The sequence below is a fragment of the Rhinolophus ferrumequinum genome, chromosome 10, assembly GCF_004115265.2.
Source record: "Rhinolophus ferrumequinum isolate MPI-CBG mRhiFer1 chromosome 10, mRhiFer1_v1.p, whole genome shotgun sequence".
NCBI classification, from domain to species: Eukaryota; Metazoa; Chordata; class Mammalia; order Chiroptera; family Rhinolophidae; genus Rhinolophus; species Rhinolophus ferrumequinum.
In genome coordinates this window covers 73,977,430-74,221,222 of record NC_046293.1, presented here as the reverse complement: position 1 = coordinate 74,221,222, position 243,793 = coordinate 73,977,430, and the positions used below count along the sequence as shown (strand labels likewise).

Here is a 243,793-nt window from a genome sequence, read left to right as displayed (position 1 = left end):
TTGACTAGAACAGATCCTTGTTTTTATGGTGGAGGAGACACATGTTAATTATCAAACCAATTAGTGCATAATTGCAATTACGGGACATACTGCAGAGAAGAGGCATGTGGTATTTTGAGATCATAGAATAAAACCACTTAATACTGTGAAAGAGTTCAAGGAAAATTTGCCTTAGAATTGATGCCTGAGCTGAGATCTAAAAGAACTTTGTAAACTGACTAAGTGAAGTGGAGAAGGGAAGAACATTGCAGACGGAGAGAATGTGTAAAGCTCCTTTGGCAAGAGGGAATGTGGTGACTGATAAAAGTCCCTTATGTGGCTGGAGTAAAGAGAATAGGGACTTGACATTACCTCTAGAAAGAGATAATGCTTGAGAGGTAGATAGCAGATGGATATGTGAAAACTTCAGGGTTATGTTAAATGTGGTCTATCATTACCCTACATGCAATGGGGTAGTTGACAGTATCAGATGAATATTCTGAGATGATTGCTCTGACTAGCATAGGCAGAAAAGATCAAAGAGTAGTATTCAAAATTATTTCTGTTTCAATGAACAAAGTTCCCCCTTATATCGGTTTAAGGAAAAAGATTATTTCGTGGCTCCTAAATTGTAAAGTGTGGCCAAGAGCAGATATTCAGGCATTTTTGGATTCAGATACTTAATTATGTTTTCAGGAAAACAAAGGATTATTTTTATAAGATTTTAACTTTATAATAATTCCAGTGGTAACTATTTATAATCTTATCATAAGCTATCATTTAACCCATTTTACAGATGTGGCAAGTAAACTTAAAAAGAGAGCAATACATTAATAAGTTTAGACCTAGTTTAGATTCTGGAGTAAATTCTAGATCCTTTGCTCAGCATATGTACCATGTTAGACGATTAAATCATTAGTCAACTAAAATAGCTACAATCAGAATTCTTAAAGGAAATAAATTTTCCGTTCTGTGCGTTTTGTGATAGTGTGGAAGCATTCAGCGGTGATATTTTCAAGGGTACTTTGCCATTTGAGTAGGGCTTTTCTGAAGTTACAAATAGCTTTACTCTAATATCATTTCCAGAAATACAACCTCTGAAAGTCAGAGAATTAAATTACTACTCTAGTAAGTCTTATAACCCCAAAGAGAGACTTTCAGGAAATACCACTCTCAGATTCAGTATTGTAGGAATGCCATCTTAGAAAAGGATTTACGAGTATAATATAGCTGCTAAATTTATCTGACTTGCATCTTTCTAATCAGAAAAAAATAGAGGCAATCAAGACACCCTAATTATAAATAAGGGAACTTGCTTCCAAATAGTACTTCCCAAATTTCCATAACCTTACTGAATACAGTTTCCCATGTAACCCAGTGAGCTTGCATTTCCCAGGCATGAGGAGAAAGGAGTCTCTTTTGACTTATTTCCTGAGAACCTCCTCCTCATCAGGCTTACAGGTGTAAAGGGAACATTTTCCTAGTTGCTCCTAGAAATTTGTGTGTTGGTTGCGTTTTTTCATCAGCTGAGGTGAGGGGGTCTGATACAAGTTCAGTGGCAGCCCAATTGTTCACTCTAGGGGATTTACAGATGACAAAATCCTGTTCTTAACTTGGCTATTTTGCCAATATCGAGACTTCCTCCTCCCCCACCTCATACTTTCTTGGAGAAGAGAAGACTTTTCTGGGTCTGGACTACTGGAGAACCAATTTCTGTAGGCCCCTTGTCAAAAAAGTCTATGTGACTGAGTGTGATGAGTTTTGCTGAGCTGTTTCCTAAGTACATTAGAAATGAGGTTAATCGAGCAACCTAGCATGGAGAGTATTGTCTTTAATGATACAATGATCACCATTTGTATTAAGTCCAGACCAATGGAAAACTAATGAAATACTTTGAGGCATGATAATATTCACTGAGAATATCAAATATATCTGCAAGTCATAGAAGTAACCAAAGTTATAGAAGTAACCAGGGTTTGGTAAGAAGGAAAGTTCACTTCTATTCACTTGAATTAAAAATTACATAATGTTCTCTGTTTACTTTTATTAAATGCAACAGAGTACAGTGGTGTGCTTTAAAACTGAACTTAAAAAATACAAGTTGACCTTTGGATAGTTCCTTTTATTCTAATTCTACCAAGAATAACAACAAATCTGCAACCTCCCCATAAAGTATAAAAAGGAGAAAAAGTACCTAAAAAAACAAGTAACTCAAATTTATGTTGAAAGTATATGTAAATCTCTATCATGCCCTCTTGAATTCTCTATGCCTCAAATCCTCACACTCCCAAATCATGGGATAAAGGACTTAGTATGTGCTATTAGTCAGTATCCCATGTCAGAGCCTGAGGTTAACAGACAGTGATTACATTAGTTTTTAAACTCAGCACCTTTTCTCTCCCGCCTTTTATGAAATAATTTCCATTCTTTTAAGCCTGATGACTGGACAAGCACAAGAAAAATCACATCAGAAAGAAAGGAAAACCTTCCTGAGAATAGTATGATTGCAAAGCTGTACCAGAGTCCGATACTTCGGTTGATTAATATATATAACTACAAATCCTTAGCAATTTTAAACTAATGTACAAATTAGAAGATGAAACAATTATTTTTATTGCTCTCTGTGCTCAGTTACTTTAGATGCTTCAAGGCTATTGCCTTTTTATCTCTCTCAATGGTAAACTTGTGAGAATTATCCCAATGACTGTCTCAAACTAATTTTCCACTTAATTGTTTTATTTTTTTCATCTCAAATCTTTCTGAAGGAGATTTAAAGTGATGAACAGTAAAAGGTACATATCTTTCACGCACACAAATATACACACACACACACATACACACATACGAGTACACATAAAATATGATTAGTAAAAGCAAAAAGGCTGTGAATAGAAACTATTGCACTCTGCTTCACTTTACTATAGTTTGTGTAAGTTTTCTTATTCTGACACTTTAACAACAACAACAAAATCAGCTCAATCAGCTCAATACCTTTAAATATTTTATTGACAATATTAATATATTAATAAATCAAGATATTTTCAGGCAGGTAAATATGACCTAACTCATGATTTCTAATGCACTGTAGGTAGTAAATGATGTAATGGTATATATTCTTCTTAAACATGCTGTTGCCTGAATAACTTCTACCTCCGGTCCTCCACACACATACAACTTGACATTATATGGTACAGTACTAAGATAAAGGAAAATTTTTATTTAGCAGGCTCCCTGGAAATATGATTAAACTGGAAATATGGTATTTTCATTTGTGACATCAACAGGACCTAAACTGAGTCCATGAGATGGTAAATATTCAGATTTATCCTCAAAGCCAACTTTTGTTTTGTTTTGTTATTTTTAGCCCTATCTTAAAGATTTCATGTCAATGACTACTAATTCCATTAGAGGTATTCTTTCAAAAAATCATGAACCAAAATATTTCTCCATTTAAACAATTTTATTTATGGTGGAATTTCCAAAATGTCTTATATCTTGAAATTATCCACAAAGTACTATTTTTGTGCTTACATTAAAAAGATGTATTTCTTATAAGAAAAGATCAATATATATACCATTAGGCAGTATTATTATAGTTTTATTTAATTCAATATAATCAAAGGGTTAAAGAGAAAAACAAAAGTTAAATATATTTAAAGTTTCCTGTAACTGGTTTCCAGCTGTTCTAATGTTTTGAAGAAAAAAATAAAGATCTAAACACCAGAGATAATATTTTGATAAGTGATATTTATAAAAAAACAAAAAGTATAAGTTAAGCATTGTAACCAGCTACCTTCAATGAATTGCCCCCTATCAGAAATAATATTAGAACTATGTATCTAAAGCAAAGAAGAAGGAAAAGAAGGAGGGAGGAGAGAAAAGGAGAGGAAGAGAAAAGAAATAAAGTATTAATTGCAATGGTTAAGTTTTTAGTTAAATACACTTTCTTATAAAGTGGCAAGGTAGTATGTACAAATTTACAACTGAAAGGAAATCTATGTACAGGTTGTCTTGCTTTTGGACTCCTTGGGCCTCCTTCCTCCTGTGTAATAGGTCCTCCTGGCAGAATTGATTGAGACTAGATGTTTAGTTCATAGCACATGATAGATGAGCCTGGAACTAGAGGCCCCTGGAGTTGCGGGCTGTGAATCAGTGTTGGCAACTGGGGAGAGAGAAGCGGAGTCCTGGAGAGGCAATCCAGGTTGCTCTGAGTTGGTGATCCGATCCACTATGCTGGATAAGCAATCAAGGCTGGATAAGGAGCTTTTATCTGTGGCATATACTAAGGATACAAAGAGAAAAACCATTAAAAAAAAATCACCAAATATACAGACTTGCTTATGTTGCCCCTTAAACTGTAGGTCAGCACCTTTGACACCAAGAGGTCAGGTGGTCACAGAAAGCCTGATGCAAAAATCTTCAACAAATATCTAGCAATTAATGGGGTGAATGTAGGATGCAGAAAAGCCCTCTAGTAATATACCAAGAGAACGTGCACATATATATGTATTCATTAGGTGCATTTTGTGTGTAGTTTGCTCTGCCATGATCTCCCCATAAGAACCATCACTTCTATTCCCTTCCCCGGTACTGCCAGGAAGGGCAGGCTCTGCTTTAACAGGCTGAATTGTGAAGTTGAACTGGTCTTTCAACTCTTCTGAAGTCATCGGTTCTTACCATTTGATATATCAGGACAGTAGATGCTGTCAAAACTGCTGCTCTTTCTGGACCAGACAGGGCTGTTACATTCAGGCTACAGTACAAGACAAAAAAGAAGTTTGTTTTTAAGTCTTGGCAAAAGATTCTCTGACCTAGAGAGAGGCAGTGCTTGCCCACTAGCTCCGTAAACTGACCCCTGTCAATCACCTTCATTGCCTTGATGTAGGAAGAGTTAGCCCTCACCAAGTTGCAAGGGCACTGAGGTCAATCTCTGTGCTTGGGGAAGAGGAGTGCAGCAGCAAAGGGAAAAGGGGGGTGGAATTTAGCAGCAATGTGCAGTGGGTTAACCATGCAAAATGGATTGGAGTAGAAGGAAGCCACACTAATTCAGGGAGAGAACACTTTCCCAGGGCAAAAACACATTAAAACCTGGCAGCGTTGGAGCAAACGCTCTCTGTAATGAATGCATCACCATCTCCATCCAGCCAGGCCTCAGCAAAACAGGGACTGGAGCCACGAGGGTATTTCTTTCATTAAGTTATAAACTGTAGGGCAGTGGGAATTTCAGAGTTGCCTCTAGATGTTAGTGAATGGAAGGCTCCACTGATCGTATATTTTGGAAATAAACTGAGCAATGAAGAAAACATGTGATTGATCATTCACAGCCACTTATCTCACATGACACCTCTCTTCTACAACGTACATGTAGAACCTGATAGGAAGTCAAACTAAAATGCTGTTCAACAGCTATGTTTCCCAGCATCTTTTGAAATGTGGCACCTCTCTTCCCTTACAGCAACTGTCTGCCCACCCTCAACTATCCACCAAATAACCTTTGAGTATTTGCTTGCCACACCTGGTTTAAATGAGATGTATGGATTTTTGGCAGAGATTGGAGTGACGAAGTAGGTACCAGAGCTATCTCTTACCATGCCATCCGAGCAGTTGGAGGTGGGGCTGGTGGGCTCCGAGCAGCTCTGTCCCGGCAGGCTGTAGTAGTTCTCCACCTGCTCCCTCAGCAGCTCCTGCAGGCTCTCGATGTAGCGGATGGCATTCCTGAGGATCTCCACCTTGGGCAACCTCTGGTTGGGGTTGCTCGTGGTGCACCTCTTGAGCGTCTCGAAAGCCTGGTTGACCTTCTTCAGGCGTCTGCGCTCACGCATGGTGGCCGCCTTCCGCCTATCCATGGTAGTGGACTTTCTCTTGCATGCTTTGCAGGCCCACATGAGGCAGTGGCCAGCCTGGTGGTGGCCTGTAGGTGCCCGCACGTGCTCATCCTCGTCTGAGCCTTGCAGCTCTGCTTTGTGCGCCCCGAAGGCAGCCACTCGTGGCTCAAACTCATCCCCGAATTCGCCCTCGGGGGACGGGATACAGGAGCCGTCATAGAAATACTCAGAAGGCGAGAACTGGCAGCTATCCATCATGTCCATCCTCTATGGTGAGGCCGGCGGGGCACCTGGACAGCAGTGAGAGAGATGAGGGAGAAACTTGAGCCCGGAGCGGCTGCTGGACAGCCAACCTCGGGCGGGCGAAGCTCCCTGGTTGGTTTCTCCGGTAATTAACAAGGGCAGACGCCTGGCGGCCTGGGTCTGCCGTGCTGGGGTTAGGGCTCTTTATATATTCTTGGGGGAGGGAGGCCGGCCCCAGTGGCCAGACACTATTAGCATATCCCACCGCCACCCGCGCTGGGACTGCCTGGGCAAACCTCCGTCTTTCCTCTAGAGACAATTTGCTGTTTACTGCTCTTTTTGACACTAATGGTTTTACTGCATTTCTGCGGGGGAGGGGCATGGCTCCCCAACCTGCTCACTTGCACTTTCTAGATTCACTTAGAGTGTCACAGACAAAAGGAAGGAAGTCCAACTTTTTGCAATTATTCACACATTGAAAAACAATAGATAAAACTCCCTACTCTCAGCTGACACCAAAAGTCTACCTGCCTTCCCATTTAGAGATATGGGTAAATGACTTTAGTTTTAGGTGTTTGTTTATCTTTTTCACAGACTTTAGTGATCTCAGGCTTCTTTTTTTGTCAGTGGACCGGAATAACGGTTGCTAAAAACTTGAAGTGACACTTTCAATCATGGAGTGAAATCTAGATTTTTTTTTTTAAATATGTATTTTGTTCAGATCAGACTGTCATTTTATAAGCTCTATGTTATTGGGAGTAGGTGGGGTGCTCACTGCTCTGAGTTCTCTCTCCCTGTCTGCTCCTCTAAAAGGAGGTGGGCTCAATCAGGGTTCAGGTGACAGGGAACGTCCTTCCTTCCTTTTCACCTTCTGCACACGTTTATTGAGCGCCTTCTCCTTTGCACCAGGCCTTTGCTAGACCCTGGGCTGGCGGAAGATACACATCGCGGCGTCTCTAGGATCTGTATTAGAAGAAACCCAGTTTTACACCGCGAACTCCCCTTCCAGGGGCGCGTCTCCTTTCTCGCTCTCTATCTGCTCCGCCCTATCATTTCAACAGACTAAACAGCCAAGCTGGGCTTTGGGGTCGCTGATTTTCTGCTTTCGGGCAAACTCGCACCGTTACAGATGCATCCCAGCTGCCGGCACAGCAATCCTTCTCGGCTCGTGTAAAATTTCCAACTCCTCAAACCCTGAGTAACTTCACACACTCCCGCGACAAAAGCCTTCCAGAAAAGCAATCGTAGCAGGGTCTTTGAAACTTTTGTGGGTAAAAGACGAGAGGGGAGAGCTGTCATTTAAATAAGAATGAATCTATTAATAAGCTTTTGCCAATCGTCCTCTGGCCTTCACCTACTTCCTGATCACTGGGGGTGGGGGGTGCAGTTTATCTCTAGGAAAAACAATTACTTAAGGTTTACACAAATAGACTTAGTCTGGGGGTTTGGACCCATTAAAACATGAGGGAATGTTCACATCTCGATCTGCGGTCATCCAGTACAGTAAGTATGTGGCTCCAAAGTTCTTTGTGGGAGAGGGGCACTTTCCTTTCTACCACTTTTCTGTAAAATTATTTTCCTAAAACAACACTGGCTGGCTGATTTCACGTCCGCAGGGGCCAGATAAATGTTAACTTTTTCAGGGTGAGATCCTCTCCCCAAAGTGAAGGTCCTGAAAACCAGGGCTAGGAGAGTGACAGTCACTAAGGTTTGCTACAGAGTTGCAGTCCCCTCTCCCATGTTGTGTCATCCCTAAGGCAAAGACACCACGACCATCATGCTTGGAAAAATCAGGCTCCCTTTCACACCAACGGGCTGCTTAATTGTCTGGCCAGTGGGAAATCCATCTGCACCTTATTTAGGACTATTAACAGGTGAATGCCTTTGAAATGAATACAACACCCAGGGCTACACCAGATAAAAGAGTCAAGTTCCTAAAGGACCCAGGCCGAATGGAAGGCTGCATCCACGGGTGGAAACACTGGAATTCCTGCACATTGCTGCCTCTGAAATACAATAGTGGGGCCATCTCATCCAGGAATTCTCAGCCACGTCCCACAACTTCTGGCCAGCAGCAGCACTACCACTTTCTTTGGCTATGGAGTTCAGATCTTAGCACACTGGCTACAGCTAAACAGAATTATGTGCAGATTTATGATCTGGGCACAAATGAAGTTGCTCCTTAAAGTTTAGGTGGAAGGTAGAGGTTTCACTTTTGCAACCCTTTCAGCTGATTTCTTGCCACCACACACCTAATATGCTTTGTACCAATTCTTCAGTGTGGCATATTTGTAGCAAACAATTATTAAGACTTTTCTATTTGCCACGCACTGTTCTCAACCATTCCCATGTATTCACTCATTTACTCCTTCCAACGACTCTATGGGGACTATTAATAGAATCATTTTTAAAAGAAGGGAACCCAAGCTCCAGGGGTAGGTGGTAATTTGTCCAGGCCACACAGGATTAGGAAACTAGTCATTCCCTTGTCTAGCTTGTAGTCCTAGAGGTAAATTTTGTTTGTTTTCTTCTTCTACAGGTTCAGGCTCAGTGCGAGTGCTTAGCGGTGCAGAGCAGAAACTGGAAAAGCTGGGTCCCTGACGTCTTCCCCTCCGCTCTCAGTCCTGGGAAGTCGCTGTCACTCAGGAGGCTCTGTCAGTAACGGTCGTTCTCAGATGTTAGGGCTGTCTTTGGTAAGGTGATCTCAAAACAAATTTACCAGAGTGCCGCGGCGATTGGAGCTAAAGAAGCCAAGAAAACACAAGCGTCCAGCGGCTTAATGGGACTTGCTAGCGGGGAAACAGGGTCCGGGGTTGACGACCCTTGGGACTCAAGTGCTGAAAATAGGATCTCAGAGCACCAAAATCAAAAAACGAGACAAAACCTTTAAACCGCTGTTAGGGGTGAGAGGAGAAAGATTAAAAAGTGGGAGGCAGTGTACAAAGAAGGAGGGGAGCCCGGCTCCTCAAAGATGCCTGGGGTCCCCCAATTCAGGAGAGGTTCCGCTGCTTTTCCCAGGGGAAACCTTGTGAGAGAAAAATGGGAAATTGCGTGAGCGATACAGAGAAAAAAAAAAAGTTTTGTTTGTTTGTTTGTTTGTTGTCTGAGGGGGGAAATTGAACAGGGAAGTATTTTCACTTTAAAAAGTTCTGTTGGTTATTTGGTTGCCCTCTTTTACTCAAAATCAGACTAGCTTTGGCTTTTGTTCCTCATACAAAAGACTTAAAATACAATCTGTTTTCTACTATTTCTCCAGAGAAGAGGACTTCTCATATGCAGAGAAAACCACATGTATTTTAACATGTAAACAGTTGTAAGAAATGATGAGTCCGACACTGACTGCTAGGAAAGCCTAGGAGCAGGTAGACAGGAACAGAGGGGAAGAAAACTAAGCCACATAGGGTGTTATAAACAAATGCCCACCAAGGTTCTGGAGAAGTAGATAGTCAATTTTTTTTTTTTTCATTTCACATTCTGAAGAAAAATAAATACAGGTTTGATGTTCTTTCAATTTAGACTTATAAGCAGGTTTTAATTGCTTAGACTTTTAAGTAATCATCAACTTTTCTTTTTAAGGGAAACTATTTTAGTTTAAGCATTGTGGCAACAATCCTAGTGTTGATGGACAGACCGCACCAGCAAAATGATACTCAGAGCTTCCTTTCCTAGTAAATTTTGCCCTCCCTAGGAATTCTGGATTATTGAAAATTCTCCATGCTTCTCTTAGTGGGAGAAGCAAATGTCACAGAAAGACTAGCCTATTTCAATTCATTTCTGCCTCTGCCTGAGACCCTTAACAACTCTGGGACAAAGGGAGTTGTTCTGGAGATTTTTGCTTATATATGACTTCAATGTGCTACACAATATCAAACTGTTATTAGCTCTGGGAACCAGGCACACCTAAGTAAACACATTAGTACCTGCCAAAGCTGCTGGAAGAATTTGTGGAGAAGACAGCTGAGGAAGACATTGGCTTCTGCTTGAATTCGAAGACTCCCAGGAGAGATCAAAGGCCTAAATAAGGACTTTTAGCAGCCTTGAGAGTAGAGAAAGGAGCCAGTTCTTGCAGCATTATCTTTGTTCCAGCACATGGCATAGCCATTCCATCTCATAGGCTGACTCTGAACTAGGCTTGCAAAATTGCTTTTCAGAATGAAACCTCTAAGACCAAGGATCATCTTTTGTAACACTGCTTTTGAGTTTAAGGGAGTGACTGGAGGGGTCTGTTGGAGAAATGTGTTGATGGCTTGGTTCTTTGAGGAAATACCATGCTATTGCTAATTTACTATTGCACCAAGTTAGGTAATGAGATATTCAAAGTTTAAACTAAAACATTTAAAAACTATTTTCCCATATATGGTGTTCTGGGAGGAGGATTTTGAGATTAAAACATGGGATAAAATATTACTAAGAGGAACCCACAAACAGATACATTCTAATTTTAAGTCAAAAATATCTTAATAAGGATAAAGGTCAGGTTAAGCAACCCAAGACTTTTCTGGCCACCTCAAGAACAATTAGAAACACTGAATTTCAGCACCACATTCTCACCCCCCAACCCCCCAAACATGTGATAGAGCCTGGGGGCAAAAAAAGGAAGAAAAGATTGTATTAGACATAAGTTGGATTTCCACTATGTTCAGGCTTGGAATTCAATGATCCAGGTATGATGATTCAAGTTAGTTTGAGAAAACTGACATTTCACTTCACGTTTCACAAACTGTATCTATAGTAATATTAAAAAACAAAAAATCATTCATTATTTTATATGGGATATCTTTATGCTTGCCTCTGGGAAGAGGCTCAGTTTAAATCCCAAATTGCTTATTTTTACCAAGTTATTACATCTTGATTTTCTGCTTCCATGGCCCTGTTTTTTGTTTTTTTTCTGTTTGTTTTTGGGTTGTTTTATTCTTTTGTGTTTTTCTTGTGTGTGTGTGTGTGTGTGTGGCTTTGGCTTTGGCCTTAGTAAAGATTAACATCATTAATATCCAATAAAAACATTTTAATTGCAAACACACCAAGGATTTCATTGGAAAGCCTAACATGTCAGCTACAGCAGTGGAGGTCACATGAAGTCTTTGGGAAATATTTGCTCTATTTAATGAAGAGACTTCTATAGGCAAACTTATTCCAAACAATTTCTCAAGTTACCCAGCTAGGAGAGATAGAGAGGATTTAGTTTGCAAAGACTGAATCAAATCTATCAGCAAGTAAAGTCCATGAATTGATAAAAGCATTCTGCTGCTGAGCAGGTTATAACACAGATCTTATTTTAAATATATGTGCAATCATAAAGTAAAGGAGTTCACTTGGTCAATTATATGGTATTTGACTTCAGCCGTGGTATAAATCTGATTTTTTTAAAATATAGGTATGTGAATATACATACATTTTAGGGAAAATATTGATTTTCAGGAAAAACATAGATACCTAATAATAAGCATGAGTAATGGTTATACACACCACCCAGATATATTCACACATGTTCTGGTTGGATAACTTGAAATGCTTTCTCACTTATTTTGTAGTTAAATTACTAGCTAATCGCTCTTGAGGAAGAGCTTTTGAAAAGCAACTGTCAAAAAGAGCCAAATTATTCTACAGAGAATGGATGTTCCTTCTTATCTCCCAAAGGTTATTTTTGGGGGTGCATGGTGATGGAGAAAACAGGCTGGAAGCCTTTGAAATTGACTGGCTCCAAGTTCTGACTCTATACTCACAAATGCAAGAACCTCTCTGTTCCAAAGCATCCTTTTTCTCTAAAATAGAAATAACCATTGTACGTCTTTCACTTGTTGTACTATATGAGTTAATATGTAAAATGCTACAAGTGGCTCATTAATGTCGCTGCTGGTCTCATTGTTATTAAACACTTTCCCAACCAGAGCCTGTAAAGGCTGGAAAACCGAATCTGAAGAAACTGTGGGTTATGGTGGAAGAAAGCGTCTTGATGGTCAATTTAGATTCACTAATGAAAAAAAAAACAAAAACCGACATTGTTTATGTTGCACGCTGTTTTGGCTAAACACTTTATATGGGTTATCTCAGTGAATCTTGACAACCCCGGGGGTTAAGCACCATGATTGTCGTCCCCACTATTTTATAAATGAGGAAATGGAGGAAGGGAGGGAACAGTTACAGCCCAAGGCTTCCCAGTGGCAACCTGGATTCAGTCTGGGGAATCAGCACCCACCAAGGCTCCACCTGCTTTTCGCAAACCTTTGAGAGGAATTATATGTCAATGTCAGTTTCCTCTGTGAACTTTACTGCGTTTAAAAAGTATTGTAGGTGAAATTAGAATTATCCAGATGCTCAGAAAACAAAGTACTACTTAACTATTACCCACCAGGAGAGACCTCTTGAGATGGAAAAACAAGATACTGCTCCGCTCCTGCAGAGGGCGCTGTTTGTGGCCGTTTATGGAACTTGCGTGGTGTGCGACAGGAAGGTTCAGACTGGAGTGTTAGGAAGCAAGGTTGGGCTGGGAAATAACTGAATTCGATTTGTTTTTCACATTTCTGAACTGAGACTAGCTCTCGGAAAGGGAGGGGGAGGTAGGGTGGGGGAGAGTCAAACGGAGGATGCCACTTACAGAATGTACGAGACAAAAGTAGCAATTGCAAAGAAATGGCTTGCCCCTCTCCTCTGCTTCACTTCCCACTGCGATTCTTGGTGGTCGTTTCTTCCTGAGGTTACAGGATAAACAAACCTGGTGCACGTTGTAAAATCCTCACCGTGAGGAGCTCCCGGGGCTTCAAGCCTCTCTGGGGCTTTGCTATTTGGCCCAGCTAAGAGGTTTCATGTGTGTTGTTGTTGTCCTTTGCCCTCAACCATTTAACCCTTCCCTCTCTTGAAGCAACCCTTCCTTCAAAGAAACCCACCCCACCTCAAGAGACAGATTGTCCCCTTCTTTTATCTTTCTCTTTGGAAAACTGACCCAGGCCACACGAGGCCTTGAGGATATTCCAATCTTCTAGCCACCAGTCTAGTTCAAGAAAACTGGGGTGGAGGCCAGAGACCTGGCTAGTGCAGCCCCCCAGGACTCCATATGAATGAATGCTTCTTCAGGAAGGACCCAGCCTGGGAAGTCAAAGAGGGAAAGCCATTTGGGCTAAATTAGCTGAAGATCTTTTAGGAAAAGAAGCAAAGAAGTTTGGTGAGGCAATTTCTTGCAACAATGAGATTTTACTGGATTGAAAATGCAGTTGTTAACTTTGAGTAAGCAAATTTTACCCAGAGGTCCAGGTATATGACAGTTAAAAGAAATAGAAAGTATGTTGATAAAAGGGGAAAGGACAGTTTCCTCCTGGATATGTTTCACGTATAACCACAAGTATAAAGTCTACGGGAGATAGAAAAGTGAACAGCTTAATTCAGACATTGGAAAAAAAAACATTTTGTCTCCCTTTAAATCAATCTTTAAGAAAACACCCAAATATATGGGCTTATGTGATGTCTAAAATATGGCTCTCTTTATGTAAACATGCCTCAAACATATTTTTTTCAGCTGAATAAAAATAGGAGCAACTTTGTTCACATAGAAACTTATTTTTTAATATTACAATACCAGGATCCTCTCACATTTTATATACAATATGTCACTCTACACTTAAAATATATTTCTTAGGTTTACATATAAAATGAAAGTACTAAGATTATTTACAAAAAATACATTCAATATCACTAATATGTAAATGCAACTTTGTTTTAGACAGGAATGAACTTCTTTTGAACATGGCACAAAAGAATCGCTGTAATAACAGTAAATATATTACAAAACCAACCAAACAAAAATGAAGTAAGCCTTCTAGACCTAACCCACTCGCTGTTCCAAAAAATAAAAGCCCAAAGCCGACAGATTTTTCTCATCTGAGCGTGCACAACAGTTTCGGAGAAATTTCTTTGTGAATTTGTCTCCTTCCCTTTCATAGACTCCTAGGTCTGGGTTCCTAATTAATGTAATATGACCTAATCTAAAGGATTAGGCGAAGGAGGGAGAGAGGGTGGGATCTTCCTGCTGCGTGGAGAACATCACAAACACCGGCTGGGTGTTACTTCTCCACCACCTCCTCCACGCAAGGGAGTTTGCATTCCTCCGAAGAAATGCTGTCCACGATGGAAGAAAGGCATCGAAGGCTACTCGAGGCCGACGAATCAATGCTTGCCCCTCCTAAAAGCAGAAAACACACACACGCACACACAAACAGCAAAGAAGTAAGAAGAGGCAACGGCGCGCCCGGCTCCAGGCCTCTTACGCAGCGCGAGAGAAGTGACCCCGCGCACAAGGAGCGCACTTCTCCCAGGGCGCGTCCCTGCTCTTGCTCCCAGCCTTTTCTGTCTCGAACGAGCACCCTGGCCCCCTCCCGGGGTGTTCCCTAGCACAGCCCAGTACCCTTTCTTTTACTTTACCTTCCTTGGCAGTTATCACGAGCCCCCTGGAATGATCCGAAACACTTGGCCACTGGGAGCTGCAGGTGCGCAGGAAATCCGCACCCTCAAGCTGGAGGAAAACCAAGGCAGCGGTAGATTAGGAAAGAAACATCAGTTCCGAGGGTGGGGGTGCCTTTGTAGGGGTGTCTCCCTTGCTTCCTCGGTGCGCATTTCCTGCCTATTGCAGGTACCCCGTGTTCACGGGTCACTGGGGGTTCATTAGAGAGGAAGCAGGAGGGGCGGGCGAGGAAGGGGGACAGGAAAGGAGACCGACCAGCTGGAGGTTAAGGCCCCAAGGAAAGCGTCTAATTAGCCTTTACATTCCCCTGCCCGGGCAGCATCTGGGCTTACATTCTCTTGCTTGGGTCTGTAGCTGAAGGGGTCCACCCCTAGCTCCTGCATTTTCTCCTGCTGATCCAGCCGGTGCAGCAGGTCCTGCAGCCGCTCAATGTAGCTGATGGCGCTCCGCAGAATCTCCACCTTGGGCAGCCTCTGGTTGGGGTTGGCCACAGTCCGCCGCTTCAGTGCCTCGAAGGCCTCGTTGATTTTCTTTAGCCGCCTCCTCTCGCGCAGGGTGGCGGCTTTCCGTCTGTCTGTGGGGGCAGATTTTCTCTTACATGTCTTGCAAGCCCAGATCAGACACTGGCCGGGGCAGTGGGGAGGCTGTAGGCCTGGGGGCGCCAGGACATGTTCCTCTCCGCTGCTGTCGCTCCCAGCTTCCGGGGGCATTTGGTCCTGGCAGGGTGATAGGGTACCATCACTCCCTGGGTACAAAGGAGAGCCCTCTGCCACTTCTAATGGCTGCAGGGTAACATTTTCTCCGTCCAAGTAGAAGAAATAGGAGCCAGTTTCAAAAAGGTCCATCATCATGTTCTCCTCCTTGGCCTCTGACTCGGTCTGAACTGGGTGATGGGCTCAAAAACCCAGAGGAACCACCCAGATGGCATTTAATTAGTGCGGTGACATAAGTTGCCCCAGCTTTATATATAGTAGCTCCTGAAACTCAATCCAACTTTTAGCTGTCATAGAGCATCAGTCTCCCAATGTGATTACAGCCAGTGCTCTGTAGAATATCTAGTTTGAAAGAAAACTGAGAAGTGTCACCCCCCAGAATGATGCTGACAATCTATATGCAGAACAGGTTAAAACAGAATACACAGAGAGGATACCACAATTTAAACAAAGCCTTGCTTCCATTTGGGACAGTTTATATGCTAACCTGCTTACAGGACAACTTCAAAACAACTGGGGATTAACAGGGCCCCGTTCCCCTCCCCCAGGCTCATCTGAATTCTAAGTATAGACCCATGATGAAAGATTTCAAAGGCAATAGCCATTGCTCCGAAATAGCCTGGTTAATATTTCCAGAGTGGTTCAGTGCTTTTCTCTCCTGTCTGTCAAAAAGATGCTATTCCTGTGATTAAAACCATTACAGTCCTTCAAAGGTTATACATGACTTTCAGGCGTCAGCCTCAGTAGCAGCAGGTAAATCTCTTTTCCTCTCTTTTAATAAGGCTGTGAGATGACTTGGGAGCTGGAGGGGGTGGCTGAAAGGTGCTCAGATTCCTTCCTTGGCTATCTTTTTTTTTTTTGGGGGGGGGTAGCAACCAAAATCTGAATGCTGTACCCCTCCCTGGTGGAGCAGTAGTACCTATGAGGTAAGGGGCGGGACAGAGGATATGGATGCAATACATGTAATAATTGTGTTTGAAAATAGTTTTAGTGGAAATAAGACTCACACTAAAGCTAACTGATATTTCAGGATTCATTGTGGCCCCTACTCCAAGGTGCCTCTCTAATGGCTCCTGGTCTATATAGTGTGCACAGTTTCTTCTGTCCTGTACTCACTAGCCATTGACTCCAAATCAGTTGCCACGGGGTTTAGATGAGAAAGGTAGCAACTGAGGCAAAGCAAGGAAATAGAATTTTTAATTGCAGCTGTCCGTGGTCCAATACACACACAAGTATGGTTGTTGGGGAGGCAGTACAATCTAAGGATGAAGTGCAGGGGCCCTAGATTCAAAGAATTCCCTTCAAGTCCTAGCTTAGTTCATTTCTATTTATGTGTGCATGGGTAAGTGCTAGGTCTCGATTTCTTCAAAGGATAACAGTGGTTGCATTGTAAAATTTTGGGGAGGATTCGATCAAATGATATCATGCATGTGAAGCATATAACCTTATAATATCTGCTTGATGAACATTAGTGCATAAGGCTATGTCAGGGCTAAGGCCATTTCTTATGAAGGAAATAAAGCACAGCTGTTGGAGAGGGTTTTCTCTCTCTCTCTCTCTCTCTCTCTCTCTCTCTCTCTCTCTCTCTCTCTCTTGTTATTGTATTCATTTATTTCCTTTTTAGTTTCCTTCCCTTCCCCTTTCCCTTTCCTTTCTCTTTTTACTTTTCTTCCTTTCCTTTTCCTTCCATTTCTTTTCCCTCTTAGAGCCCTGGGAGGACTCCTTCGACCTGTAAGTGGCTTTTGGGAAACAATCAACTGTGGCTTTGGCCTTTATAGTCAGTACCTGAAAAACTAGATGGAAACCAAAGGTCTTCTTATTCTACCCCAAGCAGTGACAATTATAGGCTTTGTTCAATATGACTTCCTCTTCTTCATCTTGTTCTTGTTTTAAGATGAATAGAGTGAAGACAATGCAAGAAATCTATGGTCAGATAATGTAAGAACTAGCTACAGTTTTGAGTCAAGTCACTTATTCTAGAAGATGATTCTTCATAGTCTCTTTCCGTAGACTACAGACTTGGGGTGCTAAGTTTTGACATGTTGAGCTGTGTTCGTTATTGTGCAGCTGAATAATTCCTTATCAAGTTTGAGAATCAATTTTAGGTTTTTGAACAAATAGGAAGCACAGGGAAGAACGATAAGAAGCCAATACTCTTTTTGTGATATTTTCTCCTATTTGTATCAGTCCTCTGGTTGTGGTACGGTGAGCAGGTAAGACTGCAGATTGAAAGCTCCAACAACTCAGGGTATAGTCTAACATCCATTATGGAAAATTACCCTGTGCTCTTAACCATATTCTATCCTGCCTCCTATAATGAGAAGACAATTTTAAAAGCCATTTTCTAAACCAGTAAAATTGAATAGCATTATTGCAAAGATTACTAAGATAACAATAACTGAAATTCACTTATTCAACAGTTTTTGGGTACCTACTAAGTGCCAGATAGTGTTCGGGGTGCCAGGGATAAAGCAGTGAAAAGTGATCCCTTTCTCATGGAGTTTGAACCTGGAAGGGTGAGTGAAATTGACTATTGGAAAAAAAAAAAAAAAGGAGAAATAGCCTTGGAATTGGGGTGTGGATGGTTTAGATTACAATCATTTTGAGCCTGTGAGGACTTAGTCAACGCTAATATCTCAAATTCTCATTTTTTTTAATCCATAAAATTGATACAGTAACAAAAGACATCATACTGTCAAAGATCTTGATGAAGAAGATATTTATAAAAATGTGAAATCAGTTCAAAAATGTATACTCTATAAAAGTACTTTTTTAACTGAAATTAGGTATTAAAAAAAATTAAATAGAAAAACTATTGCAACTAAGGAATTTTGTTGCTTGGATGATAGGAGTGACATTTAAGGTAGCACCATTCGTAGACTCACCACTGATTTTAAGAGATATTGGACAGATTTGAGAGAGTCTGCACATCAAGAACTGCTAAAGAATATGAAAGTGCACTCTTTCCCTTTTATTTTTCCCTTCTTCAAGTGTCCCCAGTGGAGAAACAGTTAAGTTCAAAATGTAGAAAGAGAAGATTCTAGAAAAAAGTAGAAAAAGCTTTGGGGTGCTGATTAAGAACAACCTCCCAGACAAATGTGACATTTCTTTATGTAAATTCAAACTTCGCTGTCGAGTTGCCATTACTTATTAAATTACAAAGCCCCTTTCCCAACATTCTGTAGAACTCAGTCCAATAAAATTATGTTGTTGTTCACCTTGGTTTAAACAGATTTTTTTCTCTTTTTTGTTGTTGTTTTGGGGGTGAAGTAGGGTGGGAGGAGAAAGAAAAAAAACACCAACTTGGGAAATAACCACCCTTTATTAGATTAGGTAATGGGAAAATAGGCAATGATTCCAAACAACAAACTAGAGAACTTCTGGAACTCAAACTGTTTACAAAATATGAGATGCCTGTAATTGCAATTCCATTATTTCTCAGTAGAACTTGGGAGACATAGATCTTGACAAGTGGTCAAAACAGGTTTATGTAAACTGAAATCCTCCAGGCTTTAAATAGTTCAAATATGTTTTAAAAACTTATGGAAAAGTAAATAATACTAAGAGAAAACTAATATTAAGTATTAATCAATCACTTCAGGGGCCTAGAGTTCATTCACAACAAAATCTGAAACTAGGTTAGTAATAGAATTGAGAGTTTTCAAATAGTTTGCCACCCCATTATTCTTATTTCATGCTTAGTTATTTGTAAATGCATTTTCTTCTCATCTCCACTAAAGCTTGAATATGTCCAGTTCTTCTCTCTGTGAAAAGGAGTGGGAGGGAAAGGATTATGGCTAGTTTAGTCAATGGTAGGTTTTAGCTCTGAGCCTTTGGGAGAGTGGTATATGTGGTGGAAAACCAGAGCGTTGGAGTAAGACAGAATCTAATTCTAACCATTCTTAAATATATGTTCCAAGCCTCAGTTTTATAAGAGATCAAATGGCATATGTAATACATATATCACAGGTTTGTTGTTAGCATAATGTAAAATAATATATATTGAATCCGTGACATGGAATAATTCAACAGATGTTAATTTTTGTTCTTCCCCTACTCAATTCACAAAGCCTCTCATTGAAATAACCATAGTGAATTAATTGAAAAACCTAGAATTGGTGACACAGATGTTTAAGATAAATTTAGGGATTTATTTGTGTTAGTGGTATAATGGAATAATACTGAAATTAGTGACCCCCATAATAGTGTTTCATTTATTTATGCCCTCAACAAATTTCCAGTATACTGGGGGACAGACACTAATTTAAAAAATCACTCAAATAAATAACTGAGCTAAAAATTTTGCAGTAAAGTGTATAACAATGAAGAGTTTGTCCTGAATGGGAAGCTTGAGAAAGGATGGTTTGGGGACAGAAGTTCCTAAGATGTTGGGTATTTCCAGAGAGCAAAGTTGAAGCTGTGTGTGTGTGTGTGTGTGTGTGTGTGTGTGTGTGTGTGTGTGTGTGTGTTTGGGTTGGGACAGTGATGACAGTAGGAGGAAGTTCAAGGACAAAACAGACAGAGAAGAGAGTTTGTCAGAAAGTAGCAAAGAGATTTTTGTGGCTTATATCTAAGGGATATGACTATATTGTTCTAGAGTTGGGTTCAAAGAAAGCAGTTTCAGTGATAGCTGAGCAAGTAGAACTCAGGGCTAGACAGAAAATGATGATACGTTTTCAGCAGTGAAAAGAGGGAGAAGAGAGAAAAGGGAATAGAAGAGAGGAGGGGAGCTGGAGGGAGGAAAAAAGGAGAAGGAGCAGAATTGAGTCCCGCCTGCAGATAGAATAAGGATCAACTAGCAAGGCCAGTGAGTAGACCTAGAGAATAGAAGGTGAAAGGAAAGGCCCGCTGACTGAAAGAGAAAATTTGGGAGTCAGATTAATGCTTTAAACTTGTGGCAGCTAAATGAGTAACATGAACCCATGCACCTGTAACTTACCTAATCTGCAGACAGCGTGTGCCCAGAGATTCCCAAACACTGTGGTAAAAATAGTCTTGCATTTAGACTGACAGAACATTCGAGTCACTTCAGAGGACATGGGGGAGGGGCACCAACCAAGCAGAGGTAAAGGAAAGATTTTAAAGGCGAATGCTTTGCAGTCTCCAGATGGTGGCAGTAAGTTATGCAGAGAAATGGGGCTGGACCTGCACTAAGAAAGGACTTTGGTTTCCAGGCCTGCTGTGGCACAGCCCTTTTAAAACAGCTCCAAAGAAATAAGTCCATGAGAAGCAAAGGAAGAACCAGAGGGGCTGCTCTTCAGATCTTTCAAGAAATACATTTTTTGCTCTTTGCTCTCACCCACGATTCCCTTCCATCTGGGAGTAGAGCACGACTTCCATAAAAAAAAAAAAAAAAGTGTGTTAAGTTTGCGTACTAGAGGCAAAATGCTACTTAAGGAGGCTGCTGCTCATTTCTTATTTTCTAGACATAATTTCCAGGGAAAGAGACAACGAATGCTCCTCTCCCCGAGAAACATCCATTCTTTAGGGCTTAAAAAATGAAGTCCTTTTCATAATTCCTCACTCTTCCATGTTTTACTCTCAGATTTACAGAACCAGTAGACTCTTTCCACGGGTACCCAGGAGCCCCCATTTATGCCCTAAAATTGTAAAAATCCCAGGCAAATCAGAATGAGTTGGTCACCGTACTTCCTAGAAAAACATGGTAGAAGTTTACAAATATCTATTCACCAATAAGAACAATGAACAGAATGCAGGATATATAAAGTGGACATTTTTCTTTAAAAAAATTACAGTGATTACAAATGCAGGCTTTGATGTTAGACTCAAGTTCTAGGTCCAGCTCTACCACTTGCTAATAGTTAATTTTAGGCAAGTTATATAACTTCTCTAAATTTCAATTAATTAGTCCATAAAGTGGAAATAATATTACCTTATAAGGTTTTTTAAAGATTAAAACAATGTCAGTGAAACACTTACTGGATAGTGTCTAGCACATAGTAAATTCTCTATACAAATTAGTATTTTATTATTTTACTTTTGATTGAAGAAAAAAATTACCCTTGTACATATTGCCGCAATAAATCATACTCTGCTTATTTTGCTTTCTATAAGAACAAAAATTTTATATAATGTAATATTGCACAATGTAAATTTTATATTACATGATTTTTAAAACATAAATATAATAAAATATTATGTATACATTGTCTTTGTCACTCAAATATTACATAAAAAATTTCCATGCTACATACACTTAATGTTTAAAATATCACATAAAGTGATTTTTAAAATGTCGTTTATATCTTTTAAAAACTAAATAAATTGTAATATTCGGATGGCCCAAATTACAGTAGTGTCTGGTGTTACTAGCTTGCTAAGCTAAACAGATGTCTCTAGCATAGAATGGTCAGCCAAGTATTTTGTTACTGCCCTCCAACTGGCTGGTTATGACATATTATCTAAAATAGTTGGTGCTTTAATGCCTATGTCAGAGCCCACTATGACAAATAGTCACCACTGTACAAACACATTTATTCCATAAAGTTTTTTTCACTGGTTTGGAAAAACAAAAGTTGTTTAATCAGACGTACACACATTTCACACTTTTTCTTCTAGAAGCTCAGACATTTTTGCCTTCAGATAATACATGTTAATTTTGAGGATATTAACTAATACAAAAATACCAAATGTTACAATATGTTTAAATTGCATATAATCTGGAGCTTCTTAAGTATACACATTACATGTTTAACATGTCACTAGTCACATAAAAATTAATCATATTTAGTTTTATCTTCCCTGATTTCATGATCTGAGCTAGATGTTGCAATTGGTAAAGCCTTACTATGTAATTTCACAATGTAAGTATAATCTTTCTATTAAACCATTTAAATAGATTTTACATTTTCTTGTATATAAGTATAAACTGTCATGAAACTTAAGATGTTTGACAATATGAATTCAAGAATTGGTGCTTTTAGAATACAGAAGAAAATATAAATGTCTTACTTTGTAAAGCTATAGCTATTACTTAGCCGTTATTTCACTCTGAAAACAAAAAAAAAATAGCAGGCCTGGTATTGAAGTGCTTTAAATGAATGATCTCATTACATGTTCCCAATGTTTTACCAAGTATGTTATATAATTATCTTCATTTTAAAGAGAGAGAAATAAAGCAAAGAGAAATCAGTCTACTTGCCCAAGGTCACATGCTTGTAAACTAAATCCTGGTTCCTCTAACAGTGACTTATATAATTAAAAAGTTCTTATTCTAAACCTCCTTACAGTGACCAATAGAAGAATAGTCTTTGGTGAAAAAAAAATCTAGAGCAAACTAATTTAGAGGAACTTTTAAGTGTTTATTTGGCCACTTTCAGGGTACCTTGCACTTCTCTGGCCAATAGAAGTACTGTTGATAGGTGTTTTGCTTGTATGTTTGTTTTGTTTTGTTTTTCTAGTAGAGTTGCCCAAAGTGACAGCATTGATAGCTGTTCACTGAGATTTGGACCTGCATTCTGTCCCATTGGGAAATAATGATGCAGTGGTATTTTCCACGTACACTGCCATGTACAGGCAACCTGTCCCAGAACTCACAAAACCGATGCTCTAATCAAAATGCTTGAAACCCATGGTGTTATTCATTATTTAAAAACATACAGTAAGAAGCAAATGGAAAAAATATGGAGTGTTTAATATTCTTAGGATAGGGTACAAATGGGATAGTGAGACCGTACTACGCAAGTCTTGAGTTACACAGTGCTCCTATGTCCTGTCGTTCTCCCTTCTCCTTCACTCTGCCCTACTCTGCAGTAGTTACAATCCCGAGGATTGAGGGATTTCAGCAGATGGAAGTTGTATGGAGCCAATACACAAATGCTCTGTACACCTACTCAAAAGCTATGTGTTATGTGCCATGGAGTCAGCTCTAACTTCTGGCGACTGTGTGAATGAGTGATGGTCCATAGTATCCTGTCCTCAACAGCCCTGCTCAGCTCCTATAGACTCAGGCCTGTGGCTTCTTTAATGGAGTCGATCCGTCTCCTATTTGGTCTTCCTCTTATCCTGCTGTCTTCTGTTTTTCCCAGCATTATTATATTTTCTAAGAACCTTGTCTTCTCATGATGTGCACAAAGTAGGACAGCTTCAGTTTTGTCATTTTTGCCTCCAGTCATGATTCAGGCTTAATTTGTTCTAGAACCGATTTGTTTGTCTTTCTTGCATTCCTGGGTATCTGTAGAGCTCTCCTCCACAACCGTATTTCAAATGATTTTTTTTTTCTATCAGCCTTCTTCACTGTTTAACTTTCACATCCATACACAGTAATGGGGAATATGAGGGTGTGGGTGATCTTAGTTTTGGTCTCTAATGACACATCTTTGCTCAAAAGCTGTAGCTCACCTACTATAACCCAGTGGGCAGTATGTCTGTATTAATGTGGTCCAAAATGAATTTCACCAACGAGTGGTCAATGTAAGACCTCCTTAATATTGAGTGTCTCTGATGTATTTGATGATTTGATGCTTTATTGGCCTTCCATCCCTTCTTGTGTTGACAAGCATAGGCTATACCTATTTTATCTATGTCTAACATGTTTTCCAAGTCATTTGCTTTTATATTTAGTTTCATCTATTCTCCTTGTTTTCTCCTCTATTCTCTCTGATAAAAGTAAAGATTTTTAAATAACAGAAAATGTATATTCTTTATATGCTTGTCAGTTACAACTGCTATTTCTTGATGTTTTTAGTTTCTGACCTAATTTTTTTGAATTCTTTAATATAAATCTGTCTTTATAAAAGTTTAATTTCTCTACTTTTTATTTGCCTCTGTCCATCAATTGTTTTCTGCTTACTTTTGAAAGTTGCTATTTTATCTATTTATAGTCCACAAACCCAAACCTATATTCCACATGTAGTTTATGTACCTACTGGAGGGAAACTATCACTTCCTACAATCCTCTTGGATTTTTATATTTCATTTTATGGTGTACACATTGTTAACTATTTAGCAACAGACCCAAGTTTATTTCACCATTTCTTCCTTTTGTATTTACTATATTTTTTAAAACTTTCAAAATAACTTTCCCTTTTAAAAATGCATCATCTCAAATGTTTTTTAATTCTGTGAATTAAAAATATTTCTTAATTCTATTAATTTTAAAAGAGCACTTTTAGGTTTATAGAAAAATTGAGCAAAAATTTCAGAGAGTTCCCATAAACCCCTTTAGTTCTTCCCCCACATAAAATATTTTTAATATCCCCCTTTTATTCTCATTCTCTTTTTCTATCTGTTCCTTAATACTCCTTCATTTTGTGAAAAATTTTATGTTAAATCTAGATTTTACAATCTAATTAAAGGTATAAGATGTACCTTCTGAAGCAGTTACATAACAGTCCAAATTAGTACATAGTAACATTCCAAAATGAATAATGTAGGGAATATGGCATGAATGAAGGGTTATTTGAATGAATGGAGGATCTCATGGAAAGGTAGGATTTGTTTTTAAAGGAGCTAGAAAGATGGGCAGGATTTATAGGAGATGAATATGAAATATGAATTTGTTTTTAAAGGAGCTAGAAAGATGGGCAGGATTTATAGGAGATGAATATGAAAGACAGGACATGACCAAACTGTGATGAGAATGACTGGCAAGACAGACCTAAAAATGTAAATATTGTGAACATTGGGATTCATCTTATAGGGAATGGAGACTCATTAGACATTTTTGAACTTATAAAATGGCATGCTTCTATTAGTCTTCTATGTAGATTTTTTTTTTTTTTTTTTTTTTATCATCTTCACATTGTCTTCTATGAAGATTTGTAATGCTACCTACTGTGGAATGGGAGTAGGAGCACCTTTTCAAACAGGGCATCACATATTTTGAGGGTAGCTCTTTTGAATTATTGAGATGTCTAAATGCACATGTGGTCAATGAAAATAAAGAGAAAAATAAAACAAATACTGTTCTTATCAACATCTACAAAGGAGCACGTGAAAAAAGGCATTTCAGGATATTTTGGAAGAGCTATTTTTTTTAAGTACTCTATAATTTCCATGTGCTGAAATAAATTAAATTTCAATATAATTGTTTTGACATATTTGGTTTATTAATGTAAATTAAATTGAAGTTTAACATACTATTTCATATGAGCCATTCATAAAGAAAGCCTTTAAAAGTTCCCTTTAATATAATGTCTTCCTAAGAAAGAGAGGAATACTCTTCAAAATTTCAATCAGTATTAATTATGCTTCTAGTCAAATTTTATAATCATGGGGAAAATGTTTGTTTACTTTTATTACTATTCATTTATTAGTTGACAGAATAGAGAAGATTTAATTTGCAATGGGGTTACTATTGACAAAGGCTAGAACTTAAAAGATTTTAGCTCCAAATATTTCTAAACTCACTCAGAAATAAGATAGTTTAGGCTTGAAACAATCTTTTCATTCTCAAAATGGTGAATGCCTTTGGTCCAAGAATTACCACATCGGGCGAGGGTAGAATTTCTTTCTAAATTTGTGTCCAAGAAAACAGATGATCATGTGCTGTTGGAGATCAAGAAAATAAGGTACTTCCATAGCCCATAATAAGGCATTATTTTCTGCTAAACACAGACTAATGCAGACGGTGACAAGCATGACTCCTATGATGGATATCTGGTAAAGTACGATGGTCTTTTTATACAAACAAGGGTTCTAGTAACATGGTTTCCTCAATTCCACTTCTCACTTCCAAATCCTCTAGGAACTGACACCAACTGTCCATTAATTTCCTTTCAAAAGAACTCTTCTTTTCTCTCAGCTGCTATAGCAATGTAGCATTTTACAAACTCTTCTAATATGGCTCTTTGTTGAATATTCTTTCTGTGTTCAGAACACCATATAACACTAGCACCTGTAAATATGTCACGGAGTCATTAGTGCAGTTTGCCCCTTGTTCTATTACCCATTCTCACAGAGGGAAATGTCAGCTTGACCCCTTCAAGGCTGAAAAGAGCAAAATCAATTAGTTCTCTCTACCGAGACTTAATGGTCTTGAAGGCAGTAAATCCAGGCCAATGCTTCCTTTCCTAACCTGCATCCTTCCACACACCTGATGTGAGTAGATCCAGTCGATCTCTAGTTATAAACTACTTCCAAAAAAAAAAATCTTTTTTTTCCCCCCTTCTCTGATTGGGAGGTATGTGTGCTCATGTTCTGTGAGTGAGGTCATTTTAGTCAAGACTGAAGTACTAACAGATCCCACTAAACAGAATAATGGTTGTATCTTTTTGTGAAAGATGGTCAACCTCGCTAATTTTTATTCGTGATTAGGAAACCCCAGCATTTTGAGGAATAAAGTACATTAAAAAATGAATAATAAAAGGAATGGCTGTGGATGAGTATAATATTTGCTTTGTAATAAAATGAAGTTGGACTGTGCAGTGGTAAGACTTTTCCATGGCACAACAAGCTCTTTTCACGTGCGTCAGTTTTCGTTTTGGGTTAGTGAGAAACATCACATCACAAAGAAAGAATGCAAGCATCAAGGGTTGGACTTTACCAATCTGCTGTGCTGTTCCTGGAAATTTTTGTATTTGAAGTTTGCCAAAAGGTAGCCTTTTTTTGTGTGTGTTGTTGCTATGCTTAAAAATAAGTGTAATAAGTGACATTTGATTGTTTTAATATTCTTTTCCCATTTTATTCAGATCAATTAATGTGGTTTAGTCTTAGATTTTGTATTGTTATGATGTAATAGCATTAAGAACACATGCTACTTTTTTTAAAGAACTAAGTAATTTCAAGATATAGCTAGACTTCTTATGTTTCCAACTTTATTTTTACTTCTTTGAGGGTCTGGTATTTTATATAGCTTTCTAAAACTCCCATAACAGAATATTTTTTTCTTTAATCTTATCCATTTCAATTCACCAAAAAGCTTATTTTTTTCTGACTTTGAAGAAAATCCCAGTCTTCTCCATGGGATAAGTTATCTTTTGAAGATTAAAGTGATGATTAAAATCAGCTTTTGGACATATGATAATACTATAATACTATTTTTGGCAGTGAAAGAGTTTTATAAATACATTATCTTAGCAATAACTGCAGCCACAAGAAAAAAATGAAGCACGATCTTGTAAGATCAGTGCAAGCTTTTCTGAGGGTGCAGTAATTTAGCTCTACCTTACAAAGTGTGCAGAAGACTCTTCTGAGGCTCTGAGGCTCTGGGGCTCTTCATAGTCTATCAAAAGGCAAATAATAGAGAGAGAAGTGGGAAGAGGAGGAGTGAGAGACAGGGAGAATGAGAGGGAGAGAGGAGGGAGGCAAAGGAAAGGCTAGAGGGAGAAAAGGAGGGTTGTGAAATCATTCTGAATCCAAATTTGACCACTTTAAATCAACTCTTTAAAAAATTACAATGTTTTGAAAATAAAAACATAATTTGGAATTATTTAAAATGCTTAGCTTTACTGGATCGACACAAAAAGCCTTCAGGTAAAGCATTATTTTAAAGGTATGCTTCCTTGGAGTAAAATTTGGTGCAAAAGCACAGGGTCACAGGAAGCTTGGAAGCCCTTGATGTTGCCTTGTATACGCTCCTATTTCAAAGCAATGACTGTAAGGAAATACCTATTTGTGGAGCATGGGTCATCGAACTATACCCATTTTTCACAACTGTCTCTTTACATATCTCATATTGATTACAGTATCTGATGTTATGAAGACTCATATCTAAGCATTTTTCACATTGCCTTATAATGTTTATTTGTTCATATCATCCACTTCACAGGGCAGGAGTTGTACAATCAGTGCTAGGAAGACAATCTGGTGGAAAACAGGTACTATGTAATCTTTGCTGTGCGAATTAATGAAGGTGATTACGGTCAAATCCCTCATTCCTCTTCTCTGAGATAGAATGGCATTTTTCCTTAGTAGACACTGATTTCTATTTTGGATGTGCATAAATTTATTGGTGCTTTAACAAAAGATGTGTATCTAGATCAGGTCAAGATACAATGCTCATTTACCCTCTTTGAAAGTAAGTCTCCAATTTTTGTTTCCGTAGGAGTTCCTGGAAACTTTGTGGGATCAGAGGCTCTCTACTCAAAAAACTTTTTATAGAAAGACTTTGTTTTGTTTTGTTTTGTTTTTGTTGTTGTAACTGAAATTGCTAAGCCTTAGATACTAAGTCTAAGAAATTAATTGCTAAGTCTGGTTGTCACAACCAAATTAGAGTACCCCAATTTTGAGTTCAGGCCCTCATGGTGTGTTTATAAGAAGAGAGTAGTAGGATTGTTTATCGGCTGCTCATTTTAAGAGTAAGTTACTGTTCCTGCTCACCCAGGTTCTGAATCCCTGACTTTCTTGATGTTTCTGGCCTCTCTGTCAATGATGGTCACTATTTCACCCAGCTGGTCCCAAGAGTGAGCCTCAGGACATGTGGTTACCTGTCCCTTGGGCACTCTTCAAGACATTCCAGAAGCTGATCTGTGTTGCTGCCTTTTTATCTCTTGAACCTTGCTGGTCCAGACTTTCTTGGGTACCTGAAGGTTGTAAGAACAGTATGAAATCCAGCATTGGAAATAGTAATCCTTAACTCCCTTCTTTATATTCTTCAACTTTCTTCTTTATAGTCTTGGCTTTATATAAATAAACATATTTTAATTTACCTTAAAATAACTTAATGTTGTGAACCAATTTTTAGTCTAGTAAATCCTCATTTAAAAAAAATGGTATCTTTAATGTTACATACTGGGTAGCCCATTGATAAAAAGACTTTGAAATGGTTACGGTAGCCTATTAAGGTGCTATTGAAATAACCAGGCTTCAATAAACTTCGTAGAAAAGAATCCATAATAATGCAGTACTCAGCAGAGCAGGCTTTTCCTTTCAACTGACTTAATTTAGCAGATTTTTGAATGGATGTACTTATTAAATATTTTTTATAAGTGACAGGTAATTAAAGCCCAAACTTTGCAAGCAAAATGGTCATACTTCTAGCCAATGTCATAATCTCACTGATTATCTTATTAGGTATCTTCATGAAATCATCACGCATTTCTTTTGGTGACTATGATCAGAAAGCTCAGTGGGAAATGTTAATAATAGTTATCCTTGGGAACTGGAATTTTGGTTGATACAACTTTTATAAAGATTTTTCTGTAATTAAAAACATTCTGTAAGCATTCTCTACTTTTATAATGAGAACGTCAAATAAACATGATTTAAGAAAATAAAAGCAGGCACCTTGGCACAACTAGAAGTAATTTATCTGGTAAATAAGACAGAATCTTCTTTTAGGACCAGGAAACAAGGCATGCACAAGATTTGCAGCAAAGTTCTCTTGATGCTGATCCAGGGGTATTGAAGGAATATAAATGAAATTTCCCTAGATAAGGACTAAATTCTTCTCAGAGTTCAGAGTGAGGCAGTTTTCTGGTTAAACTGAATTGCTTCTGATGTACAGAAATGAGGATTGTGGGAGCAGGGAACCAGGTGGCTTGTTCCAAATTATAATCTTATATTATCTGGGAAATTCAGTTATGTGAATAATATCTTTCCTAACTATATTGAGTTATGTTATGTGATACTTTAATTACATTTATTGGACTGGGAAGTAAGGTTACTTAAAGTAGCCTAATAGTCTAAACTTCAGGTTTTGATTTTGGGAGATAAATCTTTGAATTTTTATAAATTGTGGAGAAAACGTAAATGTTTCACATTGGGGTGATAGGATCCACTGGGCATTAGGATGGGTGAATGACCTGAGGAGGCAACATTATTTAGTCTTTAAAGGGAAAAAAGGCCATGAAACATACTAAGCGTTATTCTCTCCAAAATTCATTTTGGTTTAGGGTGAGAGGGTTAAACTTAGAATGATTTCATTTTTTTTCCCAGCAGCCAATTTCCCTACATCAGTTACTGAATAGCATATCTTTTTTCATTGGTGGGTGATAGTTCCTTACTGACATACTAAAATCTTATAACATGATCTGTGTTAGAAAATCCTGTCTGTTTCATTGGGGTGTTGCTTGCTTCTCATATCATTAATACCCTTTAACTTGATTTAGATAATAAAACATTTTTATATTAAAAGAGAAGTTTTCCTATCATCACTCTTAGTACTCAATTTTTTTATCCTATGTCTCAGTAATTTATTCTTCCAAATGAAATTAAGAATTTAATTTCTTATATTTCAAATTTGATACAATCTAATACTATTAACATTTTTAAATTGGCATATTAAACCTATGAAGTAATTTGAGAAGAAACATGTTCGTTATAACAGGCTTCCCATAGCAAAAAAAGAAAATCATATTTTAGATTTCCATGTTTTATAGTTTTCTTCAGAAATGCCCTATAAGTTTAACCTCCTGGTGTTTTATAACATTTGGACATTATCAGTGAATTAATTTTTTCCCTTGTATCTTCTCACTCATTAATTGGCTGTTTATGGTTTTTGTGTATTTATTTTGTGATCACCTGTATGAAAGAACTTTTTACAGATAAAGTTCTGAGTTTTTTTTCTTATAAACTTTTTCACTATACTTATTTGTATCTTCTAGGTATGCAATATTTTTTTGTACCAATTAACAGCAAATTTGACTTGGACGGTTATTTTTGTTTTCATTATCATTGCTTTGGTTAGATTAGTGGTAATATACTTTTGGTACCTGATTTTGATATTTTTTTGCCTTTAAAATTTCTCTGGTACCCTTCTTATTTAAAGCATTAGTTCATTCATTCACTCAGTTAACATTTATTTAGTACTCTTAAGAACTAAAGTGAAGGGGAGATATATAGTGAGATATATATATATATATATATATATATATATATATATATATATATATATATATATAATCTATCATCTATTATCTCTATGTATCTATCTACCTATCTATCATCTATCTATTTATCATGTATGTAGCAATCCACATATCTATTTATCTGTCTATCTTCAGGAGATCAGGCGTCATTGAACCCTGCGTGGGTCTCTCTTTTTTGTGTCTGGCACTGAAGAAATGAGCTGCCTCTGAATCTTGCTGGCTAGTAAGGACCCTGCTTCCTGCTGACCCACTTGCCTGCCTCTGGCTTTTTTTGGATCTGCACACGGCCAATTCTTGGATTCTCTTTAGCCTTGCTCCACCTGCGTGTTACTAGATGCTACCTCTTAGTCCACCCTCGTGTGTCCTGCTGGCCTGGTTTGCCACCTGTTGCTCGTTACTGTCTTTTCTGGACCTCGTGTCTGCTTCTGCGCATGTGTGCATTGGCAGCTGGCTCCAGACCAGCTTCGCCGTCTCGGGCACCTGCCTAAACCCTGTGGGATATATAGTTCTAAGTTTCTTCTGAAACATCTTAACTTTGTCTTTTTAGTCTAATTAGTTTTGATGAAGTATTTTAAAAATGTGTTAAACCCATTCCTGTCACCTTAAAGAGTAAAGACAATGTAATTTAAAGAGAAAAACATATATGGTTTCTTAAAAAGGGCTTTGGTTGTAATATTAGTTTTGTTTTATCCAGTTGCTAAAGAAATATGTTGGATTTCAAAAATGGCCCCATTTTTTTTTGTGTGTTTTGAAGGAGTGTGGGCTTTTAATAGGAAGGTGTGTGTCTGTGCACAATATAACGATATAAGCCATTTCTTTTGCTGTTTACAAACTGCTTGAACTGGTTTGACTAAGTTTGTTAAAGTGTCTATAAGGTAAGAAAAAAAGATTTGATTAACTACTTTTTAGTAATTTGCCCAACTGTACTGAATTTTTTCGTCAACTTCAATGTTTTAAAGGGTTTTTGCATACTGTTAAGATCTTGATTTTATTCTTGATAATTGATAATCCTGAACAAGTGACAAATGACCATATGGCAGTTTTCCCTGTTTTCCCATTTTCATTTACTTTTGATCCAGCAGTGTTTGCTTCCTGATGGAAAAGATATTTTAGCATGTGAAATACACTGTCACACAAGCAACATTATATTACTTTTGTTAAGGCAAACTTTCAATTGAATATATTTGCTTGAGTTTATCTCACGTGTAAGATGTTATGCTAAATGATACGTGGTTAAAATCATGAGAAAAACAGTTCTTGATCACAAACAATGGACAATCCATGTAGTAAGTGAAGCATGCCAGTGGGTAAGTACTATTGAGGAAATAGTATAAGCCAAAGCATGGCATTGGGAACATGTAGGGTGTGTTTTCGTAGGCAGCAAGTACTCTAGTTTTGGTGTAGGTCTGAAAAAAAAAGTGTATTACTGTGGGAAAGGCATTTTTAAAATAAGTTTAATTCAATAGGTAATGAAGTGCTAAAGAACAGATTAGAGAAATGGTCAGAGTTTAGAGCAAGGGATATGAATCTGGCAACAAGTTGCAGAGAACTGGAAAACAAATAACACAATTTGGTTTGAGCCAAATAAATATTGCAGGAGACAGCAAATAACAGAAAGAATAGTGAGGTAGGTAACTGAATTCAAAGGCTAGCACTATCACTGGCTGAGTAGCTGACAATATAATTTGCATAAAGAGGACTATTTTAGATGATGTCAGGAACCTTCTGTTTTTTGGAGGACAGAAGTTAATTGGAGTGTAAGCGTATGTTCTACACCTTAGTAAGTGATATCAAAGATATTATATATCTGGCGGTCTCATATTATATTCACAGTAGCTAATACTGCAGACTTTGAAATCAGACTTATAGTTTCAAGTCTAAGCTTTTTTTTTTTCCACTTACTTAAGAGTAACCTTGAAGAGGTCATTTAAACTATTGTTTTTGCTTTTGTTTTCTCATCTGTAAAAGGCAGATAGTAGTACTCACTTCCAAGAATTGTAAGGATTAATTAGTATTTGTAAAGTCCTTAGAAGATTGCCTGGCATGATTCAATAAAGAAAGCTATATTAATCAATAAAGAAAGCTATATTAATCACAGTAAATTAAATTATAATAATCTATTTTATGCAAATGATTCATATCACAATTTTAAGTACATTCTTTGAAACATACATTCGTAAAACTTCTGATGTAACAGCCCAGGGAGTCCGTGTTAATCCTGTTAGCATGCATCAACTTTATGAATGTGATGCTCTCAGATTGATGAAATTGTTCCAGTGCGAGTCCAAAAAGTGAATTCATATCTTCCATGGCGCTTCACCTGGTTATAAATATTAAGTGAATAAGAATGTAGTGAATTCTGTGGAAAACACAACACATCAAGTTTTATTTTTAAAATTTAAAACACAAGTATTAGTGCTTCAGAATGGAATAAGTAACAAAAGTATGTAAATGTGTCTCTCTATACTGCACTCATTCAAGCAGGAGAGCAGGACACTTTGGTAGATTTGTCAAAATAATTCATATACATTTTATGTGATTTTAATAAATTGTTTAAAATTTACTCATGCTTTTAAAAATATGAAATATTTCTAACACAAAGAAAATTTGAAAGAATAACAAATATTTTTTGCTCATTACTTAACTTTAACAAATCTGTGCTGCCATATATGCTTCAAATTTTAAAACAAAATTTACAAATGCATTTGAAATCCTTGTGGATCCCTGCTGATTCCATGAAAATGCATCTCCCTACCTTCTTTTCTTCCATATCAGAGGAAACCACAATTCTGGCATCAATACTTATATTCCATTCAAGACTATATAGGTACTATAATGAATGAATTCATAAAAATACGTACTAATTATATTTTTAAAACATTATGTAAGTGGTATATTATAGACATCTTGAAACTAATTTTTCATTATCCTTCTGTTTCTTAAAATCAACCTTATTGGATTATAATTCACATGAAATAAAATGCACTAATTGTATGTATACAATTTAAAACATTTTGACAATCGCATATACATGTGTAAATAACACTCTATTTAAGATATAGAATACATTCATCAGCCCCCAAAAGTTCCCGTTTGCCAGTTGCAGTCAATCCCCACACATACCTCATCCTAGGTAATAACTGATTTGATTTCTATCACAATAGATTAGTTTAACCTGTTCCAGACCTTCATATAAATGGATTTTTACAATAAATATTTCCTTGGGTCTATCTTCTTTCACTCAGCCTGATGTTTTTGAGGATTTTCCCTGTTCTTGTATCAATAGTTCATTTTTATTTCCAAGTTATATTTCATTGTCCAAATATATCACAATTTACTTATTCATTGCTGTTGATGGGTATTTGGACTTTTTTCATTTTTTGGCTATATTGAATAAAGCTGCTAAGAATATATTATTTTAGTAATATGTTAAATATCTCATGGAGATATTTTGAAAATATATTTTAATTTCTCTTGGACAAATGACTAGGAGTCATTCCAACGTGACTGTACCATATACTTCCAGTTCCAGCTGTTCAAAATCCTTGCCAGGATAACTTGATATTTCTAGTTATTTTAATTTTAATCATTCCATTGGTATAATTATCTCATTCTGATTTTTATTTGCATTTCCTTGATGACTAATGATATTAGCAGCGTTTCAGATATTGGCCATTTGTGTGTGTGTGTTTATATAGATGTGTGTGTTATTATTCTGTGAATATACATGTATTCCGGATACAAGTCCCGGGATGCAGTGTGAATATTTCCTCCAATTCTCCTAAGCTGTGGCTTGATCTTTCGTTTTCTTAACAGTGTCTTTTGAAGAGTAAAAGTTTATATTTTGAGGAAGTACAATTTATAATTTTTTCTTTTATATTTCATGTTTTGTACTCTAAGAAATCTTCGCCTATCCCAAGATCATGAGGATTTTCTCTTAATTTTTTTCTATAAGCTTTATACTTCATAGTTTTAGCTTTTACATTTAAATCTGTATTCCATTTCAAGTTAATTTTTTATTTGTTATATGAGATACAGATGAAGGTTCATGTTTTTCCAAAGGAACAACCAGTTGTTCTAACACTATTTATTGGAAAGACTGTTATCGCCTACTGAATTATCTTGTCACTTTTATTCAAAACCTATTGAATCACTATGTGTGAATTTATTTTTTGACTTTCTAGTTTTTCTTTTAATGAGAACTACTGTATATCTATAATGTAAATCATTCATCTGTGTTCTATTTGTAAATCATCTTGGCTATTCTAGGTCTTTTGTATCATTTTTTTAGAAATTATAAAACCAGCTCATTGATTTCTAGAAAAAAAAAGGCCTTATGGGATCAAGATTGATATCCTGTTGAATCCGTCATTCACTATGAAGAGAATCGACATCTTAATAATATTTTTTAGTTCATGGACATGCATTTAAAAATTTTATTTGGGTCTTCTTTAATTCTTCTCACCAATATCATTTTTAGTATATAAATCTTGCACATATTTTGTTAAATTTATTCTTAAGCATTTTATGTTTATGGATGCTATTGTTAATAATATTTTAAATTACAATTTCAGGATGTTCATTGATAGTACGTAGAAGTAAAATTAATTTTTGTATCTTGGTCTTATATCCTGTAACCTTTTTAAAGCTACTTATTATACCTAGCAGTTTTTTTCTTTGGTACCTTTCTCAGTAATTTCTTCATACATGATTATACTTATATAGACAGTTTGCTTATATAGACAGTTTTGTTCCTTCTTTTACAAACTATTCTTTTTATTTATTTTTCTTGCCTTACTGTAATGGCTAGGAACACCAGCATAATGTTAAATAGAAAAGTGGGCATTTTTGCCTTTTTCTTAATCTTAGGGTGAATAGCTTTAATATTTCACCATTAAGTATGGTATTAGCACTAGCTTTTTTTATAGTTGCCCTTGATTAGGTTTAGAAGGTACTTTCAGCACTGAATATTTCATTCTTTTATTTTGGCTTGCATTGCTTCTGAATAGAAGCAAACATAGTTTCTTATATTTGAACCCCTGAACAGGTCTCTGTTTTCTTTGTTGGTTTTAAATTTTTTATCTTTATCATTGACATTCAGTAAGTTGATGATGACACGCAGCTTCCACCCGTACTAAATGGGGTGTTGGACACAGCAGTTAAGGTTTCATTGTATTTTTTTGTAATATGGGACCCCACAGATTTTTAAGGATTTTGTAAGGATTAATCAAGATGATGAACGTAAAACTATTCTAAAAAGTTTATCATTTATTAAAATGACTTCCCAGTCCAAGAATACTTTGAGTGAAAACTAGAACAATTTAAAAGTTTGTGACTCTAGAAACATAATCTTGTTAACAGGAAGGAATAACGTGTTTGTTACCTTTTACTAAGTTACAGTTCTATTTTCAAATGACTGCATTGCAGACACTGATTCAGGATGTCCTGTTGAAAAGCCTGAAATAAAAATTTTCTTGACTTGTTTTCTAAACCACATTTTATATTATTTGTGTACATGTCTGTCTACTCATTTTAGTCCACAAATTCCTTGAGAATGCTATTAAATATTCATAAAAAAAGTAGCAATGGTCTCCTTTAGCAGAAGTCAATGTAACTGCCACAATTTTCACTTCAATCCATAGATGTGAAACAGACATACAAATATAGCATGAAATATTACAAAATACAATACAATCCTTAAATGGGATACCTTATTTTATTGATAAATATTACACAATGAACAGCCTGGGTAAAAGATTACCTTAACCTTGTAGAATTCTTTGTACTTTTTGAAACACTTTCATATATGTAATCTAATCTCTTCCTCAGAACATCTTCATGAGCTGGTGAGCATAGGAGTCTTGATTCCACAAAGAAACTCTATGCATATTTATGAAGTCATTTACCACAAAATATTACTTATTCTACGAAGGCAAGCTGTTTTGCAAAGACTATGCCTTATAAACTTTTTTTAAAAAACTTTTATTTTTAATATCATTCAATTGAGAATTTCTGATCATTTTGTATTCTAGGCTTCATCAAAAATTTCACTGTGAGTTTTTTTTAAAAGATAACCCACAAAAATGAACTTACCGCATTAATGTCATGGACTGATAGAATACTTTGCTGAGCTTAAATTCCATTTTAAACAATCTAGTGTTTGGTACCAGATAGAGAGTGAATCACCATCTCCTTTATAAAGAGAGCAAGGCTTAATCAGCTTTTTTTCAAAAGACTTATTATACATTTCACCTACAAACTGAAAGAAGAAAATTATGCACTTTAAAGCTGGATGAAAGTAGAGGTGATACCCACAGCTGCTCTCCTCTCTGGCAAACCATTCTGAGAGGCTCCAGTTTCATTTGGTTCAGATGAAACACATGTTGCTCATTTATTGTACATGTGCTTCAATGTATTTTGACAAACCTGATCTAAAAATGTTACAGATGTTCCTCATTATTTTAATTTGCACTTAGTAGCCACCTATGGAAGTTGGATATACATTAGCCCTTTCACGGCATAATTGAGAGAAAATTTAGCTATGGTTAATATATGAGTTTCAATACAATTTCAGTTACAATTTTTGTGAGATAGTTAGTGAGCTGTGCACATTTAACAGGTGCTCTGTTATAATTTTTTTCTGATAAGGAAGCCAGATCTTTTTAAACATGTTTCAAATAATTTCAGGTGGGCACAAACTTATTCTAATCCTAATGTCTTTTATAGATTTGCTATTCAATGTATGTAGGGCCTGAGATCAGGTTGCAATGTTATAACTTGTGTACTTACTAGACATGAAGAATCTCAGGTCCTTCCCTAGACCTACTGAAGCAGAATCTGCTTTTTTAACACAATCGCCAGGTGATCTGTATGCAGTTTAATAAGCACTGTTTTAGAGGAGACCTTATATTCAAACTTTGTATTATACGCACATATATATACACATATGTGTCAAACCTGGTACTCTGTTGTACACTTCTGTTTTATAAAGACATTATGGAAAATGGACTGGCCTGTAGATTGAACTATTTATTTTCTTGTCATTTAATTCATTAAAAAGTAACCTTATCAATACTTTTCACAGGTTGTTATCTATCTTCCATGAATACAAAAACCCACATTCATAAGTACTAGCTTGACACACATTTTCACTGACTGACACATAAAGCAAACTGAAGAACTTCTGACTCCAACTTGAATCTTTTAGAGTTCTCAGCACATCTTACTGTTTTCTGTAACTTTCTATAGAGTAAATTTGTTGACTGGAATAGTAATAGGTTATATTTATTTATACTTTCTTGGATGCAGGACTGCTTGCAAGACTAAAGGATTTAATTTTTTGGACAATAAATTTGATTTTAAAATTACTATCTATGGGTATCATAGAAATGATTATAACTTCATTATTTATACTATTTTATATTATTATATTGTACTTATATATAAAACACTTATTATATTATAATTATCAATTATATCCTAATATGTGATACAAAATCAAATTTATATTTATAAATATCTCTGAAATCATGCTGCAAAGTAACTCAATTGCTTAAAATTCAATTTTATTGGCCATCACATTTTTCTATATTTATATTCCAGCAGAAATTTGCATAAGGTATAATTCTTATCATAGAAGAAATAGAATAATTAATATTATTGTGTTTTATGACTCTTAATTGAAATCTGTGACAAAATAATACCACATAGTTCAAAAGTTACTTAATACATTGTTACTATTTAACAAAAAGGAGGTTGAAATATTTTCTTTGTAAAAAACATCTCTAATTTGCTTTAACCTGGTTAATTGCTTTGTTTCAGGATTACCAAATATACTCAATAATCAAGCTAGAGAAATGAAATGAAGACCATTTTCTTTGTAATCTATTAGGATGTCTCTGTTGGCACCACAGTAACACATCATTAGTTTACAAGCTTGAAACACATTACATGTTTTTATTATTTTTTTTATACATTTCTGCTGAAGAAATTGTTAATATTAGTTTGAATATATATCTCATGGACAAATACTCTGATACATTTAACTCTGTATTTACCTATACAATATAGTGGTACAGCTTGTGCCTGAAAATGTACAAATGGAGACAGGCTAGAAAAGCACTCTATTGCTTCAGATGAGCAATTGCACTGCTTAATCTTTCTTTATGTTTTTTTCAAACTAGAGATCACAATGCAATTTAAATAGCCCTAAGTGTCCCCAAAGAGCTACTGTGTGTTGTATAAGGGCTAAGTAATCCCTGCAGTGTCAGGGGTTACTGTTCAGCTGTTCGAGATCACGAGATGATATCTCAGCACTCATAAAACAGAGGATTCAAAACACAGGGGCGTACGTGGAAGTCAGATCATTATGACAGTCCTGGAAGTTATCCACAAGAAACGTCAACACCCTGGAGGCCAAAATAACACTACTGAATCAACATTTGCAACTTTTGTTCAAGATTAAATTCAATACATAGGGAAAATTCACATTGAAACAATGCTAACATAACAATAATTTTATATTTGGCTCATTACCAAAAGACATCAAAAATCTCTGGGATATCTTTTCTTAAATATTTTAGATGCATAATGTTTATTCTGTACAAAACAAATAACTATCCTGAATTAGGTGTTTATTGGAACTATTCATAAAATGTCAATACATTTAGTATAAGGCACAGTAAGGGAACCATAGAGATTTCTTTAAGGTTGCACATTTCAATTCAGAAGAATAAGGGGTTAATTTTGGCTCCTGGGATTTGAAAATATCTTCCAGTTGTAATCTTTGGTCTGAATATTTATTTACATGGTGGTCTCTTCCCATTCAAGCTCAACATCACCTATAACATAAAGTAACATGTCACAAGAAAGAATTGAAGTTAACAGTTCAAAAGATTTGAATGTTTCATGGCAAAAATATAGTGCAGATAGAAAGGTTATTGCCGTGTTTCCCCAAAAATGAGACCGGGTCTTATATTAAGTTTTGCTCCAAAAGATGCATTAGGGCTTATGTTCAGGGGATGTCCTCCTGAAAAATCATCCTAGGGCTTATTTTCCGGTTAGGTCTTATTTTTGGGGAAACATGGTATCCTAACTTGGATTAGGAATGAAAAAAATTGATAAGTGCACTAACCAAGCTTCTAAAACATTTTCAACATATGGTTTGTATTAAATTAGTACTTTTACTATAGGTGGTAAACTAGTAAATTGTGTACACATTGCCTGTATTCACCTTCCATGGCATCCAAGGAGTCCATCTTTTGAAGTGCTGAATAGTTAACAAAACAGATGGGCTGATTACTTCCTTTACTTGATAAGAGATCCAGAATGCACTGGTGTAAAAAGATATACTGTGCCTACACATAAAAGAAAGAGTGGTTAAATAAATGGATGAGATGGAGATTTTTCTTATAAGGGGAACTACAGTGTTAGAGTGAAAAGTAATATTGAATTCAACAAATATTAAATAGCTAAATTAGAGGCACAGAATTTACCATGTATGTAAATGATTTTCTACCATCTCAAACAAAAGGTTCTCTAAATTCCTGTAGCTTCTTACAGCTTCAAGTATTTAAAAAATATATACCTATTATTAAATACCAAGTGTTAATATGTTCTTTCTTGCTATGATTATAAAAAAGGGGGTCAAATTAGATTATTTATATTTTCGAAGTTTCCTTTTTCCTGTTAGGTCTAATTGAATAAGTTTTCTTATAATTTTCTTGTTAGAATGCAGATGCTAAATTTACTTTCATAATCTGTGAATGAACATATTCACATACCATTAGCACATTTAAAATATGTTTAACAATTCTGTTAATCATCTGACATGTGGCTTACTTAATGTATCTAAAGTATCAGTCTGTATTTGTAAATACAAAGCAGTTGACCATTGAAATGTCCAAATATCCAGATGCTGGACAAGAACTCCTAACATTTCATCTGAATGTTTGGGCTAAATTCAGTACCATCTGGATTCAGTATAATTCAGTAACCTGTTAGCATTTCTGAATTTGGATTTTTCCCAAAGGTAGTTAAGGTTACAGTCATAGAAAATCACCCTCACTTTTACATAGAAAACAGACCTAACATTAAAGGAAGATAACTGAATTTTTAAGAAACATAAATATACAAAGGGACAACTGTTTGATACAAATATCAAAGGGACAATTGATTTACATAGAATGTCCTCTAAAGTGACCACCTTAAGAGGTCATATTTGTTTCTGTTGCTACTATAACACAAAATCTTTTTGGAACCCCTTATTGAAATTGTCTTCAGAAATTGTTGGTCATTATTAGGAATATCTATTTCTTCATGGATTACAAAATGTTTCCACAAACATCTCATCTCTGGAATGTTATGAGGACAGAACTCTCTTCTTCACTGCTGAATCCCCACTGCCTATAATAGTGCCTAGCATGTTTAGTTGCATAATAAATGCGTGTTTGCTTAGTCTCATTTAATTCTCACAGCTAGCCAATCTTTACCATTAAAGGACAGATTTCATTTGGAGAATACACAGCAGTCATTAGGAATCAAGCTTTGTAAGTGAGGTGGATGATCAAGTTACATAATTCAATTTTGGTAAGATATGAAGTGTGGCTGTAAAGTAATGAAAATTCTATTGAAATTGCTAGTAAATCATTTCTCAAGTTAATTCCAAGAGTATTTTCAAGCATACATCGCACAAGGAATAACATTATTGGCAGAAATACATTGACACAATATCATTTCTTTGAAAACAATGATCATTTCGCTGTAAAAGTTCTGGTATTTCTTTAAAAATCGCATTTGAATTTGAAGTCACATTTGGTATGTGAAGCTTCTGACTGTCTCCATCTCATCTTTTCCACCAGAAAGAATGATGGGTGGTAACTCCTCCAGCAAGGAAGGCTGAGTAACATGGGGAAATACTGCATTTCTCAAGATCCCTCTGCCATGATGCGTTATTGCCAAAGAGACAGTGAGGCTGCCGTTCCAGTTTCTTCCCTAGATACTTATGTTACCTGAAGAATTAAACTTTTTGATGTTCAGTTTCCTCATTGGGGGATCATAAAACCTACATGGTAAGATTTGGAGGACTTAACATATGTAAAGTGCCTGACAAAAAACTAGGCACCCAAAATATATTAGTTAATATTTTCCTTTTACCTTAGGAATTCACATCAGTAAATTTCCAGGAGAACCAGAGCAGGAAAGGGGCTCATCCAGATTAACTTGTTATTTGAGGCACCAGAAGTATCTCAGTATGTCACAGCAGAGTACTCCTTCAGAAAGTCCTTTCAAATCTCTTGTACTATGAACTGTTTTTGGTAGATAGTGAAAGATAAAGCTCTCTCCTGGGTCTGGGCCATTGTCCCATTGACCCGATATTTTGCTGAGGTTCCCACCTCCCATTCCTGCCCATGGCTACTGTAATATGTGCTGAGTCATGGGCATTCTTCATAGAAACTGAGTCACTCCCAAGTACAATAGAATAAAGTAAGAAACCACTCTTGTGCGAGACAACACTGGTTTGTAAGGATGGGAGCCAAGGTGGTCATTTTTGGTTTTTTTCTTCATAGAGAAAAGACAATGAAGAGCAAAATTCTTGGGAATGTAGTTGGGTGAAAGAGAGAGAGCTTTGAAGTTCCAGCTTTTCAGCAAGGAGCAAACCCAGCAGAACCTCGTCAGACATTTATTGCACGCTGGGCGTTTACTGCATGCTTGGTACTTGAGATACCTTCTCTTATTTAATACTGACAACAAACTTATGAAAAGTATAACATAGCTGTTTTCAAAAATAGAATTAGCTCAGAGAGGTTAATAAAACAGAGTCACACAGCCAGCAATTAGCAGGGCTGGATTCTGAATTCAGTTCTCTGACTTCAAAATTCAAGCTCTTTCCATTCTCCTACCCAACTGCAACATGTTTCTCTAGCTGGTGAAACAAGTATAATGCCTGCAGTTTATAGCATATATTGAGTACTACAGCATATATTGAGTATTAGTAGGCATTCTTGAACACACTGTAGACATAGTTCAGTTCCACAAAGTTGCCAAAATGTTTTCAACTGTTATTATTTGAAGATTGACTCTAGACTCGAGAAGGAAACAATATCTCAGTCAGTCCTACCCTCGATTCTCTCCAAGAGAACCAACCAATTTTGATCAGTGTCGAGAGCAATGATCACCAGCACATATGTGTACACACAAGCACATGGGAGGAAACTTTCAGCTTTCTATTTACTGTTAATTAAACATAAGGAAAAAAATGAGTTTTAATAATGGTTAATAGTTGGATTGGTATTGGAGACCTTATAAGACCCCCGGATAACAATCAGCTACATCATTTGTAGGGTCCACTGCAAAAATGAAAATGTGAGTTCTTGAATATGAAAGATATTCAAAACAGTGACAGCAAACCAGCCAAGTGCAAAGTCCTTTTGAGCTGTGAGACTGCACACGTCACACACCCGAGAAGCCAACCCTGATCACAAGTCATATTCAATTTCTGAAGTACCCTGACGGAAGAATAATCCTTCATTCATTTGTTCCCTTTCAGCATATAAGGGAATGCATGTGGATTGCATTACCTAGTTTTACCTACCCATTGTAGAATTGATGTGGCTTCAAAAGATTCCTACAAAGAGATTATGCTTTGAAGATAATATTTATCATGCAAGCCCAAATGAATGTCAAGATAATGGCAGGGTTGACATTCTTTGTACTACTAGGATAATCTTGTAGCATGCCAGATTACTTTAAAGAAAAATTAAACAATAATTTAAAATATGTGTTTTAAACCACTACCGAAACAGAATCATCCTGGGCTAAGTATATATTTTATCTTTTAAAAATACCTACTGATAAAATGAAGCCGTCGCAATTAGCTAGATTTTCAATTATCTGATATGATTATCTGATATATATATTACGGTTTTTCAATTTTTTATTGGAGACATGTTTAATAATCTACATAACTGTACAATGTACATATTAAAAATAAATACATATATATTGGAGTTGAATGCTCAAACATTTTTCCCACAAGAGATGTGCAATCCAAAAAGTCTGGATGTCTCTGGTCTAGAGTGACATCCTCCTAAGAACATTAATGTTCCATGAAATGGCATTATAGGTCCTGGAGTCAAAAAGGGCTCAAAGATTTCATACCACAGAGGTGTGGGAAATGTTGCCCACGAGGGTTCTGGATTTGTAACTGTCAATGTACATTCGTATAGAGGCTCTAAGAAATTCTAAGAAAATCAGTTTAACATCTTTCTCAGATTTATTTTAGCAAAGAATCTGTTTTCTCACACCTTTAATAACTGTAATGCAATGCCTGTTTTCTAGGATGTACCCTGGAAAATACTGTTAGAGCAGATCTGTATATTTACTGTGAGAACATCTCTATTTGTATAGTATACAAATCCTAATCCAAAGATACAGACAGGAACATACAGACAGACTTGGGTTTACATTTTGGCTCTGACAGTTAAAAGTATAACCTTGGAATATCACTTAACTTCTCAGAACATCAGCTTTCTTATTTGTAAAGCAGAGCCAATAATACTTAGTCTATTGGTTCATCTTATTCCATCTACTTTATAAATGAAGGATTAAATAAAATAATACATATACAGAATCTAGTGTAGCACTTAGACCCTACCAGACACTCAATAGAGGTTTTTCAGTTTCATTAACATTATATGATTTTTTTTAATGAAGAAAAATCTACATATTGTGGAAATATTTTTACTTCCAAACCAAAGCAATCAAACAAAAAACTTCCACTTAATATATACTATTAAAATGATTATTAAAGATAAATATGGACAAGTGAAAAACACAGAACCTCATAACAGGTAATATTTTAAACTGTTTCCCTATTACAACTTTTAGCATGTTTACAAAAGAGATTGATTTGATACATTTCCTAAGCTCCCCAAACATGCTACATGCTAAAAACAAATCAATTTGTGGAATTATTTTCTACACGCCTATCAGTATAAACAAGTTAGGATAAGCAGTCAAGTAACAACGTTGAAAGGTGACTGTGGGCTTTAGTTCTCTGATAATCTCTATCAGCTGCCCTCCCGAAGACCCCACCCCCACCCCACACCCAAGCAGGTTTATAATGTAGGAAAAGAGAGTGTTTGCTATTTAAATACAGATTCAAATACATGTTCAACCAAATCATTGCCACTAAGATCCCCCCAGGTAGAAACTGTAGAGCTGACACTACAGGCAATTTAGATATCTTACCAGGTTCTGTACCATGCACATTCTTTCACTTCTCAGTTCAGCTACCAGTCCATATATATCCACAAAATCATGATCATTTATATGTTGTGTTAAGTGGTCCAGAGCAATAAAAACTCCAGTTCTTCCAACTCCAGCACTGCAGCAAGAGTGAAATTACAGGAAAATTATTCAGCAAAAGGTTGTTCATGTTGACCCTGATGAAGAAAATGAGCTATGATAGTGGTAAATTCTAAACAGTTCTTTTTTTATTTGGAAGAAAATTTTCTCAGAGTTTCTTTGGATTTATATCGTTACCAAGACTGTTTAGACAGGGCAAAATGATTATGATTAATACTTTATCAAATATTTGAGTTTTTTAAAAAACAAGTTGAACTTTTCCTCTTCTTTCCTAATATTTTAGGGGTTGTAGTTGGAGAAGTATGGAAAAGATTTTAAAAATTGTTGAAAATTCTTAAAACCAGAAACTTTGTATTGAACACATTTTTGGTTACCACAGAAATGCTAAACATTAAAAATGTCAAATGTTTAACCCATAGAGCATTTCCTCTGCATTATATTGAAAAATAGTTTCTCATATGTTCTTCTCATTTTTTTTCTCCTGTAGAATTTTACTTCCTATAGATAAGAAAATTGAGAAATGATTTCCTTTTAAGAAATCAGTTCAATATCTAAGGACAGGTATGTGCTCCACAGAAACTGTTAATTGATAAACCTGACAAGATTTATTCAGAAACTCCCATTAAAAAGACAAGACTCTTGGGTTTTTAAATGGTTACTATAGGAAGTAAACCTGAAAGGTGAAGAAAAAAAAAAAGACATTTGAGAGGTCACCTAGTCTTATGTTACTTTGAACAACATGAAACTGCCCTTTTTGTAGGTAAGAAATAGTGTGTCATTAATTTCCTGTGATTTCATCTAAGAAATAGTGAGCATTACAGCATAAATCCTATTATAGTAACTACATAACACATACTCGTATGCCGGAACACAGTCATCAGTCATTACATCATTCAATATATTTTGAAGGTCAGACACTGTCCCAGGCATCTGGGGTATAGCAGTAAACCACACAAAGCCCCTGCACCTGTGAAGCTTGCATTCTAGAGGGAGAGAAATACAAACAAACATGCATAGAATGTGCCCTGTGATAGTAAGCGCTATGAAATTGGATAAATCAGGTTAAGGAGATAGAGGGTGACAGGATAGGAGAGGGTCATCAGAGAAAGCGTCTCAGATAATGTGATATTTGAAAAGAAACATGAATAAGGTTAGGAAACGCACCGCGTGGGTACCTGGGAGAGGAGGAGCATGGCAGCCAGAGGGAGCAGAAGAACAGTTCTGAGAGCGAGCGCATGCTGCGTGTTTGAAGAAGAGCAAGGAGACCAGGGCGTGGAGAGTGCAGGGATGAGGTGAGAGGGCGCCAGCCATCAGAGTATCTGCTGCTGGGTTCGGGATGGACTGTGAGAAGAAGAGGAGAGTCGAGGATGAGTCCAGAGTTTCTGGACCAAGCAGAGTGGCCCTGCTGTTTACCAAGATGTGAACAACGAGGAGGAGTGAGCTTGGAAATCGAATCAAGTGTTCACTGGTGGACGCATCCAACTGTCAGAATTTTGTGGTCATTTAGATTTGTCATGTTAAATTGGAAGTTACATGTATCAGTCTAAAATTTGAAGTGGGAAGTTGGAGATGGAGATAAAAATATAGTAGCTTTAAAATGATATTTAAAGATGATTATTAATATAAGTCCACTTTTTCTTGCTTATCACTTATCTACTTAAATCACAAAAAAGGAGACTCTCTACTCTTTCTGAGGCTTCCACGGAGTAGGTGCTTTCCTTTTTCAACGGCCTCTAGTGCCAGTGGCAGTGTGTATGGAAGACACGGAGAAGCTGAAGGCAACTATCCATTAAATGTTTTAATCATTTATGATGCCAGCTTAAAATCAGTCACTAAATTTAGAAGCCAACTGTTAGAGCAAACTACTTGGTTAAAAAATTTTATGTATACAAAGGGAAAATGGAGTTGGGTGGGTAAGAATGAAGCTTTTATTTTTTGTTTTAGAAGCTTTTAAAATATAAACATTGATCAGATATTTTATCATGATCAAGAATTTATGTATTACACTTATAATTTTAAAAATCCAAAATAATCCTGGAAAATGTACAATTATTTAAATTACATATTGAGTTTTTTTTATTCTAAATAAAAGTAAAAATTAATGTTTTCTCATTTATTTAACCACATGAATTGTAGTATACACCTGTTAGAAAAATTGTTAATAAATTATCGGAGTTATTATAATTAATAGTTACCTTATTAATTATTGTGGTTTTGAAAGATATTGTTACTTAAAAACGTTTTTATTGTGGTAAAGACACACAACATAAAATTTACCATTTTAACCATTTTAAGTGCGTAATTCAGTGGCATTAGGCATACCCACGCTGTTGCGCAACTGTCACCATTATTCATTTCCAGACTTTGTCATGATCCCAAACAGAAGCTCTGTACCCCTTAAACAATGACACCCCGTCTCCCTCTCCTCCAAGTCCTTGGAAACCACAATTCGACTTTCTGTCTCTACTAATTTACCTATTCTAGATATGTAAGTGAAATAATAAAACAGAATATTATCACCCACTTTTTCTCTAATCTCCAAACTCCAGTTGTTGAAGAGACTAAAGTTGAAATTGATTTAGATATATCATGTTAAGAAACATAAATCATATCCATCTCTCCAGAAAAAAAATCTGAATACTAAACAAACTTAAGTATTATTGTTAAGAGCATTAAATACCAATATAAATAATGAGGGGGAAAATCTCAATTTATAGTCATATTCTATTAACCATTTTCAAAGACTTAGGTCAAAGGAAGACATTTGTGTAGCTAAAGCTTTGTAAAAATTTGGAGTCACACTTGGGTTGGTCACTTAATATTCTACATTTTAAAGTTCATTTTCTTTTATTTATCCTTTTAACTCCCAGAAATTTGTTTTTATAGAGATATTTAATTTACAATAGTATAATAATACCAATTGAAACAATGAAAGATTAGATGTTTATTCATAAAATTCACAAAATCTTACATATATTAATTATAGGCCATACATTTTAATTTTTTAAAGGCCTTTAGAGTCATAATTCAGTCAAGAATTCAAGAAAATTCAAGCATATATATATATACATATATATGCGTGTGTGTGTGTGTATAAATATATATATATATTTGCTTTTGGACACATTCATCACTCATTTTTTCTGCCATCTGAACTTTTGTTAAGCTGCATCTTTATTTGTCATAACCAGTCAAATTTCTGAGAGGTGAAAGCTGGAATGAATCTATATTAACTACTGCCAGAAAATAATCAATGGTATCATGATACTAAAAAGACCACATTGAGTTTAAAACCATTTCTAGTATTTCATACATGTAATATCTCTTTCTTACCTGCAGTGAACAATCATAGGTGTGGTGTCATGTGCTCTGCTTGCACGAACCAACTTCACAAAGTGAACTAGGGGGGTACTGTTTTCAGGAACCCCGTGCTCGGGCCAAGCAGTAAAGTTACACTGTCGAACGGTCATGCAATCCCCGTGCTAGACAAAGTGACAGGTTAAAGAAGCCTGATACAGTTATTTAAATACCTCAATTAAGGTTGAAGACAGCTCACATGTCCTAGCTTTTGAAGGTGATCTTTTAAAAATGACTATTGACCAAACAGAAGAAACTGTTTTCATTTATCCTATAAGAAAGGTCTTCTATAACTGCTACAATAAAGAAAATTTCTTTTCAGTATAAATGGAAAGAATAAGAAAGCTTGCAAAGAGATGATGATAATAGAGTATTTATATACACATGTAGCATAACACTTTGTAGCACTAGAATAGATTTTGAAACAATTTGGACCCCAAACGTAAATAAACACATGCACCAATTATTCAAAACACGGGTATTAAGTGTCTGATAATGTTGGAAAGTATAAAGATCCTTATATCATTTTCTTTGTGTATAGGAACTTATATAAACTGATAAAATGGGACCCCACATTATCTCTTCTGTATTGGTTCTGGATTAAACATAAAATCAAACTATTATGATATAGATAGAGATGAATAATTTGGATAATTCTTGTTTTAAGTCATATATTACAGTTTCTTTATCAAATAAAATAAACCTAGTAATCTAGTTGTTTCCTCCTTTTTCTTCCCTTGTCTATCTAAGAATGTGATGCTAATTGGTTCATATAAACTTTAACCATGTAATTTGGAATTTGAACACAGTGACATAAATATTGAGGTCAGACACCAATTCAAAATTTATGTTTAGAAAATAATAGGAAAGTATTGGTGATATATAGGTGCTATTGCAAAGGATAGTTCTAGAAATTAATTTAGACATTTAGAGCACTCATATTTACTACCATGTTCTTGCCCCCCACCATTTTTTACCCTTTCAATTTTCAGATCCCTGATGGTCCAATCTATTTGAACATCCTCCATTAGCTTTGTAATCACTATATCTCCAAAGACGGTAACTGGTTTATTGTCCTCTGGCCAATACTGGTGGCATCTGATCTGTATTCAGAGAAAATCACCAGTCATAAAAGCCATTGTTATACTGAGATATATATATATATATCTCACAGTTTTGCTGCAAAGATAAAACTGCCTTATAGATGTCCAAGTTATTGATGACTCACAGTATTAGCTGAAATTGTCACACATATATTAACACAATTATAAAATAACATTTTGTGAAAAGATTTTCAAGTAACTTACCCTCCCTTTTTCAAAACACTGTGTTAGCATTACTAATGTTTTTGTTCTGGTTTCCCAAACCATTCTCCAGAAATCCCCAACTGTTCCTGGTAATGGACCTTGAGTAGCAATAAATTCATTTGGACATAAGTAGCCCTAGAAGGATATAATTACAATACCGCATGAATATTTACATATATGTATACATATATACATGTATATAGTAGTTTTTAGTTTTGAGGCAATATATGAAAAATATACTAAAACGTAAAATGATCTAACTATTTTTGAATATTGTGGATTTTGAATGCTAAATAATATCAAATACTCAAAATTTCCAACATTTAATTTTTAACCTCACAATGTGAATATACTATACAAGTAATTATTTTTAAAATTTATTTCTAATTTTTCAATAAAACATTAAGGACCACATAAGAAATAATAACATTGACCTTAATTAAATGCTTACTTTATGCCAGACAATATGTTAAGCAAACTATAGTTAATATATCAATTAATTTATTTCTTATAAAAACCTTGTGAGTACTATCATCCTCATTTTATAGATGAAGATACTGAAGCTTAGAAATGTGAAGTAAGTCGCTTGAGATCTCACAGTTGGTAAGACAGTACGAGTCCAGAGCTAGCTAACTTTCCCACTCCAGTGTGTTTTTGTTGTATATGTATGGGTTTTGCAGATATTTTCATACTCTTGCTCTAAGAAATTACTTATCTGCTTAAACTGTGGCATTAGTATATACTCTCCAGAGTAACCAAGAGTAATGTGGAGGTTAATATGAAGGTTCATTTAGCTACTACAGGACCTGAGATTTGTCTCAACTCTATTATCATAGATCTTGTACATGTTATCAAATTGTTCTAAAACTTGTCCATTTGCTTGCAATGGATGCATTCGCTTGGAATGGATGCACGCAACTTGAGCTGTATCTGTGGATTTTTCTAAAAGGAAGGTACTGTATAAATAAAAAGTTAGTAATGGAATTCCATCTATTCCAAACATCAAAATATTTAAAGGAATAAGAATAAATGGTAATATTTATTTTTAAATTGGAATTATCTCAGTAGTCAGAGAATACAGTATTACACAAGAATAATAAACATTTTAAATTTCAAGGGACCGTAAACTCCAATCCAACTATTTTATTGTACTTTAAAGAATAATGAGGAACTTTAGGTGATTTTCCTAAACCCCAGTGCTAGCCAGTGACAGTCTCTGGGATAAAACCTTTAGTCTCTTGAATACATTATGTGCTAAAGCATTTCTGGTTTTCCAGTCTCAGTTGAAATACACATGGCTGTGTAATTATTTTACATTGTAAAAGTTTGTTTATTTTTTAGGTTAAAAAAGAAATATATTTTCAGTGTACAATATTGGAAAATTCAGAAAAGTATATATAATAGAATGTCGAATTCACCTATAATCTCTCTACCCAGAATGATGAACCATGAAAATTTTGGTCGATTTCTTCACAGTCTTTTAAAATATGCACTATTCTTCCATTCAAATAACATTAATGAGTGCCTACTATGTGCCAGGCACTATTCTAGGAGCTGGGGATTCATCACTGAAAAAAGACACCAAAATTCCTACACTCATTTGTCTTACATTTAGTTAGGGGAAATAGATATTATATCTATTAAAATGAGCAAAAAACAGAACTTTCTAAAGTCATACATGCCATGAGAGCGGGTTTTCAGAAAATAGGGTGTTCAGAAAAGACATGCCGTTGACATCTGAGAAAAGACTTGAAGAAAGAAGAGAGTAAGCCCTACAGGATTTGGAAGAAAAGTGTTCCAGGTAGAAGGAAAGTCGAGTGTAACAGTATTAAAGGAATGATGTGTCTGAATTGCTCTAAAACAGCAAGTGGCTTGATTGGAGTAAATGAGGGGGGCAGTAATAGAAGATGACGTTAGAAAGCCCAGGGGAGGTTGGAAAGGGTGCTTTAGGTCCCAGTAGGTAATTATAAGACTTTGATTTTTACTCTGAATGATACAGAAAACCATGGAAAGGTTATGAACATATAGAGTGTATGGTTTAAGTTTCACTCTGATTTCTGTAAGGAGACCAGCCTATATGGATTTAAAGGTGAAAAGAGGAAGGGTAGTTAGAAGGTTATTGCAACAATCGAACCAAGGGTAGGTTAGGTAATAGTAATGAGGATGGTGAGAAGTGATAAGATCTAGATATATTTTGAAGAAAGCCAACAGAATTTGCTGATGGATTGGATATTGAGTATGAGGAAAATAGAATAATCAATAATGATTTCAAAGGACAATGGAGAAAACTTCAGGATGAGTAGATTTGAAGGGAAAATTAGAAATTCATTATGGACATATTAAACTAGAAATCCTTATCTATTATCGAAATGCTCAGGTGGGAATGTCATGAAGACAGTTGGGTATATGGGTTTGGAATATAGGAAAAAGTCCAAGCTAGAAACATACTTTGAAAGTAATTAGCACATAGATCTTACTTAAAATCATGAGAATAGATGGGATTACCAAAGAAATGAGTTTGGAAAGAAACAGTAAATTCAAGGATTGGGCTATAGATAATATGTGAATGTTTGGTAGTCAAGGAGATAAGAGAGAACCAATGAAACTGACTTGAAAGAGTCAAAAAACTGTAGATGGAAAATAGAAGGGTGTTCGGAAACCAAATAAAGAAAGTGTTTCAAGGGTAAGGATAATTAATTGCAACTGATCAATTTATAAAATGTTTCTCTTTGTCAGCTACATTTCACTTTTTCAGAGACTCAATGTCCTTAGGTACTACAATCTTCTCTCAAAATGGGAACAAACCTGATATTTCTGACGTTATTACGGCTCTTTTGCATCATAACCTTTCAGCATTCATCTCTAATTATAGTAAAAGCTATGCCCACGTTACTGTAATTTCAGGCATCTGGTCGACAGAAGAGATCGTTTTGAGGGTTCCGGGCCTTCCTCTTGTCCCATTACTTAATGTTCTTATTGTTAGCTCTCTTGAAAACATTTGTGGAGTTAGTGATTGTTTATAGGGATGCAGTATCTCTTTTCCTTGCTACCTTTCTCCCACAGTCCATTCTTCAACAAAAACTCCCAGGCTCTCAGTGAGTCCTAGCTTCAGCCACAATTCCCAAGAACAGCACAGGGCAGTGAGCTACATATATTGGTGGTATATTGATCTAGTTATAGCCTCTGGCCTGGAGTTTCTCCAGCCGGAAAGTCCCTCAGACCACCTGCTGCTGGTCTTCCCTTTTCCCTTCCCCGGACTTCAGTATTTTGCTTTTCCATCTGACCCCTATTATTTTGCTTTCCTCCCTACTTCCCTTTATAGTTCTCCTCCCTTTTCCTTTAGCTTACAAAGAACCCATTTGTAGATGGCGTCTATCTTTCGCTCCTGGGACAAGGGTTTATGAACTTTCAGATGGAGGTGCCATGACAAAACTGGGGAATGAGGGAAAATCGAGGTATGAGACATTCTTTCTGAGGTGAAGACCGCCTACATTTGGAGATGGAGAAGTGAGAGCCACTACGGTATCAAGGCTTTATCTATTTCCATCTGGTCATGGCATCCCAAGCAAAGGAGATTTCCCCGGAAAGTAAGAGCAAAGCAATGTTTCCCACTCCAATACCAAAACCCGCCTTAAAGTGTTTTCCATCTGGGCCTGCTTACCATGCAGCTCAGTAATGATTATGCATGTCATTACATATGGGTCATAGTGACTTTGTTGTAAGATTTATTATATTACAACATCACTTGATGGCAGCAGAATATATATATTCAGACTCCTAAGTTTACTGCTCATCCTGCATTATAATCTTTTCATAGTTATCTCCTGACAACCTATAATATTTAGAGATTACAATGGAGATTCATGAATATTCCTTTGCTTATGTCATCTATGTGGTTCAGTTACACCTACTGAAACCATTTGGTTTCCTTCCTAATCATATTCATATCCTATATTGTTACCCCACATCTGGCTGCACATTAGCGAATGTGAGTTATTGCTTTGTATCTATTTACTGGTGAATAAAAAAATGGTACAAATCAATAGGTCACTGATACAACCATTTGCCTTTGTCCTCCTGTTCTATGGTATCATATGACAATTAAGTTCACAAACACATACTAGAAAAAGTGCTACAGACCTCATTGCTGATTATAACTATGGTCACCTTCGAAGTACTCCCCTTGGGAAGCTATGCACCCATGCCAGTGCCTAGTCCACCCTTCAAAGCAATTTTGGAACTTTTTTTCTGGAATGGCCATCAGAGCTGTCGTTGTATTACCCTTGATGTCCTGAATGCCATCAAAATGTCTTCCTTTCAATATTTCTGGATTTCTCTTCGAGTAAAGAAAGAAGTCACTGGGGGCAAGGTCAGGTGAATAGGGAGCGTGTTCCAATAGTTATTTGTTTACCGGCTAAAAACTCCCTCACAGACAGTGCCGCATGAGCGGGTTCATTGTCGTGATGCAAGTGCCATGAAGTGTTGGCGAAAAGCTCAGGTCGTCTAACTTTTTCATTTCAGCACTTCCAAATAGTAAACTTGGCTAACTGTTTGGCCAGTTGGTACAAATTCATAATGAATAATCTCTCTGATATCAAAAAAGGTTAGCAACATTATTGCAACAAGTTTGTGAACTTATTAATAATTGTCAGACCTCATATGATCGTTAGAGCATTGATTAAATTTAAATATCTAAATGCATAATATGCATCATTATGTAAATCAAAGTAAAACTTCAACATGCTATAGAGTTTAGGCTACGATGAAAATTAGTAACCACAAGATTTCACCAAAATCTTTAAAGAAGAATTACATTTTCAAGGGAATCAGTCATTTGATAAATGAATAAAGTATGCTGACACAAACGTAAACTCTTTTTTTCAGCCGATTTAAAGTTCTAGCATAAAAATAGGATGAAATTCAAAGGATGCTAACTTCTCTACCACCACCCCCCCATATCCATTCCTCTATTAAGAAATCTTAATTTTCCCTTTATTCATTTATTTCACAATAAGACCAGTATATGATTGTAATTTTGTAGTGACTATCAGCCCATATAGAATTTAGAATGAATCCCTTCCCCCAGCTGAATCTTGGAGGTAATGGGACCCAGGACACAGATGTTGGATGTTGGGGAAAGGATGGAGCATTACACAGTAGAGCTCAAATGTGACCAAAGGGAAGGGCAGGCCTGAGTCAGAAGACCTATGAATAAGAGAATAAAAGACTATGTGAGTGTGGGCAGTAAAGGAAACCCTCAAGTAACTGTGAAGTCCCATGATAAAGATGGTTAACCTTGTTATGTATTAGAATTGGAGCCAGTGGGAGAAAACATAAGGGAACACATCTCATTTAAAGAAAAAAAAACCCTGTATATTAGAGTTATACAGAAATAGATTTATCTGTCTTAGGAGAAAGTGGATGAATCAATGCCAAGAGGGGTTAACTTCTAATTGTCAGGAATTTTTAAGAAAGATTTCCAAGGTAAATGGTTGAATTAACCACAAGGGGAATTTCTACTCTGAGATTTCATGGTTGTGTCAACTCAGTTGGTTGGTCTTGAGTGCATACAAGGTTTTATGTACCCATGACAGTGATGAGCATTGACAGAACAAAAGAGCAAAGGAGAAGGAGAAGGAGAAAGAGAAGAAGGAGAAGGAGAGGAAGATCCCTAAAACAATTTGGTTTCATTCAATTTTCAATCCAATTCATCAAGCATTTATCATCTATGATGTACGAGACAGTACATTAGGCATGTCACAATCCACCTCTCCCTGTTAGTTCACTTAAGAGATGTTCATTGAGTAGCTACAATGGAGTTCACATTCCACAAGTAGCTGAGGATAGAAAAAAAGAACATGGCTTAGTACCTTTAGAAGACCACAAATCTAAAAGGGAAGAAGAGCACAATAGGTTTTTATATTATATGGACATGACTGTCCATTTGACTAATTTTTCTTTGGAAGAAAGATTGCCAGACCTCGTTGTATACAGAGAATATGTTGAAAACACACATGAAATAGTAGACAGACCATGGGCTATGTAACCTGAAGTTGTACATCTGCCACTTCCTACTGAATTGATTGTTGATAGGTTAAAATCTCTGCTAGGAGACTCCACTTCCCCATCTATAAAATGGGGGTACATAGTGTTGTTATATTAAAAACTGGCACATTAAGATCCATAGAGGCCACGGGGTTTGAAAATTAATCTGGGGAACGTAATTTAGTGGTTACCAGAGGGTAAGGGGTTGGGGGGTAGGAGATGGGGGTAAGGGGGATTGAATATATGGTGATGGAAGGAGAACTGACTCTGGGTGGTGAACACACAATGTAATTTATAGATGATGTGATACAGAATTGCACACCTGAAATCTATGTAATTTTACTAACAATTGTCACCCCAATAAATTAAAAAAAAAAAAAAAAGATCCATAGAGGTTGTAATGAATTTGTTGTTTGGAAGAGTAATGTAATTTCAGAACTTATGTTTTACAAAAATACAAAATATATAAAAATAGCAACTTACAGAAACATAGCTAGCATTAATATAATCCGATCCTGGAATGCTAGCATCAGCTATCAGTTTCACTCTGTTATTATTATCTAGAAGAAAAGAAATTAATGCTAATTCAATTTTAAATTGTCACTACTTTTTTTATTATAAAAGTAGTATGAAGAGGTTCATAACATCACATTCAACATTACATTTGGGTGTAAAACTAAAGTAGAAGTTCCCGTTTATCCCATATTTCCACTACCTAGAGACAATGATTGTTAATATGTTCTTGTATATGTTTCCAGGATTTTCTATACATATTCATAGAAAATTAACTGCAAATGGGATGATATACACTTTATTCTGCAAGTTGCTCTTTCCATTTACCTTTGTCTTTCCTTATTAGCATAAATAAAGATACCTAATTCATTATTTTAAAAAGCCATGTAGTATTACATTCTTTCAATATATCATATTCAAAGATTTAAATTAATTTCATTTTGTTATTATAAAATGCTGAATAAACATAACTAAAATTTTTATATAGATATATGGGAGTATATTTGTAGAATGCATTACTAGTAGTAAAATTCCCAAATCATATTGTGCATTTAAAATTTTGAGATATTCCCAAATTGTTCTTGAATTAGGTCAATTCAAACTCTGAACAAAAAATGTTTGAACAATTGTTTCCTCTTACTTTCACTACCACAAAATACTATTAAACATTTTAATTTATGATCTTTCGATAGATGAAAATTGATATTTCATAGTACTTATTTTGATTTCCATAAATATAAGTAAAATTGAGCTTCTTTGCTTATTTATTGGCCATTATAAATACCTTTTCTATTAACTGCCTTTTCATATTATACCATTTTTCTACTTAAAAAATACTTTATACTAAAAACAAAGGTTATATGTAGCCTTTTGCCATATGTGTTAAAATTGTCTCCTTAGTTTGTTGTTTGTCTTTGAGTCTGTCAATCTAGCTAGCTACTTTTTCATACATAAAATTTATTTTTCTTTTGTAATCAAATTTCTCATTGTTTTTCATTATGGTTTCATTATGCATTCTTGTATCATTCAGCAAAGGTGTTTGTCACCAATATTCTTAATTTCACAAATTCATTCATATTTTCTGGAACTTTAATCTGATTTTCTGCTTTTGCTTTACGCATTTCAATCTTTGATCCATTGGAATTTATTTATTTTTCTTATAGGGTAAGGTAAAATCTATCTTGTATTGTTTGTTTGATGCCATTTGAAACAACAAACTGATTTTTTAACATTCCATCCACTTTTTCCTCCTTATTCAAACAACCACTTCTATCATACACTAGATTTTTCTATGTATTTAGGTTTATTTCTGAGCTATTTATGTTTTTCCATTAATTTCTCTGCCTATTCTTTCTTTAATACCAAACTTTTTATTACTATTCTTCAGTATATGTTAAGATCTGGTATAAAATTAGATACCCCCTATCTAGCACTTTTCTTCAACGTGTTAATTTTTTTTTCCCTGAGGGTTTTTACTAAGTTGGTATTATATTGCAGTGACCAGTGCTAATTTTAACTAGACATAGGAATTATAAAAATAAAATATCTATTACTACTTAATTATTTTGAAGGGTTTCTTTTTGTTAACCTCAGTGGAAAGGCGCTCGATAGTAGAAGAAAAATGGGCAAATGGGTTTGGGTTTGAAATCCAGATGATCTGTCAGCCATACGTAGGGCCTTGGGTGAATTGCTTAACTCCTCTGCTCCTTTGTTATCTCAGCTATAATATGTAACTATAATATTTATTTTGTAGAATCCTCTTGAGGAAAACTGAAATGAAATGTAAGCACTCAATACATGTTCTCATATTCTTAAAACTTAAGCACACGTTATATATTAATATTAAAACGATTTAGTTGTGTTGCCAATAATTATAACGACCTGCCCAACGCGCTTAAATTTAGAGATGGGGAATGTTTAAGCAAATGTACACAAATGATTATGCCCCAAAGATTTTTGCATTTGGTATGATCTAACTATTTTAATAAAATTGTGGCTAGTCCTATAACTTAGGAAGAGAAGCCATCAGGTTTCTATTCACTTGATAAGCCTGCTCATAACTATCGGAGTCAACAACAAGTTAAATTTTTCTTCATGGTGTTGGAACACTTCTGAAGGTCATAGCGTCCTGTCAAGCAGAGATTTGCAAAATCTCTTCTGCAAGCATTTGCTGCTAATTCTGGTATCTTAAAGACCTGTAAGCTAATAGCTTCCAAAACGCACTGTGATATTTGAAATCCTACTTCCTACATTACTCAGGGGAAACAATGCAATTCACTTAGCTGGCTCAAGCTAAAATTCAGACTCTATTAAAATGAATTCATTCTCTACAGGAGGAAAACAAAAAGACATTTCTTCAGCATTATGGCTTCTCTGCAAGCACAATGGGAGAATATATTTAGTTTAAACATCTGATTTGCTTGTGTGTGTGTGTGTGTGTGTGTGTGTGTGTGTGTGTGTGTGTGGTATGTACTGGCCCATAGAGGTAGCTATGAGTTTACAGTTTGCCTTTTAACCCAGACTTGGGAAATGGGCTTGTTACCTCCTGACTATAGACCCTAAAGGCCTATTACTAAATCTTATTCACTCAGAAAGTTAGCAATTTTAAAAAATAAGCAATTTATTGATTACTAATAATCATAAGAACTAATATTTACTGTTTTTTTTGTTCCAGGAAAAGTGATTTACATGATTATTTCATCTGATCTGCACAATAACCTTAAGAGATTGACCACTGAATAATATGTCTAGTCACTAAGATAGTTAGTGGATAAACAGGATTCCAACCAAGGAGGTTCAATTAGAACATGTGTTCTTAGCTTTTTTATTATACAGGAGGCAGTATGTATTATTGAAATAATGAATTATTCTAATAAAATTCTTGAAAAGTCTAAAATTCTACCTAACAAAATTATTTCTTATAGGACCTCCAAGTCTTTAGGAGGACACTTAAATACAAGCTTTCCCCTACAAATCCATTAAAGAATATTGGATGTAGATATAATACACTGTTTGAAAAATTACCATAAGTATTCTGTTCCAAAAGTAAGAAGAAAGCTGAAAACAATTGGATATTATCCATTTAACTCTAGCAAAGGTGAAAAAATGCATGCAAAACTTATTAAATATTCCAGAACATCCTTGGTTTACAATACAAGTCCATTGTTAACAATTATTTATTGTCTTAGCTTTAGAAATGAAGAGTTGGGGTAAGCATACTCTTAAGTTCTTCTTGTTGTTTTTAGGTTCTTTATTTAGTCCTATCAACAACCCTTATTATTATTTTTTTATCCTATAGGTAATAAGCTAGTATTGTCTCACTTTTTGTATAGCCATGATGTGAATCCAGATAATGCAGTGAGATCTTTGTAATTAAAGACTGAAATGTCACATTTAAAAAATACCTTTCTAACACCTCAAATTTTTACATATTTTAAATTAGATACTAGTTGGTCCCTGGCAAGTAGTTAGATATATTTGATTTGCTTATTTTATATATACTGATATATCATAAATTAATTCAGTCAACTATGTAATTGTAAATGAATATTAAATATTATGCAGTAACTGTCTTTCAATCAGATTATAGTATTTGTTTTCATAGAATATCACTGAGTAAACATTAAGCAGACAGTGTGGAAGAAATTTAGGTACAGATGAATATAAAAACATGAAAATTTCCATATCTCTTAAACTTATGATGCATCCCATCCAGGTTAACTCTCTGAAAGGGAAACAAAAGGCCTTGTTGAGAAAGTTATGCCATAGAAATTTAGAGATGTAATGCTAATATTTCTTATTTCCTATAATAATGTCTTATTTGTCAACTTATCTTAAAGTCATTTACTTATGATTTGTTTTGTTCCAGAAAGGATTTTAGGATTAAAGCTATTTGTGTTTTCATCTTATTCTAATTCTTGGGAATTAGCAAATTCCATTAGATTATTACATCCTATATCATCTTTCCTTAAATTTGTTTATTTGATGGTTCAGTTATCCTCTAGTTCTAGAATATCAGAATTTCGTCCATTTCTTCCTATCCATATACTTTATGATTTTACATTCTATGACATCATCCTTCTCTAAGTCCATGTCTTTCTAGACAGAAGAGTTCAGTGTTTAAGTATGGAATTTTTCCTAATATAGTTTCAAACAAGCATAACACATAGAAAAAATTATATATGTTAACTCTAAAATTAAGAATATTTTAAAACTTTAGATTTTGAAACAATATTGACAATATTTCAAAATGTCACAATATCACTTTTTATTTTATAATGTAAAGTGTACTAAATCAGAATATAGATAGCAGAAACATCTGTTCAAAAAATATATCAAATATCTATTATTATTAACAAAAGAATTGTATGTTTTCTTCTTTCACATAGCTGCTAATTCTTAAAGCAATAATATGGTTTCTTTTCTTATTGATTGAAAAACAAAGCCATGTTTATTATAGTAAGGCACAACCCTGCCTCCTTTGTAAAAACAATTCTGGTAAGCGTATATATACTCTGATCCTCAATGAATATTTTGCAATGATTTTTTTATATTCCATAAGAAAACACTGCCATGCTCTTAAAGGAAACTAATGCACAAAGTTACATGTGAACTTTCTCTTTTCATTTGAAAACTAGGTCTGTAGGAAGATGTTAGAGAGTTTTGTTACTTGGGTTAAATTACAAAGCTAAGAAACTATTAGGTCTACAGTTTCTTGCACCTGCATAAGTGAACCTTGTGTGAACAAGCTGAAAACCATGTACATTAACTTTAATAAATATTAACAAAGCAAAAGAGATACAATTTCAAAGTTGTTGCTAAGAAAATGCATTATTATAATTCAATTAATGTGCAATAAAATATATTTAAGAAATAAAAAATGCTAAGATGCATTTTGTGTTCATGTTAAAACATTTCACAGCTAAAAGCAGAGACAATACGTGCACATACATGGTTTTATGTTTGGAAAGCGGTTTTTTGCTCTGTTCCAAGGCAGATCGGCATCAGTTGAAGAAAGATCCTGAAGAAATTTTGGTAATTCCTGTGAAATGAAGTCATTGCAAAGTTTACATTTATTTCAGAGATAAACAAAAAGTTCACTTAGTAAAAGAAAATTCTTTTTTCTATACCTTTTTATTTTTAAATTGAAAACACCTCTCACAACTGCAGAAACGAGGTCAAATGAACTTATGTAAACTTTCACTGAAAATATCCTGAGTAAAATTGGTCATTTGGGCTATTGCTCTCTGGGATAATTTCTTTGTACTTTGGGAAGCTCTAAGATGTAGCAACAATGTTAGTAACACTTTTCCATACTTCACTAATGGTTTTGTCAGGTACACACTTAATACTATTTAATAATTTAATGTCTGCTTAGTAGCGGAAGGGAGTTTAGTGATTTATTTTTTGTTTTTACTCCCCAGGCAGTGTGATTTCATGCCTATTAATTGGTACAACACTGGTCAGTTTGAGAAGATGCCAAAGGTCAATCCTGTTCTCGGTAGGCATTGTTAAATCAATAGTGGAATGCAAAGGTGCGATTAAGAATTATCAGACACAGATGATGGGTCAAGGAGATCTACTGTTGACATTTTATACTGTCTACTCATCATTAAGAAAGTTTGTGCAAGACAATAGGTTCATTATTTTGTTGAGCTGAGATTTACATTTACGAAATTTTAGAAATTTTAGAAAAACTCTCAACTTGCCAAATTCCTTAAAAAGTGTTAAAAACATGTGTTTTTACAATTTATTCAACATCATTGTAAATTATTTCTTTTAATTGGATAATTCTCCCTTCCGCCTTATTTTTGCCTCCAAAAAAAAAAAAAAAAAAAAATCTGGACTGCCTTTTGCAAGTGGGTATCTGTTAGAGGAGAGGGTCAGTGTAAGCATCTGAATTCTGGTGTGTTAGTACTAAAATCCTTAGGGGAAAGAAAATTAACCAAGTGAGGAATCCTAGCACAGCTTCCTTATGTCAATGTTTTGGGAAAGTACTACAGCAATTTATAAGAGACAAAGAACTATGGTGGGGAGGGAAGAAGAAAGATGAATTGGAAATCACCTGAAAAGTGGTACTTCTTTTCTGTAATTATTTCACATAGAAGTTTCTAGTTATAGATTTAAATGCCTCTGGCCTTGATAACTAATACCCAATTACCAGGTTGATTGTTTGTATAGTAACTTTACAGTTGGTGGCCTTATTCTTATCAGGGCACAGAGGGCCTCAACCATTCTCTCCCTATTGTTAGCTCTTTCTCTTATCCTTTCGTTTTTTCAGTGGGATCACTGATATGTTGGACTGTTTTGCATCCTTATGTTTTTGCATTCATTCCCTTTCTCTGGAATATGTTTTCCCTTTTATCTACTCATTGGACTTCTGCTCTTCCTAAAGTTCATCTTGGAGGTCACCTTTTTGTGAAGTCTTTTTTGCTGGTTATCCAAAACAGAGTTGATCGTCACTTCTTGATGAAGATCTCTATCATGATATAGTGCATTTGTAACTGTTCTATGAACAGCTGCAGTTCTTATAATATGAGCTTCTTTCTGGTAGGAATTGTCATAATAATAGCTAACCACTTGTGCAAGCCATTATTCTTAGTATTACATACCTTCAATCATTTTAGCATTCACAACTCAATGAGGTAGATATTAAGTTTTTTGAAATGAGGACATTGAGGCACAAAGAATTTAAGAGATTTGCCAAAGTCACTTAGCTATTAAATGTTGAATTGATATATATCAATGTGTCAAAAGCCTATCCCATAGTAGGAGCTTATAAATATTTAAAGTATAATAAATGAATATAATTTGAGTTATAAAGTTTATTAAATATATGCATCAAATATGCATTTGTTTATTAAAACATAATTTTCCTTTAAGAAACAATACAGCATTAGAATAAAAAACATTTTCTGTAAAAAAAAAGTCCCTTACATATATAGATACATTTATATAATATATATACAAAACTTATATATTTATATAACAAACACCCAAATGTTTAAAACCATGATCTCTGAAAAGCTAACTAGAAGCTTTCTCAATGTAATACATGAGGAAATGTTATTGCTAATAAAAGCTTTCATCTACTCAGTCATGCATAATGTAATTATATTTGCTCCTAGTCTAGTGAAATTATACTTTTGCTCCTAAAGAATTGAGACTTCTCGCTGTGTAAATGCTAAGAAGAGTTTTATGGTACCACTGATTTTAAGTCCAGACCAATATTTCTTAAGAAGCATAACCAAAAAGCTGTAGGAAACACCATTAATCTTCTCACATTTTTGTTATTATTCCCTGAGAGACTGAAATATTATAATCTTGAATTATTCAAGCCAATTGTTTGATTCTTTGGTCATAAGTTCACACATTGAGAATTTCATGAAAAAATAGAAATAAAGTTTTGGTGACATTTAGAAACTGTTTTATTTTCATAATACAAAATAATTATCTAAGTTAGGAAAGATGCTTACAGGTCTTAAAATAACTTGCAGTTCTGATATCTACCTTCTGTTTTAAAATAATTTCAATTCTATAGATATGTAAAATGTGGAAAGCAACAAGTTATTCTTAACTTTTAAATAGTTTTTAGGTGTTAAGTTCTTAACTTTACATATTTCCATAACATGAAATAGCGTTTATCCCATAGTAACTTAAAAACAGGCCTTATAAAACACGGACATTACTTATCTTTTTTAAAAAAAAATTTTGGACAGTTCTAGAAATAACATTATTTTTATAGTTTCTGGAAACATCAAGTTCTTCTCCCAAGATCATCTATACCACTAGCATAAACTAAGCAGGTGAATATAAATTGCAGTTATTAATACTTAGTGTCTACATATAAAATAATTACTTACATATAAAACTACATTTATAGTATAACTCAAGCCTTGTATACAAACAAAAACTAATTAATACAGCATGATAGATTTGCATCCACATCTGGATGAGAGCAGAGAATAAATGAGGCCAGGATGCTATTACCAAGAAGGTCTGAAGAAGTGCACCTTTTCCTGACACAGTAGGTGAGTAATTCTGTTCAGGTTACACCAGAGGCCGCCCAGTGTAATATTACTATCCAAACAATCAACCTGGTAATTGGGTATTGATTATCAAGGCCAGAGTCCTTTATGGCCTTGCATGCTTAAAATGGACATGAAATGTGACATATGACACGACTGGAGGTCTGACAATGTTGTGACAACTGCTAGTAACATACCGAAAATTCTTCTTGAAACTTTAGGTTGTTGTTTGTGCAAAGCTCTTCAACATGTTGCAGGAAGGATTTCTTGCTTATCGGCCTCCAAGCAAAGAAAGATATAAAATGGAGTCACATTAGATTGAATTCTTTCACTTTAGCATGGGCGCTGGTTAACAAGTTACAGAACAACGGACATTTCAAAACCCATAAACCACCCCGCCCTGTAAAGTCACTCTGTAATACTTACAAAATTAACTTTTCTCCTTTAAGTTCACTTTCTTTATATTCATGGTACAAAATTCCTTCAATTTATAAGTGACTTTAAATGAACGATTTAACATTTTAATGAAGAAAGTTTTTCAAGTAAATGTAAGGTTACCATTGAATCCTAAAGCACATAATACCTCTTTGTCATACAGAAAACATTTTATACATTACAAGGTTTTAGAAGATATAAAATATTGCAGTGACCTCATTCTCATAATGACATGGTTTTTAAACCCCAAGGAGTTTAAATATCCCCGTATTACTTCCCAAGCTAAAATACAGACATGCAGGCTTCACCCCAGAGAGAGAGAAAGCATTTCTCCAGTTACCATGCAATTAGTCATGCTTTTATGATTTATATCCAGCTTGGAGGTTTTTCTAACAAACATACAAAAAAGGAACCACACATTAAGATTCATCAAATCAGTGAGTCTAAAGTTGATATTCAAAAAGAAGAAAAGATATTTGACAAACTTACTTGATGGATTTTCTATAACTAAGTAACCTGCAACAGAGATTGTGTTAATTGTATTATGAGTTGAGGGTATAGCTCTTTCTGAAAGAGTTCTAGATTAAAATCAGAAAACTGTAAATCAGTAATGTATAATGTACTTTGCCTTTAACTGACACGTGATCATTATTTTAAATTCTAAGTCATTGTTAAATATTATATATTATTTGGACCTAAAAATAAATAATAATTTAGCTCCTCTTTCAAGCTAAGAAGGTACTTTTATATTGTTAGGCATTGGGCATTACATTAAACGCCCCTGTATTTTAATATATTGCATGTATATAGTGGTCGAAGAAAGTCAATGGAATTTTTAATAAACATTTTCTTTGTCCATAGAAAGTGCTGAACTAGGAAGAATAGATCTTGGAGAAATGACATCATCTTGCTTAAGTCTTGTTTCATGAGTGAGTATTGATGAATATATAACCACAACAAAATCACAATAATTTCAGTTACTTTAGACATATCTTTTGTGACAGTTCATTGGTCAAGTTATTTATATTCTGAAAAAAATTGAAATAATTTTAACAGCTAAATAGACTATGCAACACACAAATTCAGAGATGGGCACATCTTTAGTAACACATTTGTCATGCACAACAAATTAGCACTGCAAAAACACAAAAGACACAAAGTATAATGAAATAAAATAAACACAACAAAAAGTTTTAAATTTTAAATATTATTGGGAATGATTTTACTGTATTCCTTAGTGAAGAATATTTATAAGAGGATGTGTTTTTTGAAGTAAAGAATAAATGAAAGAAAATAATTACACTGAAAAATGTGGCATGCTGAATATTATGAAAATGGTCACAAAGGGGTGTGTTCAATGAAGAAAACGAGTTAAAAATAAGTATATCACATTACAATATAGGGATTGGTGAAAAATATGGAGGTGCTGGAGCAAGTATAATCAAGAAGAATGACAGAATTCTGAATGGTGTAGGTGTCCCCAAGCAGCAGGAGGTATCGCCCAGCTTCTCAGGGTGTAACCTGGTAGAGCACCCCAGTATCAAACATGGCATCACAGTGATAAAATAGCAGTGTTTGAGCAAAGTCTTGGTAGATGAGCTTGTAGGCTTCCCACAATACCTTACAGTGATTCTAAGAAGGCAACAGAGAAATCCCAACTCTAACAAGAAGGATATGGAGATGGCTGAATGGGCTACTGAGTCAGAAGAATCCTTGTTTTGGGGACAGGAAGACACAGTGTCTGAACTGGAGGCCCTGGACATACTTCTGACATGGTAACAGTGGAGACTGAGGAATTATCCATCCCTGTTGGAAATAATTCCTCTCAGCAAAGACCAGCAAGAAAAAAGACATTGGACTAGACATATTATCCAAGCCCCCTGAGATGCCCAATGCCCTAATGCTCCTATGCCACGATGTTTCTCAGAAATAGGAATAGAAGAGGGGTTAGGTTAGGTAAATCCTAATTAACTGATTTTAAGATAGAAATAAATGAAATATTTGAATTAGCAAATCAATTCCCTGCTACCAAATGGAAATGGAAATTCTTGAATTGTGTGGAGATCACATTTACAGTAACAAGGGACATTTTTCAGTTTGCGATTGGTGAAATTCAGCACACTACATCTGATTTAATGGCAGGCTCGTGGCTCATGGTCCCCTTATTTAAGGAGAGTCCAACTGAAAAGATTCTCTCTTTGCCCAGAGGATCCAGGGTTTCCTGAGACTGTACAAGTTACTTGATCTTTCTGTGCCTCAGTTTCCTAATTTGGAAAATAGGGTAAAAATAGGTAAATCAAGTACATATATGTAAAATGCTTAGAAAATTCCCTGGCTTTCATAAGCAATCCATAAATGTTAGTTACTATCATTAGGACTATAGTTACTTTTTCTAGTTTGTTCTGTATAATTCAAGCTCCACCTATCCATTTATTCTACAATTGAAATTATATAAAGGACTTTTTTTGTTACTATCTTAAATTTACTCAAAAATGGGTAGACTAGATTGCGCTACATTAAGCAGCAGGATTTCCTATTTTATTCCACCTAATGAAGATTCCTGCATAAAGAGTGGTCACAAATATCTAGGCTTCAAATCCAAGTCTTACTTTCTAGATCTCAATTCAAGATCCTAAATAAATAACTGTAATGACTATAATAACTCAGTTTTCATATAATCATGTGAAAGCATTTCAAGTCATGCTCACATTACTGACATTATTCCTTACAACTCCCTTTTAGACACTGCACTCAAGATATTCTCTTGGCATCTCTCCCTCTCAGTTTGTACAATTTCAGGTGTTTTTTCGCAACCAGATTCTACTGATTCTTTCATAGCTGATTCAAATGTTAACTCCTCCATGGACCCTTCCCTGGTCTGCTATAGAGAAAATAATTTCTTCCTTCTGTGAAACCAAATTTCTAAAGACAAATCGCCTTCCACCTTGTATTATGGCTATTTAAGTACATGCATTAAGGATACGTGCATTAAGGTTCATGTATACTTACGGATTAACACCTGAGTTACTACAAGTCTCTCAGCCTTATTCATAGCAGGCAATGAGTACATCATTAGGTATACAACTGGATGAATTCAGACTAAGATACACAGTAAACTAAATATAAGTGCTCTGATTACTATGAGAGAATATCTGAATAGAATCAATTTTCCATTAAAATATTAAGCAATGGAAAATCCTCAGATCCTAATTCAAAGTTTTAGATAAGTCTGATCAATAGATGCATCAATAAATAGTATATGAGTCTAAACAAAGGCCATTTCATACTACCTAACATTAGAAATTAACAGGTGCTAGATACTTTGTTAGGAAATTAGATATAGGAACAATAAAATCACTCTTGCCTACTAAGTAATTAAAAAAAATAGTTTATTAAAAAGAAATAGGACATGTTTTGGCTTGATTTTCTTTTGCATCACTCTCTTTATCCAAACCGAATCACTTTATGTAATTTGTCCTTCACATTTGTATTTACGTACTGTGAGAAACAAGGCTTCTAATTGTCTAATTTTTATGTAACTGCCCTGTCTATGCTTATGTCACAATTATGTGTGAACTGAAATCTTGAAGTACCTAAATAGCTTAAATTTATGCCAAAGTGGGCATAAATTACCTATTTCAAATAAATGCTATCCTTTTTTTCTTGTCTGTATCCATAGACTTGCTTTGATTCTTAGCCTCACATTGTATAGGTATATTTTTCTCTTAAGTACTGGCTATAAGTATGTTCTAAATTTTGTTTTTCTTTGAGGTTTTAAAGTTTTATTTTTAAATAAGAAAAAGTATTAATTTGGACAATTAGTATAGGAAATTAGAAAAGAAGGTGGGTGGGACACAATATGAGGAAAATGAATTGATTTATCCCTAATGAGGTAAACTCTTTTAGGAAAAATTGTATGGTTAGATACACATAAAAATTTGTAGAAATTAAAGTGCATAAACGTCAACAATGTTATTTCAGAAGGAGTGCTATTTTTAATTAAGTGCTCCGTGGAGACACTCAGAAAAACTCAAATAGAAAACTTCCATTAACATTTTTTTTTAAAACTTTAAAAAATTGTTAAATGGACAGCATTTTAAACTGGTATGGTACTCTTGCTTTATTCACTTACATTAGTGAAAGTTATTGTTAAATCAGATTCAGTTCATTAGCTATAAACCAATTTGGGAATTGTCCTGATTTCAATAAGATAACTGACCATTTTCCAATATAAAAGGATAACCACTTTTATTACATGAATCGTAGCTGTCTTAAATTCTATGCCCTTTTGCTGAAAGGGTGTTATTTCATGCCTGGGATCATTTTTTAAAAGTCTATCAAAAACTTAAATTCCACTCAGATTACTCTTGATAGATCCAGAGAGGAACCATTTATTTATGTTGGCAGTGTTGATTGAAGACCATATTATCACAGAGACTCAGCTTTCCCTCAAGGTCAATTAGTTGAAATCTATAAGGAATTAAAATATAGTCCAAATAGAGTAGATGAGAGCGTATAGATGACTAGCTTAAACCAGCATTACCAGTGGCACAGGACAAATCGAGAAACTTTGTGTTCTCTGCTTAACCAGTTAAGTTAGGCCAAACAGAAAAGAAGCTCAAATTCTATTGCCTAGATATAAAAGTACGTATTTGTACATATTAACATGTGCTCCATATTCAAATAAAAATTTGTGAAGAATCTATTTCTCTGGTAAAACATATTAATTAATCTTTCCAAGTTTTATAAAATGTAGTGTGAATTTTTAGTTTATATATTTCATCAAGTCATTAATTCCTCCGATGGTTACATTTACTTCTGCAATGAAAGTCTATTACTTATTCAGAGCATTTACTATAATGTTTTCAAAATTGTCTTTATTTTTGTTCTTTAGTATTGTTTTTATTTCTTCTAGGTTTTAAAATAGCATCCTTTCAGGTCCTTCTTCAGGCTTTTATAAAATCACCAATAACATTTCTGTGGTCTTCAGTATAAATTAAAAATATTATCCTAACCGATGGCTGGTACTATATAACTGATGCTAAAACTTCACTGAATAAGGTAAACATACCATCTGAATAAGTGAGTAATGCAATACCTTTTTTATTTAATTAGAAAACAATCAATTAGTAAGTGATAGCTAAGTAGAACTTTCTCAGTATGTCTCCTTGTATTTATAAGGAGAAATAGGTTTAAAAGGAGCTTAGCTAATTTGAAGGGCAGCTCTTTGGAGGAGATGCCCCTTCCTGTTCCACCACAGTCTTTCCAGTGCCTAGAACAGTGCCTGTCACTTGATAGGTGCCCGATTAATATTTATTTTACTCAAGCAAGGGGAAATGGACTTTCAGGTAGATCTGGAAAAGCAACATTCTTGCTGATACCAAAGAGATGAGAAAAGATTCCCAGGGTGGCAGGAGTTGAATTTTTCTTATTACTAAACCTCTCCACATTAGCAAATCTGAAAACAAATTCCTGACAGTTCCTTTATTTTGTCAACCATGTATTCTAAATTAAGAACACTGGCATAAGCTTACTACCCTGTTTTCCCCAAAATAAGACCTCCTGGGAAAATGAGCCCTAGCAGGTTTTTCAGGATGACATCCCCTGAACATAAGTCCTAATGTGTCTTTTGGAGCAAAACTTAATATAAGACACAGTCTTATTTTCGGGGAAACACGGTACCTCGAAGGCAACAAGGCAAAAGCAGTAGATAGAGAGGATGAAGAGACTGCTGACAGTTGTGTGAAGAAACGGGCAAAGTTTTCAGTGAGGACTTAATGAAAAGGAGACAAATGACATAACAAGATCTGAAAAGAAGTCCTTACAGCCTGAACTATTAGCTAGCGAGGCAGGTAAGCACTGACCTTCCTCTGTTAGGGGTCAGAAGGCAACCTCAGAAAACTAGAGGTTGAAGAAGACCACAAATATGATTTATGTAGAGGTGTTCTATAAAGGTTCTCATTAACCCAAACTATTAAGTTTCGCTCTGTCAAAGAAAGAGCTCTGACTGAGCAGAACACTATTCACTGACTCTGGGAGAGAAAAGCTGATGATAGAGAAAGACAGTGAGGGTTCTATAAAAATGAAAGCATTTTTTTCCCCCACAATCCACAGAGATACTAATGGCATAAAGCAAAAAAAAAAAAAAAAAAAAAAAAGTAAAAGCATTCTGTTTAATGATGATGAAGAAAGACATTCAGCAGAGTTGCTCAACCAGACCACTTGTGAGTCTGGAATGCTGAGAGGTCAGCTTTGAGTGCTGGTTGGAAATGGATCTTTTATGTGTGACGCGATTACTTAAATCTTTAGCTCAACAGCTAAAATCTTTGACAAATGTTTGACGCTGATCAATCAGGTCCTTTGAAGAAAACATATTTTCATAAAACTAGTTTAATTCTGTCAATGGGAACTTGGCAATTAGTTAATGTAAAGTAAAACAAGGTTCACTGTGACTCCAAAATGTTAAATGTGATTAGAGCAGCAACTGTCCTGTTTTCCTCTATTTCAATCATGTGGAGTACTTTCATGGCCAATGAGAACGTCGGGAGATTTGGCCCTACCCAGCATTGGAGCTCATGGAGACTGACTCCTCTGTAGCAGATTTGGGATTTTGAAATCAAATGCATTTTCATTCTCTGCCTTCATTCATTTCCCTTGCATGAAGAAACTTATTATCGCTGGGGCACTCAATCAATTGTTGGGGTCCAAGCCAGTGCTGATATTTTGCTAAGCTATCTTCAGAATGTACCAAGTAAGCTTTGTACTAGGATAAAAGTGGCACATCTGAGCATCAGAGGAGTGCTTGAAAGCATGCATAGTTGGCTATCCAGTGGTCAGGGCAGAAGTAAAGATTCCATGAAACGTGCCACTTTGTAAGCCCCAGAGTTGGAGGACAGGAAATGTCATTGTTTTGGTCCTTAGAGATTACCACCTGCGGTCGTTGAAATGAGCTTGTGGGAAGTGTGAACCCTGACTCCACCTGTCAGACGGCAAATTCAGCTCTTGTGTCATGGTAATAATAGGACAAGACACATGTGAAGAAATCGAGGTGCACACTTATCATAAAAGCTAACAAAACATGAGAACACAGCAAATGCTCAGGACATGCACATTATGAGTCAATGTGCATTTTGATAAGATTATCTTTACTGTATCAATAACATGCAATATTATAGAGGACATATTATAAGCAGAAAGCATAGGGTTTTTTTGTTGGCTTTGAAAAAACAGCACATTAAACAAGAAACGCTCAATAATATGTATTTAAGAATATAGAGCACACCATCTGACAAGATGAAAATAATCACAGCAGAGCTCTGCATCACGACAGTAACTTACTGAATGACAAAAATCTCCTTGCGTCTAAAGAAAAATGAAGAGTATCTGGAAGTAAAGATTCATTATTTATTTAGTATACAAACACACTGCATTTCTTTTGATTTGCTACTACAAAAACATGAGCATTATATTTTAAACTTTGTTATACTTCAGGACATTTCTCATCCTGAATTCACATATTAGTCAAACATTTCTTATCTGCATTCTCATAGTTTTGCCATTGCTTGTAAAATAATTTAAGACAGAAGTAAAATTAAGGGCAAGAATCTGTCAAAGAATTGATGGCAATTAAAATGCTATTCTGTTTAGAATTTCATATATCAGTCAAACATGTATTCTTATTGAAGCCACAATAAAAATTGCACTACCAAAGATTTTCCACTTTCTGCAGGTTTGAACCTATGCTCAAATGCCATCACTCCTTTGCCCCTTACCACTAGAGAATATATCATTCAAAAGAAGCAATTCTTCCTTTAAGAAACATCCTCTGCATAGAAAATGCTTCTTGAAGGATACCAAGTCCTTGCCTATTTAAGAGTGTTCACATTGATCTCATCTAGTATGCCACAGAGTTAAATACACACACACACACACACACACACACACACACACAAATAGGTGTATCTGCATATCTCAGAATCAAACAGACCTGGGTTAACATCATGGCTCTCCTATTTACTAGATGTATGACCTTAAACTTACTTAAAATCTCTAAGCATCTTTTTTTTTTCATTTGTAAAATGAGGGTCAGAGTACCTACTAGTTACCTGAGTTACCTGAGATCATTACACACAAAATTTAACACACAGTAATTGCTCATAAAAGGTAGCAATCATATGTCAGCAAACTCTATATGAAAGTAGATTGGGATAATTTTATAAATACCATAAATGCCAATAATAAAACCAAATGTATTCTGATTTACAGTTTACAAAGAATATTCATAGGATCTTTTAAATGGTAAGCTTCCTGAGGACGTAACTATGTTTAACAAAAATTCAATATACAAACCTCTAAAGTTATTGAGGAAAGAAAAGTACACTTAAACTAGCAATTCAATTGTTTGCATCTTTATGTTAAAAAATTTAATTCCATTCATAAATACTAGATTGGGCCTGAGTCTTAAAATAATGTACCATTACATTCATTCAACTAAAACAGGCAAGATAATTCGTATAAAATAATGTACAAATTTTTTTTGGAAAAAAATTGAGGCCTAGAAGAAACTGAACTATGGTCGAGTAAGAATATTAGAAACATTGACTAATACTCAACTTTTTTTTTCTGATTTAGTCACCATAGAAAACAGAACTTCTATAACTTAATTAAGTGTGAAAAGAAGAGAGTGAAAATAAACTTTTTTAGCAAATAGAATCTTTAACTTGTGAAGATTCTGTTGGCTTATTTATTTAATTGGGTTATAACTCTTTGGGGAAGGTAGTCTGTTTTACACTAAAATGAGTTAAAAACAATCCACAGGGTCAATTAGTCTTAGCAATCTTAAAGGTCTGTGTTTTACCTGTGTGTGTATGCTGATCTTGCCAGTATTTTCTCCTAGAATCCTTTCTCACTTCAATGGGTTAAGTGGCTGTGCTTTGAAGGAGTGATAACAAAATGTTGTTTTGTTCATTTATTGTGTAAAAACAACTATGGGTTATTTTCTAACCTGGTAAGTGTGGTATAGGTGAGCCAAAAATATTAAATATTCTTCCTTAGAAATATAACTTGCATTGTCTAAACTTAAATATAAAATGTGCATAATGAAAAGATATAATTATCATTGCAACAAGAATTTAAAGCATTGTCTTGGCATGTCTCTGAATGTTCTCATGGAGTTAGGGAGTACTAAATCTTCATTGGAGGTTTGTTCTACTTTGGGAAGAAAAAGTGTAAAGTGAGAGAATTCTTCAGCTATTTACTGAAATAAGGTAGAATATAATTAAATAATGAGAGTTTACATATACAAAAATCATAGGATGAACCTTAAAATATAAAGAAATATCTAGACAGATAACATAAAATAGTTAAATAATTTCTTAACTATAAAATCCCAAATCTTTGAAAGGATTTAGTACCAAGCATCGTAATGACTATTCTTTTGTCAACTAAGTAACTCCCTAAAATTAACAATTCAATGATTGGTTAGATATCCTTTTTTATTTATTTTTTATTTTTATCATTTCTCTTATGGACGTGTGAAGATATGTAACACTGAGGAAAACTGCAAGAAAATAGCATGAGGAAAGTGAGCAGTTTGGACCAAAAAAGAACAAGCCTCAAGTAGAAAGAGCATATGTTAGCTGGGTAGACCTAAAGGAAATTATCTAAGTTCTTTCCTGCAAGTAATAAAGACATATAACATGTTATTCTACAATTTGGAAATTAACTCAAACTCCTTGATTCTTCACCCCCAGAATCTACCATCAGTCTCTGGCTCTACCCTCATCAGATCTGTATGACTTTGCATAGATTTCAATCTTCCTGCGCCTCAAAGACAGATGAAAAGCTTCAGCGCTTCACTGAAGGATGATGGCCCCATGCATACTGGTATGTACACATGGCTGATTATAGATTGGTTGGTTACTATTTTTCTAGTCATATTGTCCAACATGTTAGTGACTTTATTAACATGAAAATCCTTCAATAAATGGTAAAGCTGGAGGTAGAGCTCTGTAATGAAGAGTTAACACCCAAACCACTTGAGAGTTATTTTAATACATTTCTGTAGTAAATCAAGCAAAGCATATTATTATGTGTCATTGGAATTACAAATAATATTTTATAGTCATGAATACTGGAATCATAACAAACAAATGAGAAAGTAAAAAGCACGGAAACTAAAATTTCCAACTTTGCTATTACTAGGGGTAATATTTACTAATTTTTTATATGCAAAAATAAATATATTTGAAAGATACTTCTGCATCCTTTTACAAATAAAGCAACATATAAATAAATAAATATGGAAGTCAGAAAATAATGAGGAGTCAAGGTTAAATAAGGCAGTTCCTGAATTATAAATACCCAATAATAAACAATTTGTACAGTCCTTACCCACCTTTTCTATTAGCTGGAATGATAGCAATTGTTAAAAAACAAACACACACAACATCCAAAAAAAAATAATCCCTCAACCTCATACCTTTTTGATAATGGCTGTGTCCAGAAGTAGAGGAAATTGCAAACTGAAAATACACAGAGCTTAGGGGTTCTGACCTCACCATAGCCTGCCTAGAATGGTTAACCTCCTTGGATAATACTTTCTCCAATACTACCTGGCTTTTATTATTTTATATCTCCTAAAGAGCTACTTACTATGGTCTTTTGCAGGATTAATAAAGTTTTGTTTAAAGAAATACTCTAAAAATGGATGCTTAGAAGCTCACATTTTAGTATGGACAGATTCAACTAAATTGTTCAAACAACTAAAATGAACTGCACGGAGAGGGACCTGAAGTCCTGTACACTTTGCAGTCTAGAAGAAAATGACTGGGTCTCCAGGCCTGTGAAAGGGGCACAAAGAATTGAGAAAGGAGTGCAGAAAAGCAGATGAAAGAATACTATGTACTGAAATTCAGTTGGTCCACAGGGGGAAAGGAGAAGAAACTTCCTTTCACTATATAGCATGACAACTTCAAGGACAGAGACACATAGTCTCATACAAGTAATGTTCTATTGTCCCTATGATATGGTTTCATTTTGGCAGATTACCTTGGGAATCCATTGCTTTTTTATACATAACATTTCTTATGTGGAAAACTATGTCCTGGATAATACATAACCATCTTACACATAGTTTTTGGAGCAATACCCATTTTGGATGGGAACAGCCTGTATTGTACTATTAACAAAGATAAATATCTAAATACAAAGAAGTAAGTTTTCATATCCAACAAACCAAATCTCCCTGTAATTAGCTTGAACAACTTTCATTCTGTAGCATCTGGAAGGTCCCTGCTTAGCAGATGATACTTCCCTCTATAGCACATTTTAGATATTTTAGACATACTGGAAATATTCTTACAAAGTCAGTCTATTAGGTGAAGGCCAACTTTGGTAAATGACAACTATAAATGATTGATTCTTTTTTAAGTTCAACACCTTTGATGCCATATTTTCAGAGTTAATAATAATTTTTAAAAGTTCAACAGATTTATGCAAGTGTTTTATATCAATTGTCTTGTTTTTATTCAAAGCATTACAAAGTAGTGACTCTTTTGAGAATCTAAACTTGCTAATATTATCTGATGATAATTTTTATTAAGAATTTGATAAATTATCTCAATAGACAGCAGTTTTTCAAACGTGTCAATATTTTGAATCATTTATAATGATTTCAAGAGATTTTAAAATTACTTATTCTTTAAAATTATGCACTTCACTATTTCCAATACATACCGATGGCATATATTTAGTACACATATTTTTTTTCCTTCCAAATGTAAGTTTTACTTTGTGTTTAATTTTTAAATACTAAGCAATTTAAAAAATGAAGTGTCTATATGCAATTTAGTCTTTTATGTAATTCCACATTAAAGTAAGGAGTTACAAGAAAGATTTTTATTAAAACGATATAAACATCAAGTAATTACAAACTTAATTATTTTAAACTTGTGGCTAGAAATGTGGACCCTCCCAGAATAACCACTGTAAAAAAAAAATCTATCATATGAAATGAATTATTAAGCATAATTTTAAAGGTTTAATGTGTAAAACTATTTGTCTCAGAACAAAGATTGGTTGAACATTGTAGTCAGAGGTTCATATTGAACACTAAGTATTAAGATTAAGTGATTCTCCGAACACCAGCGAGAAGTGTGTAGAAGATGGAGGTCACCCTTTGAAAGAAGATCTCTGTGACCTGTATAAATAAGAGCCCCACAAACACTTCCAACAAGCATAGGTCAGAATCGGGTCATGGCTTCAGGCATTCTGGACCACTGATCGCCCAGAAGGGTGTGCTCACCGTGTTAATCTCTCGTCCTTCAGTTCCAGGTCTGCCACTGTGATGAGCTGGTCCAGCTTGAACTTAGTGTCAATAATTTCTGCATCCCGAGGAGAGTATGTGCCACCTTCTTTCTGCTTCTGCCGAATTCTAAAATACGTGTGGCCAAGTCCAAGAAGGGAATATCATAGAAAGCATGTGAATTTAGGTTTAATTTTCTTTTTAAGTAAAGACATTAATATCTTTGTTGCGATCACTTCTATGAATACATTGCAATTGTACAACTACTCAACTTCTTTTTCCATCTTAATTCCATAGAATGTATTCTACTATATATTTTCTAACATGCTGTTTTGTTGAAGTTTCAAGTTTTAATAAGAATTAGTTGATCAAATCCTGAGTCATTGGCACATTCAAAATAAAGAGAAAATAAGACTGATGCTGTGAGCTTGTTTCTCCTCCCCTCTAGCTGTCTCCTGGATTTGTCACAAATCCATGTCAAAGTGGAAATAGCTCATTATATCAGCACCAGTGCTAAAAGACAATGCTCCACTGTTTTTAGATACATAAAACATTTTTACATACACGAAAATACATAAAAATGTGTTTTGAACTGTAGTCTTCATTTTTAACAAGTATTATGAACTATATAATATTATTTACTTATAATCAGAAAACTCAGGTTCAAAAATAAAAATCACATAAATCTGATAATCAAATTAAAGTCTTCATTTAAGCCATTTACATGCTAATTTGTCTATGACATAGTGTGGTACATTACAAAGTAATGATTAGCTTTTCTATACTTCATATTTCAAACATGTATTATTTATTACAAGTTATGTATTACAGATGATATAAGAAGTAGCCTCAAGACATTACAACTTAGTTGGGAAGCAGGATCTAAACTTAGAAGAAGCATCAAAAGAGAAAAATGATTCAGCTTACAAATCATAAGACAGTTACTGATTAGTTATAAAATGTTATATAAGTGATTACAACACTTAGTATTTAGAAGAAGTAAAGAAATAGGATTTGACTTGGGTGTTCCAGAATGAGAGGAGGAGGAAGCACATTTCCAGTTGACTGAACAAAAAGTAGAGTTGTACAAAAGCCTATGGAATGTTCAGGTGAGAATAGATCTGTTTGGCTGAAGAGATGTAGGGAAGTGGTAGGGAATAAGGGAGGACCCTTTCCTGCCCACTTAAGGCATTCATCCTGTAAAGAAATGAGAACTCAGAAAAGATTTTAGAGCAGGGAAAGAATATAAATACGGCAGGTACATACCCCTTAGGGACTACATCCATGTCTTACACAACATGTCTTTAAAATACCTACACTAATGACTTTCTCTCATTACCTTCTGGCTGAATCTGAGAAGAGTATGTGGTATAAGAAAAATATCTTTTCCAAGAGCTTTTCAAATTCTCCGTCAAAATGATTTAAGATGAAACAGATTGTGCATGGAATTCAGAATATAGGACAACGTTCTTCAGATAAAAATAGAGCCTAGTGAACTACTTAGGAAATTAGTAGAATGGCTACTTTTACAAATGTAAGGTCCCTTTAACTCAGCAATCGACCTAATGAAACTAGATTTTAGGATCATAACTAAGATTTCCCCTGAGGTCCTGTAAACCACAGGTGAATGAAGAGATTGATACTGAGAATTTGCAAAGACACTTGGAAAATTAGTACAGATATGTTGGTAAACATAAGAAAGGGTACCACCACAGAAAGAAGTTGGACGGACATCTTTAAAGTGTTGTACTTACTATCTCCTCTGTATAAAACTTTAAAATTTAGACCTGATTAAAATATTTTCTTTAAACCTATCAGAGTTGCAAATTATTCAAAAAATGTGGAAAGCCTGGCATATTCTGCTTTCATGTTATCACTTTATTGTCTCCTAGCTCGAAATCCACTCTTCTTTGCCCTGCTTTGTGATACTGGAGCTAGACTCCAGAACATTTCTCCTTTGCAAGGGGCAGGATGCTAAGCTTTGTTACTAGAGGACACTAGCATGATCCTGCAAGGAAATAGGAACAACAAGACCCTTCCCTTGTGGGTTTATGCTTCAATATTATTATTCATTGTGGGGGCCCCACAGTCCACGTGATGAGTTCTAGTGGCCTCGTAAGTGCATGATTTCCCCACAGGTGAATGATACCAAGTATCTCTAGCTTATCCATGACATCCCACAAGAATAGGCAGCTCCTACAGACCAATTCCAGCCTGCCTACCCTCCAATAATGATGGGTGGATTCTACAAAACAGTTCCAGCCCCTCCGCTCTGTCACATTTCTCGGCCCACTGCTAGTTAATAGGCTGCATGTGCTTGCAGTGGCCATTCCACATTAGCTTTCAGAGGGAGGCTTTTTCTAGTTCTTAGTTCCTTTATTGAACCCTCTCCTTCAGCTTAGAGAGAGAAGCTTCTTCTTACATCTAGATCCTTTACAATTCTCTTTTATCCACTTTAGTAGTTAATTTTTTCTATTAGTTAATAATCCTTTTTATTAAATGTTTCCCATTCAAGTAACTGTTGTGGCTTCTGTCTCCTGACTGGAATATGACAGAATAATGCCCGTAAAACAGCCTAGGAATGTGAGTACAAATAAATCTTACCTTGCAAATGCAAAAATAGCTGTTCCAAGAAGAATGATTGAAAGGATACACAAAGTGACTGAAAGAATAATCTCTACAGTTCTTTCTGAAAGTCCTTCACCTGAAGAGGAGGAAGTATAACATTATCATTAATTATTGTTATGGAATACTATCTTGGATCGCAAAAGACAGAAAACTATTTTCTTGGAATATCATTCATGAATGCTAATAAAGTATACAGATTTGTTTGTTGCTCTTCTTCTGTATCTTCAACCATAACTTTAGGTCGCAATCCTTGGTCCTTTTCTTTTTGCTATCTAAACTCACTCCCGTGGTGAGCCCATCTAGCCTCACGGTTTTAATTTCCATCTATATGATGATGACTACTTAACTGTTATCTATTGAACTTATTTGTATATCCAATTGCCTACTAGAAGTGTAATTAAAATTTAAAAATCAATATTTCCAAAGCTAAACTGCTATACTCCCCTTCTTTCAGTTGCATCCTTGAACCTCTAGTTGATGGCAACTTCATTGTTCCAGTTGGTCAGGCCCAAAACCTCAGTCACACTCTACTCTACTTTCTCCCATGGAACTCATCCAAAATCTTTGAGAAAATCCTGTTGGCTGTATCTTCAAAGCATATACTCTTTTTACTAAAAGAAACTAGGAAAACTTGGAGAGATGATAATTCCAAAGTGGGAGCAGGGAACAAAAGAAATTCAGATATGAATGGGACAAGAAAGCTAAGAATCTATCAAAGACTAATTACATGAAAAGAATAAAGGATCCTCTTGAAGAGGTTCCTACCAGCCAAAGAGTGAACAATTTAAATGTTATAATAAATAAAAAACTGAAATTGATCGAAATAGAGTCAATATATAAAAATCCATGAGTTCTAAAATTACCCAATGAAAGAGAAATAAAAAAATAAAAAGTACTAATTTGTGAATATTGGTTATAGCTAGACTACCATTTCCTTATTCTTAAAATTTTTATCAAATGTTTATTTCTGTAATTAAAGTAATTAAAGAGAGAAAATTAGGCGCTTTTTTCTGGCTTTCTCATATGAAATGTATTTTATGAATTAAAAATCATTTTAGTTAAGGAGATAAAACTCTCAGTAGAAGATAATTTTGTTTAATACATGTGGAAGGAATATTAAAATTAGAAATTCAGAATTTTACATTTCCAATGAAATAATTGAGTCAGGTAACAATTGTAAATACATCCTTAAATGGTTATGAGGGTGATGGAAATTGGATATTTACAGCATACCAAAGTATTACCCCATAGATTATTTGATAGTTATAACAAGGGAAAAACAACTTTCCAGTGAAAGATCATGTTCTCATTACTGCTAAAGTTACTGATTAATTTAAACGTCTTTGAAAATGTGACAACCAGATAATAAACAACTTCTGATGTGAGGTATTTTGAATTAGGCAGCAACACCTATAAAGAATCCCTGCCAAAAATATTTATTGTGAATATTTAAATTTTTAGATCTTATTTCTAATTTATGAGAAAGCGGTGAAAGGAGGAAAATATAAATGAAACCAAAGGAAAGAAATCAGACAAATCCAGAATATGGGACCTCTTATAAGACAACTCATCTTGTTGCTTCAAATAGTCTATGGCATGGAAGGGGGAAGTCTTTTCTATATTAAAAATTAAGAGACACAACAATCAAAGATAATATGTGAAAATCTTGTTGGAATCCTGATTCAACCAAATTACAAGAAAAAAAGTCAGAGGATGATTTTAAAAAGCATGTAGTAGTATATAATATCAAGGATTTATTGTTAATTTTCTTTAACTGTACAGTATAATAAAAATATACTTATTAGAGGAATATAGTAAAGTATTTCAAGGTGGGAATATACCACTTTCTGTGATTTACTTTAAAATTCTTCAGAAATAAAAGAACAAATGCATAAATAAAACAATGTAGCAAAATGTTAAAAATTATTAAATTTAATTAGTAGGTATTTGAGGGTTCATTACAGTATTTAAAACTTTTGTGTATGCTCTACTCATTTCTCACTACCTCTGCTGCTAGCATCCTGCTCCAGGCCACCATCTTGTTTTACATGAATTATTGTATGGACACCTAACAAGTCTCCCTGTATTCACCCTTCTTCTCTTTCCATCTATTCTCAACATAGCAGCAAGAGTCCTCCTTTAATAACATTACCTCTCTATTTAAAATCCTCATCTCTCACAGAGAAAAGCCGAAATCCTTCCAATGAACTATGAGACCTGGTCCTTCATTAACTCTCTAGGTCCCTGCTACCTCTGACTTTTCAAATTCCACCTTGATCACTCCTCTGGAGCCAGACTGGCCTCACTGTTGTTGCTGGAACACACCAAGTCACTCTTTATACCGGGGGTATGTACACACATTTTAAGAGATGTTATCTTAAAATGTGTATACATTTTTTTGGCACCCTCTGTATAGGGCTTTTGCACCAGCTTCTTGCTCTGTAAGGAAAGGTATCTCCCTTGTATGTCTGCCTGGATAGTGATTTTATTATTACCTTCAAGGATTTGCTCAAATATCGCCTTCTTATTGAAGCCTACGCTGATCACTTCTTATGAATGTATATGTGACTCCAAAATTCATATATTGAAGCGCTAAACTCCAGTGTGAATACATTTAGAGTAAGGAAGTCATTAAGTTGAAATGAAGTCCTAAGGGTCAGGCCTAAACCAATAGGTCCAATAGGATTTGTGTCCTTATAAGAAGAGACACCAGCAAGCACGCGGGGAGTGAGAAGGAGGATTTCTGCAAGCCAGGAAGAAAGCCCTCACCAGATACCAAACTGACTGCAACCTTGATCTTGCATGTCTAACCTCCAGAATTGTGGGAAAATAATGTTGTTTAAGCCACCCAGTCCATGGTATTTTGTTACGGGAGCTTGAGCAAACTAAGACATCACCATTTAAAACCGAAAGATACAACTCACTCACTTCTTGCCTCCTTCCTCTGCACACTGTTCTGCTCTTTCTTTTCTCCATAGTCTTTATCATCTTTTAATATATCTTGCAATTCACTTATTTATTATCCTATTGCTTATTATGTATCCAGAATGTAAGCTCCCTGAGGACAAGGGTCTTTATTTTATTCACAATTGTATTTCAAATTCTGAGAATAGTACTAGGCACGCAATAAATGCTCAATAAATATTTGCTAAGTTTGCTAATGAATAAAAAATACTGATTTTGAAATAGATCTTAAAACTTTTCAGAGACGTCATCAAAATGATGGCATGAAGTGAGCCTCTGGAAATCTCCCCTGGAATTTACAACAAATTGAAAAACTGGAACTCCACAAAGGACTCCCTGTGCAGCAGACAGGCAAGATGAAGAGGCTCAACGGGGATGAGGGAAGGGAGAAGTGTGGAGATTGAGCCGCGCGGACGCAGGACGCAGACCCAGCTCAGTGCCCCGAGCTCGCTGCATCCGGGAACTACCGCAGCTGCCGGAGACGGAAGACCTCGGACTGCTAGGGCTCCGCTTATGGCCCACGGGGCTGAGGGGGCAGCATATAACACGGCTGAACCCAACGCTCACAGCAGAGACCTCGGAGCAAAGACTGAGGGAAGAAGGCTGAAACGGTGGTATAAGCCCTCACTACCGAGCAGAGAAGGGAAGCTGTAGGCACTGAGACTAGCCGCCCCCCTCCACCCTCCCAGAGCTCGCCCCGCCCCCACCTGCCCAGTGCTAGAAGAGGAACAGTAGCAGTGTCAGATCAAAAGAACAGAATATTTGCAGTTCTGAGAACTGTGGTCCTCAGACACAAATTCACAGCCCAACTAGTTCCGACAAAGGGGAGGGAGCTGTCGAAGCAAGACCAGCTGTGGTGGTGGTCACAGCCATTGCTCTGGGCCACCTCTCACAACTCACACCGCCCCTGTCCCCACCTATCTGGGTGGATTCCTGCAGGAGTAAACAGAACTGCTGAAACACACGGGCTCTGAATCTGGTGCAGGAAGAGCTTTGGAACTTAAGCTCTCCACATCCCCACAGGGATGTGGTGCCATATGACCCAGGGAACTGTTAACAGAGAAGAAGCCCACCTTCCAGGGTTCCCCCCATTGTGTGAGAAGCTGGAACAGTGTAGAGAAAACATAACATTACAGTGTGAGAGAGAAAAAAAGGCTGCAGTCGGAGAGAAAATAAAACATTCTACAAACACATACTGGAAAACAAAACAAAGACCTCTTCCTATCAACCTGTTGCAGAACCCACTCCTATAAATGACTAGGAAGAGAAATAATAGATCGTTAATTGCCACGATTAACCAAGGCAACAAGTCAGCTCAGGAAGAAAGTGAAAAGTCTCCAGAAAATGAACTAAAAGATATGGAAATATATGACTTAAATGACAGAGAATTCAAAATTGCAGTTCAGAAAAAACTCAACGAGATGCAAGAAAACACAGAAAGGCAATTTAATGAACTCAGAAACACAATCAAAGAACAACATGAACATTTTACCAAGAGACTGAAATTTTAAAATGAACCAAACAGAATTTTTGGAGATTAAGAACTCAATAGAAGAAATTAAGAATGAAATAGCCAGCTTAGTTAGTAGAGTTGACCAGATGGAGGAAAGAATCAGTGACATCGAAGATAGAAACCTGGAAATGACACGAATGGAAAAAGAAAGAGACTTGAGAATTAAAAGAAATGAAAGAACTCTACAAGAACTTTCTGACTCCATCAGAAAGAGCAATATAAGAATAGTGGGCATACCAGAAAGAGAAGAAAGAGAGAAGGGAACAGAATGTATATTCAAACAAATAGTCGAAGAGAACTTTGCAAACTTCTGGAAAGAACTGGATCGTCGAATCCAAGAAGCAAATAGAACACCTAATTACCTCAACCCCAACAGGCCTACTCCAAGGCACATTGTATTGAAGCTGTCAAAAATCAAGGACAAAGAAAGAATCCTCAAGGCAGCCAGGGAAAAGAAGATGGTAGCCTACAAAGGAAAGCCCATTAGATTATAATTAGATTTCTCAGCAGAAACTCTACAAGCCAGGAGGGAGTGGAACCAAATATTCAAAGTATTGAAAGAGAGAAATCATGAGCCAAGAATAATATATCCAGCAAAGATATCCTTTAGATATGAAGGAGGAATAAAGACCTTTCCAGACATACAGAAGCTGAGGGAATTTTCTAATACATGACCTGCACTACGAGTAATACTAAAGGAAGATATTTGACCACCATCAACAAGGACAATTTGTGGCAACCAAAACATAAAAAGGGGGAGAGTAAAGGCCGGAACTGGAATATGGGAATGGAGAAAGTAAGCGTGCTGAAGAAAATGGAATACTCTAAATATCAAACTTTCTTTTACATAAACTTAAGGGTAACCACTCAAAAAAAAATCCAGAACTGAAATATGTAATATAATAAAAGAAGAAACAGAGGGCAAAATCATACAATACCACCACACAGAAATAATAGATAACAACAAAAAGGCAAAGAAACAATGGAGACACAGTCTTACCAGAAATCTAAAGATAGGATGATAGGAAATCCTCACATATCAATAATCACCCTAAATGTAAATGGACTGAACTCACCAATAAAAAGGCACAGAGTAGAAGATTGGATCAAAACACTAAACCCAACCATATGCTGTCTCCAAGAGATACATCTCAGCTACAAGGACAAGCATAGACTCAAAGTGAAAGGGTGGAAATTGACACTCCAAGCAAAAGGTATCCAGAGAAAATCAGGTGTAGTTATACTGATATCAGATGAAAACAGACTTCAGGGTAAAAAAGGTAACAAGAGACAAAGATGGACATTTCATAATAGTAAAGGGGACTATACAACAAGAAGACATAACAGTCATCAATATTTATGGTGCTCCCAATGAGGGAACACCAAAATATACCAAGCAACTGCTAACAGAAATAAAGGGAGAAATTGACCAAGACACAATTATACTAGGGGACCTAAATACATCATTGACAGCTACGGATAGATCATCCAAACAGAAAATAAATAATGAAATAGCAGCCATAAATGACACATTGTGATGAAATGGACATACTTGACATTTATAGAGCACTTCATCCTAAAACATCAGACTATACATTTTTTTTCTAGTATACGTGGAGCATTCTCAAGGATAGACCATGTATTGGGACATAAAACTAACCTCAGCAAATTTAAGAAGATTGAAATCATACCAAGCATATTCTCAGATCACAAGGCTTTGAAATTGGTTATCAACTGCAAAAAGAAAGCAGGAAAAACCAAAAATACATGGAGATTAAACAACACACTTTTAAAGAATGACCAGGTCAAAGAAGAAATTAGAGGAGAGATCAAAAGATACATAGAAACAAATGAGAATGAAAATACATCCTACCAAAATTTTTGGGACGCAGCTAAAGCAGTTTTAAGAGGGAAAATTATATCATTACAGGTCTATCTCAAGAAACAAGAAAAATCCCAAACAAATAACCACACGTTACACCTTAAAGAACTAGAAAAAGAGAACAAATGAAACCCAAGTTCAGCAGAAGAAAGGAAATAATAAAAATCAGAGCAGAATGAAATGAAATAGAGAATAAAAAGACAATAGAAAAATTAATGTAACAATGAGCTGGTTCTTTGAAAAGATTAACAAAATTGACAAACCCTTGGCTAGACTCACTAAGATAAAAAGAGAGAAGACACTAATAAACAAAATCAGAAATGAAAAAGGGGAAGTTATCACGATGCCACAGAAACACAAAGGATCATCCAAGAATACTATGAAGGACTATATGCCACCAAATTCAATAACCTAGAAGAAATGGACAAGTTCTTAGAAACATATAGCCTTCCTAGGCTGAACCATGAAGAACTGGAAAATCTAAACAGACGGATCACCAGTAATGAAATTGAATCAGTCATCCAAAACCTTCCCAAAAGCAAAAGTCCAGGACCAGATGGCTTCACTAGTGAATTCTTCCACACCTTCAAAGAGGATCTAATACCAATCCTGGTCAAATTCTTCCAAAAAAATTGAAGAAGAGACAGTACTCCCTAACTCATTTTATGAGGCCAACATACCAACATGCCTGATACCAAAATCTGGTAAGGACAACACAAAAATAGAGAACTACAGACCAATATCTCTGATGAATAAAGATGCAAAAATCCTAAACAAAATTCTAGCAAATCAAATGCAAGAATGCATTAAAAAGATTATTCATCACGACCAAGTGGGGTTTATCCCAGGGGCACAAGGATGGTTCAAGATACACAAATCCATCAATGTGATACATCACATAAACAAAATAAAGGACAAAAATCATACGATTATATCAATTGATGCAGAAAAAGCATTTGACAAGATACAACATCCATTTATGATTAAAACATACCTTTTTTAAAGGTATAGAAGGAAAATACCTTAACATAATAAAGGCCGCATATGACAAGCCCTCAGCTAATCTCATAATTAACGGTGAAAAACTGAAGCCCTTTGCTCTACAATCAGGAATACAACAGGGCTGTCCCCTATCACCTCTGCTTTTCAACAGAGTGTTGGAAGTCCTCGCCAGAGCAATCAGGCAAGAGAAAGAAATAAAAGGCATCCAAACTGGGAATGAAGAAGTTAAATTGTCACTCTTGGCAGATGACATGATGCTATATATAGAAAACCCTGAAGACTCCACCAAAAAGCTATTAGAAACAATCAACGAATACAGTAATGTGGCCGGCTACAAAATCAATGTACAAAAGTCCATTGCATTCCTATATACTAACAATGAACTCTCAGAAAAAGAAATACAAAAAACAATTCCTTTTGCAATTGCAGCAAAAAGAATAAAATACCTAGGAATAAACTTAACCAAGATGTGAAAGACCTATATGCTGAAAACTATAAGGCATTTTTAAAAGAAATTGAAGAAGACACAAAGAAATGGAAATACATTCCATGCTCATAGATTGGAAGAATCAACATAGTTAAAATGGCCATATTACCCAAAGCAATATACAGATTTAATGCAATCCCCATCAAAATCCCAATGGCATTTTTTAAAGAAACAGAACAAAAAATCATCAGATTTGTTTGGAATCACAAAAGACCCCGAATAGCCAAAGCAATCTTAAGAAAAAAGAACAATGCTGGGGGTTTCACACTCACTGACTTTAGTTTGTACTACAGGACAACAATAATCAAAACAGCATGGTATTGGCAGAAAAACAGACACGTAGACCAATGGAATAGAATTGAGAACTCAGAAATAAAACCACATAAATATGGACAGATAATTTTTGACAAAGAAGCAAAAAACATACAATGGAGAAAAGACAGCCTCTTCAATAAATGGTGCTGGGAGAATTGGAAAGCCACGTGCAAAAGAATGAAACTGGACTGCTATCTGTCACCATGTACCAAACTTAATTCAAAATGGATCAAAGATTTAAGTGTAAGACCTGAAACAATAAACCACATAGAAAAAAACATAGGTACTAAACTTATGGACCTTGGATTCAAAGAGCATTTCATGAATTTAACTCCAAAGGCAAGGGAAGTAAAAGCTAAAATAAATGAATGGGACTATATCAAACTTAAAAGCATCTGCACAGCAAAAGAAACCATCGACAAAATAAAGAGGCATCCAACTGAATGGGAGAAGATTTTTGCAAACAGTGCCTCCGATAAGGGGCTAATATCCAAAATATGCAAGGAACTCATGCAACTCAACAAAAAAACAAACAACCCAATTGAAAAATGGGCAGAGGACCTGAAGAGACATTTCTCCAAAAAGGACATACAAATGGCAAATAGACATATGAAAAAATGCTCAACATCACTAATCATCAGAGAAATGCAAATAAAAACCACAATGAGATATCACCTCACCCCAGTTAGAATGGCCATCATCAACAAGACAAATAGTAACAAGTGTTGGAGAGGCTGTGGAGAGAAAGGAACCCTTATGCACTGTTGGTGGGAATGCAGACTGGTGCAGCCACTATGGAAGGCAGTGTGGAGTTTCCTCAAAAAATTACGAATAGAATTACCATATGACCCAGCAATCCCTCTCCTGGGTATCTACCCAAAAAATCTGAAAACGTTTATCCATAAAGACACGTGTGCTCCAATGTTCATTGCAGCTTTCTTTACGGTGTCCAAGACATGGAAAAAACCAAAATGTCCTTCGATAGATAAATGGATAAAGAAGTTGTGGTATATATACACAATGGAATACTATTTGGCGGTAAGAAAAGATGAAATAGGACCATTTGTGACAACAGGGATGGATCTTGAGATTATAATGCTAAGCGAAATAAGTCAGACAGAAAAAGCAGAGAACCATATGATTTCACTGATATGTGGTATATAAACCCAAAACAACAAGAGAACAAGACAAACAAATGAGAAACAAAAACTCACAGACACAGACAATAGTTTAGTGGTTACCAGCGGGTAAGGGGGGAGGTGCGTGGAGATGAGGGTAAGGGGGATCAAATATATGGTGATGGAAGGAGAACTGACTCTGGGTGGTGAACACACAATGGGATTTATAGATGATGTAATACAGAATTGTACACCTGAAATCTATGTAACTTTACTAACAATGGTCACCCCAATAAACTTTAATAAAAAAAAATAATAATAAAAAAAATTTCAAGTTGAAGATCAGGTATTGAACCAAATAAGAATATACAAATTAGTAATCATTTATTTTAGACAAGTACTAATTATAATTGTAATCAATTTTAATTTATATGATTTATACTTTCTAATTTTATTATAAAAAGTATTAAAATCAAGTAACAAAACAAAATAGGTTAACTATCTGTAAAATATGCAGGGATTAATGTTTCATCTTTTTTCCCTAGATTGGTGCTTAGGAAATGTTAACAGTGTGAAAAGGTTCTTGTGGCTATTCTGCATGGTAGATTTGAATGAATACTGAATTTTAAAAAGTTATCACCGTTTCATGATCCTCTAGAATCTCCAGCTAAATTTAGAAGACACTAAATCAGCATGTAGCTCAGAAAGCATTTTAGATACACCTTTTTTATATTTTAAAATATGAATGCTTTGTCTTATGAATTTTCACATGCTGACTCTAATTGGATATGCTTGGGAAGAAAACATGAAAATAAAGACTCTTTATCAAGTAATATTGAATCACTGGACCTTAGAACTTAGTGGGACAAAAAAGTAATTTCATAGAGCACAAAATTAGTTTTTCAGATTAGATTACTATTTCAAAGCACTAAATAAGTGAAGTGAGGAAATGACATATAATGCATTAACAAACAATATGTAATCCTTTGGGTACATGTATTACAAAAGTACCACTAAGAAAGGACAAAATGTGCCATGATTATGAGTACAGATTCGGATTCATTGCTATGCATGTACCCAGAGAGCATTGCCAGTACAGAATGAGGTCACTTGTTCAAATCCTTGCATAGAAAATGCAATACTTTCACTTAAAAATATGAACATGAATTTTTTGGAATAAGCACAAGACATTTCCTTACTAGAGTTAAAATTCTATAAAAGGTTGAATTATGTTGTATTTGCATAATAAAATGTACTACTATAATTAAGCTAATCATAATAAAGAAGTACTAATTTTTCATAAGTATTACTATTTTTTTTTGTTTTTTTTTTTTTAAGCAGGGCACCGTTCACAGTGGCCCATGCGGGGATCGAACCGGCAAACTTGGTGTTATTAGCACCACTCTCTCACTAACTGAGCTAACCAGCCACCCCGCATAAGTATTATTTTTTGATTGAAATTATTATTTTTTTAAACTCAGTATATGAATCTGATTTATTAAGCCAGTTTTATATCTCTAAGAAGCTTAAGTTAAATGAGTTATAAAGCTTATAGGACAATGTCTGGCTCTTGATATAGGTACATATTATATGATCTTATTATTAGTATTATTACTGATCTTAAAAGAAAACAAGTTCTTAACAGAACTTAAATATAAAGAGTTTTTTCTTTTGGCTTAGTCATCCTGGATATTCTAATACTGCACAAAAATTTAATAATACAATTCACTCAGTTTCATAATTCAAAAAAATATAAATGAAAATATCTAAGACAGATGTAATTTTCATACATCAGATTGGCAAAATAGTTAAAGTACATAATACAAAGTGGTTTCCAGGGTGTACGGAAAAGCCACATTAATTCATTGTTAAAAAAAAACAAAAACAAAAGCATTTATTGTACCTTTATGTGTAAAAATGAAGCATACTTGTGTGAATGTTAGCCTCAAAAGTTAAGACAAGAAGGTGAAAAGAGAAGAGCTAGAAATAATTTAAAATGTGGAGAAGGGAAAATTGTACAGCAAAAATAGGAAGGCTGTAGGAGCAGACACATCACTAACAGTAATGAATTTGAAAGCTCCTGGGGCACTTAACAATTTTCAGGTGATGTGGTAATAATGGTTACAAGCACACTGACTCGAGTCATGAGTCCCGCTGCCTAGATCTAAAAGCTGGTGCTGCCACTTCTGAGTTCTGTAACCTTGGGCAAATTGCTTTAGGAGCCAGCTTCAGATTTCTTACCAATAAATTGAGGCTATTTATAAGTAGGAGATCATGTTTATAGGGGGCCAGTGAAGAACACATAAGGTAATATATAAAAACACTCATGAAAGTCTTGGTGCATAAATAATGTTCAGTATATTTATCAATAAACATTATCATACTCTTTCATCCATTCATCCATTCATTCATCAGATGTAATCTCCCAGTTAGTTCCTGAGGTAGGTATGATTCTTCTCATTTTGGAAACAAGATTTCAGAAATTCATTTTTTAAGTAACTAACACAAAGTCACATAAATTCAACATATGCCCAAAGTGCCTGAAATACGCCAGTCTGACTGCAAAGTTTATGAGGTCCACCATTGCCTTGCTAACATAATAAAACTTCCCCTTGTTCTCTGGTGTTTTGGGGGGCAAGCGATCCTTTCACTGTAAAAAGTACATAGTGACTCCCCTATTTCTGTTTCTAAGTGAGCATATCGGAACTTTTCATTGTTAGCATAGTAATTAAACGAGAAGTGTTATGACAGAAGAAAACAATCACAGAATGCCTTTGAATGTGGTTTAAGGTTTCATTTTGTTCAGCTTTAATGAAACCCTGTAAGGTACAGAAAAGAGTGTCTGGTTTTCAAATCAGAGGAATCCTCTATAATTAAACCTTGCAATCAAAACATTGCTTACAAGCAGTTTCCACAAACTGGTGGGCCTAAGGAGGATTTTCAAAAAGAGTTTGAGTAATTCTTGAGAATTTTTGTTAATAAAAATGCTAATGCTCAATCTCGAATAAAAAAAAACACCACATCAAATAAGTTGTGAGTATTTCTTTAGGGTTAAAATAACGGTGCATGTCATTTCCCCTGTTTCTTCTTACAGGCCATAAAGATTTCCCTAAGTGCAAATAACCAATCATCCTTATCCAGACAAGCCCTGCCTGGTTCTTTCTTATTTGTACTTTTAGTCCAGTCTATGGGGATTACTTTGCCTATGGTATCTCAGAGAGGCACAATCACTATCAAAATGGCCTGTCTTAGCAGTATATGCCCTATACTAACTTAGAAACACAGGCTTACAATGGCTCTTAAATCCTAAACATATATTGATGGTAGCTCATTGCTTGTGGTATGCAAAATACCAGGGAATGAATATATATCTATTGGTGGTTTGATGACCTAAATGGGATCTATACTTCTTTCACGGAAGTCTGGGATCACATACATACATGTCTTCAGCAGGCTTATTAGGGATGTTGAGAGCCACGAGCCTGTTACAAATGCTATCTTATATCCCAATACATGATATATTTGAGAGAAAGAAGGACCCAAACATTTTTTTCTAATTTTATGATGACATCAGGGGTATTATATCAATGCATTATATTATTTGCTTGCCCCCATTCTCACAGCCATTAAACCATTTTGGCCACTGACCATTGACTATCGCAGAAATGGTTAACTTCATTTCCTTTTTAATCCCTTCTACTCTATCTTCCTTGGCAATGTGCTTTTGCTGAAAACTCTTAGGACTCCATGGCCTTTTAGTCATGTCAGATCATGGATCAGGGCCATTTCTGGAGGGTGCTCCTTGGTGCTTGACCCGTCAGGGTGAATTTGACCTCCACACAATCATAGCATTCAATAACCAGGTAGAAATCTCACTTGAGAACAGAAACTGATGGTGTTACATCCATTAACCAGACTACATTGCTAGTTATCGAGGAATTCCATCAATGGTACATTCCATGCTCCAAATATGAGCATCTCATTTCACCACCTCTGAGGCCTGCTCTCCTAGTAATTTCCTCCATTCCTGCCTGTTTTACTAGCTATAAATGACTAGATAGCAGAACTCCATGTAGTCAATCCAGAATAAGCACTACAGAGTAAAAGCTTATTACAAGTCAGACAGAAAAAGTCGAGAACCATATGATTTCACTGATACGTGGGATATAAAACTGAAAACAATAAAGGAACAAGACAAACAAAGAAATAAATAAAACTCATGGACACAGATGATAGTTTAGTGGTTACCAGAGGGTCAGGGGGAAGGGGATGGTAGATGAGGGTAAACAGGGTCAAATATATGGTGATGGAAGGAGAACTGACTCTGGGTGGTGAACACACAATGTGATATATAGATGATGTAATACAGAATTGTACACTTGAAACCTAAGTAATTTTACTAACCATTGTCACCCCAATAAACTTTAATTAAAAAAAAAGAAATGAAATGAAAACAGGAATGAAAGACATTCTTGGGGGAAAACTGAGGAAATTAAAAGAAAAAAAAGCCTATTACATAGCTGTTATCAATCAGGAAAGAACCCACGAAAGACCACTCTAAGGAGGCCTGAAAAGCTAATCTTATGTCACTGGTCTGCAGATAATATATGAACTCTGAGAAATTTGACCATCAATCCATGGTCTCTTCCTTCTCACCACCCCTCATCACCCTAGCAGCTTTCTACTTACTACGTCCAGTCTATGTCTCATAAGTCCCTCCTTCCCTAGCCTTGGTAGGATCCTGTTCTCTGTCCTTCATTCCACATCTTAACATCTCTTGTGGATTCCTGGTGTTACCAGGACACATACACATTAGTACCTGGATAGCTGGGGCAGTGGTAGTTATGATTCCAAAGAAGGAACAGAGAATCTACTGTGTACTTCTGTTAATTTCTAGAATTAATTATTGCATTTCACTCCGTAGGTGAGAGAAAGGAAGAAAAATAAGACTACTGCTGAGGAGAACCTTGAGACTATCTGTGACCAAAATCCAGGTGGAGCTCGTCCTTGGCCAGAGGGTGCCAGTTGGCTGAATCAGAAAAATTATGTCCCTTTACATCATGATCCCCGATAGCATAATTGCTGTGCCATCTGCTGGAATCCTGGCCCAGCCACTTAATTACTTACTATGGGTCTTGGTGTCCTCATCTATAAAATGGAGCTAACATTAGCACCTAATAGGTTCTTGCAACCTTGGGACTAATGACATGATGGGTGTGGGGACAGAGCCCCAGAGAGCAGTTCCCAGGCTCTCGGCCTCACATAGAAGGTGCTGGCTCAGGTAGTAGATGGTCATCAGCTGTGACTAGTTGGCCATCGGCTGTTACTGGTTAGCCATTAGCCACTGATATAACTGCCGTGGCTAAGCCAGCAAGGTGGTGGTGTAGTGGAGGTGTAGTGGTGTGGCGTGGTGGTGTGGCGTCCTGGCATGGCGTGGCGTGGCGGAGTGTGGATTATGGATTGTAGAGAGGTGGATTGCAGTTAGCAAGTGAGGTTGGTTGGCGGAGACAAGTGGACAGTGGGTTGCGGGTCGTGTGGCTCCTGCTTCCTGTGTCTCCAACCCCACCGCCAGTGAGACTATAGTGGTATGACTCCCCTATCTATGGCTCCGTGGGTGTTCCTTAATGGCCTCACCATATCCTGCGTTCTTGTGTGGAGAGCAGAACCAGAGACCTCGCCTGACACCCTGCATGACAATGGGCTAGATAATTCTTTGCTGTGAGGGGCTGTCCTATGTACTGCGGGATGCTCACCAGTATCCCTGACTTCTGTGCACTCCTTGCCAGTAGTTCAGCCCCCATGCTCCTGACAACCAAATTGGCTCCATACAATGCCAAATATCCTTGGAGAGTAAAATCACTCTGGTTGAGAACCACTGACCTAAATTAAAGGATAGTTGTAAAGAGTCCATCACTTAACACATACAAAGAGCCTAAAAGTGTATCTGGCACAGAATATTTAATGTTAGATATGATGATGGTGATGACAAAGAAGGAGAAGAGGAGAAGGAGGAGGAGGAAGAAGAAATATACTTGCATCTGACTAAATTGTATCGGTGTTTGATTCAGGCTTCACTGGGTGGATATAATTGGGGGAAAAAAAACTCATGTAAGTGTTGGTTAGAAAGAAAACAAAATTAAAGAGGATGGCAAGCTTCTAGTTTTTAGGATTATTTCAGAAAAATTTCCACAAGCCTTTTTCTTTTTTATTAGGTAAAATATTTTACTGTAAGATTGTATATTAAACAGCCAAATAAATATTTGCCTAGTATAATGTTAGTACACATCAGCATAGAACCAATATCATATCAAAATCTATGTCGAGATTTGAATGGATGGAACATCCATCTATTAAAAGAATATTACAAAATACTATTTTTTCCTTAGTTGGGCTAATTAACTTTGAAATGAATTTATACCTGAGAACATTCAGTCATGGATTAATACATTTACTAATGAATATTGCACTGTGATTAGCATTTTGAGAGTATAAATGAAAGTAAACTGCAAAATATGTCTTACCTAAAGTCTTAATAGGGTCAGAATAATCAGAGTCAGTAAATTGTCCCATGACATTTGTGGCTCTAAATTTAAATCTATAAAATAGAAAAAAATTAAACACCAACAATTTGCATGCCGTATGACTTTTTCTCTGTGAATTTAACAAATAACGATTTAAAATAAACACTTTTATTCTACAGAAAATGAATTTATGAGATGTAAACTTGGAATTCAACCAACATCAGGACAAACATATAATACTATTCATGTGAGATGAATAATTTTCCTATACATGGACCTCTTGAATTTCATGAGAGAATGACTGAATTTGGGCTGATTCATAAGCAGTCAGCAGCTAAAGCAGGTCACCTCCCTCATAGATTTACTTAGATGAAATACTTTAATGTCTCTGTGTGTTACCCAAACATACTTTACAAACATAAAGTTAATAATTTTTATAGCTCGACCACCTTTGAAAATACCAGTGAATCAGATTTAGAATGGTCATATAGAACTTATCTTGCTGATATGTATACAATTAAGAACAATGCTTCCTAATTCTATGTGTTCATAGTTGTATTTTCACTTTCTATGCTTTAATGACATATTAAATAGAAAATGGGTGCAGGAGAGAATCAATCCTAAAAATCACTGGGTGTTTCTAACATTTGCAGAGACAACTCAAACATCTTATTTAAAAACTACAGACATCCAGGCATTTAAAAATATAAAACCAATTTACACTAGTAAACTGCAATGCATTCTTTAACGTCTACTATTCTCAAATTCTCTACTATTCTCAAATTCTCCACTATTCTCAAATTCTCTAATCTCTACTATTCTCTTATGATTTTTATTGTGATTATATAAAGAGTCTGTTTTGGAAAAATATGCAAAATTAAAAAATTTGAATAAATATTAAACTTAGTGATATACCATTTTCATAATTGTCACATGGATAATGATTAAATTTCAGGCAATAATTTAGTAACCAAAGTAACTATACTTAATAATAGATGATAGAGCATTCTTTTTTTAAATACCTAACTTCTCTACCTTGTCTAACGACAATTTGGTCTAGGACATTTACAAAAATTTAATAATGCTTTAATTAGCAGGCAAAATTGAAACTAGCTGTATTTTTCAAATTTAGTAGAAAAATTATATTTTGAAAATCAAATAATTTAAGATTTTTAAAAAATTGTAGCCTTATGACACAAACTAATAGTCAATTTAATAGAAAAAATATGATCAATTTAGCAAAGCCAAAATATCAGCTTTGATTTTTAATATGATATACAATTATTAAAATGTCAAATCTTAAAGTGAGTTGTAAAAATTTCAATCACTCATTCAGATGTTTGATGGCATAAAGAGCAGAAAACTATTGCTATGAATGAGGTAAACTAAAGGTATCATTAACCAAAAGACTGCTAGTGTTTCTAAAAACCTGCATATTAGCATACATGGCAAAATCCTGAGTGAAACACACAAAATATTACACATTAGTCACATTATCCTCTACATAAAGAATTAAATTCCCTACCTATGTTCTCCAATTGCACATTTTTCCTATTGACCTTATGTCACTTATCAGATCAAATCATAATTATGTTTAGGTTTGCCTGCTTTTCCTATAGAACTGTATTCTGTGGAGTATGAGGACAATTCCTTGTTGATCTTTACATCCCTAGGGCCTAAAAGACCAGGTCGCCATACCTGACAGATGCCCAGTGCTTATTGGAAAGATGAAAGGATAGGTGGATGGATGGATGAAAGACACCCACTATCTTGCTAACACGATGCATGGTAGGTATAAACTAAACTTACAAGTACTGCTTTTTTGGTTTCAGAGGTCCATTGCAAATTTTGTCTTCATTGCCAGGAATCATACATGCATGATCAGCGCCTATGATGTAGATTTCTTCATTGCTGCTGAACTTTGTCTTTCCTTCTGTACACGGAGGGTTAGGAAAACCTTCATTTGTAAAATATGGTCTTGGTTTGTTAAAATATGCATCATACCACTTTGTTACATTTCCATCATGTTGAGCTATTTTCAGAAAAAAGAATGATGATTACAAGTAATATATGAATGTATTTTCACAGGTTTAAAGGCTATTTTTACAATTTCATAAAGAAAAGCTGAATGCAACACCTCTCACTCTGCACCACCAGGGGTGATTCAGCTGATTTACCTGGATAAGCAGGTAAAGAAAAAAAAAAAACAAACCCTTAGTCAAGAGGACCTCTCTTGTTCACATCTCCAAAGAAACTACCCAGACTCCATCTTGTCAAAATCGAAACAATCCTATTAGCATATTGAATAAATAAATCACGTATTTTAACTATGCCTTCTCTTATTTTGGTTAAATATTTTAGGCATAAATAAATGAGTAGTATAATGAATGATAATATTGACAAACTATTAAGCTCAAGAGTTGTGTGATAATGAGGAGTCAACCTCGTATTACTAATTTTGAACTGAAATTTCTAAACCATTCAGCAATTTCCTCTTTACAATTTAACACAATAAGTTGACATTTGATGATACCTCCGGCTTCTGTTACAAGCACTTGTACATTTCTGATTGGTCCATGATCATCATTGTAGTAACATATTGGCATTCTGATTGTAATTGTTGTTGAAGTCACCAGCAATTTTCCTGTAGCATCATAAATAGGGGTTGGTTTGGTTTTTGGTCGTGCTGGAGCTATAAACAAAGAAGAAGTATCATTACGATTGATTTTTTGTTTCTAAAGAGAAGAAAAACCCATTTAAAATTCTTATTTCATGCAGGTAATTTACAGATAAAGTGATGACAAACATAAATAACAAACGAAACAGTTTCTCTTGGATATAGCAAATATTTAGCAATTACTATCTCCTGGTGGTATAATTACATATTTGAGACTTTCCTGAGATAATGGGGCCCAGGTGTGATTTTTCAGTCATCTGACTTCACATATTAAATAAATTCAAATTCTGTATGCTGTCACTCATACACAATTTTCATAAATGCATTAAATTATACTATCGGAGTGTCTTCTTCTTTCACTTCCTTTATCTGGTTTACCAATTTCTATTCTAGTCATAACTTGCACTTCCCCTTAAACCTTAGTTTATCTATGCCAAACATCTTTTTATTTCCATGGACTAGATTCCCAAGATCAGAATTTATGGAGCAAAATATATGTGTATTTTTAACTTAAATAGATATTGCCAGAATAATTTCTAAAAGTGCCATGGTAATTCACATTTTACCCTCAATGCATAGCATACAAGTTATCTCCAAAATTAATATTTATGAAAACCTGCTATTGCACTTTATTTTATAGCTATATATACTAGCTGTTTGAGCATCAATAAGTTGCTTAATCAAACTTCACTAGCCATATTTATTAAACCTTTTTTAAAGGCCTCTAAATAATGCTATAAAATTGACACTATCATTTGCCTTTTATACATGAGGAAATGGACCTATGTCACATAGCTATAAAGGGAACCAAATCTTTTTAACTTGATCCTTTAGCTCATCCCTCTGAGACGTAAAGGCTGTGATGAAATTAGATGTGTAGAAAGTTGATTGGAGAAAAAGGAGAAGGAGCAGGAGTAGGTGGCAAGAGCTTTTAGACCACAGATCACAGGCCTGACACCTGTGAAAGGGGAAAAGGAAGGAAGAATTCAGCAGGGAGAGCCTCAGGTTTCTGGGACTTCTGAGGAGCTCTCAGCTAGGCTACTGGGGAGTCTATCTATTATTATCTGCATGCTACATGTCTGCCACTGAATAATAAAGACAGGTTAAGATGGTATGATGCTTTAACTCTTCTTTGTGAAATCATTTTGTAAAATTGCTGATATTTTTTAAGACTTTATGGATTTGTGTAGTCTAAGTATATAACTTCTCAATTAAAAGCAAATAATACTTATAAATAGTATGGTGATTATATAAACTACCCATTAATGAAAAGAAAATATATCAGCTTCACCCTACAGTGGCTATTTCTTATTCTTCATGGTACTAGTTCCCAAGCACTGTCATAAGGTTTTTCAAAGATTAGCTCTTTGAAGCCTCACAACAATCTATGAGGTAGTACCTAGTATTATCTCCACTATACAGGCTTATAGAAGTTAAGAAACTGGCCCAAACAAACAGATATCATATGGCTGATCCAGGATTAAATCAGCAGTTTGACCCTGGACTCAGTCTAGAGCTGGCACTTCTAATTACTGTGCTCTGCTGTCCTTACTAAAGACTGAGAAAAGTGACTTGTTGCTTTAAAGAGAGAAGCATCAGATGCTAGAATTCTCTAAAGGCCCACATACTTAATTTTTTTTTAATCTCTCTGCAGGTTTTATACCGATTTTTAGACATGGCACAATTGCACGCATGTTTTTAGTCTCAGGAAGAGAAGTCACCTTCCATGAATGAATGGCTCTAAATTCCTCCTCATCTTTTTAGTTTTTGTGGATTTGGGGGCTGAGGGACTCCAAATTTTACTTATATTTTCTATGAAAACTACCTGCCAGAATAATGAATCAATAGATCTACTTTATAGTCAGAATCATAAAGTTGAGTATATGGTAGTTCAGTAAACATTATTTGATTAATTGAAAAGAAACTGACTTTCAATATAAATAAAGGTGAGTCCAGGAATCTAATTAGAACTAGTCAACTTCTAGTCATGGGTAATTTAAAACATGAGTTTTGTTTTCGATAGAATTAAAAAGCAAAATAACAGACTATAAAATTTCTCTCAGACAAGTTTAAATTTAGAGGAAAAGAGGTATAAGAAAAACAGCAGGTGGGCATTCTCTTTATTTACCATGGTACTCTGCATCATTTACACATTTTAATTATAACTTTAATAAGCATACATTATTATTTAAATATGCTTATTACACACATATGCATCATTTAAAAGCTTGACTACATCCTTAATGCTAATATGGAATTCATATTATAATTACTGTTTGATTAAGACAACAGCCTTTGTGGAAAGGCAGCTCATGTATGTACCTTTAATATCCATGGTTATTCTCATCTGAACCTTTGGCCCTGCACCAGCACTATTGATCGCATAAACCTGAAACAAAGAAATATCTTGTTACTATTTTCAAATCATTTATATATATATACACACACACACACAAACACACACACACACGTATATATAAAAAATGATTATATATGTATATGTGTGTGTGTATATATATATATATATATATATATATATATATAAATGATTTTGGTTACATGCAATTTAGAAATGATTCCACTTTTAAAAACAATTGCATATAGTCTATTAACTATATTTTTATTGCACTCACTTAAATGCATAACAGTAAAGGGATTCTTAAAACTGATCTTAACTAAGCTTTAAGAACAAAGGCTGAGTGCCCTAACCAGCCCGATCCCAGAGACCAGGAAAGGATTGTGGCTTCAATTTGAACCCGTAGGGGGAATAGCGAAGAAAAGCCACTATGTCTACACTCTCTTCATTTACTCTGACATCTGTTCCTCCGCTCTGTAGCTAGGTACCTCTGGCTTTCTTTAAATCAATATTCAAGATTCTCTTTTTTTTCCTTCTCTGAGATGAAATCCTATTCCTTCAGCCTCCCAGTTTTCCTGTATTAAATCATCCCTCTGAAAGTTGCCCTTCATGCCCTTCTTCACCCCTGCCCCAAAGTATCTGACGCTGTAACCTGCATAATGCAGCATATACACATAAAGCATTTCTGTTTGTATATACAGAGAGTGATTTACACAAATGTGAACCCTTTCAATTAACTTTGTGTTTAGCACGCTATAGATACAGAAACTTCTTTTATTCACTTTATCTTGCTATATAATATAAAACAAAGATTAGTCTTGGCCCATTTCATTGTACTTATAAACAAAATTCAGAATGTAATATGTTTATTGGAATGAATTAATTTGTCTATATATTAGTGGCCCACATTCCACACTAGAGATACTTTGGGAATATCTTTATTGAATTAAAATTATAATGACATATTTGATGTGGTAGGTATGGTAAATAAACCGAGCCCCAAAACTGTGGTTAAAAAATATCTAAATAATAACTAAATAAAATATTTACTGGAGTTTGTATACATAAGAAAGATTCCAAAATGAAACATATTATGATGCTTCATTATTTTTATTTCTTTATGGTACAACCTAACATTTAAGTGAGATAATAAATAAAGAGTTAGGCAGTGCTTCTCAAATTGCATTGAAGCCACTTATGAACCCTGATAAATCAAGATATGCAGACTGTGATTCAGTAAATCAGAACAGGTATTAAAGTTATACATTTCTAATAAGCTCTCAGGTCTTGAGAATGCTGTAAATTGCACTTCATGAACAATCAGAGAATTTATTTCTTGTTCTTTAAATTATAAATTAGTTGTGCTTTGTTTTATTTCCTACTTTTTTCTCTTATTCAAAATAGGCAAAACTGATGGACCACTCACTGCTTACCATAACTACAAATCTTTAATCCTTATAAAAATCTTACAAATAAAGTATTATTCCTATTACTAATTTTTCAAATAAGTAAACTAAGGTACAGATTTGGGGAAACTGACCAGACCCAGAAAATACTAGAGTCAGGATTTTGAACCCAGGCCAGTTCATTCTCTTAACAACTGCCCTCCCTTTAATAGAGCTTTCATAATGGTGGTCCATGTAATGGTATGTGCAACAAGAATCTCAGCAAGAGAGATTATATAATAAGACACAAAGTGAGTGAGGGAAGAATTATATATATGATTTTCTGAATTACATAATTCTACTTGAAAATCCTAAGACAAAAGCAGTCAAAGGATGAAACAAATTGTGTGTATGAATATGAACTCACATATGAGTGAGTACACAGTTACTGTCCAAAATGGATAATTTAAAATTAAGGTATAAAATGTGATTAGTTTTTAGTAACAGTTGTGTGAAATACATGTGAATTCCAATCATATAAACAGTTATTTCTTCCCTTTGCCTTTTGAAATTTGCTTTTCCATCTTCCATTTATAATTACATATACATAGCTTTCCTTTGCAGAATTATGTCTTTGTACATTACTGCTCTTTTACTTTTTACTATGTAATTTTTTCTGCTTTACTTTATTTCCGGGTTTCTACTATAATTGTATAATTATTATCTACATTTTTCACAGGACTTGCTGTATTATAGTACGAAATCAGCAATTTCATTTCTCTAAATCTGTTTTCTATTGGCTTGTCTTAAATGATCTTACAAAAAGTATGAAAAATATAGTATGTACATATGCTACAGTATTTCTGAATGGTGAGTTTATAAATTGACTTTGTAACATAGGTGAATAATTAAAAGCTACAAATGCTTACACTGATATTGTATGTATGTCCACCTTTTAGTCCTTCTAACATAGCAATGACTGATGTGTCAGTTTTCTGGATAATACTTAGGTTGTGAATCTGGACAGCAGTAGGATCATCTTCTCGGTAAACCAAAGCTTGATATACTTGGATGTTTCCATTGGGTTGAGAAGGAGGAAGGAATGTTAACTGAAATTTTGTAACTTCATCTGGTATCTTCTGAAATGTCATGTTGTTAGGTGGATCCTTAGGGACTAAAATAAAATATCCAGTGATTAAATTTTAAAACATTGTTCTTTTTGATCTCCATATAAAACATATGCGCTTCAAATTTCTGTTTATAAAGAGTATTTCACAAATTATTAAAACCATATAAATTATGGAAACAAGCAAAATGTCTGGTGCATTGTTGAATCATTGACACCTATAGGTCACAGAAACTATAATGGTGATCAGTTTGTTTGCATATTTATTTATTCATATATTAATTTACCTTTTATATGCATGAATTTTTATGCAGAGTACATTTCTATGACTATTTTAAATTAATTAAAAATAATATAGACACATAGGAAGTTGCAAAAATTGTACATACAGTCCCACGTAACCTACCCCTAGCTTTCCCCAGTGGTGACATCTTATATAACTGTAGTTTAACTTTCAAACCTGGAAACTGATATTGGTACAAAACTGTTAACCTGACTACAGACCTTATTCAGATTTCACCATTTTTTCATGCTTTCCTGTATATGTGTGTAGGTCTATGCAATCTAATCTCACGTATAGATTCCTGTATCCATCACCAGAAACAAGATACAAAACTGTCCCATCACCATAAAAGAACCTCCTGCTATCCCTGTGTATTTGCACTCCATCCCTCCCCACAACATTCCATTTCACTCCAATCATTCTCCTTCTCCACAGTTTTGTCTTGTTGAGAAAGACAATAATATAATGACCTTGAAGTTTATCAGAGTTGTTGCATATATTAATAGTTCATTATTTTTTTCTAATTTTTTTCTGAGTAGTGTTCAATTTTATGGATGAACCAGAATTTGTTTAATCATAGAAAAACCTTTGCGTCATTTCCAGTTTTTCTTTTTGTTATCAGTAATAAATCTATTTTAACATTTAAATAGAGATGCTTGCATGAACATAAGTTTTCAATTCTCTGTGGTAAATATACAAGAGTATAATTACCGGTTCATGTGGTAAGTGTGTGTTTCATTTTATAAAAGATTACCAAATTATTTTTCAATATAGCTGTACCCTTTACATCCCCACTAGCAAAGAATGAGAAATCCAGTCTTTCTGCATCTTTTGCCGGCATTTGGTATTACCACTATTTTAAAAATTATTTTATCTGTACTAGCATATGCACAGTGATATCTCATTGTGGTTTTAATTTGCATTTCCCTAATAGCAAATGATGTTGAAAAATCTATCTCATCATGATTTGCCAATCAAATCTTCACGTCTTTTGTCAATTTTCTAATTGGATTTTTTAAGTGTTGAGTTTTGAGAGTTCTTTACATAGTGTAGATATTCCAGTTTATTTTTGATAAATGCAAGTTAGCCTAACATATAACTAGTTAAGTCTCAATAAATCATTGTGAAAGAAAATGATATACATGAAGATAAAATTAATTTATGAATATAGGAACTAGTTCTTGCTGTACTATATAGTGTTCTTTATGTAAACAACTGATTGAATGAATAATAATTTTGATCAAATTGAAATGAATATATTCTTCCATTCTAAGTAAAGAATTTCCATGAAGAAGGCTGTTAATATTTGGCTGTTAATAGTTCAGATACTTAAGCTTTATTTTCTTGCAAACATTTTTCAAAATAGTTCCCTGTAACAAGCAAAAAATAGGTAAATAAATAAGTGAAGAAAGAAAAACAGAATCAGATAACATGTTATGGTGCCAAATATCACATTTTAAACAGAAAAATGGATAGTTAAAATAAACGTTACATTGGTTCAACATACATTTCACAGCATTAGCTATTACACCTTTTTAGGATACGTAAGAAATACTATATATATTTTCTTTGTATAAAATGTTTCTCAAAAATAAGATCAAGTTTAACGCTGGATAAGTAAAATAACTCTCTGAATGTTGGAAAGAACTTTGTATACATTCTAAATATTTTTGGCTTTACATCCAAAATTCTACTTTCAAAGTTTTAGTAAAAATGTATTAAACTACTATATCCTTGGGAGAGGTAGCACATTAAGATTTGCAAAGGATGCTTTATGGTATGAACGTAAAGTTCTGCAGGGTATTTCCTCACAGATAGGATGAGGGAGAAGTCCAAAAAGTATAACAAGAAAGTAGATACCTGAGATGTATGTGGCAGCAAAATGGAAACAAGCGGAATTTTAGGGTGCTGAGAATAAGGTGTAACTTTTAATTTAGAGCCATAACTTTATAAACAATACAGTATGTAACATAATGAAAGAATTCGCTAGAAAATATTTTTACCTCCTATACTTACCTTACATATAGCAACAAATAAACTATAGCAACACATCCCTTCATGTGCTCCAAAGATATATCTGGTGGCAAAGAACATCAGGAGTCTGAAGGAGGATGGGGCAAGCGAGTTCTGGGAAGTTGACTTTCCACATTTAATTCTTATTGGTTACAATCTTATTATTCATTCAGACCCTGTTCATAGGAACTTGAGAAAATCTGTATGGATTCTGACATTTATCAAATAGATTATATAATTAAACATGTCACTTAACTAAGTGAAGAAAACAGATACGGTAAACATGACCTGGATTCTAATTTTGAATTCCAGATTATTTAATACCAGATTATTTAAAATTATCACTTTAATGTGCACTTAAATCATGAGACAGAAATAATTAAAATGAAGTGTTAATTTTTATAGCCATTATTGGCTATAGACAACTGTGAAACTCATCTCTTAGGGAAGGTAACAATTTCTGAAACATTTAGTGTTTAAATAAATGCAAATAAGTACAATTGGGTTTATTATGAACTAATTTGTTTTTGCATTTACAAGGTTTGATTATTCTACATAATTCCACTTTGCCTCAGAAATAGAAAGTTAAATTTTGTCAATCATAGTGAATCATTGAATTTTATATTATACGCTTTAAAAATTTCTTGTAACACATATCGTTTTTAGTGTGGGGTGTGAGAAACTGTAAGAAAGATCCCTAACTCTCAGTCAATTTTTAGCACTGATGAAAAATACACCTTACCTGATTCTAGAGTAGTGACAATCACTTCAGCACTTGACTTTCCTTCTACATATGCAGCACTAATGTTTCCAGTAAATGCAGTGATCACTACGGAATACCTTGTGAAGATTTTTAAATCTTTAATTTCTATGGTTTTATTTTCTTCATTTGACTTGATTAAGGAAATATTAAATTCATCACTATCTACCTACAGGAAAAAAAATAGCTAGCAATTAAAGGAAGCAGCACTTGATATACATATCACTAAACTATAATACAAAGATACGTGTGCATATTTATCTAGGCAAGATTGAAAGTACAGTTGACCCTTGAACAAAATGGGTTTGAACTGTGTGGGTCCACATGTATGCAGCCTTTATTCCATAAATACCTGTACTGTTTTCAATCTGTGGTTGAGAGGCTACGGCTGCATTAGGCCGACTGTATATATTGATCTATGCCATTTTACATAGGTGACTTGAGCATCTGTGGATTTTGTTATCGGTGAGGGTCCTGGAATCAATCCCTTGCAGATACTGAGGGACAACTTAAGTTTTGGGGGCATCAAAGGTTATTTGCAGATTTTCAACTGTATAGGGGTCAGCACCTCTAACCCCACGTTGTTCAAGGGTCAACTGTATTTTTTTTTTTTTTTTTTACAATCAGATTGCCCTCGGAAATCTAAAGTGCTACTTTAACAGTTCACGAATTAGCAATTATTTCAATAACTGAAAGTAAAAACAAACAAACAAAGCAATAAACCAACTGCAATCAATCCATCAAAAATCATCAAAATCCAGTAAAAATCATTTCTGCAGTCAATGAAATACTACTTTCTACGCCAATGTTTTATAGAAGAAAGAATACAGGTTTTGATACCCATCCATCAAGGGTTCAAATCCCAACTTAGTCACTTAATAGCTCCTGCAGCATTTGTCAAGTCACTTGTACTCTCTGTGTCTTACTTTCTGTGTATGTGAAATTGGGATGATAATATCTCTTTACTGTGTTTTGTTGATATTTAGAAAAAATAGATGTGAAGTAGCTGGCACAGAGATTTTGGGTGTGGTATGGTTTATCATGAACCACAAAAAGGAAACACATTTTGGAAATAATTATATAACTCAGGATATATATGTGCATACACTCATATATACATACTTCTTTATAACTCAAAAACGATTTACAGAAATACAACTCTTTTTGAAATGCACTGTGATGTTTTCTGCTCTTTTAAATTTGATTCCAATTCATTTTAAAATTCTGATTATGATTGCAATTTGAAAACCTCTGATATAGCACTATGCAAGGACTCAATTGTGGATGTCATTTATTAATTGTACACAAATAAGCATCCTTCGGTATACTAAATATAGTTGTATAATTTATTTAAGTATGGTTGTCTTTGATGGAGAGTCTGCCCTATTTGCTGCAGGGAGTCAACATAGTTAAAGTTTCTAGCCCTAAATGGAAGGGCTTTTCCTGAGATGAACATCAGAAAAATTGAAATCCTATTACGCATGCTACCCTTAGATACCTGACTTAAAATACTCTAAAACAGGTTATAAACACTATTCGAAATACTAAGTTCATTTTCAACTCGACCCTCCCTCCTAACTTTGAAAGATGTTTTGTTTTGTTTTTTTGTTCAGTATGTTCTTCAAATGCTCTTTTCTAAAGCTCTTTTAACTTAAAGACAATGTTGCTATGAGAAACGTAGCAAGAGGCTGATAACATCAGCATTGCAAAATGTCAAAGAGATCATTCCCACCTTAACACAGAGTAGTGGAAAGAGATGCCGCTTTTCTAAAATGGCAGAAAAATATATCAGTATAGGAATTCAATTGATCAGGTGTATGTATCCACTGGTGGTAAGTGTGTATGTGTATTTAATTAACATTTAAATATTACATAAAATCTGGCTTTTAAAATTTTCCTTAAGACTAGTCTGATATTTATGCTGGGTAACAATTACCTAGAGATGAGTAACAGTTATTGTCTATAATGGGGCATGGTCTCCAATTCATCACAGCCCAACCCAGCTGGCTTCATTTGAACTGCTCGTTTATCTTACTTGCCTGATACGTACTATAACTACTTGATCTCTGATTATAGAGATCGAGATTCCACAGCTACTAAGTACCTAAGATAGGATTTGCCCTAGGTGTTTCAAGAATCCAGCACTCTCTACACTACCGTAAGTTCACTGGACATGATCTTATAAAGTAAAATTAAACTCTTCCAATGTCTTCCATGAAAACAATGAATAACAAATATCGAGAAGTAAAAATACGACACGGCATGCATGTGATCTGTTATATCTTAAAAAAAATTAATAAAATCAAGAAAGAATGCTGAGTCCTCAAATACAACAAGTACAAAACTGATTATCTTTCATCACTAAACCTACTCTGTCTTTGTTATTGTTAACCACTATTTGTCCACTTACGTAGGACTGACACCTCAGACCTCTTTGATGCATCATTTCCCTTCCATCAATTCCAAGGTTGTTTGCTTATATTATATTTGATTATCTATTATTATTATAAAACATTTTGGTTTGTTTTTGAAGTATGGTGGCTTTATATACAATATCAGTAATTAGACTAGTTCTATTTTCTCTCCTTTTCCTGCCCACTTTCACTCTTTCCCAACTGGTATAACCTTATTCATTCCTCAACTTCCAGAACAAATTGAACGTGCTCTGTGAAGTCTCCTCTATATCCTATATTCCCCATAACAGTAACTTTAATTCTTTGTTAGTTTATATTCCCCCCCAAAAAACTGTATACCTCGCACTCTATAATTAGCTGTTTATAGTCTAGTGCCTCCCTCTAGAGTGTAAGCTACTTGAGAACTTTGTTTTCCACCCTGTTTTAATAAACAGAGTCTGCCCACTAAATACTTTTTATTTTGAAAAAATAAAGGGAATAATGAACACATGACTACAAAATGCACTAATTTCCAGTAGAATCATCTAGGATGATATCTGTGCCTATGTATTTTTATTTAAGAGGTCAATTTTTACTTAATTGAGTCTTATAGGGGAAGACTTTTATGTCCTTGTGGCTAGTATTTGGTAAAGTCCAGGCTGTATCATGAGTTCTAAATTCAATGACACGTGTTCTTCTTGGGCCTTCGAGCTTATCTACAGCTGCAGATAAGCTGTATAAAGACAGTGATCACATCAGACTTGTTCAGTTCTACATACCTAGCACCTAGACTAATGCTGGCATGTTGGATGTGCTTAAACATTTGTGTTGAATGAATGAAGAGAGGAAAGAACTACACGACTACTTAGTTCCAAGAATCCCAGGGAAAGTGTGACATGCTAGAATCTGTTTAAATTCTTGCTATCTTTGGTACAATATGGTTTTGTTGAGCATATATTTCAATTTGGCAAATTTTATTTATTCCTTTTTCCTATATCACCACTGTCTGCTGGTCTTAGCCAGGTCTCAGCTCTGTAAGAAGTTATTTATCATGTCTGTGCCTCAATTCCCCTTTATGCAAAATCTTCTTCAAACATAGTAATATTTACATCAGAATGTTAGATAAGATAGGATAAGATAGTGCAAATGAAGAGATATTATGATAAGTTCTGATGTAATTTATTTGGGATATATTTCCCCTAATGCCCTCTCCTTTCTCATTTTGTATTTTGAGTCTTTTTTCACTGTTTTAAACCAGTGCATTATTACCGATTTAACCATTTGTTTATGTATATCACTTACATCCTGAGGATCAATATAATAATAATCATGGTAATAATTCTTTGCATTTATTGAGTACTTACTATGTGTCAGGCAGTGTTGTAAATTCTTTATGCATATAAACTGATTTAGTCTTCACAAAAATCTCTGTACCCTCGGTACTATTATCTATTATTAATCTTCATTTTATAGATGTGGACACCGAAACACAGACAGGTTAAATAAGTTGCCTAAGGTCTAATAGAACTTAAGGATTAAATTGCAAATAGTCTGGTTCCAAAACCTGTATTCTTAACCATGCTCTGTACTGCTCTTTTCAGAAGGTAAGACAAGCCTTACTGATTTGACGTCTATCAGATAGAATGTTGGTCCAGTGATGACAGCAGGTTCACCCCAGCTGATGTTGATGCTAAAAGGTGATGTTGCTACTACATACACATTTTCAGGAGGACCATCTGGAGCTGTAAAAACAGAAAATCAGTTACCCATCTACATTTGAGTTAGTATTTGCTACAGTTCTATAGAAAAGATCATGAAAAATGGATAGCCATAATGAATTAAGTATACATTAATTTATAGTTCACAGCATGCTAAACGTGTTGGCAAATCAAAAGATGTCATTCCTTTCAAAATAATTACAATAAATGAGAACTTCACTTGAAAATAATAATGGTCATCTATATATGATTTTTAAAAGCAAAATAATCTTGAAAATGAAATATTACTCTTGCTAAAATAAATCTTTTTTTAAATTCTAAAATAGTCTGACGACGTTCTTTTAAGAAAACTTGCAAAACATATTTGACTACAGAAACGTAAACATGGCACAAGGGAATACATGTAAAATGTATCATTATATGAATGTAAATTAAGTTGGTTTTATTATTTTCAATAAGACAATAAAAGGGATAGTATAGGAAATAAGTTATACGACTGATCTTATTATTACAAATGTAGACATTTCCTGGATTCACTATGATTACAAACAAATTCTTTAATTTGTTCTACTTGTATTATTGTTTTTTCATTAACAGTATAAAACAAGAGATAATATTTTAAGGAACTGAGTAATGAAAACCCTCATGTAAGTTTTCAATTTGTGAAACCACTAGGTATTAGAAGGGTTTATGTAATTGGCATAGACATTGACCTAGGAACCTTTTTGTACACATCTCTGTCCTCTTTTGGTCCCTAGTCAATTCTAGAAACATTAAATAGTAGGAAATAAGTATTTCCCAATATTTCTAACTTTTAAATCCACATAAACAAACATTACTGGACAAATATTATTCCATAGATCCTGAGAAAGCATACAGAGGAAGATAAAATATCCCTTTTCTCAAATAATTTATAAAAGGAGCAAATCGTGTGATCTTGATCAAACAACAAAATTTCTGGACATCAGTTTCCTCCTCATATACATATTTCACAGTGTGTGAAAATGGCCAATTTTGTGTTTGGCCCACCATTGCCAATTAATACAAAATGTTATAATAAAGGGCAAAGTAAAGATAGGACTAACTAGAAATACAAATCATCTATGAGAGGGCAAAGGGTGAGGTGGTGACTACAGATGGTGCCCGGAGTCAAGGTAAAGTTGCGCAGAGAAGATGGGAATTCAATAGGTTTTAAAGGTGAGAAGGATTTCAAGAAAGAGAAGAGCAGGTTTAGGGGCACTTCTATGAGCAGAGGATCACAAGCAAAGCCACAAAGACATAAACAACAGAGTCCACAGTCAGAATTTTATTACTATAGAATTGCTCTCTTTGTAAGCTTATGTTTATTATTTTATACATTCAAAAATATTACTCTAGGAAAGGGTACTTCACCAGACTGCCAAAGGAATCCACGGTACAGAAAAGATTCAGAATCCCTAATTTCAAGGAATAGAGTTATCAGTTAGGGACCAGTGTTCACGGAGGGATACGGTAGGAAGCAAGCTTCAGATGGTAATTTGAGAGCTAAGTTATAGAGCACTTGATTATTAATGTTAAAGAGTTTGAAGCTCATTCTTTAAACAATGGGATGCCACTGAAGTTTCGTTGAGAAAACGCAGCTTGCTCCAAAAAAGGTAAGTGCTCTGAAGCATTGAGTCTATGTAGGCTATTTGCAAAAATCGAGGTGAGACATGGTGAGACCCTAAATTAGAAGAGTGACAAGTGGATATTGATAAGAGGATATGAATCCTACAGTCATTTAAAATTTTAATAAAAAACTTATAAGCTGATAAGATGTGCACACAAACTGAGATAGAGGAAGTAGTAAAAGGTAATTCATGTACTCATACTGGGAGAATGCTGATAGAGTTCACAAAAATAGCACATTAAGGAACAGATACTGGTTTTGGTAGGGATGAGCCTATGGAAGGAGATGATAAAGTTGTATTTGTACTCATTGAATCGGAGAAATTCACGAGGACTGAGATGCCTGCCTGGAAATTAGAAAGATGAGACTACAATTAGGAAGACAGAACCAGGATGGAAAAGGGTTGGAGGGGGTGGTAGAGGGCAAACGGGTCAAATGTATGGTGATGGAAGGAGAACTGACTCTGGGTGGTAAACACACAATGTGATATATAGATGATGCATTACAGAATTGTACACTTGAAACCTATATAATTTTACTAACCAATGTCACCCCAATAAATTTTTAAAAAAGAGAAAATAAACAAAAATTAAATGAAGTAGAGCCAGGAGCTCTTCAAAAAATTTTTTCAGATAATTCCTTACAAATCGGGATAGTATAAATATGGCAAGTATATCTATTTCAAGTGATTCACGTGTCCTGAAGAGAGCTAAAAGGTTTATTTCAATACCAGATAGGTATTTAAGATGCTAATAGTAGTGGCAATCTTTGAACTATGGATAATTCTTTAATACTTGGAATACATTTTCAAGAGAAATGATATCTGCAGAATTTAGTGGCAAACTCAACCCATAAAATTATTTTTTAGAAATAGCATTGAAATATTTTAATAACAGTACTCAAATGTTATTATGGAGGAATCTAGTAAACAGGTATAAGAAAGTTTCCGTGGGATAATTCCTTTGGGGTGACAAACACACCCTTCCTACTTGTACCTCTTCTGATGCTTGCACAATACTCTGAACATTGACTCAGAGATTCAGTCCAAATGGCCCAGGGAAGCATCCAGGGTAGGGTGTGAGGAGAGGATGGTCCAGGATTCAGGGTTTTGATGAGCACAGAAGTGCTAATAATGATGACAGAACTGGGTCTGATGACTATAGTAAAAGAGATCACGGAATCTGCATATCCTGAGCTCTTCAGTCTTACGACTTCTAGCTTTATGAAAGCTGCCTCAAATTGTAGCATAACTTGTTTAGTTTATTAAAGATAGTAAATGAGAGTTATGAGAGGACTCCCACCACGAGCATAATTAATTGCTTTTGGACGGCATCACAGAGTAACGCACTCCATTTTCAAGATTGGCAACCCTTTTTCCATTTCAAACTGGATATTCCTTAGAAATATTATGCCCACCTTCTCCTTAACAAACAGCAGCTCTGAATATTTTTATTCAAAATGTTAAAATGAGTAGATGGGCTTCAGGATCAAGTATACCATGCCTGATAATTATTACATATTCTGCTCCTGTAGAAAATTGCTTTGAAAAATATAAAATGCTTGGTGGGTTTCAGTGATCTATCTTCTGTCTTTGACTATAAAATAGAATGGGTTAGAAGCGAAGCATGAATTTATTAGGCCCCTTGATAATTAATGTTTTTGCAAAACCTACCTTTTAACTCTGTAAGAATCACTGTCAGAGAAACAATTTTATGACAGGCCAAGTAAAAGACAGGAAAATATTTGTGATTTCCCTTCTCCTGATTTGTACCCAAATATTGTTGGCTTTTATGTATTCATCCAACCAGCAAATATTTATTGAGTACCTTCTATGTTCCTGGCACTAAGAATACAAAGCACTTCGAAGTGATCAGGGTAGGTGCGGACCTATCCTCACAGAGTTTCTAATATGTAAAGGTTCTTCTTTACTCAACAACTGTTTATGGAACACCTATTACATGCCAAGCACTTTTGAGGTGCTGGGGATAGAGAATAGAAGCAAAGAAACAGGGATCATGGAACCTCTATTTTAGTGGAAGGAGACAAATAATATCTATTTTAAAAATTTAGGTAAATATATAATATACAAGTAAAACGTACCATGTTAGGAAGTGATACATCCCACAGCAAACAATGAAGCAGGATAATGGGAGTGGGGATGCTGATGGAAGTTACTATGTTAAATATAGTGGTTAGGGTATGCCTCTCTAAGCAGATGACACTTAAACAAAGATTTGAAGGAAGAAAAGGAGCATGGAGGTGTTTGAAGGAAGAGTGTCACAGGGAGGAAAATGGATAGTGCAAAAGTCCTGAGACAGGAGTTTGCCTGGTGTGTTCCAGGAATAAGAAGGACTCCAGTGAAGTTGGAGTAAAATAATTCAGAATGAGAATCAGAGAGGAAATAGGAGCCAAGTTGTGTAGGGCCTTTAAAAGCACTACTCACGTCTTTGTAAGAACTGTTATTGTGGACAAACAAGACTAATGCCATAATTTATTATCATGAACTAGAAGGGACCTCTATAGATTTTGGTACTTGATATCTAACTCTTACCAGAGAGGCGGGTCAAATGAATTATATCAAAAGAGGCCAGACTATCTCCAGAATCTATACACCTCTATAAAGTATACCAACTCAATGGCTGCCAACTCAACGACACTTTTAATCCTAACTCATTCGAGCGGGTTGACAAGGTGGTAACTTATTGTTACCCAGACATCACAAACGGCTTACTGATAATATTCTGTGACTAGGAAAGTTGACAAGATTTTTCCATGACTATGTTGATGGTAGCTTGTGGTTGGAAATATTTCCAGGGAAATATGTCCATGCCTTCTCTGCTCTACAGTCTGGACCTTTGGGGTCTCAATCGAAGACAGATCCAAACCATTTCCCAAGGAAAAACCTTGGATACGCTCACAAATATGTCTGTAGACAAGCTCAGAAAGCAGTATGATGCCTTGCTTCAACTTCTCATCTTTCATAGCAAAATGTCAACCTTGCCATCATTCCTTTAATACTAGCAATCAAAGCCCTCATCAGTGAGTGTCTGCTACCCCAAGCAGAGCTGAGAGAAAAATGACATTCAAAAATAATTCATGGCACATACTAACTACTTGTACTATTAAATATTTTAAGGTCTATATACTAATCAATCATTATAAAAAGGCAAGATATTTAGCCCCTTGCTGAGCTGTGCTTTAATGCCAGTTCTTGAACTTTTCCCAGTTGTCTTTCTTTCTTTCTTTTCTTAAGAAACAATCACTCTAAACAACATTCCCTTTTTCAGTAAACTTGATGAAATTGCTAGTTTTGTTACAAAAGTGTTCCCTTTGTTGAATCCTTTGTGAAAAATCTTTCTTGAAATGAATTGTACAATTTGTATTCTTGAAGGATAAGAATACGATGAAATAAGAACTCTTAAATCTGAACTAAAAAATAAAAGCAAACACATACATAACTGAACTGATATGTGATTATATGCATATAATATATAGCAATATATATTTCATCTGTACAAAACAATGAAAATGATCATTTGATTAATTCATAGAATATTTGAGGGAAATATTTAGAACACCATGTGCTCAAGTCTATTATAAAATAGTAGCTAATTATTTTAGTAATGTCTAAATATTAGAGCGTACTTATAAGTATATAAAAATTTCAACTTTCTTTTAGGTGATTTTCTCTTGGAATTTATCAAAATTCTAAAATACATCCAGTATTCTCTCTTTTATCACAGTGTGTAGCAAATTATTATTAGATTCACATAAGGGGAATACAAAATTACAATCATGAATGTTGACTACCAAATAAAGGAAACGTAGGCAATAAAGGTATGGGAGCTGAAAATATGCCAGTTTCAAAGCTTGGTAACTTATCAACATTCTTGGGAGACTTTGTTTGTCTCCCCATAAACTGTCACATTCTGATTTAGGATTGTTTGTGAAATGAATCTCGTCAGTAATGAGCCAAGATATCACTATACCCTTTCTCTTATAAATCACAGCAATTTACTCAGTCGGAATGATCTATCCTTATTCTCTCATTCCCCATAATCCAATCACTTCCTCTCATAAGCACTTTCCTCCTGGTTTTCACAATAATGCATTTTCTGTAACTAACAACCATCATTTCCTGATTATCATGCTTCTATCCTTGCACAGGAATGTGGGTCTTACGTGGGTCAGGGTCATCTTTCCCATCCATCTGTGTCCCCACGCTAAGTGTGTTCGCTGAAAGGTGAGTCTGGAGATACCATCATTTTGCCTAGTCCCTATAAAAGTTTGAATGCCCCCAAGTCTGTGCCACTTCGATGAAGAACTACCAAATTTTGGTGTGTCTAATACTATACTTTCAGAATAAGCACATTCAAAGATGTATTAGTGACTTTGCCTTCAGTAGATCCCTGTAAATTTAATTTAATGATGAAAAACGTTATAGAAAGTACTCTATGGGTTTTAGTGCACCATGCTCTAGTGGTTTTCCTAAAAGAATAAACAAAAATAAATTAAGGATTTGACAGCAGCTCACAAGACAGAAAATGTTGAACTCTGTACACAAATGATATAAATTGTCTGTATATCTATTTGAATTTACATTCAGTTTCAAGTTTATTTAAAGGGGTGGCCCTTCAGGGTATTTTGGTTTCAGAATTTGGTACACTGGACCACCAAATTCCTAGCTACAGTCATCATTAAATAAAGGGCTCTGTTTTGCCTCAGCTGCACAAATATTAGTGATGTCCAAGATTGTGTGTTGGCTTTGGTTCACACACCTGGAAGAACTTGCTTTGAGGTTTAGATGTCTCTCTGGACTAAGGAGTGGCTGAGTAGCTTGGGTGTATTTATTGTGCCTTAAACAATTCAGGACATCAAGGGCCTGGGAGATGTTTGGCAATTACATTGACCATATTTACTCAGGCCAAGGGCATCTCAGGGCCTATCCCACCGGTTACAACACTGAGTAATCAGCTGTCCTTCCTTGGTGTTGGGCTTTCCCTAGAGCCTGGTGATTTCACTGCCCAGTATGGAACACTACTGTTGGCGTACGCAGTACTTCCTACTGTTCTACAAGACTTTATTTATTTATTTTTTATAGTTAGATTTCCCAACAGCAAGATGGTATCACAAAGGCAAATCCTACAAGCCTAAGCATTTGTCTGATTAGGTTACTTGATGAGTACTGAGAATGAAGACAATGACTTACGGATGTCCACAATACTAGACTTCATTGTATGTCTGTTTCAGGGGTACAAAACAATGTAGTAGTTAGATATTTACAGAGAGTGATAACCCTTCCCCCTAGCCTACTACCCCTCTGACATCGTATACGGTTGTTACAATTCCATTGACTCCATTCCCTATGCTATACTCCACATCCTGTGACTATAAATATTGTTAATTACAGTTGACATGCACTGTTATTCAGCTTCAGCTTCAGGTGTACAGCACAGTGGTCAGGTGTCTGCACTGTCCATAAAGTGGTCTCCCTAATAAGACAAGTGCCCATCTGACACCCTACAAAATCTTTACAACATTATTGATTATATTCCCCAAACCATCTTTCATATGCCTGTGGCTGTATTGTGATTACTAATTTGTACTTTCTAATCCCTTTACCTTCTGTTTTCTTTGCTGTTTATTTAATTAGTCTTTTTCTGACTCATTTCAGACTGGCTTAAGTTGAAAAAAATAATACAAAAAAAATTCTCTCACTTAAAATATTAGCCATGCCAGTTATGATTTAAAATCTTCTAATATTAGTACTATTGTTTTTAGGACCAGAAAATGCGTCTTTCTTTTAAGAAAGCATCATCTTTATAAAACAACTTTCTACAACAGTGGTTATGAAAATGTAGTCTCCAGACCAACAGCATCAGTATTACCTGGGAAATTATTAGAAAAGCAAATTCTGAGGCCATACCTCAGGATGACTGATCAGAAGCCTTGGGTAGGGCTTAGCACTTTGTGTTTTAACAAGCATGTCCCTCACCCTGAAAAATATTCTATGCTTGTGGTACAGGTTTAAGAACCACTGCTACACATCAACATACCATTTGAAAAAGCAGTGCCATTTTTCTTTAGATTAGGTGACCAATAATTACCACTCTTGGTAACAAAGAAGAAAAAGGGGTTAAATTACTGTTTCTGTGAGGGCTAGCAGTGGTAGAGGGCTTAGAAGCGAGTGATAAACATGGAAAAGTACGTCCAGCCAACAAAGACTCCAGAGACCGGTCTCCGCCAATCTTTCATTTATTTTAATTCTAGATAAACTGTGAAGAGGTTTCTCTCTACCCTCACTCCCTCCCATTCACAAAGTACCTAGAGTAATGACAAGTCATCAGGTCATCGTGTTCCCTAAGAACATAAGAAAGCACTATTTGCTCTGCCTTGAAGCTCTGCGTAGGAAAAACCTGGAATAATTCAGACAAGGCCATCACCATATGGAATGTTAGGGCCAGGATAAGTGTTGCTACTTTGTCCTCCCTTACCTGGTATGCAGGCACAATCAGGGTGAAATAAGTATCACGGGTATCATTAAAGAGAAAAGGAACCAAAAGTGTAGTTTGAGGTTATGTGTGATAGGCAAAGTCCCATCCAATTTGTTTGGGAATGGAGATGGCTGGGTTACTAACTAGAAGCTTGTATAATATTTCCAGGTCTTTCTTAGTCCCAGTTGTCAAATAATATCACATAGTAATAATCCTTCCAATTTCCTTTAATTGTTTGGTTTTTAGTGCTATTGCTGAAAAAGACATTCCACTTGCTTATGCAAATGGGATTTAAAAATAATTTTATTTGTATTTTGGAAAACTTGCTTAGCAACTTGACAAAAGCTTTTTTTAACATTATATAGAAAGTTGAATGCTTTATTAAATAGTTTGATTTTATATGTCTACTATTATGCCCTTTAAATTATGAATTCACCCGAATATCTTCTCTTTGTAATCCTACTTAGCATCCCTCCACCTCTTAGTACCTTCATAGCACAAGCCTAGTTAAGATCTAAGAGCACAGGTTCTACACTAGAAATTAATGAGATTCATGAATGAATCAATGTGCAAAAAGATGTCAGAGGGGTAGTAGAGTGGGGGAGGGGAGTTGTCACTTTGTGAGGGGTGTAAATGTCTAACTATTGTATTGTTTTATACACCTGAAACTAATAAAAAAAAGAAAAAAGAAAAAAAGGAAAAAATATATATATAACTAAATTTAAAAAAATTTAAAAAGCTCTTAGAATAGTACCAGCACATAGTATACACTTGATGAGATTAGTGATTGTTATTACTCTTAACTATTCAACCAAGGGCTCTCAAGGGCTTTCTGGTTACTGGGCCCAACCAGAAAGTGACCTAAACAACCAGGCGTAGCAATGTTAGTCTTTTCAGATTGGGAGTTTCCAGTCAAATCAGAATTCTCCCTACTTCATTACTAAATGCGGAAGAAAACAGAGCTGAATTTTGGTTGACCCAGGGCCTAATGCTAAGGCAGACCTGAACTGAGGTCAATGATCAAAAATCACAAAGAACAAAGCCTACTTAATACTTCTTTCTAAACCAAGAGAAAGAAGATTCTCAGAAAACTCCAAATAAATTCAATTCAACATGAGATTTGAAGTTCGAGATGAGAAAGTGAGAGAATTCAATTGAATTTTTTAAAAGATAAACTGCAGGTAGCTATCACTGGGGGAAAGATATTTTTCTTCATTTTTTCCTAGGATAACCAGACTTTCTATAATATTGATTTAAAAAATAGTACAGTGATAATCCTCATAGTATCCCTTGATTTTTAGTGACTTTACTGAAATATGTAATAATATTTCAAAATATTTTTTTCATTTAAATTCTGGAAAACTTGCTTAATAACCGACAAAAGCTCTTTTGAATTAAATATATAGTTGAATGCTTTATTAAATGCTTTAATTTTATATGCTTACTATAATGTTCTATAAATTATGATTTTACCCAAATATCTTCTCTTTGTAATCTTACTTAGCAGCCCAAATTTTCTCCTTTGTTTTCTTCATGGACTATCAACCTCTTATGATCCCACTTTGCTATATAAATTCATTGAGTTTTTTATCTTACTTAATCATTTGATACTGTTAATACTTGAACCTATTTGAAATAGGCATTTTTTTTCCTTCACTGCTTGAAATCCTTCTCTACTTACTATTAGGTTGATGCAAAAGTAATTGCAGTTTTTGCAATTATTTTTAACCTTTTAAACCACAATTATTTTTGCACCAACCTAATACATACATAGTTATTTCTTATGTGCAGTAATTCATACTACTTATGTTAATTAATGAAAAGAGAAAAAATGTTAACAATACAAAATTGACTCATCTTGTGAAATAAAAGAAGCTGAACATGTCAAACATGGAAAGTAACTAACCAGGAAAATTTTAATTTTGGCAACAATCATGTAAGTATTTGAAAGACAAGTTATAGACAATATTAAAATAAAACTTTGAAGAAAATTAGTATGAACTATTTTGAAATATGGATAATTTTGACATTGAAAAAGTTTCACATTACAGTTAAATGCCTTCCTCGAGTCCAAATGCTGTATTCATTCAGTCTTTAATATTGAGTAGACATGGAGTGTAAAACAACATATAAGACATGATCACCTGGTCATCTCCACTTTTAAGGAGCTCAGAGTTCCACAAAGGAGAGAGAGATAAACAATTATGATCCTAAATGATCAGTAGTTTAGAAACAAGTTTTGGGAGGTGGGAGTGGAAAGATGAATTTATAGAAGACTTTGCAAAAGAGGTAATCGGTGTGAACATTAAAAATAGGCAGCTTCTCTCCAAAAGAGGACAGGGAAAAAAAAAAGAGTCTGGAGCACAAAGGAGAAAGAAAAGGCATGTATGGAGAATATAAGCAAAACCATAACAAACTTTACATAACATATTAAAAAGAATGAATTTTACATAACAGGAAAATAGAAAACTATCAAATATTTTAAGCAGAGGAATAGCATGGTCAGATAGGTTTGTTTAGAAGCTGAATTCAGGTGGAGGGTAGAGAAAACGGAAGCAGAAAGATAATTTAGATACCTATTATTATACTCTAGGATATGAACCTTACGGGTCTGGATTTAGAGAACTTTAACGAGAAAAATAAATTTCAGAAATGTTTAGAAGGAGAATTCAATAGGACTCAGGTATGGACCTGAGGATAACTAGGAAGAATTAAAACTGATTCCAACATTGTTGGCTTGAACAATTAGGTAAATAACAGTACAATACACTGACACAGGGAACACACAGGTAGGAAAAGTTTGTGGTGGGGCAAAGGCAATGGTAACATAGGGTCTGAGATGTCTGTGGAAACCGAAGTGGTCAGACCAATACTTCAACCTACAGGTCTAGAAGAGAGAGATGTCTTCAATCACATATTTGGGAGTCTTAGGCAACTAACTTAGAAGATTTTCAACAGCACCTAACTAATTTCACAGAAGTACAACCATGATGTCTAGAACAAATTATATTCATTTCCTCTAGTGGCCATAGGATAGAGCCTATTCTAAAAATGCACTGCCACCAAATGGGTTTCTTCACGTCTCGGACTGTGTTTTCCTATTTATTTATGGCCAGCATCTCTTCTTACCATCATGTAATTGCTTCTTTATGGAAAGGATAATATCTACTTCTGTTATGATAGCATTCACCACTTTATCAATGCATTACACCATTAAGAATAAATTAAGGAAATTCAAACTCATTTACAATTCCTTATTTTAAAAATCGGTAAGGCAGACTTTGCACTCTGTTTGGTTTTTCTTCTTTTTAGATCATAAAGTTGCATTCCTTGGAATCTTCTTTGATGAGGCATGTTTTGTTAATTTTTTTTTTTAACCCAACAGATGTTTGGGTAGTTAAAATTCCTCATGAGTATGGTATCCTGTGGTTTTCACAACCTAAGTGTTACCCCAGGAATTTTCCTTTCTTGCTCTCTTCCAGTCCTGGTGGTCCATAGGAGATGCACATTATGAAAGTCCCATTTCATTCCATACTAATTTCACACCCATACTCTTTTAAAGCTGTACATTTCCTCAGCATTATAAGTACCTATTGTGCACCACAGAGATACTTAACAGCTTTCCAGTCTATATTCCTATCACACACACACAACTCAAATTGCTTTTGAGTCTAAGGATAATCAGAAAAATAAGAGATTAGTAAAATAATCTGCAAGATTTCAGTGTTTCAAGTCAAATAGTTCTGCCATTTGTAATTTTTGTGCTTGTTTGTATCTACACACACTCAGTATGATGTAAAGAGTTATGGCTATTATATAGATGACTTAAGGAGAAAAGCAGTTTGGCTTCAAGTACCTAGATCAGAGTATGTGGGAGAAAGAAATGTTAGCTTGAGTCAGCTGAACGTTGTTTTCTCTATTTACTCTAGTGTACAGTGGTAGACTCAGACTCAGAAAGTAACCCAATTTAATTCTCAGCTAGCATTTCTAACTTTGCTCCCTGGATTTTCAATTTGGATATTCTTCTTTACTAGCTCAGAGAGAGTAAATACAACATATTTTCTCATTCTACAAGCCATTTTAGAATATTTTATAATATTTAATATTCAAATTGGGTGGTCTTTTATTTGAGTCATTCAAAGTTTAAATAATTTGATTTCAAACTAACCACCAATTGCTATCTCCTTATCAAAAGCTCCAGATTTTGATGAAGTTCTATTTTAGTAAGCGCTTAGACTCAAGCTGATGTCATTAGAATAAAATGCAATAGGAATTTTATACTAATTTATATTGTTTTGTATTTTCTATAATTCAGAAAAATTGTTCACTTTTACCATTTTATCTTCTTACATCATTTTATGAAACATAACACTTCTTGATTCAATGATAGGTAATACAAAACTTACTAATTTTCTTCATCAAGATTATTTTTTTTATGTTTGTAAAATGTCTATACTTTCTATCTTTGATATGCAGAATCAACAGCTAAGCATTACTTACTTTTAATTTTAAAAGCATTACTGCTCTTCAAAATTTTAGTTGCTTGACTGTTCTAATTTACTGTATTTTCATACCGTAGTTAGTTCACCATATGTATTATCTTGCAATAATATATGTAGTGTCTTTTTGTTGTTTATATCAAATGTAATCTCAGATGATCTTTCCTTGGCTTAATATAATAAATAAAACACTTTTACTGTACAATTAGGAAATATAAATATGTTTATCATTAGAAAATGTCACCTCAATTCCTGATACTAAAAGAGCAACCAACTCATTCTTATAACCTACACAATTAATTTATTATTCTCACCCATATATGAATACTAAGCTGAAAAGCTAGTATGCTTGAAAACGCCAAAAAAATCATATGTCTATTATTACAAATTCTGAAATACATAAATATTTTCACTTTTCTCTCTTAATCAGTGGAAGAAAGACAATTTTCCCTGTATCCTCTGGAAATAAGAAAGTCTTTGTATTTTTTGATAAACAACAGAGTAGAAAATCAGTTCTCAACAATAAAGAAAAAGAAAAGGGAATGGGAGTAGTATAGAAAATATACTTAAGTGAAGATAAATTTCTTCATCCTCAAATATTCTGTGATGGTGAATTCAAATTGGGGCAATGGGATACTAGACCCAGTGAGAAGAAAAATATCAGATGAAAGAAAAACTGGTACTCCATGAAAAAGGTCTTCTGTGGATTAGTCATCAAGTAAATACCGGGAAGCTGGGGTGAGGAAAAGCCAAGATTACTTTCCCCATTGCATGAAAAACTAACAAACCAACGAACCAACCAACCAACCACCAGTGGCAAAGAGAGATGTCCTGGTAAAACTAGGAAAATAATGCTATTTAAAAAAGAAAAAGAAAAGAAAAAAGCTTACACTGATTTTGAAATATTTTATATATTTCCCCATTATTTCTTAAGCCAAATAATGGAGTAGTAGGGAATTGAAAATAACCAAATTCTAGTGAGTGGATCGTAGACCTTAAAGGGATAGGAAGTAGAGGGACTAGGATGGAAGCAATGACATTCGAGTAGAAAGATTCCCAAATTTTCTGATTTAGAACATGGGATTCTTTAAAAATATATCTTCCCAGTTTCATTTACTAGCTTCTGAATTGATCCTGTGATATATTGTTTTATCCTAATTGAACATCTATCATAGCACCTAGAGTACTTGAAGAGATGGTACATTTAGAAAGTCAACTTCCTGGTTCAGTGTAGTAGGTAGAGGCAGGTAGTACACAAGTCAGATGCTCATAAGGAATAGAACAGACACCCTTAGTGGCAGCAGACAAATAGACACAAGATCTATTTAACCAAAGGTTAGAAAATTAGCTGCCCACAGGCCAGATCTGGGCTACTGATGTTTTTGGTTTGCGCAATGAAATGCTTTTAAATTAAATAATAAAAAATTGTCACAAGCAAGAAATTGAAGATTTTTATATTAAAAAATATAACTTCCCTGTTTCTTTGAAACATCAGAAGTCCTAGTAGTACAGCCTGTTTAGCAGACAATAATCAGCCAGGGGTGAGTAGTGGGTACCCCTCTAGACAGTGCATTCTCTGTTAATTTGCCATGGTTTCCACCACTCCCAATTGCCTGACATCAGCCTGCTTATTTCATTATGGTACCTGTCTGATCCCTTCAAGTAATTTCCAGTTGTTCCTGGGATTTTAAAATTTATTCATTCAGTCAATGTCCCGTTTCTATCAAAGTTGTACTTGTGATTTTATTTATTCCTATTGGCTTGAAAGAATAAAATCCCTGACTTAACCTATATTCTAATCTCTAGCATCTATTTTCTTTTTGTTTTCTAGTTATTTATATTAGAATAGTTATTTCTTCTCAACTACAATTTCAAAATAATGTACTTATTGAATAAATCCAACCCAAATTTGGTTTTTCCATATTTTTCTTTCCTTTGTTATGGCACCATCATCCTCTCACCTGCAGTGGAAAACAATTCATTTTCCCTTATCCACATTATCTTGTTCAGTCAAATTTCACTCATTCAAAAAATATTTATAGAATACCTACTGTTACTAGGCACCATTCTAGGTAAGAAGGAAATAGCAATGATCAAGACAGATTCTTAAACAAATAAAAAAATATATCAGGTAATTACAGATATTCACTTAAACAAGATGATGTTCTAGAAAAATACTGCATAACTATTTTAGATTGGGTAGTCAGGAAAATTCATTCTGATTAGGAATATTTAAGTAGAGGTATGTGTTATAAAAAAGCTGCTCATGGGAAGATGGAGGTGGAAGAATATTCTAGTCAAAGGGAACAGAGAGTGCAAAAGTCTAAGTTCTAGGGTTTCGTGTGTTTAGGCAACAGAAAAAATGTCTAGTGGGTAATGGTAAGTAGGAAAATGGTTATAAATGAGGTTAGAATATTAGGTAAAAGTGAGGTCATGCAGGGCTTAGTAATCATGTTAAGAAATTCTAATTTTATTCTAACAGCAATGGGTTCATTGGATAGTTTTTTGTGTTTTTTTTTTTTTTTTTTTTTTAAAAAGGACATGACATCATCTGATTTAGGTTTAAAAAGATCAGCCTGAAAGCTTAGGAAGTGAGTCAAGTTAACATGGTAGCAGTATGAAGGATAGGACTAATATGGTAGCAGTATGAAGGATAGGACTAATATGGTAGCAATGCAAATGGAGGGCCATATAGAGATGGCACGGTAGAAATACACCATTGGCAGAGTGGAGGAACAGAACACTGCCATATTTTCATTTTCTGCAACCAGATGAGTGGTGCACCTTACTAAGATAGGGAGAATTGGAAGATGAGAAGGTTTGGTGTTTACACCATGCTAATTTGAGGAGGTATATTCAAAACACATGCCCAATGATATCAATGGATCACATAAATATACTGATCTGAGTTCTACCGAGCAGTCAGAGCTGGAAATAAATGCGTATTTGAGAATAATCACTATATAAGTAGACTTTAAAGCCACAGGGCAGAACAAGAACACTTAACATCGCCTAGAGGTTTGTATTGATAAAGAAAAGGGCCAACCAAGTATGATCTCTTCGCACTCCAATACTTAGAGTTAAAAAAAAAAAAAAGGATCAGCAAAGGAGGCTGAGAAAAGAGCTAGCTACCAGGGAGTAGGAGATAAACCAGAAGTGCAGATCTTACAGAAACCAAGAGTCAGTGCTACAAAGAGGAGAGGTTGTACAACTGTGTTGATGGCTGAGTTTTCCAGATTCTATCTCATGTCGAATTACATTAACAAACATTTATTGGACATTGACTACACAAACATTATGCCAGGTACTCTGGGAAATAGGAACAAGAGACACACTTAGTGATCTAGAAAATGAAGCTTCTAGATCAATGCATATTTCACTGTCTATAAAGGACTAAAACTACATCCATCTATTACTGAAAATGTGTGTGTGTGTGTACGTATGTGCACGTGTGTGCACGTGCATATGTTATTCTACTAATAGGTAGCAAAACTTTTAAGAAAATGTGATTTGGCTTTGAAAGGGATCACCTAGTCATAGCCTTGGTCAAGATAGGAGGGTGGAACCAGAAGGTGCCTATTTGGAGGATTTATGTGGGATGGTGCTGGATGGGGGACCCAGCTGACCTGAAATTTGATCTGGAGAGCTTGGGGCAGGAATAGCATTTCAGAGACAGTGCATTGCTTGAAAGCCATCACAATTCTAATAGAAATCTTTACTTAATTATGGTTAATGTTGTCTAAGCAAGTAGGGTAACAAGTGAGTTTTAAAATATAAAACTAAGGTTGCAAGAACAATCTTTACCTACACTTAGTGATCTCTTTGGAAAAGCATTTAAAAAGCTTTTTTCTTTTTAATGCAAACATCCCGAAAAATGTGTAGACGGCAGAAAATTTTTGAGAGATTTTGTGTTTCTTCTTTATATTTTTCCCTTCCTCCTCATCTCAAACTAGGAGTCAGACCTCTGGCATTTCTTCGCTTCAGAATTTTGTATAGGTGAAAAGAACAAGCTGAAGAGCTGCTAGAAGACAAATCCATCTGAGCTATCACGAGTGTGTGTGTGTGTGTGTGTGTGTGTGTGTGTGTGTGTGTGTGTGTGTGTGTGTGTAAGCCTGAAGTCAATGAAAAGTTTGTAAAACCTGGCTTAAATGCAACAGAGACTCCAGATAGGAAGGAAAAATGTAGGCATGGACTAAGAGTTCTCCATGGCAGTCAGTAAAGCCTCGTGATGGACCACAAGACAGGCCTGTAATGCTTGCTATATAGGACCCTAGGACCTCAGCACAACTCTGGAAGTTTGAGAAAAGCCATAATAATGATGGAAAATGAATTTCCCATTGGTATTCAATTAAATTAAAAGTAAATATGTTACTACATGAGTTAGTTTGTGCAATAATTCAGTAATTATGTTCCGTTGTTTTACATACAATTGAATTAAGCAGAAATTATTAACATACAGATACAGAATAGAACAGAGATCAGTGTGTATATATATCATACATATACACACACACACACACATTGTGTTGCATGGAAGCCATCACAATTCTGTGTAGACAGTGTTCAGGAAGTAATAATAGAAATTTGTTTATTTAATGTTAATGATTTGTCTAAGCAAGTAGGGCAACCAATTAGTTTTAAAATATAAAACTTAAGTTGTAAGAGCAACCTTTACCTACACTTTGAGTGATCTCTATGGAAAAGCATTTAAAGAGCTTTGTGTGGAATGAAAAAGTATATACACACATACAGGACATTACTTACGGCCAGGCAGGGTTTGTGCAGATATCCAACTTGAAGCGTTGCCATAGCCGGCATTGGTGCTGGCAGCGACTTGGAATCTGTACCATCTAAATTTCTTCAATCCATATACCGTCTCTTCAGTTAGGTCAGCTTCATAGAGGTATTGAATTTTTTGATGTTCAACACATTCTTCAGATTCCCATTCTGTGCATTTTTGAGCCCGAAGTTGAATGGTAATCTTATAATTTTGGAAATAGCCAAAGATAGTATCAGGTCTCATCCATGTCAATGTTGCACTAGTTGACTGAACATTTGAAAAGGCAATATTTGCGGGAACACTGGGAACTGAAAATTAAAGGAAAAAAATGGAAATGATTAGAATTAGCAAATATTTTATAAACAGAAGGAACAGGATTTTAAAATATTTCTTTATTATGCACCTAGTGATGTCATAAAGTATCTCTTGTTACAACTGCCCTTAGATTAACATTCCCGTATTTAATGAGCAGAACCTTAAGGTGATGTTTCAAAAACCAGTGGTTCAAAGACGTAGAGGACAAAACAATTGTGATTCTTTTTTATTTCCAATTTTGCTCCCCAATTCACTCATAAACTACTTATATAAACTTTGGCTTCGTATATAAGCACTGGTACAAAAGAAAATTGCAGGCACATATAACGGTCTGAATTTTAATATTCAGTCCCAAGAAAGACGTTCTTATATTTAAATGTTTGGATAGATACAAGTGAATCTTATATATAGGAAATGTGGTTAGGAAATGATTCTAAATAAACAAGATTATTAAGTGAATTAATAATTTATATAAGTAGTTGATTTTTATTTTATCTTGCATATATTTAAAATTAACAAAACCCTTTCTGGAACATCATCCAGCACAGACGAAGGTATCTGTATATTACCTATAATCACATAGTTCTACTTGGAAACTCTTACTAGATTTCATTTTAACCATTGGTTTGTTATATGACTACCACGTGCCAGGCTCTCAGCCTGGTTAGGGATTCAGGATACATAAGCTTTTCTCTGGTTTTTTAGAAATAGCCATATGTTGGGCATGAAATACAATCATGTTATGGTTAGAAATATGGAAGAACAATGAACTAAGTGGTTTAAGTACCTTCTTCAACCATGCCTTTTTCTGTATATGTGCAAGGGTTTTTGCTCAGAAGGCAGAGCTAGAATAACAACAATCACTTCTATGAAAATTACATCATTCATAAAAACTGTATGTTAATATTCACACTTAAAAATAAGACAATTATTAAAGCAGCACTTAAAAAATCCATTTATTCCTAAACATATCATATTAATTCAACCTTCAAAATCGAATGAGCACCCAATTTATGTCAAGTATTATTATTGGTTCTGGGAATTCAATGAATAAAACACACAAAAGTCCCTACCTTTGTGTAATTTATATTCAGGAGGTTTATATATAATAAAAATCTAAGTAAGTATTATATATAGTATTTTGAATGATGGTTAGTGTTATGGAGTAAAGTAAGGAAGGGAAGAAGGAGAGAGATTGTTCCAGATATATTGAATTTTTAACTTGAGCAGTTAGAGAAGTCCTCACTGGTTAGAAGACATGAAATTCCTGATGAAGGTGGGGGAACTAACCATGTGAATATTTGAGGGATGAACATTCCCAGAAGAGGAAAATGTACTATTAAAAGCCCTATATTGGAACTATGCTTGGTATATTTGAACAATTACAAGGAGGACAGTGTGGCTAGTAGGAGTCGAGGTCTGAGAAAAACACTGAAGGCTGGATTGTATACAACATTGTAGAACACTGTTATGACTTCCATTTGAGCAGAGGAGTTACAGGCTTTAACATGTTTTCATGGAATCACTCTAGCTACTGTGTTGAGAGTAGAGTGAAGGGAGACAAAGGTGAAAACGGAGAATACTTAGTAGGCTATTGCAATGTCAACAACAAGAGATCATGATGGCCTGGACCAGCCTCATAGTTGCAAAAATGAAAGGAAGCATTCAGATTCTAATATAAATTGAAGGAGAGCTGATAGGATTTGCTGATGTGTGACATGTGGAGAACAAGAGACAGAGAGTAGCAGAGCAAAACTCTAAGGTCTTTGAATTGAGCAAACAGAAAAATCAAGTTCCTATTAGCCAGGAGGGGGATGATTACAGAAGGAGTACGCTTTGGGGAGAAAGATTTAGAATTTATTTGAGCATGTTAACTTTGAAATGCCTACCAAATACCCAGAAAGAGGTGTCAAATAGTATACAGATGCATGAGACTGGAGTTCTGCAGAGAGGTCTAGATTTTAAGTTAAAATTTTAGATTTCCTCTTAAATTTTTACTGAGTTATCTACACACCTACGGCTTATATTGTTACTGAAATCTGAAAGAGAAGAGCTAGTCTAATGCAATGGAAAACAAATAGTAAATTACTTAAAGCCATCAGATTCAATTACTCTGTTTTCAAATACTAATATTTATCATCAACTATTACTGCATTTAATCAAACATTAACTTTAAAGTAGCGTTACAAACAGAATACTTGATACATTACAACACACCTCTATTCTATCTTTAGTTAAGTAGAAAAACAATTAGAGAAAAAAAATTAAGAAAAATTTACCTTCATAGAAAAAGAAATTTTAGAATTGGCTAAATAGTAGAATTTCCTAATTATTAAAATCCCTCAGCCACTAAGTTTAAACACAGACCACTTGAAAGTAAGACACAGTTTCAAACTATTCTAACACAAAGCAAGAAATATGACTGATTTGGGGGTTTGGAGAAAGTTTTAAGACAAAAGGTGGCATGTGAGGTAGGATTTCACCAATTGGAAAGATTCTAGAAGAGGGGGTAATGTGATCTAACTTAAGTGTGATTATAGTTTATAATTCATATTGGCAATAACAAACAGAAAGTCTGTACAATAGCCTGGGGACAGTCTGTGTCAGAGGGATAGCTTGTCAGGCAATGGAAAGCTATAAAGGTGTCAGAATTAAGATGCTCAAAAGTATGTTTTATCAAGTCCAGTTTGGTAACTGCACAAGAGGAAAAGGGACTACATCTTATACCACTTGATTTGTTCAGGAAAGAAGGGGCAAGATGGTAGCAACAGGGAATAAGTAAAGTTTTATATAATAGATCTATTTTGGTGAGAGATGATCTTGGTCAACTTGACTTTTTATGTCTGACCTTTATGTAGGCAGATGTCCCCTAAGATTCCCGGCCCCTGTACACACACTTTCTTCCTGTTTTTCAAACAAACAGTGATATAGGTGCTGATGTGATGAAATTTTGTAGCTGTAATTAAGAATCCAAATCAGTTTACTTTAAAATAGGGAGATTATCCAGTGGGCCTGATTTTATAACATGAGTCCTATAAAAGAAGAGACTTTTCTTTGGCTAGTTAAAAAAGAGGAAGTAAGATATCTAGCACGAGATAGATTAAATGTATAAACATTTCTCTACTGCTGGCTTTGAAAAAGGAGGGGGCCACATGATAAAGAATTCAGAACATCTCTCGGTCCTACAATTGTAAGAAACCAAATTCTGCCACAGCCATGTGATCTTGGAAGAGGACTTGAGCTCCACATGATAGTACAGCTGACTGACACGTTGATTTAAGCTTGTGAGACTCTGAAGAGAGAATCCAGGCACAGCAAGGTTTAGAACCTATGGAACAGTGTGTGAATAAATGGATGCTATTTTAAGGGATTAAGTGATAACTTGTGACACAACAAAGTAAAATTAATACAACTTCTCTCTACAAAATGGCCAATCTCTACTTACTTAACCTCTGTTTAAATATATAGAGCAATGGGAAACGCAAAATCTTGGGGCTTTATTTCAAAATTTATTTCCAGATAGCTCTCTTAGTTCACACAGCCTTCATTATTTTGAACTGATATCTACTTTCCTATAAATCCCAGATCTACACTGAAAACCCACCTCAAATGGGTCTAAACCTATTTTCATCTCCACTTCGCGCTAACATTTACACCAAAGACCTAGAAAGGTTTTGATTCTGCATTCATATCAATAAAAAAAGATTGAGCAATTATTCCAAAATGTGTTTATTTATATATTATATATGTACATGCAAATGTCCATCTACATTAGATTGTGTCTCTGAAGGTTTAGATTCATACTTGCAACAAAGTAGGCATTTAATAAATATTTTTTGAATGTATGAGCAAATTAATAAGAGTGTATAACAGGAATTTGATTTAGAAAATGGTCAGGAAAGGCTAGTCTGATAAATTATAATTTAACCAGCGACCTGACAGATAACATATAGCTTCCCAGGTATAAGACACCAGGCTATGTTAAGACTTTGAGTGAGAAGAGTGTGGCACATTGGAAACATTTAAAGAAGGACTCTGGGTCCACAAGAGATGGATAGGAAGATAGAAAGTTGGAGATGTAGGCCAAAATCAGACAATGTTGAGCCTTCTAGATTAGATTAAAGATTTTTAGTTTTATCCTAAGTGCAGTGGGGATACTTCAGACGTTTTTGATTGACTTTTCATTTGCATTAAAACCGTAGCCTCTGCTCTTTCCCCATGAGAGCTAGGGAGTATGGTCTAGACATTTTCCTTTCTGTCAAATCTACCACCAACCACCTTGTCTATGTTTCAATTTCCTTTACCTAGGGTTTCCTAAGCAACTAGGGATGGGAAAAGAAAGGTGTGCATTAGCCATGCAATGAACTGGAGAAGAGGAGGTAACCCTTTCCCCATTTCAGCAGGAGGGATGACTCCTTGCAGGTGCCTATGGTTCTATGAAGAACTTCCCCTCTGCCTCCAATGTTCAGATTTTAGAAAAGTAGACTTAAATGGCAAACTTTTCTGCACAGTAAAAAAATTTTCAGCAGGTTAATATTGGTCTACAGATTCTAGTATTCTCCAAATAAGTGCTACAGAGAAGAAAAAAATCTAAACAGGATAGTACTTTAACTTGACAAAGAAACAAGGTCCATGCTAGAGTTATTTTTATCCTGGCTAAAGCAAGAGTAATAACAATGGCCGTTGCCTTCCATGTGACAGGTACAGTGATGGGTCTTGTACAGACACCCATCTGACACATATGGTCACCCATGAGTATTAACTATGTGATTAAAGCTTCATTCAAACAGTCCCTTGGTTTTCACGTGGTACAAAGTTTTATCCACATTTTTCAATCAAATGTATTTAAAAGGATGAACCAGAAATAAAACTAATATGAAGCCAAATATAAAACTCAGAGATAATTTATTTTTAAAGAAGGCTATCTCAGAAGCACTCATAAATGACCAGCAGTAACCCTCATTTATATCCAGTATCTTCTCTTTTGATGAGCTGTGTGTTGAACTAGACTATTTCAAGGCAACTGTCCTATTGAATTACAGATACAAAAAGGATTACACTCACTTTAGCGTGGAGAATCAGATTTCCATTCTTTAAGAATGACTAAAAACTTCAAACTTTTTCTATCCACAGATGGTATTAATTTGAACACATCATTCCATGCTTCCTGGAGTAATCACACAGCTTGCTTAGATTTTCTAAACATGACTGAACTGTGATGAAGCGATCAACATTTACTGCCAAGGTATTCTGTAAATTACGTTTTTATTCATAAATTATTCTTATCGGTGAAATACTTTCATCATGGTTAAAATGAAAGTCTGTAGACCTATATAAGTGAAATTTGTAACAGATTTAAATGTATGTCCGTTTTAGTGATTAGTTAGTAGATTCCACTTAGAGGATGAAAATGAGTGTAAAATATAATTATTCTCTAAACTTCTGAATATCAATTATTAGAAGTTGCCAAGTTTCATGATAGGATTCTGACGGTAATTTTGTTGACTTCTCACTGACCTGGTTAAGTATATGAACAGGGAAGACCAAGTTTCCTTAATTCTTTATTTATCACAATATATCTTCATCTTCAAGCACAGATGTACTCTCTTTTAAGCAAAGAGATGTTTGAAAATTTATACTTATAAGTTATATTTATAAAACTTATAAAAGTATCAACACCATCTGTCTTAGTTTATTAAGAATATTTTTGTCTCTACTAATTTTTAAATAATCTATAATCCTTTTAGAAACACAAGGTATAAATATATGATTCGAGCATACACAAATAAATGTACAGTTTACTAATGCTAACACAGTTTGGATCAACATAAAAATAGAAATCCCTGCAAAGTTGAGTGCAAAGAAAATTTCATCAAACCCAATATAAATTTTGCATTAACTTGAATTTAATCAATAGCGTTTTTTGGACACTCACATTGAGTGGCATGAGCAATTATATGTCTCAGGGTATCAGCTCTTTTTCATACATACATGCAAAGTAATTTAGCTAATCGCAACCAGCATAAACAGGTGACAGGGAAAGGAAAGGCCCAATGGAAAGAGAAGATCTGGGAGCTATAATTTGAAGGAACAATTTAGGATTAGTAGCGATGTGGAAGAAGCAATGTTTAAATAGATTGAGTATGAGGAGACATATATAAGTGGCAACAAATGTTTGTCAAGGGCTGGAAAGTACACTATACTGGAAAAAAGAAGTCTAAGGAAGTAGTAAGAAAACAGGTTGGTGGGGCATCAAGTGTAGTGTTACTGAAAGGCACTGAAAGTTTGAGAGATGAGTTTAGATGACTGCTTTAGGCAATAGCGAACAACCAAAAGACATTAACTGGTAAAGTATAAACTTAAAGAAAAGAGTGAGCCTCCATATAGGTAGTCATTAGAAAAACAAAAACTTGATAGAAACTGGTTAGATAATGTATATATGCAGTACAATATAAGTGACAAGGAATGATTAGATATAGAGCTAAAAGAAAAGGTAAGAGAATATTGCAGAATATGATGATTTAATGGTCAGAGAAGAAAATGAGTACAACAAATGGAATGAACCCAGGAGTTAGGTTAACAGATAAAATATACACTGTTATTTCCTAGAAGTAAGTTATGGTTTGGCTCTGAGTGTTATAGCAAATAATACAAAAACAAAAAATCGAGATTATAAATCTCTGTGACCATAAAGACAAATTAAAATTATCAAGAAAAATGCAATAATCTCTGGTACTGAGATAATAGGTATATTTCTCCCCCCAAATTCACAAGTAGGGTACCATGTAAATTAATGAACAAAGTCCTCAACAACAATCCTACATAGTAAATAATAAAAATGTTTAACTTTCCTCTTTCTTATAATAGTGTGGGTAGGCAGAATAATTATCATTATTTTGATAATTGTATAAATACAATTTTTGTAAATTGTACAAAATGTATAAATACATTTTTGTAAATTTTGACTATTTCTCCAGAGGTTCTAATTATTTCATTCAGGTACACTTCTCTTGGACAGTCTGGCTTAATCCAGAGATAGATTTTGGAGTAGCTGGAACAGAATTTACCAAAATATGCTACATAAACATTATAGGTGATGCTACAAAGCTGAGAATACGGATTGATACACTCTTATTAGTATGACAAATTAAATCATCTTAAAACATTCCATTGCATGAAAGAGAATTAAGAAAGTATATATAAGCATGACTAAGATTTCCTAAATTTTTTTTAAAATATGTTTATCCCAATGAATGTATATATGGACAACTGGGGACCCAAAATTCTATGGACAACAGCTATAATAATAGTTTTAAACCAAATATTATTGAACACAGAACTTATTTATAACAATATCACAGCAAAACTTCTGGGGAAAAGCTTTTTTTTTTTTTTTTTTTTTTTTTTTTAAGAACAATACAAGGAAAGCGGATTGTACATCTCTTATTTGGAGGCAAAATGAGTTGATATGTTTTATAAAGTCATTAGCTTGCTAGCTCATTATACCAAGTAATATCATGAGAATGTCTATTAAAAATGACAGGTTTGATTTGAAATAATTCATCTGAAGCAGTTGTTAGTGTAGTAATTATATAGCAGAGTTAATTGTCTATTAAGATCACTCCTTTAACACCTGGAATCTAAATTGAAACATTGACACTGATAAGGAAATGGGAAAGACATACTGGTTTGTAGGGATTCACTTGAGGACGGCTATGAGTAAATACAATGTTAGTTTCATATTTTGTCAGCATGGATAAATAGAGATGTCTTGGGAGGAGAAGCTTAGGTTACCATAAGAGGTCAGGAAAAAAAATTGAGATAAATATGTATATATAAGTTTTGAAATCATGAGAGTAAAGAACATTTAAGAAAACTATTTAGAGTATCAGAACAACAGATGACAAAGAATGAAGTCTCTGTCAACTCAGTAGTTAATAGGCAATAAAGTAGAATAGGAAAAAGAGATCATAAAAAAAAGCAAGTAAGCCAATATGCTTGGTACACATTGATACTCAAGAAATGTGATATATAGATGATGTATTGCAGAATCGTACACCTGAAACCTATGCAACTTTACTAACAATTGTCACCCCAATAAACTTTAATTTAAAAACAAGAATGCTTGTTTAACAAATAAGTGAATAAGTGAACAAACTAATGGATGGATGCATAGATGCATGGACTCATGAACAAATTTCAAGAAGTGTCATCAATGCTGTCACCAATGTTGATTGGTGAACAAGAGTCACCAGTGCTGACTGAAATCAAATGCCACTTGAAATCATTCCTCTTTTCTAAGGACTGTGGCTGTACAGAAAACCTTGATAGATTAAAATATATAAGGTCCTGGATCTAAAATTCGGGGAAAGCTCTATAAGAGAGAAAGAAGAATTTGGATTTCTCAGGAATTCACAGGGAGAGAGAAGGAGAGGGAGAGAAAGAGAATAAATAGAGAGATGGAAGGTGAAATATCAAGAGTTGAGAAAGGATGAAATAAGATTGGGAAATCTGTGAAATAAAGTATAGAAAAATCTCAAAATATTTTTAAGAACAAAAATGTCTACTGTTTAAAGTCATTGCAATGTAAATCCCCCTTCTATGTACTTACCACAAGATATTCAGTAAGGCTATTTTATACATAAAAGTGTTCAATCTAACTAGAATTGCCAAAATCATGCAAAAAACAATTCTGCAGAAGCTGCCAAAAATTTATGTCAAATATTCCAGTGCTGAAACAATAAATTTGGGGTATCCATTCTTATATTGCCAGAATAGTTATGTCAGACTAATTCTCCTGCAGGTGACAACTATGAACTCTAGGGTGGGGGGGGGCAACAACTTTTGGCTTGAAGTGTCAGAGAATGTGATGGGAAAGGAGGGAGCAATAGTGAGGTTAAACCCAAATTCTGGGTTGAACATCCCCTGAAATCCTGAGCTAATTTCTTTATTGTACATGTATAAATGACGTGACAAGGAACAAAGTAGAAAGCAACAGATGAAAAACTGAGTAGAAAATTTAGTTGTAAAATAAAATAATAAAGTTAATCTAAAAAGAAAGAAAGAAAGAAAGAAAGAAAGAAATTTTAGTTGTTTCCCAATACAGGGGCAACACAACTTAAAATTTGAGTCCCAGTAAATTAAGGGGTTGAAAAGAACAGCTCAGGCCTCATTCAAATCTCAAAAGGGCCATACATTTACTTTACTCTGTGTCCCAGGATTAAAGAATTCTCTCTGTAAATAAAGCTGAAACCAAAATCACACATTTATAAAATTGCCATTCAGTAATTTAATGGCCTGTTAGAATAAAAGCCACACTCTTCAGAAGAAGATAACAAAACTCAGAGTTTCTGCAAAACAGCTCCAACAATGTCCAATATGAGTTTAAAAATTACTGGGCAGGTAGAAAAATTACAAATGACAGAAAAGTGAGACTTATGGTGAAGAAGAAAAAGTGTTCAATAGAAAAATATCACAGGATAACTCATATGTAGGAATTAACAGAAAAAAAATTAAAGTAGCTATTATAAATATTTTATCTAACAATGAAAAACATGGTCATAATTAGAAAGCAAATGGGCAGTTTCAGCAGAGAGATGGACATAATGAAAGGGAACTAAATGAAAATTCTAGAATTTAAAAGTCTAAAATCTGAAATGAGAAATTCATTGGACTTGTTTAACACCAGATTAAAGATGACAATATAGAATCACTCAACTTAATGACACAGAACTCCAATCTGAAGAACAAAGAAAAAAAAATGAAAAAAAATAATAAAGCCTCAGTCACTTAAGGGATCGTTATCAAGAGGTATGTCATTAGAGTCCCATAAGAATAGGATAAAAGTGGGCAGAAAAAATATTTGAAAAAATAATGGCCAAAAATTTCTCAAATTTACCAATACCAAAAGCTAAATGAACCCATAGCAAAATAAATGAAACAAAAAACATACTAGCCATATCATAATCAAACTGTTTAAAAGTAAATACAAAGAAAAAAACTTGAAAAGTGCTAGAAGTAATAACATATTTCACACACAAGAACTAATGAAATAAATGACAGCTGACATCTCATCAGAAACAATGATTACTAGAAGACAAAAGAATGAAAAATATTCAAGTGAAAAATATTGGTGTTTGAGGGGTGGGGAACTATCAACCCAGAATTTTATATCCAGAGAAAAAATTCTTCCAAAGTAGAAGCAAAATATATCTATTTTTCAAATAAGTAAAATCTGAGAGAATGTCATACTAGCATACCTATACTAGAAGAAATTCTAAGTTCTTCAGCTGAAAGGGAATCAACTCATAACTCTGGAATAAATAAAGAACACCAAAAATGGTAATTAAATGAGAAAGACATGTGGCCTTTTCTTCATTTATTTAAATGTCTACTGGCTCTGTAAGTAAAAATAACACAATAAATTGTGGGGTTACAATGTACATAGATGTAAATTATTTAAAATATATAGATGTCAAATGTATGACAACAACAGCACAAAGTATCACAAAATATATGCAACTGTTCTTTTGCAAGTTCATATACTTTATGTGAAGTTGTGTGACATTAATTTAAGTAGATGTGATAAACTAAGGAATCATATTGTAATCCCCTGAGCAACTGCTAAAATAATAAGATAAGGAAGTATAGATAAAAATCCAACAGAGGAATTAAAATAGAAAGCTAAAACTATTCAAATAACCTACAGAAAGTCAAGATAGAGAACAAAGTAACTACAAAAGAGGTAGGACAAATAGAAAACAAACAGCAAACAGGAGAACTAAACTCAACTAAACTAATAATGACTTTAAATATAAATAGATTAAATGCTGCATTTAAAAGGCAGAGATTGTCAGACAGACAAAAATAAAAGACCCAATTATATGCTGTTTATAACTTTGCTGTCTATCTGACACAGTTTAAATATGACAGAAATAATTTAAAAGAACAGAAAAAGACATACATGCAACTAGTAAACTAAAGTGTGTGTCCATATTAAATCAGACAAAAGAATCTTTCATATAAGGACTATTCCTGAAGATAAAAGAAACAGTTTATAATGATTAAAGGGTGAGTTAGGAAGTTATACCATAAATATGTTTAATGAGAAAAACTTTTAAATGCATGAGCCAAATGCGAAGAAATAGACAAATCCACAATCATTGTTAGATATTTTAACATTCCCTTTCCAATAATTGATAGAATAATTAGGTTGAAAAGTGGTAAGAATATAGATTTGCAACATTAACAACCACATTGACCTAATACAAAGAACATTATGGACAACAACTGAAGAGTATATATTATTTTCAAGTGCATGGAAGAACATTCAACAAGATAATTCATATGCTGAGCCATAGAAAAACATCTCAACAAATTTTTGAAACTTAAGTCCTACAGATAGTAAGCCCTATGATAATAATGGGAACAAATTAATGATATGAGGGTGTCTACAAAAGTCCCAGTATTTAGAAATTAAACATATTTTAAAATAATCACGACTCAAAGAAGAAATTGCAAGGAAATTAGAAAATATTTTTATCTGAAAGTAAAAAATCAAAATTTGTAGCATATCATTATTAGAAGGAGCTTTATGAGTATAAATGGTAATATCTGAAAAGAAGAATATTTTAAAATCTTTATGATAAGTGAAATAAGCCAGACACAGAAAGATGTCTGCATGATATCACTTATTTGTCAAATCTAAAAAAGTTGAACTCATAGAAACAGTAAAATGGTGGTTGCCAGAGAAGGGGAAAGTGGAAATAGTGGGATGTTGGTCAAAGGGTAGAAACTTGCAGTTATGTAAGTTTTGGATAATGCACAGCATGTAGACTATGGTTAATACTGACGCATCACATGCTTGAAATTTGCTAAGAAAGTAGATCTTAAACGTTCTCACCACACATGCACAAAAAGATAAATATATTAAGTGATGGGCAGGTTAATTAGCTTAACTGGGGGAATCATTTCACTACATATGTCGAAACATCAAGTCGTACACCTTGAATGTATACAATGGTCACTTGTCTATCATACCTCAATGAAGCTGGGGAAAAGAGACACAAAGCAAAGACAAAAGTAATCATGATCTATATTTTCAACATAAGAAGACAAAAAGAAGAACACATTAAAACCAAAATATACAAGAGGATGAGGGTATGATGGGGAGTGGGGTGGAGAACTGACTCTGGGTGGTGAACACACAATGTGATATATAGATGATGTATTACAGAATTGTACGCCTGAAACCTATGTAACTTTACCAACCATTGTCACCCAAATAAACTTTAATTTAAAAACAAAACAAAACAAACAACGAAAAACCCCAAAACATTTGGAAGAAAAGAAAAGATAAAGATCAGGAGTCAATGAACTGGAAAACCGATAAACAACAAAACATTAACAAATTAAAAAGTTGGTTCTTTGGAAAAATTAACAAAACTCATAAACACTTATCAAGCCATGTATAAAATGATAATGCATCTGTCCAATGTGGTCCATTCCAGGAATGTAAATTTCATTTAACATTCAAAAATAAATCATGCAATTTACAAGGGTAACAGTAAAAAAGTATGTGATCATGGACATCCGACAGTAAACATGGTACAAAGTGATGAAGGACGGATGCTTCTCCTCAAGATTAGGAACAATGCAAGAATGTCTGCTTTACCACATCTATTTAATACAGTATCACAGAGTCTAGCCAGTGAAATAAGGGAAGGGAAAAAAAGTCAGAGAGTTTAGAAAGAAAAAAATAAAAATGAATTTAGTTGTAGATGAAATGATATTTTTAATGTAGAAAATTCTAAAGGATCATATTTTTAAAAAAACACTTTTAGGAATAATAAGTGAATTTAGCAATTGTAGGATACAATATCAATATACAAAATCAATGGTATTTCTACAGTCTATATCAAACTACTGGTAACTAAAGTTAAAATAACTCAATTTCGGATAACATAAAAAATTAAATACCTAGGAATAATAAAAGACATGAGAAACTCATCTGCTGAAAAATTCAAAGCATTGATGAAGGAAATTTGAGCTTATAAATAGGGGAACAAACCATATTTATGGATCAGATAACTTAATATTGTTAAGATATCAATTCTCCCCAAATGCATGTATAGATTCAATGCAATTCCAATGAAAATGCCACAGGGTTGTTGTTTTTTAAAGAAAAATTACAAGATGATTCAAATTATAAAATTTATAAGGAAGTGCAAAGAAACAAAATAGCCAAAACAATTTTGAAAATGAAAACGTTTTTAGAACTTAAACACTATCTGATTTCAAGATTTGTTGTAAAGCTATAGCGATCAACACAGCATAGTATTGTTAAAAAGGCAGACAAGTCAATGGGATAGAATATATTCAGCAAAGTGTGTAGATATATTGCTTCCTTGTCTCCCATGTGCGTATGTCACAGGCCCATATTCATGTGACATATCGGCAAACAAAGATGGCAGCTAAGCAACAAAAGTGATAATGCTGAAAGCAAAATTTGAATCAAACATAATAAACATAAACAGAGTTTTAGAACAAATAGCTAAACATGGGAATGTTGACATTGCTGCCATGTAAGTAACTTTAGATATGCAGCCAGAGGAACTTAGTGAAAACAAACTTATGGACATAAATGAGAAAAGTGGTTGCGATGAAAAGGATGAAGGATGATGTCACAGGAGAAGTAATATCAACAAAAAACTTCACATTAAGGGAACTCTTGGAGAACAGTATAAAGAAATGATGTTATATTTCACAACAGTGAAAGTGCAAAGGATAAAATGTTGGAAACTAATCCAATGTCTGAAAGGAGTATAAAAATTTGCCAAGTCATAGAAAAGATGCTCTCTCTGTATTGTAACCTAAACAATGAGAAAACTTAAGCAAACACTAGATAATTTTTTTTACAAAGAAATCAGAAAGTTTCCTGATATTGCTAATGTTTTACATAACAGTGTGTGAACTAAATATTGCTTTTATTATTTTTTCATTTTTCTATATATTTATAACTGATAGTAAAATAAATTTTTAATGTACTGACCAAACATTTTGATGATCATGGAACAATCATAAATTTCCCCATGATTGTGAAAATTGTTTTGCACAGATTCAGCTTTATAGTTCATGGTCCCACACTAAAATGTAAAGCAAAGAATGCCTGTATATGAATTGTCAATAACTATGTTAAAGGGTTTAATATCATGAATCATTACAGAAATGACAATTAAACTTATAATAGAATTGAAATTCTTTTACACCAACCAGAATGTCTAAAATTAAAAATGACACAAATTCTGCTAATACTGAGAAGGAATTACAACTCTCATACATTGTTGTTGGGTATGTATTTAACATAGTACAACCACTTTAGAAAACTGTCAGTTTCTTGAATAGTTAAACAGACTACAACCCAGCAAGTCCACAAAAAAGATTTACACAAAAATATCTATAGCAATTTTATTCATAACACTTAATTTGGAACAATCTGCACGTTCATCAAAAGAAGACAGACACACAAATAATGGGATATCCATATGATGAAAAATGACTCAACAACAAAAAGAATAAATTACTGAAACCCTCACCAACATGAGTTTCACAATTATGTTGAAAGAAATATACCAGACATAAAAGAGTACATATAGCTTAAGAACAAGTGAAACTAATCTATGTTGATAAAAATCAGGACAGTGATTGCTTTGGGGAGTGTGTGTCCGTCCGAGGGAACTTTGTATGGGACATGGAAAAGTTCTGTATGTTGCTGAGCGCTGATTATATGTGTGTATACATTTGTAAAAACTCACTGAACTGTACAATCAAGTTCTGTGCATTTCACTGTATATGAAATAATTTCCCATAAATCAAAAACATAAAAAGAAAAAAAAATGCTTTCCTTAAATATGTAGCAGTAATATTCAAAGTCAGTCACATATTACATTTATACAAAAATTTAAAATACTAGACAGTCATACTTTCTAGCTGATAGAAAAAACAATCATGAGCTTTAATGTATTTCTCATATATCCATACTAGAAAAGAAGCCTTACAGATTAGTCCAAATACATCTACAGTTACTTTCAACTATCTTTTGGTAACTGTTTAATTTGCAGGCAAAGTTCCTAATAGTACATCTGAGAATAGCATTCAATCCAGCTTTTAGGGACATGTTGCATATAGTTAACGATTTCTCTGTGATAACATCGTAAGTAAAAAGTTAGTTTTAAATTTCAAGTCTAAACTTTAAAAATGTCAGAACTCTCATACATAACAAATATTAATGTAGTTGCATTTTAAAAATTGCAAACAGACCTTTTTAAAAAAAAATCCTATAAGCAGGCTAACTTAATTAGTAACTGATTTCAGAAAATTGGGCTACTGATTTTTAATACATCCTTTAACTAGTATAGATTTTGTTACTGCGATCTATGTGAAAAAATATTATCTAACTTGTAAATTTTTTAAAATAATAATTCTTCATAATAAGGTATCCAGGCACAGAACTAGTAGATGATTTTCTTCAAGGCTGCAGTGAATAATAGGTCATGAAATTTCAAATCACAATTATGACATTAATATATTAATAAATGTTACTTCTTTATTTGAATTTTGAAAGTGTTTAATCATATAATGGCTGCTATTTATGTATGTTTTATATTTATAAAATAGCTTCCTCCCCAAAAGTTGTTTTGTGGTATACCATCAAACTTGTAATATTTGAAAATCACTATGTTTTGACTTTAATAATAATTTGCACAATCTTCTATTTGTTAAAATCATTTTCTTTATATTCATATTGCATTGATTTTTAAACTGAGTCTAAATATAATATTATTAATAAAATGTTAAAATTCATTTATTCATCATTTGAGTTTTTATACCATTAGTAAACATTTTCCCCGGAAGTTTATAATCTCATAGAAACAACACACAATCCTGAAGCTAGCAAATAATATATTACCAGAAAGAAATAAAGAAAAAGAGAGAGAGAGAGAGAGAGAGAGAGAGAGAGAGAGAGAGAGACAGAGACAGAGAGAGAGAGAGAGACAGAGAGAGAGACAGAGACAGAGACAGAGAGACAGAAAGAGAGAAAGAAAGAAAAAGGAGAGAAAGAAAGAAAGAGAATGGAGAGAGAAAGAAAGGGAGAAAGGCAGAAATGAAGGAAGTGGGCTTTTGCATGCACACACACATGCTTAATTTACTTAAAAAGGGAAGTAAAAGAGAATAAGAAAAATGGGGTGAAATGGGGGAGGAGGTTGATATGTAAAGGCTGTTATGAAAAGTATCAGTTACAGCTGCATAGGACAGAAATGGAAAACAGTGTAATAGGATATGCCTCAGTTCCTAAATAAGTTAATAAAAATGCTGCTTGAAGAACAGCTGGCTTTAGCTGGAGCTGGGATGAAGAAAAGAGTCGATGCCTGGAGTCTGCTTAATGAAAGGTATTAGAGCATCAATGGAGTCAAGGAGAGTTATGCAGAGTAACTCAAATTCATTTTTTGCAAAAGCAATTAAATTTAAAGGACTTTTAAATTTATAATTTGATACCTAAGACAATTTCATAATAGCAGACATTACACCTTTGGAACTGATCCAGGATAAAAAATGTGATATGTGTCTAGGACCTTTAAAAATTTCTCCGAATATATTTTGCTTCAGTATTTTACAGATCTTATTATGTTAACTCGTAGTATTTTTAATGTTATAGGTTAAGCACATATTTGTTAATAGAAATTTCATTTTTCTGAATTTGAAATCCATATTTGGACAAAAGTATGCATATGCTTATATCATAAATCTATCTGTAAAAATGAATGACGAAATTTGTATAATGACCTTGAATTTCCCCACTCCACAATGACCCATAATGGAAGAAAGCTATTCTGATTCCAATGAACACAAATGATTTGTTGAATTTCTAAGGTAAGAGAGTCATCACAAGATATTAGCAAGAGTTCTGAATTAGTAAGAGTTCTGCTAAAATTAGTTACAGCACACTAAGTAGACGACCCTCTTTGTTTCATTTCTCATGAAGCAAAATGAAATGACTGGATGGGGTAATCACTGTGATCCAATCAAGATATAAAATTATATAATTCTAAATTTTAAAAGCACAAGAAGCAAATTTGTTTCATCATATTCTTCCCAGTAGTTTCTAGTATAATACTTCATATGTGTCAAATAACTTGATCTTAAATAGATGGATAAAAAGGGTTGCATGCATAGGTGGTAAATATATCCCCACGAATAGACTTCTGCTTTGAAGAATATAGAGTAGATATATTCTCCCTATTCCTCCCACTAAGTACTATAACTAAAACTGTGGACATTAAATATAAAACAAACGTAAGGAGACTCTGAAAGGTGGTGAGAAGGCAGAGCAACAAGGGACCTTAGGATTCAAGGAACAACAGAGTGGTGAGTTCCCTGGGTTTTCTTTTTGACTCATATCCCAGAAGACAGCAATCTGGAAATGCCAATCAGCTCAGACCAAAAAGCCTCCCCCCAGCCAAGCCAGTTCTCTCTACCTAAAAAAACAGTGCAGCCTACAAGATAACTTTTAGACAATAACAGTTCTACCCCAAAACCAGAGAAAAAAACTGTGATCCGACTCCCTCTCATGACAACAAGGGTTAAATAGGGAACCTTACCTGCAGCCCTCACTAGGCAGTAATGCCAATCATCCTTGATAGGGGGAGGTCAGAGAAGGCCAAATAGGGAGCCGAGACTGTCACCCTTTCCAGAGGTAACCAGACCCTTCCATCCTGTCTGTGGAGAACATGTAAGGGGCAGTAACGAGTCCAGGGCCAGGAGGTCTCCTCAGTGGAGTCCTAGTGGGCAGCACGCTTTCCCACGGGCACCCAGATTCCTCCCCTTTGTTGTTAACAGGGACGGTGGGGACCGCAGATTTCTACCTCCATGTGCCAATGATGGAGAGGTGCCCTCCCTTTCCCTACCAGAGTGGTACTCAAGGAAACCATTACAGATTTAATATCCTTAATAATTATAGGGCTATTCAAATTATCTGTTTCATATTAGGTAAGCTGTGGTAGTTGTGCTTTTTGGAAGAATGAGTTCATTTCACCTAAGGTGTGAAATTTATGCGTGTAAAATCGTTAGTATTATTCCCTTATTATCCTTTTGAGGTCTGGAGTGTAGTGGTTTCATTCCTAAATATTGGTAATTTGTCTTCTCTCTCTCTCTCTTTTTTTTTTTTTTTGATTGTCAGGCTTGCTAGAGATTTGTTAATTTTATCTTTTCAATAACCAGCTCTTTGCTTCACTGATTTTTCCTGTTTTCTGTTTTCAATTTCATTGATTTCTGCTCTTATTTTTATTATCTTCTTCCTTCAGCATGCTTTTGGCTTATTTTCCTTTTTTTTTTTCTAGATTCTAGTGGAGGGGAGCATGAAATGATTGATATGAAGTGTTTCCTCGTTTCCAATGCATGCATTAAATGCTGTAAATTTCCCTCTCTTCACTACTTTAACTGTATTCCATACATTTTCACATACAGAGGGTGCCAAAACAATGTATACACATTTTAAGAAAGAAAAAAACTGTATTAAAATTGTAATACTCAATATATACCGATTACAAAAGATGAATGCAAGTCATTTGTATACATTTTTTTGACACTCCGGTATTTCACTTTTATCTCATATTAGTTCAATACATTTTAGTTTACTATATTTCTTTATTTCTTTGGAAACTTCCTTTCTGACAAATGTGTTATCACTCTTTGCAACTGGTTTGATACCACATTTCAGGTCCAACTTTGCATCCTGGGTATACTTAAACATAATTTTCAAACTCTGCAAATAGAGATCTCTAGTCCCAGAGAGTTTACTAGAGAAGTCTATCAAGTGTTTAAAGAAGAACTAATACCAATTATCTACAATCTCTTCCAAAAATTAGAAGAGATTTATATTATGAAGTTAGTTTTACCCTGATAAAGAAACAAGACAAAGATAGTGAAAAATGAATCCACAAAACTATAGACCAATATCCCCCATGAGCATAGATGCAAAAATCATTAAAAATATTAGTAAACAGAAATGAGTAACATATAAAAAGAAGTATACTATGGTCAAGTCGGATGATTCTAGAGACCAAAGAATTGTTTAATGTTAGAAAACCAAGCAATATAATCTACCATGTTAACAAGCTAAAGAAGAAAATCACAGGAACATATCAATCAATGCAAAAACAAACAAACAAACAAACATTTTTATATAACATTGAAATGACAAAATTATAGAAAATATAGAACAGATCAGTGGTTGTCAGAGGGTTAAAATGCTGGGAGGTGCAAGAAGGGTGGGCAGGAATTGGATGTGGCCATAACAAGGAAACAAGGGATTATTCCATGGAAATGTTCTCTATTTTGATTGCACTGATATAAACATGGTGGCTGTGATATTGTACTACAGTTTTAGAAGATATTACCATTGGAGGAAATTGGATAAAGAGAACACAGGATTTCTCTATATTATTTCTTACAACTGCACGTGAATCTACAACTATCTCAAAATAAAATGTTTCGTTCGGAAAAAAAAATAATCCAGAAGACATGCCTTTCTTAGATATTTTACCACATAAATGTCTAAACATAATTTTGTGATTGAAAGTTTCTACTTAAACACATGCATAGTGTTTACTTTGTGCTTATCATTCTTCTAGGCCTATACGTTGATTTTTTTCATTTATTAATTCTTTCATAATATATTTATTGAGTATCACTGTATGCCAGACACATTTCTGCGTACTGGCAATAGGTGTGAACTACACAAAGAAAAATTTCTGTCCTCATGGAGCATGTATTGTCATGAGGACAGATCCCTAGACAATGACACACATAGAGAAAAGCAGAGCAGGGAAGGGTTTAGGAAACTCTAGCTGGGAGAAGGTTCAATCATAAATAAGTCAGATCTTCTTTGAAGAGGTGGCATTGAAGGATATATTTCAAAAGATGAAGGAGAAGATACATATAACTAAGGAAAGAGAATGCTGAGTTGCAAAAAGACCTATGAGCCATTGAAAGGACTGTGGCATTTGTTCTTTGTGACTTGCGAGGCTCAGTAAATATGTAATGAACAAATCCCTCTCCATCTAAAGAGAATACTACAGTGTTTTAAGAAAATAGCCCAAAATAATAAACTTATTTTAGAGTTTCTTATGTTGTTTCTTACTCTAAATTTAGTAGGTTAAACAATTTTCTTTTTTTTTTTTTTAATTAAAGTTTATCGGGATGACAACCAAAGGGTGAACAATTTTCCATGCTATTATATTCAAACTTCTGCCACAGTTATGTTAAACTAAGAGCAGAGAAAGGTCCATTTCAGTTATTCAAACTTCCCTCCTACACTCTTTCCAACACAATGCCCTCTGCGCTAGTCAGACTTCCATCTCAACTTGAGCCCTTGTATTACATTCCTTCATTCCACAGTGTGTTTTCTCTTGCTGTTTCTTTGAATTCCTATTCAATCCCCTCTATCTCTAATCTCACTATTTTCATATAGTGATGGTTCCACAGGGTGGCTTACCCTGAGTGTGTTAGCACACCCATAATCGTCAGATCTCCCTAACCAACCTCCTTAGAATCCCCGCCACCTAAGATAGCTCAAATAAAAGTAAGAATACCTTTGATATGCACAGTTGACATTTTCTCATAGCATACTGAGGAACAAAAACAACAACAAAAAGACTTAGCAAACTTGGCTATTTTATTGATCTATATCAGGCAATCTAACTAAACATGAATTGTATCTGCCTATGAAACTCAAGGTTCAAGACCATATCGTCCTCTTCCAATTAGGTTACTGAGTTTAAACTTTTCCTATAAAGCTATCAATGAGGTCTGTACTTAATTGCTTTGTATTTATTGGATATTACAATAATGGTAGAGTTACTCGGTCATGCAGAGCAGAGATCACCAATGCCATTCATTCAGGAGTCAAACGTGGGTCTTGAACCCCAAATACAGAGCCTGCACCTAGTAAGCTTACATGAGAATATGTGGTTCAAATGTCCTCTACACTACAAGTTTAAAAGATACTGCTCATCTGATGTTCACTCTTAAGAAAAAGATTAATTTTAAAACTGAAGTCTGTGTGAAAGATATTTTATAAAATACTTGAATTTCAATTACAGTAGCAATGCTAATAGCTATTGCTTTGTGATCTGTGACAGGCAACTCTAATGTCTTTTGTGCTTTCAGTAGTTACTGACTGGTAAGTAGAATGTGTCAATTCATTTGCTTAAGAATAAACAGGATCATGCAATTTGCCTGCATGTTTGACTTCTTATCTAGACTGAGAAGATGGGTGAGGAAAGCAATGTCAGTGGGAGTCAGAGAAAAGAAAAAGTGAACTTTTAAATGAGTGAATTAATTTGCAACCCTGAGAAACACTTTCACCACCTACACTCAATGTCTTAAATGCTACTACAGAACAGCATGAATTCTTAGAGTTCCAAAACACAGGGATCCAAATAAAGTGCATAACAAATGCACTTCTTAAACAGTTCTTAGGGGAATGGTGGTCAAGGCTCTGTAGAAGAGGACTGAGAATCTATTAAACAATAGAGATATTTGAAAGAACCAAGAGTAGAAGGGAGAAAAAAAAGAAACAGGGAAATTGAACACATCCCCACTCAATCATGCTGTGCCATTAATATAATTGCAAATTCAGTGGACTTGCAGTGGGTCCCTACGGGTACCTGATATCTCCCATTGACAAAAAGCTAATAAAGAAATCAATGCAGAAAAGAACACTCCTAAAAACTACAACTGCATATTTTACTTCCCCTCAGTGAGGTTTTGGGCATCTGAAGGATGTAGCTTATTTTCCTGTGTGTCTAAATTACTGAACTTGGAAGAGCTTTGAATAAATCCAAACTGTAAAAGTATCTTCCAAAAAAAAAAAAGAAGTTTTCAAAACTCAATATTAAATCACTACATTTGCCAAGATTTGAAAATAACGTATATAAGTGCATGCACTTTGAACTAACTTGAGATTCTGAAAGTTGTCTTACAGGCACATGAACTTGCTATAAAATATTTTACACATGATATATTTTGACATTAAATGCTGTTAAAAGTACCAAGTTTGGGGGACTTCATCTATATTTTCTCTATACCAACATGCTTGACTGTGACAAGGGAACCCGTTTAGACACCAAACACTAATCTTCTCATAAATTCAATCATCATGACGCATGTTTAACTGCACTCAGATATGACCAAGTTTACACTGAGAAAAACACCCAATAATCCCTAGAAGGAATGTTAAGATCAGACACTAGGTAGTGAGAGAGTGAGCCAAATTTGATTTTACTTTATGTCAAAAATACGCACAGAGTCAGTGACTCAGAGCTGCCTATACACTGTGACTAATCTGGGACCGCCATAAATTACTAGTTTGCAACAGCTATAAAACTGTTTCCATTCTGAACAATGACTCTCCAGTTCTTCCTGACGCGTATCTCATCAACAAACAATTCATGTGAACCCAGATAAAGGCAATTATTTATCTAATAAGTATTGTAATCATAAATATAATGACTTACTAGACCTGAAACTTAATTATAAAGATGGAAAAATTATTTAAATATTTTGGGAGCAGCAATTAATACCCATGTTTTATATGAATGACTCTCCCTAATTGAAAAAGAAACATATTTGCCTGGGAAAAAATATCTATACTTTAATCTAGTGGAAATACTATATCGTAATGGAGTAAAAACAAAACAAAAAAAAACCCTCCTGAAAAATCATGAATTTCATAGGAAAACAATTCATTTCTTTCTTCTATAAACATTTGAGTGGCTACAATTCCCAAGGCTTTCTGCTAGGAACTGTGAGTAAAACGAAGACAAATAAGATACAGTCCCCACAAGCAAAGAATCTACAGTGGAATAGAGCGGTTCTCAAATGTCAGCACTGTATTACCCACATATCGTTGTTTCAATGAAGATCTGTGAATCATAATTTCCAAATTCTGATTCCATAGTTCTGGAGTAGGAGCTCAGGGGTGCACATTCTGATGTCGGGAGCCAGAAGTTCAAACTTTGAGAAACATTTGTCCTATAGTACTGAGTGCACAGTACATTGTACAATATGTCTAATAGCGGCCTAATTCACTGATTTAGAATCCCTTCAACCTCCACTCGTGTGGTCTTTTAATCCTGAGTTAAGATCCAATTCAAATCCTTAATTAAAGAATTTTTTTGTTTTTTTACAAACACCTGAACCTTCAGTTCAGGTGGCTCTACATCAAGTAAATATTACACTTTGATTATGTGTCTCAGTTCTACTGACTGAACTTCGCTTTGTTCCTGTGACTACACAGTCATCTTGAGTACCAGTGGACTCAATAATAATGAGTAGTTGCTTACCTTGTTTTTAGAGTCCTGAACCTCTCATTTATCTTAGAATATTGTCCTAGCTTTTTCCCCCAGTTCTCTAAGACTCAGCTCCTGTCCAATGATCAAGACCATTTTACCTGGTGCTAGACCACCCTGATGCAGACCACCTGCCTGGATTTGAACATAATTCCTTCTCCCTCAGTCTGCATAGCAATGATCTTCTGCCCACCCACTGGGGAAACACCTGTCACCCCTTTCTGGACCTCTCTGACACTGTTTGCCTGTCCTCACTGCCACATATCACCTGCCATCAAAATTCCTGGGTAAGCTACTCCAGTACTTCTCAAAATGTCAGATCACCTGGAGAGATGCTTAAAAGTATAGAACAGGTTGTTGGGCTTCACCTCTTGAGGGCTTGATTCAGCAAGTCTGGGGTGAATTCCAGAAATCTGTAGCTTTAAAACTTGGCATATTATTGAAGACTTAAAAAAGCAAAAACCTCACACATTTAAGCTGGGCTTTTAATAATGAATACAAATTTTTGTGACAGAGAGAGTACAGCTACAGGAAGCAAAGCAATCTGATAGTGAAAAAGTGTTGCATATGTTTAAAGAGAATCTAATCAATTATTAGCCCATAGCAGGTGCTTACTAATTATTTTTAATTGAATACATGAAATCTAATGTGCTGAATAAATGGAAGTGTGGCTAGAGACATCAGCTATATGAAGAGATACAGAGGAGGGACTTAAGAATGGAAAGCTAGTCAGAAACCAGATTCTAATCGCTGATGATTTCTGGGATATATTTTCTAGACAATGAGAATAAGTAAAACATTTGGAGCATTCTGAGCCATCTCCTACATCTCCTTTCATTATCACCCCTATATAACATAAATTCCCTATATAACATTTTGAATATGTGTTTTGTTTGTTTGTTTTTAACAGGACTTTATTGAACAGAGTGTTTTTTCCCAGGAACCACCAGCTCCAAGTCAAGTTGTTGTCCTTTCAATCTTAGTTGTGGAGGGCGCAGCTCAGCTCCAAGTCCAGTTGCTGTTTTTTCGTTTGTTTGTTTGTTTGTTTTCAATTTAGTTGCAGGGGGCACAGCCCACCATCCCTTACTCTTGTGGGAGTCGAACCGGCAACCTTGTTTTTCAGAGTCTGCGGTCTAACCAACTGAGCTATCCAGCTGTCCCCCCCGTTTTGAATATGTTTGAGGTTGATATACGGTGTTTCCCCGAAAATAAGACCTAGCCAGACAATCAGCTCAAATGCGTCTTTTGGAGCAAAAATTAATATAAGACCCGGTCTCATTTTACTATAATATAAGACCAGATCTTTAATATGATACAATATGATATGATACGACATGACATGACATGACATGACATAATATAGTATAATATAATATAATACCGGGTCTTGTATTACTTTTTGCTCCAAAAGACATATGAGAGCTGATTGTCTGGCTAGGTCTTATTTTCGGGGAAACATGGTACCAACCTGGTCCTCAGTTTAAATTTTCTAACAATGTGGACGCATTGAGCTGATTGTCTGGCTAGGTCTTATTTTCGGGGAAACACCGTATATCAACCTCAAACATATTCAAAACGGGGGGGACAGCTGGATAGCTCAGTTGGTTAGACCGTATGTGCATGTGTACCTGTAGTCATGCATGAGTGCATGAGAGAGAGAAAAGATAAAATCCAGGAGAAAATAGATTGAATCAATGAAATAATGTTCTAGAGGAGACATGGGATTGAAACAAAAATGAGCAGCTAGATTCCTGAAAACAGAAAGGCAATAACATTGCTAAGAGAGGATATCTGGAGAGCATAAATAAAGATATGGACAAAGTCTGAAGGAGTGCAAATCCATGTCTTTGATATTATGAGTAAAATGCATGACAACAATAAAATGGGTGATAGTGGGAGTAGACCATGTTCAGAATGAGAGCAGAATTTTCTTACGGAGAACTGGTAGAGTATAAACGAGGGATATATAGCAGACTGGAGCAGCTGGGAGAGTTAGAGAAGGTTAATTTATAGCCGAACAAGTAGAACCATTTCTACTTTTTTCTAGCCCTATTCGTCAGCCAGTATCTGGTGAAAACAAACAGTAGAATCCTCTCAGAGTTGGGACTTTCCTGGAAGATGAGTCACAATTACTTGGTTTGAGATTTAGGGATCAAGAGAAAGATGTTAAAATGCATCGATCCCAGTGGAATAGGGGAAACACTGGAGTCTGAAGAAAGGTTGCATTGGAAGAATGAGAAGAAAAGAATACCGACTGGAATGCTGAAATGAGGGAGAAAGCATGCCGTGTTGCAAAGTTCTGTGCTTTACAGTCTCAAGGGTACAAAAGTGGAGTAAAATTGGGTGATTCCAATTTCAAAAGGAGAAAAGGGTTAAAAAATGTTTCCAAGATAGAGGCTCTGGATGAGCCAGAGAAAAACAATTATGCCAGTGCCCACAAGGCCCATTAGGGAGGACCGCAAGGAAAGCTGTGTTATCAGGAAGGAATTAGGTTTTCATTTATATGAGAAGGTACTCTATTGGAGACGGTAGACGATGAAGGAGATTGTGACATAGGATGGACCACTGCTACAGAGAGTGAGAGTTTTCTGCTTTGTAGATCAGGGCTCAGTGACCTGGATATTTTTATTCAAATCATATAAAAGGTAAAGCCTGATACATAGGGAAGAAATAGATGCCAGTGAGTCTGACACCGCCACTATAGAATTTAGGGAAGCATCTAGAATTCGGTAAGATCAATTAAGAAAAAAAGAGAGAGCGATGGAGAAGTTTATCATGCTCATTCTATATTTTAAATTTTGATAAAACATAATTCAGTAAGTTTGGATAGTAAAACACAGATGTTTGTGGAAACACAAGAAAGCAGATTTTCTCTTTTTTCCTCCTTCCAATCTCCCAAAATTGTGGAGAGGGGATAATATACACCACAGCTGGTACTCTGGTTACACATGGGATAAAAAAGTGTGTGTTGTAATTTTTAATATTTCTTTCATATCTTTAGATAAATGCGCTGTAAAGATTACAAACAATATTGACAAGTGTATGACATCATCCAGAATAGTTACCTGTTTCCAGTTAGTTATCTCTTTCAGGTAAATTACCTGTTTCAGACTAGTTACCTGTTTCAGGTAGCGTGCTGATGTTGCATGTACTTTCATCACCTTCACCAGCTGAGGTTGAAGCTCGTATTTTAAAGACATATGAGGTATTGGCAAGAAGTGTCATGAAAGTATACATGTGATCTTGAGGAGAGACTCTTGTAGAATTTCTTTCAACTGTTATCGTATAATGTGTAATTATTCCATTTGCCTTTTTGGGTGGATCCCACCTCACGAAAGCTGAGCGCCAGCTAGTTGCCATACACTGTATGTTCTGTACAGCATCTGGAACTGAAGAGATAAATAAATTCCTAAAGTTAAAATTTATAGACACGTAGGAAACAATTTTAATTGTGTGATTGCGAGGTAAAATTCTTTAGGAGTAGAGAGATTAAACAATTAACATAGCCACCTTTCAATTTGTGCTCAAAAAGTTCTTCACGAAGTCTGAACCAAATGGCAGTCGGCCCATTTTCTTTGCTCTCATGTTAATTCTTACAGTACTGAACTGGTCCCTGAATATTTTCCCAGGCCAAAATAGCAATCCCACCCTCCAATCCTCAGAAGAAACTATGGCTTCAAGCTCAGGCAATGATTGAAGCCGGTTCTCTCTCTTCATCAGAGGATGTTCATAAAAGACAGTCTTAGAAATACTTTATTATGAAACTTTTTATGCAAAATATAGATGTAGGTGCCTCCCTTATGTGGCATGTCTGGCCCTAACAGCACTAGCAAACATGTAACCAATTTAAATGGTTTGCTTTTATATTTGGATGTGACGACCTGATTCCTCAGTACCTTATGAGAAATCATTGGAGGGAAGATTAAAATCAGTCCAAGTTTTTTGTAGAACTTCTCTGAATTCCCTTGGAAGTAACCCAGTTTCTCAGAGGTCCACTCTGTCTGGTAGACGTGGTTAAAGAGCAGTACCTCAGCCCACCAAAGTGAGTGGTTATTTCCCATGGAAATGTTTAATTATTTAATGTTCCCTAATGTTAGCATAGCTTTTCCCATTACAGTAAAAAGAGGATGCTACAAGGAAAATTAGAATATAGTCAATTCGTGGATTACAAACAAGTAGTGAGAAGAAAACAACTTGCTGTCACCATGTAAAACATAGTTATTTAAGAATACTCAAGTAGTTTCTAACTTGCCTAGTTCTCTCCTTTAGTCTAAATTTGTGTCTTTACGAACCCTTCTTCCTCTGTAAGATTACGGCATCAGAACTAAAGGAGAATACTAAGGGAAAGTGGCATTTAAAATTAAAGAAAAGATAATTTCCTGGCTGATCCAGGATTCTGGCTATTAAATGTCATTAATTATTTGCTTCCTTATTTTGAAAAATATGTTACAATATTTTCAATCAATAGGTTAAGAGGAGACAGTTGACTACTTCCTTAACTTTCATTTATAAACCTTGATTTTGTGAACATGGATTTCACTGACTCTGTGACCCTAAAAGCGATTAATTAACCAGCTGATAGTATTATAACACTAAAGCTGAAAATTTTATTTAACCAATCAGAGCACAAAATTTTGTGGAACAACTTTATTTTAGTGATAAAAATATTTATTGGTTTACAGAGCACTGTCCACAAGATTAGCCTTGATTTTTATTAACCTGATATATGTATAAAGTATTAAAATATTTTTTCTTTATGTTTTTAATAGTATCACTCTTTTTATAGTATCACTATTTTTATAGTGCTTTTTTATATAGTATCACTCACTTATAATATGTACTTCCTATCATCATATCCACCTTTCACTGGAGGTCAGAGGCTGATATTCTAGTTCAGTTTCTTCACTAATATTCTTAATCCTTTTCATCTAATCTGCCTGAATCATGGCTTCTTCATCAGTAATACAGGAATAGGGGCAACAGTAATAATTTTTGAGCACTTATTGTGTTTCTGACATTCTAACAAGTATGGAATATGGATCTTTTCGAATATTCTTTCATAATAATCTGATACGTGGCTACTGCTAATGTGTGTTTCTTTTCAGTTAAGGATATAGAGGCTCAGAGAAGTCCAGGGCCTTTCCCAAGGTTATATAATTAGTAGGTCACAGAGCTTGGATTCAAATCCAGATACTGACTTCAGAGCGCACACTTTTATACACTAAATATACTATTCACTTAGCCTGTCTTATAGGTATGCTATGAAAAAGTCTCAGATATTCATAAATTAGCGCAAAAAATTATTAATTTATCAGTGAGTGATCTACGATTTCAATTTAGAGGTTTACTAAAACAAGAGGGAGTATATCCAGAAGCAAAGAGAAGAAATGATTAGAACAGGATCTTATGCTCATCCAATAATAACTGACAGAAAAAAAAACTGAGTATGATTAAGGGGTATCTTGAAACATATGTTCTAGTTAAGAGAAGGAAAAGGAAGTTTCTAAGCCACCATTCTAGGCCATAAATGAAGACTATTCAGTATACAAACATGTACATGACACATGTAGGCAAGCTGCTTAATTCGACCAATGGTATTTCACCATCTTCACAGTCCTCTCTATGTGCTACAGATGGACTAGGGGAAAGTAGAAGCTTACATGGTGACTAGTGATTTTAAATGTGAGCACACATCTTCTGAAAAATAATCATAGGTATCATTTCATGAAAATAGAAGTCAACCTGTGAAAAGTGACTATGTTTCATTTCTCCTTTTTTTCCCCCAGTTGTCTCAGAGGGTCCTAAGAATTAGGTAATTTTCACAGATATCTAGAAGCCTACTTTTTCCCTAAACTAGTCATTTATTTCAACTTCCTTAGATCAAAAAGAAAAAAAGAAAGAAAGAAAACACGTGTGTAAATATATATATATATATATGAGCCACATATTTGATCACAGACAAGACCCAGTCTAGCTTTAAAGCATTGAAATTCAAGTTCCCTTTGAGTAGACTTTTAAAAATGATATTTTATCACATAAACTGAGAAAGGAAAGGAAAGGGAAAGGGTTAAATACAAAAGGAAATATTTTAGGTTAAAAAACCATGTCTAACCTGATTCTTGGGTTGTGAATTTTAGTACATTACTAAATTGATTGCCATTTCCAACTTTGGTAAAGGCAGATATGCTCATAGAATAGGTGCTGACTGGTTCCAGTCCAGTAAGTTTAGCCTCAGTTTGAAAACCTGAAATATTCTGAAAAGCAGAAAAAAATTTCATCATTATACATTATTAAAATTGTGTTTGTTACTGGAAGAAATATTTTAACACATTGAAGTTATACCTTCTATGTTTAACCTATGATTTAATAAGCATGGGGATTTTTAATTAAAATGTTAGTAACAAGTATTAAACTTTTTTGTGGTATAGGGTGTGCTCAGCTGATGACACAAGGATGAATTGAGCACCCTCTCAGTCGGAAGAATCTCAAAATTGCCATTCTTTTCAAAAGCTAGATTATTTTGTATTAATTTTGCCTCCTAGATTCTTACTTGGAATTATATACTAATTACTTTGTTTAAATGAGCTAAAATTAGAGTCCCCAATTTAAATCCAACACAAGTCAGTGATACTTGATTTTTCTTGAATTCATCTAACTTCCTTTTAGGTACCCAGTAATATTTTGTGTAAATTAATTTATTCATCAGCTACTGTATGCTAGACACTGGGAATAGAGCAGTGAATAAAACAAGGTCTGTTCCTCTGAAGCTTAAACTATGAGTTTTCCCAAACAGTTTTTAATTTGACACAATCTCGTAGGAAAATGAGAAAAGGAACAAAACAGTTGGCACAACTGCCGAAGGGAATACACTTTCCCACAGAAAATTTTACCATTAAGTATGACGTCTTCACTCAAAGATAATTGTCCTAACCCAGAGAATCAGTCATGGAAAGAGAAAACAATCTTCTGTATGATATAATTTTAAGAATATTGCATTATATCTGATCCAAAATATAAAACACTGTGACTCACTTATTAAACATTTTAGTAGCAGAAATTTAGCAAGAATGCTAACTCTTGGGGTACATACAGTTAAAATCATATTTTAAATTACTCTTTTGTAAGTCATTGACATATATTAGGAACTTATTACTGTATTATAATGTTTCCTTTCATTTTTACAAAGCATACTGTTATATAACCAGGGCATTATAAAGATATATAAGACATGGTCCCAGTTATTAAGAAATTTTCATATTAATTAGTGAAATTTACAAACAACTGCTCACTGAGAAGAAATTAAACACAATGAGGGGAATTTTTATTTTGATTAGAAAGGGCTAGTACCCAGAGAAATGACTGAACTTAAGAGTTTATAATGAAAAGTGTGAGCATCTTATTGGATAGTAAGGAAAAATAGTTGTAAGAAAGAGACATAAGTGAGGGTATTTACAAACATATTCTAATAGAACTTTTTACTGAATAAATAATTTCTTTCAGTATGTACAAGTGACCTGAGTTACCAGCAAACCTGGATCTTATTGATCTCCATGTGGACCACAGTGGATTGACTGGGAGAGCAAAAACATTTGCAGTGTTTCTGGAATTATTTTGTCTCCATAAACTCACATATAATTTGAAAGAATAAAAAGAAAAAAATAATAGAAACTGATACTGTTGTGGCATAGAGGTAGATGAAAACATAGAAAGGAATATAGGAAAATACACTTGGAGAAAAGCTAAGTAGAGCGAGGGAACTAGATACAGTAAACTAGATATTAAGAACGGAAAAAAGATGGCACAAGAGTACATTTGAAATTTGAAAGAAAACAAGACTATGAAAATTGATGGGAGAGAAAACAGATATAAAAAGGAGTAACTAAAAATAGTAGACTTTTAAGATAAACTACTTCTTCCACCCAAACAATAATAAATTCAATATATTATAGTATAAAGATTGTATTTTTGCTACTAGTGGAATATTAATTGTAGCATTTCCATTGAGAAAACAGAGTTAGAATATAACTTATTCTCATATTCAGATAATGGCGTAATGTCATTTTATGCTTACTACTACTACATTGCTGGATGGATTTTTTGTTCTTTTTTAAATTATGTACAACCACAATAGCTAACGCATTTTATCATATGCCACATATGATAAATTGTTCTAAATGCTTTACATAGATTTTCTAAATGCTTTACATAGATTTTCCTTTCTAATGCTCGCTTTAATGTACACATTTTATAACTCCCATTTTGCACTTGAACAAACTGAGTCATAAGAGGTTCAAAAACTTCGCTAATTCAGCACAGTAAGTCTCAAAGGCAGAGTAATTTGATGCCAGAGCCGTTGATTTACCACTATGCTAGTGGTGTCGACTAGAGAAGGCTGCTCTGAACGGAAAAAAAATCACACATACATATCCACACTCCAAAACACACACACAATCATCCTACGAATGTGACAACACTAAGAAAATGATTCCTTTTCCCTTTTGTCATCTATTTCCCAGTGACCCATTCAGACAAAGCAAATAAAAAATGGGAAAATGTTGAGATTAGACCGGGGATATATATTAGAGGGCTAGCGACTTAGTGTTATTAATATAATTTCACACTTCTGGGGAAGAGATTCCATATTTATGGAGTAATATAATTCAAATTCTTCTCAGCCTATCAGATTTTAGAGTAATTGCTTGATTTCCAGAAAGTTATTGCTCTTTATGACATAAACATAATCAAAGCTTTTGATTTTTACTATTCACTTTGTAAGCTACACATGCTATAAAAATGATTTATCATCAGTAATAAATTGCTATGCATATAATATTGGGGACAATGTTTATTGCAGATTGTTTGCACTCCTCTTGCCATAACTAAATACAAGCATTCAGCTTCAATTTGCCTTTGGGGAAAAAAGGAATACTTCCTTAAATAAATGCCATGTATTTATTTTGGCAATTAACTGGTGGAAATCATAGAAGTATATTTGAGACACTTTGTTATATCAATTCTTTGGGTATTTTTCATTGATCCTGAAACCTAAAAATGGAGGAGGAAAGGGGTGTTTAGTGTTACAAATTAATTAGCATTGAAAGTAAAAGAATAATGATGTATCTTAAAAGACCAATCAGTGTGGGATTATGCATTATCTGGGAAGATTACCAGAAGTCCAGTATAAACACTTTTCTGAAAAGGTTAAAACCATTCACATAGTACTTCTTTTAACAACAAATAGAAGTATATTACATTTTAGATAATAACAGGTTTTAGTCTGAAAAAAAATTTACTATATACTTTCCAGTGTTAACAAATGGTGTAATTATTTCTTAAATTGTAGCTATCTAGAAGCTAAAAATTGTAAGTAAATTGTGGTACGAAATCTTCAGCTTCTGTATCTGGCAAATGTTTTCTGTGTTTTTCCCAAGCATCCTTAAATTGTAAAAAAAAAAAAAAGTTTTGTTTAAAAGATGGTCCTTGTTTAATTTAAAGCAGTCCATTTTTCTCCCTGTATGTCAAAAGATTTTAATTCAATTTTTGGATTTTTTTTTTTAAAAAAACATACACTGTTATAGTCAACCTACCTTATAAAATACAGTATCAGTTTCATGTTCATGAATTTTAAAACTATATACTTTAACAATACCGCCTGGAACAGGACTCGGGCTCCATTTCAGCCATACAGAGTCTGAAGTGTAGTTGATTAAAGTCAAATTTTGAGGAGGTGCTAAAGGCACTGCAGGAAAACACATTATAAAACTTATATTCATAATTTTTAACATGCAAATATCATTGTGACTCTAGCTTCCTGAAGACACTTGTTAAGAAAGATTTCTAAAATGATCATATTTTAATTTCAGAAATAAACAGCATAAGTAATTATGTTTTTGTACTTGGAACTCAGTAGTTCCAAAGTAACTTCAAACAGAACACTTTGTTCTGAAGTTCAAATTTAAAAAAAAATGTTAAGCAAAGTAGATGAAGAGTTGTAAGCCTGTTACAGATAGACAATCAAGTATCCTTTCATTATCCATGCGGTTCCTTAAAAAGAGAGAGCAAGTGCTGCAACAATGAAATCATTTGAAGAAACATGGATTCTGGCTTACCTGACTCATCTGTGTAAAAGAAAAGAATACTGGAAGGACCGAGTCCTTTTATAGTTCTCGCAGCAGCAAAAAAACTATATAATGTAAATGGTGAAAGCTCTTCCAATATTATATAGTTATCAGAAGTAATGAAAGAATAATTTTCATTTGGTCCTTGTAAAGTTAAATCATAACTTATTATTGCACCATTTGGTTTTACTGGGGGATCCCATGATAAGAGAACTGAGGTAGAGGAAAGGTTTTTAAAAGTGTTGATTATTGGTGAAGTTTCTGGGACTATAAAAGAAAAAAAGAATATTAAATAAAACAAAAGTGAATTAACATTAAAAAGAAGAGGATTTAATAAAAATCGGACTTAATTTTATCAGCAGATAATTATTTTAATTTTAAGAAAGAGTTTACTGTGTTCATTGAAAGGCTAATTACTTGAGAACAAACAGAAGCTATATAATTATAAGGATAGTGTTTTCTAGCAGAAAGCAATATAAATAAGAGAACACCAATAATCTGCTTAATAGGCAATAAAAGGATTCAGCCTACCATCTTCTTCAGTTTTGATGTGTAGCTGGGCAGTATAGGTATCAGAGAATCCCTTTTCTGTTGATGGAGTGATTTTTAATATATAATCAGTGTATTTTTCCAGATTATCAAAATACATGCTTGTCTCATACGTAACTAGAGGTGGTCTTACGTGGCGAGGAGTCTGCTGTAAGCTCAAAGAAATATAGTAGAAGACTAGACCGTTTGGTTGAGATGGTGGGCCCCAGCTTACATTTATTGCGGTTGACGAAATGGACTCATAAGTCAGGTTTCCAACAAGCCCTTCAGGTACTATGATAGGTAACGTGCAAAATATAAAAATTATCAGTCACCCTAAATAAAATTTAAGTAAATTCACAAAGATAATTGTTGAAATGGCATCTGTTACATCATCGGCTCTTAATGTATTTAAATGCAGATGTAGTAAACATTACCTAATATAAAATATTTCTAAATAATGATATTAAAAATCATCTTAATAAACCTCATCTTCAATATGTATGAGAATTGTTTTATATACTATTCTCTTGGCTTTTCTATCTATAAAATGGAAATTATAAATGTGTATATATACATACGTGTGTGTGTATGTGTACTCAGATATTTAAATATTTAATAATGAATATTATCTACACAATATTTTTAATTTTTGTCTTCTAAATATTATCCTTATTGTAATATGAGGTCATCTAGGACGTCTCACCTGGAACAGTGCACAGAACGTGTTTATTATTCATGATGCTATAACTGATAAAAAGTTACAGGCTGGTAAAATAAAAATCGTGAGAGAGATCTGCATTTAAAGAATGCCTGAAATGATACTGACCACATAACTCACTAAAACACTTTTGATAAAGCTCTGTAAACATATATTTTATCATATCTTATTCTGTTGGTCAACTTGTCAACTATTTAAAAGATTGTCCCAACAACAAGGAAAGCATTCACTCCTCATATTTATAGTGCCTGTCAATTTGTAATCTTAAAATAATAAACATGAAATTTTACTCTCAGCATAAGTATAGGCCAATACCATTTCTCAACAAGAGACTAGTCATTTAAAAATAAGTGGACAAAAGAAACAACCATAAGGAATAAGCAATGTTCCACATATCATTGTATTCTGAAAGCTGAAACCTAAAAACAAAAACATCAAGAGCTTCAGTCATTATAGTTTCCTGAATATTCATCACAAACGAGATTTTGCAGAAGCTGCATACATGAAACTTCTGGGATTAAAAAAAAAGAAAAAGACATTCTGGATATATTAGTCACAAATACAATAAGAACAAAGATGCTGTATACAGTCCTATGTGGATTCAAAGAATGAAACAAAGTTGCTAAAGAAAAAAAAAGCAATTTCTAAAGCAAATGGATAAGCATATTAACTATTAGAAAATGCGTTCATTTGTGCAACAGTATTTTCATGCTCAGAAGCAGATGGTCGTGACATCTTTTGAAGCAATAAAAACGATAAAATTTTCATGAATGGATGGTAGTAGTTTTTATGTATAGAAAAGGCTGTTATTATTGCAATAGTTTTTATAGCTATGTTAAATGCATTTTCAGACTTCTATAACGATTAGTTAAATGTGCCTAAATAAAATACAGATTTTACTACCAACGCATACAAATAGAAAAAGGTTGTGAAATAATTATAAAGTTTTAAATTAATCCTATTAAAGATTAATAAATGCTTTTTATTTACATACTGTCTTGATCTGTGTATACTTGAACTATGTCACTGCTTTTATTCCCATTTCCAACTGAAGTACTTGCTGTTACCCAAAATGTATAGTAGCTGAATATTGCCAGTTTATCTATTATTGCAGATACGGTCATATTGTCAAAGTCATTGGTTACTTCATGGAGTGTAAAATTCTGAAAAATAAACATATTGTTTTAATTGTTCAGAATATAGTTGTAGTATACATGAACATTTCAAAATAATTATTATCCATGAATTGGTTGTCTCCTTATTTTAATATGTCAATTTTTGAGGAAAATCAACGTAGCGCATTTTTATTGCAATAATTAAACTGGAAATATGTTTGTACTAAAAGAAAAATAAATGGTAGCAGTTTTTATTACAAAATCAACATACAGTAGCAAAGCGTAGAAACTCCAAGCTTAGTAATGGGGAAGGTCCCGGGGGCCAACCTGAAAATGCTACAACTGTGCTGATTAGTGTCGGTTGAGGTTTTATAAAATACTCAAATATTTTTCAGAACATTGATTATATATTTTAAAGAATTTGGGAGCATCATAAAATTGTAATTTTTTTCTTCCTATTAATGATGAAGGAATTATGAAAGTGTTCACTTCTTTCTATTAACTCAACTGGATATCATTATTTATCAACGGTTCCTCTTTTGTTTCTACAATCGTGAGGAGAAAATGGAAGGCACTTAGATGCAGTCTCTTATATGGAGAGTAAGAGAAATTTTATAATTCTCTGGCCTGACTCCTAGTTATATTTGTCCCAAAGCAGTTTTTGAACTATCAGGAAATTTATGCAATCATTTCCTATTTGAGCTCATTTTAAACACAAAAGACAGAAACAAAATCAATACTAAAATAAAAGAAATAGACTTTTCCAAAATATCATGTAGGCAATCAGTGTGAATAATTTTATAGTAACGTCCATCTACACTGAGAAATCTAAATCATTCCAATCCACACAAAGTCCTTAGAGTCCTATAAACCTGTATTCAATTAGGGTAGGGTAGTTCTAGAGAAATTATCAATCTCAAAGCTTCTCCTTCCTCAACTATAAATTGGGAATAATGATTTCTATTTCTCAGAGAACTTTTGAAGATTAGATGATATGAAGAACATAAAGCAATTAATATCGTGTATGGCACGTAATTTTAAAAAATGGTAATTAATCAATTTAAATTAATGACATAGGATAATCAATTTGACTAAAATTTATAGTTAGAATGGTTCTACAATGTATCAACAAATTAAGTACAGCAAGTTTTTGTGGTTCTTTTGCCAGTATTTTGGATTGAGGGGTTGTGGAGAGAAAGAGAGAATGTAATAATCATGTACTTCAATTTTGTGGTGACTTATTTAGGAATAGACAAGTAAAAACAATGTAACAATCTCACACAAAATATGGGCTGTGATCTTTAATACCATCCAACACGTCTGCTTTACACATGAAATAACTGGTTTATATAAAGTATTGCTTAAAATATTAGTGTAGTTTTTTGGTATAACTTTTAATTTTTCTTTGTTATAGAATTTATTCCGATTACCTATGACCTTGATACCAATTAAACAACAAATTATTCTGAATTACCCAGAAGGCATTCAAGCTGAGTGTGTGCAAACATGCATAGACATGCAACAAATTTATAATTAGATCGATTACCCAGATTATTTCAAAATAATTATTATCCATGAATTGGTTGTCTCCTTATTTTAACATGTTAGTTTTTGAGGAAAATCAATGTAGCGCATTTTTATTGCAATAATTAAACTGGAAATATGTTTGTACTAAAAGAAAAATAGATGGTAGCAGTTTTTATTACAAAATCAACATACAGAGTAGCAAAGTGTAGAAACTCCAAGCTTAGTAATGGGGAAGGTCCCGGGGGCCAACCTGAAAATGCTACAACTGTGCTGATTAGTGTCGGTTGAGGTTTTATAAAATACTCAAATATTTTTCAGAATATTGATTATATATTTTAAAGAATTTGGGAGCATCATAAAATTGTAATTTTTTTCTTCCTATTAATGATGAAGGAATTATGAAAGTGTTCACTTCTTTCTATTAACTCAACTGGATATCATTATTTATCAATGGTTCCTCTTTTCTTTCTACAATCATGAGGAGAAAATGGAAGGCACTTAGAAAAAAACATCTTATGGCTCAAATTATTTAATTAAGGCTTACTTTTTTGTGTATGTAGTCTGAAGGTATTTAGTAAAAACATTTCAAATTTGATTAATCAACCAGTATTTATTTAGCACTATTTAATATAATAAGACTATGTCAGGCACACAGAAGAGACATAACATGTGAGGTATGATCAAAAAAACATGGTGAATGATTACATTAAAAAAAATTATTACAGTAAAAGACACACTGCCATTAATCCCCCTCATTAAATTCCCCCTCGCTTCGAACACATTTATCCCATCCTTCTTGCCACTTTCTGAAGCAGCTCTGGAAGTCCTCTTTCATGGGTGTCTTTAGTTGCACTGTCATGGCTGCCTCGATGTCCTCAATCAATTTAAAACGTTTACCTTTTATGGTCATTTTGACCTTGGGGAAGAGACAGAAGTTGCACAGTGCCAGATCCGGTGAATAAGGTGGATGAGGACACACCATAATGTTTTCATGTGACAGAAATTGTTGTACACCATAAGTGATGTGTGACATGGAGTCTTTCTGTTGTGTTCACAAAATACGGAGAATGCTGCTGCCGAGTGCCATCCAACAGAAAGGCAGGGATCTTCAATACGGGAAGCGGTGTGTCGAACCTTAGTAACAGTGTGTGACAAGTGTCAACTTGTTCGGTGCAGGCAGTCAGGTGTGAGCTACGGTTGAGAGAAGGTGTGTTTTACAAGTAAAGTGTGCCATAAATCATGCTCCATCATAACAACGCTCCATGTCACACATCACTTATGGTATATGGTAATTTCTGTCAAATAAAAACTTTACAATGGGCCCTCATCTACCTTATTCACTGGATCTGACACTGTACAACTTCTGGCTCTTCCCCAAAGTCAAAATGACTATGAAAGGTAAATGTTTTGAATCGATTTAGGACATTGACGTAGCCACGACAGAGTAACTGAAGACACGAAAGAGGACTTCCTGGACTGCTTCAGAAATTGGCAAAGATGATGGGTTAAGTGTGTTCAAAGTGAGGGGGAGTATTTGAAGGGCGACTGGTGGCAATGTATCTTTTACTTTTAATTTTTTTTTTATTTAAACATTCGCCGTATTGTTTGATAACACCTCGGAAGTGGGTACAAATTAAAATGTAGAAGAGTTAATACACTATACAAAAAACAATGTGCAACAATTGAAGGAAGAACAAGATGGATTGCCAAGTAGTAGCGGAGGGATTAAATTCCCCAAAATAAGAAGGGAAGATCATTTCACTAGAAACTCAAGTGCTCCAAAATTATAACTAAGTACTGAAAATAACGTTGGTCTATAATAATAATTTACGTTCCTTCAATTAAGATATTTATTGAGCATTAAACCTACGTATGATACAGTACTAGAGGACTTCAGGGTATGGAAAGGTAAGTGCCACATTACCCTTTTCTTCAAGTTGTTTGCTATGGCTTAAGGGAACTAAGACAAGCAGCAGATACCAGAAAGAGGAAGCAGAATATGATGTACCATGCATGAGATATTCTATCTACACAGTTTAGAAACCCAAAATAGAAAATTAGTTAGTGAAGATTTTGATGCTACATTTAACATTAACCTTAGGAATAAGTTAATGCATGGATGAACTTTTAGTGATATGTGAAATGTTTTAACATCATTAGTCTGTGTCTTCTTGAAGCTGTCACATTTAAAAGCATTCTTTAGATTATTTAATAAAAGATCACATTTTCTTAGATAGATGAATTACAAATGGATCATATTATATACCCAGGTTTGAATAGGTAGGTTTATAAGCTCATGTTGAAACCATAGTTAGATATTTACACTTGATTATTTAGACGTGGACAAAGAGAACCCAAATAGAACCACGTATAATCCATAAAGTAAACTGTACAGAGGCAAAAGCTTTGCAGAACTACTGACACCACCTTGCAATATTTTTGTTAAATGCACGAACAAACTAAAATCTGCAACTTGAATAACCACTATGACATAATGACATTGTAGAATTAATAAACAGCATAGTGGTTAAATACTAATAAATTGGACACTAATCCCCCTTTCCCTCCCACAAATAGAGCAGAACAAAAAGGTGCAGCAAAAATTGCCTGGTGTACAGAGTAGGAAACAAAACAATGCATCTTTCTTACACAACTCCACTCTTAGAGGGCCTTGAACAGAATTTAAAAACCAAATAAACCTCTGGACTTTCTTTTACTCATCACTGGGTTAGTCCTGAGATATCCTGCAAAGTTCTGCTCTGACCCTATTCATTAGTGTAAACTGCAGCACAGATGCATTACAGCAAGTTGTACTTTATTCCCTGAGATTGCTGCTCACAAGAGCTAACTCTAGTGACTAAATTGGGTTCAATCACAAATAGAATTAATCAACTTGTAATGACTAAGACTTATCTATCTCTATTCTCCTGCTTAAAAGCATATGAAGAAGGAAGAATGCCCAGAGTCAACATCAACACACAGTCAGTGGTTTCTATCAGTAAGGTACCCATTCTGTAAATTGCAGGATTTCTTCTAAATCAGTGTTTTCCAAGTTATATTCCAGCTTTCCCCATTCCTGATTCAATCACTCCAATTCCAATTTTATTCTTTCTTATACTAAAGTACTATGAAATATTTAGGTTGGAGAATTAAGAAATTCTACTGAAAAAAATTAAAATATTTCTCTAAATGAAATGCATTTTAGCAACTTTCATAACTAATTTCATTCACATCCCAGAAAGTGCCCATGTGCAAACTGTGTAATCCTAGACCCTTCCAAGTTAAATAACTACATTTCTAGTGATTTCGTTATATCTGATACTGCTAATAATAGTAATAGTAGTGATAATAACCCCTTCTGCTAACAATTTAAAACATTTTTAAAAATGAAGAAAAACACACAAACACATCTGAACATGAAATTATTTATATTGTATACAAACAAAAGGAATTTTTTTTAGTTGAGAAATAATTAATGGTAAATGAAATTATGAACTCTTTAAAGAACACTTATTGGAGGAGTGGAATTGAAGGCCATATTTATGTACAGAATTTTAAGTAAGTGGCAGCTTCACTGTTCGTAATATATTTGAAGCTAATATAGAAGTGTGTGTGTGTGTGTGTGTGTGTGTGTGTGTGTGTGTGCATAGATAGATAGATAGATTAAAATGTATCTGACATTTCTCCATCACATTTTTCTATGTCAATGGAAGTTTTATAAAATGTCTATGCATAATTATCAACATATGGTAAATGACTTTTTCTATCATGCCAAGTCTATATTATCACCAACAAAATCGAAGGATGTAAATAAAGAACTAGGAGAAAACTCAGGTCTTACCTGTATGAAAGTACCTGAAGTATTTCTGTAATAAACAGAATAATATTGTATAACCCCATTAGGTTTTGAAGGAGGCGTCCAAAAGAGAATTATTGATGAAGAACTGAGATTTGCATAATGAACATCTTTGGGAGGATCATTTGGTGCTATTAAAAAAAAAGAAAAAGCAATTGAACAAAAAACTGTACTTGTGATTCCAAATGCCTGAAATGTACTAAATTTTACCTGCCTTTGGTAAGTGATGATAATTGTTTTTCAAAAAAAAAAACTGCGATTGTAATCACATCTAACTACAAGTCATAAATGAAATCCATAAGGCTCGTTGGGCATCTCTTGCATACTCTAACTATAGCAATATCGAAGCAAAGCACAATTAGGTTTCTGACTCTTATAATACTATCCCAGTTCTAAAACATGCCTGCTGCCCTGGATTTGAAAACAACCTTATATCAAGTTTCCAATAGTGAATATGTAATATGAATTTCTAACAACTTAGAATTTTAAAATAGAATAGTAGAGGACAAAGGCAGAGAGCTGACTTCATGCACTTTATTTTGTTTCATTTAACAAACACATAAAGTTAAGTGTTCCGTTCTATGCTGAGTGCATTTACAAATATAAACTCATTTAATCCTCACGAGAACCCTGTGAAGTAGATTCTATATTGTTTCCATAATATAGAAGGGGAAATGAGGCACAGAGAGATTAATTAACTTTTCCAACATCACAGAGCTGGAAAGTGATCAAAAAGCAATTTTGCATCTAACCGATGACAGATATTAGGGTTAATAATACATTTTTACATTGAATACTTATTTTGTTTGAGTAGGATATTCTTTTACTTGGCCTACATGGGAACGAACTCACCTCCTTCAGGTGTTCGAAAGTTAATGATATTGCTTCTTATTTTCCCATCACCAAATCTGGTGCTAGCTGTTACATATGCACTATATTCAACATGATAGTCCAAATCTGAAAACTCTAATGATGTTTCAGTTACATTAATAGTTTTAAATGATGATCTATCCCTGAGAGAGAAAAAAAGAGATTTTCCTGTGTAACTGGCTTTTAAATTAAATATTACATGTACATTTTGAGTGTAAGTACATTAAAAATAAACATTTATGCACAGAAATTTATTAATCCAGACTAATAGGATAAAGATGTCACTTTATCCTGAAACATTGAAACAAGTGAATTTCAGAATAATACAATAAACTTCTTTTGTTTTCAAGCACATTCAGTAATTCAATCAAGATATAATAAGATATTCATATTAGAGTTTGCTAGGACTGATACTTTTTCCGAGTTAAAGTTAAATTTTAATTTTTTAAAGACATACCCATAAAAAGACTGTTTGTGCTTACCTTGAATAAGAACATAAATGGTGGAATGGTCTTTAACAAGATAATACACACGGCTAGGACTGATTTTAATGGATCTCTAGGAATACTGTGTATTCAAGGTATACAGCATTCTTTTCATACCAACGTTTTAGTTGTTCAAATATTTGTTCTTTTTAAGTGTTGGGAAAATCTTATCTATACTATATATTCATCAAACTCATTTTCATATATTGTACAGAAGTAACATTTATCTCAGACAAATTCATATAAATAAATAGTAAATATTTGAATAGCAGTATCTAAAATATCAAGCCAGTGGGTTATTCTTTATTTAATTAGAAACAAGACTGAAAATAATGTATATATAACAAATAGGAAAGAAAAAAAGTAGAGCTCACATCTCTCACTCAAAATCTTAAAATATTTATGTCAATCAAGAAAATAAATATTGACTTAAAACCCTCCAAGTGAGTACCAAAATCCCAGAAGGGGGGAAAAAGTCTAAAGAACAAAATATTGCTAAGTAAAAGAGCACTACAATTATTTTATTTCAGCCATGTTAGTTCATGGCTTTGAATTGGGTATAGATTAGAACATAAATTAAAGAATGAACATGTATAGAGAGGTGCTAAAAACTGTGCATTTAAAGAAGAATTCTAGATTTTAAGAGCAATAAAATTAATAATTAAAGAATTTAGATAAGAAAATATGATCAATATCACAGAAAAGTTATGTATCTCATACAATCTCATTTTTTTCTCCTTTAGAAACACAGGTATCCAAGAAGTAAATGGATATTCCCTCTGAAGATAAAATGCTTTCTCTTTACTATTGAAATATTTGAAGTCTTGAATCAATAAAAGGAGTAATACATTTTAAGTAAATTAAGGCTATCCACAGAGATACATTTCTGAAAAATTGTTGGAAAGCTTACCATAGCGAGAAAAATAACGATTTGAGAGTATGCTATCGGAGACAGGCAGCATTAGCCAGGCTATTCAGCATTTCGAAAAGTTTCATCAGACATCCTTTTTCAGAAGCAGCAGGGAGAACTTTCTTTGACTTCATTGAAACTATGGGAGAGGATCTCTTCAAACTCTTAATGCTGTTGCTATTAGTCTCAGAGAAAGATGCCTTGTCATAGAAAGTTTACCCGATTCCATAGTCGTATTATTAGAACACTGCAATATAGCTAATCCAATTCAGATCTCTAAAACTATGAAATAAGCTAAAGTAATTTAATTGTATTATATCTATTTTTAAAATCCCTTTATAGCATATTTTTTCAATGCTATCTGCTGCCTTGCATCACCTTCTTACTCTAATATTCACAGCAAAATATTGTGGATAAGTATCTGTGTTCACTAAGAAAAACCCCAATTATGTTCTATAGATAGTGCGGAATCAAGGCAAATATCTGGAAAATTCAGGTCAAAAATAAATTTTGTCTCACATATCTGTATATTTCATTAAAAATAAGATAATCTTTATAAAATACATAAACAAATTCAATAATTTTCCTCAGTTAGCACATATATGAATATGGTGTCTACCTCTATCCTGATTTACCTCCAAAGACTATAAAATAGTGCTAACAAAAATTTTCAGATACTAATATGTCTCGTCTGTTATGGATTTGTTTGCTTTTCTTTTGGAGTTTAGGATTGTGGCTGATATTTTAATGACTAAGGTAGAAAAATATCCGAGCATAAATAGGCTTCAACTGAAATGTCAACTTCTGATGAGTAGAGAATGTTATCTTGGTTAGGTAAGAGCTGGTTTGCCATAACACTGAGAACCAAGGAAAATGGAAAGGAGAGAGAAGAGATACTGCCCCTGAGTTTCTGGCTCCATCTTCCTTGCTCTTATGCTGTTGCCAGATTGGAGGAAACACACATTAACCTCTGGGCTGAAGCCTGAGCTCTCTGCTCTCTGAAGAGTGATCTCAGTGAGGAATTTTGCAGTTCAGAGGGGTCACTCCTTGCCATGCATGAGAAACCCAGCTTTGACACTGCTATAATCAGCTGTTACTTCTGGTTTGAGCTGGTTTCGTTTTATGATCTCTCTTTTGTTTGTATTAGTTTAAAAATATTATAATAGGATTGTTTTGTGTTTCATTATTATGTTTTATTTTAGACATAAATACAAGTAACATACAGCCTCTATCAAAATAGAGAGACAAAGCAGTAAATAATTATAAAACATTCATTAATAACAAGGTGATCTCCTTAAGGATAAGGACAGTAACTTATTCTCCCAGTGGCTAAAAGAAAAGGAGAAAGAAACGAGCAAATAAATTGGTAGTGATCAAAGCGTAGAAAAGGAAAATAAAGCAATAGCCCCTTAAAGATGCAGGAAATTGTTCACTAGAAAGCTAGTTTGTAAGATTCGAGAGTACAATAGGGAGTTGAGTAAGGTGGAAGGAGAAAGAGAGGAGGCCCAACTGACAAAGTAGGTCTAACTCTTACGCATCCAAAGTCAGAAGCTGTATAGCAATGGAGGGAATATAAATGTCACACAATACTTACCCTCTAAAATAGATAATTTTCAACATCAGTCGAACCTCCTAATCAGTGCAAATTTTCAAACAGAAAAAACTTGAGGGGAGGCCTCAGTGCAGTCATTTTAATGATTTAATTCTAGACACTTATTACAACATTTTTAAAGTTACTTTGAATTGGAGAAATCAAAAGAATTTGAATAACTTTGAAATTATTCTGAAAAAATATATGATGCAGGTTTTGATTTTTTGTTTTTGTTTTAGTTTTAGTTTTTTGCCTACACTCATTGGTAACACCAAGACGATGTCTTGGGTGGAGATTAATGGAGTCTTTAACATGAAGTTATTTCCTAGTTAATTCATTTTTTTTCCTTTGAAAAACAGGCCATAAAGGAAATTCTAGAGAATAACAACAATTTCTTTGCTCTGCGTAACCAATTTCTTTGCTCATCTCTTTCACATCAAGACCGTGCCAGGCAGCAATTGCCTATGAGAGTCATGAATACCAAAACCACATGGGAAACACATAAATTTTCCCCTGTGGTTTTGGTATTCATTTCCATCAATATGAACATGAATGGTTTTTCCCACAAAGTTTGAGACCCTTCAAAAGGTCATGGTTTTAATTCTATCTATTATACATCATTTGATATTTGGTTCCAGGTGGACAATCGAACCTGATGATACATCCATCCCTGTTCACTTCCATGAATTTATTTCCTCCTGTTCCAGTATACTCAAGACACACGACCATCTTGCTGTTGTCCACACCAAGTTTCTCGCTGTTAAACACATCTAATGAAATTATTTGAGCTCTTACATCCAGTTTGTTATGCCTGGACTTTTCAGCCACATATGACAATAAATTCCTATTTTTGATTAAGCCAATTTAGGTTGGGTACAGTCATTTGAAATTAAAAGAATCTTGACTAATATCTATTCCTGTTCTTTCAACAATTTCTCATATACATCCATCCTGAGTATTTCTGTCACCCTCCCTAAACAAGCTCTACATTGTCCATGTGTTATTTAAATTGTGGGAATCAGTAGTCCAATTGGTTTACATATGAAATAATGTAATAATTCTCTCAGAATGGATACAGTCCATCAACTACTGTAGACCAATATCAAGCCAGTGATTTTTTTTTTAGTAGAAATATCTCATATGACTTGATTCAACAAGCTTAATTTATTATTACTCTATAAGTCTCTATCACAAATGCTTTTATCAAAGTAAGACTTCTCAAAGTCTTTAAGTATACTGCTGAGATTTCAGAACAAATGCCAATTATAACACTTATTGCTAGTGACATGAGAAAAGCATGGTATGTGAATAAGACAAATCTGGGTATGATTTCTGATGCTGTCACCTTCTAGCTACATAAACTTAAATTACTCCTTAACCTCATTAAGACTCATTTTCCACAACTCTAAAATGAGAATAATATTTTCTGTTTATGGTATTTATGGGAAAATAAATAAAAAAATATAGAAGAAACCAAATACAACTTCTATCCCCAAATGGTAACTATTCTACTATCCCTCTTGAGCCCTGTAGCTCTCCAACACATTTTGTTCCCCAAATCTGTAATGCAAGGGAATCACAATCTCTCCCAGCTTTGTGCATTTCACAAATGAAATGAAGAGACCCCCGAAACCGAGGGTTAAGAGTTTGAGACCCAGACAAGCAAAACAAATGATTCAAAAGACTGGCTTTTAAACAGGGTGTGGTGGGAACTGTGGTAAACTGCGGGGCAAATACTCCGTCTAAAGATGGATTTAACGCCAGCTGCTTTCTATCCTGAGGAATATGGTGAAAATATTCTGATTTTTGTAAGAAACAAAGGAACCTGAAGTTTTACTAGGTATCGACTCATTTTCATATCGACTCATTTTCAAATGCTGACCGACTTGTATTCAGAATTGATAAACAGTGTGAACGTCCAGCAAAGCACGAGTGGTCCACAGGTAGCTTGCTCGTGACCTTAATGCTCAAGTTCATCCAAGTCATTCATTAAAAATGACTGGCAAGAAAGAGCTGAGACAACTCTAATGGGAGTTTTTAACATCCCATTAGAAACCTCAAGTTAAAGGATCAAGAGCCCCCTTCTACACCACTCCCTCTATCTGTGCTTGTATCCCTCATCATCACAATCTGGCCCCAATATTCCACACCTACAATGGTATTTATCATCTTCTTGATGCAATTCATTCATGCTTCCTCCAAGCCTTCAAAAAGTTTCCACTGAGATGTTCTCCTGAATTACGAATCTATCTTTTACTACCTTCATTCCAAAATGGGAGTTAAATTCAGGAAATTTGAAATGGCCCTCTTCCCATTCTGATTATTGATCTATAGCATACTTGTATGCTTAAATCATTAAGTAGTTTTAATAGAGTAAAAATCATTTAGAAAAATGGAAGAAACAGGACTGAGAATCCTTTATAGCATATGGAAGGCCATTTTCAAAGATAAGCTTTTATATTACAGAGGAAATTATTTGGCTAGTGACATTTAACAAAAAACTGCACTAAAATTATTTTGACTTCCTAATATATTGCTCAGTATTTTAAATTTTTTCACATGGACATATTTTATCTCCAATTAGTCTACACAATTTTATGTTTCTATCTCCCCACAGAGTTTAATAAACATTTGTCAGACTGACTGATTCAAAATTGCTTCTCATAATTACTGCTAAGAAAACTGAAAAACATTTCAAAGCCGAGGTCTGTACATAAGTTAGAATTTTCAGCATCACTTTCATTCCACAGTCTTTTAGCTAAACCTTATAGGGCATTCACTCAGAAGTTAAACAAAGGATAAAACTACTGTTAAATTTTACTGAGAATTTAGAAATAAAATTGCTACACAAATCCATGTTGAATTCAACTATAAGGTAAATAAGTAAGTTTTATATCAGTTTACTAGAACACCTCAATCCAAAGTTGTATTAGAAGAGTAAGCTTGCAGTGCTCTAACAGAAATTCATTTATTTAATGGTCATTGCTCTAGAAATATAAGGATCATGTATAATTTGAAAACATAAAAGTATAATTTATCAATGTGACTGAAGAAAAATGCTACTCTACCATATTGCTAGGTGATAAAACTTATTTCACAAAGCGAACTTTAGAAGGAAAAATTAATTTAAAATGCAATGAGTTAAAGCAGATTTCTCTGGAAATTTTAAAATATCTTTGTATACACTTTATTATCATTAATATATATTTAAGTCTGTTGTAGATACTATTCTTGAACATGTTAACACATTTTTCCTTTTTGTTCTTTCTTTACGTGATCTTACTCTCTTCAATGCAAGGCATTCATTTTCTGAAAGAGTATCATTACTCTCATGGCAGAAATTCAAAGAGAAAAAGCCAGTACTTAATTTTTTAACTCTTAAAATATACTCTTTATTCATTCATCCATTCAACAAATATTGTTTCAATTATGAGCCAGGTAGTTATCTGTCCTAGATATAGCAATGAACAAAGTAGATTTTAAAGCAGATCTCTCTCTCTCTCTCTCTCTCTCTCTCTCTCTCTCTCTCTCTCTCTCTCTCTCTCTCTCTCTGTAAAATAAAACCAAGTTTTGCTGAGGGAATAGTGTTTTCTACATTGTCTTTATACATCAAGAGTTACTCCTAGATGAGTTGAGACCATAGAGTTTTATAAGTTGTGGTGTAGAAAGGAAGGAGTCTACATTTCCTTCAATCAAGAAAGAAAAATAGCCTTGCATTGCTAAGAAAGAGTGAGAAGAAAGGACAAAGCAGTCAGACTATACAGTATCCCAGGGTCTTAGGGTGGGGGTAGAGTGGTGAAAACATCCAGATAGGTTTGTGAAGGAAATCCCAGTGTAAAGGGATCACTCTTTCTTTTCAGGATGGAGAGGAAAACAGCAAGCCTCTCAGAAAAATCTCTGTCTTCAATATGGGACCATGTCCAGCAAGACCCATGGCTCCACTGGTGGACCATGCACAGCGAGGGAAGGGTGTGGAAGTCATCTTCCCATCCTGCACACTGCAGATGGTCACGAAGAACACAACCGGGAATCTGAGGGTTCAGACAGACATGCTAAGAGATGCAGGGTGCTAGAATAAGCCTGTGGTTGGATCAAGGATAAAACAGCAAGTAAGAACCCTGGAAATAGAAGCTAGGACTGCAGGCCAGGGCCAGAATGATTGCCCAAAAGCCAGGCGAGATGAGCCACAAGATCACGGACTGGAAATTCCCTCAGCCCACTTTCATTGGCTTCCCCTGTACCTACAATCCATCTGAGGAAGTGACTCAGAAAAGGAATGCTCCTCAAAAAAGGAAAGAAAAAGCACTTTTGGGGAGTTGAACTTCGAATTAAATATTTACACAAAAGAAATTGAACTAAACCCAGAGAGAATGAGAAATGAATGCGTTACCTTGAATCAGCACCCTCACTGCCCACACCAACGTTGCCAAAAAACACAAAGAATCAGTTACAGAAAGTGAAAAGTCATGTTTTATATAACATCCGAATTCATAGAAAGTATACAAAATTCTAGCCTTGCTAGTATTCTTGAAAGGTACCATAATGTATGTAAGTGCCATGACGTATTATCAACAAATCCTGCTATGTTTATAAAATTCAGAAGTAAAAATAGGTAACGTAGAATTAGAGCTCAATTCCTAGAGTAGGTGGCTTCTATCGATTCTAACAGTTCATTCCCAGAGAGGTATGATCACTGCATAGGGAACAACATCGTTCTTACAGTGCAGAGCTGGAAACCCCAGCCAGAAAAATCTTGATTCTCACTTTTATTAACTTATTACACTTTCATTTTTTTTTTAACTCAGTAAAACTGTGTCAAAATCTTGTAGTCATCATTCTTCATTAAAAAATCTAGAAGTTATCACTCATTCATCTCTTTTTGCATGCCTGCAACCAATCCATCACCAAGTACTGACAACTCTTCATGAAAGTATCTCAAAGCTGCCCATTTGTCTTTTCTATTGCCAATATTATCTATTGCCCAGACTACTAAAATAGTATCTCTACGAGTATCCCTGCTAAAACGTTTGCCCTCTACAATTCATTCTCCACAAAACATCCAAGGTGCTTGAAATTCTCCAATAGTTCCCATTATTGTTAAAATGAAATCCTTACTACGGATTTGCTCCCGACCTTTGCCTGCCTCCTACTCCCCAGTATGACTCTCCTCTGTCTCTCTTGCCCCCAGCAGCACTGATCTCCTTTCTGGTCTTCCAAATGGCAAGCTGTGCTTGCCCACACAGACTGTGCAGTTGGTTGTCCTGCTTCCTGGAAAACTACCCCCTACAAATCTTTCCATGACAGGAAGCCTTGTTGTCCTCCTCAGATCACAACTCAGTGTCTGAGTATTTCCCCAAGTATCCCATCAAAAGTAGCCCTCTTACCCATGACTTTCCCTCATTTGTTTGTTTATGGGTATATAATCCAGTTATCCCTTTAGAATGCCAGCTCCTTGAGGTCAGGGTCTTATGTGTGTTTTCTTCACAGATATATAAGTACTCTATCAATATTGTTGAATGAAGAAATGAAAATGGATAAACGAATGAATAGGGTAACACAGGGGAATGGTTACCTTTTTCCCTCTCACATCTCTCATGTCACTCCCAATGTCGCCATGACTAGGCAAAATGACTAGGAATCACGCAATGAAGAACAGAGGAGATATAGTTCTACAGAGTAGTATGCAAAGAGTTTAAAGAGAGATTGGGAAAAGAAAAACCTTAATTTAGGAGAAAGAGTAGATTTCTTTACTATATTACAGTCTCTCAATGCTGGATCTTCTAAATCAGGAATCTAAAAGTAAAAAATGCCTATGTCCCATAAAACATGGTGTAAACTGTATTTTCTGAGTTGAGATATTTAAAATATACCAGGAAATATATTACATAAATGACGAATCCTTTTAAGAGTATTTCTAATAGATCAAAGTGAGGATTTTCATCTATTAAGCTTTCATGAAGCAGTATAGCCATGTTGTTAATTGACATGAAATGTATTATAAGAGTTCATGCTTTTTCACAACTGAAGCATAAACATGTAATCAGGTAAAGGTGATTAGAAAAAAAAAGAAAGAAATCCACTGCTTACATTTCAGTGGAAAACTGACTTTAACAGATTACTGAAAAATATATATTTTAGTTAAATTTTATCTAAAACTTAGTTAAAATTATTCTGCTTAAAAAGAGAGTAATTTAGAAAATATCTGTGTAAAACTCTAGAAGAGTTTAAAATTATATACTGTATTCACACAAGTTGGTCAGTTAATAACTTTTAAAAGCACAAATACAGTATAATTATGCATATTACACAACTATATTTGTTTTAGTTACAAAAATTATACCCTATGACTATGCTTGGACCTCTATATGAGAAAAACTCGTTTCTTAATAAAAGCATATTAACTAGGCTATTAATAATCAGGTTCCTAATGTGGTATCGCATTCTAAAGTAAAAAAACTATATTCCTATTATGTTACAGATTAATACTTGTTCTCAGAACTATTTCCAAAACAGAAAAAAAAATTCTTACCAGACATAAACTGTGTAATAGAGGATAATTCCATTTGGCTCCAGGGGTGGTTGCCATGACAACTTCATCGTGACACCAGACAACTGTTTAACAGAGAAGTCTTGGGGGGGAGAATCAGGAGCTGAAAAGTTAGAATACAGGATAATGCATTTTGTTAAACATACATGAAGAAGGTTAAAATGGAAATGCAAAATTTTTATTATAAATTTTCTGGTAAATGAATCAGGTACAGAGCTGTTTGCCATGGGCATGGGAACCCGATTGTTTACTCTCAAAATGAGATGATAAAAGAAGATTTTGCATGGTGGTGTAAGAACATCTGTTTCTGTGATTCAATGGAAAAAAATATTTCATGAGAAAAAAGAACAAGGGGTATGTCACAGTGATTCACCTACTGTTCCAGTACAGCTTAGTAAATTATCACCCTCTAATAAACATAAAACTATGGAGTGAATAAATATAATATACAGTTAAAGAGCTCCCCCAAAATAAAAATAGGTGGGAAAAAAATCACACATCCAAGTGGGAAAGTGATAAGCAGAGCACTGAGAAACAGTTAAAATGACTGACCTCACAAATAAAAACGTCCTCAATTGCAGTTGTGTCAATAAAGTGTAAAATAATATCAAAATCTGTTCACTGAGTTTTGAAATTGAGTGGTTTCCAAAGGAAGCAATAATGTAGCACATAAACAGGAAAATACAGTTTGGGGTCGATTAGTTCTGCTATAAAAGTGTAAGGATTCAAATACTTTAGCCATTCTGCATTGAGTAAGCACTAAAAAAAAATTACTGTAAACTAGTTAGCTAAGTTTATATTTCCATTTACATAAAACATTTAGAATGGCATTTCTCAACTGCTGTGTAACAGCACAGTAATATCTTAGAATATTAATATATAACTTTTTGCATATAAAAGGGTATAAATTACTAAAACTTGGATAATTATTATAATTATACATGGAAAGTGAACTCACATAAAGCTAATAGAAATTCTGAGAATTTGTTTAGATCTTCAATGTTAATTTGTAGATTAGTACAACTACAGATCACTTTTTCCAATAATTTGGAAAAAAATGCTATCTGAATTATCTTAATTTTAAAAAATTTTCTGAATAAGTTCAGTTATAATTGTGCATGTATGTGTGTGTTTGCATTTTCATTATTTTGGTAATACCAATTTTCTTTAAAAATGTTTATTGAGCAGAGAAAAGGTTTATGAGATGAGTTCTAAGGAATAATAGTGACAGCTGTATTTATGTTTCCATTTGGTATTCTCACTGGCACTACAATAAAAATGCTATCAAATAGTGATTATCACAAGAATCCATATATCATTTGGAGATGTCTGTTTCCCAAGATGCACATTACCTCTAACTGAGAACTCTCTCATTTGTCAAAACTAAAGTCTACGATATTTCCCCTGATATCTTTGTAAAACTTCACTTTGTTTATTATTGGGGAAAAAAATTTCAGTCAAAAATAGCACCAATTTAGAACATAAAACGTTGTAACTAAGCATTACTATTCTATAATATGCTTTAAAATGTTTATGTGGAATATCAGGTAATTCTTGGGGTTTCATATTTAATCTTCAGTATATCCTTGGGTATTTTCTATGTAAAACGTTTTATTGATTAATAAATGTAATTAAAGTGTCTATGTAAACAAAATTCTGCATATCTACTATAGCAAATTAAGTTTTAATAATTTTAGCATTTGCATTCTAAAATACAACATAAAAAATAAAGTTAGAAAAATTATAATGAATAAATGCAATATCTTTTGCTCTATCCAATTCATCATGACAGAGAATATGAGGACAAACGAGATGGGTCTTCACAGGCTCTTTGCTCTGTCTGCCTGGCAGGATCTTCCCAATCTCTCACACTCTCTCTTTACTCATCTTCCTTCAGGTTACAACTTGGACATAACTTTCTCGGCTATACTTTCTTGGAGGCCTCAGAATAGCTAAAGTCCCTTTTCTGTCCTGGTGCATAATGTTGGGAAACACTTATACCAGTAATTAGAATTATAAAAATTATTTGTTCACACATTTGTTAAATTTAGATCTCTTCTACTGATATACCCAATAAGGCAGATATCTTCAGGCCTTTATCCTCAATTGGCTGCCATTTTTTTTGATAAGGGGGTACTGCAGTTCACCCTGTTCCTTAGCAATTATATCCATGACTTGGCCAAGGGCTGGGGTGAAAATTTACCTTGGTTCTGTATCTTGAACAGCTCAGAAAATTCAGATGCCTAGTATAATTTGAAACTATTGGTTTGAGAGATAAAATGCTCTGCCTGCTCAAAATACATGTTCATTGTTAGCCTGGGTTCCTTCATATAAGACCTCAAATTCTCAGAACAATTTTATTAGATTAGAAATAAAGAAGTAGGTGTTATGTCCAGAAAAGCATTGCTTCAAATGACCTAATATATCTTTCTCAGATACTATCTAAAATAGAAAGGAAAGCTAATCTTCTTCTTTAGTATTTAACCATTGTCCCTTTGGGGAGTAAGGATTGATTGAGTGATTGAGTTACATTTTCATTTTGAGAACAAGAAAAATCTAACTAAAAAAATAAAAAGTTGAACAGGTAAGTTTTGATGGAGAAACAAGCATAGTAAATAGAGGCAATGATGAAGGAAGACTAACCCCTGGGGAGACTTAGAAACGGGGGCAACCCAGAGCACCCTACCACCAGGCTTTGGTGAAGTAATTCGGTGGAGGTAAAAACACAAAGGACATGAAATGGGAGGAGACAGATTTAAAGACTATTACTTTGAATAAAATAAGAGCAATACAGAGAAAAGCCTTCCTTCTTCTAGATGTATACAATGCACGTTTTGTCCTACTAAATAACTAGAATCTGAATTTCCACAGGATGCAACCTATCTTGAAGATGGGGAGACTTGAAAGAGAAAAGGAAAAAAGACATCCTATAAATACTTATGACACATCCAGGCCCACCCTTCATAGCAATAGGGCTTCCTTTTGCAGAAAAAAAAGTCTCACACACACAATAAATAAAACAATAAAATGCAAATCCCAAGTATATTCCTCAGAAATACTTTTCTTAGCATGCTATATGCCTCTAACTTAGTGAGGTACCAGTGTAAAGTAGTCTCAATGATCAATGTAAAGTTGATGATATTCAGGTTAGGAAAAGGTATGTCTAAATATTCAATATGAGGGCTATTAACATTCAGAAATATCACCTTGCCAATTATGCAACAAACCTGGAAAATACCCTGACATCTTTAGGAAGCCAATTCTAATATGATTTTAAAAATGTTGACAGAATATACTACAAAATTTATGTAAATATCTATTCTTATGAATAGTTGAAAGAACACACTTATAACTATATAGTAGTTGATGTTCAAACCAAAATTTAACCTTAAAAATTCCCATGAAATTAATATTAGTGATTTTTTTTTTACAGTGCACATATGACTTCACAATAAAAAAAAAAGCATTTCATACTTGATTTCATTGAATGTAAATCAGACTACGATAGCTTGACAATGAAGTATCTGTATAATGCTGGCATGGCATGCAACTGATATCCAAGGATAGGGGATTTTTTTATATATCTTTATTCTATATGCACGTTTTCTGAAATGCGATAGATTCAAGATATATCGTTATCTACCACTATATTTACCATCTTCTTCAGTCAGTACATTGATGGGCGCACTCCGAACTCCTTCACCTTTGCGTGTACTAGCAGATACCTCAACCATATATTGGGTATATTTCTTTAGTCCTAAATAAAAATAAAACAGATAAGCTGAGACTTACAAAATAGTCTTTAATAATATGCACAAATGATGAAATGTCTCTTAACAATCTTCCAAAGTAAAAATTAAATGAAAGTGTAGTTTGTTGGAATAATAACTCCTATTATGAAGACAAAATGATATAGGATATGTGGACAAGGACTGACCTAGAGTATTCTTTCATATGATTTGCAATAAACTTATTTAACCAAAAATCCAAATTGTCATACCCTGTATAAAAATAATTGCACTTATTATTTATAATAGAACAACAAGCTAATATTTGTGGCCACTCTGTCAACATAAATGTAAATATCCAACATTTTATATGTATTTTTTCTTACCTTTAATGCTCTGGGTCAAAGAGGTGGTATCTATAGTTCTTTCCTCATTTCCATTACTTCTCTTGAGATAAATTGTATATTTTTGTATGATTCCATTAGGACTACTTGGAGGAAGGAATGACAGTTCAATCTCTCCAGAGGAAATATTTTTGTAAGTAATATTTTCTGGTGCACTATCAGGCACTAAAATAAAAATAAAAATAAAATAAATTCATAAAACAATTCCATTCTAAAACTCTATTCTGCTATTCTGCTGAAGTTCTCACCCAAGTGCACTAGGATGGAGATATAGCAATATGTATATCTACATCTATCTGTCTATCTATCTATCTATCTATCTGTCTGTCTGTCTGTCTGTCTGCCTGCCTGCCTGCCTGCCTATCTGTCTATCTGTCTATCTATCTATCTATCTATCTATCTATCTATCTATCTATCTATCTATCTATCGACCTACCTGTTTGTCTCCTAGTGTGTGATTATAATAAATATCCTACATGGAGTAAGGTGTAGATAAATTATATATTTACAACTGCATAAGAAAATATTTAATCTCGAAAAAAATTCATACTATGATTTTACAGAATAATGCTTATAAGATGATTTTTTACCAAAATACATGTAACCATATTAAGCTGTCTTGTACTGAAAAACAGAAATAAAAGAGGATTGACAGTTAAAATTTTATTGTCTTTCATTAATTTTATATATATAATGTATATTATATATAATGAAAAATTCTATCTTTCATTAATTACATATATAATGTATATATATGTATATGTATGTATATACGTATATATATGGCTTATCATTTGTTTTAGTCTACATGATCTATGACAAGGTAAGTAATTTTCCTAGATATAATGCTGCATGTTATGACCTGATAGCAAAACAGTCTCCTAAAGATACAGGATATCATTAAATAAAACACTAGTTTTCTATATCTATTAATGTTCTTATTGTATTGAATGCAATGGTCATAAATGGTTCTCTACATATATTCAAACATTAATACTACATGTTGGATTCCAATTCTGACAACACATTGGAATAGATACCCTAAACTGAATGACATCTTATTTAAAATAATTAAAACACTGAATAAAATTAAAACAATTTTTTTATTCTTTTAAGGAATTTCAGAGTTGACAAGAAAGTTAGAAATCTATGGTGGCCAAAAAACAAAACAAACAAACAAACAACAATAACAAAAAAGTAAAAATAGGCATCCTGAGATAGAAGCTGATACCAAATCCATCTTTGCCTTGGAGATTCTGTATTAATAGTTGTGTGAAATTCCATAGAAAGCCTTGGACCAATAGAAGGGTAAAGGATATCTCCAGCATAAAGAGTTGGAATCCCAAATAATGCTATTTCAACTAAGGCCATTATATTGGACTATTCTAGGGGATTCACCTGGAATTCTTCTGCAGAGTGCCATAGAATTCAAATGGGCATGGTAACTCCTAAACTACAGCAATGTGGTTAATTCACTCTCAGGGAATAGGGAGTGAGAAGTAAACCCACCATGCAAAAGAGGATAGAAGAGAAACATTTTTTTTCTTGCTACTCTTTCAGATAAAGAGGTGAAAAGAAAGAAAAATTATGCAGTTTTGGACCTGCAAGCCTGTCCCTATAAACCTATGTGGCCCAAACTCATGCTGCCTATACTGCCTGAAAAAAACCTCTACTTTCATAATTTAAATTAAAATAAATATGTAATACTGAGTTGTTGTTATTCAAAAGCAACTAGCAGAACATAAATCTTTTCTGGAGGAACTCAGCTTCAACTTAGGACACATAAATTTCCCACAGATAAAGTTTCAAGGAATGTGAGCTCACTGATGAAATCACTAAACACCCAAGCAAATCAGGCATGAATAGTTAAAGCTAGCCAAGAAAAAGGAAAAAAATAACACACACACACACACACACACACACACCCATGCATACACAGTCAGACTTCTTCAAAAGACTTCAGCTATTGAATGTATTAAATAATAAAATATGAATGTTTGATATAGTTCAAGAAATAAAACATATTAAAAAACAGAACAAAGAGTTATTTAGATAATAATAATAAAAATAACCAAGCAGGTTTGAAAGAGACCCTGATAAGCCTTCTAGAACAGAAAAACAGAATAATTGAAGTTAAAATTCTCTCGATGTGTAAAAAAAATCAGATTAGATAAAGATAGAGAGAAATTTAGTGAAAAGGATGATAGTAATGAAGAAATTATCAAGAATGTAGCTCAGAGAAAGAAAATATCAAAAATATAACTTGCAGGTACACACAGAGGGTGTCTAAGATAATAGAATAAGGAAGAAGTAATATTTGAAATAATAATGGCTAAGACTTTTCAAAACTGTTGAAAGATATCAAACTTCAGATCGAGGCATTCCAATAAATCCCAAGCAGGAAATATTTTTAAAAATCATATTTATACACATCATTGTGTATAGAACACCAAACAGAGATCTTAACAGAACCAAAAAGAAGAAAGATCATCTATATAGGAATGGCAATTAGATTGACAATTCATACTAATTGAAAAATAACTGCAATTCTATACCCAGAAAAATTAGTAAGAGCAAAATAAAAACATATTCAGAGAATGTCATCAATACAACCTCAATAAATGAAATTGTAAATAATGCCCTGTAGGCAGAGGAATATTTACTGGAGATAAAGACCACAGTTGCAAAGATAATGGTTTAAAAATTGCCTGCATAGAACAATCACACTAAGAGATAATTTGGGGATTAAACAACATAAATTCAATATGTAAATATTATTGCCATTATAGAATCTTGCTATTAGGTTCTTTCCTTTCAAAGGACAAAACCTGAACCTTTTCTCATTAGTTTTCTAAATACAATGGACGTAAAAACTGCTACGAAAAATTTTAGTAAACTAGAGAAATAAAATTCAGAAGTCTTGAAAGTGTAGCTACCCTGCTCCTGCCCCCCAACCGTTACCTGCTGTAAAGTGTATTGCATCTAAGGCACACTTAATAGGAAAAACTGACACAGGAATGCTGATAGTTCCAAAACTTTGAGAAGGATTGTAAATCAGTTCATAGTTTGATGTAGCAATATATAGCAATATAACCCAGACAGCCAAAATCTTTTCTAATATTTTCCCAAGCCAACCCATTAAATTGAGGAAAATCCTCAACAACTACTCTGAATGCTGTGTTAGCCTTCAGTCTCTCAGCAAAATCCTGGACTTGCTGAGAACACTACATCTTTGCTCTCCTGTGTAACAGGTCGCCATTTGTTTTTTCTCCACATTCCCTATCACCACAGGCCCTGGGAGTTCAGTGGTTTATGTATTGCTCTTCTTTGTCATATTCAAATCTTTTCTTCTTAAAGAACTTCTTTCCTAAAAGACTCATCTAGTGAACCTCTGCCACTTCGCCAAACGTCTTAAAAATTTTATCACCTGGATGACTGACTCTCTTTACCACTCTTAAGAGATGTTGACATTCATGCACATGATCAGTTCAATTTCCGACATATTCTATGTATTCCTTGATCTCCATAATTCCAATAGTCTTTTCCTCTAGCCATTTCACCTCACTTTAACCACTAGCTTTCATGGCAACACCCAAGACCTTGTCATTACCAGTAATTCTCAGTAGTCCTCTCTTTGGCAACCACCTCCTATCTTTCCAGCTTACTGACTCTCGTACTGCCAATCCAACAATTATTTTACAGTCATCCACGCTTCACTATCCATCACCTACCTTACGTCCTCATCTCCCTACTTACTCAGGTCAGAGTTCATAGTCTGTCACTAAAATCACTCCCTAGCAATCTCCATTAACTCTTTTTTTTTTTTCCCTACCTTACTTTCCTGGAAACACTCCAATTTGGCTTAAACCAAAGTCAGGGCTGGCTCCACATCAGTAATGTAACAGCTGAAAATGTATGAATAAAACACCACTCCGTGCTGACTAGCCTCATTTAAATTTATAACCTCAAATCTCAGATGAATTTTTTCCACTGCCGGGCAGCTTATACATCGTTTAGTTAATTCAGTCTCCCACTCTGCTGTGTATATTTTCACCATCTTCTCTATCAACAAACATCCAGTATCTTCCCTCTCCTCATTCAAAGCGGATAAACTTGCCTGTCATCTCACTGAAAAAATAAAAACATTCAGAAGAGAACAACATTATCTTCTTACCACCAATTTTCCTTCAATTGCCTTCTCTCCTTACTCCTTTCCAAGACCTAGCCCTCCACTTCTGTCCTGGATTCCATCCCATCTGTCTAGTCAAATGCTTTAGACTCGAAGCTATTCCCTCTCTGCTAGATTACTGGTTTTCTTTCTTTATTGAATTATTTCTATCATTGTAAACATGTGAGCACACACACATTGTATCCATCAGGGTACAATAAAAAGGACTCTTGATTCTACTTGCCCTTTCAACCATTGCTCTATTCGATTCTCCACTTTATATCGAAATTCCTCAAAATTTGCCTTTACTCATTTTCTCCATTTTCTTACCTGTCACCCTTTCTTAGTTCGCTGCAGTTAGGAATTTCCCCCCCCCCCATATTTTTTTCCATGAAACCTGCTGTTGTGAAGTTATCAAAGACCTCCATCTTGGCAAACTATGAATCAGTTGTACTCCCCCATCTTGCTTCACTGTTAGCAGCATTTGACATAGGAAATAAATTCTTTCTACTTGAAAAATCTTTATTCACTTGCCTTCCAAAACATGATCTTCTCTTGATTTTCTTCCTACCTCACTGTCCATCTCTGCTTAGTACTTGACTGGCTCCTCCTTGACTTCCCAAGGTCATATTGCCCCAGAACATATTTGTATGTTTCTTTTCATCTCTACTACAGTCATCTTGATGTGACTTCATCTCATCCCTTGATTTTAAACATCAGAGATATGGCAATACCTCCAAATTATGTATTCAACCCTGGATCCTTTCCATGACTTTCAAACATATAACCAATTGCCTTCATGACAGGCACTTGGACATTTCAAACATGTTCAAAGCAAAACTGAATTCCTCCAAACTGATCTCTTCCCCAGCTTCCCCATCTCAGTAAATGGCACCGTATATTCACCCAGCTACTCAGACCAAAAACCTAGTAGTTAACCTTGATTTATCGCTTTACTCCCAAACCTAACATATTCAGCAGCAGTCTTGTAAAACTGCAAATCATACCATGTTCTTGTCTCATAATTCTCTAATAGCTTCTCATTAAAATTAAACTCCAAGCATCTTAACATGGGCAACCAAAGATCTGCACGGTCCATCTCTATCTGTCTCTTCTCATCTAATTCACTCCCCATAAAAAATACTGCTTGCATGACAGAAACGCTCTGTTCTTCCTCAACTAAATAAAATGTCTTCTCACTTCAGGAACTTGGCAATTGCCATTCCTCTTTCTGAAACACTTTTTTCCTTCTCCTCATCTAATTTAATCCCATATATTTTAATATCCCTGGGCATATATAAATGCCCTAAGAGAGGCCTTTTCTCAGGCCTCTATCTCAAACAGCTGCTTACTAGTTATAACTCTCTTCTTTTCCTCATATATTTTTCTTCATAGAATTTACCACTACTAAACATCATATATATTATTCGTGTACTGGCTTATCTTCTGTGGGCCTTCTAGAATTTGAAGTTCCCAGAAGTAGGAATTTTGTCTTATTTACTGTTGTATCCACAGTGCCCACTGGAATGGTAGTACCAGATATGGAATCCATAAAAATCTGTTCACTGAATGAATAACTATGTTCAACACGATATAGAATATATTAAAAACAAGAGAGAAACTCACGGCTAAGGGAAATAAGTGACATTGAATTGAGTATCTCTTTAGTTGTAAGGCAAAAAGGAATTGGTGATGCTATGCTTGAATTTTATAACACCGTTTAACTTCTAATTTTGAAAAATTCTCATCGGTATTTTCGAAATTGCCCCTATGGAGTTGCCTGCCTATCACCAGTAGTCAGGATATAAATGCATCCCTGACCCAGGCTGATATCTTTGCATTTTTATTTCATTTATCCTTAGGGGATAGCCAGTGCTGGGTCTTCAGGGAAAATAAAGCAAGACCAACTTGATAACTAACTGATTTTGGAAAGTGACTATGCACTTAGAGTTTTCTAAAATAGCATAATGTTTCCAATTGTAGAAGTATTGTAAAATAGATAATTCAATAGGGAATAAAAAGTAATTATCATAGTTATTTGGAATAAGCTGAATCTATGTAAAAACTAAAAATAAATAATTTCATTCATAATGACACTAAAATAGAATATAGGAAGTTGCCATGAGTACGCCAAAAGGTTGTTGTTTGGCATACATAGTTTTAATGTTATGTAGATAAATTAAGAAATGCTATTTATTAATATAAATTTATAGACTCCTACACAAAATTTTGGTTAACATCAAAGTTACTATCCGCTTGTGGTTGTTGCCCCAAATCAGACATATTAAAGGCATTTGATTAAAGGCTTACTGTAAAGAAAATTATGTCTTAAAAAGGGTAAAAGAATATATATAGATCACTAACGGGTAATTTGTATAAGAACTTAAAGTTTTTATGTGATTATTATACCCTAAGTATGAGAAAATATAAACTAATCTTAAATTTATTTGCCAACTGCACATTCTATACTTAAAGCAAACACACACACATACATACACACACACACACACACACACAGACACACGAGATCACTCCTGTATCGAACTTTCCTTCTTGAACACAAGAGTACAGTAAACTCTTATTCCCCAGTCAAAATAAAACATTTGAACAAATAATTTACTCCTATTTCTAACCAGCAGCATTAACACATTACTGAGTTAGCACAATTATCAATTTATCATGAAACATATTGAAAAGTGGGCTCTTGTTTTTCATATAAGAATAGAAGATGAATTTACTGTATTTAATAATATTGAGCCCTGGGAACAGATAGTTGTTCTTGATCACATCCTGCTTCAAGTAACACCGTGATACTCTACTTAAAATTCTAGCTTCCTCTTTTGCAAAAAAAAAAACAACAACAACAACAACAAGCTAAATTGGTGGCTCAACAGTAGCAAATGTGATCTAGGAAAAGTCGCTTATGTAGATTCCATTGCCCACCATGTCTATCGAGATGGAGAAAGCACAGACTTTGAGACCTAATTAAGGACAGAGAACTGGAAATTAGGAATATGAACATTGAACCCTACAACCTGTTATTAGACCTCTTTTGCTTCTGAAGTGTCTAGTGTAAACATGACCCAATTATATTCTCCCAAATGTGTGAGCTAGTGAACCCTGGCAGAAGTTGTTTCCCCACCCCTCCTTTTTTTTTCTTTCACTAGCTCAGGAGCTGTGAATGGTCAGGAAACTTAGTTTCAATTCCCCCCATTATTTCTCATCTACTATGATTTTTGAGTCATTTTATTCAACTATTCCTAGGTCTCCTCATCTACAAAATAAAACACCTTCCAAAACTAAAATTCTCACTTTAAATTATATTTCAAGTTAAATTCTTAAATGCACCAAAGGTTTATTATTCCTACCTTAGAATTAAGCTCATACAACAAATAATGAAATAAAACTCAAATTTACTTTTTTAATATTAATTATTGCATGTATGCAATAATTAGCAAACAAAAGATGATTGTTTTGTAGATAGCCATTAAGATTAAGGGTTCTTGATGCTGTGACCACTTAAGTAGTGAAACATTTGATAAGCATTAATGAATACAGTGATTATTTAATATCACAATAGGATCTTTGAAAGTTCTTACTCTCCTTGATCATGCTGTGCAGAGCCCAAATCAGAAAACTATCACTGAAACAATGAACAGAAAGATCCTAGATATATTTTATAATTTACCAGCTTTATTGATGGTTTCCAGAAAAGCCTGTATTTTAAAAGGAAGTGTGCATTACAGTCAGATGGTCTTGGATTCCAGTCCCAGCTTCATCACTTACCAACTGGAAGACCTTAAGCAATTAAACACCCACCAATTAATACTAACTTTAGACAGGTGGAAATTCATTTTCTTCTACAATATGCTATATTCCCAGTAGGGCTCGACATATTGTAAATATTTGTTGAAAGGATGAACCTCTCAGATCTCAGGTTTCATTAGGAAATGAAGATAATAATACCTTAAGCTTTATTCTAGAACTCAAAAGGTTATTTTTGTAAAAGCCAGTAGCAGAGCCCATGGCACATTGCAGGTGCTTAAAATATGCTTGTTTCTTTCCTTGACCCATTATAAAATACAACTAGGTCAGGTAAAGAGCAGATATTTTTCACAAAAAAATAATTATTTAAGTACAATGTCTATAAAAGCAATGAAACATGACACTATATAGTTTAATATCAATTAAGTTTCACTTTAAGGGGTAACTCGAAAGAAAATGCTCATTTCATCCCTCTCTCATTCCTGAAATTACAACCAATGCCTTTCTCTATGGACACTTTTGTGTCATCTCATTGTATTGATTTCTGCGACGAGTCCTAAGACGATACCTTTGCTCAAGGGCAAGCTGCTTTACTAGATTCCTAGATCCTCCAGGTCAGTGACAGGCCCTCGTGTATGGGATCTGGCTGAGCCATAGGAAGCTTCTGCTACTTGGCCATTATCACCTATAGGAATAGCAATTCCATATGGTTCAGCCAGTCGCTAGCCAACAAACATTTATATATTTTTTTAAATGTAGGGGTCAAAGAGTACCTGTAAGTTTAGTTCTTAATTCTCAGCATATAGTTGGCCTAAGAGATGCTCTAATATATGATAAGAAACATAATATAAATAATAAACTAAGATCATTCTGTAAAATGCCTTGCCTTGGGCTGTTTGCTCTTGCATCGCTGAAGCTGAAACCCAAATAACTCGTTCCTTGTGTTATTTCCTTTACATAGACTATCCCCGCCCCACTCACCCAATGATCTCTGTAAGGTCCTCCTGCCCACTCCACCTGACTTAAGATCCACGTCAAATGCTGTCTCTTCCATAGGCTCCGGCATACCCTTTCTGAGCTCCCATTCCAAACTTCTATCTATGTACATACCTCATTAGAATATAGGAATCTATTCTTACGAGTATGTCTCTGCTTTTACCTAATTTGAAACTAAACAGTTATTGAATCTCAAGTTTACAGACACATTAAAAAAATCTATGGTTCTTCAGGTCTTTCATTTGAAAAATTCACTTACTTTTATTTTGGAGTTCCCTTATATGTACTTTAAAAATTTTGCACAGCAAGGCTTTTCCCACACTTTTACCAGAAAAAGCAAATACATTCCTGGATTACACAAAATGGAATAATGAGAAGCTTTAGGTAAAGTAAAATACAAAATATGGCAACTGTCAGCCATGTTTACTTCATCACCTTGTATTAAAGAACAACAACAACAAACAACTTACCAGTCTCAGAAGTCCTTACAGAGAGTAAAGAAGATAACTGATTGCCATGACCCAATCTGGTATATGACCTCACAGAAATGCTATAGAGGGTGTAAGGTTTCAAGTCCCTTAAAATTATGTTTGTTGTTGAGGTGTTCTTCATAAATAAGGTATCTACATTTTTATACAGAACTTCATAAGCAACAATAATCCCATTGGGTTTCTCAGGTGGTAACCACTTCAAACTTATTTCACTTGCAGTAACATCAATAACTTTAACATCTTGAGGTGAGGATTCTGGTTCTGAAAAAAGAAAAGAAAAATTTAAGTGCATGTATTTTTTTCATGCTGATTGCTTCAGATTATAAGTGCAGTGTGAGGTTGGTGGCAATAAACATGCAACACCACTTGTTTCTTTTTACTAAAACTGCACCTGATAGCTTACCATCTTCTGGAGTTCTCACAAAGATGTCATTTTCTTCAGACAAAGAACTTTCTCCAACTTGGGTTGAGGCAGCCACTCTCATTTTATATTTTGTGTATTTCTTTAACCCTATAAGGACAACAGACAATTTGTTTAAAATCCTTAAAACAACACTCTTGGATTAGTGCCATTTGGCATAGGCATAGTGAAAACAATTCATTTGGGAGACTGGCTCCCCACATTAGCTTCCTTATAATTCCAATCTCCCAAATTCTTTGGGTTTATGGGTTCTTCCATGTTGATGATGCTTTAGCATTTTCCTAAAATATTAAGGCAATAATTTGAGGCTGAAAAATAATTTTTGGCACGTGCAGCAATATAGTTAGTTGACTTAGCACAAACACCATGCCAGCTGATTCACTTCAGCTGATTTTCACATGCATTCATTCAAGCCTTCAATACTGAGTTATTTCAGTATACCAGACATAAAATTCCCCGGGGTTAAGTATACTCCTATGATATTTATGATCTGATTATTTTACTTTGTAAACAAATATAAAGGAAAACACATTTTATTAAACAATTTCTTCACATATTTTTCAAGATATCCATGGCAGCATAACACAAAATCTGGAATGATGAAGCATGTGTCCTGCAAGGATTAAGGCATAGAGAGATGCATATTTTCCATCAGAATAGGAATGTTAAAAAAACAACAACAACAACTTTTTCTACCTGTTATGAGAAGGCTGTTATCTAAAGTAGTCATCTGAAATGCTCTGTTTGTATCCAGTTCCATTGCATAAATTGTATAATGAGTTATTTTTCCATTGGGATATTCTGGAGGATCCCAATATAACAAAATAGATGAAGAACTAATATTTTTATAGTTTATAATTTGAATGGAGCTTGGCACTTGAAAAGAAGAATGAACAATTAATGTGAGTGAAAAGAAAAAGTATTATAATGTGCAAGAGCAATACTTGCAGGTAATTATTACAAAGGAAATACCTTCTTACCTTGCTCAAGTGTCCTAACATTGAGAACCGTTGGTGGTCCTTCTCCCATGATGGTGAAAGCAGATACACTAATCATGTGCTCAGTGAAAGGTACAAGTCTCCTGATAACGTAAGACAGCTGTTCAGCAGCAATGTCAGTGATATAGTGATTCCATGTAGTTCCTATATGAAATCAGTTAAAAAAAAAAAAAAGGTGTTTGACTTCATGATCAAAATTATTTTTGTTCACACAGTGAAATCTTAAACCTGACTTCACATTATTCATTAATATCTCCAAGTACTCTCTTATATGAAAAGTAGATGTATACTTAATAATAAATATGCTGAACACTCCCCCAACCACCTCTGTAAACATTTTGTGCTCCTAATATAGTTTTGCTAGTTAGTATATACTATCCTGGAACAGGAGATTAGTGTTTGGTGAAAACATAACTTTCTAAAAGTGTCTGGCTAGGAATTTTTTTCTAAAGAGACAGACTAGGCACTAATATAAAATTGAAATGTGATAAGTCAATGCAAGATTACAATGTGAAAGTTATAGAAATGAGACTCTAAATTCACCACACCTTCACTAAAACAATAATATGCTAAAGCAAACATGTTTGGATAACTCATATATAAATCTGCCTCAAAAGGATTTCCAATAATCTTAGATTTTTTTATTTATTTAGAATTTGTGCTTCCAACAATGTTAATTAGCAATCCAGCCAAATTTGAAGTGTTTTAGGAAACATCTGTATCAGAAACTGTGAGCCTCTTGATTTGTAATGTTGCCCCCAGTCTTCTTTGCACAGCAAAAATACATCAGGAAATGAAATAAACATATACTGAATATAATGTGATACTTTTGGCTAAGTATCTACTATCAAAAAAAATAATAATAACATAACACTTATAAGTTGGAATGGGACAAATACCAAAACAGAGAAAATGCAAGGAAAAAATATTCTTCTCACTTAACATTTCAGAAAAACCAGAGAGATAATTTCAATGTGTTGTCTAACCAAGTATTTTTAATTTGCTATATGTGACATTCTCCTTTTAGAAACAATAAGATCCATTGACCCTGAAGAGTAAGTGTACACACTAATGACATCACCACGTCACTGCGGTCACCTACACCTGTTTATCACCGCATGCACTAGAGTTGTAACTTTCTGACCTATTTACCTTTAGTGACATTTAAAAACCTATTAGTCAAAAGCTGCAGAGAGTGTGAGGCCTGTAAATGATTTGAAGATATGTTAATCCCTTCCCATCACACCTGCTTTGGCAACTGTAATAACTGATTGTCTATGCAGCTTGGCCACAGACTCTAGGGTGCTACTTTCTCTAGGAGGAAGGTCAAATGGGTTAGGAGGGGCCAGCTCCCGCCTGTGTGGCATTTCCATTTGCTGCATAAGGTTATCTGACAGTTAAAGAAGGAAAAAATCGACTCAGCCCATGTACCATTAATAATTTGGTTGAACTCCAAGCTAAGGTTCATATTTGTGCTACCTTGTACTGGTGATTTAAATACACTTCTTACAACATAAAATTTGTACCTACCAACTGTTAAATGCCGGTCTTCAGCTCTATTCCTCGCAGGAAAATTATTATGTGGATGACTGTTATACATAACTGAAGCAATTGAGTACAGGTCAGAAGATATGTCTGCTGAACCCTCAAATAATCCTGCTATTGACTCTACGTTCATAGTTTCTTGAGCGATGGGGTTGTTTATATACTGTAATTAAAAATAGTCATTTACAAAGCCCGTTTGTAACCATCATACTTAATAATGACTTCTCTTAAGTATTAGTTTAAGAAACTAGTACCTTTGGAATCAGCTTTTAAAAAAAGATATTTATTTCCATGACTGGGTCTCCTTTCAATCTCAAAATTCCATTCTGAAGCTCCTAAAACCTTGCATCATTTTAACACATTGTGATTGCTCTTATATCTTAGGAGACCAATACCACATTGTGGGAAGAAGCAGGTATTTGTTTCTGCCTTCAGTTATTGTAAAATTAGATATCCTCATGTAAAGGTTTCATGACTAAAATATTTTAACTGTTTTTCCCCAGAAAGGTAGGAGTTCTAGGCATACTGCTTTATTTAAAATGTGTTTTGCTTCGCTATGTGTCCTCATTTGTAGACCAGGTGTGTGAGGCCTGCATGACTGCTTAATACACGTTAGTAAGAGTGGTTTATCTATGATGGAGTGAAGTTACAGACATGAACAAAATGGCATGACAATGGTTTTCGAACAGGGTTTGTGGCAGACCTATCCAAGACTCAGGCCCTAAGGAATATTTTAAGTAACTATGATTATTCCTAGATTCCATAATGTACTTCACACATGTCAAGTTCACCAAAGTGGCAAGTCTTGAAATAAAAAATATCTGGAGCAGATTGCAAATATTTAGAGATTTTTGTTGGGATAACAAATGACTCTTTCCCTTCTCCCTCCCCACATAGCATAGCTGATTAAAACAGAATGAGAAATGGATGCTTGAGCCAAATAGTATTAGGCATTTTGCATAGATTTTCAACCTTGAAAATAAGGCTAGATATTAATCAAAGAAAACGTTCCCTTAAGAGACTTAACAACCAAATGCAATGTGTGGACTTTGGATTCAATTATAACATAGCTGTCATTGTAGGCTTTGAAGGTAATCAGTGAAATTTGAATATGGTATAGGTATTAGATGATACAGGTCAATATTAGTAATTTTGTTAGTTTGGTAATGGAATTATTGAATGAATTAAAATGTCCATGTTTATTAGAGATTCATACTTAGATATGTAGGAGCAAACTGATGTGAAATCTGGAATTTATTTTAAATTTGTCCACAACAGCATCAACAACAACATGAGACAGGTGATGCAACAATGGCAGACTGTTGATAATTATTCAATCCAGGTGATGGGTAATTGGGAGCTTGTTATAGACTTTTCTCTACTTTTATGCCTGTTCAAAATTTTATGAAATAAAATAGTCATGAAAAAATAAAATATTGCAAGAACTACTCTCTTTCAAACAATTCCTTTTTCAAGTTTTGCTTCAAAATTCACCCTTAAACATTTTTTTTTTTAAAGAAAATTACCCTATTGAGATTTTCCTATTGAGTCAGGATGGCAGAAGAGGTAAATGCTGTGCTCACCTCCTCTCACAACCACATCAAAATTACAACTAAACCACAGAACAGCCATCATTGAGAATCTCCTGAAGTCTAGCTGAACTGAAGTCCTACCACTAAGGACATATAGAAGAAGCCACCTCCAGAATGGTAGGAGAGGCAGAGACACAGAACAGGCTGATCCCACACCGGTATGTAACCATGAAAAATCCAGAGGGATATCTCAGCTGTGGAAGTCCCCTCCTGAGGAGCAAGGGGTCCCAGCCCCACCCCAGCCCAGGGTTTCAGTGCAAGGGAGAGAAGTCCCCATAACTTCTGGCTGTGAAAACCAGTGGAGATTGTGGCTGAGTGAGATGGAAGGTGGCTGCACTCCCATGCACTCCTCTTAAAGGGCCTGCGAACTACTTGATGCTGTCACCTACTTGGACCTACTCTCTCACTCTGAGCTCCAGCACTGGGGCAGCAGCTTGATAAGTGCCAGGGACATACATAGAGGAACTGAATTGTCTAGCTTTAGGGTAAGGCCTGGAGGGATAGCTTTCTCCTGGATGGAAGAGCTAGTGGAAGCCATTGTTTATTTGTTAAACACTCCCTCCCCTTCCCTAAGTGCAGACACAGGCAGTCACCATATCTGAGTCTCCATCAAACTGCCTATCACCTTTGCTCTTCCCTGCCCTAATGATTCCCTGAAACCACACCTCACCCAACTTTCAGGCATCCCAAGCCACTTCCAGTGCCTTTTCCATATAAATGGTCTACCTTGGATCATGCTGCAGACTTTTCAAAAATCTCTCAAAAGTTCACAAAACCCAAACAAGCAGCATCTGGCTTTAGTGTGTCCCATTCCTCTGGCTGAGAAACCCTGAGCCCGGCACTACAAACAGCTGGCCTTGGCTCATGGCTTAAACTGTCAAGGCACCTCTAAGCACAGTGGCAGCCATCTGCAGATTGCTTTGTGGCTCATGCCAGGTGGCCCCAGCAGGGCACAGACTGCAGCTGAACTTGGCCTGCAATGGGTCCCCTCCCAGGAAGCCCCGGAGCTGGCAGGCCCAGTGGCCAGCTTTGGACTGGACCAGAGCATCACCTGACCACCTTAAAGGACAACATGCCCAAAGGGTAGACTGGGAAGGCACCAGAGCCCGATTAGAGTAAACCCAGCTCTGTAGAGTCAGCCCCTGCATCACAGCTCCTCCACTGTAGTCACAGCCAGTTCTCACCGTCAATCAACCTTAGGGTCAATCTCTTCCACTGTCATGAAAACAGCAACCAAGGCTCAACTATAACAGGAGGGTACACAACCCACACAAGGGACACACCTGAAACACCCAGCTCTAGTGAGCAGGGAGACTGCACCACTGGGCGCCACAGGACCCCTACTATTTAAGGTCGCTCTACTAATATCAGGAGGCATAGTAGTTCTACTTAATACATAGAAAAAAACAATGGGAGGCAGACAAAATGGGGCGACAAAGAGACATGTCCCAAATAAAAGAAGAAAACAAAGCTCCAGAAAAAGTACGAAACAATGGAGCCAAGCCATCTACCAGACACAGAGTTCAAAATTGGTTATAAAGATGCTCAGGGATCTCAGGGAGAACTTCCACAAAGAGATAGAAAACATAAAAGTAGAGATAGAAAACATAAAAAAGAACCAGTAAGAAATAAAGAATACAATAACGGAAATGAAGGGTACATTAGAGGGAATCAACAGTAGATTAGATGAAGCAGTGTATCGAATTAGTGATTTAGAAGATAGAAAACACCCAATCAGAATAGCAAAAAGAAAAAAGAATCTAAAAAATAGGACAGCTGAAGGGGTGTCTGGGACAACCTCAAGCATACAAATATTCACATCATAGGAGTACCAGAAGGAGAAGAGAGAGAGCTAGGAATTGAAAACCTATTTGAAGAAATGATGGAAAACTTCCCAAAATTGGTTAAAGAAATGAAGATTCAAGTCCAGGTAGTGCTGAGATGAACCCAGAGAGGCCCACACAAAGCCACATCATAATTAAAATGCCAAAGGTTAAAGACAAAGAAAGAATCTTAAAAGCAGAAAGACAAAAGCAGTTAGTTACCTACAAGGGAGCTCCCGTGAGACTATCAGCTGATTTTTCAACAGACCTTTGCAGGCCAGAAAGGATTGGCAGAAAATATTCAAAGTGATGAGAAGTAAGGACCTACAACCAAGATTACTCTACCCAGCAGAGCTATCATTTAGAACCAAAAGACAGATAAAGAGATACTCAGACAAAAAAAGCTAAAGGAGTTCATCACCAACAAACCAGTATTACAAGGAATCTTAGAGAGACTGCTTTAAGATGAAAAAAATAAAATAAAAGATCAAAAATATAAATAATAAAATGGCAATAACTACATATCTATCAATAATTACTTTAAATGCAAATGGATTAAATGCTCTAATCAAAAAGACATAGGGTGGCTGAATGGATGAGAAAACAAGACCCATACATATGCTGCCTACAAGAGACTCACAGCAGAGATCTAAAGACACACAGAGACTGAAAGTAAAGGAATGGAAAAAAGACTCACAGCAGAGATCTAAAGACACACAGACACTGAAAGTAAAGGAATGGAAAAAGATATTTCATGAAAATGGAAATGAAAAAAAAAAAAATGGGATAGCAATACTTATACCAGACCAATTAGACTTTAAAACAAAGCCTGCAACAAGAGACCAAGAAGGACCTAGTAATCCCACTTGTAGGTATTTATGTACTTTAAGGGGACGTGTACCTTCATATATTCATACCAGAATTATTTGCAATAGCCAAGATATGAAGGCCACCCAGATGTCCCTGAATGGATGAATGGATAAAGAGACACACATATACAGTGAAATATTACCCAGTCATAAAAAAAGAATGAAATCTTGACATCTGCAACAACATAGATGAACCTAGTGGGTATTGAGTGTAGTAAGTCAGACAGAGAAAGACAAATGTCATATGATTTCACATATAAGTGGAACCCAAAGCACAAAATAAACAAAGGAAACAGAAACAAACTCACAGAGAACACTTTGATGGTTGCCAGATGGAGGGGCAGGTGAAAAAGGGGAAGGGATTAATTGGCTGTTACACAGTCGTCATGGGGATGTAGGGATTGGCAGAAGGAATATAGTCAATAATATTGTAATGACTATGTATGGTGTCAGATGGGTACTAGATTTATTGGGGTGATACAATGGGAGGGAGGTTGGGGGACAGGGTGAAAAAAGTGTAGGAATTAAGAAATACAAATTGGTGGTTACAAAATAGTCATGGAGGTATAAAGGAAAACATAGAGAATATAGTCAACAATTTGGTGATAACTATGTATAGTGTCAGGTGGTTACTAGACGAGTCAGAGGGATCACTTCTTAAATTATATAAATGTCTTACTATATGCTCTACACCTAAAATTAATATAAAATAATACTGAATGTCAACTGTAATTGAAAAATTTTAAATTAGGGGAGAAAGTTAAAGGGGAATAAGAGGTTCAAATTTGCAGGTATAAAACAAGTCTTGGGGATGTAATATACAACACAGGAAATATAGTCAATAATATTGTGATTGTGTCATATGGTGTCAGATGGTTGCTGGACTTACCATAGTGGTCACTTCTTTAGGTATATAAATGTTGAATAACTATGGTGTACACCTGGAACTAATATAATATTGTATGTTAGCTATATTTTAATAAAAATCCTTTAAAAAGTTAAAAAGAACATTACCCTATTCCTTCTCAATTCCATGCTCTTTTTCACTTAGAATTTATAATTAATTCATAGTATAGGTTTTATTTGTTTATAAGTTGGTATACCTGTGTTTTAATTATCTTAAAAGTTTTGCGGTTATCTTTACTCTTAGAGTCAAAAACAGCTTTTTTATTTCTTATTAACATAAAGCACTTAGTATTTTTCAAAAAAGAAAAATAGTAGAGGCTCAGGAAAAACCTCAGGAACACAAAACATTTTCAGGCAGTTTACTTATTTATTAGGCTGGTGCAAAAGTAATTGCAGTTTTTGCACCAACCTAATAATTATCTACAAAGCCGAGTTATTTAAATATTAACTTTTTTGAGAGATAAAAGAATGGAGAAAAGATTCGAGAAAATTTCCAGTTCTCTAAATAATATTTTTGAAATCAAATTACCTAAATCTTGTCACAGCTTTAGCCAGAAAAGTATTGTGATAAAAAAAAAAAAAAAAAAGCAGGGATTCCTATAAGACCTACACTAAAAATATTGTGATAAAGAACTCTGGCGAGGGAATCCTAGATGGTCTTCTATCTTCCAACAGCTCATTTCAGCTCTGCCTCCACAGGGAAATCATGGAGGGCATGAATCACAAACACATAATTCAGAGATGCTGTGGCATTTCAGTCAATAGTTTATGCCCGAACTACACAGCTGTTTCCACTATCAATCAGCCACTCTGAGAATCTACTTGTACAAACCACTATAAAAGGTACAATGAAATAGTACGAAGAATGCTGCCCTGAACTACTATTTTGCATTAAATCTCTCAGTATTTTATACCCACGTAAGACAAATTATTGAGAGTAAACCATACGTCCCATCAATTAACTCAGTTAAGCATCTCTGTTAACATACTGCCACTTCAACATAAGAGCTGACCTGAATACTTGTGACTATCTGAAATTCTCTCAAATTCTGGTATTCATTGGAAAGATCCTCCCTAACTGGAGATTTAAATGTTGGTTTCATAATAACCCAGAATGCTACTAATTATCACCAAGTGTTCCATGTCATGATATTTCTCATACTTTGCCTCTATTAAAATAAAAAAAAAGCATTATATATATTAGTCAGGTTTTTCTAAGGATGGAAAAGAAAAAAAATCTTAAAAACAAAAATGATAGGAAAGAACCAGAACTTAAGGGAGTAATCATAAGGGGTCGAGAGAAACAGAAGTGGAAATAAAGGAAATACCAGTGAAAACAGACCCATTGCAACTTCCAAAGTTTTGGACTTATCGAATTGATCCAAGGTTCTTACCCTCAGCACTACTGACATTCTGTGTTAGATAAGTTTTATGTTTGTTTTAGGGGGCTGTTGTGTGCACTGTGGGAAGTTTAGCAGCACTGCTAGTCCCTACCCTCTAGAAGCATCCTCCCAGCTGTAACAACTGAAAATGTCTTCAGAATTGACAAATGTCTTCTGGGGAGCAAAATCACCCCCAGTTGAGAACAATTGAGTAAGGGAAGTTCACAATTCCTCAACATGAAAGGCCTCTCATAAACTACCCAGGAATCTTTGGAATTTATGTTAAAGAATGAGAAGTCCTTAAATTCCTGATCCACCTGAGTAAACCAACTTGATTCTACATGTAATAATCTCCATTACAGTTAATCTCATTTTGTTTAAAACAAACCCTATTATTTCTACCAATTTAGACTCACTTGAAGTATGCTGAATTGAACTGATGAAATTTTTTATTTATTCTTAAGAAATGCTTCAATATTTTATTATGGACCATTATATGATTTATGCTATCTATGATCAAGCAATGGTAAAAAGAAAAGTTTGCAATTAGCATGTGTTTGGAAACCTCCTCACGGATACTGTATCATTCTGCACATCATTTGTGTCAACAGATTCTTAAAGGCCTGATTCTGTTTATGTTCCTAATGCTCAGTGAAGTAAACTTATCTCCAGCATTCAGAAATGGCTCTGGAGTCTTGTCTTCAGCCTCATTCCACAGCAATTGGCAAGCCATTTAGCTGGCTTTCTTCTCATGTTCACCAGTGATAAACATTGATATGCTTGAGAAATACATTGGATGAAAAGATGTATCTGTACTAATCTCAGAAATTTGTAACACGAGGCAGGAAGATGGTCTCTTTGGGGAGAAAAAGGTCCCAGGCTTCTACTAGAAGAATAAGCACAGGCTGCAATCTGAATGTGCAATTCAACTAAAGAGCAGCCCACAGAGATATGACTTTAAGGTTTTTCACATTTTAGTCTCAGTAGAATGAGCCTCCCAAAGAAATTAATGTTGTTCTTTGTATTGATAGAAGTAGAAATCTACACCAAAGGAGAAAAATAATTCTGTTCAATTTGGCTTTAGTCAAACTACATAGGGAATACCGTGTTCGGCAAAGTAAGAAGAGGCTCATTGACAAGCAGGAAATTATACCCAGGAGAGTAATAAATATATGAAGGACCTGGAAACTGTGATTCAATTGTCTTCAATTAATAAAAAGTTAAATCACTATGTATCATTGGTATTACTTCAAAGACTAACATTTAAAGTTACTATGTGTCAAATACAGTGTTAAACACTTTTACCCATGCGCTATCACTTCATCATAGCCGAAAATGATAGATATTATCATCACCATTTTACAGTCATAAGTTCAAGTTCACAAAACTACTGATAACAGAGGTGGGATTGAACCACATTTCCTTGGTTCCAAGTCCCAAACTCAAAGATACTATAATCTACTGTGTCAGTCTACAGAGCAGAGACAGAATAAACTAGTAAATATGAGACGACAGATACTTCATTTTAAAATAGTTTTTTAAAAAATAAGATAGTTTATTATTCATCTGTGTATTTTCTGAATCTTTCAGGGTACCTGGAACTTTATAGCTACTTAATAAATAGTTGCTTGTGAGACCATAAAGAATGTTTTAATGTTTTTTGAATAGGAGCTGCATTTGTGGTCATGGATGCCCTATTGTCAGAGCTGACCAAATATTTTAGTAGAGGATGGATTCCCAATCCTTTAGTAGGAATGGTATAAATGAGAATCATACATATGTCTGGTAGTTGAAATAAAAGTCCTCAAACCCTAGAATTCAATTTTCTAATGTATTTTTTGAATATTTGTTTAATAATGAAAGTAAAATCTTAGACATATTTCAGCTTGCTTAAATAATCCCTATTTATTAATAAATAAATAAATCATGAGGGGTCACTGGAAAATTTTTTTTCAAAAATGGTGATAAGATCAGATTAAGTTGAGCAAAGGAATATATTTTAATATATGTTTAAAGTTTTATCATCATGATGTATGTACATGGCTATAAAAAAATCAAGAGGTGACGAAGAATTTACAATGAAAATCCCTGTCTATATCTCCTGACTCCCAGTCTTACTTTTCACAGTAACACTTTTAATCATTTGTGTTTTCAGTTCTTGTGGTATTTACGTCTAAAATCACTAAATAAGGAGCTATATTTCTCTGTTAAGGCTCACTTATTTTATTTTATTTTTTTAGATTTTTATGAGTTTATTTGAGCCAAACTGCCAGCATGTGTTGGGGAGCAAGATCTCAAATGCTCCCAAGACTCACTTATAATATTTTAGACAGTATCTATTCACTTTCTACTATAATAGTGAACAGTTAGATTACATAAACAGATACATACCCACCTTCCCCAACTATTCTTAACTCTTGTTTGATTACTTTTGTAATTTAAATAATACACTTAAATCTACAAAAACTATTCTAATAAGTACATGAAATATAAACTAGTACACTGAGAGAGTGTGGTGGATAGCATCTCAGGTGGTCCCTTATTATCCCTACCTCCTGTTGTTCATGGTCCTGTATAATCCTCTCCTCTTTACCTGGGTGGGACGTGGGATTTACATCTAACCAATAGCATAAAGTAAAGATGATGGGATGTCACAGTCATGATTACATTACATTATAAAGACTCTCCTTGTTGGTTTAATGAAGTCAATGGTCACATTGGGAAAATCCATACGGAAGAAACTGTGCAAGACCTCCATGAACTAGAGTTAGGGTAGTCTCCAGTCACAAGCCAGATAGAAACTAGGCCCTCAGTCCTATAGCAAAAAGGAAATGAAACCTGCCAAAAAACTGAGTGAACCTGGAAATGGATCCTTCCCCAGTCAAGCCTCCAGATGAGAACACAGCACAGTCAGCCCCTTGATTACAGCCTTGTGAGAACTTGTGCAGAGAACCTGTTTAAGCTATCTGGACTTCTGACCCAGAGAACTGGGAGATAGTAAACGTGAATTGTTGTAAGCTTGTGGCGAATTGTTATACAACGATAGAAAACTAATGTAGTGAGATAACAACAATGATCTAGGTGAGAGATTATGCAATTCTCAGCTATGGTTGGGACACAGGAATGAAATATAGGTCACATAATTGACCTTAACATTGAGTGGCTATTGAATGCCAAGTATAACCAAAAAATCAGAGGTAACCCCAAGGTTTCAAACCTTCATGACAGAGAAGGTAATGGTGCCATTTTCCAAAACGCAAAACATCTGGCATATAAAAATGCCACTAAAGCCTTCCAAACACTTAGACCTTCAATTCACAGCTCTGTGTGTGCCCTGGACTAGTATGCCCAGTCCAAACGGTTAGGGAATTCTAAGCCTGTTATTTGATATCTAGGCTTCAAATCTGCCTCTCTTCAGGCCTCCTTCTTAACACCCTGAAAGTATTAATTGCCTGGACAGAGTTTCTTCTTGTGTGTACTGTGGAACTATTCACAGGTCTCCATCACTGTCCCAGGATCTCTGTATCGTATCTGTTCTTTCCAGCTCATTCCTTCTGATCGTGAACCTGGCCCTGTTATCCCAAAAAGGATTTAGGTTTTTTTATTTTGTTTTATGGGGAATGAGTTTAGGTGTGTTGAGCCCTGGCAGAATCTTCCCACAAATGGCTGTAATTAGGAATGCCGAGTGTCAGAGAAAAAGATCATCATGGAAAACAAAGCAAAAGAGTCATGCAAATAGAAAGCAGTGATTAAAACTGTGAAATCATCAAAAGAAAAAGTAACAAGATGGCTAAAAACAGAAACTTCTGGAACACCTTTTCAAAGAAGGCATTAGAAAACTGTAAAAGAGAGAGGTAAGTTTTTTTAATTTTCTCCATTTTTCATTGTACAAGGGCAAAATTTTGCAAAGTCACACTATATAAAAGTCGAGGAAGTATTAGGGAGCAAAGAGATGTGTCAAAACCTGGGGAGTGGGATGGGGCACAGAGATGGATTTGGAGGAGACAGGAAGATGAGAATGTTTGAAAATATGTAACTATGTATTTGACACTTAGGAGGTCACTGGTGACTTTTAATAAGATTTCAAGGATTTAAAGAATTTTTGAGACAGGGTGGATATGAAGGTTACACTTTGAGAAGTTCAGAGTGAATGGAGAGATGATGTCAGAAACATGGCAGCATGAGGGGTCCTCTTTGATCTCTCCCCTTGAAGTTACAAAAAGTTGAACAGCTATAATTAAACACCGGATTCCCTATACAACACACAAACACATCGGAGAGATCTGCGTAAGTCAGGACAAAGAGGGGAAGAGGGAAGGAAGAAGTGCAGAGTTCACTGTAGTCCCGGGACAAGGGAGGAGTGAGACCGCAGGTGCACTCTCTGTGGCCCTGAACAATCCTGCCTGAGTGATCAGCACATAATACGGCTGAAACCAGTGACCGGGGCAGAGACAACTGGGGGCAAAGACTAACACAGAAGTGCTACAACTGTGGTCTAACAGACCGAACTGCCAGGCAGAAAACAAAGCCACAGAGCCTTGCAGCCTCCTCTCAACCTCCCAGTGTTAGCAGCAGGCTCCAGAAAAACAATGGTACCAGTATTGGATTAAAGAGGAGAATATCTACAGCCCTGAAAACTGGAGAGATAGTTCCTGAGCCGCAGACACACACTGCAGCTAATCCCAGTGACAAGGGAGGAACTAAATGGGGTTAGGCAGCCATGGTCTGGCAACAGCCATTACACAGAGGAGAACAAAAACAAACTGATCAGCCACCTCTCCCAGCCCACCCTGCCCCCACCTTTAGCAGCTGATCCCAGTGCGGGCACTCAGAGCTGCTGAGATGCATAGTTTTGCATCTGCTGCATGGGTAGCACAGGGATTTCAGGGTCTCAGAACCCCATTGCCCACCACATCCTCCCATGGAGGTGGTGCCCCAAGACAGAGGCAAACTTGATACTGGAGACACCCACCTCCCCAGGAAATCGTCCACCATGAGAAGCTAGAACAGGGCAAGAGAAAATAAAACACTACTTATTAGAAAATATAAGAAAAGAAATACCTTTTCATATTAACTAGCTGCAGAATTCATTCCCATAGGTTCCCAGGAAGACAAATAATTCATCAGTTACCATGAATAACCAAGGTAACAAGGCAGCTCAGAAAGAAAATGAAAAATCTCCAGAAAATAAACTTAAAGACATGGAAATATGTAACTTAAATGATTTCAGAGAATTCATGACTGCATTTCTGAAAATACTCAACAAGATGCAAAAAAATCTCAGATAAACAGTTTAATGAACTCAGAAATAAAATCAATGAACAAAATGAATATCTTACAAAAGAGACTGGAATTTTTAAAAAGAACCAAATAGAAATTCTGGAGCTGAAGAACTCAATAAAAGAAATGAGAACTGAAATAGAGCTGACCAGGTGGAGGAAAGAATTGGTGATATTGAAGATAGAAATCTGCAAATGACGCAGATGGAAGAAGAGAGAGACTTGAGAGTTAAAAGAAATGAAACAACTCCACAAGAACTGTCCAACTCCATCAGAAAGAGTAATGTTGGAAGGGGAAGAGAGGGAGAAAGGAAGAGAGCCTATTCAAACAAATAGTTGACAAGAACTTCCCAAACCTATGGAAAGAACTGGATCCTCAAATCCAAGAAGCAAACAGAACACCTAATTTCCTCAATCCTAGTAGGCCTTCTCCATGGCACATTATATTGAAACTGTCAACAATTAATGACAAAGTAAGAATTCTCAAGGCAGCCAAGGAAAAGGAGATGGTAACCTACAAAGGAAAGCCTATTAGATTATCATCAGATTTTTCAGCAGAAACTTTACAAGCCAGGACAGAGTAGAATCAAATATTCAAATATTGAAAGAGAGAAATTACCAGCCAAGGATAATATATCCATCAAAGTTATTCTTTAGATATAAAGGAGGAATAAAGAATTTTCCAGATATACAGAAGGGGAGGGAATTTTCCACCACAAGGCCTGCATTACAAGAAATACTGAAGATCACTCTACCAGAAAAAAAGACAAGAGGACACAAAATTATGTGTAAGATTGCTAACAGACAGAAGCAGGAAAAGGCAACCCCTACGCATTGAGCACGATACACTAAACATAACATAAGGGTAAAAAAGATAAAAACATAAAAGAAGAAAAAGGAGAAGAAGAAGACAATCGGCTATTGCAACTCAGAAATCAACTGACAATATAAATAGGGATAATTTGTGACAACGAAAACATAAAAGGGGAGAAGGTAAAAGTCTGAATTTGCAAAGGGGAATGGAGATAAGACGCATGCTGAAGAAAAAGAACTACTGTATATATGAAACTTTCTTTTACATAAACTTATGGAAATAACTGAAAAGAAATCCAGAACTGAGACTCATAACATTAAAAAAAAAAAAAAAAAAAAAAAAACGGAAACAGGAAAAAATCTTAGAATACCACCAAATAAAAATAACAAACAGAAACACAAAGGCAAAGAAACAATGGAGACACCAACTACCAGAAAACAAAAACTAAAGTGGTTATAGGAAATTCTCATATATCAATAATCACCCTAAATGTAAATGGATTGAAATCACCAATAAAAGGGCATGGAGCAGCAAATTGGATCAAAAAATAAAATTTATCCATATGCTGCATTCAAGAAACAATCTCAGCTGCAAGGACAAATATAGATTCAAAGTGACAGGGTGGAAAACGATACTCCAAGCAAATGGCATCCACAGAAAAATGAGTATAGTCATACTTAAATCTGATGAAACTGACTGCAGGATAAAAAAGGTAAAAAGAGACTAAGAAGGACATCTTATAATAATAAAGGGGACAATACAACAAGAAGAGATAACACTTATAAGTAAACTGGGGGTGTGAAAAAAATGTATACAAGTGGACACTTTTGTCTACGTTGCTTAAGCAGTAGTTCACATAATCAGAAGTGTCTAGACACTGATGGTAACCACTTTGAACACCTCGTGTAACTGCAGAAGTCAAATGTGACTTGTATTCATTTTTTGTTATTGGTATATATTGACTATTAAAGTCTTAATAGCTTTTTCCTTTCTTAAAATGTGTATACATTTTTTTTGCACCCTCTGTATATGCTTCCAATCAGGAAACACCAAAGTATATATACAACCTGAACTAAAGTGAGAAACTGACAAAAACACAATTATAATGGGGAAACTAACAGTTTGAGACAGATCATCCAAACAGAAAAATCAAACGAAGTATCAGCCTTAAATGACACATTAGACCACATGGATATAATTGACCTTTACAGAGCCTTTCATCCTTGAACACCAGACTATACATTCTTTTCTAGTGCACATGGAACATTCTCAAGGATATACAACATGTTGAGACACAAAACTAACCTAAACAAATTTAAGAAGACTGAAATCATACCAAACATATTTTCCAACCACAGTGCTTTGAAATTGGAGATCAACTGCAAAAAAAAAAAAAAGGAGCAAAAATCCCACAAATAAGTGGTGATTAAACAACATGCTACTAAAGAATGACTGGGTCAAAGAATAAATAAAAGGGCAGATCAAAAGATACATAAAAAGAAATGAGAATGAAAATACATCATATCAAAATAATTGAGATACTGTAAAAGCAGTATTAAGAGGGAAATTTATATCAATATATGTAACCTTCCAAGGTGGAATCACAAAGAACTGGAAAATCTAAATAGACCATTCAACAGTAAGGAAATTGAAACAATCATCCAAAACCTCCCTAAAAGCAAATATCTAGGATCAGATGGCTTCACTAGTGAATTCTACCTAAACATTCAAAGATGATTTAATACCTGTCTTCCTCAAACTCTTCCAAAAAATTGAAGAAGAGGTAATACTTCCTAACTGATTTTATGAGGCCAACATTACCCTGATATCCAAAACTGGTAAAGATAACACAAAAAAAGAAAACTACAGACCAATATCTCTGATGAATACAGAAGCAAATATCCTAAACAAAATACTGGCAAATCGATTACAACAATGCATTAAAAAGATTATACATCATGATAGAGTGGGGTTCATCCCAGGAGCACAAGGATTGTTCAACATATGCAAATTAATCAATGTGATACACCAAAAAAAAACAAATAAAAGGATGAAATTCATATGATTATATCACTAGATGCAGAAAAAGCATTTGACAAGATACAACATCCACTCATGATTAAAACAAGTAATAAAATAGGCATAAAAGGAAAGTACCTCAAAATAATAAAGGCCATATATGACAAACTCTCAGTTAAAATCATACTTAATGGTGAAACACTGAAAGCTTTTCCTCTAAAATCAGGAACAAGACGGAATGCCCCCATCACCACCACTATTCAACATAGTATTGGAAGTCCTAGCCAGAGCAATCAGGTAACAGAAATAAATAAAAGGCATCCAAATTGGGAATGAAAAAATTAAATTGTCACTTTTTGCAGATGACATGATTCTTTACACAGAAAACCCTAACAACTCCACCAAAAAAAAAAAAAATTAGAAACAGTAAACAAATACAGTAAAATTGCAGGATACAAAATCAATGTACAAAAATCCATAGCATTCCTATATACTAACAATGAAATTCCAGAAAAAGAAATGAAAAAAAAATTCCTTTTGTAATTGTAACTAATAAAGTAAAATACCTAGGAATAAATTTAACAAAGGATGTGAAGGACCTATATACCGAAAACTGTAAGACATTTATTAAAAGAAATTGAAGAAGACACAAAAAATGGAAAGATATTCCATGTTCATGGATTGGAAGAATCAACATAGTTAAAAAGGCCATATCACCCAAAGCAATACACAGATTTAATGCCAATTTAATATGCCATTAAAATCCCAATGGCATATTTTAAAGAAATAAAACAAAAAATCATCAGATTTGTATGGAATCACAAAAGACCCTAAACAGCCAAAACAATCCTAAGAAAAAATAAGAAGGCTGGTATGACACTACTGACTTCAATTTGTACTACAAAATGACAATAATCAAAACAGCATGGCATTGGCTGAAAAACAAACACATAGACCAATGGAATAGAATTGGAAACCCAGAAATAAACCCACATATATAATGACAGATAATTTTCGACAAAGGAGCCAAAAACATACAACGGAGAAAAAAATCCTCTTTAATAAATGGTGCTGGGAAAATTGGAAAGTCTTGTGCAAAATAATGAAACCAGACTGCTATCTGTCACCGTATACCAAAATTGACTGAAAATCGATCAAAGACCTAAATATAAAACCTGAAACAATAAATTGCATAGAAAAAAGCATACATACTAAATTTAAGGACCTTGGATTCAGATATTTTGTGAATTTGACTTCAAAGGCAAGAGAAGTAAAAGGAAAAATAAATGAATGAAACTATATCAAACTAAAAACCTGCACAGCAAAAGAAACTATTGACAAAACAAAGAGACAACCAACCAAATGGGAGAAGATATTAGGTTGGTGCAAAAGTAATTGTGCTTTAAAAGGTTAAAAATAATTGCAAAAACCACAATTAATTTTGCACCAATCTATTTCAAACAACTCCTCTAATAAGGGGCAAATATTCAAAATATATATATAAAAAAAACTCATACAACTCATACAAACTCATACAACAACAACAAAAAACAAACAAACAAACAGTCCAATTAAAAAAGGGGCAGAGGACCTGAACAGACACTTTTCCCAAGAAGACATACAAACAGCCAACAGATAAATGAAAAAACGCTCAACTTCACTAGCTATTAGGGAAATGTAAATCAAAACCACAATGTGATACAACCTCATACCTGTTAGCATGGCTATTATCAACAAGACAAATAATAACAAGTGTTGGAGAGGTTATGGAGAAAAAGGAACCCTCATACACTGCTGGTAGAAATGTAAATTAGTACAGCCACTATGGAAAATAGTACGGCAGTTCCTCAAAAAATTAAGAATAGAATTACCATAGCATCCAGCAATCCCTTATTTGGTTATCTACCCCAAAAATCTGAAAACATTTATCTGTAAAGATATATATACCCCTATGTTCATTGCAGCATTATTCACAGAGGCCAAGACACAGACAACAAAAGTGTCCTTGGATACATGACTGGATAAAGAAGATGTGATACATATACACAATGGAATATTACTTGGCCATAAGAAAAGATGAAATACTTCCATTTGCGACAACATGGATGGATCTTGAGATTATCACGCTAAACAAAATAAACAGACAGAAGTCAAGAACCACATGACTTCACTCATATGTGGGATATAAAACTGAAAGTAACAAACAAACAAGACAAAGAAATTTAAAAATCATAGATACAGACAATAGTTTAGAGGTTACCAGAGAGTAAGGAGGAAGGGGGAAGGTAGGAGAGGGAAAAAGTGATCAAATATATGTTGAAGGAAGAACTGACTCTGGGTGGCGAACACAATGCAATATATACATCATGTATTATAGAAATATAACTTGAAGCCTACATAATTTTACTAACTAATGTCACCCCAATAAATTTAATCGATTAAAAATAAATAAAATAAATAAAAATTAAAATAAAATTTTAAAGAGCGAATGGAAGAAAAAAGTCCTTATCCTGAGAAAGGTACCAAGGTCAATGAAAAGGATAATAAATGAATACACAAAGCCAGAGGCTTTATCTGTTAGCTCATGTATCCCATACCCTGGAAGGTGGGTATATATAAGCCCCACTTTAAAAATGAGGGTACCAAACCTCCAAAAGTTGATTTGTCTGAGGTCACAGAGCTAGAACAGTGCAGAGTCAGGGCAAGGATCCCTGTTCATTTGGATTTAGAGCCTCTGCCATGTCTGTCTCCCCACATCAACTACCTGAAAGGAGAGCCCAAACACCAGTCGCAAGAGAAAGCAGAAATATCAGTAATGGGCCTGATCTAATGAAGAAAGATACCATCACAAACATAGAGAGAAATATAAGGTTTCCTTTTATTAAGGGAGGAGAAGGAAACTAATACTGAGTACCAACCAAGGTGAATGGTCCAATGCCATGATTAATAATCATAACCGATCAGTTATTTATCACAACACTTACTACATGCCAGGTACAGTTCTAAGTTCTTTAAACATATTAATCCATTAAATCCTCTTTACCAATCATTTGTTTTAGGGACTCTTATAATGCCTGTCTTAAAGAAGAGGAAGCTGAAGTTCAGACAAGCCCCACCAATTTTCCCAAGGTTAAATAACCAGGAAAGGCAAAACCAAGGTTTAAACCCAAGCATTGAGTCTCCGAGGTCTGTACTCGTTTACCTCTCTGTTACACAGCCCAGTCAGTGACCAAATTAGTATATAAACCCAGATCTATGTGGTTCCAAAGCTCATGTTCATAGGGATTGCAGAGCATATAGACAGAGGCAGAATCATAGAGAAGCCCGTCCAGAACCTCTTCGCTTCAAGAGAAATACAGGTGTATCTGGCCATTCAGTAGGTGTCATTAGCAGATGTGGGAGACCTGTCAACTAGTCCTAAAAACACTAAGTATCTAAGACCTCTCAGCAGGAGCAAAGAGTTAAGCTTTTGCCCTTTGCCTGAGTATTAGAGAAAGCATATCTCAACATCTTTCGCACAAAAGAAAGGAGTCAACATAGGATTAAAACGTAACCCTAGTCTGGAGATGGTGAACAAGTTGGAGTAATTAGTCCTAGGTGGCCAGAGTGCATTGAGCATATAGTAAGGTCAACTTTCAAACAGATACCATAAACAAAGGAAGGCTGAGAATAGAAATAGAGTGAACAATGTATGTGGGAAAGATAACAGCACAATTAGAAGAAGCAGTGATTTTGAACAAAATAGTGGAAGCCTATTGCTGAATAACCATCAGGTAGCGCCTCCCAGCTAGTCCTCCAGCTGTACTCACTGGTCCTAAGTACATTTATTCTTTGTGTGCCCAGAAGCAGGCAATATCTGATTTGACAAGTCTGGAGGCTTAGCAGTCCTTTCAGGTAAACAGCTGGCTGGATGAGGTGAATGAAAACAGTGAAGGGAAATCAGTGTTGCCTGTACTTTCTAACAGAAACAGAGGGAAAGAAGACTTCCAGTGTGAATAGAATCAAAAACATTGTCCTCTTATTTTATGTCTATGAATTGACTTTATCCCTTTTATTTGGTTATTTGATTTATTTAATAAAAGGTACTTTGTTTTTTTTAATAAGGCAGCTCTGAGAAATTTAGCTTCCTAAGACTAAACAGACTTAATCATTTGATAACAACAGCTTCTAAAATTACTGTGCTTTTTATTAGCAATTGTTCCAAATTGCAAGCACAACCTTAGAAGAAGTATTTAAATCATAATAGGAGTTTCCAAACAATTCATTACCTTAATCACCATAATAATATTCACGTATGGAAGAACCTTTAGTCCTGCTTAATTGTTCAATTAACATTTTTCATATGCTGAAAAACAATAATAGCACTTAACTAATAATATATGACCTAAAAATGAAATATGATCCAGCTATATTATCAACAAAGCCCAAATTTCTTCACATTCTATTATAAACCTTGTCAAATTATTTTTAGTGCTGGCAAATCTTCCAAGTTATCAGTGCCAGAACAAAGTAGAAAGGGTTTGCTAAGATGTAAAATAAAGATGCAATACCTCTTCTTTTCCTATAAGCAGAGTATTTTCCAAAATTACTCCTGTCTCTGAAACTAGCACTTTGACTCGATATTGGTTAATGATTCCATTTGGTTGCCGTGGTTTCTTCCAAGTAATTCTTATTCGTGTGGCTTCTACTTCTGCAAGTTGCAAATCAAATATTGCACCTGGAACTAAAAATAAAAGTAAAAATAAAAATAAGGAGGGGAAAATACTAAAATATATTTTCGATTTTTAAAAAATTCCCTAAATTCCTAGCTTATGATTTAAGTTCTGTAACAAATTCTATTAGAAATTAACCTAAAACAATTTACTAATTTATTAATAATTAAACATGTATAAGATTCTTTATATACGTGGGTATTTAAAGTTAAATTTCTACACATTGTTTTCAAACAAGAAAACAAGAAATACGATAATGGAATAATTATCCCAAATCAAAATGTCATAACATTCGTTTGAAACAAATTCATTAATAAAAATAACTTCTGAGAGAAAGCTGTTATGGATGATTAATGCCCAGTAGAAATCTTGAAGCCTTTATAAAAATTTTAATAGCATATCAAAAAATAATATCTAGAAGACTTTGAATGCAATGAAATTTAATTAGGGAAACTTTTAAATTATTAAATGAGATTGTTTGAAGAGTTGATTAATTTATATCTGATTTTACAAATTAATTATGTGAATCTCAAATTTTAAGTACCCTTATTCTTTTCAGTAAAGAAAAACAGGGACAAATTAACAACTGGTTTAAGATAAAACACCAAGGACATAAACAAATTCTAGATATAAAGTCACCAAGAGCAACATCTAGGAAACCTCCCAGTGTCCAGAACTAATGGATCAAGAATAAACATGCCCTGGGCTTTTATCCACCTTTTGTTTATAGCTCGATATATGATTATGAATAAACAATTCATCCCTTCATCCTCAGTTTCCTTATCTATAAAATGGGTATAGTCATATTGTTCCTATTACTATGCAGGTTACTGTAAAAAACAAATGATTCAAGAGAATTTATAAAATATTGGTTAAAGAAAGAAAAATACGACATAAGAATATTGTCCCTTATGGTCAGGATGGTAACACATTAAATTCATTTCTCTAAGCAGATGTATTTCACATTAGTATAGGTTTAGAAAATTCCACTTAGAAGAGAGATACATTAGGGACATAACATAAACGCAGAATGAGCCTGTTGCCTTTTAAGATAACAGAAAGGAATTGAAAATTAATGTCCCAACTCCCATATGTAATGTTTATAATTGGTAAAAATAATTATGCTTCAGTTATTCGTGTAGTAAACTGTACAGTGTTTTTATCCAATAGATTAAGAGTTGTTTTTCCTTTGTCTCTATGAAGTAACCACTTTAAAAGCCCCCTAGATATTGTAAGAACATAAATAGTTCTAAATGTTTTGAATAGTTAATGGCTGGATGTATGAGTAAGTCATTCTGGCCAAAGAGCACCTTACTTGATTATTGCAATCAAGATTCTAGTGTCCAGTGTGGGTAAATCCTGTGCTCAGAACTGGGAAATAAACACAACATGGACATGCACACAGTTAATTGGCTAATTTTCGAATCCTCTTTTCTAAAACCCTTGGTATATCTCTATACAGAAGAATAACTCTTTAGATTGATCACCCCACAGGAGTTCCAATCTGAAGGGAAAGCAGTTTGACTTTTGAAGGAAGGTGGAAGAGCTCTAGGCTAGGACCCCACAATTATTGATTCATTCATTCATCGTTCAACAGACTGAGCCCTCATCATATGGTTACTGTTCTTGGCACTTTAGAATAGAGGGAGAAATAAAACAGATAAGGCATTGTGCACAGGCCAGCGCTAGTACATTTTTTATTTCATTAACATATGTTGTCCCTGAGCCTGTGTTTCTATCATCGTGTTTACTAATACACGTTTTTCAAGGGTGGAGGAACTTTCCAATTGATTCTGAAGTGTGAAAATAACTTGGTCATTTAAATAGCAATGCTCCCATTCCACCTTTCTTTTACATTTTATTTTGAGGTTGCTATGTAGATGAACCCTTAGCCGGTACTGCATAGCATAAATCAGAGAAGAGCTCTGGCATTTTTCTATTTAATTTGAACTCATGTTGAACCTCCACTGAAGAAGCCAATTTAATGACTACATTGATCAGATTAATAGGGCAACTAAACCCTGCCTGCTTAGAAAATAAGTGAAATGGTCAGTTTCATTTTATGTAACACATTAATGTAGTAGGAAACCCAAAACTATGCAGTACAGCCAAAAAAGACATATATTTTACTGTCTCTTAGCCATCCTTAAGACTATTAGCAGACAGTTTTTTATCTTCTAATTTATGATACACTTTTTATATAACTTAATAAGTATTGCCCCATGGCACTAATGCCTAAAATTATGATTCAAGAAAAGAATGTTTCTATATTATCCTAAAAATGTACCCCCAAACTTATATAACTGTAAACCTATCTCTTTTTTTTTCTTATAAAAAAAGAAAAAGCTTAGGGCATAAAGGAAATAGAGTAGACAGCATTGTATCTTATCTTTAGAAAGATACTTGATCTCTTACACCACGCATTCTTATGGGGAAACCAGAGAAGTGTGGATTAGATCAAACTCCTTTAATATTGATACCAAATTAACTAAAGAAAATCAAACACACAAGGCAATTATTCATGGTTCAGCATCACTTCTGAAGGTGTTGTCGACAGAACTACCTAAAAAATCATTCTCAAGTCAATGTATCTATACATTATACTAAAAATGAGAAACAGTGGACATATGATTGGTAAAAAGTATTTCAAATGATTTTAAGTTTTCAAATGAAAAACTGTTATAATAAAAAATATAAAATGGAGACAAATGGCACTTGGGTAAAGAAAATACATTAAAATAATTTTTGCCAAAATTGAGCAAATGAAACTTCCATTAGAAGTACATTTTGAAAAAAATCTATTGAAAAATAAAAATCATTGAGAATCCTGAAAAACACAAAGTTGACAGTCCCTCAGTAATTTCCCTACAAAGATTTTACTACCATTTGTAGAAAGTAGCAAGTTGAAATCACTGAAGACAAAAAGCTTCACTTCTATAGTCTATTTATGGGAAAGTAAACATGGATTTCAATACTTTGTTTGCTTTTAAGAAATGATGCTAACCTCCTTATAAGATATATGACACTAGTGACAGAAAAGTTATTAGGGAATATTGAAAAAACAAAGTTCACTTAAGGTTTTTTTAGCCCCATACAAATAAGAAAATGCTGTTGCCTATGTTATATTCCGCAGCAGGGTCTCATTTTGAAATAGGTAACTCTATGACTCTTGTAACATTAGAGATTATTAAATTATGGTTTTCCCCCCAATATCATCTCTTTTTCATACCTATGTAAAAATCTGCTCAGTAAAATAGTAAGGGTACGTATGAATCTTATGAAATATACAGGAGAAGTGCTATAACAAGATGATGATTTTTTTGATTATCAAAGTACACTATGGATCATAACATTCTCATTGCTAACGAAATCAGCCCCAATATAATGTAATAGCACATATTATTTTTTATAAGAGGTCAATTCAACATATTTCTGTGATATCTGGAGATTTATTAGAACCCCACTTGTTTTAAAGGACATTATTAATTTAAAAGCGTATCCTAATGAATTTTTAAACAGATTATAGTCTATTTTTAAATATGGGGGAAAAAATAGAGCAAACTTAATTAGAATGCCAAGAACCCTGTTATATTAATAAATGAAAAAGAATAATCTAAAATTAAGATACGATTTTCATTGAAAGTATATAATGAGTTATTAGAGTATTCTCATAGTGTTTAAAGATTCCTATATTACAAAGTTTTAATTAATGAAACCAGGTTTAATTAGCATTGTCAGAAGTAGAAAGTTACATTCACTGCACTTGCCAGAGTGAAGCCCTTCCTGGGTCTGACCTATCCCCCAAGAACTCCATAGAGGAAGGTTGCCATGCCGATGGAAGAACCATGCCACGCCTGCCCTTAGTGGAGCCCACCTATTGCTAACTGTCCCTCCTTAGAGCCAATGGTCTATATGTAAGTAGCTCAGGAAGATAGTAAAATAAAGCTCAGGATAAAATATACAGGGCAAACAGAGTCATCTATTCAAAATAATATGGTATAAAAAATGCACATCAACTGTATTGAAATATATGTCCTTAAGACCTGACTGATTTTTTTTTGTGAATAAGAAATGCAGAAACAAAGAAAGGGAAATGAATGTTTAAATGATATCCAAAATAAACAACATGGCAATGCATGCAGCAATGTATTATCTATTTCTCTATTTTGTCAAATGCTGTAAGCCAGGAAAGATGACAATGAAACAATAATCTTAAATCGTGGATTCAGTGTAGGATCACCAAAATTGCTCTACTTGAAAGATGACAAAAATTCTGAATTTATTTAATTGTATAACATAAAAATAGAAATTAGTTGGTCAACTAGGTTGGTTGAGAAAATGTTATTGTGACCACACTCAAGGACTCCAGTCTGATGAGGGTTAGGTCACTCCGCTGTGCTGGACAGCTATCCAGAAATCTGTCTGGCTTTCTTGAAAAAGTTTCAGAGCAGTTTTTAGAGATGGGGAGAAATTTAAGATCTAACAGAAAAGACATACAAAGCTAAGACTCTTCCAATAGAAACACAATGGAAAAATTTTAATATGTAAAAAAGGAGAACATTTTGCTTGTGAGTACACGTCTCTTTCTTAATCCATGTATTGAAACTATGTGCACATTAAGATTTTCATTTGAAATTGATATAAAATTTAAGTTCTTTCAACAGAAAAATATTATCAAGGTTTAATTGTTCTTCAAAGGGGAGAAATACAAAATTCCCTAATAGCTGCTGCCCTCTAATGGTCAAATACTTGAATGGATTTATCTGATGAATGTATGTCCAATCTTTAGTTTATGGGCAGGCAGTCTTGTACACACGTGTATTTAATTTACCAGTTACTGTACGTTTGCCATCACACAAACAAAATCTGGAAACTTTTTCAAGTGTTAATGTAGCTGTAAAAAAAATTATTGTATTCTTCTCAATAATTACAATCCCTAAATAGAAACGAAGACATTTACCAAGTTTGGTGTTGGCCACGAAAATAGGTTAAGAAATGGTTACGGTTAACATTTTTTAAACACTTCAGTTAGCCTTAAACTGTGATGTTTAATATATACAAATAAACAGTTTCTTTAGAAGAAAATGTGTTTTAATAATTTCAGTTCTTGCTAGTAAATTTGTACTATGCACCCACCATGGTTCCTTACTTGCTTAGAATACCCTTTTGATAATAAACATATTGTGTAATAGGCATTGGGGATATATAAATTTCTCTGAACATTAGTCTGTGATAAACTATATATTCTACATTAAATAATGTGAGTTAAACAATATTAAACGTGTTTGTTTATGTTAATATTTCTTGAGGTTTTGCCAATATGCACTGTGACTCTCTAACAGGTTTCATACTGCATGTAGTGTTTCCTAACCTTCCTTCATCTTTGGTCCCTCTTATTATGAAGCATGCTATGGGTTTAATGTTCTCAGGAACATATGTTCAGAATGTATTAGGTAGTCATCCGGTAAGGAAACAACATGAATTAAGTAAATATAAACCAAATAGCTTCTAATATAATATTTAACCAATGTAATAAAAATTAATGAGCAGAGCAAAAATATCTCATTAACACACTAAAGATGTTCTCACCTTCTGGAGGAGTGAATACTGAAATATTTGATTTGGGTCCAATCCCTGCACTAGTTTCAGCCGCAACATACACATCATACATTGTAAATGGCGTGAGGTGAGTGAATGAAAATTTAAGGTCTTTTGTGCTGTTGTCCAAAATCCGACCTACAAAAAGCAAAAAATACTTGTGGGTTATTTTCTCATTGAGCATGTGATCATCTCACATTTAAATATAGAGCAAGGACAGCAATTAAGCATTCACGTATGCACTAATGCTTGTTATTACAATTTTAAAAGTGAATATATTTTAAACATTCAGCTTAGTAGTGATTGATGTCAATTTAATTAAAACAGCAGAAAGAACATGAAAATCTTCCAGTATTTAAAATGACTTTTATTAAATTATAAAGTCGTGTTCAATTACCATGGTATTTTTTTTTGACATAGTTAAAAGGAAGACGTTGGATTTTACCAATATGAAAACAGTGATAGTATTCTATTTAGTACTCAAATTTAGTCAATTAAAATGCTAAATATTCTCATTATCCTCTATAAAAGATATATTTAGAAAATATTTCTAGTTTGCTTCAGAGCAAAATTCCTAAATAGTTCATCATCAATATTCCTTAAATCCTCAACTTTACTACTGAATAGTTCTTTCACCTTCTTGCTCTAGCTGAAACCTGGCTCTGAGGACACTGCTTCTGTTCCATTATAGTCACCCCGAATGACGGTGGTCGATTTTTCCCGAAACCCTCAAGAGACTATGCCTTCATGCATACTCATGTGATCTCCTTGCTCCTCATTACCCTGTCTTAAACCATTGCAGCTCCCTCCTTATAAAAACCCACAGTTTTAAATGTCATGTCATCAGTGACATCCACGTGACCTCTTTGTCACAGTGATCTTCTAACCCCAGGGTTATTCACCCTCGTTCTGAATGGTTTAGCTCCTGCTTCAGTATCTATTTCTTCAATGTTACCATCTTAATATGTGGTGGTTTCAATATTCCTAGAGATAATCCTTAAACCACTTTGAGCTCTTCTTAAATAATCTAGTCCTCCCCGCTATCTCAGTCACTCCCTCGCGGTCATGTCTTGGACGTCAGTATTACCAATAACTGCAAATCCTCCATAATCTCGATTTCATGCAGCTCTCTCTGACCTTTCCTATGTCCTGTGCACTTATTTGAGAACCCTGAACCACAATCATTTAAGTCCTCTGGGACCTCCAATCCATTGACTTTACCACCTCTTTTATTTCATTTGATTTTGCTTGGTTCCTCACTACTTGATTTCCACTCTTTATCTATCCTCAATGTCACTGTCAATTACATCATTGCTTTACATAAGCCTTCAACTGCCTTGCCTTTCTCTTGTTAAAGGGAGCTGAAGAAAAACAAAAACCCTCTCTGACTAATATCACTTTATTCATTACCATGTCTTACATGAGCCCTTTGATGGTGCCTGGCACCTTACTCAACTTTCATAGTCCAATCACTCTACTCTTCTACATGATTATTTTACATTTTATCTTCCCTCTTCAGACTTCAAAATCTCTCTGTTCCATCATCACTCCCATTTTACAGTCTTGCTTCTCAGTCCATTGAAAAAATTAAATCAATCAGAAAAGATCTGCTACAGAATCCCATCAACATAATTACCTGTTTACCAGCCTCTGTACCCATATACTCTACAATCTGTTACTCTGCATGAACAATCAGTGTTTTTATCTCAAACCAATCCCTACATTTGAGCAAAAGATCTCACCTTCTGCCTACACAACGACAGCTTTCCTGTTAAGTCTTGCCTTTCTTTTTTTTAAAATCTTTCTTTTTTTTTTCTTATAAGAATTTTATTTGTTTTTTAAATTGAGGTACAATTGAGCTATAACACTGTAACATTATGTTAGTTTCAGGAGTACAATGTAATGATTTGCAATATATATATATTACAAAATGATCACCACAGTAAGGCTCAGTAGCATCCATCAACATACACAGTAACAAACATTTTTTTCTTGTGATGAGAAAAAGCTCTTTCTTATATTATTAATTTTCCCTTTTTTTCTTCATTCACATCAGCCAACAGCAGGCATCATTTGTTCCTTCTGAAAAGAAACCTGCTAACTCTGCTTATCCCCATCCCCACTCTGCTTCCTTGCATTGTTTCACTTTGCAGTAAAACTCAAGAGTTGTCTGTTACCCACTGTTCCAACCCTCTTCTCTCAGTCTCTCTTAAATCCACTCCAATTAGTTATTTACCCCCATACTCCATCGTAACTGCTCCTGTTGATATCACTAATGACTTCCATGTTGTTAGATGTAATGGTTACCAAATGCATCTTACTTGTTTTATCAGCCTACAGATGAAAGAGTACCTTGTCAACATTTTGGGAAATAATACCAGATGGAAAAGGTGTGTTTTGTATTGTTTGTCTCTGTGTTTGGGGGAGGGGAGGAAGCTAGGAGAGGGGGAAGGACTACCATTTTTCTTTTTAGGAACTGCAAATATTTCAGAATTTTAAGAGTATAAGGTACTTAGGGATAAAAAAAATAAAGATTACTCTATGATTCATGATAGATTCATATAAGTTTCAAAATAAATAATTTGGAACTCTATCATTTTTCCAAATAAATGATAATATGTGAGTTTATGTTATTTCATTACTAGTTGAATTTAAGTTCTTTCACAGAGCTGTAAGATCTCAGATTAGGAAAGAATTTTAGATTTTACTTAATTAACTTCCAATAATACAGTATTTGAACCCCTCAAAATATCTCTGATAAGTGCCCAACTCCTGTTTGTTCACAAAGATGAAGAATTTGACAATTCATAAAGTTGCCCATATTATTTTTAGAGCACTCTAATTATTAGAAGTGGCTTCCGTTTCCTAAGCAGAAATCTGATTTAATGTAACCTAAGTCCATATTTGTAATCAGAATAAGCTAAGGTCCTCTTGTTCAGATATTTGAAGATATACACCTCCTCTAATACTTCTCATCTCTCATTCTTTCAGCTTTTCCTCATCAAATATGGAACATGGATAGTGTTTTGCTATCCTTATACTTGTTTACGGTTTTAAACAAAAACTTAAAAAGCCTCAACTTCCTTATTAATTTTCAATTATTTGCTTAAACTATAGGGCCTTTAAAAAAGTTGCATACTTTTAAAAAATTGCTACTAATAACATGTTTCATATAATTCTTACTCCAAAAGGCAAACACAAAACCAATTAAGACTTACCTGATGGTCCATATAATTCCACTCTATAACTAAATTTCCCTGTTACTATAGTTGGTGGGTCACATGAAATTGAAAAGGATTTTCCTGTAATGTTGCCTGTTATACAGTTTTGCGGTGGTCCTTCAGGCACTAAAATGATTATAGGGAGAAAAAAAAGAATAAATACTGGCATATATTTACAATTAAAAAGTACTTTATTATTATAAAATATATATAATAAAACATAAAGTCAGAAAGAAAATAAAGTGGCAAAGGGTTTTTTTAACTTAAAAAAGGAAAAATAGAGTAAATTGAAGAATTTGAATAAAACATGCTGTATTATCATATGAACTTCTTATTTGCAACAATTGCTCATCTTATTTAATGCTGCATATGACTGCCCAGTGCAAATTTCATTCCTATATTGTTTGGTGTACAGTTACATTGTCCTAAAACATTTATGTGTACACACATATTGCATTCAAGAAGGCCTGGGTATCTGGCTCAATAAACACTCTCCCTCTGGTGGAACCAGGTAAAAGGGTTAAGGAGATAACTCAGCCTTCGGAATCTATTGGCAATGATCTTTATTTTTGGTATCACTACCTGAATTTGGTTCTACAAGAAAATTTATAACCTACCATTAGAAGATTCTAATGTAACATTGGTAACATAAAAAAATAATAATGACATTTTAAAATAGTCTATTTTTTCATAGATATGTTTCTTCGTTTTACCCTTTTTTTGAATTGAAGTGAAATATTCCGAATATGTTTTTCAAAACAAATTTCTTGTCCACTAAATTTTACTCTGTGTGACCCTCATGAAACTATTTCCTTTCTATTGAATAAGAATCAGTAAGAAGTAGGGAAGAAGGAAATGCTATGATTCAAAGATTGTTTTTTAAATCAAGGAAAAACTTCAAACTTACATATAATGAGATGATAAAAGCTGACAAGCTATATCATTAGAAAAAGAAAAATGCTGTGCTTCAATGAAATTACCCTATCAGTGAAAGTTTCCAGTAACCTCAACTGTTACCGATCACAACTGAATGTCTGATACTATATATTTAGTACAGTATTATGTCAGCATCTACATAAATTTACATATGTACATATCCATAACACCATAATTATATACTCTTTGTACATAACTATGTACTTTTTGACTTTAGTAGTAATAACCTCTAATTATACTCATTTCATCTTAACGCCCCACCCTGAGGAATGTACTATTACAGTCTCCATTTCCTCCATGAGGAAACTGCAGGGCAAAGAGGATACAAATCGGTGTATATTTTATCTGATACTGAAATATTAATCACATATTTCTGCTGCTTCAGGTGATACCCTGACATTTGGTAACAGCAACATCAGTAAGAGAAGGGTATAGATGATTACAGAAGATGTAGAAGGGCACAAATGATCGTGAAAAATTGCTGAGATCACAGAAAAATAAAAGCTGATCTTAGAATCATGGTTATTAGCTCAAGAATCCTTTCTTTTCACATCTTTCTCATTTCATATGCTTATGATAGTATTACAAAAGAAAACTGAAATTGAAGATGCTCTAGATGTGATACCTATTATCTGTTAGTAGGGGAAAATGGTGATTGAAAAGGAAGGAATGTTTTAACAAAAAGATCTATATGAAAAGCATGAGAGATTATTCTACAAGTAATTTAACTCTTTTTTTCCCCCACACACCCAAAACAAGAAACCATACCTGATTCCGGTGTTCTGACAATTGTGCTATCAATATAACCTGCTTCAGTTGTAACAGCGGAAACTTCAAAAAGATATGTCGTATAGGGTCTCAAATGTGTCACTACAAAACTGATAGGCTCCTTCCACACAGAGCTTATCTTACTCCGTGCCAACACGCTCGATGAATACGTGGTACGTGATGGAGGTGTAACTCTACTAAGCGTTGGAGAAGGGCTGGTAGTACTCCATAAAAAAGATTCATTATTCTCCTAGGGAACAAAATAAATATCAACAGAAAAAAATGCGTTATATCTTGGTGAACACAAGAAGTGTAATTCGTTTCTTTTTCCTTTATATTATAAATATTATTCTTAAATGTGTTTCTATGTGTATGACTGGTTAAGATTTTAACAGATTAAGTAACCCATTGAAGTTTTGGACAAACTTGCTAGAATTATACTCTTTCATGTCTACAGTTTTAGAGCAGAATATACATATATATGTGTGTATGTGTATATGTATGTATATATATATATATATATATATATATATAGCATTCTTTATACAATAATCTTTCTGATGATTAGGATTTCAAGTGATTTACGATAAAGGTAAAACTAAAGCAAAATAATTAGTATTTTAAAAATTCATGTTAAAAGTGAAAGAGCCAAAGAGATTAAATATTTTCCAGTTCGTGAAATTTCAAGCACAGGTCACTTTTCTACTCTTACTGCCATTTATTCCCCCCATAAGCACTCAAAAGATAAAGCCAATAGCACGTGTTGTGTATGTTTGTGTATGTATATATGTGTACGTATGTACATATGAGAAACATATCCTAATTTTAAAAAGAAGATTTTGAGACTTGAAGTATTTAAAACAAAAGTAACTTTGTTGGACTGTTTCTTCTTCAATATTATCCCAAAGATCACCAAAGTTATCTTTGGAAAAGCATAATTACAGTACTACTTCTAGGGATTTCCCATTAATTATGAGAGTTATAATAAATTCTTCACCAAACATATGCACAACAGAAATAATTTATTTCCACAAACTTCACCTTGACTATTCCCATTCCCTTCCTTCCTAGTACATATATTTTCCAGTTACAGCCTACACTTTCCTACATCAGGGCTTTACAAAGTATCCTTCACCCAAAGTGTCCCCTCACACAATCTCCGTCTATCACAAATGCTGCTTCTGCCATGAAATGTTTCTGGAGCTCCCTAAATGATTTTAATATCTTACTTTTGAATTCTCAAACCCTTCTCTTATTCTACCTTGAATATAGCCAGTTGTATATAATGGGATAATATAACCTAATACTATAATCAAATAGCTATACTTTGGTAAAATATATAGTATCCAGATGCCAAAAACCTTAAGATACAAATTTTTACTTAAAAATTTGGAGGCACAGAAAGTGTTCCATGGTACTTACATTACATTCTGGCAATTTCCCTGTCAAAATGTCCTCTACTCTGATTGAGACATCCTTCACTACTATCCCACTTCTGGCATGCTTAACACTAATCTTGAAGCTGGTAATTTTGCCATTCGGTTGCCGAGGTAAATACCAAATCAGGTTTACTGCTGAATAGTTAAATGCCTCGACCGTGAGATTCACCACTTTTCCTGGAGCTAGAGAAGTGAGAGAGATTGAAGGGGAGGGAAAAAACTGTTATAAAACTTAGAATGCCACTTACATAATTTTGGGATATTACATTTCTCATGTTATATGAAATTAAACATATACAATACATTGGAAAAAGTCTACTTGGGTGACACTTTTCGAAACATATTTAATTTACTTTTATCTAAAATAAAGAACTAGAAATTAGGTCCATAGAGTTGAGTTTAAAAGTCAAATGAGCTTTAATTGTCAACACATGCATTGATGACCTTTTCCAAATATGTCTGAAAAAATTAAATAATAGTTGTTTGTGAATATACAAAAAATTTGAAAAATGAATCTCTTCCTAAAATATTTTGGAATTCTGTAGATTCCTTAGATAATGAAGAAATGGGAAATTGAAACAATTGCCCAACCATTTGTACAAAAAAGCATATTTCTGTAATATATCTAAATTTCTAGTGTCTAACATAAAGTGGATACCATTCAATTGGTTGTGGTTATTATATTTTGAGTTTCATATACCCTCAAACTTAACTTCCGTCAGAATTCATGATACTTTGTTATCAATTATTAATAATCTGCAATAATTATCTGTGTGTTACTTTAATTGGGATGTGAGAAACATGAGGCTAGAATGAAAGAAAATTATGCCCATTAATTTCCAGGTAAACTATGCAAAACTGACAAAGTAGAGTAAATAATCAAGATCCTTTAGAATATTGAACAAACATGACAAGTCATTATTAAAAGAAATCAAAACAAAATGTTTGGGGTAAAGTGATAGCAGAGGTGCCTAGTATTAACAAATAATGGAGTTTAGGTGTACATTGTAGAGAAGAATGCCAAAATATGATTTCCAAATGAAAGCCATATATATTATAAGAAAGTTAGGTCCTGGGAGAGAGGGCTGTATGTGAATAACATGACTTAAGCAGTAGAAACTAAGAAACTTAGACTACTGCATTTTAATGGAAAAAAAACCAAAATTATTTAGGGGTTGATTAATCATTAATAATAGATAAAATAATGGACGGAAATTTTTTTTTCTCCAAGGGAAACTGATCAATGGAATTAATTAAAGCTTAAGAAGAATAATGACAATATAACTGTCTGATACTAAAGATTCAACACTTAAATTTCTTTTGGCTAGATAAAATACAATAAAGCAAAAGAAAAAAGGTTGTTAAACATATCATTCCACAGATTAAAATTATAAATTTTATCATTAATTTTTTAATTGAATATATTTGGCATATGACATTGAGTAAACTAAAGTTATACAGCGTGTTAATTTGATACATTTATATACTGTGTTATTGCTGTTGTAGCAATATTTAGCACCTGTATCACATTACATATAGTACCATATTGTTGTCGTCTGTATCCATTATCCAGATCTCCATGGCTTATTTACTACCCCCTGCAAGTTTGTACCCTTAACAACATCAATCTTACTCTCCCACCCTCTTATCCCCTGGTAACCACCATTTTATTTTCTTCATAAATCTTAATCATCCCTTTAAATGTATTTGTATAAACTATACAAATTTTTACAAGTATTCCTGGTATGTGTGTATATATATATATATACACACATATATATATATATATATATATATATATATATATATATATATGACAAATTGCAGATAAGTTGACACATTTCCAAATGGGCCTTAACAACAGTCACAGGGGACTACTCAGGTGTAGAAAAATTTGAATTTATAAGATAACCAACTTTTTATTAAATTCCAAAGCATGATTTTGAAATACTAAGAAAAGTAGACCAAATACATGAATAGGTTTAACATTACATCTCTTGAATAACATTTAGTGAAATTAATTACATCTGTTACAATTTTTGTTAACTTGCATTAAATTATTTTTGTCTCAGTAAAATGTGTGTTTTCTTTTTGGGACTTCATGGCGTCTGAAGAAAAATTCTGGCTCTTTTCTGAAGTTGGCATGTCTTTTCCTATTTTAAGTATTCTAGTTTCTACTTTTGGACTTCTGTGTGTCAAAATCCCTTTTCTTCTTGATTTTTATACAGTGAATTTTTCCATTTTGATCCAAGTAAAGACTCAGTGCTGAAGTACCAAAAGTTCTGTTTATAAAGTCATTTTATCTTTCAGATAAGTGTTTTCCAACACTTTGAGGACATATCTAGACATATTTATATGCATAAATATACAAGTATGTGAAAGTACTACAACTTTTCAAAGTGTACTCTCTACAAAGCATACATTTATTGAGCCAGGAAAAAAAAAAACTGTATAAATCCAATACAGAGACTTCTAAAAGTATTCTCCCGCATTTCTAAGGATATATCAAGTTGGGAATGAAGATGCAAGAGATATTTCTAATATTGTAAAGCCAAAATAAATTCTTTGTTGACCTAAAATAATGCTGCATGGGAGGTTAAAAAAATTGAGTTTTTGTGCTTGTGGATGGAATATTAGCTCCGCATGGTATAACTGGTTAACATGTATACTCTTCCTAAGAGTATTTTTATTCATGGGAAAAGAAATGACTTCTTATTCAACAATAATAAATGCAGTTTATTTTTTCCAGAAAAATCTTCCTTAAATTTAGGTTTTATGCAGCAAAAGTTAAAAAAGGGGTATTTGAGGGGATAATTGGAAATCACCAATCTAACTAAATTTAGATTTACATTATATTTTTACCTCTTTACATTTACCTAAAAAAGAGAGAAAAGAAAGAAGGATAGGGTAAGAAGGATTATGTAATTATGCGATTTGCCCAACAATACACAGCAAATGAGAAACAGTGAGACACACAGTTCCAGGATTATTTTCACTACATCCTATAGTTTCTCTAGTTTCAATCACAATTTGCCAAGAGAGTTAACATCTCTACAAATTATGTCAGTTTAGCAGAAGTATGAAATACGTAAAGCTCCAAAAGAAGATCAGTGTGACTGGAGTAGATAGAGGAAGGGAGAATGATCTAAGAGATGAAGTAAGAGACGGGAAAGAGCTGACAGAGCACTGCAGGCCATGGGGGTGACTGAGGGTCTTATTCTGAATGACCTAGGAGCCATGTTAGGAAGAGAGAAGTCACAAGAGTCTGGCTTATGTTTCAAAAGACAATGTGGCCCTTATGGAAAGAGTAAACTGTAGGCACATAAGTAGGAAACAAGAAAAACAAGGAGACTTTCAATTGTTCAGGCAAGAAACAATAATGGATTAGAGTGACTGGCAATAAGGGTGAGATTCAGGATATATTTTGATACAGCTCTGTCTGGATTTGCTGATATATTAGAGTGTATTGTGAGAGCGAGGAGTCCAGGGCGACATTAAGATTTTTTCTCTCTACGACTGGAACAATGGATGTGTCTTTAAATTGGTTTGGGAATGACTGCATGTTATGGATAATTAATGTGATAACCATTAAAACCCATATTTGCAAAAATTTAATGTCATAAAAATGCTTAAGGTTTGATGTTAACAGGAAATAAATATGCATAAATGGCACAAGCCTACTTTAATTAATATACAGTCATATAGACATATATTCAAGGGGGAAAAAAAAACAGCCAGAAGAAATGCACCAAATCATAACACGGTTTTTTAATATAACGAGGCAATGGATAATTTACATTGCATGCTTGTTTTTCATTTTCGTTTTTTTTCAATGTTTTCTAAGATAATACTGTTTTTATAATGAGAAATAGAAATATATGTTTTAATGAATAAATTAACTACCCAAAACAGATTCTAAAAATAATTGAATGGCCATGCTGTTGAAATTTTTCTGCATTTTAGCACCATATTTTGTATATATTCCTATTTATTTTAAATGACAAAAACTCATAACTAAGTTAACTTAGAATAAATGATTTAGGAAAATTACCGCTTTCTGCAGTTTGGAAGAGAAATGGGTCACTAAATACTCCAACGCCAGCACTGTTTTCAGCAGCAACCTGGAGTAGATCAAAAGGGTTATATTCAAGCTTTTTACTCTCTAATGAAACAGAATCTGAAATAAGAAAACTTTGACTTGTCTTACTATTTGATAAATGATAAAGACACTATTCCATCTAATTCCTACAATACTCTCAAAGTGTAAGGACCGTAGAGAGCTATCCCATATTTCTATTTCCCAAGGGTGTATTTGCAGCATAGTTTGAGTCAACAGATTTCTCAGATTCCTAATGGAAAAATTAATAGTCAAATTTTATAGTCTACTAATAGTAATAATAATGATTACTACTTATGGGCAACTTCTATGCACCAGGAAATCTCCCAGGGATTTTATACATCTCATTTTAGCCACATAATCAAAATATGAAGAATTGTTGTGAACGTTTTATAGATGAGAAACCTGGTTGAGAGAGGTCAATGAACTTGCCCAAAGTCATACAGGAATAAGTGACAGAACCAGAAGTCAGTTGAAGTTGTACTTATTTTTAAAGCTCAGCCTCTTTCCACTGTAGTCACTCCATGCAATGTACTAAAATGATTTGTGTAACAAATATGAGACCATATAGATGGAATCTGGCTTTAGAGGTTACACTCTAATCAGACAAAGAAATAATCAGAAAAACAACTTTAAAAATAAGTAAGTCTAATGAATCATTTAAGTATTCTAGAATTTAAAAGACAGGAAAAGTCTTTTTAACTTGGATAGTCTAGCCAAACAGACTAGTACAGGCAAGAGAAAATGTCCTAAGTGAGATCAAGACTCTTACGGTCTTCCAAATGCCATACCTAGAGTCAGACAACCTTGGTTTAAATTGCAGCTCTACCAATTCCCAAGTGAGCAGCTCTAGCCAATTTACTTAACTGTTCTAAGTCCCATGTTCCTCTTCTTTAAAATGGGAATAATAATGTATCTATGTCATAGGACTGCTCTGAGGACTCAATGAAATAACACATGTAATGCACTTAACCGGATTTTCCCATGTCATGTAGATTTGATGCCTACATTTGAAGATATCAAATGTACCATGCCGAACACCCTTTGGAATTCTGTAATGGCCAACATTTATTTGAACAGGGTATAGGTCACAACAATGATTTATAAAATATGGGATGAAAAGAAGAATAAGGGCTTCTCAATAGTCTGAAATAAGAGAATTCAAAGGAATAAAAATTTAAACTCCATAAAAATAGATCTAAGCATAACTAGGTTGGCTAAATCACCTTTCTGTCAGCAACTGCCTCTTATATCACATTAAAATGTAATCTTTATTACCTTCAGTAGTGTATTTTCACATATAAGTTAGTCTGAATATGTGCTTGCTGATACAGAAAATATCTGTAGTATGTCATTCTCAGATGTCAGTTTAGAAAAAGGTTTCTTACTCTTTAATCTATGCTTTTGAAATGAAATAGCCATCAATAATCTTTGACTTTGACCTTTGCATCAGTAAAAGTTTGATTTTTACTTTTCCATTTGGGGGATCCCTACTATTATTGGTATATGTTCTCTAGTTCTCACTGTGTTCTTTGATTCCGCAAATAGCCATGCTTCCAATACCAAAAACCCTCCTGGCAAAATCTCTCTCCTGTCATTTCTTACCATCTAGAACTGTCATCTCAGTTATGTATGATCACATATTTATACAGCTCTTACAGATTTTGTTCTCTATAATCAGTTACCTATAATGCTCAAAGAACAGACTGATGTTGTATGGAAAGCGGAGAGGAGAGAGAAGATATCTGTACTCTTCACTATCCACTAGAAATATCACAGAGCTCTCTTAACTGTAAGCATTTTCATATGGCCTAACTAATTTGGGATTGTTCTTTAAGGTTCTTCTGCATTTAATTTTTAAAGAAGACATTAAATTTTGCATATTTAACATGGTAAAGGACTAAATATTTATATAAACACAAAAAGACACAGTAAATGTTCAGGAAATATTTGTTGAGTGGAACTGAATTGAATTCATTGTTCTTTCAGAAATTGGCTCATTAGAAATTTCCTTCCTATTATCCAAAATTTCGGTAAGAGACATACAAATATAACAGGATTGAGACAAAAATAACAAAGCTAACTTTATGTTTAATAAAAAAGTATTCATTTTCATTTACAGAGCCCAAATTATTTCATTTAAACTTGATTTATTCATTGAAAAAGTCACTAAGCTAAGTTTTTTTAAATAGATAAAGTAAATAAATGCACATAAAAATAAAAAGGGATTACATTTGTTCATTTTAAAAGCCCAGATGGGCACTAAGGCCATGATTCAAAAGATCATTCTTCAGTCATTTGATGTGTGCAGCTGTAAAGGCTTGACCAGGTGGGAAAAACTCCTATACTTTTAAAATGGATGAAATATTTTAATACTAAGTGATTATTAATGAAACAATTACCTTGATTTCATACGTTGTTCCAGGATTAAGATTAGTAAGAAGAACTTCCAGACTATCTGGCTTTGCTCTAACTTGTGTATATACTGCTTGCATCCATGGACAAACTTCCTTATATTTCACAACGTAAGAGATAATCCTTCCATTTGGATTAGGTGGTGTATTCCAAGACAGAAGAATCCCAGCAGATCCAACTCTTTCTCCTGCTAGGAAGACTGGAGGTCCTGGTTCTATTTTTGAAAAGAAACGTATTTGCACAATCATAAGTGGGAAATGTATTTACAGAAGTTCCCAAAGACTAATGGTCTCTTAAATGTGAGTTTATCCTCCCTAGAACTTTGCTACCATAAGAAAAATAAAAAGATTAAAGGCTGTGGGGAATACCAAAACCATTCTTTTATAAGAATGTACAAAATAGAATGCTACTAAATACTACATACCAAATATACTTTTGATGCCAGATCATTTTCAAAAGAAACTTACTTGTGCCAGGCTTACACACAAAAACTAAGAAAACAAGAAACAGCCTTAAAAACTGAATGATTCTTCCTGAGCAAGTGCAGTGAGTTTATTTTCATGGCTCTGTAGTATTTAAATATCACAATTAACAGTCTCTGGTCCATTTCACAAACAAGTATAGAGTAATTATCTTTACTCTTTTAAAGGAAGCTAAAGAACCAGTAAAAGGCAGGTTCTAAACAGATCACCTTCTTACGTTTCCATTCTGCTTTAATTTCTAAACTATTTTCATGCATATAATGCACATATGGCTAATATAAGTATTTCCAATCAATAAAATTATACTGGCTCCAAATATTATACTGGCTTCATTAAAAAGGTAATTGAAAACATATACTCACTCGTTACATTCGTTGTCACTATTCTACTAACAGGTGAGCTGTATGTTGTAGCAGAAATGGAAGAGATGGTTACGTCGTACCTAGTGCCAGGAATAGCATTGGAAACATCAACCTAGAACACCAAAAAACAAAGATTTGCATTAAAACTCTTTCTGGAAAGCAAGAAAGCTAAAATAACAAATCTATCACAATGAAAAAAGTTACTTTACTATCTGCACTGTTTAAAATATTATTGGAAAATAGCAATTTGTTCTATCACAGAACTTTACCAAATAACATAACTAAACCTTACAACACATGCTGCATTATCAAAGACTAAATCAGTTATTTCTGGTTATGCCAGTGCATTGTCAGAAGAAACAACTATTTCAGAATCTTAAGAAATCTATAGCTCATTGCTTAGCCCTGGTTTTTAAGAGTTTTTTTGGAAATACCTGTGTCTCTGAAGTTCCAATAAAAACTAAAAGAAAAATGATAAGAAAATCCATCATATTACATTTTTCAGGCAGTAGAATCACATTGATGGCTCTAGAGAGAAATGTTGCCCACATTAATGATTTAAAGACAGATCCTCCTGGCACGTACACAATTAATGAGCCTGGATTACTCAATAGCTCTGCCCTTTCTTTGTTAAACTATTCATGAACCCTGGATGGCTGGCTGTAGGTTCAGGGTAGACTTTAAAAAAAAAAAAAAAAAAGGCATAGATGTTGCCAAGGTAACAGTCCACCGATGCTGAAACTTACACTCATGAATTCAGTACCAGTGTTTTGGTGTTCATCTTATGTTTTTAAAAATGCCCAAAAAAGTAAGTTTGCATGGCAGAAGAGTTTCATAAAGAACTTTTCTATGAGGGCCAAATATAAATACAAGTTGGCTCGGCAAATATGATAATGAAAACTATACCTGATACTCTCCACCGCCAAGATCTTTGATAAAAACAAAGCCACTGTCAGGAACCAGATCCACATGAAACCCTTCCACATGGCCAGAGGGCAGACTCCAGTGCAGAGAAAAGGAATGTGCAGAAATATTGAACGCTTTGAGTCTCTCGGGTTTTGCTGGTTCTGATATTGAAAAATAGAGGGTTGAAATAGAGTTATTCTCCTAAAGCTTGGGGGAAAAAAAATGAAAATTAATAGTCTAAAGGTTAGGTTTCAAACTAATTACATTGCTAGAAAACACTGACTCCTTTATCTCTAGCTATACGAACGTGTTAGGAATGTATATCTTTAACAACAACTAGTTATTAATTATAATGATCAGAAATAATATATCAATTTATGGATCTGTTTCTGGGATATTCCTTATCTACTAAAATATTTTGGTTTACCAGATTGTTTTTTAAAGCTTAGGTTCTAATAGAAAAACTGAATCATTTTAAAGCAAAGTAAGTACAAACTATCCAATTCCCTGGATATTTACCAAACAGAAGATAACTGAAAAATAAATAAATAAATAACCAAAATCTGCCAAATTTTTTAAAGGGTGAGCAATTCTGGTAAATATTTAGTTAGTTGTTTCCTTTAAAAGAAAGCTAAGTTTTCATGTAGAAAAGGAAATACGATAGTCTTTACACAGTAAATTCTAATTGTCCTAGCCATTTCAACCATATTTTACTCCCTTTGCTTCCACTGTTTTCAAAGTTTTGTTTATGCTGCCTGTACCTCCTTGAAGAGAGTTTTCTACATGAAGTTCTTCTGATTGGTTGCCAATAAGTCAGGTTTTCACTCTGCCTTATCTTTAGTGTAGATTCCAGACAAATAATATATGGGAGAGAGAGAGATTATGAAGCCAAGCATGTAAAAAATATACCTGATACAGATGTAATCTAACACTATTTCCAAAGAAAAGGATTCTGGAATGAATAACTGAATTCCACTTATCATTTTAAATCCCCCCTCCCAGTGATGATTTGAAATGTATATAATTTTACAATGTACATTTCCTAACAAAACTGATAAGGACACATTACACAAAATAGAAATCTTAACATAACAAGTAAATTTCTCGTTTTTTTGGGGGGAGAAATACTTTTAGAATGATTTTTCTTTATCCCCTTTGAAAAGTTCCTTTAATGCTTATCATGCTTCCCTAGTACTTGAAACTAATCTCAATCAATTAATTTCCACCATGACATTCTCAAAGGTACAATCATTCTCTCGGCATCATCTCGTTCATCATATCATGAACACTGCGGTTTTATAATAACTCTTTAGAAATATTGTAAATCCAAGGTAAAAGTTCCGAGAAATGCCTAGTTTGTGACAAGTACAATCTCTTTGTTGTACGTAGCTGCTAGCATGTTTCCTGGATCATTCTGCACACAGACCTAAATCTCGGTTTTCTGAGGCTTGAGAGAAAAGAACTTGATTCTCCTCACCAGGGCACATTCAAATAGACAAAAGTCTAACATGACAAAAGTCCAACCAACCACTGCTTACACTTACTGATTTATATGAGGGTTAATACTATTTCTTCAACGGTCACAGAAAGTAACTGATATCTATGAAGTATTAGGTAAGAAACTAGAAAAAGACCTCAGATGAGACTTTGGAAGAAAAAGGAAGATTGGAGAAGTGAAGGTCTGTTTACTGAGATGGTGGTGAGATAGGATGCAGTTTCCTAGACTGTGGTCTAAGATTACACACTGACGAACTCTTGGCTAAGGATGAAGCGTGTCTCACCAAGAGGAGGAAGAATATATTTGTCTGGAAATTTGCCAATCTGATCAAGACGGAAGGCCTGAAAACTGCAAGACAGTTTGGTAAAGATCTTTCAAAGCAGAGTGGAAAGAAGCCCTGGAAATGAACAGAATTTAGAGTAACTGAGAAAAGCCAGCCAGAGTTTCTGGGATCACATAAGAAAGAAATAATCTGATGAACATGCAGGCCATAATAAAGATTTTAGGTTTTTCCCCCCCTAAATGCAATGGAAAGCCATAAAAGAATTTTCAACAGAAAAGCAATCTGACTTTTTATTTTTTTATTTTAAAAGATTACTCTGGAATGGTATATGCTTTGGAGAGAGGCAGAAGTGGCAGTGAGAGGCCAGTTAGGATATTGTGGTAGTCTGGAAAGAGAAGAGTGAGGCTTGCCCTCAGAAAAAGGCAGTGGATCTCAAGATTCATCCATGTTGTTGCAAATGGCACTATTTCATCTTTTCTTATGGCAGAATAGTATTCCATTGTGTGTGTGTGTGTATATATATATGTATATATGTGTGTATATATGTGTGTATATATATATATACACACACACACATATATGTGTGTGTGTATATATATATACATATATATATATATATATATATATATACACACACACATATATATATATACACCACATCTTCTTTATCCAATCATCTGTTGAAGAACACTTTGGTTGTTTCCATGTCTTGGCCACCGTAAATAAAGGTTCAATTAACATTGGAGCACATATATCTTTATGGATAAATGTTTTTTGGGTATATACCCAGGAGAGGGATTGCTGGGTCATATGGTAAGTCTATTCTTAATTTTTTGAGGAACCGCAACACAATGTGTAATATAGATGATGTATTACAGAGTTGTACACCTAAAATCTGTGTAACTTTCCTAACAATTGTCACTCCAATAAACTTTAATTAAGAAAAAAAGAAAACGGCAGTGGAGATGGAGCAACGCTAAGTCATTGTGGAAGAGGGCAGCTTTCTGGATATGAGTTGGAAGACTCAATTAACTGAAAGTAGACCCCATAATAAATACACAATTTGCACTCCATAGAATTTAGTCTCTCAAAAGGTAGGAAAATATGAAATAAAAATATTACCCTCAACCAAATTGTTACTTACCAATAAAAACCAGAGGTGGATATGTTCAGAGTTTTCAGAGAACAAAACGATCACATGGTATTCAATTTAATTAGAGCTAGCAAAAGGAACCCTAGGCTTAATTAAATATTTTTTAGACCATAATTTCCCAAAAGTTAATCCTCAGAACCCTAAATCCTTAGAATTAAGTAGATGTCCTATGATCAAAACATTTTATCAAATAATTCCTTTTTCATATTACACAGTTTTCTTTATTGCAGGATGTCTCAGAGACTTAAATATGCTTAAATATGTCTCTTTTGATTCTCTAAAGAAGTACTATCTAATAAAAATATAATGCAAGCCACATTAAACAAGAGGAACATGTAACATTAATTGTAATGATATATCTTATTTAAATCAATATATCAAAAACATTTCACATACAAGCAATATAAAATTATTGAGATGGTCATTTGTTTCATACTGTCAAGAATGTGTCTTTCACAATTAGCACATCTGAATTTGGACTAGCCACATTTCAAGGCTCAATAGTCACAGGTTGCTAATCACTACATATTGGACAGTTCATTCTAAAGCATCTTTCAAATTTTCCCCTTGGCATTTCAGTAACTGTACCTAAACTGCATTTTAAGAAGCTGAGTAAAGACAGAAATGTGATCCTGTGATCAGTATCTATAAAGAAAAACAGCTCAAAGAGTTGGGAGTACCTCAAAAACAAAATTCTGATACAGACTATGGTACATTAACATTTGAGAAAGAGAGTAAGAAGAGATTCAAGTTGGAAGAGGAAGCTACATAAAGAGACGCTCAAAAGATTCTGACTCCTAAAAGAATATACCCCAAGTGAGACCAAAATGTCTCATAACTCAGAATACTCACAAAAGAGTCGCCACACCTATCAAAACAGTATCAAGAAAACAAAGTGTACAATGGACAGTTTTTTTAAAATAAAATATGAAGACTTAAAAAGTTTCATTGCTATTATTATTAATTTTTATTTATACTTCCTATGTACCGACACTGTATATGATAAGCTTTGAATATCACATTTAAATCCTTCTATGATTGAATCATAAGTTGGGCATAATATATACTATGACTGATGAGATTTAGACATGCAAAATAATAAGAAAATCATTACCAAGTTTATGATATACTATGCACTGTGCTAAGCACCTTCTCACATTGTTTTATGTAGCAGTCATAACAATTCATAAGTAAATACTATTATTATTGCCATTTTAAAATGATAAAATAAGAAACGAAAAAATTTAGGTAACTTTGCCAAGTTCTCAAAACTAACAGGTGAATGGTAGATATAGTCCCAGGAGTAATACCTTCAAAGCTCTAGGTTAATTAAGATTATAAACCTATAACAGAGATCAACCTCAATTACTCAGATAGGCCAATCCAAACACATAGACTCTTAAAAGTGGAAGTGAAAGAATAGTCAAATGTTACGGGAAAGAAAGCAGGAGAGAGTTGAAGAATGAGTGCAATTCAACCTTCCTGTGCTGGCTTCAAAGATGGAGGAAAAGGATCACAAGCCAAGAAATGAGTATCCTCTAGAGCCCGGATCAGTTCTCAGCTGACAGCCGGCAAAAACATGGTTACCTCAGTCCTAAAACCGTAAGGAACTGAATTCTGCAAGTGACCTGAAAGCACAGACTAGGATGTTCCCCTAGGACCTACAGAAAGGAATACAGACCTTTTAATACCTTGATTTTAGCCTGGTAAGATCTATGTTGGATATATAACCTACAGAACTATGACATTTTAAGCCACTAAGCTTGTGGTAATTTGTCACAGCAGCAATAAGAAACAAACACAATATGTAACAGCCACATAACAAACGTCCATAGACTGAGTTATCATCACATGTCTGTTTTGGATCATCTGTTGAATCCACAACCTTAGAGATTACTTAAGAGTAATCTCACAAGTTATTGCTGCAATCATGTACTCTTTTGAAAAATTTTAAATATTGATAGGTTTCATAGTTTCATCTGGATTAAAAAAAATACTTTAAATTATTCAGAATAGGATATTGTTCTCTTATATAAAAATAACAGAATCTTGTGATATTGAATTGCTTACAATTCCACAAATACACCATATTCATTTACACCTCCCTAATTTTGCATCGGCTGTCCCCTCTCTGTGCGAGTCCCCTTTTCTATATACCACATGTGCCCTCTAATCTGATTAGGAAGTTCCTTATCCTTCTACAGTCATTATCAGGCTCAAAGAACCTTCCCCATGCCATGGAGCTAGTCATTCTGTTTTCTGTACAACCAAACTAAATATGAACACACTTCCATTGTTTCATCTATTAATTTGACTTATACTCTGTGTCTCCATGCTTCTATTCTTTACTACTATCTGAACATCCTAAGACTATGTTTTTATGTGTATGGCACATTGTAGGACATCAAAGACAACAAACAAGTCTTGAGGATAATGAATGATCCCCAAATTAACCATGAAATTTCACTAGCTGGACCTCTAACTTGATGTAAAACTAAGTCTAATAATGGCTACTTTTATTTATCACTGACTGTGTGCCAGGTACTGTTTTATCCATATGTTATCTAAAAAATTCTCAGGATATTCCAGTAAAATGAACATTTTTACCCTCTGAATCATCTGCAGACTGTAAGTTTTCAAATTTAAAAATGCACTGAAATTTCATCTTTACAGCACAATAGGCAATACAAATATGAATTTTAAAAAGATCAAAAATTTATATACCTGCAACAACTCTGATAAATGTTCCAGATCCTTCAACACTGCCTCTTACTCTGTGTACTGTGATGTTATATATTCCACCAGGAGTCAGATCTGTCAGTGTGTACTCAGTCATGCTTCCCCAAACAAGATATTCTTTTGCAAATGTTCTGTTTGATATATAAATCTTGTAATGTGTGAAGTTGGTTTCTGTTGGATTCCACATTAAATTTGCAGAAGAAGTATTCACAGCTTTTAATGTTAAGCCACATATCCTAGATGGTTCTATTGAAAAGGTAAATTATACGTAAATAAAAATTGCACATATATATATAAATAAAGCAATCATGAACAATATAATTTAAACATCTATGTAATAAACCTTAAATTTATTCATGTATAATATCCTATATGTGCAGCTCTGCAAATAGAGAAATAGAACATTATGTATATACAAACAAGTTTTAATTTAAGTGGCATATTAACATCTCCCTACTTCCCAAACATCTTTCCTTAACCAATAATCAATCACTTTCAATAGTCATGCCTTTAGACTCTGTATGCCTCCTAAATGCTCGTGACCAGAAGTATCCTTATACAATATAATCACAGGTTTGTTAGCTACCACTTAGCAGTTAGCTAATGTTGAATGAAAATGAAACAGAACAAATAGAGAGGGAGCAAGGGCCAGAAATAAGGGCACTTTCAAATGTGGTTCTTCTGGTTATACCAAAGTTTTTAACAGTCCTATGCATTGCATTTCAATTCATTCATCAATAGCAGTAATATTTCTTGCAGTAATGGTCTCCACTGAGAGGGGATCTAGCAGATCTCACAAACTTTTACAAGAATTGTTGGTAACAAGTACTATTTCTCCACCCAACCCCAAAACATTTTGAAACTGATTTACAATGAACTTACAAATATCAGGGAAAAGAGGATAGAAGTTCTCTGTTCATCGAAACCCTACCTCAATAGAAAATGAATTGTGCTTATATTGTTATGGAATATTGCAAGGTATGATCAACAAATACGGTGAATGCTGCTGCCGAGTGCCATCCAACAGAAAGGCAGGGATTTTCAATACGGGAAGCGGCACATGGAACTTTATTAATAGGGTGTGACAAGTTTCAACTTGTTTGGTGCAGTCAGTCAGGTTTGAGCTACGGTTGAGAGTAGGTATGTTTTAAAGTGTGCTGTAAATCATACTCCATCATGACAACACTTCATGTCACACATCACTTCTGGTATAGCAATTTCTGTCAAATAAAAACATTAGAATGTGTCCTCATCCACCTTATTCACCAGATCTGGCACCATGATGCTTCGTGCTCTTCCCCAAGGTCAAAATGATCATGAAAGGTAAACACTTTGAATCAATTTAGGACATCAAGGCAGCCACAACAGCACAACTAAAGACACTCATGATAGAAGACTTCCAGAACTGCTTCAGAAAGTGGCAAGAACAAAGGGATCAGTGTGTTTGAAGTGAGGAGTATTTTGAGAGGGACTAATGGCAATGTGTCTTTTACAGTAATAAATTTTTTTGTAACTTAAACATTCACCATATTTTTTTATCACACCTATATACATACATACATATGAGCTCTGACAGTTAAATTTGCAAACACATCCTAGAAAAAGTGCTATATACCCCATTGCTGAATATCACTATGGTCACCTTCAAAGTACTGCCTTGGGAAGCTATGCACCGATGCCAGCACCTAGTCTACGCTTCAAAGCAATTTTGGAACTCTTTCTGGATTGGCCATCAGAGTGGTCATCGTATTGCCCTTGATGTCTGAATGTCATCAAAATGTCTTCCTTTCAATATTTCCTTTATCTTTGGGTAAAGAAATAAGTCATTGGGGGCCAGATCAGGTGACAAGGGAGGGTGTTCCAATACAGCTATTTGTTTACCGGCTAAAAACTCATTCACAGACAGTGCCACATGAGCTGGCGCATTGTCATGATGCAAGAGCCATGGATTGTTGGCGAAAAGTTCAGGTCGTCTTAAGTTTTCATGCAACGTTTTCAGCACTTCCAAATAGTAAACTCGGTTAACTGTTTGTCCAGATGGTACAAATTCATAATGAATAATCCCCCTGATATC

General features: G+C 34.4%; 3 protein-coding genes and 1 long non-coding RNA gene across 5 annotated transcripts; 1 reads left to right on the top strand and 3 right to left on the bottom strand.

The window, feature by feature from the left end:
* Positions 1 to 4,020: 4,020 nt before the first annotated feature.
* MYF5 (myogenic factor 5) lies at positions 4,021 to 6,111 on the bottom strand. The gene is made up of 3 exons (XM_033118306.1): positions 5,568 to 6,111; positions 4,657 to 4,732; positions 4,021 to 4,261 (listed from the first exon to the last, which is right to left on the bottom strand). Exons 1-3 carry the CDS (start codon positions 6,066 to 6,068, stop codon positions 4,071 to 4,073), a joined length of 768 nt encoding a protein of 255 aa, XP_032974197.1. The 5' UTR covers positions 6,069 to 6,111; the 3' UTR covers positions 4,021 to 4,070.
* Positions 6,112 to 13,587: 7,476 nt separating this feature from the next.
* MYF6 (myogenic factor 6) lies at positions 13,588 to 15,449 on the bottom strand. Its single transcript, XM_033117518.1, has 3 exons — positions 14,832 to 15,449; positions 14,460 to 14,550; positions 13,588 to 14,220 (listed from the first exon to the last, which is right to left on the bottom strand). The coding sequence occupies exons 1-3, from the start codon at positions 15,348 to 15,350 to the stop codon at positions 14,102 to 14,104; spliced, it is 729 nt and encodes a 242-aa protein (XP_032973409.1). The 5' UTR covers positions 15,351 to 15,449; the 3' UTR covers positions 13,588 to 14,101.
* Positions 15,450 to 15,831: 382 nt separating this feature from the next.
* LOC117029350 (uncharacterized) lies at positions 15,832 to 43,349 on the top strand. 2 transcript variants are annotated; one of them, XR_004424209.1, is made up of 4 exons: positions 15,865 to 15,965; positions 27,943 to 27,991; positions 41,842 to 42,051; positions 42,550 to 43,349. It is a non-coding gene; the product is annotated as an uncharacterized LOC117029350 (long non-coding RNA). The 2 variants fall into 2 exon arrangements; XR_004424208.1 differs by lacking the exon at positions 27,943 to 27,991 and having other exon boundaries at positions 15,832 to 15,965.
* On the bottom strand, positions 38,745 to 235,709 carry PTPRQ (protein tyrosine phosphatase receptor type Q). The gene is made up of 46 exons (XM_033118569.1): positions 235,575 to 235,709; positions 235,141 to 235,252; positions 234,284 to 234,510; positions 231,816 to 231,885; positions 227,748 to 227,947; positions 226,326 to 226,575; positions 224,619 to 224,747; positions 221,392 to 221,538; positions 215,641 to 215,813; positions 196,392 to 196,569; positions 194,844 to 195,005; positions 194,560 to 194,739; positions 193,846 to 193,953; positions 193,422 to 193,703; positions 184,005 to 184,187; positions 183,546 to 183,647; positions 179,873 to 179,993; positions 170,340 to 170,500; positions 169,473 to 169,618; positions 163,984 to 164,152; positions 162,272 to 162,562; positions 161,732 to 162,007; positions 161,210 to 161,361; positions 157,735 to 157,876; positions 154,742 to 155,011; positions 127,884 to 128,207; positions 110,381 to 110,502; positions 106,350 to 106,536; positions 103,115 to 103,359; positions 100,767 to 100,833; positions 98,301 to 98,459; positions 97,577 to 97,799; positions 95,768 to 95,841; positions 79,942 to 80,041; positions 77,338 to 77,466; positions 72,372 to 72,416; positions 65,523 to 65,549; positions 64,796 to 64,877; positions 61,522 to 61,612; positions 56,542 to 56,618; positions 50,014 to 50,148; positions 49,684 to 49,809; positions 48,683 to 48,831; positions 45,233 to 45,368; positions 40,215 to 40,338; positions 38,745 to 39,822 (listed from the first exon to the last, which is right to left on the bottom strand). The coding sequence occupies exons 1-46, from the start codon at positions 235,689 to 235,691 to the stop codon at positions 39,785 to 39,787; spliced, it is 7,008 nt and encodes a 2,335-aa protein (XP_032974460.1). The 5' UTR covers positions 235,692 to 235,709; the 3' UTR covers positions 38,745 to 39,784.
* Positions 235,710 to 243,793: the final 8,084 nt, after the last annotated feature.

What these genes read in the sequence shown, in the direction of transcription:
- MYF5 (XM_033118306.1), bottom strand. Translation starts at nt 6,068, where the DNA reads ATGGACATGATGGATAGCTGCCAGTTCTCGCCTTCTGAGTATTTCTAT. An exon ending in CCAACTGCTCGGATGGCATG is followed by an intron (nt 4,733 to 5,567) that starts GTAAGAGATAGC and finishes CTTGTACTGTAG; the next exon opens with CCTGAATGTAACAGCCCTGT. An exon ending in CTGTCCTGATATATCAAATG is followed by an intron (nt 4,262 to 4,656) that starts GTAAGAACCGAT and finishes TTGTATCCTTAG; the next exon opens with TATATGCCACAGATAAAAGC.
- MYF6 (XM_033117518.1), bottom strand. Translation starts at nt 15,350, where the DNA reads ATGATGATGGACCTTTTTGAAACTGGCTCCTATTTCTTCTACTTGGAC. An exon ending in ACAGACCCAAGCAAGAGAAT is followed by an intron (nt 14,551 to 14,831) that starts GTAAGCCCAGAT and finishes GTTTTCCTCCAG; the next exon opens with CTTGAGGGTGCGGATTTCCT. An exon ending in CGTGATAACTGCCAAGGAAG is followed by an intron (nt 14,221 to 14,459) that starts GTAAAGTAAAAG and finishes TTCTGCTTTTAG; the next exon opens with GAGGGGCAAGCATTGATTCG.
- PTPRQ (XM_033118569.1), bottom strand. Translation starts at nt 235,691, where the DNA reads ATGTGGGCAACATTTCTCTCTAGAGCCATCAATGTGATTCTACTGCCT. An exon ending in AGTATACACAGATCAAGACA is followed by an intron (nt 162,563 to 163,983) that starts GTATGTAAATAA and finishes TACCTATCATAG; the next exon opens with TACCTGAAGGGCTTGTTGGA. An exon ending in AGTTTCAAGAAGAATTTTCG is followed by an intron (nt 61,613 to 64,795) that starts GTATGTTACTAG and finishes TTCATTTCACAG; the next exon opens with GAATTACCAAAATTTCTTCA.